Source organism: Notamacropus eugenii, chromosome 1 (assembly GCF_028372415.1).
Source record: "Notamacropus eugenii isolate mMacEug1 chromosome 1, mMacEug1.pri_v2, whole genome shotgun sequence".
NCBI lineage: Eukaryota > Metazoa > Chordata > Mammalia > Diprotodontia > Macropodidae > Notamacropus > Notamacropus eugenii.
Window position 1 is genome coordinate 344,566,322 of NC_092872.1, and position 288,358 is coordinate 344,854,679.

The following is a 288,358-nucleotide window of genomic DNA, read 5'->3' on the forward strand; positions in this document are numbered from 1 at the left end:
GTAGTTTTTTTTTCTGAGTCTCAACAGGAAAGACTATTCCACTTGCAAAGAAGAATAAAAAAGAAAGAAGAAATGCAATCCAATGAAACTAATCAACATGTCATCTAAGTCTGACAGTAGGACAATGTTCCATACCCTTTATCCTCAACCACTGCAAAAAAAGGGAGAGAAGTATATTTACTTATTTCTTCCTCTAGGTGAAGTTTGATCATTATAATTTAAACTTAATTTTTTATTTTATTGATGACCTCTGCTTTTACTTTAATGTCATTTCTGTATGTACCCCTTCCCCCTAGTGAGCCCTTTCTTATTGCAGAGTTAAACAAAAATCGATAGACATGGTAACCTTGCTAGGCAACACATATATTCTACCTCCATACTTTTCCCCCCTCCTCCAGTGAAAGAAGTGTGGTGCAATCTCTCCTTTCTTCCCTGGTGTCAAGATTGTTGATAGAGGGTTGGACTTATTGTTCATTGTAAGTTTTGTTTACATTATTGTAGTCCAGTGGTTCTAAAACTTTTATTTCTCATGGCACAAAATTATTCTTGGGATTGGGGTACACTATAAGGGAATTTGAATATGGGCAAGTGAATATAATTACCAGTGTAAATCCCATACAATTAATTCAAGGTACCTCACTGAAACTCCTAGAATTCAACTGAAAATTACTTCACTGAAATCACAATTATCTGCAGAACCTTTTCTAACCTTAGTATGTAATTGAACTTTTGCACTCTCCTCTTGGGTTATGATTATAGAGATCCTCTGACAGAATTAATCAGCACCCCCAAATATCCATTAGCAATGACATCCAGCCTTCTCATTTTCAATGTGCCCTATTCATCCAATGCAGGTCCTCTGAGATTTTAGTAGTAGCTTTATTTTTCTGACACCTGTCAGTCCTGTAGGATCTTAATAGAATATGGATACTTAGGATTCTCTTTTCAGGGCAATGGCATGCTGTTCCAGAGAATAATGGTGATTTTTTTTATAGGGGCCTCATTCAATGTATAGCATGTGGCAAGAATTGGTGCCCATGGTTCTGATGACATGGCCATGTTTGAAGTTGGTATTCTTCCACCATTTTTCCATGTCTGACATAGGGAATTTTTAATCTGCTACAAAGGGAATATTTGTGTGCTACCCCTTTTCACTTTCCCATGTCTCTCTAGAACATTTAGAGGGTTCTAATGTCTTTAGAAAGCACTTTCTATTGTCCTCTCTCCTAAACATTCCAACCATGATTCTATACTTGTCTAGAAACTCCAGAGCAGTCTGTAGGGTCCTTTCATGGCACCCTCATCACAGTCAAAGTATTCACCAGATGAGAAGCACTATGTGGGGGTCTGTATTCATCCACCTCGTTCTCAGAGATTCATAATAAGATCAAAAGTACCTTTGCTACTGTGAAAGGAATGACAATCTATTACCCTTTGGCGCCACTGAAATTCCCTGGGATTATGAATCATAGGTTGTTTAGACTGAAGTTCCAACCACCACTTCCTGGCCCCATCCCTGTGGTATCCTTTCCTATGCTTTTCCATTCCTCTCTTGTACCTTCTGTAAACAAATTGCCCAGCATATTAAGCCTGTGTCTTTTCCCCTAGGAAAAAACATGCTTTGAATATATTTTTTATTTATGTATCTAGTAGAGGCAACTAGGTGGAGCAATAGATAGTCTCAGACATGGAGTCAGGAAGACTCATCATGAATTCAAATCCAGTTTCAGAGGCTTACTAGCTGTGTGACACTGGGCAAGTCACTTAATCTTGTTTGCCTCAGTTCCTCATCTGAAAAATGAACCGAAGAAGGAAATGACAAACCGCTCAGTATCTGTGCCAAGAAAATCCCAAAATGGGGTCACAGAGTCAGATGCGACTGAAACAACTGAACAACAACAAATCTAGAAGTGGTGGAGGTAAGATTCTAACAGTGTGAAGGGGTAGATGGTGAAAGATTGGTGATCAGTAACTTACTCTCTCTTTTTGGCATCTACTTTTACATGAGTAACACTCATCTTCTCCAGTCAGTTATGACTCTCCCCCTAGTTAAAGCCTTCAGCTAAGCGGAAAAGGGAGAGTGGAATATCTTTCAGATCTGAACTATAAAAGAGATGGGAACATCCTTGATGCCACTGGCCCAGAAGACTTCTCCAGTTGGTTTACAAATACTTTTCCAACCAGGACTGCCTCCAATTCATTGGATCTAGATATTGGTAAAGATTTGTATGCTCTTGCCGCTTTTAAAGGCTATAAAAATACATATAATATTTCCATGACTGCACAAGTATAAACTATATTGGATTGCTTACTGTCTGGGGGGAGCAGGGCAGGGAAGGAGGGAGAAAAATTTGGAACTCAAAATCTTATAAAAATGAATGTTGAAAATTCTCTTTACATATAATTGGAAAAAACAAAATACTATTTACAAAATAAAATACATATCAATAATATCTTCTTGTTGTTGGTCTGAGTCCCAGTTTGGAGCCAGGAAATGCCTCCCAGCAGTAATAAAATCTATCAGTCTTGCTCTCTGTAAGGAGCCCTCCAAGGGTTCATATAGGTCAATACCTCAGTGAATATTTATCTTTTTCTTAATTTGTAAATTTGTATTTGTTTGTTTTTAGTTTTTAAAATTCACTTCTATAAGATTTTGAGTTTTAAATTTTCTCCCCCTCCTCCTGCTCCTTCCTCCCCAAGATGCGGTTCCATCTGATCTAGGCTATACATGCACAATCATATTAAATCTATTTTCACAATAGTCGTGTTATAAAGAAGAATTGGAGCTAAAGGGAAAAACCATTAGAAAGAAGAAACAAAAAAAAGAGAGAGAGAAAAATAATATGATTCCATCTGCATTCAGACTCCATCTTTCTCTGGATGTGGATAGTATTTTCCATCATGAATCTTTTGGAATTGCCTTAGATTCTTGTATTGCCAAGAAGAGTTAAGTCTATCAAAGTTGGTTGTCACACAATGTGCTGTTACTGTGTACAATATTCTCCTGGTTCTGTTCACTTCTGACAGCATCAGTTCATATGTCTTTCCAGATTTTTCTGAAGTTCACCTGCTCATCATTTCTTATGGAATAATAGTATCCTGTTACATTCAGCTTGTTCAACCATTCCCCAATTGATGGGAATCCCCACAATTTTCAATCCTTGGTCACCACAAAAAGAGCTAGTATAAATATTCTTGTACATGTGGGTCTCTTTCCTATTTTTATGATCTCTTTGGGGTACAAACCTTTTTATGCTTCTCTTGATTCTTGTGTTTGAAAATAAAAGTTTTTCATTCAACTCTGATTGTTTCAACAAGAATGTTTGAAAGTTTTTTATTTCAATGAATGAACATTTTTTTTCCCTTGAAGTATTATACTCAGTTTTGTTGGGTAGGTGATTCTTGGTTTTAATCCTAACTCCTTTGACGTCTGGAATATCATATTCCAAGCCCTGCCATCTCTTAATGAAGAAGCTGCTAGATCTCGTATTATCCTGATTGTATTTCCACAATACTTGAATTGTTTCTCTCTGGCTGCTTGTAATATTTTCTCTTTGACCTGGGATCTCTAGAATTTGGCTACAATAGTCCTGGGAGCTCTTTCAGGAGATGATCAGGGGATTCTTTCAATATCTATTTTACCCTATGGTTCTAGTATACCAGGGCAGTTTTCCTTGATTATTTCATGAAGGATGATGTCTAGGCTCTTTTTCTGATCATGGCTCTCAGGTAGTCCTATAATTTTTAAATTGTCTCTCCTGGATCTATTTTCCAGGTCAGCTGTTTTTCCAATGAGATATTTCACATTATCTGCTATTTTTTCATTCCTTTGGTTTTATTTTATAATTTCTTAATTTTTCATGAAGTCATTAGCTTCCATCTGCTCCATTCTAATATTTAAGGAATTATTTTCTCCAGTGAGCTTTTAGATCTCCTTTTTCATCTGGCCAAGACATTGGCAAGGCAAGGCCAGATTGAGGGCATTCTTCTCCTCATTGGCTTTTTGGATTTCTTTTGCCATTTGGATTAGCCTATTTTTTAAAGAGTTATTTTCTTCAGCATTTTTGGGGTCTCTTTTAGCGAACAGTTGACTCATTTTTCATGATTTTCTTGCATCACTCTCATTTCTCTTCCCAGTTTTTGCTCTACTTCTCTTACTTGATTTTCAAAATCTTTTTTGAGCTCTTCCATGGCCTGAGACCAATTCATATTTTTCTCAGAGGCTTTGGATGAAGCTTTGACTTTGTTGTCTTCTGTTTGCATACTTTGCTCTTCCTTGTCACCAAAGTAAGATCCTATAGTCTGATTCTTTTTCTGGTTTTTGCTCATTTTCCCAGCTATTTACTTGACTTTTGAGCTGTTTGTTAAGGTAGTTCTCTACTTCCAGTGGGAGTGGGGGGGTTTTCTGTCAGAGACCTTCCTGGTGACCTCCCAGGCTGTCTTGGGCTGGAGATTTGCTTCACTCCATCATTCTGTGCATTCTGCAGCTCCAGAATTTGTTTAGAGTCTTTTTTTTTTTTACAGGCATTTGTCTGGGTTTGGGGAAAGAGCACTAGCAAGTCTGTGCTGTTACTCCACCATCTTGGCTCCGAACCACCCCACCCCCCGAATATTTATCAAGGAGCCAATTTCTTTCCAAACAAATGACAAAAGAGAAAGCAAACAAATTCTCAAAAAAACAAAGATTGAGAAAATAGACTAATCTCTCCTTTGAAAGATATGGGGAGTGAAGAAGAGAAAAAGTGCCTTCTCTTAGTAATGCTGTGATTCTTCATTCAACTTTCATTGTGTGGGTGCACAGACAATTGCAAGGTAACCTGAGTTTTATTGTCCAGCCTGACTTCAATGATAAATGCTTGTTATGAATCCCAGTGAACCAATGTCATAATTAAAGACAAAAATGAAACAGTCCTTGCAATCAAAAAGCTTACATTCTATTATAGGAGGCAGCAAGTAAATATAAAACAACAAATATTATACACAAAAGAAATACAAGGTAAATGGGGAAAGGAGAAAAGAATAGAAAACTCATTTATTGAGCATGTGCCAGGCACAGTGCCGAGTGCTTTACAAATATTATCTAATTTGATCCTCACAACAGCCATAGGAAGTAGGTGCTATTATTATTCCCATTTTATAATTGAGGAAACTGAAATAGACAAGTTAAGGGATTTTCCCAGCATCACACAGCAAGTAAGTATCTCAGGCCAGATCTGAATTCATATCTTCCTGACTCTAAGCCCAATATTCTATCCATAGCACCACTTAGTATCCGGGGGTGGGGGGTGGGGGTGCATCAGGAAAGACCCAATAGAAAGAGTAGACTAGGAAACAATTAAAAAGAAAAAAGAAAGTGGCCAGATACACTTGTCAAGATTTCCTGCCCCTCCTGACCCATAACCCTACTTGGGAAACCTATGAAAGCACATGTGTGACATCACACTTCCCATTGCTCACACCCACCCTCACACTCACCATTAGACTGAGACCAGCCCCCCTTCTTGCAAGTATAGTTCACAATAGTAAAGGTGATATTCACAGTATCATATAATAAAGATTTTCTATTTATTTTACAAAGGAAACAAAATAGGAATATTCCAGTGAACACTACTTATTGGTCTCAAAGAGGAAAATAAGTTCGTAGGCATCTCTGATACAGACCCTTTCCCACAAGTCCCTATCTTGGTCATCTGCTCTCTGGCTTCTGCTATCTAACTAATATGGAGAGAGGTATCATGTGGCATTTATCTCTCTCTCTCCTTTCTAAAGCCTTTCATACCTCTGTAGGACAATCACTATGGCCCTCAGTTTCCCAGACCACGCTGTGATGAGTCTGTAGGTTACATCAATTCCTGATGCTACCTTATCCTCACAAATGGAAACCAAAACAAATGTTCTCAAGTTCTTCTCTTCTTCTGAATTGTCATTGTTCTCTCCATAAATGTTCTTTCTTCTCAGATTCCTTCTATCTCCCCCACTTACTAGTCCCACCAATTATCACCATATATATCCTTTGATTAGACAATTTATTCCCACCCATCCCTCTTCCTCAAGTAGAATGGGTCAAATACAATCTCAGGCTTCACTATATCAATTAGGAAGCTGAGACATGAAAAGGAGAAAGCACTTACCCAAAGCCACATAGTATATATGAAGGTAGAACCCAGGCCTTCTAACTCCCAGGCCAGTGTTCTGTCCACCATTGTGGTTGTCCTTCATTCTCAAAGAGGACCAAAATGACATCACCATGGTAAAGTGAAATTTCAGTGTGTCCAACTGTGGCTGATCAGACCAATATGAGCTCAGAATGTTCTACCACAGGTTGGGCACAGATAGTCCGTGTGAAGCAATACAAGGACACTCTCAAGGTCTCTCTCAAGAACTTTGGATTTGACTGTGCACCATGGGAGACACTGGCACAGGACTGCTCTGCATGGCATGCCCACATTAGAAAGGGTGCTGTATTCTATAAGCAAGGAGAATTGAGACAAAACAAAGTAAACATAGGATGCACAGATTTGGAGTAACTACCCCAAATATTCACATAGACTATCTATCTACCATATACCTTGCCAAGAACCATGCACACAAGGGTGGGGAGGGGGAGTTCAGTAAATGCATGTTCATCATGTGATATCTACCTCATGACCTTGGACAAATCACTATATTTCTGAGGCTGAGTTCCCTTATCTGAAAATTGAAGGGATTAGATTAGAAGACATTCTCTTCCATCTCTAAGTCTATGACTATAATATGGGAACAGCAAGATTGCCTTTCTTTGGAGCAAGAAATTCTGACTCCTGATTAATCTCCCAACATCTAGCCTCTCCCCTTTCCTATGTATCCTCCACATAGCTAACAAAATGACATCTCTAAAGCACAGATCTAACTATGTCATTATCATGCTTAATAAACCTGGTGATTCCTTATTACCTCTAGGTTGAGTCTTTTATCTGAAGTCAATGAATTTGTGTCTTTTTTTTAATGTTTTGAAAACTGTATATCATTATAACTAGCTTCCTTAGCAATTTTATGTGTTTTATTTTATGAATTTAAAAACATTCTTTTGAGAAGGAATCCGTTGGTTTCATCTGTCTGCCTAAAGGGTCAACGACACCAAAAAGCTTAAGACCTCTGTGCTAAGATCACATGTAAGCTGCTCTGTTTAGCATTTAAAGCCCTTCACAACCTGTCTCTGTCCCACCTTTCTAGCCTTATTATACATTACTTCCTTTCATGTCTAGCCCTGCCACCTCTTCTGAATGGCTGACTTGTCTTCAAACTCCTTCACCCCTTCTTGTGCTCCACCTGCAGAGGGATTGAGACATTGAGAAAACATCACTAGGTCCAGAGAGGGACTGACCCAGCGTCCAAACCTGGAGAACTTGTTCCAAGAATGTCAGATGTTAGTGATTCAAATAGTACACAGGAATATGGGTTATGAACAGAGTTAAGGGGAGATGGTGAATCATATGAGTATGCCCTAGGGGATGGAAATACACTGGGCTACAGTAAAAGTCATGTGACAGCCCCCATAAACAAATACACAGACATCACCACTACACACACACACACACACACACACACACACACACACACACACACACACACACACACACACTATGTTTGGAAATAAAACTTTCCCTAAGCACCTCTTCATGAGATTGGGGTTTGCATAGGTATGTCACCCTATGGCTCCTCTTGAGGGGCACCAACCTTGGCTCACTAGCCCCTTTTCTGACCTAGATGGTGGCAAACCTGACTACTAAAAGACAATCTTTCTGCCCCCATATCACAGTAATAGACCTAGAGCTGAAAGGAAAGGTCTCTTAGTCTTATCCCTTTAATTTTCAGATGAAGAAACTGAGACTCACAAATGTAGTGATTTTCTCAAAGTCATACAGGTAGCAAATAGCAAAGCTGCATGGGAAACCCAAATCTAGGGCTCTTTCCATTTATTAGCCATTCCAGGGATCTTGCTAGGGATAAATGTTTTTCTACCATCACGATGGCACTACTAATTATATCCGGAGCCATGGTGAAGCAGGTCAAGCAGTGAGACCAATGGTCCAAGAGTCTGGCTCTATGGCAGGCACTGACTTAGAGGGAGGGACCACTTGGGCTTTCCCTCCCAATCCACCTAAAGAGTGCTCATTTTGCTGATTCCCTCATCCTTCTGTAGGATTCATTAGATTATAGATTTTGAGTTATAAAGCACCTTGATCCTCTAGTCCAACTATCCCATTTTATAGATTAGGAAGTTATGGTCCAGCAAGAGAAGGGGACATGTGTGGTCACATGAGTCACAAGCAGTAAAGTTAGGATTTGTACCCAGACCTTCTGATTCCAAAACCAGCACCTTTTCCACTAGACCATACCACACTGCCTGCTAAAGAGCTCTTGGTCCAATCACTTGACTCCTTTCTGCCTCAGTTTTATCTGTAAAATAGGACTGATAGTAGTGCCTATTTGTAGTGAAGATCAAAATGAGATGATAATGTACATAAAGAACACACAAGCATGGTGGTCTATGTGTATATGAGCTACTATTCTTATTATAAAAGATTTCAAGGGCATGTATTTGTGGGGACTTGACTTTTGACTTCACTGGCATAAAGATTCTTAATGAAGAAATTCCCTACAGCAAGGAAGATTGGAAGCACCTCCTCTGCAATTTAGTTTTTCAAAGTTACCATAGGGGAGTGCAATAGAGCAGGCAAATGGCACCACCAGCTCCCCACCCCCACATGCCTCAGCATAGCCAGGAGAATGGGCAGACTCCAACTCCAAGAATCCTCATGTGCTTCAGTGTAGCCTCAGGAAAACAGAGAAACACCCCACCCCCTCAGCACAGTACCAGACATGAGGGTCCCCTGTGAGCCTCAGGGCAACATCAATGCAGCACCAGGAAAATAGCCAGGACCTGCAGTCCCTGGCACAAGAAGCTTGAGACACTGCCCCTTCCACTCTGGGAGCAGAGATCAAATTGAAAAGAAAGAGAAAAGGCAAAAAAAAATGACCAAAAAACAACAAAAAAAGAATTTGACCATAGAAATTTATTATGGTGACAGGGAAGATGGAGATACAACTCAGATGAGGACAACAATGACAAAACATCTATGGGCAAAGCCCCAAAGAAAAATGGTAAATGGTCTCAGGCCCAGAAAGAACTCATGGAAGAACTCAAAAAGAAGCTTAAAATCATGTTAGAGAGGTGGGAGAAAAATTGGGAAAATAAATGAAAATGATGCAAGAGAATTTTGAAAAAAAGAGTCAGTCACTTGGGAAAAAAAAAACAACTGCTTAAAAAATAGAATTGGCCAAATGGAAAAGGAAGTACAAAAGCTAATGGAAGAAAACAACTCCTTAAAAGTGAGAATTGGGTAAGTGGAAGTTAATGACTATGAGAAATCAAGAATCAAACAAATCAAAAGCATAGAAAAATAAAAGAAAATGTAAAATACTTCATTGAAAATACAACTGACCTGGAAAGAACATCCAGGAAGACATTCTCAGACTCATTGGACTACCTGAAAACCATTGAAGGGTATTGAAAGAATCCAGTGATCACCTCAAGAAAGAGATCCCAAAGTAAAAACTCCAAGGAACATCAACAGCCAAATTATACAACTATCAGGTGAAGGAAGAAATATTGCAGCAGTACCACTACTAGAACTGTATCCCAAAGAGATCAAAAAAAAAAAAATGAAAAGAACCTCTATGTGTAAAAATCTTCATAGCAGCTTTTTTCATGGTGGCAAAATATTGGTAATTAAGGGGATACCCATCAACTGGGGAATGGCTGGACAAGCTGTGGTATATGAATGTGGTGGAATATTATTATACAATAAGAAAGGATGAACAGGCAGATTTCAGAAAAACCTGGAAAAACATATAAACTGATGCAAAGTGAAATGAGCAGAACCAGAAAATCATTGTACACAGTATCAGCAACATCATGTAATGATCAACTATGCATGACTTAACTCCTCTCAGCAACACAATGATCCGAGATAGGTGCAAAGGATGAAGGAAAATTCTATCCACATCCAGATAAAGAAGTGATGAACTCTCAATACAGATCAAGGCATATTTTTTTCACTTACTTTATTTTTTTGTGGGTTTTTTTTCTTTTGATCTATTTTCTTTCACAACTGTGATGAATATGGAAATATGTTTACATTATGGAATATGTATAACCTATATCAAATTGCCTACCATTTTAGGGAGAGGAGAAGGGAGAGAGGGATAAAAATTTGGCACTCAAAATCTTGTAAAATGAATGCTAAAAATTATCATGACAAGTAATTTGGCGAGAAATAAAATACAATTTGTTTTTTAAAAAATTACCAGGGGCACTAAGAGTTTGGGCAATTTGCTGTCACATAATAGAGCTACATAGCATGATGACTATTAATATATGAATGGGGTGGGGGCAGCGAGATGGGTGGGGGGACAGACAATCCTCACTATTGAAAACAAAGAGAGAGAAAGAAAAAGAGAGATGGGGGAAGGAGTGGAGTAAAGGCAGAAGGGAGATATATCATAGAAATTATTCAAACTCAACAGGGAAATAGGAGGATACATTGACAGAAGGAGGAGGAAGATAGGCAGGGATTAAAATGAAAACTAAGATAGGTAAGGAAAAATTATAATTAAAACACATTCCAATGTCTATGATAGGGGAGATTATAAGGAAAGGAAGAAGTGGAAACTCTGGGATTAGGGACAAGGGGAAGAGAAAAGTTGTAATAGTTTGTTAATTGTGTATTTCCTTCCACCTTTTCCTTGTGTTCCTTTTCCTCTCTTTACTCCTACTCTACTCTTTACAAATAAGAAGAAAGTGATAAAAGAGAGGGAGTTTGTCCGACACTTGTGGTCTATAAATGAAATGGCCTATTTCTGTTCTATTACATCAAAGAAATGACAATAATGAGAAAACATACCAAAACTTTTGAGAAGCAGTTCTTATTTATATCTCCAAATGCATTCGTCTGCAAAAGAACAAAATAATTAATTATGCATACAACAAGGCAATATGCATTTATTAGGTGCTTCCTGCATGCCATATACTATACTAAATACCAGAGATAAAAATGCAAGCAAAAAGAAAGACAGATTATCAAGGAGCTGACGTTTTAATGGGAGAAGACAATGCATAAAAGAGAGCTGAATAGGGGAGGGGGTGGGCAACGGGCATGTTGGAAAAGTCCAGAGTCAAAAGCACATCCTGGAGGGGCCAGAAGCAAGGCTGTCCTGGGCCTGTCACCTAAGTGGAATACGTTGGAAGGCACTCACCAATGGGAGAAAGGGGCCAGCACAGTAAAGGTATGTTTCAGGGTAAGAAGGTCCCAGGTGCTGAGGAAGGTTCCAGGGTAAAAAGATAGCTGAATCAGAAGCATAGTCAAAAGAGGAAAAAGCATCACTCCCTAGACCCATCCCCAAAATAGACACCACAAGTAAAAAAAACAAAACGCCCTGAACAAGAGGGTACAAATTCTAAAAATTAAAGAAGAGATTAATAAAATCGGAAGCAAAATTCACTACTGAATTGATAGGTAAAACTAAAAGCTGTTTTTTTCTTTACAAATTAACTAGACAGTTAATATGATTTTTAAGAAAGGAAAATCAAACTTCATATGAAAATGAAAAGAAAAGAATTACCAAAAATTCAAGAGGAAATAGAGGAAGTTATCAGAAATTATTACGCTATCAAAAAGAAATGGATGAATATTTTTTTTAAAATAAGGTTAAAAAAAGAAGAAAAAGGCTATTGATGTAATCCAATGACAGAAACAGAAACTGAACAGTATATGATATATATTAATACAATGAAAGATTTTTCATATATGTTCTTATTTCTTAACTTTTATTGTTATTTTATTATTCTCTTTAATAATTTGATATTAATATATTAATGTTAATAAATATTAATATATTCTTATTTTACACATATAAAATATATAAATATAAATCTCAAAATGTCTCACTATGAATTACATGATACCACATAAGATTAAAAGCAAAAACAATTTAATTAAAATAATAAGCTTTGCGATATTAAGAAAACACATCTATGAGAAATACTCCCAATCTCTTCCCAACCACCATCCCCACACACCCCAGACATTAGGTGGTGATTTTAGTTCGGCCAACCCCAGACCTTAGGTTAGTCTAGGGAAACTGGAAGTATTAGAACAAGAACTTGCCCTGTAGCACAGGGACACCAACTCATCAGAATCTGGAAAGTATTGCCACTCAAAAGAGAAACTATCACAAGAATGGTGAGACCTGCTCAGGATCTTTTTTGAGCATGGACAAAATTGATTCTCAAGCTAGATATCAGCAGATTCAATGAAATTTCCTAGTATTCAATCAATACAGCATCTAAGTTTGTCAAAAAAGAAGGGAAATTTCAGAATGTCAAAAGCCCTAGCAAAATGTGACAAGCCATGCCATTTTTCCTCTCATTTCCTGCCCTTGAATCTTTTTCCCATGGTGCTTTTCTGAATTTTGAGGCATCTCTTTATAAAATCTGAATCATAGGCACCCTTTAAATGAGTTTATCTAGTCAAAATGTTATATAATTTGCTTTTTTTAATTGAATTATTTTATTTGTTTTCAGTATTCAACAATCACTTTCATATATCTGAGATTCTTTTCCACTCTCTCCCCTTTGGTGACCCCTCCCTCCCCAGTCTCTCCCTAAGACGATGTACAATCTTATATAGGTTCTACATGTAAATTCCTATTAAACGCATGTTGCATAGGAGAATTAAAATGAATGGGAGAAACCATAAAACACAAAACAAAACATAATGCAAAAGAAAATGGTCTGTTTCTATTTGCGATCCAATTCCATATTTCTTTCTCTGGCTGTGAAAGGGATTTTGTCTCAAGAGTCCATTCGAAATTTTTTAGGTCCATGCATTTCAATGAAGTACTAAGTCTACCAGAAAAATTCCTCACACACTGTGGTTGGTGCTGTGTACAAAGTTCTCCTAGTTTTGCTCCATTCACTCAGCATCAGCTCATATAAGTCTTTGCAGGCTTCGCTGAAGTCTTCCTGTTCATCATGTCTTATGGCGCAGTAGTACTCCATTACATTCATATACCACAACCTGTTCAACCATTCCCCAATTGATGGGCATCCCCTTGATTTCCAGTTTTGGGCCACCACAAAGAGAGCTGCTATAAATATTTTCGTACATGTGGGACCCTCTCCCATTTCTATGATCTCTTTGGGATAGAGTTCCACAACTGATATTACTGGGTCAAAGGGTATGCACATTTTTGTAGCCTTTTGGGCATAGTTCCAAATTGCTCTTCAGAATGGTTGGATCAGCTCACAGCTCCACCAACAACGAATTAGTGTTCCAACTCTCCCACATCTTCTCCAACATTTATCATCTTCCTGTTTTGTCATGTTAGCCAATCTGATAGATGTGATGTGGTACCTCAGAGTTCTTTTGATTTGCATCTCGCTAATCAATAGTAATTTAGAGCATTTTTTCATATGATTATAGATATCTTTAATTTCTTCCTCTGAGCAATTTGGAACTATGCCCAAAGGGCTACAAAAATATGCATACCCTTTGACCCAGCAATATCACTTCTAGGACTGTATCCCAAAGAGATCATAAAAATGGGAAAGGGTCCTACATGTACAAAAATATTTATAGCAGCACTCTTTGTAGTTGCCAGAAACTGGAAATCAAGGGGATGCCCATCAATTGGGGAATGGCTGAATAAATTATGGCATATGAATGTAATGGAGTACTATTGTGCCATAAGAAATGATGAACAAGAAGACTTTAGAGAGGCCTGGAAGGACTTATATGATCTGATGCTGAGCAAAAGGAGGAGAACTAGGAGAACTTTGTGCACAGCAACGACCACAGTGTGCGAGAGTTTTTTCTGGTAGACTTGGAACTTCATAACAACACAAGAACTTAAAAAAAAATTCCCAGTGGTTTTCTAAGGCAAAATGCCTTCCACACTCAGAGAAAGAACTATGGAATTCATTCACAGAATGTAGCAGATCATTTGTGTGTGTGTGTGAGTGTGTGTGTATTATGTTTTGATTTGTTATATGATTTCTTCCATTTATTTTAGTTCATCTACACAGCATGACTACAGTGAAAATGTATTTAATAGAAAAGTGTGTGTAGATCCTATACAGAATTGTATGCCGTCTTGGGGAGGGAGGGTGGTGGGGGGGGATAGGTAGGGGGGAATAAAATCTGAGTTTTATGGTAGTGATTGTAGAACATTAAAAATAAAAAAAAATAAAAAAAAACTTTGGGAGTGGGGAATGCTAAGTGATCAGAATTGAGAGGGGGTGTTTTAGCAAGGTGAGCTCCTGGAGCTACCAATAGTCTTAAGAATTCTTTCCCAGTAATTACAACTGATAAGTTTCTAAACTTTTTAATGATTAATCTCACAACCTACAAAATCTGCTAAAATGATTTTTAACTAAGATGATTTAACTTTCCATTGTAATTCCAGGTTGGCCAGACTGGAACAACCAAGGGAAAGTCTTAAAGTTTTGTTTGTTTCCCTAGCTTAAAAGTCTCTGGCTGCCTGCATTTTAAAACTTACAACATAACAGATTCATTCACAGCACACATGATACAGAGACATATACTGACAGACAAATTGACAATTAATGACAGAGAGAGAGGGAATCAGAAGCTTGTTAGAAATCCTCATCACGAACTGGCTATTATAATTCCAAGAAAAAGGCATTACAGGGATTCAAGACCTGATGGAATAAGGGTGCACCTCTATGGTCATAGGAGGGGTGGGAAGCCTTAGTGCCCCTGGAAGTTTCTGACTTTCCATAACTTTGAGACGGGTACTACATTCAGATTTCCAATGCCTTGGTTTCTTACAATAGTGACAAATACCAGGTTTGCAGTTCCTTACTACATTAGGGGTGGGGAGTGGGTTTGGGATGGAAGCTGCTCATTTGGCTTTAAAGTCTTCAGCTTGTGTTTCTAGTGTTTTGGCAATAATTTGCAGCTCAGCTATGATCTGCAGGAAATCCTTAAGGGAAAGGGGAGAGGGAGGAAATGGGGGGCTGTTGGAGGCCTATGAGGTAAAGGTGGAGGGGGAGTGGTAGTAGTATTAAAGCATCCTCTGGGCAACTTAACTGTTCCAGGGCATGTTTAACTAGGCCCCAAGTAGATATTATGGAGGGAGGGACAGGCTTGCCACTACTATGTACGCATTTTATATTTTTACCTATTCTATCCCAGTTTTCAGGGTCAATGGTTCCTTCCTTTGGGAACCATGGGTTGGGCTTTATCATCTCATCTACTATTTCTTCAATTCTACCTTCTTGCAGCTTAGCCCTGACTGCTTTACCAAGCATTTCGACAAATTAACATAACTTCTCCTAGTAGGATGTTCTTGACCCATTATGCGTCCCCGGTCTACTCATGATCATGATCCCAGGAGAAATTGGGCTGCCAACTCCTGCTGCCACCAAATACATCCCTTCCGGTCCCTATTTGGGCTCCAGATGCTGTGTCCTGCACAGTAGAGTTTGAACAGGAGTCACCTGTAAGGGGGACAAGAGCACATGCAGGAATAGAAGAGAGCCCACAGATACCAAACTGTTCATGGCACAACCTGGGCAGGCTCAGGAACAAGTGACTGCCCTGAGCCACTTCAGGAGTCAACTTTTACTTAGAAATTGACGACATGCTTACATCCCAAGATAAGGAGAGGCAAACATATATTTCCTGGGAGAGCACACAGATATATAATGTATAACTTTTATGACCCTTACAATATTTAATTTTTACGACCTATTGTCCTGTCTTCATGATATAGAATTCTATACAATTTACTTAGAGGATATTCTGCCCAACTAGGTCCCCAAGGGGGCATACTTGACCTTAGAGTCAAGTCCCTGCTGCTGCAGGAGACACATACCTCATATACAACTTTTTCTACTTATGAGGCTTGTGACATCAAGCTGCAGTAGGATGGAGTCCCATACCTCAGGATTTCAAAGCTGAGGCTGGAGCAGTGTTAGGACTTAGACTTGGACTCTGGCTCATTCAAGTATGCATGTACCTGAGAGTGCCAGGTGGGAGTCTGCAACAGCAGTGTGGGGAGAAGGACACAACCCCAAGAAGACTTTACTTGGATACTTTGTTTTGGATTGAGGGGATTATAACCTACTGAGGAAGAGAGTTTTGTGTTTTCTTCTACCCCTGGGGATGTGCCATGTAAGTATGGAACTTGACCTGGGATCCCTTAATTGTATAAACAAGTATTTTGGAACAGTCTATGTTATGTTATATACTTTTGTGTCTATTTAAAGTCATGTGGCCACCCCGGTAATAAATTGTTATGTTATGGATTTTGATATTATATTGTGAATGCTTATGTGATTCTTAAATAAGGTTTGGTTTTGAGTAAATGGAGAGCTGGTTTCCCACAAGTGTGCTGTGCTGCTTGGTGTTACAATAACACACGTGGCCAAGGTAATTCACACTTCCAATGCTACAGAGCAACCTGTCTTCTGGTGATATCAAAATGCCTTCATAAACTGCCCCCCCCCCCCCCACACACACACCTACTACATACTCTGTGATACAGGGACACTGGCCTCCTTGCTGTTTCCTCAACAAGACGCATCTCTTGACTCCCGTCTGTCCCCCATGCCTAGAATGCTCACCTTCCTCATCTCCATCTCCAGGCTTCCCTGGTTTCCTTCAAATTCCAGATAAAAAGCTCATCATCTATGTGCAACCTTTCCCAATCAAACTTAATTCTAGTGCTTTGACTCTATTGACTATTTCCAATTTATCCTGTCTATCACTTATTTGTATGTAGAAGTTATCAGGCAATCTCCCTATTAGGCTGTGAACTCTGTGAGGGCAGGGACTGTCTTCTGCCTTTCCTTGTATCCTCAGCACTTAACACAGTATGGAGGTAGGGATATGGTAGCCAAAATGACAAATTCAAGGAAGAATTAATAAGGCAATTTGTTGTAGCAGATGATAGGTATTTAATAAATCACCTCTAGGCTTTTCCACTCTTGACTTATATATCTCCAATGAGCAACGGTCCACTGCCATCTGCTGGTTTTAGCTACGACACAACTTTCCTAAATTGCCCTGGCAGCTGAGGGGAGATCATTTCTGGAAAACTTTCAGTCACATACTATCTTTGCCCTTTTGAGATACAGATTCTAGCCAGTTATATCCGGTCACCTGGTTAAAAATGCCTTTAGGCATTTAACTGTGTCTTGTTAATTTTTTTCCTCTCCCCTCCTTTTTTTCTCCCCTTCTCAGCCTAACATCTTATCTGAATTATGGACAGAAAACTTTTTTTAATCCTTCTCACACCCCTTGCCTGGAAAAATTATTCCCAGATGTTCCACATAGCAAAATTTCAAAGAAGGTGAATTTTTACAATAACTAATAATGGCACTTCAAGGTTTGCAAAGACTTTTACATATATTATTTCCTTTGAATCTTATAACAACCCTATGAGGTTGGCATTATTATTCCCATTTTATAGATAGTAAAATAAGATCACACAGTTAGAAAATATTTGAAGAAGGATTCAAACTAGGTCTTTCTGACTTCAAGTCTAATACTCTATCCAATATAACACCTAGCTAATGGTTTGGTGACCAGATACCCTCAACAACAACGTCCCCATCATATCTCTCATATTTCATACAGGTACCAAGGGTTAGGCTGGTTGAATAAAATTGAAAGGGATAATGATTTTTGCCATACTCTCCCCCAATCCCTAGAAAAACATTCCCTCTTTAGCTTGCTAGCCTAAGAATATCAGAGGATTTTTCTAAATACATGGTATTGTTATTTTTAAATGGCAATGATATTTTTAAAAGGAACATCAATTAAATAATCAACTTATGAACCAACTATCTAATTAACTTAAAACTGTATGATGCATATAGAATCTACATTATTTGGAATTTATAGTTGATATATTTGTATCTAAAACTTTTAATTATTGATGTATTCAATGGCTTCAAAGTCTTTCCTCTAAATCACAAAGTTGGCTCATTACTTTAAAGTAAGGGGTCTTAAAGTTCACAGACCTTTTTGTGAACTTGAATGAGAAAAAAAAAATTAAACATTTATATTCACTGACCCCTAAATTGCCAGGCCTGGTATCAGGACACACCTTCCCAAGTTCACATCTGGCTTCAGACACTTACTAGCTGTGTGACCTTGGGTAATTCACTTAACCCCGTATCCCTCAGTTTCCTCATCTATAAATTGAGCTAGAGAAGGAAATGGCAAACCACTCCAGTATCTCTGCCAAGAAAATCTCAGCTGGAGTCACAAAGAATCAGATATGACTGAAATGACTGAACAGAAACAAATAAAATTTCATTTTTTTCTTTTTTTATATTTTTGTTCTGAGCTTAAGAAATAAAATATCATTTCCATAACAAAGTAGAATGGAAAAAAAAAAAGATTGCATCTGAAACTGCAGACCTATTAAGTACAATTTGATATTCCTCTTAAATATACAAAAATGTTATCATGTAATTTTATTTTTTTCCCCTCCCTCTCCTCCTCCCACTCGAGAGATGGCTACCATCACACACAAATGTGTGTGTGTGTATACACATATGTATGTATGTATGTATGCATGTTCTTTCTCTGGATGCAAACGGCATCTTCCTTATAGGATCTTTGCAGTTAATTTGGGTATTTATAATAGAATGACTATTTGGTCATTCAAACTTGTTCTTAAAACAATATTGCTATTACTGTATACAACATTCTCAGTATTTCTTCAATTATCTAAAAACATTATTCTAGAAGGAATCTATGGGCTTGACCATATTGCCAAAGGGGTTTATGACCATAAAAAGAGTTAAGAAGCCCTAGTTTAAAGTGACTACAATGTATGAGCTAAAGGATTTATATTTCCTGCTGAAAATCTCAAAGGTTCAATATCCAAGGTACAGGAGGAAGAGCAAGAAGGACTAGAACAAATAAAGAATGCAGGACATCATATGACTATGACTTTTTAAAAGAAACAGTGACAGATGACAAATAATCCACTGAGAATGGAGATGCAAGAATCACAAAGCAATTAAACTGAACTTTTATTATTATATATAATATATTATTACACAATATATATATTATATAAAATATTATTATTTTAAAATAATAGATGACATTTATAAGTACCTTTGAGATTTGCAAAGCCCTTTACAAATATTATCTCATTTTATCTTTACAACAGCTCTGTAGAATAGGGGCTGTCATTGTTCCCACTATATAGATGAAAAAGCTGAGATAGACAGAGGTTAAATGATTTGCCCAGAGTCATACAGCTTTAAGCGTCTGAGGTTGGATTTGAATTCAAGTCTTCCTGACTCCAAGTCCAGTGCTCTCGTCACCGTACCACCTAGCTGATGGGAAAATATAATCCAAACTTTGCAGTTCTTTTTGAGATCTAATTCCATATGCTGTTTATTTATATGTGCTGAGAGTGCTTCACTCATAAATTTAAAAAAAAAAATCTGTCAGTCACTCTGTCTACAGGGTAAGGTCTTAGGGCTATGTGCTCTAAAACAGCTCTTCCTGGGAAGTTGTCCCCCAGGCAAAGGAATTCTGCCTCTTCAGTGGTGGGAGATATGAATGCTGCTCTAGGTGACATGTCTAACAGAAAGGACTCTTCCTTATTGGTTAATGAAGCATTTTGACTGGAGGTGGGACTGGGGAACAGAGGACACGCACATACTGCTTAAGTGAAGGAGAGTTTCCAGTTGGAAAGCAGGATATGGGAAAGGTAATGGCCTCAACCTCTGCTCATCAAGAAAAAAAGCTGAGATCCGTAGCCTGAAAGGTTGGGATTTTCTTTCCTTTTTCTGTCCCTTTCTCCTTCTTCCTACCTCCCTAACACATGGTCAGTCTCTCAAGTCAGTCAGTCAGTTGTTATGGGAAAATATTCCCACTGAACTCATATGATAGGTAACCGCTGTTGAATATCACCATCACAAAGCAGAATCCCAGAGGTTAAAACCTAGGTTTTATTATGCCTAAACCCATATTCAGAACTCAGAAAAATAAATCTCCACCCAGATTGGGGTTCTAAAATAGCTTATATAATTTCCAATTACATCAGAGAGACAGAGAAATAAGTTATGATCCTATAGCAATCTTGTACATCCTCGGGCCATAAATTAGATGGACTTAGTTAAATAGAACCATAATCTCATAATCCTCTGAAGAAGTACACTTAGTTAAGCATATTTAGTTTTAGATTCTATAGTAAATTAATTAAACTACATTTAGAGGGTTCACAATGGGCTGATTGAGAGGGCAGATTTACATGTCACAAAGATAACACAGGGTTGGAACCAGTTGGGATCCTTCCACAATTTAAGCAAACTGAATAATTTTTGGACACCTTGACTTCCTTTTTTTGGCCTCTCACCTCATAAATGTAACATCTCATTTGGCATGTTTCACTCAGCTAAATAACCTCCTAATTAGGAGAAACAGCCCTGAACTCCCCAAAGTAAAGATAATAAAAGGAAATAAAAAACATTTTTAATGCAGTCAATACACATTTATTAACTATCTACTATGTACTAGGCACTATGCTAAGTGCTAGGAATACAGAGAAAGGCAAAAGACAGTTCTTTTTCTCAGGGAGGTTATTGTCTAATGGAGTAGACAACAAATGAGGATAAAAATAAAGAAGACTGAAAGTGACTTGGTATGAACAGGATTTTTTTCTGTAATGACAAAAATTGTGGGAAAAAAAATGGTGTCACTGGAGACTGAAAAATAGAACAAAGACTAGCAAGGGGAACCATAAAGGATTAATGAACATGCATGAAGAAAGGGGAGGTTTGCTACTGTGTACATTTTGGATTATCAAGCAAGTAGAGGCAAGTCTGCAAGATGCCGCTATGATCCCATAAGGACATATTTTGATCAGTTCTTCACTTTCCCCAGAGGGAGATGATATATTCAGCAGAAGATGTACCAAATACTATAGCATCTAAATTTTTAAAAGAGAAGTTAAATGAATTATAGGCAGAGATAGATAGTAGTATTATAATAGTAGAGGACTTTAAGCTTTCCCTCTCAGAACTAGAAAAATTTAACCAAAGAATAAGAAGTTAAAAAAAAAAAAAGATCTACCAGCTCCTTGATCTTATCCCTACTCCCACCCCAAATTCTCCATACATACCTGAACTAACAAAGTATTGGACTTGAGTAAGTTGGCAAGAGGTAGACCTGGGCAGGAAGCAGTTACTGGTGACTGTTCTTGAGAAAACTCAGAAAGCACTGGACAATTTTGACTTCAGTTTTGCATCTTGCCCAAGATACAAAACTGCTTAAAGGATGGATGTAGTAAATCATACACTTCTTCGCAAATCCTTTGGATTAAGGGAAACAGAGCAATACTTCAGCCCACCTTGACACTGAACAACACATATCTCCACTAATTCCTAAACTCATCAGTCATCTAAAGGCTGGAGTCAGAAGCACAAGCCATCTAAACCAGGAGCTTTTGACCTTTTACGTATCCTGGTCTGCTAACTAAGGAACACCTTCTTAGAATCATGTTTTTAAAGGTATAAAATAAAATAAAGAGGATTACAAAGGAAATAAATTACATTGAAATAAAGATGCAATTTTCCCCCAACCAAGTTCATGAACCCCCTGAAATATATCCACAGGCCACTTGAGAGGAAGGGGTCCTTGTATCCCAGTAGCATTTATATAGCACTTCAAGGTTTGGAAAATGTTTTATAAAATGTTATGTCAACTTATCTTCACAACAATCCTGGGAGGTTGGTGCTATTATTATCCTGTTTTACAGAAGAGAAAACCAAGGCAGGAAGAGGCTAAGTGACTTGCTCAGGGTCACATAGTTTATAAGCGCCTGAGGTCAAAGTTTAACTTGTCTTTCTAACTTGAGGTTCAGCTCTCAATCTCCTGTGCCACCTAGCTGATCTAAACCAAACCACTAAAAACAAAATCAATTCTCAAGAAAATAGGGGCCTCCAGAGAGGTCTCCCTTTCAAGCTTACACACCTAGAACTAACTCTATGTGATTTGCAGTCTCATCTCATCCTCATTCCCAACAGTATTTCCCCTGGGGACCAAAGGAAAAAGTAGGGGTGTTCTCCTATGATTTGGGGGCTTCTCTGGACTGAGGGTCATTCTCTAGCTATATAATTAGAAGGGCATTTTACAAACCTATTTGAATATTCCCAAAGAAACTGGAAGAAAGGGACAATATGAAGAATATAAAGAAGAAAGGTGGCTGAAGGGCCCAGTCTGACAGAAAACAAAAATTTGCAGCCTTGGATCCCAGGGTCTCTTTCAAACAATGATGCTTCAGGTGAACCCTCCAAAGAGGCACCCCACCAAATCCCCTAGGATCTCTCTCAGAGACCCTACAAAATCTTAGAACCTGAGTTGGAAGAAACCTCCGAAAACATCTACTCTAATCTAAAAAGATTATTATAACATACATTCTTTATAATTGTTCAAATACAGCCTCTGTTTGAAAACCTATAGTAACAGTGAACTCACTTTCTCGAACACCTCAATTTACGATGGCATGCCTCATAATCCTCCCCTAAATGAGACTCACGTCCAAGTCTATCCATTTCACCTAATCCCTTCTAAGGAAAAACTAACTTCTTTTCCCAGCCATAACTTTTCAAATACTTGAAACAAGGATTATTTCTCTCTCCCTGAACCCTTTTCCATGCTAAATTGAAACCCCCATCTCCCTCCAGATCTTTCAATAGATCCTTTTGGGATCAGCGCTGCCCTTCTCAATATCGTTCCTAAAATGCTGTACCAAGAATTTAAGTCTATATGCTGGATACGGTGCGAAACGGGCAGAGAACGACTGTGTTGAATGGCTCCCTTGATCTGGACAAGACTTCTGCCCAAGGCCCCGCAGCCTTGTAGGAGCAGGATGGGCGGATGGAGCAGGAGCCACACGTATTCTCTAAACTCCTGGACCCTAAAGAAAATGACGACCCTCACACACACCTCCACATGCGACAGCATTCCCATTGACCTGAAGCTGTGCGGCTAAGGTCAGAGCCAGCGGAGCTCTCCAGCGCTAGGGACCTTGCCCCCGCCTCCATCCTGTGGGAAAGGGTGGGGCAAAGGGAACTGGGCGCAGCAGCCGACCAATCGTACTCCCCATGTCCAGGGCAGCGCCAGGGGAGGGGGGTGGAGGAAGAAGCAGATTGGGGAGGCGCAGCCTCCCCAGCCCCCCTCCCCAGCCCGCTGCGGGGCTGCAGTCCACAAAGGCACCAGGTCTTGTAGCCTTCCTCCTGGGGACGTTCTATCTCCCCCGAGCTGCGACATGCGGGACTACGACGAGGTGACAGCCTTCCTGGGCGAGTGGGGACCCTTCCAGCGCCTCATCTTCTTCCTGCTCAGCGCCAGCATCATCCCCAACGGCTTCAATAGTATGTCGATAGTGTTCCTGGCGGGGACCCCCGAGCACCACTGCCGGGTGCCCGCCTCGGCGAACCTGAGCAGCGAGTGGAGGAACTACACTATCCCCCGGCAAATGCAGGACGGCCGCGAGGTGCCCAGAACGTGCCAGCGCTACCGGCTCGCCGCGCTCATCAATTTCTCGGCCCAGGGGCTGGTGCCCGGCAGGGACGTGAATCTGAGTCAGGTGGAGCTGGAGCCCTGCCTGGACGGCTGGGAGTACAGCCAGGACACGTACCTGACCACCATCATCACTGAGGTGGGTGCCGCCCGCGGTGGAGGGGGTGCCGCCGCCCACGGAGTCTCGTGGGCTCTCCCTCGGGGATCCCTTAGCCAGAGCTGCCTTCCGGTAGAGCTTGCGGGCGCATGCCATGGTAACTCCACGCTGGAGTGCTCCGGGTTGTGTGCCCGAGTCAGGGTGGCTGCTGGGCGTCGGCAAAGCGTGGAGCGTGCGGCGTGCGCCTCGGTGAGGGGTGGCAGGGTTAGGGTCAGGATGATGTGCGCCCCAGCGCGCTCGGCAGCCCTGGGGACCGTGAGACCCAGCTGGGTGCCAAACTGGAGAGAGGGGGAGCCGCCAGAGCCGCTGAGTCAACAAACGGCCAGGCGTTATACCAACAACTCCTTTTCCTCCAGTTTCATAACTAGGTCTGGAAATTTCCCAAGAGCCAAATGTTGGCATGTGAATAGCCCCAGGCGGCAACTGTCCGGAGGTAGAATGGTTGAGTCAGTATTACGTTAGAACAGTCCAAAAGAAGGGGAAGTTTCCCTCCCAGCCCTCCTCCAAAGCACTGACAGGTTCTGGGAGAACAGAGTGGCGGATCACCTCCATCCTGGCTCCCAAGTGCTCAGAAGCAGCCTGACTTCAGGACTAGCAGACCCTGGCTAATTCTGTGGCCCTAAATAGAAACACACAGACTTCGCATTACATTAATTCTGTCTCCCTCCCTCTCCTCTCCCCCCCCCCCCCCCGTCTCTCTCCCTCTCCCTCCCTCTCTCTCCTCTCCTCCCTCTCTCCTCTCCTCCCTCTCTCCCTCCCTCTTTCCCTCCCTCCTTCCCTCCCTCTCTCTCCCTCCCTCTTTCTCTCCCTCCCTCTTTCTCTCCCTTCCTCTCTCTCCCTCCCTCCCTCTCTCTCTCTCTCCCCCCTTTCCCCCTCCCTCTCCCTCCCTCTCTCCTCTCCTCTCTCTTTTCCTCTCTCTCCCTCTCTCTCTCCCTCTCCCTCCCTCTCCCCTCCCTCTCCCTCCCTCCTTCCCTCCCTCCCTCTTTCTCTCCCTCCCTCTTTCTCTCCCTTCCTCTTTCTCTCCCTTCCTCTCTCTCCCTCCCTCCCTCTCTCTCTCTCTCTACCCCCTTTCCCCCTCCCTCTCCCTCCCTCTCTCCTCTCCTCTCTCTTTTCCTCTCTCTCCCTCTCTTTCTCTCTCTCTTTCTCTCTCCCTCTCCCTCCCTCTCCCCTCCCTCTCCCTCCCTCCTTCCCTCCCTCCCTCTTTCTCTCCCTCCCTCCTTCCCTCCCTCCCTCTTTCTCTCCCTCCCTCTTTCTCTCCCTTCCTCTCTCTTCCTCCCTCCCTCTCTCTCTCTCTCCCTCCCTCTTCCCCTCCCTCTCCCTCCCTCTCTCCTCTCCTCTCTCTTTTCCTCTCTCTCCCTCTCTTTCTCTCTCTCTTTCTCTCTCTGTCTCTCTCTCTTTCCCTCTCCACCTTTGGCATCTGGCTAATGTTCTGCTCAGAGCTTGTCTTGAGTGACCAGTCTTGGGCAGGTTAGTGCTCTGAAGTTGGCCCACCAACTAATTTTGTACATTTTTGATGACTTTGCTGCTGAAGAGCTCTGGACTTCTATTCTCACTTTCACCCATAATTATTAAAAATGTCACTGAAGTATTTGCCTGTTCAATTCAATATTCCCCTCACACTCAGTTTATAATGTTAAGCTGGGGTGGGGGTGGGGGGAGAGGTCGGCGACTCTTGGTTTTGTCTCTACCTCCAGCACTTGCACAGAATAGACACTTAATAAGTATTTGTTGAAGTTCATAAAATTAAAGTACTCATTTATTGATATGCTAATGGATGTCAGGAAACCATCTTTGATTTTGTCTGTCAATGAAGAGGGGCTCCACATATGAGAATTCCCTATACTATCTTCTCTACCAGGATTCCTCTCACACTATAGTATCACATTATCTAACTGTATTTTCCTCATATTTGGGGGATTTTTTTGGAGACCGAATTTGAACTCAGGTTGTCCTGACTCCAGAGTGGGTCTCTATCCACTGCACCACCTAGCTGCCTCACTTTCTTCCTATTTCTTAAAGGAATTTACAATCACACTTCCCCCTCATTTTCCTCAATCCAGGTAAACGCCTTTCTTCAGTGTTCTTTCCTCTCAGCAGAATATTCTAGTTCTAAAGTGTGTTTTTGTCATGATCTAGGAGTCTGTAGTCAGAAGTTTAAGAAGAAACTTATTTTTGCTGACTTAATTATTTCCATCTTTTTCTCTGTTACCATTGTTGTACTGAGCAACCATGAACTCCAGAACCCAATACTGTCTTTGCTGTGAAGTGCTGGAGATCTATTATTTGTCAGGGTCTCTATGGATCCTGGAGTATTTACTAGCTGTCAGTTGCTTTATCTGGAGTTGCTTGTCTAAGGCTTAAAAACGGATTTGTTCTGTGAAGTTTACATTAAGTCAAATGGCAGGACTTGAAGACCTAGAGGGTCAGATGTGGCCTGGAGGAGGCAGGTTACCCACCCCTGAAGCCATGGACTTTTCCCAACTATCTACTGTTGTCTCCAACGTTCCTAACGATTATTTTATTAGCAGCTTAATTTCAAACATCAGCACAAGAAGTCTGTGCCTTGGGCAAGGTTTTGTACATCTTGTGATAAACTGCTAATTCTTCTTCCAAGTCTTTGTTTTCAGAGTGAAGGAAATTGAAAGGTGGAACTGCATAGTACTGTAGGCCTACCTCTATTCTGCAGCTCCTGACCTACTCACTTGCCTGTAGACCAAATTCTAGATCTTGAGTTTTAAATAACTCACTATGGTTTCTTCTTGGAAACTACCTTTGTTGGAATACTAGAGGAAAAGGGTGGACAGAGGAGTTGATCTTTACTACTCCCTCCTACTTAGACATCTTTCCTATAAATAAATTAATTTCAACTCATAAAATATACTGCTGTTCTAGTCATTCTAAGTTCCCATAAAATGTTTTGTTTATTCATTTTCATTGGCATTTCCTAATATGTTCAGAATTAGTGCTGATTAACTCTTCAAGTACTGATTTTTTTGCTTTGTATTATTTCAAATAGAACTTACCCGATTTCTTTGTGTTCCTGATTCTCTTGGTCTAAATTATATTTTAATATTTCATTACAATAATGTACCACAAAATATTTAAACATTCCTTTCTTGTTGGCCATTCTATTTTTTTAGAATTACAAATTATGCTGCTATGAAAATCTTTGAGCAGACAGCTGTCTTTTTTATTTTTTATTTAATTTATTATTTATTTGTGACTTCTTTTTAAAAATTTTGAGTTCCAATTTCTTTCCTTCCCTCCAGTCTTTCCCCAACTCATTGAGAAAGCACGCAATAAGATATCAGTTATACATGTGAAATCATGTAGAATATATCTTCTTTTATTTTTGATAACTTTCAAAGTATGTTCCCAATAGTGGTCTCAATAGCTTAGCATTATCCCATTTCGTGTAATGTTGGATTTGGGAGGGATCTTAGAGGGTTATGACTTTGTGACAAAAGAAATAAGCTAACAAATAAAAACCATCTCTATAACAACTGATATCCTAGTGCAGTATTTCCCATTTAATGGTTCTCAAACCCTTTGGGATTTATGACAATGATCCAAGGGTAGACCATTTAATGGCTGGGAACTCCAAGAAGGTCACATGAAAAATTCTTTAATATTGCCTTAAGCAACAAATAATTGCCCAATCATATTACAAATATATTTTTCTTCAATGACAAGCATGTACATGTTTGAAGCTTTATAATAAGGTTTGTTCCTATAGTGATTCAAAATCATCATGAGCTTTTTTGAAAAAAGTTATTGTAGTTGTAAGTGTTCCATGAATAAATCTAAAAGAATATTACATATTATTATAGTAATAACTAGTAAATTATATATTAAATTACTCTGGGAGTTCACAGCACATTTTTTATTATCAAAAGGGGTTCAAGGAACAAAAAATAGTGGGAAGCACGGTCCTAGCCTATTGCTTAAAGACCTCCAATTCTTGAAGAATTCAAGTGAGTTTTACCTCTTAAGGCAGCCCATTCCATTTTTGGAAGCTTCTAATTGTTAGTTCTCCTTTTGTTTCTTTTTTACAAACGGTCTAAAACTGTCTCTGCAACTTTCATTTTTAGAAGGCATTTTATTTGGTTATGAACAATTGGCCCAGAGGGTACAAAGCCCTCTTAAAGTTCAACTTACTTGGAAGGGCTTCATGATCATTACTGTCCTTACTTAGCAACTTCCACTAACCTGTGTTAGTTAACCTTCTGCTTAGCTGGAGAGATGTAGAAGGAACATGGACTCATTTAGTTTTCCCCACTGACACTTCGCTTTCTTTTTTCCTTCCATGCTTCTTTACCGGTTGGTGAATGTGAAAAAAGGAGAGTAGAATGGAGATGAATGAAAAGAATCAGGAAAGGGGAACAAAGGGATATTTCCAAATTTTTGCTGAAATTTCGTATTCTGAATGATAAATGGGAAGAGGGTGGCTTTTGTATCCAGTACTACTTTAAGGTTGAGCAAGGGATAGAAACATGGGGTCCATGAACCTATATATGTGTGTATGTATGTGTATAGATACACATATATGCATACACATGTGTGCATATAGAATATATATTTATACATGTTGATAACTGTATTTCAATATAGTTGGCTTCCATTGTATTTTTTTTATGCATTTAAAAACATTCTTTTGAGAAGTTCATAGGCTTCACCAAACTGTCAAAGGAAGAGAAGTGTTATAACTCTCTGAAGTTCACAAAGACAACACAGATGCCAGAGAAAGTTTGTGCCACAAAAACAGGGTAAATAAGGTAAAGGGTAAATAAGGACCTACCCAAGGAAACAGCCTAACACTTGGCAGAACCAAAGCATCTGCCCTTTTCTCTGTCACTGGAAAGAAACCTGATATTTCTGGGAAAGGCAGGCAGTTTACAATTTTCTCCTCTAGGAGGGCCCTCTTAGGGTGCCTAATGACTCTTCACCCCAAAGCTGCTGTAAGCCACTCCTATCTTCTGCTTCTTTTCACCTTGGAGAGTTGCTATAATGCCCTTGGAACTGTTTTCAGAAAGACGATGTGGGAAAGGGAAAGGGAAGACTGACTATATTAACTTTACCATCATCCCCACGGCTTGGGTCCCACCTGCCTTTCTTATAATGATGAGTCCTCTGCTTAACAGTATTTTATGGCTCTCTACATCAGTTTTTAAAATTGAATTTTTTATGAACTTAGCAGTCATCAACAAACATTTCTCTGCGCAAAAGAGAACAAAAAAGAGGATTGTATTTGAAAATAATTATTTTAAAAGCATTTGAAAATGAAAAATAGTAACAAAATTACCCCTTTTAATCCCCTTCTGAAGTTATTTTCATTTTCTTCTGTATTTTTTAATAGTTTCTTGATGCTCTTCTCTTATTTTGTGTCTCTGTCATTCCCCATTAACTCACCCCACCTTCACGGATACACATATACACATTCAAAATCAAAGCTCTCCCTTGTAACAAATAAGCATAATCAAGTGGGTGAGGGCAGTGGGTGGAGTTTCAATACATGTCCTTGCCTGAAAACGGATGCCTTGATTTATTCCTCAACATCATCTCTGCTAAGAGGTGAGCAACATGCTTCATTATAAATCTTTGGATCATTGCATTCATGGTTCTCTAATTTCTACAGAATAAAATCTCAATTCTTTAACTTGACATTTAAGATATCTGGAAAGTCCAACTGTTCCAATGGCAACTCTCACTATTCCTTTCCAACATATGTAATTCTGCAGCCAAGTGGAATCACCTGATATCTCTTGTACACATCCCACATTTTCCCACTCCTGAGATTTTGCTCCCACTAATCTCTGTGCTCCCACTAAGACACTTTTTGAGAAACCACTTTCCCTTCAAGGCTCACTTCAGTACTATCTCCTTTAGGAAACTTTTGCTAATTCCCTTCAGTTTCCCCTTCAGACCTCATAAGTTATTTGGCATTGCTAATTGCTTAGTTCAGAAAAGCTCTGGTTTTCTCATAAGGACTGCTCAAAAGTCCTCTATTTTTCTAAAGGTCCATTTCCTTTTTTTTCTCCCCTCCCTTCCCACTCTAGAGATGGCTACCATTAGATACAGATATGTATGTATACACATGTGTGTGCCATTGCTATTACTATAGAACAAGAGATTATAATATTTATTGCAGAGTAATGAATTTTGGCAAACCTGTCCTGTCCTCTCATATTTCATGGAAACTCCCTGAGAGCAGACATAATTTCTTATTTACTTTTAGAAAAAATTTTAGGGGAAGACCTTTTTATAGCACCTACGATATGCCAGGCACTGTGCTAATCACTTTACACATATCTCCTTTGATCCTCACAATAGCCCTGTGAGGTAGGTGTTATTCCGAACCTAAACACTGAAAAAGAGTATTTCCATACACACAGCAGAATACAAAAAGAGGATTCTTTGTGAAATTGTGAGTCTCCATTTCATTCCGTTTGATTTTTTAAAAATACATATATATACATATTTAGAATAAATACACAAATTTAAAATTATATATAATTTTATATAATATATGTACATTTAAAATAAATATATACATTTAAATATATATAAATTCTATGCTTTCAAAACTGTCTTATTTGTGCTTCTTTTGAACTTCCTTCTGTTCTATACATTTTTTAAAATGTTGAATGGCCCTCATTTTTTTGTGTGTGCATGTCATCACTATTGCTAACTCTGCCTCTCTTTTTTATTCCCCTCCAATTAACTAAGAAAAGGAAAAAATCCTTGTAACAAATAAACAAGGTCAGGTCAAAGTAATCATACAGTGACCAAGTCCAAAAATGCATATCCTTACCTCTTGTGTCAATACCTGCATATCAGGAGGTGGGTAACATGGTTCGTCACAGGTCCTCCAAAGTCATGGTTGGTCAGAGCTTTGATCAGAATCCTTGTGTCTTTCAAAGTTGTTTTTCTTTATGACGGTATTGCCTTTATAGTTTCTGTTCACTGCATTCTACGTCAGTTTATACTATCCAGGATTCTTTAAAAAGCATCTCTTTTGTCATTCTTATGTTGCAATAAGATTCCACTATACCAATATATCACAATTTCTTCAGCCGTCCTCCAGTTATGTAAGAGGGAATATAAGATACACACACATCCTCTCAGGGTCTAGTTCTTTGTATTCTCTCTCCTCCTCCCTCCTTTTTAATTTCTCCCTTCAAAATTAGGAAGTTTGTTTTGCTCGTGATTATTCCCTCCTCAGTATTATCCTTTTCCTTAACTTCCCTTACCTATCCCCACTTGTTTCCGGGTTGAGTCAGATGTATTTCCATACCAGGTTGTTTCTGTGTACATGTTCAGTCTTCCTTTATCCATTTTATATAAGAGTGAGAGTCATCCAACACTTGCCTCTCTCTCACCCTTTTCTCCATGTCTCCATTGCATTCTGTGAAAACAATAATTTAAAAAAATAAAGTCTGGACACTGTATTTTCAGAAATCACAAATGAATAGTGCCAAGATCTGTTAGATACAGAGGTCAAAGTAAAGTCAAAAGAATCCATTAATCACCTCCTGAGAGGGACCCTGCTTGCCTGAGAGGTTCCTCATACTCACACCTATTATGAAAAGTATCAAATTCTATGCCCTTCTTTCTCCTTTCTACTTCAGAGTTTATCTTCTTTGATCCTCATTCCTCTTCCTTCTCTTAAAGCCCTTAGACCAGACCCAATCCATTCCTTCTCAAGCCTTTTGTTTTTTTTCTTATTTTCTTCAACATTCTTTGAAGACAGTAAGCTTCTGAAGGGATAGTTATTTCTTCTCTCTCTGTTAGAATGTGAACACTGCATTATTATCATACAGCTCCTTTCAAATGCATTCAACTTTTTAGGTTTCTCTGGACTCTTTTTTTGTATTTCAGTATTCTTATTCTGCTCTGGTCTTTTTTCATAAGGATTGCTCCAAAGTCCTCTATTTTTTAAAGGCTCATTTTCTTTTTTTTCCCTTCCCTCTAAAGATGGCTACCATGAGAGACAGAGCATACTATACCTACTTCTATTTATCAGTTCTTTCTCTGGAAGCAAGTAGCATCTTCCTTCCTAGGTTTTTATGCACTCAAAAGTTGTTCTTATAACAATATTGCTGTTACTGTGTACAACACTCTCTCGGTTCTACTCATTTCACTCTTCATTATTTCATGCAAGTCTTTCCATGTTTTTCCAAAATTCACAAGCTCATCATTTCTTTTAACACAGTAGTGTTCCAACATAATCGTATACCAGACCCATTTTCCTCCATAGGATGTTACTCTGCTTTGCAGGTTAAATTATTCTTGGTTGCAAGGCTATATCTTTTGCCTTTTGGAATGCCATATATTTAAATCTTCTCTTGTTTCTTGGGTTTTGTTTTATTTTTAGTAGACCCTGCTAGGCCTTGTGTTGTCCTCACACAAATTAAATTTTTAATTTGATTTTAAATTTAAATTTAATTCTTTGATATTGTAATTGTTTCTTTACAGATGGTTACTCTATGTTTCCTTTGCTGTCGGAGGTTGGATATTGCCCATAAAATTCCTGGGATTTTTCTTTTTGGGGTATCTCTGTGGAAGTGATCAGTGAATTCTTTCTATTTTTGTTTTGATGTCTATATCTATTAGATCTTGGCAGTTTTCATTTGTGAAAAATCCAGGCTTTTTATTTTTAATCATAGTTTTCACAGAGTCCAATGATGCTTAAATTATCTCCCCTTGACTTATTTTCCAGGTCAATTGTTTTTTATGTCAGATATCTTACTTTTTTTCCTATTTTCCAGTCATTTGGTTGTGTTGTAATATTTTTTGCTGTCTCATGGAGTAACTGATTTCTGTTCAGTCTGTTCTGGTTTTGGGGGATTCTAATTCTTGGGTAAGGTTTACCACTTCCTCTTCTAAGCTACTTTTTCTCATTCTAATTCTTTTTTACAGAGATTTTCTTTTTAATCTCTTGCTTCATTTCTTCTAGGTAGTCATGTAGCCCTTGTGGAAAATCAACTTTTTTCCCTTTGAGGGCAGTTAGATTTACAATATATTTTTTTAAACTGAATAGTGTTTTATTTGGTTCATTCCCCTTTCTGGCTTTAGTTCCTGAATTAAGACTTCATTCCAGGGCCAGCATCTATCTACTCCCTGTCATAATCTTGGATGGGATGGTCAACTCTGCTTGGTCTTGCTCTGGGTCCTTAAGGTTTTTTCAGTGATTTCTGAATCAAACACCACCTGAATTTTTGAATTTCAGAGTGCTAGATCTCCAAGGTCCTCTCTGATATCTCACAGGTTTTGTTCATCCTTCATCTTTGAAGAGGACTATGACATCAGAGAAATGATGACATGACTTGCATTTGACTTTGTTTTGAGGGAGGGAGGGCTGTGCAAAGTACCAGCCTCACTTTCCTCTCCTGAGTCATCTGGATCCAGTGACCAGATATTCATCAGAATGACTCGAGACTGCCCGGGATGCAATGGAAGACCTTGGCCTTTTAGGCTAAGGCCTTTTCAGGTGCTCACTTATAGTGAGGTAATGCCCATTCAGTGAATGGGCGTTCTTTAAAAAGTAGTCAAGAGGTAGCCCTTTTAAATAGAAAAGAATAAATAAATAAATTTAGTTAGGAGGGGTAGGAGCCTCAGGGTTGTTGTTTCAAATAGAAACAGTTACTATTGACATTCACTCTAAGCCAGGAGGGTCCAAAAGCAGCCATTGAGTGGAACTTGGGCAAGGAGCCATTGTTGGTGATATCCCACAATAGAGTGTTAGACATTCAGAAACCTTGCACTAGGCTGACCTGGTCTGAGGGCTGCAGTCTGCACACATAGGTTGATACACTGCATTGTTGGATACTGTTACTCCCTGAAGCTTTTGAGATTCCTGCCCTAGGACTTTCTGACCATCCTGGAATTTTCTAAGGAAAGTTCTCAATTCTTGCTCCCCATAGATACAGAATATTACACGCAGTAAGTGTCCCTGACACTGACTCTGGTTGAGTAGGAAAGTTACCCAAAACTGGTGGGAATTATTATACCTTAAGAAGTGGCAAATAGGATATGATTGGAAAAAGTTGTTTGATATACCTGCCAAAAGAAACCTAGAAGCGGTATGAATGTAATTGTAAAGAACTTTGTATACAAATAAGGTCAAATTTAAATAATATTAATTGTTTATGGTTGGGCTAAGCCAATGTAAATAAAATGAAAATTCTACCTAAATTAATCTACTTATTCAGTGCCATCCCAATTAAACTACCAAAAAATATTTTATTGAGCTAGAAAAAAATAATAACAAAATGTATGTAGAAGAGCAAAAGGTCAAGACTATCAAAGAAATTTATAGAAAAAAAAATGTAGAGGAAAGAAGTTTAGCAGTACCAGATCTTAAATTGTACTATAAGGCAGTAATTATAAAAGCTATCTGTTACTGGCTGAGAAATAGCGAATCAGTGAATGGAGTAGGTATATAATATACTGTAGTCAATGACTATCGTAACCTCGTGTTTGATAAATGCAAGGATCTAAGATGGGATAAGAACTCGCTATTTGATGTTTTTTAATTGCTACGAAAACTGGAAAGCAGTCTGGCAGGAACTAGGTATAGACCAGCAGTGTAAGATAACACTGTTTACCACAAGAAGGTCAAAGTAGGTCCATGATCTAGACATAAAGGGAGATATCATAAGTCTATTAGAGAGCATGGAATATATTATCTATCAAATTATGGATAAGGGAAGAATTTATGAATAAAAAGGAAACAGAGAGCATTATGGGATGTAAAATGGATGATTTTTATTACAATAAATTGAAAAGGTTTTGTACAAATAAAACCAATATAGGCAAGATGAAAAGGAAAGCAGAAAATGGAGCAGGAGAGTGCGTTATGGCCAATTTCTTATCTGTCAAATACGTGGAGAACTGGGTCAAATTTATAAGACTACAAGCCATTCCCCACCTGATAAATGGTCAAAGGATAAGAAAAGGCAGTTTTTGGATGAAGAAATCAAAGTTATATATAGTCATATGAAAAAAATGCTCTAACTCATTATTGATTAGAGAAATGCAAACTAAAGCAACTCTGAGGTACCACCTCATACCTATCAGATTGACTAAAATGACAGAAAATGGAAAATGACAAATGTTGGAGGGAATGTGGAAAAATTGGGACATTGATTCACTCTTGGTGGAGTTATGAATTGATCCAACCATTCTGGAGAGCAATTTGGAACTATGCCCAAAGGGCTATAAAAATGACCCAGCAACACCACTTTTAGGTCTGTTTTCCAAAGAGATCAGGGAAAAAAGGAAAAGACCTTACATGTTCTAAAATAATTATAGCAGCTGTCTTTGTGGTAGCAAGGAATTGGAAATTGAGGGGATGCCCAGCAATTGAGGAATAGCTGAATATAATGTGGTATGTAATTGTGATGGAATACTATTGTACTATAAGAAATGACAAGCAGCTTGGTTTTAGAAAACCATGAAAAGACTGGCATGAAATAATGCAGAGTGAAAAAAGCAGAACTAGAATTACATTATATATAGTAGCAGCAGTATCAATGGAAGAGCAACTGTGAATGACGAAGCTCTTCTGAATAATGTGATCATTTCAATCAGCTACAAAGGACTTATGAAAGAAAATGATAACCATCTCCAGAGAAATAAATGATATATGGCTGAATATTATATAGTGTTTTATATATATACACATGTACACATATATGTACATATATATGTGTGTATATATGTATATATGTGTGTATATGTATATATACATACATAAATATACATATATTTATTTGTGTACATGTATCCATATCAGATGTTGGCCTCCTCTAATACAGGGTTGGGAATGAGGGAGGGAGGGAGAGAACTTGGAACTGAAAATGTCACATAAATAATTAAATAAATGAATGAACAAACAAATAAATTGATGAATGAATGAATAAAAAATGATAAATGGGATATCTTCAGGGAAAAAAATTTTGAATTGATGCCGAGTGAAGTGAGCAGAAGAAAAATTTGTATGACTACAATATTCTAAAAAAAAATCACTTTGAAGAAAAGTGTCACTAAAGCATTAAAAAAAATCATAGAATAGAGGGGAAAAAAGGAAGTCCAGAGGGAAATAAAGACAAGGGCAACTTTGAAATTGTCATGCCTTTATCGTAAACACAATAATAAAAAGTGAAAGTAATGAAGACTCATGGTTTTACATACAATCCCTTTTCTCTATGCTTTGTAAAAGCAGCTAGGATAGAGCACAGGACCTGGAGTCAGGAAGATCTGAGTTCAAATCCAGCCTCAGTTACTGTCTAGATGTGCAACCCTGGACAAGTCACTTAACTTCTGTCTGCCTCAGTAACTTTATTTATAAAATGAAGATAATGATAGCACCTACCTTGCAGGATTTTTGTGAAGATCAAATGAAATAATATTTGTAAAACACTTAGCACAATGCCTGACACAGAGTAGGTACTTAACAAGTGCTTATTCGCTCCTTCCTTTTGTGTATGGAAATGTTCATTGATGTTTGACTTGTGCTCTAGGCTCAGCTTTGTTTGCATTGTTGGAGTTACTATGTATGTTGTTTTTTTGGTTCTTTTTATTTTACTCTGCACCTATTCAGGCAAAACTTAACAAGCATTAACTCAGACACTTGACACCCACTAGCTGTGTGACCTTGGGCAAGTCACTTAAGCCCAATTGCCTCGTCCTGGGTCATCTCCAGTCGTCCTGATGAATATGTGGTCACTGGATTCAGATGGCTCTGGAGAAGAAGTGAGGCTGGTGACCTGCACAGCCCTCCCTCACTCAAGACAAAGTCAAGTGCAAGTCATGTCACCATTTCTCTGATGGCATGGTCTTCTTCGGCAACAAAGGTCGAACACACACACAACAAGCATTAACTATGTGCCAGGCAGTGGGCTAGGCACTAGAAATACAAAGAAAGGCAGGAACAGTCACTGTCCTCCAGGAGCTCATAGTCTAATGGGGGAGACAACATGCAAACAACTATGAAGAAATATGTCATATAAAGGATAAATTGGAAAAAATCAACAGAGGAATGGCACTACAATTAAGAGGGATCAGGAAAGGATTCCTATAGAAGGTGGGATTTTAACCAGAACTAAAAGGAAGCCAGAGAAAATGACAGATGGACACAAGGAGGAAAAGCATTCTGAGCATGAAAGATGACCAGTGAAAATGCCCAGAATCAGGAGATAGACTCATGAGAGGAACAACAAGGAGGCCGGTATCATTGGAGTATATGAGTAAAGAATAAGAAGACTAGAAAGTTAGGAGAGGACTAGGTTATTAAAGGCTTTAAAAGCCAAACAGAAGCTTTTATATTTGATCCTGGAGTTAATAGGGAGCCTCTGAAATTTATTGAGTAGGGGCATGACATGGTTAGAACTAGGCTTTAAGAAGATCAATCTGACAGCTGAGTGGAGGATGAATGGGAGTGGGGAAAGATGAGGTAGGGACACCAACCAGTAGGTTATTGCAATAATCCAAGAATGAGGAGATATGGGTCCACACCAGGGTGATGGAAGTGTCATGAGGGCAGATGTTGTGAAAGTAGAATTGAAAGTAGAATTGACTTGGTACCAGATTAGATATGTGGGATGAGAGAGAATACAGAAACAAGGATGACACCTTGGAGAGCCTGGGTGACAGAGTATGTCTTGACAGTAATATATGAAAAGAAAGATATTTATGAAAATAAAAAGTGAAAGTAATGAAGACTCATGGTTTTACATGAAAATATGAAAATAATTAGTGGGGGAAAATAATGAGTTAACTATTGAAGATGTTTGAGTTGAAGATATCTACAGGGCAACCAGTTTAAGATGTCCAGTAGAGAGAGATACAAGACCAGAGGTCAGGAAAGAGGTTAGGATTAGATAAATCAATTCAAAAATCATCAGCATAAAATGGTAATTGAATCCATAGGAAAGTGAAATAATATACAGCAAGAAGAGAAAGGGGTTCAGGTAAGAGCCTTGGGAGGTCCCATTTCTATTGGTTATGTCCCGCATGAAGATCCAGCAAAGGAGACTGAGAAGTTGTCAGACAAATGAAAGAACTAGGAGAGAACTGCACTATGAAAACCTAGGAAGAAGAGAATATCAAGGGGAAGATGGTGATCAGGAGTGTTAAATGCTGCAGAAAGGTCAAAAACAATGAGAACTGAGAAAAGACCACTAGAATTGGCAATTACGAAGTCACTGGTAAATTTGGAGAAAGCAGTTTCAGTTGAATGATAGGGTTGAATATCGTACTGCAGAAAATTAAGAAGAGAATGGATGGAAAGAAAATGGAGATATTGATTCTAGATGGGTTTTCTCAAGGAGTTTAGTTAAGAAAGGGAGGAGAGATCCAAAACAATAGCCAGCAAGGGTTTTTGAGTCATGAGCATATTTGTAAGCATAAGGGAAGTAATCAAAAGATAGAGAGAGATTGAAGATGAGTGAGAGAGTAAGAATGATAGAACAATCTGCTGGAGAAGAGAAGATGAAATATGGAGGTTAGCCTTAGCAAGGAATCTCTTCATGTGAAAAAGGGGTGAAAGAAGAGCTAGTAGCAAAAGGCATTTGAAGGATGGAATGGGTATGAGGGGACTCTGCAAATGTTCTCAATTTACTAATGCCTAACTGTATTTCATTTCATCTATATGCCAAAGTTTATCCATTCTCGTCATGATTTTGTCTCTCCTAGTGCCTAACAGTTTACATGGGGCATCTAGGTGGTGCAGTGGATAAAGCACAAGTACAGGCATCAGGAAGACTTGAGTTCAAATCTCACCTCAGACACTACACACTTACTAGCTGTGTGACCTTGGACAAGTCACTTAACCCCAATTGCCTCATGCTGGGTCATCTCCAGTCATCCTGAGGAATATCAGGTCACTGTATTCAGATGGTTCTGAAGGAGAAGTGAGGCTGGTGACATTGTACAGCCCTCCCTCACTCAAAGTCAAGTACAAGTCATGTCATCATTTCTCTGATGGCATGGTCTTCTTCGGCCACAAAGGATGAACACACACATCAGTTTAGATAGCAGGTGTTGAATAAGTAGCTGTAGAATGGTTGAGTGAATAAACGAATGAAATGCCTCTCATCCTTCCTATTGTTCCCACCCTTAACTCTTAAAAAGTCCAATGTTAATACTTTCTGTGGAGTCCTGGTGACAAAAACCAATTGTGTAGTTAATTATTTTAAATTATTTTTACTTTTTTTTTCTACATTTAACTCATTTTAGAGTGCTTTAAGGTTTATTTTCCTCACAATAACCCTACAAGTTAGGTAGGGCAGGATTTATTATTCCTATGTATAGAAGAGAAGCCTGATATTCAAACATTAATGACTTGCTTTCACATAGTCATACATTAACTAAATAACTTAATACTAAAAAAGAAGTGCATCATGAACAAATCACAGAAGCGATAATTTCATTAGAATGACAACCATGAGACAACATTCTAAAATTTATGGGATGCAACCAAACCAGTACTTAGGGGAAATGTTATATCTTTATATACTTACATCAATAAAATAAAGAACAGATCAACAAACTGGGCATGCAATTTAAAAAAAAACTAGAAAAAGAGCAAATGTTAAATCCTCAATTAAACATCGAGTTGGAAATCCCAAAAATCAAAGGAGAGATTAATAAAATTGAAAGTAAGAAAACCATTGAACTGATAAATAAAACTAGGAGCTGGGTTTTTTTGGGGGGGAGGCAGTAAAATAAATCATTGGTTAATCTAATTTTTTTTAAAGAAGAAAACCAAAGTACCAGTATCAAAAATGAAAAGAATGACTATACCACCAACGAAAATGAATTTAAAGATATTAGGAGCTGTTTTGCCCAATTGCATGCCAATAAATTTGACAATTGAAGTGAAACATATGAATATTTACAAAAATGTAAATTGCCCAGATTAACAGAAAAGGAAATAGAATACTTAAATAACTCTATTTCAGAAAAATAAATCAAATAAGCCACCAGTGAACTCCCTAAGAAAAAATTCCCAGAGCTAGATGAATTCACAAGTGAATTCTACCAAACCTTTAAAGAACAATTAATTCCAATACTGTATAAACTATTTGGGAAAATAGGCCAAGAAGGAATCTTCCCAAATTCCTTTTATGATACAAATATGGTGCTGATATTTAAGCCAGGAGGAGCAAAAACAAAACTATTGAAACCAATTTCCCTCATGTATATAGATGCAAAATTTTTAAAATAAAATGCTAGCAAGATTGTGACAATATAACACAAAGATCATACATTATGACTAGGTAAGACTTACACTAGGAATGTAGGACTGGTTCGATTATTAGGAAAGCCATCAGCATAATTATCCATATCAATAACAAAACCAACAAAAACCATGTAATTATCTCAATAAATTATCTCAAAAGCTTTTGACAAAATATAACACCCATTACCATTAAAAACATAAGAAAGCAAAAGAACAAATGGAGCTTTCCTTAAAATAATATGTAATATCTATCTAAAACCATCAGCAAGTATTATCTGTAATGAGGATGAGCTAGAAGCTTTCCCAATAAGACCAGGGGTGAAGAAAGATGCCCATTTATTGTCACTAATACTCAATATTATGCTAGAAATGCAATAAGAGAAGAAAAAGAAATTGAAGAAATTAGAATAGGCAACGAGGAAACAAAACTTAGAGAATTCTAAAGAATCAACTGAAAAACTTTAGTAGAGTTGCAGGACATAAAACAAACTCACACAAATCATCAAAATTTCAGTGTATTATCAACAAAGTCTGGTAGGAAGAAATAGAAAAAGAAATTCTATTTAAAATAACTGCAGACAATATAAAATATTTGAGAGTCTACCTGCCAAGACAAACCCAGGAACTGTATCAACACAATTACAAATAACCTTTCACATAAATAATGACAGATTTAGACAATTGGAGAAATATTAATTGTTCATAGGTAGGTCGTCAATATAATTTAAAATTATAGTTCTACTTAAATTAATTTGCTTATTCAGTGCCATACCAATCAAACTACCAAAAAATTATTTTACAAAGCTACAAAAATCATAACAAAATTCATCTGGAAGACCAAAACTATATCAAGGAAATCAGTGAAAAGGAATATGAAGGAAGTTGGCCTTCCAGAAAAGTACTACATTTCAAATTGTTTTACAAAGCAGTAATCATCAAAACATCTTACTGGCTAAGAAATAGAGTGGTGGGGGGGGGGGGGGGCGGAGCCAAGATGGCAAAGTAGAAAGACGCACATACACATAGCTCCGAGCCCACAAACCACAGAGCGGCTAGAGGGGACCAAGCCAGGGTGAATTCTGCACCCAGAGACCACAGAGTATTGGAGCGAGGGAGATTTCTGCTCCAGAGAGACCTGCAAACCTCTCGCGGGGGGTCCTTCGTGCCGTGGACTGGGCGCCAGGACCGGGAGCAGAGTGCAGCCCCGCCGCGGCCACGACACCGAGGGGAAGAGATCCAAGAGGGCTACGGGGACGGGATCTCCAGCGGCCACGCGGGTCCTCCCACCCACAGAGGGACCTGCAAACCTCTCGCAAAAGGTCTGTCGCACTGCAGACGCGGAGCCCAGCCCAGACCTGCGGCGGCGGCCGCGGCTCCGAGAGGCACGGATCTGGGAGGGCTCCAGAGATGGGATCTTCAGCAGCGGCACAAGCCCCCCCACCAACAGGTGACTGACGGGGGTAGGCGAGAGAGTCTCTTTGGCGGGTTGAGAGGGGAGTGGGGTGCTCCCATGGCTCGGGCCCCCCCAGGAGATGGAAGCTGAGAGGCGGCTGCAGACAGGGGCTCCCCAAACGGGCGGGAGCCTGGATCCATTGTGGAAGATCTGTGCATAAACCCCCTGAGGGAACCAAGCCAGAGAGGCGGCCCTGCCCCTGACCTCAGCACCTGAACTTAATTTAACACTGAATAGCAGCCCTGCCCCTGCCAAAAACTCTAAGGCGGGAATCAGCATTTGAATCTCAGTCCCCAAACGCTGGCTGGGAGGACCAGGAGGCGAGGTGGGTGTGAGGAGAACATTCAGAGGTCAGGCCACTGGTTGGAGAAAATGCCAAGAAAAGGGAAAAGAAATAAAACTATTGAAGGGTACTTTATCGGAGAAAAGACACTTCCTCCCTTCCTTTCTGATGGGGAGGAACAATGCTTGCCATCAGGCAAAGACACAGAAATCGAGAATTCTGTGTCCCAGCCCACCCAATGGGCTCGGGCCATGGAAGAGCTCAAGAGGAATTTTGAAAATCAAGTTAGAGAGGTGGAGGAAAGACTGGGAAGGGAAATGAGAGGGATGAGGGAGAAGCATGAAAAACAGATCAGCTCCCTGCTAAAGGAGAACCAAAAAAATCTTGAAGAAATTGGCACCTTGAGAACTAGCCTAACTCAGCTGGCAAGGGAGGTGCAAGGGGCCAATGAGGAGAAGAATGCTTTCAAAAGCAGAATTAACCAAATGGAAAAGGAGATTCAAAAGCCCACTGAAGAAAATAGATCTTTCAAATCTGGAATGGTACGGATGGACACTAAGGACTTTATGAGAAAGACAGATATCTCAGAACATACCGCGCAGATTCGAAAAATGGAAGATAATGTGAAATATCTTATTGGAAAAACAACTGACCTGGAAAATAGAATCAGGAGAGACAATGTAAAAATTCTGGGACTACCTGAAAACCATGATCAAAAGAAGAGCCTAGACATCATCTTCCATGAAATTATCAAGGAAAACTGCCCTGAGATTCTAGAACCAGAAGGCAAAATAAATATTCAAGGAATCCGCAGAACACCGCACGAAAGAGATCCAGAAAGAGAAACTCCTAGGAGCATTGTGGCCAAAATCCAGAATTCCCAGGTGAAAGAGAAAATATTGCAAGCAGCTAGAAAGAAACAATTCAAGTATTGTGGAAATACAATCAGGATAGCACAAGATCTGGCACCCTCTACATTGAGGGATAGAAGGGAATGGAATAGGATATTCCAGAAGTCAAAGGAACTAGGACTGAAGCCAAGAATCACCTACCCAGCAAAACTGAGTATAATACTTCAGGAGAAAAAATGGTCTTTCAATGAAATAGAGGACTTTCAAATTTTCCTGATGAAAAGACCAGAGCTGGAAAGAAAATTTGACTTTCTAACACAAGAATGAAGAAGAACCATGAAAAGGTGAACAGCAAAGAGAAGTCATAAGAGACTTACTAAAGTTGAACTGTTTACATTCCTACATGGAAAGACAATATTTGTAACTCTTGAAACATTTCAGTATCTGGGTACTGGGTGGGAGTACACACACACACACATGCACACACGCACACATACATAGAGACAGAGTGCACAGAGTGAATTGAAGAGGATGGGATCAAATCTTAAAAAAAAAAAATGAAATCAAGCAGTGAGAGGGAAATATTGGGAGGAGAAAGGGAGAAGTTATATGGGGCAAATTATCTCTCATAAAAGAGGCAAGCAAAAGACTTATTAGTGGTGAGACAAAGAGGGGAGGCAAGAGAAAAACATGAGGTCTACTCTCATCACATTCCACTAAAGGAAAGAATATAATGCACACTCATTTTGATAGGAAAACCTATCTCATAATACAGGAGAGTGGGGGACAGGGGCACAAGCAGGGTGGGGGGGAGGATGGAGGGGAGGGCATGGGGAGGAAAATGCAATACGAGGTCGACACTCATGGGGAGGGAAAGGACCATAAGAAAATAGAAGTAAAGGGGGACAGGATAGGATGGAGGGAAATATAGTTAGTCCTATACAACACAACTAGTATGGAAATCATTTGCAAAACTAAACAGATATGGCCTATATTGAATTGCCTGTCTTCCAAGGGGAAGGGGTGGAGAGGGAGGGAGCTAAAGAAGTTGGAACTCAAAGTGTTAGGACCAAATGTAATGTTCTTACCACTGGGTAACAAGAAATACAGGTTAAGGGGTCAAGAAAGCTATCTGGCCCTACAGGACAAAAGAGAAGATGGAGACAAGGGCAGGGAGGGAGGATAGAGGAGAGAGCAGATAGGTCACAGGGGCAATCAGAAAGCTCGGGTTTGGTGGGGGGAGGGGATAAAAGGGGAGAAAATTTGTAACCCAAAATTGTGTGAAAATAAATGTTAAAAGTTAAATAAAAAAAAAAAAAGAAATAGAGTGGTGGATCAGTGGAATAGATTAGGTACATAATACACAGCAGTAAATGACCACAGTAATCTAGTATTTGATAAACCCAAAGATCCAAGCCTTTGGGACAAGAACTCACTATCTGACAAAATTACTGGGAAAACTGGAAAGCAGTTTGGCAGAAACTAGCTATATAGACCAACACTTCATACCAAGAGAAGGGCCAAAAAGGTACAAGATTTAGACAGAAAGGACATACCAGAAGCAAATTAGGGGAACATGGAATATTTTACCTGTCAGATCTCCGAATAAGAGAAGAACTTATGACCAACCAAAAGCTAGAATCACAGGATACAAAATGGACAATTTTGATTACACTAAATTTAAATGGTTTTGCACAAATAAAACCAATCTGGAAGATTAGACTAGAAAGAAAGCAGGAAACTGGGATAAAATATTTTGCAAGTTTCTCTTTTAAAGGTCTCATTTCTCACATACATAGAGAACTGAATCAATTTATAAGAATATGTCATTCCCCATTGATAGTCAAAGGATATGAGCAGGCAGCTTTCAAAAGAAGAAATCAAAGATATATGTAATTCATATGGGAAAAAGTGCTCTAAATCACTGTTGATTAGAGAAATGCAAATTAAAACAATTCCCAGGTACCACTTCCTACCCAACAGATTGGAAATGTGACATAAAAGGAAAATGACAAGTACTGAAAAAGAAAAGGAAAAATTAAGACAATAATATACTGTTAGAGGCACTGGGCTTGGAATCAGGAAGACTTATCTCCATGAGTTCAAATTCAGTCTCAAACACTGACTACCTGTGTGAATCTAAGGAAGTCACTTAACCCTATTTGTCTCAGCTTCTCATTTATAAAATGAGCTGGAGAATAAAATGGCAAACAACTCTAGTTTCTTTGGCAAGACAACCCAAAATGGAGTCACTAAGAGTTGGACATGACTGAAATGATTCACCAATAACAGCAACAATCCGTTGTTGGTGGAGTTATGAATTAATCCAACCATTCTAGATAGCAGTTGGGAATTACACCCAAAGAGCTAACCAACTGTGCATATCCTTTGCAATACCACTACTAGGTCTGTATCCCAAAGAGATCAAAGAAAAAGGGAAAGGACCTATATGTAAAAAATATTTATAGGAAAGATTGTTTGTGGAAGCAAAGAATTGGAAATTAAGGGGATATCCATCAATTAGAGAATGCCTGAACAAGTTGTAGTACATAATGGTATTAGAATATGGTTATATCGGATTGATTCTATTATATTGCAAAATTATATAATATACTAATTTTATAGTATATTATAATAAAATATATTATGATTATATTGTCTTGGTATATTATCATACTGGAACACTATTGTGCTATGAGAAATAATGACCAGGACGGTTTTAGAAAAACTTGGAAAGACTTCTATGGAATGATGCAAAGTGAAGTGAGCAGAACCAGGAAAATAGAGCAACAGCAATATTGTATGATGATTGACTGTGAATTACTTAGCTATTCAGATCAATACAATGATCCAAGACAATCCCAAAGGACTTGTGATGAAAAATGCTATTCAACTCCAGCAAAAGAACTAATTCAGTCTGAATGTAGATTGAAGCATAATTTTTTCATTTAATTCTTTTGCTTTTTTTTGCAATATGGCTAATATTGAAACGTTCTGCAGGATTTCACATGTATAATTGATAACACATTTCTTGCTTTCACAATGGGTGGGGAAGAGCTGAGAGGGAAGAAGAGAATTCAGAACTGTTGAGGGCCAGGGTGGAGTGCAGTTGACAAGATCAGGATTTGTTCTTTGAGACTGTGCTCTTTATCATCCAGAATGGCTCTCCATGCCCCCCAGATGTTGCTATCCCTGGGATATGTAAAATAGATGCCCTCTAGGCTCACAGTCTGATTAAATCAGTCTGATACTGATTTAATCACTAGGACAGAAGACAAACAGAATGTCATGTAGGCTTGCAGTTTCTATCTATAAATACCCGGACCCTCAGATCAATAAATGGAGTTGGTCTTTCTTCTCCCTCCTCCATGTCTTTCTTCTTCACCACATCACCAAGCAGTGTAAGGACGCAGGCTGTCTGCTACACAAAACTCAAAAAAAATTAATGAATGTTAAAAATAAATAATAATAAAATTTTTAATAAATTTAAAAAAATGAAAGCATCTGAGTAACATTTTTTTAAATTGGAACAGCACAAAACCAAGGACCTTGGCTATTCCATCACCCTCCAAGTTGACGCTGAACCATTACTCACTAAACTTTATTTTTTCAACTTGTTTTTTATCATCATCATCATCATAGATAACATTTGCAAAGCTCTTACTATGTGGCAGGCACTGTGCTAAATGCCTTACATTTGATCATCACAACAACCCTGAAAGGTAGGTGTTATTATTGTTCCCATTTTACAGATGAGGAAACTGAGGCAAACAGGTTAAATGACTTACCCAGGGTCACGTAGCTAGTATCTGAGGCCAGAAATGAAATTAGATCTTCCTGACTCTAGGCCCAGCATTCTATCCACAGTGCTACATCACAGCCCAACTAATCTACCTAACTGTATTGTAATCTAACACACATTTCTTCATACTATCTATGAAAATAACATGAGAGATTTTGTCAGATAGTTGGCTAAAATATAGGTAAATTCTATATATAACATTCTTCTCATCTATCTATCTAGTTGCCCTGTCAAAAGTCAAATGAATTTAGTCTGGTGCGGTCTGTTCTTAATGAAATCATGTGGGCTCTTTGTGATCACTGCTTTCATTTCTAGATGTATACTAATCATCCTTTTAATATGTTCTAGAATTTTACTAGAAATTGCAATCAAATTTACTAGCCTACAATTCTCAGGCTTCGCCCATCTCCCTTTAAAGAAAAAAAAATACTAAAATATCCTTTCATCTAACCCTCAGACAGCTTTTCTGTTTCCTACCAACTTTCAAATATTCACTGTGACTCAGCAATTGTGTCTACAATTTCTTCTTGTACCCTGGCTTGCAGATCATCTGGATTTGGTGACTTAGGTAGTTAGGTGGACTATCTCCCTACATATTTTGATTATAGGTTCCCTATTTTCCCTGTTTTCATTATCTTTTCCAGTCCAAAGACTATTTTCCAAGGCAGAGAAAATGAAATAAGAGTACAGAATGTTTGCCTTTTCTCCACTCTCAGTAACTGTTGTCTTATTCTTCCTAAATGTCTTTTCTTTGATCCATCTTTTTTCTTTTTCTATAAATTATTTTATGTGTTTTCAGTTTTCTTTAATCACTTCCATATATCTTAGATTTTTTTCCCCTCCCTCCATCTCCTTCTCCCCTCCCTCCCCAAGACAGCATGTAATCTTATATAGGTTCTACACATATTTTCCTATTAAATACATTTTCACCTTAGTCATGTTACATATAAGAATTAAAATGAATGGGAGAAACCATAAAACAAAACATAACACAAGAGAAAATGGTCTGCTTCATTCTGCAATCCAATTCCATAGTTCTTTCTCTGCATGTGGAAGGTGTTTTGCCTCGAGTCAATTGGGAATTTTTTAGGTCCTTGCATTGCTGTGAAGGACTAAGTCTACCAGAAAAATTCCTCACACACTGTGGTTGTTGCTGTGTACAAAGTTCTCCTGGTTCTACTCCTTACACTGAGCATCAGTTCATATAAGTCCTTCCAGGCCTCTCTGAAGTCTTCCTGTACATCATTTCTTATAGCACAATAGTATTCCCTTACATTCACATTAACCCCAATTGCCTCATCCTGGGTCATCTCCAGTCATCCTGATGAATATCTGGTAGCTGGATTCAGATGGCTATGGAGGAGAAGTGAGGCTGGTGACCTGCACAACCCTCCCTCACTCAAAACAAAGTCAAGTGCAAGTCATGTCATTATTTCTCTGATGGCATGGTCTTCTTCGACAACGAAGGACAAACATACACACATACCACAACTTGTTCAGCCGCTTCCCAATTGATGGGCATCCCCTTAGTTTTCAGTTTTGGGCCACCACAAAGAGTGCTGCTGTAAATATTTTTGTACATGTGGGACCCTTTCCCATTTTTATGATCTCTTTGGGATACAGTCCTAGAAGCAATATTGCTGGGTCAAAGGGTATGCACATTTTTGTAGCCCTTTGGGTATAGTTCCAAATTGCTCTCCAGAATGGTTGGATCAGTTCATCACTCCACCAACGATGGATTAGGTGTGGATCTCCCACACCTTCTCCAACATTTATCACCTTCCTGTTTTGTCATGTTAGCCAATCTGATAGGTGTAATGTGGTACCTCAGAGTTATTTTTATTTACACCTCTCTAATCAATAGTGATTTAAAGTATTTCTTTCATATCACTATAGATAGCTTTAATTTCTTCCTCTAAACTACCTGTTCATATCCTTCAACCATTTATCAATTGGGGAATGAGATCCATCTTTTTTACCCAATATTAACTGGCTTATAGTTCCATCCTAGATAGGGCCTACCTGCAAAGGGAAAAAACTCAAGGCTGCTGAATAGTCAAGTAACCTCCTAGCTCTTTTTCCTGACCTCTGACCAAGGCCAAAAACATATCTCAGGTGTGTAACATAACCATGATATTGAGTCTACATTAGAAAAAAAGTCTTATCAGGGAACAATGAGGACTTTATACCCTGAATTTCATCCTCTTATGGTAATTACATGGAGATAATATTTAATTGTTAGTGTTGCAACTCCTGTTGCAAACTGTCTATGGATATGATTAATCAAGTCTGTGCCAGAACCTCTGTGTTCTTGTTAGTTCCAAAATATCAAAAGCTGTTCTAACGTGGCACTTCCATATTTATCAAATTATTTTTAATTACTGTCTTTTACCTTCAAAAAGAATGCTTAGGTTTTCTTGGGAAACAATTTGAGGGTGAATTCCTCTATCTTTTCTGTTTGAGTAAATCAAATTCCATCCTTTTCTTGTTTTCATAGAAAAACCTTTTTAAAATTCTAACTGTTTAAATAAAAGCCATTTTTCATTAGCTACATATAAAATTGTTTCCTATAGTTTTGAAGCTTGACAATAATATATCTGGGTGAGTTGAATTTGAGATTCTCCACTGTTGGTTTTCTTCCTATGAATTCTCTTGATTTAAGATGCATCCCTCATTTTTCAGCATTTCTGAGGTATTTTAAGTATATAATTTCCTGCAATATAGTGATCAAATTATTTCTTTTTTTCCCAGTCAACCCAGTGTTTTTAAGTTTTCTCTTTTTGCTCTTTTCTCTACATTTACTATTTTTTGTCCATATTTTTTTCTAAATCTTTTTTCAATCAAATAATGTATTGGTCTTGTTTTTGTTTCTGTTGTTCCTGCTATTTTGTCTTCTAGAATGATTGTTTTTTGTCCAATCTATTTTTGTTTGTTTACATTTTCAATGCATATGGCTAAACTGTTGTTTCATCATTGTGTCCTAAGATTTTTTAGTTGTACTCAGCTCCTTTATTTAATGTTATGATGTTTTTTACTAATTTTTTTCTTAATTCCTTAAGGGGGGAGGAAGGAATGGAAGAGAGAGACACTTACAGAAGGGGGGGAGAGAGGGCGGAGAGGGAGAGAGAGAGAAAGAGAGAGAGAGGAAAAGAGAAGTTAAGAATGGGAAAGAGACAAAGAGAGAGAGAAGGAAGGAAGGAGGGAGGGAGGAAAGGAGACAGACAGACAGAGAAAGAGAGAGAGAGAGAGTTCTCCTTAGGCTTGCTTATCTCCTTGAATGCTTTTTTAATTGATTTTTGAGGATTTCTGATCATTATGCTTTTGAGTAAGCGTTTAGTTGCTTTTGAATACTGAGGAAATTGCCTTCCTTTGGCAAGATTCCTTTGGATTCCAGTGTCTTTGTCAGTAAATTCTTTTGGAGAAACTATGAATGAATGAAAGTTTGCACCTGATAAACAAAGGTCCTTTCCAGTTTCTTAATATGCCATATTTTTTTTTGTTCTTTCTGTACAAAGAGTTACACACTGTCAGAGGCTATCCTCAAGAGTTCAGCCATTAGTTTATTTCCATTTTTTTTTATGCTGATACTGATTCACTTAGAAGGCTCCTATATTAGGCAGTGAAGAAAGGTAGAATTAGTACAGAAAAAACTCTCTCCAAGTCAGACCTACCTACTGCATTCTGCATATTGGTTTTTAGCAGCATGAGTTGGTGGGAAGTCCTAATGTCAGGCAGAACTGATTAGATGTATCAATTTTCATTTCTCCACCAAGACCTACAGGTCTTGATGATATATATCATTGTTATTATCATTATCCCTAATCTTGGACAGCTAGGCAGTACAGTAAATAGTATACTCGACTTAGAATCAAGAAGACTGATCTTCATGAGGTCAAATTCAGCCTCAGACACTAGCTGTATGACCTTAGGCAAGTCACTTAACCCTGTTTGCCTCTGTTTTCTCATCTGAAAAATGAACTGGAGAAGGAAATGGCAAACCACTCCAGTATCTTTGCCAAGAAAACCCAAAAATGGAGAGTTGAACATCACGTTCATGATTCTGTCCACTGCCCCATATTACTTCCACACAATGGGAAAGCTATGTTGGACAGAGAATTGCATAGAGCAATTAAGTCCCCACTTTAACTTAAAATAAGTAGTGAAGTTCTTCTTAAACATTTTCTTTGCTTAGAAAATCTTCAATCTGATTTTGTTCTCTTCTATCACAAGGCATCACAAATATGAGCTCCCAAGACAGACTGACAAAAGAACATTCTCTTTACACTGTTACTAGGAAAATGAGAATTTTGTTCTTTCCCTTAAATGAAGATTCATGGCTTGGTATCCTCCATCAGCCTAGCCTCCCCACTACAGGCTATTTCCTTTCCCCATAAATTTTAATGGTTTTTTATTCCTGAAAAACGTCCATGTTGATGAACCATAGAAATGAATCATGTGTTGCCCTGATCCAAGATCTTCTCCTTAGGCAGAGAAGGTAGAATGGACCCTATGGCAGTCTCAGCCTGGGAAGCAAGGGCCATTTGATTGACTCTGGAAGGTTAAGGGGATAACATAGGTGTTTTGGGGACTAAACTCTGAGTGAGAAGAATCTCAGACCAAAGCATCTGAAGAGAAATTAGATGAAGAAGAACAAGATTATTTCTCTGTTTGGGCAGCCAGGTAGCCCAGTGGATAGAGTGCCACCCCTAAAGTCAAGAAGACTCATTTTCATGAATTCAAATTTTACCTCAGACACTTACCAGTTGTGTGACCCTGGGCTAGTTACTTAATCCAGTTTGCCTCAGTTCCCTCATCTAAAAAATGAGGTGGAGAAGGAAATGACAAAACCACTCCAGTATCTTTGCCAAGAAAATCCCACAGGAGTCATAAAGAGTTGGGCACAACTAAAAAATGACTTAAATTTCTACGTTGCTTCTAAGTTTGTGAAGCATTCTGCATGCATCTTATCATATCAGCCTTACAACAATCATGTAACGTAGGCATGGAAGGGATTTTTAGCCCCATTATAACCACCAAGGAAACAGAGGTACAGAGAAGCTAATTGACATGCCTGTGGTCACATAGCTAGTAGTAACGGCAGGATTTCAACTCATGTTTCTTCTGATTCCAAATCTGGAGAGTGCTTCTTTTTTTTTTTTTTAATTTATTTAACTTTTAACATTCATTTTCACAAAATTTGGGGTTCCAAATTTTCTCCCCTTTTGTCCCCTCCCCCCACCCCAAAACTCCAAGCATTCTAATTGCCCCTGTCTGCCAATCTGCCCTCTCTTCTATCATCCCTCTCTGCCCTTGTCTCCATCCTATACCCCTTTACCTTTACTTCTTATTTCCTAGTGGCAAGAACAGTACTCGACAGTTGTTCCTAAAACTTTGAGTTCCAACTTCTCTTCCTCCCTCCCTCCCCACCCCTTCCCTTTGGATGGCAAGCAATTCAATATAGGCCAAATCTGTGTAGTTTTGCAAATGACTTCCATAATAGTAGTGTTGTGTAAGAACTAATTATATTTCCCTCCACCCTATCCTGTCCCCCATTACTTCTGTTCTCTCTTTTGATCCTGTCCCTCCCCATGAGTTTGGACCTCAAATTGCCCCCTCCTCCCCGTGCTCTCCCTTCCATCATCCCCCTCACCCTGCTTATCCCCTTATCCCCCACTTTCCTGTATTGTAAGATAGGTTTTCATACCAAAATGAGTGTGCATTTTATTCCTTCCTTTAGTGGAATGTGATGAGAGCAAACTTCATGTTTTTCTCTCACCTCCCCTCTTTATCGCTCCACTAATAAGTCTTTTGCTTGCCTCTTTTATGAGAGATAATTTGCCCCATTCCATTTCTCCCTTTCTCCTCCCAATATATTTCTCTCTCACTGCTTGATTTCATTTTTTTAAGATATGATCCCATCCTCTTCAATTCACTCTGTGCACTCTGTCTCTATGTGTGTGTGCATGTGTGTGTGCGTGTTCATGTGCATGTGTGTGTGTGTAATCCCACCCAGTACCCAGATACTGAATAGTTTCAAGAGTTACAAATATTATCTTTCCATGTAGGAATGTAAGCAGTTCAACTTTAGTAAAGTCCCTTATGACTTCTCTTTGCTATTTACTTTTTCATGCTTCTCTTCATTCTTGTGTTTGGAAGTCAAATTTTCTTTTCAGCTCTGGTCTTTTCATCAAGAATGCTTGAAAGTCCTCTATTTCATTGAAAGACCAATTTTTCCCCTGAAGTATTATACTCAGTTTTGCTGGGTAGGTGATTCTTGGTTTTAGTCCTAGTTCCTTTGACTTCTGGAATATCCTATTCCATGCCCTTCGATCCCTTAATGTAGAAGCTGCTAGATCTTGGGTTATCCTGATTGTATTTCCACAATACTTGAATTGTTTCTTTCTAGCTGCTTGCAATATTTTCTCCTTGACCTGGGAACTCTGGAATTTGGCCACAATGTTCCTAGGAGTTTCTCTTTTTGGATCTCTTTCAGGCAGTGATCTGTGGATTCCTTGAATACTTATTTTGCCCTCTGGTTCTAGAATCTCAGGGCAGTTTTCTGTGAGGATTGGAAGCTCAATTCCGTGTGGACGGTCTCGGGCGGGTAAAAGTGGGACTTCTAAATCTTAGAGTCTTACGAGGCCCTCCATGAACAGCGGGGATTCGAGAAGGTCAGACTGAGCTAGCTCGGCTAGCTCGGGTATTTCCGCCTCTCCCCGGGAGATACGTGATGGGTGGAGTCTCCCTGCCCTCGAGGTCGTCCTGGATCTGGGCACACGGAATTGAGCTTCCAATCCTCACAGTTTTCCTTGATAATTTCATGAAAGATGATGTCTAGGCTCTTTTTTTGATCATGGCTTTCAGGTAGTCCCATAATTTTTAAATTGTCTTTCCTGGATCTATTCTCCAGGTCAGTTGTTTTTCCAATGAGATATTTCACATTATCTTCCATTTTTTCATTCTTTTGGTTTTGTTTTGTGATTTCTTGGTTTCTCATAAAGTCATTGGCCTCCATCTGTTCCATTCTAATTTTGAAAGAACTATTTTCTTCAGTGAGCTTTTGAATCTCCTTTTCCATTTGGCTAATTCTGCTTTTGAAAGCATTCTTCTCCTCATTGGGTTTTTGAACCTCTTTTGCCAACTGAGTTAGCCTATTTTTCAAGGTGTTATTTTCTTCAGCATTTTTTTGGGTCTCCTTTAGCAGGGTGTTTACTTGTTTTTCATGCTTTGCTTGTATGTCACTCAATTCTCTTCCCAGTTTTTCCTTCACCTCTCTAACTTGATTTTCAAAATCCTTTTTGAGCTCTTCCATGGCCTGAGCCCATTGAGTGGGCTGGGATACAGAAGCCTTGACTTCTGCGTTTATCCTTGATGGTAAGCATTGTTCTTCCTCATCAGAAAGGAAGGGAGGAGATGCCTGTTCACCAAGAAAGTAACCTTCTATAGTCTTATTTTTTTTCCCTTTTCTGGGCATTTTGCCAGCCAGTGACTTGACTTCTGAGTGTCCTCTCCACCCCCACCTCGCCTCCAGATCTGCCCAGCCAGCACTTGGGGTCTGAGATTCAAATGCTGCTCCCCAGCCTCAGGGCTTTGGGCAGGGGCAGGGCTGCTGTTCAGTGTGAGATTAAGTTCAGGTGCTCAAGTCAGGGCAGGGCCGCCTCACGGGCTCAGTTCCCTCAGGGGATTTGTGCAGAGACCTTCAACAATGGATCCAGGCTCCTGCCTGCTTGGGGAACCCTGGTCTGCTCCTGCCTCTGCTGCTGCCTCCCGAGGGGGCCTGAGTTATGGGGGCACCCCACTCCCCTCTCGACCCACCAAAGAGACCCTCTCACCGACCCTTGTCACCTGTGGGTGGAGGGACCCGCGCAGCTGCTGGAGATTCCGTCCCTGAAGCCTGGTCGGATCTGCTCCTTTCAGCGCTGTGCCACCGAGGCAGGGTTGGGCTCTGCTCCGGGTCTGGGGCACGAGGGACCTTTTGTGAGAGGTTTTCAGGCTCTCTGAAGAAGAAATCTCGTCCGCTCCGTTCTGTGGCTTCTGCTGCTCCAGAATTCGCCCGTGGTTCTTTTTGTTACAGGTATTTTATGGGTAGTGGGTTCGGAGGTAGCATATGTGCGTCTTTCTACTCCGCCATCTTGGCTCCGCCCCCCGAGAGTGCTTCTATACTGTGGTACCTAGGCATGAGGGAAGATTGAAGGAAAAGGGAATAAGCATTTACATAGCACCTACTATGTGCCAGATACTGTGGTAAGTGGTTTACAAATATTATCTCATTTGATCCTCACAACATTTGAGGCAGATCTTATTATTTTCCCCATTTTATCAATGAAGAAACTGAGACAAATAAAGATTAAATGATTTGACCAGGGTCACACAGCTAGAAGTGTCTGAGGCTGGATTTAAACTCAGGTTTTCCTGATTCCAGGCCATGTGCAACTATCCAGTGTGTCACTTAACTGCCAGCATCGAGGATTTATTATTTAACCCCCAAATTTCCCATGCCTGATTTTCAGGACCAGTGAAAGGGATCAATTATACCCTTGAAGGATGAGGAAATGGAAACCTTGATAACTTGAAAGAGATCTGTAGATCATCAAGAATTATAAGCACTCATAATTTTTGATCCTTTAGGTACCACGAATCTCTGTTATGGCCCTGAAAGGACAACTTGTACTCTACTGAGCTTTATATAATGGGCAGTTTCTCCTCCCTGGATGGGAGCCCTCCTTTAATGCTCTCAGCAGCAGAGTCTAGCCCCTAGTTTTTAGCACCCTAATCTTATCAGTTTGAACAGAAGTTCCCAGGTCTCTGACTTCTGGCCAAAGTCTCAAGATAAGAGTTTCCCACTTTCTATCTCACTACTACATATTAGCATCATGCATGGAGTTTGGGGGAATTTCAACTGATATAGCACCCCCTCAGGTGGGGCTGGAGTAGAGATAGGGGATAGCAGTGGGGCTGCCACTGGCCACCTCTCGAGGGAAAATGTGGGCTGGAGAATCCAAACACCCCCATACTGCCAGGGAAAAACCTATCTCATCCCATGTACTCATCCTTATTCCAGACTGGGCTGGTTCCTGGGGCCAACAGTGAACCTCAAGCATGCTTTGAAGACCCTTCCCTGGTGATTTGGGGGTAAAGGGGAATCATTTTACTGAATGAGATACTTAGTGACTGAATCTAGCACAATTCCCAGACAAACAGATAAGACTTTCAGAGAGCTTAATTCCAAAGACCTCTGAGAAAAGTAGATATTCATTTCTAGATATGTCACATGCTAAGTTAAACTAGCTTTTTGCTTTGTTATGACACTGAGTGTCACTACTAGAAGATTGCTTTACCCAAAGCACTGTATGAATTCTTAGCATAGACTGGGCTTAGGCCTTTCAGGGATATCTGTATTTTAGAGGACAGAGCTCTGGCCTGGGCTACCAGTGAACAGAGTATTTCTAATGACCTGGGCCTTCAGGTCAGACATAGACCTAAGGCCCTAGTTTGCTCTCCAGGCAGGCAGGCATGGGCCCTTGGGCCCTACATCCTACTGACCTGCAGTTCTTGACCCTTGAGCACCAGATACCACCATACCTCCAGATGCCTCATATGACCCAGAAGGTCCTTCTGCTAGAAGACAAGCAAAGATTAGAGGAGGAAAGGACTAATTGGAAGGGGTTTTGATAACTCGATTAAGAAAGCTATACAAAGAGTGAATATACACTAAAGAAGACACACTTGGTGTGTTCTCTATTTAAAGGCACTCACTGCTGGCAGAGAGAGATGCTGTTTAAAAGTGACAAGCAACCAAAATCCATCCTTCCATCCTTTGCTGAGGACGGCTCATTGGGAGGCAGTGTGCTGAGCACTTGCCATCTGTACTCACCACAGGCTGTTGTTGTTTAAGGTACAAACCCACAGACTGCCCCTGCGTAACACTACTTTGGGTCTGAACTGTCCTTTTAGTGACCATTCCACTCTTTATTCTTCTCCATTCCTTATGCCTCCCACAACTACCACCCATCTCATTCCTTAGCAGCTATGGGAGTGCCAGGACACATATAATATATTCATGGGAATCACTCAGCCAATATTGTGCAGGTAGATTATTTACCCCCATTCCCTTACTATTTAGAAGAAAGGGCTGAAGACGTGTATGTTCTCCTCTGAGAAGAGGATAAACATTTCAAGATCCCTGCATTAAGAAGAGAGAACTCTCATAGTCATCTCTGGAACTTATCCTAAATTTGCCATGTGTCCAGCTTCCATTTATTCCACCCAAAATGTCCAACTTTTTTTGGATTTGAAACTTTTACTGAAAAGGTCTCAGCACCATTTCTCTGAATTCCCCTGAAATCCTCTAAAGTCTTGATGATCTACTGGGACATTCCACCACAAGTGCAAAATATTTTGGTAAACTTTCAGGTATACAGCCTACAGAGACAGCGAGGTCAGCTTAGAGTAAAGTTGTTGTTTTTCAGTCATTCCAGTCACATCTGACTCTTCACATGACCCCATTTCTTGGCAAAGACACTGGAATGGTTTGCTATTTCTTTCTCCAAGTCATTTTACAGAGGAGAAAACTGAGGTAAACAGGGTTAAGTGACTTGCCCAGGGTCACATAACTAGTAAGTGTCTGAGGCCAGATCTGAACTCATGAAAATAAGTCTTCCTGACTTTAGGCCTGGCACTCTATTTCTTGTGCCACCTAGCTACCCTGAAAGGTATCTAAGAGATTGCCTAGTTCAGCCTCATTTTTCAGATAAATAAAGTAAAGCCAAGTTAAGTGATTTGCCCAGTATGACCCGTGAAAAAACTTGGATCCTCTCTCTCCAGATTCCCAGAACACAATACTGCCTTGTCACAAGCTAACTCAAATTGCTACACCCTAAGCCAATTACAGCTGTGACTTTTATTAAAAAGAATCAGCAAAGCATTTCAAAGTCATTCATGTTAATGTTCTTGAAATCAAGGAGTGTCATTGTAGAGGTCACAATAACTATAAACAGAAACTGTGGAGGATGAGAACTAAGATGCTTTGGGCAAAGGCTGAAAAATGTGGTTTTCATTTACCAGTAAAAGGCCATGACTGCCAAGAACCCCATCCATACTGGCCACTTGGGGTTTCCTGGTGGCAAAGATAGAAGGAGTGCATATGGAGACAGGCCCTTTTAGAATGCCAAGCTATGGAGCCAAGACCTGGGGGTGGAGGCAGAACTATGGAACCCCTATTTTAGCCACTCCCAGGTCAGCCTCTTCATCTCCTCAAGTGCATGAGGCCTTTTTGCACTGAATTTTTTTCTAGGTTTCCTTTTCTGTTGTAGAAGAGAATTAAACTGTCATCCACAGGACTCTTTATCTAGAGGCTCCTCTTTCCTTCATTTGTGCCCAGTGTTGTTGGGGGGAGGGCAGAGATGCTCTTTGGCAGATAGTGGAAAGAACACTGAATTTGGAGTTAGTGGACCTGAGTTCAAATTGTGGCTCTACTATATGCCACCAATTGGACCTGGGACAAGTCATTTAATCTATTTGATTTGAAGAAATTTTTTTAAAAATTTTCTCTTGCCCTCTGTTTCCACTTCTGTAAATGAAGGGTTTGGGACCAGCTAATCTTCAAGGTCTCTTCTAATTCCAAATCTGTGATCCTTTCGCATAGGATTTGAGAAACATGAAATCTTGAAAGCAGTTTCAGGTTCAATGACTTTTTTGGCAGGACTTTATACAAATTTAAGACTTACAGAGCATAGGAAAGGATAAAATAGCAGACTTGTTTACTGATTCCCAGAGTTATTCCATCTATAGTCTCCAAGCTGTGAATGAGAAGTTGGGGAAAGGTAACAAAATCTGTTAGGAACTAACCACTACCACATTGTATGTTCTCTAGCTGCAACAGGCAACTGTAATAAGGACTTAAGAGAGATCTAATGATGGGATAGTTGGCCCCAGAAATGACTGTTGGTTAAAAAAAGCAACAATATAAAATCCATTTACAAAGGAACATGGTCCCTCTGAGTGAAAGTTTTGTTTCTAGTTTGGGTAAATCAGGTAAGAAGTAGACATTATTTTAAAGAAAGAAAAATCTCACTTTGAAAGGCAAGAGTATTACGTAATGGGGTGAGTGCTAGACTTGGAGTCAGGAGACCTGGGTACAAATCCTGCCTCAGCCACATACTAGGCATGGGACCCTTAGTGTACCCACATAAGGACTTCTCCTGAGGCTGCCAAACCCCACATTGTATATCCCATCCCCATCTGTCTTACTAAGGGGATCCTTGGCAAATTCTCTCTCTCTCTCTCTCTCTCTTTCTCATTTTACAAATTAAGAATTGAGGTCTAGTGCACTAAACTGGGGAAAATTTAAATGACAGGTAAAAAGCATCAAAGGTAGAGGTAGAACCCAAGTCCTTTACCTCCAGAACTAGTGTCTTTTTGCATTACCAAGTCATTTAATTTTCTCATCTGTAAAATGAAGATCATAAATATTTGCACTACCTAACTCGTAGGATTATTGTATGGAAAATACTTTGCACACCTTAAAGCATGCTATAAAAATGAGAGAGATTATCATTGATTTTTTCCCCTAGAGTAGATAAAAGCTGCCCATTTTCATCATCCAGACCACTCAGCTATAATTCTAATCAGATAATATACCATTATCTTTGCAATCCTTTAAGATTAGTATCAGCAATGGCCCCTAAAGGCCAATTTGAGAAATATCTTGCTAATAAGTGACTTTTCAGTGGAAGTTATTAAGACCTTCTAGCCTGTCATAGAGTTCTCAACTTTTCTGTGTCATAGACCCTTTGTGAAACCTGGTGAAGTCTATGAACTCCTTAAAATAATGTTTTTAAATGAATTTTTAAATTTTATTCTGAACTTAAGAAATAAAACAAGCATTTTCATAACATAGTAGAATTTTTTAAAAGATGATTGTACATGAAACTACAAATCAGTTATGTACAACTCGCTATTCCTTTTAAATACATAATAAAGTTATCATGTAACTTTCTTTTTTTCCTTTTTTTCTTCATCCTCTCTCACTCTAGAGACGATAACCATTAGATACAGATATGTGTGTGTATATATATATATATATATATATATCTGTACATGTAAAATCATTCTATGCATACTTCTATTTATCTGGATGCAGACAGCATCTTCTTTCATATGTCCTTTGTAGTTAATTTGGGTATTTATAATAGTCAAAATGACTTACTCATTCAAAGTTGATCTTAAAACAGTGTTGTTGTAACTGTACTACATTCTCTTGGTTCTTCATTATTTTATGCAAGTCTGTTCATGTTTTTCTGAGATCATTGAGCTCATCATTTCTCATAGAACAGGAGTGTTCCATCATAATCATATACCACAACTTGTACAGTCATTCTCCATTTGATGGGCCTCCCCACAATTTCCAGTTCTTTGCCATCACACAGAAAGCTATTGTAAATATTTTAGAACATATATGTTCTTTTCCTTTTCCCCTAATCTCTTTGGAAACAGACCTAATAGTGGTATTGCCAAATCAAATCAAAGGATTTAGGCAGTTTAATAAGTTTTTGGGCATAATTCCAGATTTCTCTCTAAACTAGGTGGATCAGTTCACAATTCCACCAACAATGAATTAGTGTCCCAATTTTTCCACATCCCTCTAACAAAATACCCAAAGGCTGCAATGAAAGACGTACCAAAGGAAAGAAAAGAGCTTACATGATGGGCAGCATAAAGGAGAGAGTAAAGGATGATGGATTAAGAGCTGTCCTTGGAATAGAGATGATACATTTAAGTTCTCTAGCACATCATAGCTATTTAACCTCAGACAGACAGACTTAAGGAAACCCTCTGAGACTGTAAGTTACAGATGCAAACCTGCATTGGTGGAAAGAGTTCCTCTACTGGAAGTTTTCCATGCCAATGAAACCATAGGTCTAGACCAAAAAAAAAAAATATTGTATAATGTACTTTGCTTTCTTAAAATGGAGTCCACCTACATATACATACACACACATATATATGTACTATATATAGATTGTACTATATTGTATTATATATGTGCTATATATAAATATATGTAAATATATACTATGTATGTGTGTACCATATATATATACATATATATATGTATACATATAGTACAATCTTGGACTTAAAAGTGTGTTCACTCAATCTTCTTTGTGAAATTGACTTGAGAACAGGTGAATGATACAAGAGCTTCAATGCTTGTGATCTGCAGGGTCAAAGTTCTTCCTTTCTTTCACACCTTGTTCCCATAAGGGCCTAATGGACTTTCCCAGTTCACTCCCAAAATGTCGATTCCCTGGTATCCCTGTGCCTGCCAGGAAGCAAGACTAGTCCAGTAGGAGACTTAAAGTGCTGGATTTGAAAGTTGTTCCTTCAAAGGTTAAATCCAGACTTGCCTTGATCCTCCCATGGTCCCTCCCTGCAAAAAGGAGAAGGCAAAGATTTTAGTCTTTCTTTATAGATGGGGAAACAGAGTCAAGGAGAAAATTTGTGGAATGCTGAATCAAGGAATGAGCAGCATGCAAGAGAAATAATTGAAGCCCAGCTCTTATGACCTATTGCCCAAGACATTGTGACCCTTTTAAAGGCCAGACTTAGCATGGGTAACTCAGTTTGAAAAGCAAAAGACAGGCGTGAGTGCAGGCAGGAGCCCTTTGGCTTTACCCCCATCAGAGTTCCCAGCCTCATTCCTCCAACACACTGCTATTTTAGGAGACAATGTTGGTGTCCTGCCCTTTTGAGACAGAGTCATTGATAGCCTGAAGACAGAAGACTATGCAAGCAAATCAATTTGACAAGCATTTCTTTTTTAAAAAAATAATATTTTGTTTTTTTCCAATTACATGGAAAGACAATTTTTAACATTCATTTTTTAAAAATTTTGAATTTCAAATTTTCTCTCTCCCTTTCCCCCTGCCTAAAAGATAAGAATTTTACATAGATATGCAATCAGGTAAAATATATTTCTATATTAATCATGTTGTGAAAGAAGTAGATCAAAAGGGGAAAAACATGAAAAAGGTAAAGAAAATGAAAATAGTATGTATCAATAATCATTCAGACTCCATCAGTTCTTGCTTTGGAAGTAGATAGCATTTTCCATCATGAGTCCTTTAGATCATTGTATTGCTGAAAAGAACTAAGTCATTCATAGCTGATCATCAAACAACATTGCTGTCATGATGTTCTCGCTCTACCCACTTTGCTTTGTATCAGTTCATGTAATTGATAAGCATTTATTAATCACCTACTATATATATATGCCAGGCATTGTGCTAGATGCTGGGGATTTAAAGGTAAAATGTTAAATAGTCACTGCCTTCAAGGTGTTCATGTTCTACTGGAAGGAAATACTATGTGGACAGATATATAAAAACAAAATTTACACAAAATAAATACAAAGTAATTTACTAGAGTGGGATGGAGGGAAGGTTGAATAGAACACTAATCACTGATCAAATCAGGCAAAGTTTCAGGTAGGGAATGGCACTTGAGCTGAGTCTTAACTAGATCTAGGGATTCCAAAAAGCAGAGGCAAGGAGGGAGAGTGTCCTAGACATAGCGAACAATCTGTATATGTAAAGTCAGAAAGGTAAAAGATTTTTAAAAATCATGTATGGGGAATGACAAGTTTGTCTGGTTTGTAGAATGAGATGGAAGTCAACACCTCCATTCCTTCTTATAAGATAGACAACCACCAGGTCTTCTCATCTCCTGAGCTAATGCCTTCTAAGTCCTGACCATCCACCACTAGTGTGTCCTTAGGAACTGTGGGCCATCTGCCCTCCATTTTAAGAAGGAGGTCCAGTCCAGCCATGACTTCATTCCTCTTCAGGATATACTCTTGACTCTATGGACTTCTTCTGTTGGGGGTGTAAGCTCAGTTCCATGTGGACAGTCTCGGGCGGGTAAAGGTGAGAACTTCTAAACCTTAGAGTTCTCATGAGGCCCCCCAGGGAACAGCAGGGAATTGAGGTGTGAGACCGAGCTATCTCGTGCATTTCTGCCTCTTCCCGTGGGAAACGTGATGGGAGAGAGCATCCCCGCCCTCGAGATTGGCCCAGATCTGGGCACACCTATTGTTATCTAACAGGCACGGTATTGAGGTGCAAACGATGCAGCAGGAGAGCTTAAGTAGGGTCAGGAAAGCCCGAAGGCGCTCTTAGCGCTGAGGGGCCCTTACAGGACAGAAGGCCCCTCTTCCTTCTCTCCTCTCTTCGCTCTTCCCTCTCCCCTCTCTCCCCACTTCCACTTCCACTTCCATTAAGATCTTTGCCTCCTTGGGAGATTTCTCTCTCTCCTAAGGAAGAGTTCCCCCTGCACATGTAACCAAGACCCTGAATAAAGCCTAACCCTCGTTTGACTCTGGAAAGTCTCTTCTCTCATACGTTTATCCGGTTTGGCCAGCCGAAGACCTGCGATAGGTAAGGTAAGACTCAGGTAGCCCTCAGGCCTCTAGGCCTGGCATTTTTCTACCATTTCTCCCTCTGCCCAATTCATCTTTCCCCTCCTTTTCAACTTCTCTTTATGTGTTGTCTTTCCTTATTAGAATATAAGCTCCTTATGGGCAGGGACTGTCTTTCTGTTTGTGTTTATAATCCTAGCACATAGCACATGAACTTTTAATAAGTGTTTGTTGACTTGATCTGATTGAAGTTGAACTTTCTTTTATAAGTTTGTCTCCCCAGATCAAAATGGGTGCTCACAGGTGGTTAGATGATGCAGTAGATAGAATACTGGTCTTAGAATCAGGGAGACCTGAGTTCAAGTTTATCCTCAGATACTTACTATGTAACCCTGGAAAACTCACTAGACCTCTGTTTCTTCAACTATAAAGTGGGGAGAATAATACCCTCTATCTCACAGGATTGTTGTGAGAATTGTAAAATTGAAAATTGATTTTAATTGTATTTTTAAGATTAAGTCAACTGCTAAGGTATTAACTCTCCCATACCAAGGAGTCTAAACTCCCTCTCCCCCCGCCTTATAACTTCACTTCTCGTCTATATTCTCAAAAAGTTTACTTAAAGGTCAAGCTTTTGTCTTGTAACTATCACTATCCTTTACTCAGGTAGTTGGGTACATGGGATGTTCAAGGAGGACTAGTACCTATGGTATGAGGGCTTGCCCAGCCTTTGTCAGGGCTGCTTATCCCCTTTTGGTGTCTACATGGCACTCAACTATGGCTCCAAAAAGCTGTAGTATGCACAGCAGCCATACTCTGTTAAATCTTTTATGCACACAGGTCAAAACTGGTTGACAGCAATTGATGGACCTCAAAGTCATTGATGAGTTAGGGGAGTATCTTCCCCAAGCATGTGAAGACATCCCCCAGCAGAATGGGTGAATGAGAACAATTTGTTCCAACAGCCATGAAGACTGCTGAAGCTTAGTCAGATATTGAAGACATCAAGGTCATCCACTACATCTCAGGCTATTTCCAGTCATCTTGACTTTTTGTCTTGCCATTGGATTTCAATGACTGGAAGAGAGAGTAAGGTGGAACACTTTGTACAGCTCTGCCTCACTTAAATCCAGTTCAGGTGCAAGTCAAGACATTACCCTATGATATCACTGAACCACTTCAAAAATGAAGGACAAGCAATACATAGGTAGCCTCTGGTCATATGAGTCTCAGTTATATTATTTTATTTTCTCTCTCCACTCTGGTATTCAGTTTGACTCAAAACACCCCCACACTCGAGCAGTGGCTGGAGATTAATCCTATCCCACAACTCTGCCTGGGGATTAGTCCTGGCTCCCAAGAAAGTAATAGGGAGGAGCTGAGGTAACTTTTAACCCACATCCTCATTAAAATGTCTGCTTACAGGGATTGTCTTACCTTTGCCAGGGGAAGTCTAAATGATGTACTATCAGGCCAGTCTTCTGATTCTGAAGACACACCTGAGTCTAAAAGACCATATTGGTCCCCACTTAGGATCTTTGGTCATTGAGAAAGGCCATTGATCCAACTTATTAGTTATTGCTAGACTAATAAATTGATCATGTTCAGGTCCCTGGCTTTGCTGAGCTATCCAGTGACCCACTTTATTAACAGCAATTCAGGTCACTATTAATAAACTTCTATCTTACCCTGAAGAAAATCAAGCCTCAGTCTCATTTTACTCACCACAGGATCAAATGAGATTATATTTGTAAAGCATTTAGTCCAGTGCCTGCACATAGTAGATGCTATATAAATGCTTGTTCTCTTCTCCCACTCCTTAGGTACAGATTCTGCCTTGTTTTTTTGTTTTCATTATTATTTGTATCGCTAGTACTTAGCATAGTGTTTGGCACATAGTCAGCACTCAGTTGAATGGTTTTACTCAAAGAATTGTGAGATTGGTCTGAAAAAATGCTTTGGAGCATTCAAAGATTTCAGAACTCTGATCAGTGCAATGGCCAATTGTGATTTCAGAGGATTAAGGATGAAATATGCCTCCCAACTCTCTACAGAGAGGTAGTGAGGCCAGAGGTGAACATTCTTTTTCAGGTATGACCAAGTACTGATTTATTTAATTTAACTGGACTTATTTTTCTTATTTTATTGGGAAGTAACTGATTCAAAAAAAAAAGATTGGGAAGTAAAGACTGATAAAAAGATAAAAGAAAGAAGCATTGATAAAATACTAAAAACAAAATCAAAACCAGATTGTGAAGGGTGTTAAATACCCAACAAGAGTTTGTCTTACATCTTAGAAGCTATAGCAAACCAATGAAGCTTTTTGAGCAGGAGAATGGTATGGTTAAGTCTGTGCTTTAGGAATATCAATTTCTTTGTGAAGGATGGATTTTAATGGGATAAGGCTAAATGCAGAAATATCAATTATGACAAGAGGTGATAAGAGTGTGTTTGAAAATCATCTTTAAAGCATCTCATAGAATGAGAAGAGCTGGATGAGTTGAAACCTGAACTTTTAGAGAGAATTCCCTATACTGATGGTCTCTTAGATCTAATAAAGCAAATGCTACAGTGCTTTTCAGAAGACCAGGAGCTCCAGGCAGTGGAATACATGGCTAAGTGAATCACCTTCTTCAGCATTCCTTCCCACTCTACCAAGCCCAGCATCTGTACCCAAAAACCCCTAGAGCTAAATACTTGGCAACTTCTCAGTTGCATGCTATGTTTACAATCTGAAAAAGATCTAGAACATTCTATATTGCTCCAAAGGGAATGAGCTGCCACTTGCCTATGTTGTCACGTCAGCAAGGAATTGCTTCCCAAAAGGAGAATCTTAACTCATCCCCTGGAATAGAGGCCCATATTCCCTCCATCTAATGAATTCTTATTTGTTCCCTCCAAGTCTCAAGTCAAATGCCAACTCCTCTATGAAATCTTCTCTGATCACCCCCTTCTGTGCTCACATAGCATTTTATGCCTCTAGAATTCATAGACATGAATAATTATCATCTGTGTCATAATACAATATCTTGTGTCTCCTGCTAGTCTCCTTGAGAACAATGTGATCTTTGTCCTTGGATCTCCAGTATCACCTACTTGTAATAGGTGTCCAATAAATACTTGTTAAATTGAATTAGATACCCACATATCCCTCTTCCTACAAGAGTGACTTGGTACCTGTTTATTTTTAAGATAGTAAGATCAATGAAGTTAATCATGTTTGGAGAATTTAATAATGTCTTGAGATGACTGGAGGTAATCTTGGTAGTCATGATGTCCATTATGGGGGCCATGGGAAGTTAAGTTGGAAAGTTCCTTAAAGATCATCTTAGTCCATCCTCCACACTTTTGAAATGAAAAAACTGAGGACTAGAGAGGCCAGGAATTACCCAAATTCCCATAGGCCTTAAGTATTAGAGTTGGGAATCAAACCCAAGTCTTCTGACTCCTAATTCAGTTTTACTGTGCCATGCCATGCTGCCTGTATCTTCCAGTGAAGTTTCACTTTAGCAAATTCTTTGCTGCAGAGTTGGTTGGGAGCAGAGGCCCAAACATCATCAGTCAGTGAAAATAAACTAAAAAATCTTAGATAGACTGACTATGTGAACAACTTTGCAAGAAAATCTGAATGCTCCTCATTCTCTCGGGTACTTTGTCCTCTTCGGATCTCCCTACCTGACCACCTCAATTCTCCATGAAAGGTTTTTGTTCCCCTTCCCCTCCCACCATCATGCGGAATATTTCCCAGGAATCACCTCCAGGGCATTAGAATTCTTGAACAGCATTAGAGTAGAGCAGATGCTGTGTGATTCCTGAGTCCCTCAGCTGAAACATCGAATAGTCAGAGTCAAAAGTCTTGGAAAGGTTTGCCTAGCTGAAAATGTGTAAGGTTTCAGTTTAACAGATCTGGCTAAGCAGTCTGCAGAGGCGGCAGAATATTCTTTGAAGGTAAGTTTGGGTTGATGGAAGATGTCTATAGCCAGGAGAGAAGGCTAAAATCCCTCTCTAGACAGTTCCAGTCATGTCTCCAAGGAAAAGATACTAATAGTTACTTGGTAAACATTTGGCAAAAGTAGTCCTGCCAACCTCTCCTGGCAAAATCTGAAACATAGGGTACATTGAAGACATTTACCAGCTTTTGATTTTCTAACATACTTCTCTGTGACATTCAGTTCTGGAGCAAACCATGGCTTGGGGATGAGGGCTAGAATTTATATAGTACCTTAAGGCAAAATACTTTATACACCCATGTGAGGTCGGTCCTATTATTGTCTCTATTTTCAGATGAGGAAACCAAGTCTAAGGAAGATTAAGTGACTTGCCTAAGGTCACACAGCTTGAGTATAAGGTAGTATTTGAATTCATGTCTTCCTGATTCCAAGTCCAAAACAAAATTTTATCTACCTAGGGACACCTAGTTGCCTATAGGCATAACTGGTACCCACAAACTAGCAAATAGCTTTCACTCTCCTCAGCCCAGTTCTATGATTAGAGGTGCTAATCTGTAACTGAATGACCTAATTTGGACTGCTATTTGTGCCCTACCCCTCTGAGTTCCTGCAGGAATAGGAAATATCTCAGGGGAACGGTAGAGAAATCACATAGGGCTGGTATTTTCCACTTCAAGTGCACTTTTGTCCTTGACCCTTGTTCCTTGGCCCTTTCAAGGGCCTCAGTTTTTTTGTTTTTTTCAATCTCATTGAGATTTGAGTCACCAGGGGATGCTGCTCCTGAAAGGGAAGTTGCCTTTTTAAATAAATTTTACTACTTAGATTTAAAAAGAGTTTGAAAAGTCCTTTCTTAGACTTACTCCATGTAGGGCAATCTCCAGAGCATTTTGGATTATCTTTGAGGACCCCAAGAGTGACAAACTGAAACTCATTTTACAAAATAGCCCAAATACAAGAGTGATGGACATGTGTCATCCCAGCCATTCTTTCCTTCCCCAACACCTTGTGTTCATTCTCTCTTGCCTTTTATTCTTTTATTCTAAGGTCTTAAATTATGCATTTAAAGAGAGAATAAGCACAATTCTGGAAAGCCCTGCTTTGAGCAAAATGGAAGAGATTAGAGTTGGGGAGTCATAGAGAAAATACAAGATAGGCTCTAATATCCACTGTACCTGGAATCTCTTAAAGAGATGGGAGATGAGGGAAGACAAGTTTGAGCTCAGGCAAGATCAGTACTTCACAGGTTTCCCATTTTGTTTCAGTCATTCTCACAAAACAGGTACATAACAGCATCTTAAGCACAGGATACATTGAAAGAATCACAGAATCACTGAATTTGAGTTGGAAGATACTTCAGTTGTCATAGAGTCCACCTCATATATGGAAAGAAAGAATATGTTTTGAAAATATAAAGTACTGGATAGAAAGACAGACCTGCTCTAGCTCTCCCCCATAGCCCATAAAATACCTGTAAAAAAATAACTAAGCAAATTCTAGAGCAGCAGAAGCCACAAAATGACAGAGTAAAAGAAATTTCCAGCCCAAGACAGCCCGTGAGGCTAATAGGAAAGGTCCATCACACCAGACTCAGAGCGCAGTGCAGACCAGCATTGATTGCACAGCATGGCACGGACAGGACTGGAGCAGACTTCAGGGCTCAGAATCACAGGTAACAGCGGCGGTTTCCACATTTCTCAACCCACAAATGCCAAAGACAGCTTCAAAGGTCAGTGAGAAAGCACTTTCACCTGAGTGAGAAGGGAGCAGGATCTGGACCTAGCCCCCAGCTCCAGGGCTGCAGCAGCCGCTGAGTCATCCATTTTTGGAGCTCTTGGCCTAAAGACCCTGGGGGAATTGAGTAACCCATCTGGGTCTCAGTTCTGAGTGGTGGTCCTGGGGTGAGGAGGAGCACTGATGTGGTACAGCTGGTAGAGGCTCTGGAGAGGGAATCCTACTTACAGATGCTGGGCAGAAAAGCTTGTGATTGCTCCCATATCAGAGCACAGGCCAGGAAAGGAGTAAACTCTTCTCCCTTGATTGTGCTATCTTGGAGGAACTGAGAACTTACAGATCGCTAAAGTATACCCTCCACTTGACAAAGGACTCAAAAGTCAAGTAACTAGCTGGGAAAATGCCAAAAAAGGGGGGAAAATAAGACTATAGAAGGTTACTTTCTTGGTGAACAGGTATTTTCTTCCATCCTTTTGAGTGAGGAAGAACAAAGCATACCAACAGAGAAAGACATAAAAAGTCAAAGGTACTATATCAAAAACCTCCAATATGCAATGGAAGGCCATGGAAGAGCTCAAAAAGGATTTTGAAAATCAAGTAAGAGAGGTGAAGGAAAAATTGGGAAGAGAAATGAGACTGATACAAGAAAATCATGAAAAGCAAGTCAACAGCTTGCTAAAGGAGACCCAAAAAAATGCTGAAGAAAATAACACCTTTAAAATTAGACTAAACCAAATGGCAAAAGAGGTGCAAAAAGCCAATGAGGAGAAGAATGCCCTAAAAAATCAGAATTAGCCAAGTAGAAAAGGAGGCTCAAAAGCTCACTGAAGAAAATAGTTCTTTAAAAATTAGAATGGAGCAGATGGAAGCTAATGGCTTTATTAGAAACCAAGAAATTACAAAACAAAACCAAAAGAATGAAAAAATAGAAGATAATGTGAAATATCTCATTGGAAAAACAACTGACCTGGAAAATAGATCCAGGAGAGATAATTTTAAAATTGTGGAACTACCTGAAAGTCATGATCAATAAAAGAGCATAGACATCATCTTTCATGAAATTATCAAGGAAAGCTGCCCTGATATTCTAGAAGTAGAGAGTAAAATAAATACTGAAAGAATTTACCGATCACATCCTGAAAGAGGTCTGAAATGAAAAACTCCTAGTCAAATTCCAGAGTTCCCAGGTCAAGGAGAAAATATTGCAAGCATCCAGAAAGAAACAATTCGAGTATTGTAGAAATACAATCAGGATAACACAAGATCTAGCAGCTTCTACATTAAGGGATCAAAAGGAGTGGAATATGATATTCCAGAAGTCAACGGAACTAGGATTAAAACCAAGAATCACCTACCCAGAAAAACTGAGTATAATACTTCAGGGGGGAAAAATGGTCATTCAATGAAATAGAGGACTTTCAAGCATTCTTGATGAAAAGACCAAAGCTGTATAGAAAATTTGACTTTCAAACACAAAAATCAGGAGAAGCATGAAAAGATAAACAGAAAAGCAAAATCATAAGGGACTTGCTAAAGTTGGTCTGCTTATATTCCTACATGGAAAGATAAAATTTGTAACTCTTGAGACTTTTCTCAGTATTTGGATAGTTGGAGGGATTACATGTAGACAGAGGGCACAGGGTGAGTTGAATAGGAAGGAATGATATTTAAAAAAATAAAATTAAGGGATGAGAGGAATATATTGTGAGGAGAAATGGAGAAATGGGATGGGGCAAATTATCTCTTATAAAAGAGGAAAGAAAAAGTTTTCCAATGGAGGGGAAAAGGGGAGAGGTGAGAGGGAAAAAATGAAGCTTACTCTCATCACATTTGCCTTAAGGAGGGAATAACATGTACACTCAATTTAGTATGAAAATCTATCTTACACTGTGGGAAGTTAGGGGAGGAAAAAATAAGTGGGGTGTGGGGGAGGATAATAGAAGGGAGGGCAAATGGGAGGAGGGAGTAATTAGAAGCAAACACTTTTGGAGAGAGATAAGGTCAAAAGAGAAACTAGAATAAATGGAGGCAGGATAGGATGGAGGGGAAATATAGTTACTCTTTCACAACATGACTATTATGGAAGTCTTTTGCATAACTACACATGTATAGCCTATATTTAATTGCTTGCCTTCTCAGTGGGGATGGGTGGGGAGTGAGGAAGGGAGAGAAGTTGGAACTCAAAGTTTTAGGAACAAATGTTGAGAACTGTTTTTGCATGTAACTGGGAAATAAGAAATACAGGTTATGGGGTATAGGAATCTGTCTTGCCCTATGAGAAAAGAGAGAAGATGGGGATAAGGGAAGGGAGAGGGATGATAGAAGGGAGGGTAGATTGAGGGAGGGGATCATCAGAATGCACAGTGTCTTGGGGTGGGGGGAAGGAAGTGATGGGGAGAAAATGTGGAACTCAAAATCTTGTGGAAATGAATGTTGAAAACTAAAAATAAATTAATTTTTAAAAAGTTTCCTGGACTAAATATGTTTATACACACACACACACACACACACACACACACACACACACACACACACACACACACACACATAGTACTGGGAAGATAGAGGATTTCAGAGGAAACATTCTCAAAATTCCCATTGAAAATGGTTTTTCCACTCTGATTAATGCAATGACTACCCACAATTCCACTGGGGACCATTAGTGGGCTGTTAAGAAACCATACAATCCATCACCTTACAGACAGGTGATGAATGAGAGGTATAGAGGAAACATACAGTTTTGGACACAGCCAATAGGGGAATTTGTTTTGCTTGGCTAGGAGTATTTGTTAAAAAGATTTTATTTTTCTTTATTTCTAAAGAGGGGGTTAGGGGGAATGAACAGTAAATGCTTCTTAAGTGAAAAATACAAAATAACAAAATTTAAATGACTCTTCCTCAAAAAATCAATTAAAAATTCTAAAATCTCTAAATAATTGGCACAGATTTATGAGAGTAAAATGTATTCCTAGATAGATAAACAGATGAATGAGTAGTCACTTCTCAAGAGAAGAACAATGAATGATCAATAATAACCACATTTTAAAAGGTTCTAATAATCAGAGGAATGCAAACTAATATAACTTTGAGATTCCACCTTACATCCATTGAATTGTCAAAGAGTTTAAAATGATGAAATTCAGTACTAGTGGGTCTATGGAAAAATAGATCCAATACTATATACTTGAAAAGCATTATGTGTGATGGGTAGAGAATTGGCTTTGGAACCAAGAAGGTTCAGGTTCAAGTAGTGTCCCCGATGCATACTAACTCTGTGGCCATAGGCAAGTCACACTACATCTAGTAGCACTCTAAGTAATCTCCCAGAGTACAAGTTACAGAAGAAATGTTAGTATACATTGGTGGAAGAAGTTTCCGTACTAGGAAATCCCTGACAACAATGAAATCACAAGTCTTGACACACTCCCACCCTCTACCTCTACAAACCGCAACAACAACCACAACAAAACCCACTGTTGGAACCAAGGTCACACAACTAGGATGTGGCAGAAAGGGGACATCATGATTCTTCAGCCACACTGCCTCTCCTCCTTATTGTGCTATCTTATAAAATAACAAATGACAAATACAAAGAAATATGGGAAGACTTGGATAAAATTATATAATGAAGAGAGTAGGCCTATAGTCCAGTATGTTGTTATTTGTCCTTCATTTTCAAAGAGGACTTCACAAAGATAATGCCTTGAATTGCACATGAATTGGATTTAAGTGAGGTAGAGTTACACAAAGTTGTTAGTTTCACTCTCTGTTCCAAAGTCATCCAGTAGCAAGACAAAGTCAGGGATGCAGTGGATAACATTGGCATCTTTGATGTCTGACCAAGCTCTAAGCACTCCCCAAATTGTTGGCATTCACCCATTCCTCCAGGGGAAATTTTTCTATGCTTGGGGTAGATACCTCCTTAACTCACCACAGGTTTGTGGCCTGTTGGTTACGCTCAACCTAGTTTAGCCCATCTGCCTAGACGGTTTACCAGAATGTGGCGGAGGTACATCCAACAGCTATGACTGGAGTAATATGTAAATAATTGTAGCAACAGTATCTAGAGGAACACATTTAAGAGGGGACAGGGGAGAACAAATTGGACTTTTTCTTGCTATTGTGTTAAAACTAACTTATACTTTTAAAAAACAAAATATAAAGTAAGTTTATAGTTTCATATATAATTAGTTGTATTATATACTTGTTTGTGTATTTGAAAGTTTGCTTTTATTTATGGTTGCTAAGTATGGAATGATAATCTTTCGAAGTATTGTAAAAGGGATTACTCCTAAAATGACCCAGTGTCGATCTCAGAACAAAGGAAGGGACTTATATACTCCCAACCATGTATTTGTTCCCTCTCCATATCTATCCCTGCACCTGCTGCCTCTGTGAACTATCCAGGTACTGGTACATCCTCTCCATTAGTTTCTGAAATGATAGACCATAAGATTGAGGATGTCAGATTTCTATTAGATAAATACATTTTAAATAGCACTATGTCCTAGTTCATATTGATACATTAAGTTGATTCTAACCATCTCTTCCTACAGACCTACTCAGTTTTAATCTAGGCCTTAGAGTGAAGATGTTTCATTGCTAGGCAACTACTTTGAAATTCTTGGGTCCATTCTAGTGATTCAACAGCATTTAACGTGATTTGTTTCTCTGTTTGGCAGTGGAATATAGTATGTGATGAAAACTGGAAACCCCCACTCACAACCTCATTGTTCTTCGTGGGTGTGCTGTTGGGATCCTTCATATCAGGACAACTCTCAGACAGGTAAAGAGGGCCTGTCTCTAGGCTTGAGGACATCCTTAGTTGATGAGCTTTGTTGATATCCAGAGGACTGGGGCTAGCTTTGCTCTTTGTTCTGATTAATGAATGCCATGACAGGTTTCCTGTGGTTGACTCACTGACTACAAATAGCAAACAGGCAGGAATGAGGCCTTTTTCCATAGTACCTCCAACCAGACCTGAGGATGGGAGGGCTGACCAGGACAGGATAAGAGGCAGAGACCCTTACCCAGCTGTCTCTTATCTCTGGTCTTATATAGTATAGGTATGATGCTGCTTAGAGTAGGGAGCTAGCCTCTCAAAGTCTTCTTCAGTCCAAGAGTTCCATAACAACAGTGGCCTCACTCACTCCTACCCAGAGAGAGCCAGAAAGTCAACAGAATTTTCACCTGTGCCCTCTGGCCACCTTACAGTTTTCCCAACTTCTTTTTTACCCTGTTTTTCTTTTCAGACTACTCTCTATTGAGATAGATAAGACAGAATCAGGAGGAATGCAGTATTTCCTCCAGGACTAGGGCTTTGCCCATTAATTACCAACAGTTCAATCCCCCATCCCCTGCCCCAGCTCCCTCAGAAAAATCACACAGGTTCACTAGGTCCTGGAAAATAAAAAAGTGGAATAATACTAGCAGTGATAGTGGGTGAGTCCTGTAGCCCACCGTCTTCTCTCAAGGCCAGTCATGAACATTTGATGCAGGAATTTGCCCAATAAAAATCTTCATGCCTTGTTCATTCAAATACAACAAATTGAAAACAGAACGTGAATTAATAATAGAGAATGCTACCCAGCTCTTGTTTAAGAAATGAAGAAGCACCTAGTTAGCAGGAGGTCAGCCACTGCTTTGAGTTAAACAAAGTACCAAATAAACCTACATGCACTTAGGAGATTTGGTTGCAGTTCGGAGAAGACTTTGCTACCAACGACCATTTCCTCCATGATGCACAGATGTTCATGAGGAGCACTTATAGGTAGCATTCAACATTAATTCCAGAGGGCAACAAACACCCCAGTACAGAGTGAGCTTTCCTCCTGGCCTGTGAACAAGGATGGACCCTCCTTTCTGACCAAAAGAAAGTCAAGGTTAAAGGAAATGGAGATTCTCGCACTTTGCATCTCAGTTGTTTTGTTCCCTGGAGATTTTAACAAAATACTTAGAGGGAGAAAGAGGTTTTGGCACTAGTGGTATAAAGAAAACTTTGAATTTGTGTTTCACACTTTACAAAAACGCCCTCGTGCATCAGTTTTTATTATCTTCATTTGACAGATTCAGAAACTGAAAATGGAGAACTGACTTTTCCAGACTCACACAGTTAATTAGTGACCAAGTGATTCGTGACTAATTAGTGACCAGAACAAAGTTCTAATAATCAACCTGGGTAGTGGCCTGTACTTCATAAACTTGTAACTTTCTGACTTTTAAGGAAGTGTCATATTTTGTCACTTTCATTCTCCCCTTAGAACAGAAGGTAGTCATTTCTTAATGCTAAACCTCAGCTGGGGAAACTTGATATATGTCCTATTTCTTTCTGGGTACCCCTCCCCACCAGCCTGCAGCTGCTGCTGCTTCCTCTGGTTCTAGCAGATGCATACTAGCTACAGTATCCTAAGCAGCCTTGCATTTTATTCAGGAAAAAATTGTTTTGTTCTTCCAAATTGAACTTTTTTAATAAAGGAAGGATTTAGACTGAATATGACCCCAGTTTTCAAAGGCTGCTTTTCCAGCCATCAGGGCCCAAGCTCTGACAAGTTCTAAAGTATTTGATTCTAATCCTATTGAAAAACTTTGTTTCTGTCATACAAGGACATGACCAAGTTGTTTAAAAAAAATTCTCTTTTAACTTCTTTGGCTATTTGTCCTAGCATTATATTAAAACAACAACCAATACAGAACTGGTGCACACACATGGGCACCCAAAGCGGAAGATGGGTAGGCCCCTCCCTCCTGTTCCCAACCTCCTTCCTTTCCACCATGGTCCCTAAACAAGGCAATTTAGGAGGTTATCAGTCACCTCTGTGATTCTGAATCTTACGTGACTTTCTGATGCCCAGGGATCATCCATTGACTTTAGAGATCATCTGACCCAACTTCCTCATTTCAGAGAAAAAAATGGAGGTTTTTATGAGTCTTCAGTCAGATCATAGCTCATGGAGGTAAATTCCTTAGTTTCTGATCTTGTCTGAGAAATAAAACTTCCCTTGATGTCAATTTTTAATGCATTATTATTTTATTTTTTATCAATTTGACTTCCAAATTTATATCCCCTCTCACTGTCTTATCAACTGAGCCATCCCTTGTAACAAAAAATTTTTTTAATGGGGGGGGGGGGTTAATTAAGCAAAAATAACCAGCCCACCAAGCAAACCTGACAGTAAATGCAATTCTCCACACCCATAGTGTCCCATTTCTACAGAGAAGGGAGGGAGATATATTTTGTTATCTCCTGGTAGATCCCCAGATTGGTCATTATAATTAGGCAGTATTCAGTTTCAGGGATATTTTTGTTCTATTGACATTTTTGGAATCATTGTGTATCTTGTTTTCCTGGTTCTACTTACTTCAGTTCAAACAAGTCTTGATGCTCTCTTAGTCCCTTTGAAAGCCCTGACATTTCCATAACCTGATGCTCTCTGTGTGTATGTGTGTGTGTTGCATTGTGTTTTTAAGGTTCGGCAGAAAGATCATCCTCTTTGTGACTATGGCTGTACAGACAGGCTTCAGTTTCCTGCAGATCTTCTCCATCAACTGGGAGATGTTCACTGTGCTGTTTGTCATCGTGGGCATGGGCCAGATCTCCAACTACGTAGTGGCTTTCATATTAGGTAGGCTGGTCTAGAGAGATGGCAAGAAGGGTCATGTGTTTCTCTTCTCCCTTCTTCCCCTTTTCTTCCTCCTCTGTTATCACTTGCTTAATTCTTCCCAATCACTTTCACAAAGGGTAAGACAAAAAGGTAAAAGAGCAGAGCCTCAACCCTCTAGAAAACTATAAGAAAGATTCCTTCTGATGAATGGACAGAAGAAGTTCCACTCAGCAGATAAGGGATCTCTGTCATTCACTACGTTCTACAGCTTAAAAGTTTAGACCAAACATACATTTTGTTATCAGCAATGGAAGCTACAGAGAGAATTTTTTGTTCCAACCATAGAAAGCAGAAGAAATCAGGGGGAAGGAAAAGGCTTTATTTTGAGGATAAATGGAGCCCATTATCAATAACACACTTTATTATATTGAACTTAGACAGGCCACAGATCAAATTTTGTTACTAGACATGAAGCCACAAAAAGAAGTTTTTGTTCCAATCATAGAAGGTGGAAGAGATCAGGGGGAATAAAAAGACTTTATTTTGAGGATAAATGGAGCCCCATCATCAATAATACAGTTTATTATATTGAACTTGGACAGGCCACAGATCAGATGACCTCTCTGAATCATCATTGTTACACAAGTCAAATCTGCTAAAAGTTGGAGGTCAGGAACACTAATATTAGCACTATACTTACACATCAATCTTAAAAGTAGTCCTGCTACTTTTTTTAATGTAAATTCTCAAATTGTGGGATGTATTTAAATGCTATGAATTGATAGTCTCAGCTGAGAGACCAGTCTATTTATGTCTTGTTGCTAAGAAGCAAAGAAAGCGCCTGAGGGATTCATGAGACCACCTGATGTTGCTCTACGACTCGTCCTCTCTAACATCCTCTTCCTCATCGCCCAGTTCTTAAATGCCAGAGACAGGGCATTTAAGATAGGGCATTCCTTCAGGAAAGGGCCCAATGGTAGAGTTGTGGTAGGATCCAAAACAGCTCCTTGCTTTAGTTCTTCCACATAGAGGGCAGTCTTTTGCAATACTAAAGTTTAGTCAGTTTTTCTAGAGGGTTAATTTTGTCAAAGAATGACTCAAACATTGAGCTATTAAAATGCTATTCATTAACTTTACTGTTTTAAACCTATTATCCATCCTCACTGGGCACCTTATTAATTCTTAAATTCATTGCTGTCTTTTTCATATCACCTTCATTTCTAAGCATACCTCCCCTTTACCTTATCTAGAGAATAAAAAAGAAAGGTTAAAGAGGGATGAGAAAGGAACCCATGCAACAAAAATTCCCAATATATCAAAAGAGTCTGAATAAGTGTATGCAATGCCCCACCATGAGTTCCCCACCATGGAAAAGAAGGAAGGGAAATGTATTTTCTCATTTCCTCTCTGAGACCAATCTCAGTCATTATAATTACACAAGTTTTAAATTTAAAGGTGGTTATTTTTTTTGTTTTATTTCTAGTTACGTTGTTGTAGTATAGTCACCAGATACTTTTAACATTATCTTTCATTAAAATTGTTGTTCAGGGAGAAAAAATTCTTCATTTTAAATATATCTTCCCCATCTCAGGACTTTCCACTGGGTTTTAAGTCACACAACAGCCTTTAATCAGCTTTCACTTACATGAAGAAAGTTCTGACTTGTTAAAAAGAAAATATAACAAGTCAATAAGCTTGAACTTGGACAGAATAATTGATCTTGAACATTAACCATCCTTCCTCCCAGAGATCGTTAAACCCAGATGATTCTTGTCTGATATGTTTTCTTTGAAGTAAGCATATTTACAACCTCTGTTTAGTGACCAACTAGATATCACGCTCAAATTCCATTCCTTCAATCATTGATGAAGTGACTTGAACTCCAGGCACTGAGAAGGTTCATGAGTCATAGTGCCAGAAAAGAAGCAAGGAAGAGAGAAGATGGGACAGATAATAGATAGGAGGGGTGTACTGAAGGGGATTGTCTGACCCTAAGAGAATCCAGTAGTGTTAAGCATACTTTCTCCTTTGTCTGACCATCTAGCCAGATACTGTCTTCATTAAGAACTGACAGACATAAGTAAATTTTGCCCATGAGCTGAAGGGGTCACAGGTCAGGGTCACTGCAGGGTCACAATAGACAGTTCTCTCCTAGAACCATCAGGTCAGGAGTGACAGCATTGAACTGGTTCTGAAGGCTAGAACAGTCTTTTACAACTTTCAGGCATACAGATAAAACACTTTGCAACAGTCACTGCAAAAAAAACTAAATAAAATTTCAGTAAGTTCATAGGAGGGCAATTTTTATTTTGGATGAAATTTGGGGAGAGGCATTTTAAAAATAATTACATCAGAAACAAAAACTTAAATATGTTACAATGCTATAGGAAAGCCCATAGACCACTTGAAGGATTTGCTTTTGTCAGGCTATGATTTTGTTTGGACTTGGTGGACATAATTAAGTCCTAGGCAACAGGTTTGATTCCCATCTGGCTCAGTGGACTTTGTTCTGTCCTCAGGCTATAGATCAACTCTTAAACCTGGCCCCAGAATTACCCTAGGATAATTCTCCTATCTCTAGTTCCAAAGTCCCCCCATAACTCTGGCCAGACAAACATGTGCCATTGACCATAAGGAAGGCTGTTTGAAATAGTATGAATATCTCAAGTCACCCTGGGGCCATTGATGGGGACCTAGCTCAGGGGGAGGACTTATCAAAAGGGAGTCAAGAATATCACTTTTGTATGCAGAAGCCAAAGCAAGGCTTCCAAAGTGATTCCCACCTCATCTCACACAAGAAAGACCTGGACCTGCAATTGCTAATCTCTCCAGTTATTTTGGAAATCCCTATAGTGAAAAATTCAGTAGAGACATAATAGTCATCAAAATATCAAGGATTCTTGCACACAACCAAGCATGTAAAGAAGGAACAGAAGACATCATTCAGTCTAGGCTCTTGCCTCCAGGAATGACTTCATATTGATCAACCCCTAAACTCTCCAAGAGCAGTGGGTGTCTTTCTAGAAGTGGCCGGCCCTTCCTTGCACCTTTAGTAGACTGTCTTGGGAGGTATCCTTGTGTTTCCCTTGTCATAGAATCAATGTTTCTTTTTCTTCCATGGAGGAATAGGATGAGGAATCACTGGTCTTTAAGGTAACACTTCACTTGCTGAAAATTTGAACATCTCTTTATAGACCTCCCTTCTCTACCATTATGCTCAAACTTTCCTCAAAAATCTGATCTCCCTTTCATCATCTTTATCCAAGTCCTGTCAAAGTCCCTGTCCTCCTTAGGTCTACTTGCATGCTTCATTCCTTTATCAGTTCATTCAACAAGTACCTTAAGCACCTATTTTGTGTCAGGCATTGTGCTAGGCATGGGGGTTACAAAGCCATCAATGAAACAGTCCCTGACTGACATTATGTTGTGGGCAACATCAGAAAGACATTCAAGTGAATGTGTGCTATATGCAAAGTCGATGCTAAGTAATTTGGGGAGGGGTTACTAGTAATGGAGAGATAAGTAAAGACCTTTGTAAGAAGAGGTGGTATCTAAGCTGAACTTGGAAGGATATTAGGGATTTTGCTCACTGTTGTTGTTCAGTCATTTTTTCAGTCACATCCAACTCTTAGTAACCTCATTTGGGGTTTTCTTGGCAAAGATACTGGAGTGGTTTGCTGTTTCCTTCTTCAGCTCATTTTACAGATGAGAAAACTGAGGCAGAGTTAAGTGATTTGCCCAGGGTCACACAGCTAGTAAGTCTCTGAAATCATATTTTAGGAGATGAATCTTCCTAATGTTAAATTCTGTCCACTGTGCCACTTACCTGCCCACTCTTTGCGTAAAATGAGGCTGGTGACCTTTCATAGCCCTCCCTCACTCAAATCAAAGTCATGGTCCTCTTCGAGAACAAAGGACAAACACAAGATATATAGAATTAATTAATAGGGATGCTGATGATACCAGTCTCATGACTGACTTTTGTGGTACTATATTGCCTCTGGTGAAACCAACCACTGATGGGAACCCTACCTTAGAGTAAGTGAGTTTAGGCTTCTGTCTATCTTTCTAGCTGTGGATAAAACTGGGCTGAAATGCAATAAGAATTGCAGCTAGATAGCCTGTCATTGATCCTCTTATTGATGTGGACAATCGTCAAAAAAGGACATTTTAGAAACATATATAATATAGAACAGAAACTCTGCCTGGGGTTATTTGACTTGTGTTTCTTTTTTTTTTAATTCTATGTTCAGCTTTGAGAGATTCTTTGGCTTATTACTATGGATTAAGTCTAAATTTGACTTGGTCCAGTAGGTTCAAGGTTTCATTTGTTTGTTTTAGCACTTGTGAACCAAAAAGAAAATGGTAGCCAAGGAAGGCAATAGGCAGAAATGAGGAGGGAGAACATTCTAGACATGGGGGACAGCCGGAGAAAGTGTCAGGAGTCTAGAGATGGGGTTTCTTGTTCATGGAACAGCAAGAAGACAAATATTACTGGATCAAAGAGTGTGTGGCAGACAATAAGGTATAAAAAGACAGGAAAGATAGGAACAGACTAGATTATGAAGGTCTTTGAATGCCAAACAGAGAATTTTACATTTGATCCTGAAGCCAATTGGGACCGGTAGAGTTTACTGAGGAGGGGGATGACATAGTCAGACCTGCACTTTAGGAAAGTCACTTTGGTGACTGAATGGAGGATGTATTGGAGCAGGGAGAGACTTGAGGGCAGGGGGACCCACCAGCAGGTTATTGCCATAATTCAGGTTTGAGGGGATGAGGATCTATACCAGAGTAGTGACAGTGTCAGAGGAGAGGATGTCGCCAAGAGGTGTGGCACAGGTGAAATTGACAAGGCCTTGGCAACAGATTGGATATGGGGGATAGTGATAGTGAGAAATTGAAGATGATACCTAGGGACTGTGAGGATGGGGTTGCCCTCAACAGAAATGGAAAGATAGGAGTTTGGAAGGAAAGATGAGTTTGAACATGCTGAGTTTAAGATGTCTTCTCATCATCTAGTTCAAAATGTCCAAAAGACAGTTGAAGATAAAAGATTGGAGAAGTTAGGGTGGGGTAGATAGATTTGAGAGTCATCAGCTGACAAAGAAGTTGCTGAAATCAATGCAAACTGACCACTTGATAGAAAACAAGGCACCCTCTGATTGAATGGACTTCTAAAGAGACACATTGAATTTCTACATTCCTAGGCAACATATTTATTTGTTTGTTTATTTGCTCATTTTTAGTTTACAACGTTAGGTTCCACAAGCATTTGAGTTCCAAATTTTCTCCCCATCCCTCCCTTGTCACCCCGCCTCCCTCCCCAAGATGGCATGCAATCCAATATAGGCTCTACATGTACATTCACATAAACATATTTTCACATTAATCATGTTACAAAGAAGAATTAGAACCAATGGAATGAAACGAGAAAGAAGAAACCAAACAAAAAAGAGAGCCAATAGTATGCTTCCATCTGCATTCAGATTCCATAATTCTTTCTCTGGTGGTAGAGAGCATTTTCCATCATGAGTCCTTTGGAGTTATCTTAGAACCTTGCTTTGCTGAGAAGAGCCAAATCTATCAAAGTTAGTCACTGCACAATGTGGCTGTAATCCTGTACAGTGTTCTCCTGGTTGTTATTTCCCTCACTCAGCATCAGTTCATATAAGTCTTTCCAGGCTTTTCTGAAGTCTGCCTGCTCATCATTTCTTATAGCACAATTGTATTCCATTACATTCATATGTTACAGCTTGTTCAGCCATTCCCCAATTGATGGGCATCCCCTCAATTTCCAGTTCTTGGCCACCACAAAAAGAGCTGCTATAAATATTTTTGTATATGTGGATCCTTTTCCCATTTGTATGATCTCTTTGGGAGATAGTGATATTGCTAGAAGGGTATGCACATTTTTATGGGTATACGCAATTCCAAATTGCTTTCCAAAATGACTGGATCAGTTCACAACTCCACCAACAATGTATTAGTGTTCCAATTTTCCCACATCTTCTCCAACATTTATAATTTTCCTGTTTTGTCATGTTAGCCAATCTGACAGTTGTGATGTGGTACCTAAGACTTGTTCTGATTTACATTTCTCTAATCAATAGTGATTTACAGAATTTTTTCACATGACTAAAGATATTTTTAATTTCTTCCTTTGAAAACTTGACAGACAGCTTTTTGTTAGGTCAGTGTCAACTACCTGTGATTTTGTGGGTGTGGGAACTCCCCCCCACTGAAAGATTACAATCTACTTATAACTTATTATTTCAGGGAGTTGCCTGAGATGCAGAAAGACTAAATCACTTGTCAATGGTCACACATCTAGGAAGGGTTGTAGTTAGGATTTGTACCCACATCTTCCCCTCTCCAAGTTTTTGCACTTGCCAGACCACATCTCTAATTTATTTGTTAATTATCTGAAAATATTCTTAGCCTGAGGTCAAAGAACCAAATTTACTCTAACTGGTGTTATTGTTAAGTTGTTAAGTGACTCCATATAGGGTTTTCTTGGCAAAGATACTGGAGTGGTTTGCCATTTCCTTCTCCAGTAGATTAAGGCAAACAGAGGTTAAGTGACTTGCCCAGGGTCACACAGCTAGTAAGCATCTGAGGCCAGATTTGAAGTGAGATCTTCCTGACTCCAGGCCCAGTGGCCTATCACCATCTAGCTGTCCCTAACTGAGGTCAGTGAAAGTAAAAAGAAAAGTAAGGTTGGAAGGGAGAACATAGGAGCTGTATGTGTTTTTTTCTAGTGTTATTTCAGTTCAAGATCTAGCAAACTCAGACTTCTTCATTCTTGTCACTGTCACGATCACATTTATGAGTCAATACTAAAGACAGACTATTTGAGGAAATGATCATTTCCTAAGGAACCTAAGGGGAAAAAAAGTTTTCCCTAACAAAGACTATGAGAACAACTATGAGTAATGTTACAAGGAGATGATTAATAGTTTGTGAGAGAGGCGCCACATTTCTACTCAGAATGAAAAGAGAAAAGGACACAGTGAGACCCCAGAACCTGAATGACCATAGTCTCCCCAAGACCTCGGTAGTAGCAGAAAGGTCCAGGTCAATTCCTCTTGCAGGCCTAAGCCATTGAGATGTTTCCCCAAAGTAGTGAGAGTAGTTGCCTTTGGGTACCATATTGCCATGGAAGTGCTTTAGTGCTTATGATAATGGGATAGGATAATATCCCGTTTAAATATCACTTTAAAGTTTTCGAAGTGTTTCACATATGTTGTCTCATTTGATCCTCATAACAACCCTGAGAGATAGATGCTGTTATTTTCCAGATGAGAAAACTGAGACTGAGAGAGGTTAAGTGACTAGCTTAGGATCATACAGTTAAGTAAATCTCTGAAACAGGATTTGAACACAGACGTTTCCAAGTCAAAGTCCAGGACTCTACCCACTGCACTACTTGACCATCTCTATGGTAGAAGCCTCTCAGCCTTGCTGTGATTCCAGGATTAATCAGTTTGTTGTGACCTCTAATATACTCAGTTTCAAACATCTTTGTAAATAGAGAAACCAAGGTGTTTGGATATATTCGGAATATATTGGAATATACAAATATATTCCCTACTTACAACCTGTGTGACTCTGGTCAAATCATTTCCCCTCTGTCAGACTCGTCTGTAAAATGCTAAGGCTAAACCTGTAACAGGTCCCTGTCAGCTCTAAATCTATGATCCTACAATGCCATAATCCTCTATGTACACTTTATGTTGAGCATCAGAAAAGGAGAGATAAGCCCAGTTTGCATATTAATGAATTTACCAGGTAAAATCAGTCTCAACACTGGCTGCATCTGGGTTAGTGATAAGTGGGTGGAGTATTCACTAACAGACTGCTGCCTTTCTGCTGTATGGGATCCTTACTCCCACTCTCCAAGCAGCCTGGACTGCTTAAAACTGTTAAGAGGCTGCTGACAGCTTTTGTAAATGTCCTGGAGTCTTCTACTAACAAGGCTTTAATATTCTTGTTCTATGCACTCTACTGGAAAACTCCTTATTTCATGCCCTATTATTATTATGGGATTTGTGTTAATAGGTCTTCACGTCTGGAACAGAGAATGAGTGAGTGGTGAAGATTCTGGAAATTAGCTCTGCTGCTCATCTTAAGAAACCTCAGATCTCCTACCTCATCAACCCAAATGCTAAAGTTTAGCTACTGTTGGCACTCCTTAGGACAAAAGATTGTGCAACAGCGACTCCTAGCAACCTTTTTAAAAAATTGCTTCAGAGCTTGAGTTCTGCATTAAATAAAATATAGTCAAATAAGACTCAAAGATATACCGGAATTCAATTCCTGTCTCTGATACATACTGGCTTTGTGACCTGGGGCAAGTCACAATCTCTCTGTTCTAATTTGCAGAGAGGATGCCAGCCTCCTTTGGTAGAGTTCTCTTATTCAGGAATACTTCCTTATTCCAGTGGAACCACAGGTTCAGTCCCTACCTCTTTATTTAACTAAACATGTTTCTATCTCCAGACAGCCTTGTGTAGTAAATATAGACTGAGGGTTCTATGTGATTTTCAGTCCTCAGTCAAGTGTTGTCAGGTTCCTATAAAAGGTCATCAGAGAACCTGGAGTTATATTTGGACCGTTTGGCCAATACCGCTCATAAGAGTTTCTCATTGCAGAACTGGGGTATAATCAAAGGAGATTAATCAGGATGGGGGAAGGGAAGGGGAGGGAAAGGAATAATCATTTATACACTGTGTATATAATCATATATATATATACTGATGATCATTTATAATTATGTATCACAATGTAGTTTTATGTATACATAATAATCATTTACATCATATGTAATATAAATTACATTTATGTATATCATATATAATATAAATATAATTATATTACAATCATTTATAATTCTATAATATTTATGTACTGTGTATATAATCATATATTCTGATGATAATTTATAATTACATGTCATAATATAATTATATTTATTTTTATATAATGATAACTCTATCATATATAAGGTACACTTATCTATGTTGTATATAATATAAATATATACTTATAATATAATTCTATTATAGCAATCATTTCTAATTATATAATAACTTATAAGCTTCTATATGCCAAGTACTGTATTAAGCTCTTTTTAAAAAATATATCCATATATTATTATATATGCACATATGTGTAGATATACATACACAGATTTATCAATCACCTCATTTGATCCTCATAACACTCCAGGAAGATAGGGGTTATTATTATCCCCATTTTACAAGGAAACTGAGGCAGAGATTAAGTGACTTGCCCCCAGTCACACAGCTAGGAAGTGTCTGAAACCACATTTGAACTCAATTCTGCCTGACACCAAGTTGGCACTCTATCCACTGTGTCACCTAGCTGTCCTAGGAATAGGGATAGGGAGGAGACTCAATAATGTATTGTACGAAGACTGCTTAAAGGGCATTGGTGAGGTTTAGCCCTGAAACAAAAAGGGGGGGTTTTCAAGAGGACATGATTCCTGTCTTCAAATATTTTAAGGACTGCCAAATGAAAAAGGTTTTAGACTTATTCTCCTTGGCAAAGGAGGACATTAAGGGAGTTATTCATGGTCACACAGGTAGCAAATGGTATATTCTTCATCTCTAAAGGCTTATCTCTACTATCTTGTCATGGTAATGCTGTTGTGGGGAGGAGATTATGAGGTACTTAGAAAAAACAAAGCATTTAAAAAATATTATGCCTACTAAGCATAGAAATGCTTTGAGAAGTAGATTTGTTTTTGCTGATCTGTAGGCCTGAATTAGGCAGATGTGGCTGCTTCTTTAAAATGCTTTTTCTCTAGTGTCAATTTCATGGAATCTCATAGATCTTAGGGTTGGAAGGGGATCTACACAGTCCAACCTCCCACGACATTCAGGAATTCCCTCTATAATTCCTTAACAACTCATCTCTGCTAGCTCATTTCCAGTGAATGGTGCTCTTTCCTTTTGAAGAGGCCATCCATACCCACTTTCACATTAGGAAAGTAGGCTGTGCTCCAGGACTCCATCTCAGTCTTTCTTGGGAGTAGAGTTGACCCTCCCCTGGAGAAGGATGGGATTCATCAAAGTATTTGGAGGCAGCCTGGGAGTGTTGGGAATGGAGCAAATACGATAACGGTTTTTAGCCCTGACCTTAGCACTAACTTCTACAAAATGGCCTAACTCTGGGAACCGAGACATGAAACTCTCTCAGATCCTCCCCAGAAGAGATTTTTTCTAAATATTTAGACATTTTTTCTAGAATTTCCAAATCTAGAAAAATCACTAGAGATAAAAGATCCAGACGAGAGTACTCAGAGATGATTTGGAGTAAGAACATCCTTTGGTCACAAAGCTTTCCTAAAAGACAGAAGCATGATGGAAATGTACAAACAAGGAAGCTGCTGTGAGCCACAGCAAGCAAGGGCAAGCAGAGACCCCAGCTGGGGAGACAGAGTACCCCAACACTATTGTTCTGTTTACAAACAGCTGACCTATAACTACATAATATAGCCTGAAGCTCTATTACATATACTATGAAGATTAGATGTTTCTTCAATCCTCCCATCTTAATAAATGTTCTGCTATAAGCAGACATCCTTCAGAAGGTTGTAAAAATATTTCATAATAGTAGCTAACTTTTATATTATATGCTGGTCACCATGCTAAGCACTTTACATTATTATCTTATTTGCTCCTCACAACCACCTTGGGAGGTAGGTGCTATTATTATCCCTATTTTATAGATGAGGAAACTGAGGCAAACAGGGACAAAATAACTTATCCAGGATCAGAGAGCTAGTATCCAAAGACCTCAGTTCTCTTTATTGGACAAACTACTATGTGTCGCTAAATAATGAACAAAGCGTGGAAAATTAAATAATACTAATCATAACTACAGCTGGTTAGAGCTGCCTCCAGGAGCACAGGGACCAGAGGCATCAGAAGCATGTTGAAACTAGGTCTTCTGATTCCAAGTTTACCACTTCTGTCATGTGCAGAGCTGGCTAATGGCAAAGGTTTCTGAGTACCCATTTCCCTTCTCCTAGAGCATACTTCACGAGTGGTCTGTCTTCCTTAGAACGTGCAATTACAATGGTAATTTGTGTTGTATTGTAATCTCATTACAAGAACTATTTATATCATATATGTTACATTTATCTATATTGTATATAATATAAATATATACTTACATCATAATTCTATTATAGCAATCATTTCTAATTATATAATAATTATATGCTGCTATATGCCAAGTACTGTACTAAGCTCTTTTTAAAAATATGTCCACATATTATTATATATGCATATATATGTAGATATACATACACACATTTATCAGTCACCTCATTTGATCCTCATAACACTCCAGGAAGATAGGGGTTATTATTATCCCCATTTTACAAGGAAACTGAGGCAGAGATTAAGTGACTTGCCCCAGGTCACACAGCTAGGAAGTGTCTGAAACCATATTTGAAATATGGTTTGAAGGTAATGAAAAGAACACTTTGAGTTGATCTCTGATGAATGCTGAGAAACTCAGGCTGATGATCAGTTATAGTGGGGCCCACATTGGTGGGCGTGACTTTTGTCTTTGCAGCTCTAGCACCAAATAGAGCCCTGAATATACTTTAGTGTTTTGAGACTTAATGATTTCATCAGTGACATATGCCCTCCATTCACACAGGGCTGTTATTCCATAGCTGAAGATCTTTGTCAGTTGCTGTGGTTGGGGAGGAAAAAAAATTACCTGGTGCGCAGCTTTTGGGTGATGTCTCCCTGGACTTAGATGGGCTGGTCCTTGGACAACACTCAATGTCACTGAACCTGTATGCAGAGATCTACCCGAACATTGCAAACAGTGGATATTTTGTGTTTGCTGAAGTTACTTAAACTGGGATGAGAAAGAGTTCCTATAGGTTTGTATATGTAGGCCAGATCATAAGATCTTAGATTTTGAACTAACAAGGACTTCACCTAAATAAACAAACAAACAAATAAGGACCTCAGAGGCCATCCAATTTAATCTCCTCACTTTATGGATGAGGAAACTGGGCCATGGGAAGTTAAGCAAGCTCCTCCACATCCAACAGTTAGTAAGCCCCAGACACTTTCCTCTGAGTACCCTTCCTTCTCCTAGACTAAGCTGCTAAATTTCAAGTTGGAAGGAACCTTCTGGTCATCCAGGCCAACTTAGCATGTCCAAAGAGCTGAACTTTGAACCAGGGTCTTCTGATTCCAAATCCAGCCCTTTCTTCATTCTTAAGTGCTGCCTGTTTTATATCCAGTATATATGATGAGATTCCTTCAGTGGATTCTGTTGCTCTGTGATGTAGAAAGTAAAATTTTCTTTAGCCACAGCTTACTCCGATGCCTGTATTCCAGACATTAGCAACTACCCTTCCTTCTCTTTCAGTGTTTTGAAATATTTCTACCTATATAGGGACCAGTCTGTGCACAAAAACTCTGCAGGGGAGCTTTTCATTCTAAGTCCTAGAAAACCAAAGAAGAAAAGGAAAGGGTTTATATAAATTTATCCCCTCCCCTCAGTCTAGTTTTTTCCCCCTTCTAAATGCCATAGGGTTGGCAAGGTCACAATAACTCTTAGAAACGAAAACAAAAAGAATCTTCAACTCTTTTACTTCCCAATGGGTCAATATAATTTTATTGACTGTCTTGATTTTGGCTCAAATTCTTCTCATTTAGGCATGTAGAACAGTCTTAGAAATGCATGCTAAATACACACACACACACACACACACACACACACACACACACACACACACACCACCATTTTTCAAAACCTTACCAGGTTGCTCTGGCCTATTTTCCTAAGCCTTCTACCACATAGTAAAACAAGGCCCACTAATTGGGCACATGGTCTTGGAGCTTGGTTACCTCCAACAGATGAGTGGTTTCCTTCACTTTGAGGAAGGTCATCTCTGAGACACAGTAATGAGTTGTTTTTTTCTAGTCCATTTTACTGATGCCTTTTTTTAGTATCATAGTCATTTCTACACCTTCTCTCCCCCCACAGCTTAAACCTTCCAAAACACTTACCACAATGGCCACCCCTAACCATGCGTGCACCATTCTGTGTGAGTCAGGCCCATTTTTTGTCTTTAGTATCTCATGAGAACCTTCTCCTAAACTACAAGGTGGGAGACACACTAAACTATTTCTTCACTAGAATTTGATGTGTATCCCCAAGGAAATACGTCCTTCTTGCTTAAGAATGTCATTAGCTTGAACTCTAACTTCCATGACAAAATTGGATGATATTGTGATGAGCAAATATTAAAATAAAGTGAGTTACAATGCTAATACTCCTCCCTTGTTTTGAACAGGAACAGAGATACTTGGCAAATCAGTTCGTATTATATTCTCTACATTAGGAGTTTGCATATTTTTTGCAATTGGCTACATGTTGCTGCCACTGTTTGCTTACTTCATCAGAGACTGGCGGATGTTGCTACTGGCTCTGACGGTGCCGGGGGTGCTGTGTGTCCCGCTGTGGTGGTGAGTGAGACCATGTTCACAGGCATTCCCTTCCAGAGGGGCACATCTGGAGCTACAATTTTTAAGATCAACAGTTGGGTTGAAATGTTACTTTGCTTCAAGCTTTTTTTTTTTTTTTTTTTTGGCTTGGTGCCTTCTAAGAGCAATGGCCCTTCTGCTTTGGGATCGGTTACACCACATGTTCCATCTCACTGATATGTGTGGTGGCTGTGGTTAGGATCCTCCATGACTGCTTGAATGTGCCACTTTCAGAGTGGAATCTTAACCTGCAGCCATCCTTTCTGTTGCCTGTTTGTTTTTCTCTTTCATGTGCTATTAACTTCCCTTTCCACTTTGGCCTTCCTTTAGAAAGTCTGTTTTCTGTTTATGAAAACATATGAAGTCCTTCAACTTTTCTATGATAAGACTTTCCCTACAATGTTTTAAGATGTGTTTGCTTATCTTCATAGAACTGCAGGCAGAAAGAGGGAGATAAACAGACAGAGACAGAGATAGAGGGACAATAAGAGAGATAGAAGGATTTTTTTTAAAGAGAAATAACAATTTCTAGTCAGGTCTTTTTACAATTCATCTGTGTCTTGTTCTCTCTCAAAATAGTATTAGAGTTTGAAAAATGACCCAAAGTATTGGTGAAATAGAATTCACTTTAAAGGAGGAGTGGGGGCCCAGGATACAGCAGTGAATTTAATAGTTGCCTCTGCCTATTTTGACATTTGAGGGAGACAGGGAAATGAAAGATAGCTTTTTAATCCAACTTCCTTGGAGCACTGAGTTTGGTCAATGGTTTTGATGTGACTTTTGTGGTTTTGCTTCTTTTATTTTCCACATTGAAGCAGGAAGAGAAAGCACCCTGTCTTTTATGAGGGATTTTTTAAAATCCATTAAATTCCCTTATAATTACTCTTGGTTTGGCTACAGCCCAACCTCCCATCAATAACTCTGGAAAGCTGCCTTTGTTGGGCTATGAGACTTTCTTATTCAGCACCATGAAAACCTCTGTCATCAGTTTTTTCAAGGCTTAATATTTTCTCTAGGCCTAAAGTTGGCATGATCTTTGGTCTTGTTTTGAGCTATAAAAGCCTTTTCACCTTTCACTGGAATGTGCATTATCTGATTATAGCATGAAGACATATTCATTTAATGAGATACCTTTTCCTTCGATGTGCCACAGTTGTAAATGTGGTCTGGCCCATTCTTTGCCTTCTAGAAAAGCTGCTTTCTTGATACAACCTATGAGTGCCTTCATAACTTATCAGACTGATGGATCACCAATATAAATTTAGTGTGTGGGATATTTCCCTCTTGATTTTTGCCAATGATATTTCCCCTTCCATGTCTCTTACAAAGTTTGAAATGGTGTCTGATAGAGCATAGAAATAAGTCCAACTCAACTGACCCCTTCTTATTCTGAATTCAAGAGCCAGACTTCATGCTTACTGAACAAACTTCATGAGTACCACTCAGATCAGAAGACAGTCAACTGAATCAACAGGGCAGGTCACAGCGACTTTACACCCACTTCCTTATAAAGCAGTTCTGCCGAAGGGAAATTATCCTGGATCCACAATGGCATGTGGATGTCCCAGAGAAGCCCCATCCAGACAGACTCTTCTTTACATCCCACGTTCCCACTGGCTGATTTTGCTGAGTAGGTCCCATTGTAAGAGATCCAAGAGTACCAAGAAATACAAGAAGATACAAGATACAAGAAGAAATACCTCCTTAATCATTCTTCCTTCAGACCAGGAACCTCTAGGTCTCTCTCTTCTCTCTCAAGCATGTTAGAACTCTAAAAAACAACCTCTTATCAGCCTTGTAGTTAAGGCTAACCTTATAACTTGAAATGTCTTTGGGGGTGGGGAATTGGGGTGGGGAATCAAGCTTTTCAGAGAGTTTAGAGCTAGAAGTGACCTTTACAGGTCACCCTGTCTAAACCCTTAATTTCACAGACGAAGGAAAGGGAATGGGTGTTTGTTAAGTGCCTACTATGTGCCAGGCATTGTACTAAGGACACACAAATATTATCTCACTTGATCAGCACAATAACCCTGTCAGAATTAGGAGCTAGTATGATCGTCATTTTAGAGTTGGGGAAACTGAGGCAGACAGTTGCCTGTTTACCCTGGGTCACACAGCTGGCAACTGGATGAGATCAGATTTGAACTCAGGTCTTTCTGACTTCAGGCCCAGCATTCCATCCACTGCACCACCTAGCTTCCTGAGATGAAGAAACTGAGACCCAGACAGGGGCTTAGGTAACAAAGAATTAGGAGTCAAATCCATGTGGCCCAAGCCTGAACCAGTCAGAAAATCCCCAACTTGTTTTAAGCCCTGCAGCTATATTTCACAGGATCCAGTCAAAGAGAAACTATTTTACTTTTGTTATTTAAAACCTATAAAGCCTTTTCTCCTACTTACTGATTGGCAAACTAGCCCACAAGGCTAGAACATAGATAAGGAGAGTGCTGCCTTTTGCTTCCATCTGCTTGTAGCATAAAAGCCTTTTCACCTTCCACTGGAATGTGCATTATTTAGTCTAGACCTTAAAGGTTGGCATAAAAGGCTGAGTGTAAAAGCCAAGCAATGTGACTGATCTATATGGTGAAGGCAAGATCCAAGAGAAAGGTGTCCCTGGTGAATTGACTAAGAGCAGTGCTAACATGCCATATACTTTGGCCAGATGTTGCCTTCTTAGGTCCCCTTGGCTGCAAGAGGTGTTTTCCTCTTAATTGCAAGTGTGAGCTGTGTGTGTGTGTGTGTGTGTGTGTGTGTTTTAGTGCGGAGAGGAAGGTGTTGTTTTGTTTTGCCTATGTAGGTTATAGATGCCAACATGAGACTGGCTAGATGTGGTTAACATGGAGACAAGAATAATATCTCCAGCATCTGCTCCCCCAATCCTTCTCCAGAGAAGACTTCCATTCCTGCCAGCAGGGTAGGCAGAAGGCTGGGGCCAGAGATTGACCACCCTGATCTCCTCAGAGATAGGGGATAGTAGGCTAGAATAATCTCTACCTGCTTCCTTTAATATTATTAGTCTGAGAAAAGTAATGTTTAGGTTTAAGCTATACTTCTGACCATTATCCCTTAATGAGACCCTCTTTAATATTTATTCTGGGATAAGATGTTGCTACTACTCTACTATATGAATAAGATCTTTGTGGTATGGAAGTTTCCAGTCAGTCCCCACCTTAACTTATGTCCACAAGTGCTTGGATTTCTGTGTGTACAACCCAATGGATGCATTCAGATTTACTGATCTCTCCTCGGTCACGAAAAGCCTACTTAACTTTCTCCAGTTTGTTTCACTGATGATCCTCCCAGCCTCGCCCTTGTTTTGACCAGAATCTACATAGCCTCATTCTTCCTTCTTGAGTTGGGTGCTGTTGAGCTGGGCTGCATTTGTAATGCTCCTTTCTGAATCCATCTTCTCATGGGGACCTTAGGTCATGCCAAGTGGGTGGAGGTAGATTGTGGTCTACCTGTTCAGTGTGGGACGCCTGAGACGGGGAAGCTGCTGGGCCAAGTGACATCAAGTGCCATAGTGCGTTGATGTTGGCTGGCAAGGGGAGAAAGTGACTGACACAGGGTAGGAGGCGACATCTTCCTTTTACTTAACAGAACAAGGGAACAAAAGAACAACCACTTATTAAGTACTGACTGTGTGCCAGACACTGTATTAAGCATTTTACAAGTGTTACTTCATTTACTTGTCACAACAACACTACGTTGCTGCTATATTATTATCCCCATCGTATAATTGAAGAAAGTGAGGCAGATAGAGAATAAGTCTGTTGCCCTGGGTCCCACAGTTAGTATAAGTCTGAGGCTGGATTTGGACTCAGGGGTTCCTGATTCCAAGGTCAGCGTTCTATTCAATATGCCCCCTGGCTGCCTAATGGCAGGCTAAAAACTGCTTTGGTTTAATGGAGAAACCCACCATTTTGTTTTTATCCCAAGTCCCTTAATAACTTGTCCTTGCCTTCACATACTATTTGTCTAGGGTTCCCCAGCTACAGGGGAAGTATGAGTATATAAACATGGTATGGGGCAGAAGCTCTATGGGGTATTACTCTATATAATGACAAGTATTTTCTCAAACCTATTTTGACGTACTACCTACCTCGAATCTCTTCTGATTCCAATCTGAGTCTGACAGTCTGAGAAACCCATCCTCATCAATGTTTCCCCCTTAAAAGCAAAATGTTGGTCTAAATAGCATATCCCTAGAGAGTCTTGGTCCTGCCCCAGTGCTGATGTTTGGCAGCAGGCAAATGCCACTGAGAAGACATGGAGCTGTTTCCACTTGTCTCATTGGCCTAACTGGGGAAAAGGCACAGGGATCCAGGCCATTACCTTGCTCCCCTACTACCCAGTGTTACAAAATCTTAGATCTGGAGCTATGAGGAGCCAACGAAGCTATCTACTTCAACTCCTTCATTTTACAGCTATGGAAACTCAGGGCCAGTGAGGTTAAGTCACTGGCCCAAAGTGACAAGATTATTGAGCCCAAGTTCAGGATTCGATGGATAGGGAGGGCTCACCAGCTCCACCTTTTTGTCTTAGCCCTCAGGCTCACTCATTCAGTCTCTGTCTCTTCCCAAAATACTTGCTGATGTCTCTCCTCCCCTTCTCACTCACACACTCTTCCTTCTGGACAGTCCCACTCTTCTCCCACTCACATACTTCCAGTCACATAGATGCCAGTGCTCCATCCTCTCTCCACCACCCCCAGGCCTCTGAAATGAATACCACCATCTAAAAGGTTCAATTCTAACTCTATCCCCTTAAATACATGTGTGTATTACTACAAGCTCAGGTGCAAGACTCCTCTTTTGCTTTTTAGCTTCCTAATATCCCCAACATCACATGCCATCCAATTGGATCCTTCAGATCCTACCTAGGGCTTTGTCCCAGGGCACCAAATTTAGACGTTAGTGACAACACTTGTATTCTCTGAACAATGTAGAAAGCAAAGACCTGAGCACCTGATTAATAAGAATCCTTAGTTAAAACCAGATGTTCCGCCATGGTGTGCTGAGGTGAGCCTTGTTTTGCCCTGTCCAACCCATTCCTGAGACTTTTCTTAAGTATATTATAAGTCTCTGTCCCACTCTTCCCTAGTCTTATCACACACTCATAGAGTTGTATCTCCCCTCCCAACAGAGGGCACACTTCATGTCAATTGCCCAAAATACAGTTTGTCATTTTTATTCCAGTACAAAAATTCCTAGATATGACTTTTTTTTGTTCTTTAATGAGTTCTGTGTAAGCTATAAGTTCCCTTTGTTAGGTGTACATCACACAGAACTCAGTACTGCCTTTGTTCTAATAGGTCTGAGGGTTAGTGCCTCTAACATTCAGAAGCATGCTCAAATTTGTATTGCCACGGAAAATATTAGGTTCCTTTGCACCATACTCTAGAGTTGAGAAAACGGTAGAGAGCAACCAGAACTGTTATAGAGCTGGGTGGAGAGCCCCATGGAGAAATTCTCAAAGCTACCTACTCACACCAAGTGATCTTGCCCAAACATAATTGATTCAGTCATCTGGGATCATGTGGCATTGGGCCCCTGCAAAAGGACAGGATATGTGTATATACGCATGCACACATATATACACATATGTGTAAGAATGTACATTATGTATGTGCATATATGTGTGTATACACATATATCTCATCTTCCCATGCCTCCATGTATGTGTGTATACATGCATATATATGTGTATACACACGTACTTATATATGTGTGTATTATGTATATGGGAACAAAATATTTGTATATATATTCATAAATATGTATAACACCATACATCACCAGGACCAGGATTTATGTTAGCTAAGCGCATTGGTCAAAATGTATTTCAGTGGCACAGCAGTTGTATGTGGAAGCTGACTAACTCAGCAGGGAGGGTTTGGGTAACTTATTCTATTTAATAATGTATAACAGCAGACCGATAGGCATTTGTTTACATGAGATCTTTTCAAGTTAGTCAATAAGCATTTATTAAGTACCTACTACGTTCCAGGCACTGTGCTAAGTTCTGGGGATAAAAAAAGGTAAAAGATAGTCTCTGCTCTCGAGGAGGAAGTCTTCATTCTCATGGAGGAAGACAATAAGTCATTTGCCTAGACTAGAGATAAGGAGGGGAGCTTGGACAAGGGATGGTTTGTAAGGTTATTATTTCTGGCCAATTCTCAATTAGGTCATCGCTAGTGCTGGGGATCCTAGTGATATCAGTGGGAAAACATCCCCAATACTTTTTTTAATAGAATTTAAATTTCCAGGGAAATCATACAGGAAAAAAAAAAAATCATGCTAGTTGGAAATGGAAAAGCTGAAAAATTCAGGTGCTGAAGTAAGAAAGGGAAAGAATTTAGGTAAGGTCAGGAAAAGCTATGTCCTCCAATGTTATGTTTGAACACCTGTAGGAGGAAAGAGGGGTTAAGTACCTAAATGTGCCATGCACTGTGTGCTAAGCACTTTGGAAATGTTATCTCATTTGATCCTACCTATAACCCTGAGAGCTAGTTGTTATTATTTCCCCCCATTTTTTTTAAATTACTTTTTAATGTTTAACAATCACTGCCATACAATTGAGATTTTATCCCCCCCACACCTACCCCCTACTACCCCCCTCCCTCCCCACGACTACATACAATTCTGTATAGGTTCTACATATACTTTCCTATTGAGTACATTTTCACTATAGTCATGCTATGTAGTCGGACTAAAATAAATGGAAGAAATCATATAACAAATCAAAACATGATACACAAAAACTTACACATACACAAACATGATCTGCTACATTCTGCGAATGACTTCCATATTTCTTTCTCTGAGTGTGGAAGGCATTTTGCCTTAGAGAACCACCATTGGGATTTGATTTTTTTTTTTTTAAGAAGTTCTTGCGTTATTACAAAATTCCAAGTCTACCACAAAAAACTCTCGCACACTGTGGTCGTTGCTGTGCACAAAGTTCTCCTGGTTCTGCTCCTTTCACTCAGCATCAGATCATATAAGTCCTTCCAGGCCTCTCTGAAGTCTTCTTGTTCATCATTTCTTATGGCACAATAGTACTCCATTACATTCATATACCATAATTTATTCAGCCATTCCCCAATTGATGGACATCCCCTTGACTTCCAGTTTTTGGCAACTACAAAGAGTGCTGCTATAAATATTTTTGTACATGTGGGACCCTTTCCCATTTTTATGATCTCTTGGGGATGCAGTCCTAGTAGCGATATTGCTGGGTCAAAGGGTATACACATTTTTGTAGCCCTTTGGGCATAGTTCCAAATTGCTCTCCAGAATGGTTGGATGCACTCGCAGCTCCACCAACAATGAATTAGTGTTCCAACTCTCCCACATCCTCTCCAGCATTTATCATTTTCTTGCTCTGTCATGTTTGCCAATCTTATAGGTGTGATGTGGTACCTCAGAGTTGTTTTGATTTGCATCTCTCTAATCAAGAGTGATTTAGAGCATTTTTTCATATGATTATAGATATCTTTAATTTCTTCCTCTGAAAATTGCCTGTTCATATCCTTTGACCATTTATCAATTGGGGAATGACTGGTATGATTATATATTTGAGTCAGTTCTCTATATATTCTAGAAATGAGGCCTTTATCCCCAAGCTTAGCTGTAAAAATTCTTTCCCAATTTACTACATCCCTCCGGATTTTGGTTGCATTGGGTTTGGTTGTGCAAAAACTTCTCAGTTTAATGTAATCAAAATTATCCATTTTGCATTTCATAATGCTTTCTATCTCTTCTTTAGTAAAAAATTCTTCCCTTCTCCATAAATCTGATAAATACACTATTCCTTGCTTCTCCAGTTTATTCATGGCATCAATCTTTATACCTAAATCATGTACCCATTTGGACTTTATTCTTGTGTGCAGTGTCAGGTATGGATCTATGCCTAATTTCCACCACACTGTTATCCAGTTTTCCCAGCAATTTTTGTCAAACAGTGAGTTCTTATCCCAGAAGCTGGGGTCCTTTATTTCCCCCCATTTTATAGTTGAGAAAACTGAGGTAGACAAGGTTAAGTGACTTACCCAGGGTCATGCAACTAGTAAGTGTTTGAAGATGGATTTGAAGTTGGGTCTTCTTGACTCCAGGTTCAGTTCTCTATCCACTGTGCCACCTCCATGGTTTGGGAGCAAGGGATATTATCATTCATGTAGGGCAACTTGGCAAAGCACAGTGTCATAACTCATTTTCACTGATTGACCCATTCAACATTTTAAAACCATTTTAAGTGCCCACCTTGTACAAGGCACTGTCATTCTTGTCCACTTTGAGGTTTGCAAAACAGTTAACGTAATTACCTCGTTTGATCCTCAAACAACTTTATGAGATAGATATATCATCTCACATGTCCCCATTTTATAGGTGAGGAAAATGAACCTTAAAGAAATTAAGTGATTTCTCTACAGTTGTACAGCTAGCTAAGTGCTCACGGTGGAATTTAAACTCAGGTCTCTTGCATCTCTCCAAGTCTCAAACTCTTTCAGTCACACCCCAGTGGCTCTCTACAAGGAAGGAACTAACATATAATTCCCAGACAGTCCTTCAAAGATACCGTAACCTCTTGAATATCTCACGGGCTACTTATGTCTCATGTTGATTAGTAATGTCTTCATCACCCTATATATTGGGTTACCCTGGACAGAATATTCCTAAAACCTCTTTAATGTTTGTATATACCCACTAGCCAAAAGTTTCTGATAGGAAACATGTGGAGGAAACAATTCAGAGGGTTTTTTTCTTAATATAAAGAAAGAAAAGCAAGTCTTAATTTTTTAAAATTACTTCTTATGAAAGATAATGTTTTCTAAGGTTTTTTTTGATTGTCATTATGGAATTGACAGCTTCTGAGAACAAAATAAATACTCATGGGAACTAAACCCCAAACTCAATTACAGGGTTATTCCTGAATCTCCACGATGGCTGCTATCTCAAGGAAGAATTAAAGAGGCAGAAGACATCATCCAAAAGGCTGCAAAAATGAATAAAGTGACAGCACCTGTCATAGTATTTGATCCTTCGGAGGTAAGCATTTATGGACATTTGCTCTTTTCTGTAATGCCAATCATGTACTCTTGACTTTAATATATCATTATTCTCCTTATACCTAAATATGTATTGAGCTTTCACTAAATGAAAGATCCTAAACTTAGTGCTCCAAAGATAACTTGGACACAGGATATATGTGTATATATAGTGTGTGTATATATGTATATGTATGTATTATGTATATATGTATTTACGTTTATGTGTATGCATTTATACTTATGCCTGTATTTATGTATATATGCATATGTATTTGTATGTGTGTATGTATAGCTATGTCTGTATATATGTGTATATATGTATGTATACATTATATTTATATATATATATATATATATATATATATATATATATAAAATGAAAATTTCCCCCAATTACATGTTGAAACAATTTTAAACATTTGGTTTTTCAAAGTTTTGGGTTCCACATTCTATCCCTCCCTCCCTTCCTCTTCCCCTCCTCCCTCCCTGAGATGGTAAGCAATTAGATATAGGGTATACATGTCCCACATATAATCTAATGGGAGAAATAGGGCAAACCAATAGAGTTGTCATGTCATCAAAAGCCAATGATCACCAGCGGAGTGGAATAGAGGCTATGATGTGTTTCTCTTGACTCTGTCCGTGGAACATGTAAATTTTCATTTACTCATTCAACAAACATTAAGCAAGTACCTTTTTCAAGTCATCTGTGTACAGTGACACAACTAGAAAGACAAATAAAAAATTATCCATGTCCCCAAGGAGGCCCATAAGAACACAATTATGTGGGTAATGTGAGATTTGGAGGGATTTGTATAGGTTTGTGCCTAGTTTGACATAAATTTGGGAAGGCTTCCTGGAGACTGGAAATGGTGGGTTTGGGGTTGCCTTTTGAAGCATGAAGGTACTAAGGACATTAGTTTTGTTTCAGTGGAGACTGTGCTCCTCCATGTTTAGGAAGTATCAGAATCTTGTGATGTTTCTAGAATCACATAGGGAGGGAGGTAATAAGGTAGCTAAAGTCCTGGATTTGGAGACAGGAAGACTTGATTTCAGATTTTGCCTCAGATACCTCTTAACACAGGGCAAGGCACTTAACCTCTCTTAGCCTCAGTTTCCTGCACTACAAAATGGAAGTGATAACAGCACCCACCTCCCAGATTAGTGTGAGGATTAGATGATATATTCTAAAGCTCTCGGCAAACTTAAAAGTGCTTCGTAAATGTTAGACATTATTATATATTTAGAGCTGGATGATCATCAAGTCCAACCTCATTTTACAGATGAGGAAACTCAGTCACAGAGAAATCAAGTTACTTGTTCAAGGTCACGCAACAAGTCAGATGAGATCTGAACCCAGGTCTTTCTGACTACAAGTCCAGTGACCCCTCCACTGTGGCATGTCACCTTTCAACTATCAAGCATAGAACCACCCCCAGGACATCTTAGTTGATAGGACATAGTTCTAGGATCATAAAGTCATTTAGATTTAAAGCAGGAAGTTACCTTAGAAATCACCTAGTCGTCACCACTCGTTATACAATTAAGTCAAGACAACAAAGCACTGATTAAGTGCCAACTATGTGTCACACACTGTACTAAGAAAAGAGGCCCAGAGAGGGCAAATTACTTGCCTGAGGTCAAACATGGTAGTGTTTGTCCGTGTTCATTAGAGGTTCAGAGGCCTAGGAAGGTGGATATCTCTCTCTCTCTGTATATATATACATATATATGCCACAAATGTGGCAGAGAGGAGATGGGACCATCCTGTCCCATGAGGATGCCAGATTAAGTAGGTGTCACTGTATATTCAAGAATATTTTTCCTTTATCTAATCTCAAAATCACCTCCATTCTTTTATATGTATATATATATATCTGTGTATATACATATGTGTATACATACATATGTATATGTGTATGTGTGTGTATTTATATATAAAACAGAGAGGGAAAGATATTCTGGATTCATACTCACAGATAATGGGAAGCTTCATAGAGCTCAAGCTCCCCAGGGCTCATCCATCATCCCAAAGCATCCTTGAAATAATCGTTCCACTTAGCCCACCTGAAGTGGCATTGTTAGTGGGTGTCACCTTTGTAAATCCAACCCAATTCAGAAAGCATTTATTGAGTAAATAATAAGTTCTTAGCAGCTTATGCTAGGGAGACAGAAGCAGTCCTATGTGCCTACCCTTGAAGAGTTCACAGTCCCCTGGAACAAACATGAAACGATTATGGAACAATGTACAATTCAGAATCATGTTTGTCCTGCGTTGCTGAAGAAGACCATGCCAACAGAGAATGAGGACATGACTTGCACTTGACTTTGTTTTGAGTGAGAGAGGGCTGTGCAGGTCATCAGCCTCACTTCTCCTCCAGAGCCATCTGAATCCAGTGACCAGATATTCCTCAGGATGACTGGGGATGGCCCAGGATGCACTGGGAGACCTTGGGGCCTTTAGGCCAAGGTCTTTTCAGGTGATCAAATGCTAAATGGAGTAAGTTAAGGACCAACAACACAAATGTGACAGAGAGGAGATGGGATCATCCTGTCCCATGGGATGCCAGATTAAGTAGGTGTCACTGTATATTCAAGAGTATCTTTCCTTTATCTAATCTCACAATCACCTCCATTCTTTTAGCTCCAAGAGTTTACATCCCTAAAACAGCAGAAGGGATACTTCCCGGATCTATTCAGAACTCGTCACATTGCCATAATCACCTTCATGTCTTTGATGCTCTGGTAAGTGACCGACCTGAAAATGCATGTCTGCTACAAAGAAGCTTGTGAGGTTGTTTGGGATTGGTTTGCGTAAGTCAGGGAAAGTAGTAGGCACTAGGGCTGGAGTCCATATCAGTGACACATAAGAAAATGTTATTCCAAGTTATTTGGGATTGACTCTAAATTCACTTTCTGGAGTTTGACAGCGATGAATATTCAGGAACTTTATATAAGTCCTTGATATTAAGTGACAAAACAGGCTGCTAGAACTGTGCCCTGGAGCCATTACTAATAATTAGTGGTGGGAGTTCAGGGGAAGCAAATGAGAGGGGAAGAGGAGTTCATTCTAGGCTCACAGCCTCAGAGTCCTGAGCTCTACCTTCCTCCACAACCCTGAGGAAGCTGGACCAGACTCTCCAAGCAATGGGTCAACCCTTCTCCCAGAGTGTCTGCTCCACTACTCCATCTCTCCAAACCCTGCAACTCAATTTGCCTCAGGTCCATTCATTCCTAGTTGCCGCTCTGCCATGACTCATTCCCAATGAGTCTTTTCAACTCCTTTGAAATTAAGAACAAGATGACTGACCTGATTAGTATTTGAGACAGGGCTATTAGTTTTGAAGCCAATTCCAGATCTATACTAGAAATTACACTATTGGATCAGAACAAACCAATCTAAGACTCCCCAAGTGCCAAAATTAGATACGTTCAATGATATCGTTTTAGGGCATTTTAAAAATATGCTTGCTATAATTAAACTTAAAAATGACGTGAAGGTAGGGCCTGATAGTGAAGACTGCCCTCTCTGAGAAATAGAATAAAGAGGAAGAGCAGACCAGGACTACCGGGACAACAAAGAAGTAGACAACTATTAGATCAAAAAGATTCCAGTCGTATCTGCTGCATTTTACATGCTCGTCACTCTCCGATCTTCCTCCCAAAGTTTAATCATTTATATTATGTAGATTTTATGGATTTATGAAAATCTTCCAGAACCTTTCCTGATAGAGCTATAACGTGGCAGATGCTGCTACTGCTACTACTACCTGCGTTGTTGTTATCGTTCAGTTGTTTCAGTCATGTCCAACTCTTTGCAACCCCATCTGGGGTTTTTCTAACAAAGATACTGGATTGATTTGCTATTTCCTTCTGTAGTTCATTTTACAGATGAGGAAACTGAGGCCAACAGGGCTTAGTGAATTGCCCAGAGTCACACAGCTAGTAAATATCTGAAACCAGATTTAAAATCAGAAAGATGAGTCTTCCTGTCTGCAGGCTTGGCACTCTATCCACTGCAACACCTACGTGCCCCACTACTAATGCTATTGGTATTCATTTTTTTTAGGTTAGAAATAAATATAATAATATAATAATGGAAAGAAAATACATATTTAGAAAACTTTGAGGGACATGTATTCTAAGAGGAATTATCTTTATTAGATGGCTAAATATCTTTCTAAACTTAGACTTATCTTATCTTAAACTTATCTTATGCATGTCAGCAAAAGCCAAGTCACCAGAGGATACACCTCAGATTTGTAATTTTCCTTTTGTTTGAAAGTGTCCTCTGAAATATCAACTGGAAACCACCATCATCGTCTCTGAAGCTTTATGTCCAACAGGACAAAATCTAACTCCATTGGTCTGTATATTCTCTTACATATGTAAAGATACATTTTCATTTCATGGAACCTATCTTTTTGAACACCAAAAACACACAGACTTTGACTCCCCCACAAGTTGGACCCCTTCCAAAATACTAAAAAGAGGGGTGATCCCTAGATAGGTTTTTACAATAGACGTTTGCCAATTTTGCAGTATATCCACTTATAGGCTATGTTAAAACATCTCTACCTATGACCAAACAGTTCTTCAATTATGCATTTGCCCAACTTCTTATAACATAGTGTTGCAGAAGACTTTGAGTGGAAAAAGTGGAAGATTAGGAAAAAGAAGACCTAGAATCAACCTGTAATTCTTCTGCTTACCCTTGACATTAAGTTCTCTGGGTTTCAGTTTCTTCATCTATAAAGTGAGGGAATTGGTCTAAATGGCTTCTAAAGGCCCTTATCATTCTAACCCCATGATTCTACAATCATCTCTGCAGGTAGTTCAAAGGGCAGATTGGAAAGAGCAAAATTATTGTTGTGTCCTTAAATGACTCTTCATTGTACAGGGTGTCCCAAACGTCTTAGTGCAGCTGAAGCTTTAGTAGTTTTAAGCTATTCATAACTAAATCACATGACTTATAAAATAACCTGAGGTATAATACATGCCTTCAGAAGAGTTGAAGCTTGTTAAGGTTTTGTGTTCTCTTCTGAATTGTTTTGTTATAGCTAATGGGATTTTAGAGGCATATGAAAAGTTTTTCTACAGAGGACACACTTGAGATTCATTTTAATTTTGTTCCAAATAAAAGTCTACTTTTATTTCAAACTAATACAGTTTTTGATTCAGGCTTCAGGATTGAACAAGTATCTTAAATATTGTCCACAAGGAAGGAAAGATGGAAGGACGGGAAAGGGAAAGGAAAGGAAGGGAAGGAAAGGGAAGGGAAGGGAAAGGAGAAGGGAAGGGAAAGGAGAAGGGAAGGGGATGGCAGGGGAAGGAAGGGGACAGGAGGGGGGGAGGGGAGGGAAGGGGAGGCAGGGAAGAAAGAAAGACACACAACAAAAATGCACAGACGAGAGAAGAAGGAATTTCAAAAGCAAATATGGCAAGCAGACCAGTATCATGTTAAGTTGCATATATACTTTTAGAAAACCAAATTGTTGGTTTCATGTGTAATTCATATATAATCCTCTTTTTCTTTTCTTCACTGTACATGGAAATGTTCATGCTTGTCATATTAATAATAAAAACATTAAAAAACAAATACAGCAAAGCATCATTTTCAAAAATTGTTCATAAGTTTAGGATCCAGGGGTGATCCCAGGGGTGATGTGGAAAGTGAGGGACAGAAAGAAGCATTTATAATATAGTGCCTACTATATATATATGCCAGACTCTGTGCAAGCACTTTACAAATATCACCTCATCTGATTTCTCCAACAACCCTGTGAGGTAGGTACTATTATTATCACCATTTTACAGTTAAAGAAACTGAGGTGAACTGAGGTTAAGTGACTTGCCCAGAGTCACATGGCTATTAACTGTCTAAGGCTAGAAGTGAACTCAGGTCTTCCCATCTCCAGGCCCAGCCCTAAAGGAAACCGACAGTAAAAGCTCAAAGGTAACAGAGGTGATATGTGACATTTGTGGATACTGGGATTAAATAAATACAGAATCCTAGACGCAAAGTGTCTCACTATTTTTATTATGCTAAACTCTCAGAAAGACACTTTGGAACCCTTCCCAGCAGAACTGCATTGTAACCTTTAAAAAAAAAAGTATTCCAAACTTCATAACCGTCAGCAAGCAAAAACAATGAAGGAGCAAAGTCTTGAAGAAAAAAAATAAACCTTCAGCATTTAATAAAGTGTTGTCAACTGAATTAACAAGTAACTCATAAGCAAAAATGGGGTTTGACCTGTGCCCCTCTCCCAGTCGTTCCAGAGGTATGATACCTTTGGCTTTTCTCCTTTCTTTAAATAGAGCAGTAGGCTGTGTGTTTACAGCTCTGATTCTTCAGGTCTTGACTAACATCACTTGATATAGTTCTTCTGTTTCCTCATATCGATTGCTTTTTATAGCACCACAATGTCCCATAACATTAGTATATTATAGTAATTTTAGTCATTGTTGACCCCTCAACCAGATGAACGGGAGGTCTTTACCACATAAATAAAGCAGCTGTGGATATTTTTGTACAGAAAGGTCATTTATTCCTTTGCATAATGTTTATATGGAAAAGTCCTAGAAATGTAATTTCTGGGTCAAAAGGTATAACTTGTGACTCTTAACAGCTATTGTCAAATTGCCCTAAGAATCATTTACACCAGTTGATGATTTAACTAATAGAGTACCTGCTTGCCCTCAGCCAGGCAACATTTTATCTTTGACTATTTTTTGCTGTTCTAGACTCTGTGGGGTGTTAGCTTAGTTTTCTCGAAGTGAGTTTCTTCAATTATTGAGAAATCTAGGAATTTTTTCATATGGCTATTAGCAATTTTAATTTAATAGATTAAATTATACCTGCACGAAAACCTGCAGGAGACCAAAAATTTACCAGTCACTTGTTTAGTTTAACTATGTATATACAGCTCACATGAATTTTCATTAGCAGATTTTTTAAGTTTAATTTTTGTAAAAACATTTTTAATTAAAAAACTCAAATCGCACCAAATCTGAGTGGTAAAAGAAACTCCAGTTATTGGGTAAATGTATCTAATTCTATTCCTAAGGTTCTTTCTAACCTAATATGGACTTGTCCTTATATCCACTTCTATAACGATCTAAATTTCTAATAGTTCTCTCACTAAGGATGTTTTTCATACATTCCTCAGAATTTGGAGATACTCTGTTTTTCGTTTCATCATGTGATTTACAACAACAATTTATATACAGCAGAACCTTCAAAGTGTAGATATTTCCCCCCTCTCTCTGCCCCTGCCCCCCCCAGAACAGATTCTAATTGAAAGTAAACTCTAACTTGAGCAGCTTGGAAGGGAAGAAGATAGAGGATTTGACCTAGAGTTAAAAAGATCTAAATTCAAATCCAGCCTCAGACAATGGGCTACATGACCTTCAGCAAGTCCCTTGACCTCTCTCTCTTCCTCAGTTTCCTCATCTGTAAAATAAGGGTAATAAAAGCACCTGTCACCCAGAATTGTTGTGAGATTCAAATGAGATGATAATTGCAAAACACTCAGCATAGTATCTGGCACACAGTACTAGGTGCTGTATAAAGGCTCGTTTTTATTATCATTATATAACTACCACACAATGTGCAGCCCACATTTTATGGAACCAAGAAGCAATACGAGCCTTTCATTCTCTTTGCCTCACAATGAGTTTCATTTTATGTCTGAATTTAACTGTAAGTAGGCCTTCCTCTATTACCTTACTACCCATGTATTTCTATCTTTTGGTATAAGAATGAACTCTAAGCTATTTCTTTTTTTTTTTTTTACTTGTATGGCTGAAAAACTCCTCCTTGAATAATAGTGATAAAGGATTGAAGCTTTATAGGATATCCAGAAAGACTGGTATTTCCAATCCAACTAGTCCTAGAGCCAATAGGTTGTTGAAATGTTAGGCATAAAGTGTCTCTGGAACCAATCCTTGACCGAAGTGAGACTGGCATGATTAAACCCTCTTCATCCTTTTCTTCTCCTCTGTCTTTCAGGATGCTAGTGTCAGTAAGTTACTTTGGTCTCTCCCTCAACACTCCTAATTTGCATGGAGATGTCTATCTGAATTGTTTCCTGTCTGCTGCCATTGAAGTCCCTGCCTATGTGATAGCCTGGCTGCTGCTCCGAAACCTGCCCCGACGATATATCATTGCTGGGACATTATTCCTCGGTGGAGGGGTTCTCCTTTTCATTCAGCTGGTACCCACTGGTAAGTTTATTTGATATTATACATTTATTGTATTATTATTATGTATATTGTATACATATATTGTACAGTTAGGAGATACATATGTATGTATTAAAATGTAAATCAAAGCTTTTGTCAGGCCATCAAAATGTCATGTATACTATATGTCCTTTCAGCTTACTGTCTTTGAACCTCCTAGTAAAACAAATTAAATTAATATCCTTTGTCACTAGAGCACCATGAAGTTAGTCTTGGTTTTAGATGTATGAGTGATGATTCAATTCAGTTAAATTAAACACATATTTATTAAGGTCCTACTATGTGCAAGTTACCATGACAGGCACTGAAGATACAAAGGCAAAATGGAAATAGTCCCTGTCCTCAGGACCTTTTTTTTTGTTGGAAGGATATATTTGTTCAATAAATGTAGGAAGCAGTGAAGGCAAAGGGGGAAGCCAGGCAAAGTGCTTAAGGAATATTTGATGAGGGAATGAATGTTTTCATTTGGAGGACGAAAAAGGAAAACTACATAGAGAAGATGGCATGGGACCTTATCTTTCTGGAGGAAGATAGGATCTAGGTCAAAATGAAAGAGTTTATTGCTGGCACAAGTGCCCCCCAGGCTTATTTCAGGAAGAGATAATGGTCCTCTTTGATCAGAACGTTAAGTACATAGAGGGAAGTGATATGAAATAAGGTCAAAAAGGAGATTCAAGTTAAATGCCAGACTGAGGAGTTTATCTTCAGCTCCTTCCAATTGTAAAAATAAATTGACCTTTCCAGGTTTCTCTGCACTCCTGTGTCTGTATTTCAAAGTTCTTATTCAGCTCTTGCCTTTTTGTTAGAAATGCTTGAAAGTTATCCTGTATTCTATGAAAGACCCACCCCACCCCACTCCCACAGGCTGATTGATACTCAGCTCTTTATTTGTTGTAAGTCTATATCTTTTACCTTTTAGAATATTATGTCCCAAGACCTCCTCTCATCTTTAGTGGAAGCTGCCAGGTCTTGGGTGATCTCAACTGTAATTTCTTAGTTCTTAAACTATTTCTGGACATTTGCTAGATTTTTTTTATGATGAGGAAGCTTTGGAGTTTTCTTTTAGGGGCTACTTTTAGGAAGTGATTAGCCCTCTGTTTTTCATAGATCTGGATAGTTTTCATTTATGATTTCTTGAAATATAGTGTCCAGGCTTTTTCTGGTGAGTGAGGGAATCATGGTTTTCAGGGAGTCATATGATTCTTGAATTATTTTTACCTGTTCTAGGTCTGTTGTTTGTTTGTAACAGGTATCTTACATTTTATTCAATTTCTTTTAATCTTCTGATTTTGTTCTAATATTTCTGGCTGTCTTTTGGAGTCATTGATTTCTATTCATTGTATTCTAGTTTTCAGTCCATTACTTGGGCAAAGTTTACCATATTCTGTTCTAAACCATTTTTTTCTCCTAATGCTTTCCTCCAAAGTTTTTATATATTCTTATCACTTCTTTTCTTCTAAATATTCATGTAGTCCTTCTGGAAAAACCACTCTTCCTTTGAGTTTCTGCAGTTATTTCTGTTATTTGCTTCTTGTTTGAGGAGATTTACAAATCTATAGCAATTTTTAATTGTGGTCAGTGTTTTATTTGACTTACCTCTCCAGCTTTTAATTCCTAAACTGGAGCTTTGTGCTAGGGCCAGGCTCTGACTCCTGGTGTGCTTTTTTATGAAGTGGGTGGCCCTGCTTGATCTTGCTATGTCACTTGGGTTCTCGTGTTGACTTCCACCTCCCACAGTTAGGCCTCCCTGGATTTTTGAGGTTCAGAATCCTGGGTCTTCTTTAATGTGTTATAACAGAGTGGTAGATAATATTGGAGCCCAAAGGTCTGAGATGTCCTAGTATGAAAGCTTCCATGTCACTGGTCAGACATTCCAGTGTCCCCATCCTCAGGCTTTCTTGGGGTAGTCCTCCACTCTTTTAGCCTCTGGACACAGAGTTCTGCAGGTGTCATATATCTCTGTACTGCTATGATATTGACTTATTGTCTTTTTTGTTTTCCTACTGACTTTGCCGACATTCCTTTTCCTATTGCCAGTGGACTTCTGGCTGACTTTTTGTTCATTCCCTGGGTGGCTACAATCTATCTATGTATCTATTTATCATCTATCTATCTATCTGTCTGTCTGTCTGTCTGTCTGTCTATCTATCTGTGTCTGTCTGTCTGTCTATCTATCTGTCTACTTACCTTTCTTCCTATCTATCTATCACTACTATAGTTTCTCATTTGATTTCTTGATGATTATTCCGTTTGGTACAGATTTCAGGTTTTTGCTAGATTAGCTGGTCTATCTGTGGGAGCTGGTCTATCTGTCTTCCATCCAAACAGCCATCTTCATGACTATTCCGTCTTAGTGACTGAGGAAGAGAGGAGACAGGGGTCATAAGAGCTGAGGAGGTAAAACTAGGGTTCTATAGCACTCAAAAGGATATCAACATGAATACTGAAATCATGAGGGATCAAGTTAGGGGACTGAGCAAAGAGTAAGACTTGAAAGCCAGAGACTAAAATTACTTACAAAAGAAGGAAGCTTATCTGGAATTAAAGATATGACAGCAATACCTGGACAATGTGATATAGACAGAGTAAATTTAAAATATAAAGAGATGGCTGAGTGATGATGGCAGAAAGAAGTCCTCAAAGTGGTGATAGAGAATAACAAGAATATTGAATGGTCCTCTTGGCCCATTATGTTGCTGAGTAGAAGAGAAGGATAAACCAGCACTGAAGACAGCAGCAAGGGATATGGTTCCTTAAGGAGAAAACCAGCTTTTATTGAGTGCCTACCATGTGTGAGGCACTGTACCAGGTGCTAAAGATACAAAGACAAAAATAAAAATAGCCACATTACTCAAAGAGCTTACTATCATATTCCTGAGGCAATGAGCCACAGCCCTTTCTGGTTAACACTGTATAGAACTCCCCAATCCCAAAGTGGATCACTTTTTGTCATGCTTGAGAGCTCTGCTACCCACACAGTGTTAATACTTGTTGGCTAAAACAGTAGTGTTCCAAAAGGAACATACTTGGGAGCTAGACTCTACCCACCTCTACAACAGGCAGTTAGGTGGTGCAGTGGATAGAGTACCAGTGCAGGAGTCAGGAGGACCTGAGTTCAAATCTCACCTTAGACACTTGACACTCACTGGCTGTGTGACCTTGGGCAAGTCACTTAACCCCAGTTGCCTCATCCTGGGTCATCTCCAGTCATCCTGATGAATATCTGGTCACTGGATTCAGATGGCTCTGGAGGAGAAGAGAGGCTGGTGACCTGCACAGCCCTCCCTCACTCAAAACAAAGTCAAGTGCAAGTCATGCCATTATTTCTTTGATGGCATGGTCTTCTTCAGCAACGAAGGACAAACACACACACACACACACACACACGCAGCTCTACAGGATTCACTGTCCTCAACTTGCAGGTCCTTGGTTTCCCAAGGACTCTCATGGTCTAGAGTTCCTCCCAAAAGAATGTGAGAGAAAGACATCCAGGATGAAGGAGAAATTTGTTCATGATAGAGTGGAAACCCAGATGATCCAAAGGAAGAGAAGAGCAAAGGAGAAAAGAAGTGACCAGGGTTGCAAAAGTACAGGAGCCCCAAGCCTGGAGTTCCCTGGGTGAGCATCCTGAAAGAATTCACAGACTCAAGCGTTCTTGAGTGGTAGGGATTTATTATGCTTTTCAGCAGGCAAGAGTTCTTAGGGAAGCTGCAACCTTAGAGGGGTACACGTAAAGTTTATATAGGATATTTTATAATAAAACATGTGCCAAATGTGCTAACTAAGAGATTCGGGGAGGGATTAGGGAGTGGTTAAACAGTGGTTAGTTCTTAAAGGAACACGCACTTTTAGTTCATTGGAAAATAGTCTGGGAGGGAGGGCACTACATGGAGGTGTGGTTTTAGACCTGAAATGTTGATTTATCAACTAACAGTCTAGGCTGATTGAGAAATAATACCCAGGCTGCTCCCTTCAGTGTCTTGTTGGACAAGAAAAACATAAAGAAGTATATGCATATCCAAGTCTAGGATACATATGATTGATCAGTCAGTTGTAAATATCTTTATGACCCAGTACACAGCCAGTTCAGCCAGCACACAGCTGGTTCAAACTAATAAATTCTGTAGGTGTAGCTGGCTACTGTATCAGGAAGAGAAGAGCGAGGGCGGGCTGTCCTTGGGCTGGGGAGAAGCTGCCTGGGATTGTGTTTTGAGGCTAGGGAGAAATGTGATTTTTAAAGACAAATGTGATTTTAGAGTTGCAGTCCAAGTACAGGAACTCAAGCACCTCATCGTAAGTACTAGGAGGAATAAGTCTGGGTTAAAGAAGACTGAGACTATAAGGAGAAATATCAGGGGAAATGGTGTTTTGCTTCAGCAGACTGGAATTCTGAATCCCAGGGACTAGAGGGGCAAAAGGTAGGAATTTGCTAGCCATAGGGCAGAGAAAATGCCAAGTATGAAAAAGGCTAAATAAATCTAAATAAATATCAGATTTTTATTAGAATTTGAATGTGGAAGTGTTTCTGCTTCTGGTACCTCCCAAGTGGAACCCTCGGTGGATTTGCTGGGTGATGAAAGGGTCATGGTAGTGATCTGAAAGGTCTTGTGGTAAAGAAGACCTCAGTCCCAAATGGCTACTTCAGTCTTCCATCCCTCTTGCCCTTAAGGAATATGCTGTCAGCAATGTGATGATAAAGATGCCATTAACTGTGGCAACCAATTCACTTCAACCCTGCTTTAAGAGGGATCCCTTAGGTTAACTGGAACACATATAGAAGGGTCAATCATACTGGCAACCGGGAAGGTTGTGTGATAAAGGGCCTTTTGAACTGCCATTTTATTGATATGGAGTTGTAAAGTCTCTTCTTTCAAATATTTAGATAAAAGTCTCCCACAGAAGGAGAAACTGATTAGATTATGTACTATGTAAGGGAAGTATTTTGTACACAGCTACTTGGCTCCCATGGGATACGTAAGGGGTTCCCTGAAGTCTTAGATGTTCTTTGGGAATCAGAAATGCATTTTCCTAAAACTGAGCTTTGCTTCCATATCTGTTTGTCACTTGGCCAGGATCACACTACTACTTAGTGTCTGAGGGATGGAAGGAAGGAAGGAAGGAAGGAAGGAAGGAAGGAAGGAAGGAAGGAAGGAAGGAAGGAAGGAAGGAAGGAAGGAAGGAAGGAAGGAAAGAGGGAGGGAGGGAGGGAGGGAGGGAGGGAAGGAAGGAAGGAAGGAAGGAGGGGAGGAGGGATAGATATAGTAGCAAGGAAACCTGAGATTTGAAGTCAGAGGACTTGGGATTCTGCCATTTGTAAGTTCTCTGACCTTTGGCAAACCCTCGATCTCTCTGGACCTCAGTTCCCTCATTTGTAAAATGAGAGAGTTTGATAATAATATTATAATTTATATTATATATTATTTTATTATATATTATATATACATAATATATATATAAAAGTATATATAATATAATAATAATAAAGTCTTCTAAGTTCCCTTCTAGCCTTAAATCATGAACTCTGTAAGGGTAGTTTTAATCTCATGAACTAGGATATGATTTTATCAAGTAGTAACAAAAGAGACAGCTAAGTAATGCATGGAAAGACCGCTGGACTTGTAGTTAGGAAGAACTACCTGAATTTAAATCCTGCTTCAGCTACTTGTTATCTCTATGACCCTGGGCAAGTCTTTTAACCTGTCTACTTTGGTTTCCTCATCTATGAAACAGAGATTATAATAGTACCTACTTCTCAGGGTTGTTTTTTTCTTTTTAATTATTTTATTTTTGGTTTTTAATATTCATTTTTCACAAGATATTGAGTTCCAAATTTTCATTCCATCTGTCCACTCCCCCCATCCCAAGATGGCATGCATTTTGATTACCACTTCCCCCAGTCTGCCCTCCCGTCACCCCCTCCTCTTAAGCCCTTCCCCCCAGTTTCTTATAGGGTAAGATAGATTCCTATACTCCATTTCCTGTATATCTTGTTTCCAAGTGACATGTAAAAACAGTTTTTAACATTTGCGTTTGAAACTTTGAGGTCCGAATTCTCTCCCATCCTTTCTCTTCACCCACCCCCCTGAGAAGGCAAGCAATTTTATATAGGTTATACATGTGTAATTATGTGAAACACTTCTATAATAGTCATGTTGTGAAAGTCTAACCATATTTCCCTCCATCCTATCCCATCCCCCATTTATTCTATATTCTCCTTTGACCCTGTCCCTTTTTTAAAGTCTTTGCTTCTGACTATCCCCTCCCCCAATCTGCCCTCCTTTCTATCCCCCTCCCCTCTGTTATCCTCTTACCCCCTACTTTTCTGTAGGGTAAGATAGATTTCCATACTTAATTGAGTGTGTATATTGTTCTCTCCTTCAGCGAAATTCTAAGGTTCACTCATTTACTCTCTCTTCCCCGCTCTTTCCCTCCAATGTAAAAGCTTTTTCTTGTCTTTTTTTTTTGTGAGATAATTTACCCCCATTCTATCTCTCCCTTTCTTCTCCTACTACGTTCCTCTTTCTAACCCCTTAATTTTATTTTTCAGATATCATCCCTTCATATTCAACTCATTCTCTGCTCTCTCTAAATATGAATAAATTTATATATACATATATATATTCCCTCCAACTTCCCTAATATTGTGAAAGGTCTCCTGAGTTACAAATATCATCTTTCTATGCAGGAGTGTAAGTAATTCAACTTTAATAAGTCCTCAGGGTTGTTTGGAGAACAAAATGAGATAATTATATCAAGTGCTTTGAAAAAAGTGAAGTATTAAAGAAATGTTAGTTATTATCATTAATATTATGACTTTAATTATGAGATAATAGGGCATACAAGCTCTTGCTTAGATTCAGTGATTCCCTGGCCAAGTGAGGCCTTCACAGAGCTACTGGCATTTCATTTTTTTCATGTTATACAGCAAAGTACAGCATTAAAATGTTAAAACTTTTAATAGTTTTATATAGAGCTGTATATCTCTAGATATATCTGTATGGATAGAGCTAGTCTGCATACTTCCATCTTTAAAGCCAGCATAGAAAGGAAAGGCTCTTCTCTTTGGGGGTTGTTATTTGTTTAACTGCATTAACTCACTACCTCACTAACGACCTACCCTGGAACTATTTGTGACAAACGAACAGAAGTTGTACAAAGGTCACCTAAATCATAAGGGGTATGGGATTAGAGTAGTACAAAGTACAAAGTCATCCCTGATCATGTCCAATGATGGGTAACCCCAGAGGAAGACTCCTCTGTAAAAAGGGTGACTCAAAAGTTTTTTGAGACACTTTGTATTATTTGTTGCTTTTCAGCATGATGGAAAATAATAGCTGGGAAGGGAATGTATGAAAAGCTTCCTTAATTCATAGGAAGTATACAAAAATAGCATCTAAATAGGAGGGAAAGGAAATGGGGGTTAGACAATTACCTCTAAAACTCACATCGTCTCATTGGATCCGTTTTCTAGAATACTATTTCCTGTCTATTGCCCTAGTGATGCTAGGAAAGTTTGGAATCACCTCTGCGTTCTCGATGCTCTACGTCTTCACGGCTGAACTCTACCCAACCCTTGTCAGAAACATGGCTGTGGGTGCCGCTTCCATGTCCTCCAGAGTGGGTAGCATCATCGCCCCTTACTTCGTTTATCTTGGTGAGATTTTTATTCATGACTTGTTCATTCTTTCTAAGCCAAGAGAAATTCAAATACGTACGTTAAAACCTTAAAGTGGTTCATCTCTAAGGGGTTTTTTTATTTTGATACTTTAAAAAATGTTTTTATTGATGACTTTTGTCTAGACTTTTGTCTAGAAACATCCACCTTCCCCTTCCAATTTAAACTCTCCTATATTAAAGAAAAACAATGAAAGCAAAAATATCTGATATAAACTGTCAGAAAGTATATACCACATTCTACCCTAATTACTCTCCTACCTTTCCGTCATGAGCAGGAGGTATATTTTGTTATGTGTTCTCAATCAATACCTTCTGTTTTTATGTTACAGTCATTCCTGTAGATCGTCCTTACCCTAGCAAACCTTCCCTGTAACAAATTTGTTAACCCCAAACTGATGCTATGACTTCATGTGACAGTGTTTCCAAGACTCTGCATCTGTAGTCCCTTGTTTTGAACAAAAAAGGAAATATATTTCGAGGAGGTTTTTTGAGTTTCCATTTATCTGTTTCCCTATTTTCATTTTATTTCCTTCATTTAAATATTGACTTTCCTGAACAACATTAGATATTGGATTCTCAAAGTCTTCCTACACATACGATGCCCATAATTTATGCTGTGCTGCCAATCATTTTCCCCTACTCTAAGTTCTCCTGGGGAATAGCTAAGTGGTGCAGTGGATAGAGGGCTGGGTCCCAGCTTCCTGAATTCAAATCTGGCCTTGGACACTTACTAGTTGTGTGACCATGGGCAAGTCATTTGACATTGTTTGCCTCAGATCTTCATCTGTAAAAAATGAGCTGGAGAAGGAAATGGCAAACCATTCTAGTATCTTTGCCAAGAAGATCCTAAATGAGGTCACAAAGAGTCAGACACAATGAAATGACTAAACAACAACAAAAAAAGAGTTCTCCCACCTTGTTTCAATAAACAGGAGCAGTGCTGAGTTAGCTCAAGTTCCTCCACTAAAAAAACAGTCTGTTTCACATGGATGACTGCGTGCCAATTTACATGGATGTTCCAAGGGAATGCAAAATTAAGCAAGTAAATGATTATGAAAGTCCAGAGTTCCACTGAGGCTGCCAACGTGGACCTGACATTTCATACCTTCTTTCTGGCCTTTGAAGAATTTAAAATATGAACCCTTAGCCTTAAATTCTGCTGTCTTAGCAAAGAAACCTCCATATGTAGCATCCACAGAGACCTTATCACAAGCAGTCTCTTTTGATTGAGCTGAATCAGGAGTGTGGTATGTAGAAAATTTCCTACAATGGGTGGAAGGTGGGCCTAGATGAGTCCTAAGGTTCCTTCCGATTCTAAGGTTCTGGTTCTGTGATTCTCATTTTCTCCTAGGTGCTTATGACAAGATCCTGCCTTACATTCTCATGGGCAGCCTAACTGTGCTCATTGGCATCGTTACCCTGCTTTTCCCAGAAAGCCTTGGAGTGGCACTACCAGAAACCTTTGAACAGATGCAGAAGGTAAAAGGGTAGGTAGATTTGATCTAGTCTCTGCTAAATTCAAAATAGATCTGTTATTTACGGAGAAACTCATTAAATATCTTACTGCCTTTTTAAAAATGTCTGGCATGGTTGGGGGTGAAGAAGAGATTCCAGGTCTTTGATTTCATTAGTGTTCAGAATTTCAAGCTTAGAAACATCCACTGATGCAGCGTAGTAACTTCTAAGCCCCTTAGGGTACTAGAAATGTTAAACAATTTACATAATTCCCCACAGCTAGTGAGTGTCAGACACAGAATTTGAACCCAGATTTTCCTGACTCCAGGGCTTTATTTCTATCCACTATAGGAAACCATTTTTAACATTTATTAGATGGTTCTCATTCATAAGAGGCAAAAAGGTTGAAAGGTCAAATCATGTGTTAACAAAACTACACGGCACATCATTGTAATTGAACACATACGTCAGTACCTAAAGGGATCTTATTAATATAGATACTTCTTCTTTCAATGCCCATTTAAGACTCATCAATCCTTTCTCATCCTATAAAATTCTTCCCTGTGTCCTTTCATCAATCCTCCATGAAGAATCTGCGTATTTTCAAATTCCCAGACTGCCAATGTAGTCCTTGCTCTTATGTCTGTTTGTAGCAACAAAAGAATTGACATTTGATATCTTTATCATGTGGAAACACCCAATGTGTTTTTCACCTGATAAAGTTATCAGGGCCAAACAGGGGTAGTTCGATTGTCTGTTTTATTGATGGGGCTATAGGTATATATAAAAGCATTCTACATCATTTATCTCAATTAAGTGGTAATTAAGTGGCCTAACATAGTATAAGTGCTTAGTAAATGTTTGTTATTCTTCGGTCATGTCCAACTTTTCATGATCCAGTGAGCGATAGCATGTCAGTATTGTCCATGAGGTTTTCTTAGCAAAGATACTAGAGTAGTTTGCCATTTCATTCTCCAGTGGATTAAGACAAATTGATATTAAATTACTTGCCCAGCATCACATACCTACTAAGTGTCTGAGGTTGGATTTGAACTTGGATCTTCTTGACTCCAGGCCCACTTGACTCCACTGAGCCACCTAGCTGCCTCAATGTTTACTAACTGACAGTCCTCATAAGGATCCTGTCTGGTAAATTTTACAGATATTAGTTTCCCCTATTTTATTTAACTAAGGCTCAGAGAGGTTGTGACTTTTCCATAATAAAGCAAAGTGCAAAAAGCAAAATTCAAATGTGGATCCTTTTTGACTCCTTTCCTTGATTCCATGCAGTCATTTGCTATATGACTGGCCCATTTCCTTTTCCATACATAGCCTGGATGTCATCTCTTATTCTGCTTCTTACTTGCAAGTCATGCTGGATGGCCTAATCACATCCACAGTGTGATCCGTTGTTCACTGGGTCAGTCACAACTTCGATTTTGCTCATCAAAGACTCTAAGAGTTGGAAAGTTACCAGTGATTTCTTACTTGTCAAATCCGTGACCTTTTTCTCAATTTTCATTCTTGAGCTCTCTGTAGCTTTGGACGCTGTGAGACACCCTCTTCTTGATATTCTCTTCTCAGTAGGTTTTTGGGATATTACTCTCTCCTGGTTCTCCTATTGGACCTAGAGACAATGAAACCACAGCTTCCTGAGGTGACCTATTCCGCCTTTGGATAACTGTCATTATTATAGTTTTCATTATAGAAAGTCGACATCTAGACTTTTGATTTCTACCCAGTGCATATAATTCTTCCCTCACAGGTCAGGTACAATTCATAGAATCACAGAAATTCACAATGTCGCTTTTTGTCTTAAATTTCAATTTCTTTTAAGCATTTTTGTTTATCTTTACAGATAAAGGAAAAAAGGAAAAAAACAGAAATAAAATAGTGATGGAATAATTCTGATTTCTTTCCATCATGCATTGTCCTCATTGTCCTTCTATCCACTGCAAGATCTTTCCTTTGGTCATCGTCTTTTCCCTAATATATTTGAAAAATTCTATTTTATTTGTCTTAGCTTTAATTGATTCCCTCAATTCCCTAGTAGTTTTTGTGCTTCTACCACCTTCTAATGCCATGTTTGGAGGTTTTTTCCCTTATCTGCTCTGGCAATGAACATCTTTTGAAGATCTAAGTTGATCGTTGCATTCTTGTGGTAAACGCTATTTCATCTCTTGCTGATATTGATAAAGGACAACTCTCCCACCCCCAGACTCCCACTACACACACACACACACACACACACACACACACACACACACACGCACACACACACGTACACACTACACATGCACACATACATGTACACACTACACATGCACATACTACACACATACATGCACACACTACATATGCACGCACTACACATACACACACACACACACATCCCTTTCAGTCAGTCTTATACTGTATTCCCAGTAACAATGGCCTTCTTGCTGTTCCTAAATGCAACATTCCAAATCTCACCTCCAGACATTTTTACGCACTGCCCCCATGCCTGGAAGGCTCTCTCTCCTCATGTCTGCCTCCATCTCATGAAATGACTGTTGTAATAAATAAGCAGTCATTCTCTCTTTATTTAGACTGAATAAATACTATGGGCCAAACATGTATGTTACTCGTTTGCAAATGGGTTAGCTGCTGTTATGATTAGCATAATACATTTAATTAATACATAATACATTAGCATAATACAAATTCATTTAAAAGTGTTGGTGAATTCATAATAAATAAAAATCTTGGAAGCAGAAAGGGAAAGCATAGTACTGCAGACTCCTTTGTAATATTTCTGTTTTTCCTGATTTGTCTTTAAATTTCATTTATAATTCATCACTTGTACTTCTTCACTCACTGGCTCAATCCCACACATGTTATCCCAATTATATGCACATTAGAATTCAAAGGAGGAGGAGTAATGAAAATGCCTTTATCAACTGACAAATGCTAAATCAAAATACCATTCACAAAGGGACTTATTGCCCACAGACTGGACACTAAGTGGTGAATTTAGGGGTTACGGTGACAAAGGGGACCTTTGCATAGGTGGTTGGACTAGATAAGATGGTCTCTAAAATCTCTTCTGTCTCTAAAATTCTGCAACTGTGTGGCTTATGAAATATTTAAGACAGGAGGGAAATTACTAAACAAATTTAATTTTACTAAGCAGAAATTTTTTTTTTTCAGTTTCAGATCCAAGAAAAAAACAAGTAACTCCACTGGGAGAGAGAACTCCAAGGTTTTCATAACGGCATTCTGACCAGCTTCTTTCACATTCGGTGAACAGAGGTCTGTGAGACTGAGGAGAAACCAAAGCACATCCTGCCAGAAAGGACTACCTGATGAAAAACACAAAGAGCACTCCTTTATTGTCAATATCTTTGCTTTATGATAAACTAAGGTATTGCTGTTTCTGATACCTTGTCTTGTTAGCCAGAATCAAAATTTGTTTTCATAGAATTCTCGAATACAATGGCTTCATTTACATCTATGAAGGAAGTGGCTTTGTGAGGATGTGATAGCCAAGAAGTGAAATGCTCAGGGTGTCTCACTTATTTTTAGACATGAAAATACCCCCCACATCTGAAATGTCTCGGAATTTAAAGGTAGGAGTACAGCTTTGGGTACTGAGAGGTGTTTGGGTTTTATTTATTTTTTCAGTTGAAGCTGCACTTCCAATGTAGTCATTTCTGAAGCAAAAATGTTTGACATTCCCTATAAAGTAGAAAGAGTCCCATAATATTCCTATCCTCAATATTTGGTGTTCACTAATGTAAGAATCTTTTATCTTCATATTTGAAGACATCTTTAAAGACATTAACTTCGCTTCCCAGTTACCCCTCTTGAAATAAACTAAATCAAAAGTCTTTATCATTATATACGTAAATTGTAGAGGTAAAGAAACTATACAAAGTGACCCATCTGGAGTGACCCAGAATGGAGCTAGGAGGATAGTCTTTGACATTATAGTCCAGTACCAGCATCTTTATACAATACATTCTCATGAAAATTCCACATTTTTCAGTATTCACTTTGAAAATGAGAATTATCCTGTTGTATTAGATTTTTTTTAATAAATCAGATATCTCTATTGTATATTAGGAAACGTTTTAAATAAAAAGTGCATCACCAGGTCATCCCACTGGCATGGATATTACCATACTAGTGTTCATTGTTTATGGCAATAATCTGACCTAAGCACATTTTAAAATGAAAGCTGCTCAACGCTAGAAACAGGGTTTTGGTTTTTTTAAAAAACATCATTAAAAACATCTCTTTTCCAGAAATGGCTTTTTTTGTTCCTGAGTACTACTGTCCAGATGTGCCCCCACCTTTCTAATTATACATTGTCAGTGGCAGGCATCAGGGTTTAGCACTGGGTAAACTGATTAAGTTAGCACTTCTGTTAATCTGCAAAAGTTCATATTTGAACACTGGAAATGTCAGTTTTCCTACTCAATCGTTACATGGCACTGCCTCTGAAAGTTGCTGAAGGCCAAATCCTTGTTGTTATCTCATTATTGTCTACACACATTCCTCCTTAAAATATAGTTTTTCTGAAGAAAAATACATAAGTACTTGAAGTATCATTTGAGTAAGCTGACTTATCTTACTCCCTACAATGTGTAATGAGTGCTACAGGGTATATGGAACAAATCACTGATGGTCACTAGACCATTTTTTTATATGCTTTCTGTAGCTCCTGAAAAAAATTTTCTTCAATAGAAAATTTTCCATGTAATAAAACCACTAATGGCCACTAGGTTTTTTATATGTCCTCAATGGCTCTTGAAAAGAATGATCTTCAACAGGAAACTTTCCAGGTCTAAATACTTTTCAAAGGAACCTCTGATTTGGCATCTAGACAAGCTTTTTTGTTCATTTAAAGATACTTCAAAATCTTTGACATTGATATTAATTATTAACCTCCTTAAGAGAGGATTTGTTAGAGGGTACCATTAGTGTGTATGTGTATGTATGTTTGTGTGTACGTGTATGGTATTGACACACTGAAGCTATTGTTCATTATTACAAATGTAATTTTAAATATATTAAAGTATTTGATAAATCTCATGCCCCTTGTGGAGCAAAAATACTTAGATATGCATTTTTAAATGTTTGGTATTATGAGGGTTCCCCCCCCCTTTCACTCATTCACTTTATCTATCATCCAGTCTCATATGTTCTAGAAGGAAAAATCTGTCTCCTCCGGGCCTTAAGGCTTCTTTTATTCAATTTAACAAGCATTTATTAAGCTCTTAGGGATGTATCATATGTACAATAACTGTCAAAGAGCAAAGGATTTATTCAGTAACTCTCTCATGCCACTGTTTCACTTATGTAGTTTGGTTGATTTTTTTTTTAATTATGGTCTGCTTCCTGAAAATTATGTATGGCCAAGAATATAAAGTGAAACAATCTCTGAGAAGTATTTATGGAAAGGTCCTAATGCATTCCCAAACCAACGTCTTGAATTTTAGACTGTGTCCATGATTTCAAGATGGTACAATATGTAGAATGTCTAAGTGCCTTGAAATTTTCCTTATTCTTCAAAGATTATAAATGTTAGAGCTGAAAAGGATCTATAGATTACCTGGTCCAGTCCCTTCATTTTGCAGATGAAGATACTGAGGGAAAGAGTTGTGACTTGCCCACAGTCACTTAGCTAAAGGCTGGAAGAGATCCTGGAATTCATCTAATCCAATCTGCCCCTCTCCCATTCTACAGATGAGTAAACTGAGGTCTGGAGAGGTGAAGTAACTTACCAAGGTGCATATAGCTAATATAAATATCTAAAATGGGTTTAAAACCTTATTCTGGGGCAGTTAGATGCTGCAGTGAATAGAGCCCTGACCCTGCAGTCAGGAGTACCTGAGTTCAAATCCAGACTCAGGCACTTGACATTAGCTGTGTGACCTTGGGCAAGTCCCTTAATCCCTATTGCCTCACCTCTTCCTCAAAAAAAAACCCCAAAACACCTGATTCTAAGCTCAACGGTATCTACTGCGATGCACTATCAGCTCAGCCAGGATTCAGAGTGAGTCTTTTGATTCCAAATGAACTGGAACAAGGACAGATATCACTAAGAAGTTATTTCATTTCACTATAACCATCTTTCTCTTTGTTTAGAAACATCTGTTGCTTTGTATTTGAACATTTGATATTATAAATTAGTAAAGAGTAAAATGTTTGTATTTCTATTGCCTGATGATGCATTTATTTAAATTTTATTTAAACTTTTACTGTTCTTTCCCGTCGGTAGAGGCACAACCACCACCACCACCTCCACCCAGGCCCTGTAAACACAAGTCCAGGGGTTATCTGTGTTTGTAGATTAGGAGACTAAGGGGTCTCAATACCATCCTCCATAGAACACATTAGTCTTCTGGGAATTTTAGAAGCCAGGATTTAAAGGGAGTCACAACAAATCCAGTGTCACAATTCCTTCTTTATCTCTTCTATACCCCAGTTTGATCTCATTCTGAATTCTTCCTTAAAGTATCAGTGATAAGGAAAATTAGTTGTTGGCCCAGAAAGCTCATCAGGAAAACACACGTTTCATCAGGATTTTTAGAATGTCAAATTTTTTACTTGAAACATTCTTTCCCCCCTTAAAATGAAAACGTAAATATTGTATATTTTACCTCTATGGTAACTTGAGTATATTTCCAAGTTCTTCATAACTTTAAAGTAGAATATATTTTAGGTAACTGTGTAAAAAAAACTAGAGAGAAGATATTCATTAAAATAATGTTCTAAAAGATCTGTATCTTCTGACTGAAAGAACCAAAAGCTACAACACTCAGCCAACATCATGAATCGGAAAAAGCAGACGAAAAGTGAAAAAACCATAGAATCTTTCTATGGGGATAAGGACCAAAACACAAACACCAAAGAGGTCAGAGCTGAGACTGTACTTCCATCTGAAACCTCAGATGGGACTATGAATTTCTCGCAAGCACAACTAGATTACCTGGAACGTCTGAAGAAGGATATAAAAGAAAAACTGGCCAATGATTTTAAAACCATAAAAAAAGAATTCACTGATGAGAACATCAATCTGAAAAAGAAAATTGAAGAAATGGAAAAGGAAGTTCAAAAATTAACTGGAGAGAATAATTCCCTAAAAGGAAGAGTTAATCAAACGGAAAAGGAAACTCAAAACCTAATAGGGAAAATTGATCAGATGGAAAAGGAAACCCAAAACCTAACTGGGAAAATTGGTCGAATGGAAAAAGAAGTACAAAAATTAAATGGAGAAAATAGCTCCTTAAAGGGAAAAATTGGTCAGATGGAAAAGGAGATGCGAAAGCTAACTGAAGAAAACAATACGATCAAGATTAGAATTGGGCAAGTAGAAACTAATGACTCAATGAGGCAACAAGAATCAGTCAAACAAAATCTAAAGAATGAAAAGATAGAAGAAAATCTAAAATATTTAATTGGAAAAACAACTGACCTGGAAAATAGATCCAGGAGAGAAAATCTAAGAATTATTGGCCTGCCAGAAACCCATGATGAAGAAAAGAGTCTGGACAATATCTTCCAGGAAATCATCAAGGAAAACTGCCCAGAAGTACTAGACTCAGAGGGCAAAATAGTCATCGAAAGAATCCACCGTTCCCCACCGGAAAGGGATCCCAAACTCAAAACCCCAAGAAATATAGTTGCCAAATTCCAGAGCTATCAAGTGAAGGAGAAAATACTACAAGCAGCCAGAAAGAAACAATTTAAATATCAAGGTCACACAGTCAGGATCACACAGGACCTTGCAGCTTCTACATTAAAAGATCGAAAGAATTGGAACCCAATATTCCGTAAGGCAAAGGAGTTGGGACTCCAACCGAGGATCAACTACCCAGCAAAGTTCAGCATAACATTTCAGGCAAGGAGAAAGTCATTCAACGAAATAAGGGATTTCCAGAGCTTCCTGACCAAAACACCAGAACTCAATAGACAATTTGATCTTCAAATGCAGGTCTCCAGAGAATCATAAAAAGGTAAACAGAGGGGAAAAAACAAAAACAAAAACTTGCAACTCAATTAGGGCAATCTGTTTACCTCCCTGTAAGGGAAGATGATACCTGTTAATCTTGAGAACTGTGCAGCTATTATGATAAAAGGGATATATGTAGAGGGAACGGGTATAAAGTAAATGATGTCATGTCAAAAATATGATTTAAGTATGAGAAGGGATTGTAATAGGAGGTGTGAAAAGGGGGAGGCAGAAAATGGCAAATTATATCACAGGAAGAAGTACAAAACTATAGTAGAGGGAAGGAGGGGAGGGAGATGAGCATTGTTTGAGAGGTACTCTCATCTGATTTGTTCAAAGGAGGGAACAATAATCTTAAGTAGATAAGCCTAACTAGCTCTATAGGTAGTAGGAGGGGAAGGGGGAAGAAAGGGGAGGGTGGCTAAAAGGGAGGAAAGAAGCAATAAGAGTAAAGGGGACTAAAAGGGAGGGGGGCTAAAAGAAGGAGGGGAAGGCTGCAGGAGGAGGGGGAGAAAAGTGAATACTATTGAGGAGGGGAAGGGAGACGGGAGAGTTAAAAGCACAAATGGTGGGAAAGAGGGTGAAGGGAAATACACAGATTGTAATCATAACTGTGAATGTGAATGGGATGAACTCTCCCATAAAACGGAGACGGATAGCAGAATGGATTAAAAGCCATAATCCAACAATATGCTGCTTACAAGAAACACATTTGAAACGGGGGGATACACATAGGATAAAGGTCAAAGGATGGAGCAGAATATATTGTGCTTCAGCTCATGTAAGAAAGGCAGGAGTAGCAATCCTAATCTCAGACAAAGCAAAAGCAGAAATAGATCTAATCAAAAGGGATAAGGATGGAAACTATATCCTGCTAAAAGGCACCATAGACAATGAAGCAATATCATTACTAAACATGTATGCTCCAAGTGGTATAGCATCCAGATTCTTAGAGGAGAGGTTGGGGGAGTTGAAGGAAGAAATTGATAGCAAAACTATACTAGTGGGGGACCTCAACCTCCCCCTCTCTGAACTAGATAAATCCAACCTTAAAATAAACAAGAAAGAGGTTAAGGAGGTAAATAAAACTCTGGATAAGGTAGATATGATAGATCTTTGGAGAAAATTAAATGGGAATAGAAAGGAATATACCTTTTTCTCAGCGGTACATAGAACATTTACAAAAATTGACCATGTACTAGGACATAAAAATCTCACAATCCAGTGCAGAAAGGTAGAGATAATCAATGCATCCTTTTCAGATCATAATGCATTAAAAATTACATGTAATAAAAGGCCATGGAAAGAGAAACCAAAAATCAATTGGAAACTAAATAATCTAATTCTAAAGAAGGATTGGGTTAAAGAAGAAATCATAGAAACAATCAACAACTTCATTCAAGAGAATGACAATAGTGAGACAACGTACCAAAACTTATGGGACACTGCAAAAGCAGTTATTAGGGGAAGTTTTATATCTCTGAATGCTTACATAAATAAAATAGAGAAAGAGGAGATCAATGACTTAGGCTTGCAGTTGAAAAAGCTAGAAAAAGAACAAATTGAAAATCCCCAAGTAAATACCAAATTAGAAATACTGAAAACCAAAGGAGAGATTAATAAAATTGAAATAAAGAAAACTATTGAATTAATAAATAAAACCAATAGTTGGTTTTATGAAAAAACTAATAAAATTGATAAACCTTTGGTTAATCTGATCAAAAAAAAGAAAGAAGAAAACCAAATTACTAACATTAAAAATGAAAGGGGTGAACTCACCTCCAATGAGGAGGAAATTAAAACAATAATTAGAAACTACTTTGCCCAACTTTATGCCCACAAATTCGACAATCTAAACGAGATGGATGAATATTTTAAAAAATACAAATTGCCCAGATTAACAGAAGAGGAAGTTGAATACTTAAACAACCCCATCTCAGAAAAAGAAATTGAACAAGCCATCAATGAACTCCCTAGGAAAAAATCTCCAGGGCCAGATGGATTCACAAGTGAATTCTATCAAACATTTAAAGAACAGTTAATTCCAATACTACATACACTATTCTTGAAAATTGGGGAAGAAGGAGCCCTCCCAAATTCTTTCTATGATACAAATATGGTTTTGATACCCAAACCAGGAAGAGACAAAACAGAGAAAGAAAATTATAGACCAATTTCCCTAATGAATATAGATGCAAAAATTTTAAATAAGATTTTAGCAAAACGAATACAGCATCTTATCACGAGATTAATACATTATGATCAGGTAGGATTCATACCAGGACTACAGGGCTGGTTCAATATTAGGAAAACTATTAGCATTATCGATCACATCAACAACAAAGCTAACAAAAACCACATGATTATCTCAATAGATGCAGAAAAAGCTTTTGACAAAATACAACATCCATTCCTACTAAAAACATTGGAGAACGTAGGAATAAAGGGAACTTTCCATAAAATAATAAGCAGTATCTATCTAAAACCTTCAGCAAGCATTATATGCAATGGGGATAAGCTAGATGCATTCCCAATAAGATCAGGGGTGAAACAAGGTTGTCCATTATCACCACTATTATTCAATATGGTACTAGAAATGTTAGCTGTAGCAATTAGACAAGATAAAGATATTCAAGGAATTAGAATAGCCAAAGAAGAAACTAAGTTATCACTTTTTGCAGATGATATGATGATTTACCTAGAGAATCCCAGAGATTCAAGTAAAAAATTACTTGAATTAATAAACAACTTTGGCAAAGTTGCAGGGTACAAAATAAACCCACACAAATCCTCTGCATTCCTATATATTAGCAACAAAGTTCAACAGCAAGAGATAGAAAGAGAAATCCCATTTAAAGTTAGGGTAGACAGTATAAAATACTTAGGAGTCTACCTGCCAAAACAAACCCAGGGACTATATGAACACAATTACAAGACACTTTTTGCACAAATAAAGTCAGATTTAAGTAAGTGGAAAAACATTAGTTGCTCATGGGTAGGCCGTGCTAATATAATAAAAATGACAATTCTACCCAAATTAATATACTTATTTAGTGCCATACCAATTAAACTATCAGACAATTACTTTCTAGAGCTGGATAAAATAATATCAAAATTCATTTGGAAAAACAAAAGGTCCAGAATATCAAAGGGACTAATGAAAAGAAATGCTTGGGAAGGTGGCCTAGCGCTACCAGACCTTAAACTGTACTATAAAGCAGCAATTATCAAAACCACTTGGTATTGGCTAAGAAACAGAGAGGTAGACAAGTGGAATAGACTTGGCACTCAAGATGCAGTAGGCAAGGAATATAGCAACCTTCTGTTTGATAAACCCAAGGACCCCAGCTTCTGGGATAAGAACTCATTGTTTGACAAAAATTGCTGGGAAAACTGGATAACAGTGTGGTGGAAATTAGGCATAGACCCATACCTGACACTGCACACAAGAATAAAGTCCAAATGGGTACATGATTTAGGTATAAAGATTGATACCATGAATAAACTGGAGAAGCAAGGAATAGTGTATTTATCAGATCTATGGAGAAGGGAAGAATTCTTTACTAAAGGAGAGATAGAAAGCATTATGAAATGCAAAATGGATAACTTTGAGTACATTAAACTGAGAAGTTTTTGCACAACCAAACCCAATGCAACCAAAATCCGGAGGGATGTAGTAAATTGGGAAAAAATTTTTACAGCTAAGCTCGGGGATAAAGGCCTCATTTCTAGAATATATAGAGAACTGACCCAAATGTATAATCATACAAGTCATTCCCCAATTGATAAATGGTCAAAGGATATGAACAGGCAATTTTCAGAGGAAGAAATTAAAGATATCTATAATCATATGAAAAAATGCTCTAAATCACTATTGGTTAGAGAGATGCAAATCAAAACAACTCTGAGGTACCACATCACACCTATAAGATTGGCAAACATGACAGAACAAGAAAATGATAAATGCTGGAGAGGATGTGGGAGAGTTGGAACACTAATTCATTGTTGGTGGAGCTGCGAGCGCATCCAACCATTCTGGAGAGCAATTTGGAACTATGCCCAAAGGGCTACAAAAATGTGCATACCCTTTGACCCAGCAATATCGCTACTAGAACTATATCCCCAAGAGATCATAAAAATGGGAAAGGGTCCCACATGTACAAAAATATTTATAGCAGCACTCTATGTAGTTGCCAAAAACTGGAAGTCAAGGGGATGTCCATCAATTGGGGAATGGCTGAATAAATTATGGTATATGAATGTAATGGAGTACTATTGTGCCATAAGAAATGATGAACAAGAAGACTTCAGAGAGGCCTGGAAGGACTTATATGACCTGATGCTGAGTGAAAGGAGCAGAACCAGGAGAACTTTATGCACAGCAACAACCACAGTGTGCGAGAGCTTTTTCTGGTAGACTTAGATTTTTGTAATAACACAAGAACTTCTGAAAAAAAAAAAAATCCCAATGGTGGACCTCAAGGCAAAATGCCTTCCACACTCAGAGAAATATGGAAGTCACTCACATAATGTAGCAGATCATGTTTGTGTATGTGTATCTGTTTGTGTATCATGTTCTGATTTGTTATACGGATTCTCTCATTTATCTTAGTCTGACTACATAGCATGACTATAGTGAAAATATACTCAATAGGAAAGTATATGTAGAATCTATACAGAATTGTATGCAGTCGTGGGGAGGGAGGGAGGTAGTGGGGGGTGGGTGGGGAGGGATAAAATCGCAATTGTATGGCAGTGATTGTTAAACATTAAAAAAATAAAAAAATTATTAAAAAAAATAAATAAATAAATAAATAATGTTCTAGAAGTACTTGAGGAGTCCACGGTGCTTCTTTCCCCAGAGGTCACAATCTCTGCAAATACTTGTGATATTAAGAATTGAAATCTCAGGCATAAAGGCATAGGATAGGTATAAATCCTGGTGCTAATCACGATGAATCTGCAGTCTCCCTGCTCTTGTTGCTAGCTCATGGCATCCATCCCTAGAAAACTAGAGTTATCCCTTCCACATTGCAACTTTCCCCATCATAGTTTCAATATATCATAAGTAGGCATAAGAAATTAAGTGGGAATTTTGGAGGAACTTTGCAGAAACTGCAGATGACACAAGAAGGCCAGCAGATGACACAGGAAAAGTTTAGAAACTCAGAAATGCATAAAATATATGTATAAAATTGTTTAATATCAATATGTTTTAGTCTTTTCATACCATAGTAATTCAGACTTCTTCTCTGATACAAAAGAAAGGCCAAAAATTTTTACTCAGATTTTCCAGGTTGGGGGAGGAATGCCACATTCCTAATCTCCTCGATATGGAAAGGATAAGTGCATTTCCATCTTCTTCATGGCTCTTCCTCCTAGCAACGCTTGCTATATTTATATATGTGTATGTATATATGTATGTATATGTGTGTATATACACATATGTATATATGTGCGTGTGTATATATGTATGTGTATATATATTTGCGTGTGTGTGTGTGTGTGTGCGCACGGGTATACTTTCTAGGTATATTTATTTCTGGGTGTGTGCCTTTATGCCATTGTAGTATGGGAAAATGAGAGTCTTTTTCCAATTGGCCTATTTATACTCCTCCCTCCCTCCCTAACCACTGTGTGCTTGCTGCAAGCCTTTATACCATTTAATATAATCTGGGAATTTTCCCTGGCTGCCCTCCATTGCTAGAATGCTCTCCCTCCTCCACCCAACAGACTTCTTTTAAGTCCTACTGCCTATTGGAAACCTTCCATAATCCCTATTAATTCCAATGCTTTCTCTCTTTTATTTCCTACTTATCCTGCATATAGCTTGATACATACATATATACATATATATATACACATATATATACATATATATATACATATATACACATATATATATATACATATATAAATATACACATAAAAAAATTTGTTTGCCTGTTGTCTTCTTGATTGTAAGCTCCTTAAGGGCAGGGACTATTTTTTGCCTCTTTTTATATCCTCAGCATTTAGCACAATGCCTGACATAATAGGTGCTCAATAAATGTTTATTGATTGATTCATCACATGTGAGCACATTATTACAAATGACAGAAATAAAATAAAGATGGAGGATAAATAGGAGATGATGGCTCTGCACCCAGGCCAGAGGTCATGGTTATTGTAATCAATTAGATAGGCATTGATGTGACAGCATGAGAGCCCAGATTGGAATGGGACCAGTTTACCCTTCTTTTACCAGCTGATATTGCCCAAAAGATACATTTCATTCTTCTGCTTGATGGGGCCAAAAAAAAAAAATAGTACAAGGACTTGATCTTTGTTAATGATGCATTAAACTAATTATAAAGATGCTATGCTATGAGTCATTTATAATGTCTTTCCCTAAAGTGATTTAAAGGAACACCCTCACTAAAACAAAAACAGAAAAAATGACTCATTTGTCAGAATTTAAATAGCTGAACCCTAGAGAATAATTTCGTTCATGGAGCAGAGACTTGAGTTCTTTGTAGAGGAGACTCCTGGAAGGAGAGCAGAGAAATAGGGATTTCCCTCTCTTCTTCCCATTCTTCATAGTCTATAGAGTCTAGTAGTGACTTGCCCAGTTGTAAACAGTTCTTTAGTTTGAGAGAATTCAAGGCCCAGTAGAGGGAACAGAGACACCTATTCAGAGAAGCACTCTAGGGAAGAAGCAGCTTTAGCAACTATGGTAGTCAACTATGGGTCTACCCTTGGAGATCAAATCATTGAATGTGAGAGAAAATTGGGAGGACAGAAGGAGTGTAGCCCAAAAAAATAAATTGATACTTCTCCAGATCTACCTTTTCCTCCACCCTTATCTAGTCTAGCTCAGAGAAATACACTCTTTTTTTTTTAACACTTCATAATACTCAAATTGAACTCTGATAACTGCCCTGAAAGATCTTAGCTTCCTACAGAATTTGGAGTGTTGCACATTTAGAGGAGTATGTTCACCCAAATATTTTATTTTATTATTTTTTTTAGATCTTAGAATATTTTTAAAATTATTTATTTTTAGTTTTCAACAATCACTTCCACAAGCTTTTGAGTTTTCAATTTTCTCCCCCCCATTCCCCAAGACAGTATGCAATCTGATATAAGTTCTACATATAACTTCTTACTAAAAATATTTTCATATTAGTCATGTTGTAAAGAAGAATTAGAACCAGTGGGAGGAACCAGGAGAAAGAAGAAACAAAACAACAAAAGAGAAGGAGAGTAAATAGTATGCTTTCATCTGTATTCAGACTCCATAGTTCTGTCTCTGAATATGGATTGCATTTTCTATCATGAGTCTTTTGGAGTTATCTGAGATCCTTGCATTTGCTGAGAAGAGACAAGTCTATATAAGTTGGTCATCTCACAATGTGATTGTTATTCTGTACAATGTTCTGGTTCTGCTCACTTCACTCAGAATCAGTTCATATAAATCTTTCCAGGTTTTTCTAAGATCTGCCTGTTCATCATTTCTTCTGGAACAAGAGTATTCCATTACATTCATATACCACAACTTGTTCAGCCATTCCCCAGTTGATGGGCTGAAGGAATATTTCATATCCCTTGAATAAAGTAAGTTCACTCTGTCCTTCTGGTGACCTCTCAAGGAATATAACATATGTGAGTTGGCCATGTATTAATGTTCTTGGAACTAGCCATTCCCGGAACACATAGATAATACTTGGAAGATTTGGCTAATCCTCCCAGTATATGATTAATTAACTTATATCTTGTGGCCCCCGTATGATATCTCCTTGATGGATAAACACCTGTATTCCCATGGCCATGTGCCTGACCAGCTTGGAACAGTGTGCAGAGCTGTTGGCAAAAAGCCTTCTTTGTCTAGGTCCCTATAAACTCTCCTTGCTTAGTGTAAGTCCTCAGAATTTCACCCATGGAGAGGACGCTCTGCCTGGGACTACTTGCTCCCAATTCAGACCCTGAAAACTGTATCCCGGGATTCCCCAGCTGAGAAAATTCAGGTGTTGGTGCTTCCCTGAATTGGTGATGTTTTTCTATTTCCTCTTATATCCATATTAATATTGCTATAATTATATTAGTATTAAGCTATATTAATTATTTCTGCTATAGCTCTAAACTATTCATGCATTTGCCTTTTCTGTAAATCAATAAAATACCCAGCTTCTTCTTCTCAAATGTGTCTTATTGTAGGTGCGAATCTGAACCATAAATTTCCTTAATCGCACATGGGCATCCCCTCAATTTCCAATTCTTGGCTACCACAAGAAGAGCTGATGTAAATATTTTTGTGCATGTGAGTCCTTTTCCCATTTTTATGATCTCTTTGTCACCCATACATTTTAACTGCATCTGTGACCCAATTTTCTTATTATTTAAGATAATTTTTGAGAGGTTATAGGTATCACTCACCAACATCTCCAGAAGGAAGATGTGAGCTATTCTTTAGAAGCCAAACAACAAATTTAGCTTCTCCTAGGTCCTAAAGCCATTTCCTAAAGCAGGGCTTCTTCACTTTTTCTTTTTTTTTGTCATGGACACCTTTGGCAGTTTGGACTCCTCAGAATAGTGTTTCTGAGTTCATAAAATACAAAGGATTATAAAGTAAATTAATTCTATTGACATGCAGTTATAAAAATATTTTAAAAGTTCACTGACCTCAGGTTAAGAATCCCTGGTTTATAGCCACTAATCATTGATTTTAGAATATCAGGGGTATTCCTATAATACACTAAGGGGACAATCCCATTTGTTCAAATTCATAAGTATTTTTTTTTAAGTTAATTTATTTTTTTATTTTCAACATTCACTTTTATAAGATTTTGAGTTTCAAATTTTCCCTCTCCTTCCTTTCCCCCCTCCCCAATATGGTATGAAATCTGATATAAGCTATACATGTATAATCATATTAAACATATTTCCATATTAGTCAATTCATGATTATTTCAATGAAAATTTCAGACCACCTCCTGTAGAATATTTTATTAGTGCTATTTTTGTTTTTACACCACTATCATTTCATGATATATTACCACACCATCCTCTCTTATACAAAGAACAGTTAAGCTCTCTCAGAGAGAGTTTAACCACATCTGATCAGCATTGTTCACTAAAAGGAAGTATGTGTCATCACTGGTCTATTTGAGACAAGATTGGTCATTGCATTTAATCTGAGTTCTAATGTCTTGTGGTGTTGTTTTCATTTACATTATTATGGCACATACACATATGTGTATGTATATATACATATATACATACACACACACACACATATATACATACACATATATATATATGACATCACCCTTATGATGTCACGGGTCCTCTTTGAGAAAGGACCAATAACTATACACACATTGCTCTTTGTCCTTCATCATTTCATATAATTTTTACTGGGTACATTTGAATTCCTAATGTTTATCATGTCTTAACAATAATCTATTAAATTAACATACCACATCCTTTCAGCCATTTCCCAAAAGATGAGAACAGATTTGTTTCCAGGGAATATTATGTGGAATGTATGGCACATGTGAAATCCTTCTGTCACAGATCTTCTTGAGGTGTATGCCCAGTAGTAGAAATTGCAAGGTCAAAAACTATGTACGGGCTGTTTAGTAGCTTTTCTTACATAATTCCAAAGTGTTTTTCAGAAGCCTTGGACCCTTGTATTAGTGTACCTCTCAACAACAACAACTTCCTATAGCCCTCTATCTTTTAACAGATTTGGGAGTTTGCTGGACATGAAACGAAACTTCAGAAATGTTCAGTTGGAACATTTCATATGGTTCCTTACCTCTTGCATTTATTTTCTGGCAAATTGTTGGTAACCTTTGACAACATATATTAGAGAATGGCTCTCAGTCTCCTATATTTGTATCAGTTCCCTGTAGAGGTTGGCTTTCAGACTTTTATTAAAAATATTTGATGCAAAGACATCTTGTGTTCAAAAATTTCTTTGTGTGCTAGTTGCACTGGTTCTTATCATGGGGGGAAATTTTTTCTTAGGTTTACGTTGCCAAAATTATCTATTATTTTGCCTTTCGTAATCACCTCTATCTCATGTTTAGTTCCGAGTTCTTCCCTTCCTCAAGGATCTTAAGGTATCTCCTTCCATTCATCTCTATTTTTATGACATGGCCTTTTACATTTGATTACATTTGTAAATTGTGGTATATGGTACAAGTACTGGTCTAAACCTATTTTTTTCTTACACCTTTCCACTCTTCTCAATAGTTTCATGGGTTTGTCAAACACCAAGCTATTGAGTTTATTTGCTTGTAGGACTTATTTATCTATTCTCTTCCACTAATCAATTTTTCTATTCAGATTCTTTTGATGATGACAGCTCTGCAATATATTCTGAGATCTGGTAATGTTTGTTGCTGCTTAGTCCTGTCCGACTCTTCAAGATCCTGATGGGCCATACTGTCCATGAGGTTTTCTTGGCAAAGATACTGAAGTGGTTTGCCATTTCCTTCTCCAGTAGATTAAGGCAAAAAGGGGTTATATGACTTGCTCAGGGTCACACACACAAATCTGTCTGAGGCTAAATCTTCCTGACTCCAGGCCTAGCTCTCTATCCACTGAGTCATCCAGCTGCCTTTAACATCTGCTTATATTAGACTTTCTTTATTACACCATTTTTAAAAATTATTCTCCTTGAAATTTTCAAATTTTCCCCCCCAAAATGAACTATTTTGTGAAGTTCTATAAAGTAAATCCTCTGATCTCTTAAAGGAGAATTATGGTTTTAATAAAAGACATTGTGCTCATAAAATTAAAGAGGCCTATTTCTCTAAGTTGCTCCAAGAAATTGAATGTGTTGTTGATTTTTAACCCCATATTTCTCAAACTTGGATCAGTTTTACTAAAATATGTAAACTGTTTCAAGCCCCACTCTGATTTTAATTAATATCATGCACTCAACTAAGCTAACTAGATAATAAAATTGCTTGATTCCTATTGTAGGCAAAATTACAAGGTACAGTCACCTAGGAAATCCTATTCCAGTGAGAAGAAAGGCGGAAACTAATGAGCTCCCAGAGAAGGAAATAGGTTTTAAAGTATATAGCTGAGTTTGAACTTTGCACACTGATCTGAAACTTCTGGACCTTCCCTTTTCCTGGTTATGTTAGGATAAAATGGCCATGTTAACTCTTTACCTAATTCATTAATGCAAGACAAGTCCTAGAGTTTTGAGCACCCCCAACAATTTTTTTCAGCTAGTTTATGAATTGAAAATGCTAGCTATCAATGTAATTCTAGAATTGTTCAATGATAGAACTGGAAGGATGTTTTGAGAGTATTTGGGCCAGTTTGTTTCTTTGAATGACCATTTATTCCCTTGAAGTATTATACTCAGTTTTGCTGAGTAGGTGATTCTTGGTTCCTTTGACTTCCGGAATATCCTATTCCAAGCCCTTTGATCCCTTAATGTAGAAGCTGCCAGATCCTGTGTTATCCTGATTGTATTTCCACAATACTCGAATTGTTTCTTTCTAGCTGCTTGCAATATTTTCTCCTTGACCTGGGAACTCTGAAATTTGGCCACAATATTCCTAGGAGTTTCTCTTTTCAGGTCTCTTTCAGAAGGTGATTGGTGGATTCTTTCAATATTTATTTTGCCCTCTGGTTATAGAATATCAGGGTACTTTTCCTGGATAATTTCATGAAAGATGAACTATTGATTATCTAGGCTCTTTTTTTGATCATGGCTTTCAGGGAGTCCCATAATTTTTAAATTGTCTCTCCTGGATCTGTTTTCCAGGTCAATTGTTTTTCCACTGAGATGTTTCACATTATCTTCTATTTTTTAAACTTTTGGTTTTGTTTTCTAACTTCTTGGTTTATCTCATAGTTAGCTTCCCTGAACTCGATTCTTTCTTTTAAAGAACTGTTTTGTTCAGTGAGCTTTTAAACCTTCTTTTCCATTTGGCTAATTTTGCTTTTTAAAGCTTCCTTCTCCACATTGGCTTTTTGGATCTTTTTTTCTAATTGTGTTAGCCTCTTTTTAAAGGTGTTATTTTCCTCAGTATTTTTTTGGTTCTCCTTTAGCAGGCTGCTGACACACTTTTCAAGCCCTTCTATGGCCTGAGCCTATTTCATATTCATTTTGGAGGTACTGGAGGCAGAGGCCTTGACTTCCTCTGACAGTATGCATTGTTCTTCCTCATCTGAAAGGATGGAAGGAGACACCTGTTCACCAAGAAAGTAACTTTCTATGGTCATATTTTTTTTCTTTTTTGGGGCATTTTCCCAGCCAGTTACTTGACTTTTGAATCCTTTGTCAAGAGAAGGGTCTTAGTGCTCCTCCTCCAGTATCATGTTCAAGGCTGAGATTTGGATTAGCTGGTGGACTCCCCCAGGGGCTTTGAGTGGAGGTGGGGCTGCCACTGAGGGCTGAGGTTCAGATCAGCTGCTCACTTCCCCCAGAGGCTTTAAGTTGAGCTGCCTGGAGAGTGGACCCAGGTTGCTTCTGCCTAGCCGCCCGCCACCTGCTGCTGCTGCTGCTGCTGCCACCTGGGGCCAGTGCTGTGGGAACTCTGCTCCCCTCTTGCCCAGCTGGGAAAGCCCTCCCACACTGACCTTTAGCGCATTCTTTGTCGCTTGTGGGTTGAGGGATCTGAGACCCTTCCTGCTGGGGATTCTGCCCCAGAGGTCTGTTCAGGTCCTATTCCTCCCAGTGCCGCGTGGCCAGGGCTGGGCTCCACTTCACTCAGCGTCCCGTGAGATAGACCTTTCCTGTCAGCCTTCCAGGTTGCCTTTGGCTGGAAACCTCTTTCACTCTGCTGTTCTGTGGCTTCTGCTGCTCTAGAATTTGTGGGAGAATCATTTTTTACAGGTATTTTGTGGGCTGTGTGGGAAGCACTAGAGTATATGCGTCTTCTACTCTTCTATCTTGGCTCTGTCCCCATCTATTCATTGGCCAGTTTGTTTCTTTCAGGCAAGTGAATGTCTAAGCCAGGAGTTGCTAAACATTATTTGTGACATGGACCCATTTTGGCAGTCTGGCAGAAACTTAGGGACCCCTTCTCAGAATAATGTCTTTAAATGAATAAAATAAAATACATTGGATTACAAAGAAAATCAATTATATTAAAATAAAGATATAATTTTTTTCCTGCCCAAGTTCACAGACCCCCTAAAATCTATCTACAGACCCCAGGTTAAGAGGCATCTCACATAGGTTATTTACTCGCCTATTAAAGATATATAACTTCCAATCAAATATCTAATATTTTTGAAGAATTTCTCATATCCGATCAAAATTTCAAATAGCTTTTTAGTCCAGAAGTTCTTAATCTGAGATTCAATGGACTTCAAGGAGTCTATGAATCTGGATGTGAAAAAAATTATATCTTTATTTTCACTAATCACTAAGTGAAATTTAACATTTTCTTCCATTATAAATGCAGGCTAAAAACCCCTTCTGAGGAGTCATAGATTTCATCAGTCTGCCAAAGGGGTCCTGGACTCAGATCAATAATTTAGATCCACTTCATATTATTTTTGTCAGAACTGTTAATTAATCGTCCATGAAAAATTTGCTCTGATACTAGGAAGTAACTGAGTTCTCAAAGGTTATATACACGCAGAGTTAAAGTTCAAGTTAGTATAAGCCAAAAAGCTTTTTGAGGTTATGAACCTTTGAGTCCAGTAATAAGTAAAGAGCAGCTTAGATAAATTCAAGGTAGACTCATCATCAGGTTGGACTCAGGGTGATGAACTTTTTCCCACAGACACTCAGGAAGATCATCTAATATGCAAAGGACTTTTGATCACAATTGTGGGGTATCCACAGTGAGTATATAATGGATGTTTCACCTTGAAGTATTTAAGTATTGTTAATTAATCAAGGAAATGCTTATTTTAAAAAAATCCTTCACATACTTGAAATCATCAAAACACTTCACAGAGACCAAGTTTCACATCATTTAGTAAAACTATCCTTCCTTTGGCAGATAATTCCAGAAAGGGTCTTGTTAATTAAAGCAAAATATGTAGAAATAAGCAAGATAATTGTAAAAAGCATAGCCAATTCTAAAAGAATAGGCTCACAGAAATAGTGAACAAAGGGGCAATGATCAGTGACATTTTTTGTAATGCTAGTGATTATAATCACTCCATTAAAAAAAAAATTTCATTGATATCTTTCATTTTCAATATCACACACATTTCTTACTTGATTGATCCTCATAGAAAGTCATTCCTTTGTTAAAGAAAGCAAGAAAAAAAACAGTTCAGCAAACCAAGGCATTGAAAAAGTTTGACCCGCATGCAGTATTTCACACCCATGGTGCCCCACCTCTACAAAGAGGAGGGAAAGAGATGGTGTCTTCTCATATCTCCTAGGAGACTAAGTTTCATCATTATAATTTCACAATATTCAATTTTTATTGTTTTGTGGTTATTTCTCTCCATCTACATTCATTGCATATAATATATATTACATATATGGTTTTTCTGGTTCTATTTACTTCACTTTACATTGGTTCATGTCGTTCCATACTTCTCTGTATTCAGTAAGTTAGTCAGTAGTTATCAAGCATTGAGCTAAGTACTGGGGATACGGAAAGACAAAAGACAGTCCCAGATCTCAAGAAGTTCATAGTCTAAATAGGGAGAAAATATGCAAATAGATAGAGACAGTTCTTGCTTTATGCAAATACAGGCCTTCTAGAGTTCTCTACATAAAACAATTTTTATACAATGTCACCCTGGACTTGGGGAGGGAAAGAGGGGGGAGAGACAGCAAAAACGGGCCATGTGCCCATGAAGGAAGGGACCAACACAGAGAGAAGCCAGTCAAGGAGAGACCTGGCCAGAATAGAGATGAAGAACATGTGGACGGGGTTAAGGGGAAAACTGGGAAAACTGGGACATATTCAGGGCTACATGGGACCAGGATGGTAATGAAGGCCTGATGTGGGCAGGTGGACTGAGTAGGCAAAGGTCTTCTTTCTCAGTACTGGAGGTCTCAAGCCTTGCAAGCCCTTAGTCAGGCATAGCCACAGTGGCAGTCTCTCCAGTGCATCCATTCTTCTGAATTCACTAAGGTTTCTCTTTTTTGGGGGGGGCGGGGCAGGGGAAGCCCATACAGGGCTGAACTGAGGGACATGAGCAGAGAGGGAGAGAGAGATCACAGTACTAAACATTAAAATTAAGATAGGGTTTAGGGGTTTTTTGAAATATGTATTGCTTTCAGAATTTTTGATGAATTTACATAAAGCAAGAACTGCCTTATGTACAAATAAACTACTTTCAGGATAAATTGGAAACAATCAACAGAGGAAGGCAATAAAATTAAGGGCAATTGGGAAAGGTTTCCTGTAGAAAGTGGAATTTTAACTGGAACTAGAAGGAAGCTAAGAGGCAGGGATGAAGAGGGATTGCATTTCAGGCATGGGGATAGTCAGTGAAAATGCCCAGAGTCAAGAGATGGAAAGTATTAATCATATTCATCCTTTCTTCCAGCACAGTAATGTTCCATTACATTTATGTACCATAATCTGTTTAGCCATTTCCCAAAGTGGTAGCATCTATATATACTCTTTGCTTCCAGTTCTTTGTTGCTGTGGAGGAGGTGACCTGTGAGTTTGGGGTAAATATCTCCTCAGAAAAAAGTAACTTTAGATATCAAAGAAACAGGGCTACAGGGTTGTATAAATATAGACCCTCAAGCTAGCAAGACAGGATGAGACTTATTGATTTCTATGTTGAAGGAAGCCTCTACTACCTTAGAGATTTCCTGCCCTGCAGGATATTCTGAAGAGATTCATTTCAGAGAAAACAAAGCACTACAACAAACTTGATTTTTTACAACTCCTGAGACCTGGAGGTTAAGGTTCTAAATCCAAGGGAACAATCTCCCACAAATCACCTGACCTTCTGTCCTTATCAATATCCCAAATAAGTTGCTGAATGACCTCATGGTGTAAAACCCTGTATATGTGTATCTCCCTTTGTTCCAGGCACTGCTTATCCAGCTGGCAAGGGTCCATTAGTGGATTCTAATTAAACTGTTTATTTTCTGACCCTGCCTCTTGATTTATTGATCTTCAGTCAAATAGACCTAGATAGGAGGAATTACTCTCCTTGAGGATTTTAGGATCTTCAGGTTAAAGAATTCCCCAACATTAATCATAAGAGTGCTGTGGCAAATAGTTTGGGGTACACTGGACCTTTCTGTTTGCCACTGACCTGTTAGGCCGAGCCTAGCAGTAGAATCTCTGGGACAAAGGGTACCAGACATTGTATAATCTTTGCATAATTCCAACTGGCTTTCTTGAAAGGTAAGATCAATTTACAACCCCACCAATACCTTTCCAGATCTCTTCAAAATTGACTTTCTGTCTTTTGTCATCTTTGTCAAATTGCAGGATGAGGTGAAACTTTACTTCTTTGTAACTTCCCACATGTTATGGAACTGGCTACATTTCCTTGCACCCAAATTGCCAGAATAAATATTATGATGCTAAGAGATTTATCTTTGAGTTTTGGTGTTGAAACTAAAATACATTCCTCATTAACTATGATTGCATCCAAACGAAAGGGTGCTTTTCCTATTACCAGGTCAGTAGTATCATAGCAAAAAAATAAAAAAAAGTTTTGACGAGGTTGAGGGGTGCTTGGGGGAACCTCAAAATACCAACCATCTGGGTTTTATGGGATGGCAAGACCCCTACTCAAATTGACTACTCAAAGGCATCAAGGCAAAAACAGAAAATCTCCTTTATTCAGTTCTCGAGAAAAACCAGATGATACCTTCACCAGTAAAGCTGGAGTAGGGAGGCACCTTACAGAAGCAGAATGGCAATTTATATAGACCCTGACGCGAAAATCCCCCTCCCACCACTGACTATTATTCTCATTGGCTGAGAAGCAAGGTCTTACATTCCAGGTGCAAAATCTAACCAATCCCTTTTGAAACCTAGTTGAAATTTCCCGCTCCTAGACGTTACAAAGCCCAGGAAAATACATATCACTAGGCATTGAGGAGTTAGTGAGTCATATCCAATCACTGATCCTAAAGCAATATGTAGCCTTATACGGAAATCACCTCACTCTGGAGGAATGGAAACCTGGATCCAAGGTCTCCTCCACTCCAGGGGGAAGGCTCCACATTCTTGAGAAGTCTTCACTAAATCTGTTCCCATTCAGGGTTGTCCTGGAATGAATTTGACTCAAGCCTTCTTAAAGCCAAAGAAAACAAAGTTTATTAAAGATTCGCCAAATTGGGTTGCCTCTTAAGGAGCCTAAGCATTTGTAACGCTTGTATTCACAAGCGGGCCAGATAGAATCCCAGCTAGACAGTCTGAGCTGGCTTGCATCTGAGCGCCTTCATGGAGGCAAAATGGAACTTAAATACAGAAAAGAGTATAGGAGGGATCTGGGGGTGGTCTGGAGGTCCAGGGTCATCGGAGGAGGGATTTAGGAAGGGTCTTGAGGAAAAGTCCAAGAAGTGAATCCAAGGAGGGTCAAAGGCTGGAAATAGCTGGAGGCTATCAGGAGACAGACTAGGGGGCGCCTAGGTGGGAAGCAGGTGGGGCAATCCAGAGATCTTGATAGGGGCAGTATGTGGATGGATACAGATCTTGATGGGAGTGGTAGGCAGCCTGGGGAAAGGGGGTTTTGATGGGATCAAGGGTGGGGGATGCAACAGAGACCGGAGTAGAATGATAATGAAAAGCCCATGGGCTTCCTGAGACTGCCGGAACAAATGGGAAGATTAGATTGGAGTAAGGAAGGCCAAATTAAGTGGGAAGATTCAAGGGGAGCTCAAGGAGGCTCCCAGAGTCTGAACCCCATCAGTTTAATGTTACCTAATGGTTTAAATTGTTGAAGTTTACATTCTAATTCCTACCTGATCTTCATCACTGACAGATATGAAAAATGTGCCAACTTTCATCAGAGTAGTTAGTTCTAGGCCTCTTACTGAAGCTCTGGAGGCTCAAACAACTTTCATTTCAAAACCAAATACAAATAATTTCAGAATTATTAAGGCTTTCAAAGGCTACTCCTCCTTTACTAGGATGAGGGAATGGAAATTTAGGAAGGATCTCCAATTATAACTTTCCTTTTTTTTAAGCATTTTATTTTACTCATTTTGAATTTAAATACAAAAAGATCAAAAAAACCCATTCGTATATACACAGCACAACACAAAAAGAGGATTCAATTTGAAGCCATGAATCTCCATTTTAACTTTTTGAAAATCTATATAATGAATACTACACATCCTTTTCAAAGCTACCCAGTTTTCTGTGCTTTCTCTGCTGTGCATTTTGTATTTTTTTCTCCCACTCTGCACTAGAAAAGGCCACCATTAGACATACGTATGTGTGCATAAGTACACTATACATGCTTCAACAGTTCTTTCCCTGGAGGTGGACAGCACCTTCCTTCATAGATACTTTGTAGTTAATTTGTATTTATACTAACTCAAAATAACTTAGTCGCTCACAGCTGTTCTTCGAAAAATATTGCTCTTGCTGTAATGATCTCTTGGTTCTGCTGATTTCCCTTTTCATTTTTTTCATGCCTTTGAAGAAACCAAGGGCTGCTTTAGAATTCTTCACCTTTGTCTTGACTTTGGGTTGGAACTGGATTTAAGTGAGGCAGAGCTTCCAAAGGTCTTCAAACTCACTCTCTCCTGCGGTCCCGAAGTCTGGGGATAAGAGACTGCCCAAGATGACCTTGGCCTTTCGACGTTAAGTTCTTTCCCAGGCAGGTCTGTCTGAGGAGGCAACACCCTTCCAACGATTACGGGGACTAGGGCTGAATGCTCAATTAGGTGTCAGATTCTCGGTCTCTTCTTTCTTGATTTTATTTACACGTATTTTTACAGCACCTCCATTTCCATATACTCAACCCTTTTCCAATCGGGCAAGACATCCCCTTGCAAGAAAAAAGAAAGAAAAAGTTCAGCAAAACGAACCAACGCGACACCTGAGCCAGGCTCTGCAAGCCCATGGACTGCCAAGGGTTTCGGAAGATCTCGCCCGCAGACGCCGGCGGGTGGTCCCTTTAACGGGAGGAGCAGCAGCACGAGGCCCGCGCTCTACCCTCTGCTCCCTCCCGGACCAGCCAATCGCAGCCACTTCTCCGCAGGGGCTCGTCCCAGACTCGGACCAGGAGGGCTCTGCGCGCGGCACGCCCGGGCCCTGGGAGAGCCGAGTCCGTCCTCCGAGGCGGGGACGGTGCCTCAGGGGAAGCTGGACCCTGAAGATCCCGAGCCGCGGAGCTGGAAGCCGGGGCCTCTGTCGCCGCAGGAGGAAACCAATGGTTCCGTGACCCCGCCCCCGGCCCGCCCCGGGCCTCAGCGCCCCGCTCCTCCTCCTCTCAGCCCAGCTAGTTAAGGCCGGGGAGAGCCGGGCTCGTAGTCGGTCGGGTCGCGTAGTCCGCCGGGCCGCCGGGCCGTCCTCCGCGCACGCGCCCTTCGGCTGCTCCTCGGCTCCCGCGTCCCCTTCCCGGCCCGCGACATGCGGGACTACGACGAGGTGACAGCCTTCCTGGGCGAGTGGGGACCCTTCCAGCGCCTCATCTTCTTCCTGCTCAGCGCCAGCATCATCCCCAACGGCTTCAACGGCATATCGATAGTGTTCCTGGCGGCGGTCCCCGAGCACCACTGCCGGGTGCCCGCCTCGGCGAACCTGAGCAGCGAGTGGAGGAACTACACTATCCCCCGGCAAATGCAGGACGGCCGCGAGGTGCCCAGAACGTGCCAGCGCTACCGGCTCGCCGCGCTCACCAACTTCTCGGCCCAGGGGCTGGTGCCCGGCAGGGACGTGAATCTGAGTCAGGTGGAGCTGGAGCCCTGCCTGGACGGCTGGGAGTACAGCCAGGACACGTACCTGACCACCATCATCACTGAGGTGGGTGCCGGGGCCGCGCGGGGTGCGAGGGTCCGCGGTGTACACCCGCGGGCTCCTAGCCCTCCTCCGTGGCGCTGAGATGCGGGGTGGCGGCGCCTTAGGCTAGCGGCTCTCATTTAGCCAGCCCCGGCCGCTCTGCGGGTAACAAAGTATCTCTGCAGGAGAGCAGTGCACGAGAGCTCCCAGCCCTCACTTTGCCCTGAAGCCAATTGAGTTAGGGCGTCCTTACTGATGACTTAGAAGGACCCTTGAAACTCCATGACTTTGAACTTGTCCTGTTGCACAACCTTCCGCATCCACACTTAAAGCGGAGCCCCAAAATATACAGGATTAAATAAAATCACAGAATTTTTCTACCTTGGATTCTTCACTTCCTTAGAAAAGAGGCAGCCCTGATAACCATCTGCCCACCCCACCCCCACTGGCATACTTTATATCAGAAAAGAATGGGACATTCCTAGAAGGTTAGAACTGAAAGGGCTCTTGGAAACCTGCTAGCATAAATGTTGTGATGCTAAGAGATATCTTCAACTTGTGTTTCTCATTTTGCAGATGGGGACACTGAGGCTCATAGAGAGGAAATAGCTTGTTCATGGTTACATGGTAGCAGTGTCAAGTATAAAAAAAGGTGTCTTGTGTCACCAGCCTTTCCTCTTATAAGATGTCAAGACTTGGTAAATAAATATTGTTCATTTTCAGTAACTTTTACCGATAACATCAAAAGAATGAACTGGACTTTAGCAGAGTACTTCTCTCTAATACACAGAGGTACCCTCTCTCCTCACCCCTTCCCCCCCGACAAATTTTTCCAGGTCATTTGGTTTAAGCAGATACATGTGGTCCTCTAGGTCTTCAAGTTGGACCCTGGATTTGTTCTGTGAAGTTTGGATTCAGTCCAAGGACCACCCTTGAGGACCTGGAGGGCCACATGTGGCCTCGAGGCCACAGGTTTCCCACCCGTGGTTTAAAGGATGGACTCTGCATTTTTATGGAAGAACTTTAAATGGGACGGGAATCCATGAGGTATTTTGTTGGTGCAGCTCATCCCATCTTTACCTAGAGCTTAGTGATATCCACATTTTAGAACGAAAATAAATTAATCAGTCCCTAATAATCCGTTCTTCGTACCCAAACTACCTAAATGGTATAAATATGGTTTTTGTATGCTTTAAGTTGAAAGTGGTTTCATGGGTCACAACTGAGAAAATGAGGTACACTTTGGCAGTTGTTTCATATCTTATGATGATGGAAAAGTTTAAAGTTTTATTCTTCATTCATACTGATATATTCACAGAGGGCAAATGGTGTGATGGAGAAAGTTCTGGGGTCAGACTTGGTGACTTGTAAGATATCTTCCAGTTTTAATCATCTAGTGTAGTGGAAAGTACATTGGATTTGGAGTCAGAGGGCCTAGGTTTGAATTCTGGCTTTGCTACTTGCTTACTACTCATGTCACCTTGGACAAGTCCCTTAACTTCTTAGACCCTCAGTTTCCATATCTGTTTAAAAAAAAAAAAAAGAGGGTATTGAGATCAGGTTATTTATAAAAACCCTTCCTGTCCTAAACCCTGCATAGGAGTAAAATGGAAAGACTACTAGACATTGGAATCAGGATATCTGGATGTGACTCTTGGGTATCTTCAGAATTTTGCTATATTTGTGGTTTAAAAATTTTGGGTCATGCATGCATAAACACCTGCACCAAGATGAGACAAAGGGGCTAAAAGGATTGTGAGCATCAGAAGATCCAAGCAAATATGTGGAATAGTAAGGCTGCCAATTCCCCAGACCTTCCACTCCCCTCCATTCTGTGGAGCCTAGGAGATTTCAGGGTTATGGGCTACACTAGTTTTTTCTTCTTCCTGAATTGACTATACTTACTGATGATTAATTAGACTTACACAAGGACGAGGAAGGACTGGTTATTCTTACCGTGGATTTGTTGTCTTTTGCTTTATAGGAAGCCAGTATAACTTCCTTCTCCCTTGTCTAGCTTCAGGTTGTTATGGAGTTGTACATCTCCCTTCCAGCTGTACTTCACAGTAAAGCTGGTGTGTGGTTTCCCTCTCCCCATTAGTAAAAGCAAAATGGTTCAGTGGAAAGAATGACAGACAATAGACCTTAACCTTCCAGACATCAGCTTTCCAGCCTCAGTTTACTCATCTGAAAAACAGGGTTAATAATTGTCTCACAGAAGTGTGAGGAGAGTACTTGAAATCTTAAAGTGTAGAATGACTGGCTGTTTTTCTTTTACCAGAGTGCTACTTATGACAAACAAATGGAAAAGTCTGGTGAGTAGTAGATATGGCAGGTGTCTCATTACCAGAGATTTTTAACCCAAATTGGAGTTTCAGTTCTTTAATGGAATTTAGGATAATCTTCCTCAAGATTAACTACAGACATTTAAAACTAGCCCTGGGGCCTATAGAAGTGCTTTGAATGACTGAAAGTTTGCACTGAGCTGCTTATGAATGGAGAATTGTCTTTGGTGGACTGGTATTATTGGGTGCTCACTAGGTGCTTGGCTTTGTGCTAAGCATTGTAAGTAGCTACTGTACCTGCTGAAGAAGATACCCAGTTAGGAGTTTAAAAAAGTGGGGGTGGATGCCTTCCCTAGGTAGGATTGACTAGATGCCCTCATCTATTCCTTCCTCGATCTTGCATTCTCGCTCTCTCTCACTCTGATGTTTGTTAACTTCTTTTGTATGTTTGTTAACTTCTTTCGTCACACAAGGCAGATAATCCAGTTTGGGGTTTTGTCCTGTCATTTAAAATGACCTTTCCCCTCATTTTGCTAGTAAAGAGTTTACTAGGCTTCTGGAGTAATTAATCAGCATCATGCTTCAAGCCTCACCTTTTTACACACAAAGTAGTGGCGCAAGAGTTGTGTGCCCTTTCCCCTACTTTCAGGCTGTCAAAATGAACTGAGAGACAAGTCTGTCCCTCCCTGAGTTTGCTTGAGGACTTCTAGGCCTGGACTTCTTATATTTCTTTATTCATGGTGACCAACTGTCACTATTAGGCAGCTCATGTGCCTAATCTGACTGTGTTTTCATTTTTCAGACCCATTTTCTTTCAACACTGTTAGTTTAAGGTAGACTATACCTTCAGCAGAATTTATGGTTTCATTTGAGGATTGGCCTGCAGTTGCCTTCCCTTTTCTCTTTCTGTGATCATCTACCTTTTCCATTCAGATGAGCAAGGGATCTGGGAGCACCAGAACAAAACATAGATCTCAGAGCCTGCAGTCAATCACCAGATGTTTGTGAGGGTATGGCCACTGATGTCCTAAGATGAAGATGGATGATAGTATAACCGACATTTATGTAGCACTTGAAAGCCTGCAAAATTATTTATAATAGCTACCATTTATATCGTGTTTTAAGGTTTGCTGAGGGCTATACATAATATCATATCATTTGACTAATGTATTGCCTTGGTCAAGTTCACTAAACTCAATTTTCCCAGCTAGAGAATGAAAATAACCCTTTAGCACACTCTGACTGAGGAAGTGCCATGTTCCAGGTACTATATTATAAGGGATTTTAAAAAATGAAAATAACTGAATCCCTGTCCTCAAGGAGCTTACCTTCTAATAGGGATGGTGCTGGGCATAAGCCTTGAGAAGAATCAGTTGAGTATAATAGAGTCAGGATGATGTAGTGGACAGAGAATTATCCTCAGAGTCAGCAGACCCCAGATTTGAGGTCCACCTCTATGACATTCTGGCTGTGTGACCCTGGACAGCCCCTTAGAACTTCTTAAACTTTTTCCACTTGCAGCCCCTTCAGCACTTCTTAAACTGTGACCCATAGTTTAAGAAGTGCTATTCTAGACAACTCTCTAAGACCAGAAGATACCGGAAAGGTGTCCACCTGAATTGTTAGAACAAGTTTCTCACCAAGAGTTCCTAAGACTGATGAAATCACAGGTCTCTTAAAACAAAAAAAGTGACATGAAGTGCTAGGAGAGTTCACAGAGGAAGAACTCAACTCCAGCTATGAAGATGAAGACTTGCTGCCCTCTAAAGTAGAGCTGGCATCTGAGAAGGACTTTGAAAAGTCAGAGGATTTTGACAGTTAACAATTGACAGAGAAAGGCATTATAGGTAGCGGAAAGATGGCTTAAATAAAAGCAAAGAGTTAGGAATTAAGAGGGGGCAGAATGTGTTTGGTGATGGCAGACTGGCTGAAACAAGAGATGTGTTAAGGGCAATCCTGTAGAAGATTCAAATAGGGTAAGGCCAACTCTGGAGGGTTTTGAATTGTGGATGGCGTGTGTTTTCCAAACCAGTTCATTATCATGTTATTTGATCCCAAGTGGAGAAAGAGTACTACTGGTCTCGGGGTTAGGAGATGCAGCATCAAAGTTCCAGCTTTGCCATTAATTCTCTTTGAGGCTATGGATGCATCATATTTCCCCTCTCAGCCTCAGTTTTCCCATCTGTAAAATGCAAGAGCTGAACTAGATTGGGGGTTAGTGACTTACTAGTGAGGTATTATATATGCCTATCATCCTTTAGCCAAAACTAATTAATGTGAATGTCTGAGTAATGAATCATCTCATTAATGGGCAAATGTTAGTAAATCATTAGCTTTAGAGATGAACAGAGCTTTCATACTCCTTTCTTCTCTTCCCACAAAATATGTCCCCACCTAAGCCTTCTTTCTTTTCACTTGTCTTCATTTAGTTATTTCCCATTGATACACACACACACACACACACACACACACACACACACACACACACATTTTGCTGCTGCCATATTTCCCTTTGTCCTACCATTGTTTTGTCCTTTCTAGTGCATGATCCTTGTAAGGCCTAGTCTACTCTAATTTCCAAGGTAAGAATTAATAGTTAAGCTCATTTTACCATTTACACTAATGGTAGAAGATAAGGGTCTTCTGGAGACAGTGATTATTTTTATAACTATAATGATTTATCTGAATTAAATAATACATAAAATATTACAGATGAGGTCAGTGTAAAATGTCTTTGGTACCACTGAACATACAGTTTTTAAAAAGTAATTTTTCAAAAAGTTATATTCTAAGAGTGCACAAAAAAGCCCCTGTCCTATGAAAGGATGCCTGTCACTCAACCAAATGAACCAGATCCCTTCTAGCTTTAACATTGTGCCCCACTTCCCTCTGGCAACATTTCCTGCTCTATGATTATGATTCAAGGATCTGATTGATGGGCCTAATGAAAGTGAACTCCTTCTGCCTTTTGTAGTATTTAAGCAAGTAAAGGTTGATAAAGTGTGGCAAGATGTGAGTTGGCACATGCTACTGATTTGGACAGGGCTGTGGGCTCAAGTTAGTGTTGCAAAGGAAGCCTTTGCTTTAAGGCATCCCTACCCTAGGCCACACAGGGTCCATGGAAAGAGGATGGAGAACTTTCTCTTCCCACTACAGAGATACAACACAAAGACTGGGTGCTATGTAACAGGTCAAGAATATAGGATCCCAGATTTAGAGCTGAAAGGAACCTTAGTCGAATCTACTCTTTCTATAGATGAGGAAACTGAGGTGCAGAGAAGTAAAAGACTTGTCACACAGGTAATATGGAGCAGAACTGGACCTTTAATCTTGTCTTAGGGCTATAAATCTTAACATTCTTTCCATTACAACAGACTACTCCTCTCTGTGTGGATGGATGGTGACCTAGGTGAATTTACCAGATGTGAATTCAGATTTTCTAGAACCATGGTATATGACAAAGAAGCATAGACTGGGAATCAAGGGACTTTTGCTAACCTTGCTTATGATGATGAATCTGTTCCATTGTCACAAAGTAGACTAACTATAACGTACAAATCCCTTGAGTGATCCCCATAGATATTGGCTCTGATGGGCCATAATTTTGTTCAAAGCATTCTCATTCAATGATTAAGGCTAGGTAAGAAATGAGGCAAACAATGGCCTCTTAACCTAGTAAAAAAAAATCAGTCTGAGAGGGGAAGACCTTCAGGATTTCGGCCAAAACAGAAACAATTGCTGTTTATACTCACAATGAGTAGTCAAACTGAGACCTGGGAAAGACCTTAGTTTATAAAAGTCCAAAGTCTCCCACTGCATCTAGGGCCATCTCCAGTCATCCTGATCTATATCTTTCCACTGGACCCAGACGACTCTGGAGGAGAAAGTGAGGCTGGTGACTTTGCAGAGCCCTGCCTCACTTAAATCCATTTCACTTGCAAGTCTTGACATCATCTTCCTGATGTCATGGTCCTCTTCAAGAACTGAAGGACAAACAATGAACAAATGAACAAAGCAATCCACAGATAGGGAGGTGACATTCCACATCTGGTGGAACGATAAAGGATAATGACACAGGAACGCTAGTTCCTGATAAGGATGATCAATGGCTCACACCATCTCGTGTACTTGCTTCTTTGCCTACTATAAAGTAAGCAGCAAATAGCCTTTTTGAAATGTGAGTTTGGTCCAGGTCTATTGTTAGTGGTAGGATATACCCCAGACTTAGGCTTCTTGTACTCTTGCCTCTCAGCACTTGTGGTAGCAGGACAGAATTGATTTATGTTAGTGTTAGAGAAAAATACCAATGAAGCAAACCTGAGCACAAGACAGATCTGTAAAGTCAACATACCAGCTAATCCTAGAATCCTTTGATGCTGCATATATAACAGCATATGCCTTTTCAGACAATACAAGTTAGTTTCACTGATTTCTCCCTCATTTGATGGTACATTTGTATTTTGGGAATTCCCTTCTTGTTAAAAATGCCATAGTTTTAGTAGTTGCTAAAGTACACCCATTCTATAGGATTTCATTGTGCTGTATACCCAGAATGTTTTTTTTTCTCTAAGTATCCCACAATGTGAGGTAGAGAGACTTAGAATATTGTTGTGTCCTAAAGATGTTTATTTGCCTAAATTAGACATTCCTGAACAACTTCATTCTCTACTTGGGCCTTGCAAAGCATGGAAGTAGAAATATAAAACAAAAATATAATTGTTTCTGCCTATCCCTGGGGAGATAGCTAGTGGAGCTTCTGTCTCAAGGTTTATCAAGGCCCAGTGTCAAGGCCGAAAGTCCTAGTCCTGGCCTCAGCCTTTAAAAGGTACACTGGAGATGGAACTGGGATACACTCCATTCAGTCTAAGTATCTTTCCCAGTGAGGTAAGCCTCATGCTAGTCATAGCAGAGTAAGTAACTGAGATCTGGAACTGGGGTAAAATAGAGCTTATAGGTTTTACCAAAAACAACCTTTGTCCTCTTGACTTTTCGCTTATTTTCTTTTACTTCTCTGGCATCTTGTCCTTTCTCACTCTCCTGTTTGATCTGTTGGTGCCTCACATTCTTTCTTTACAAATAAAGAAAATGGCAGTTATCTTTGTTACTTGGCAACTAATTAATATGCATGCATGCCTCTGGAAGTTTTTCAAAGACACCAAACCAGTAATACTCAAATCTTGTTACAAGAAATGACTCTAAGCCATAGGTACTTTAATATTTACCAGACAGCTAGGCTGGGAGCTGTTCCAGTTCTTCCTTTGTCTCTAAGTCAGATCTAGGATTTCCACACAGGGTGATAGAAATTCAAATTCACTTGGATGATTGTAGGATAAGAGTAGGGAAGTATTTGAGTTGGCAGTTTTTGAATCCTTTGTGGGAATGCTCTTGCAGTAGCTGGAGGAGTATTTGGATATAGACAATGGCATGAAAGGGAGATAAAGAGTTTTTTTGCCTTTTTGAGGCTACTGGGTTGCACAGTGGATCAGGCACCAGACTTGGAGTCGGGAAGACCTGAGTTGAAATGTGACCTCAGACACTTATTGGCTGTGCCTGGAGGATGAGCAAGTCACTTAATCTGTTTGCCTTAGTTTCCTTGACTGTAAAATAACAGCATCTACTTCACAGGGTTGTAGTTGAGGATCAGATGAGATATTTTCAAAGCACTTAGTGCCTGGCACATTGGAGGCTAATTCCCTTCTCTTTGCCCCCTAGCTGTAGCCCAGTACCAGACACTCTGAACACAAGGTAAGCTCAAGATCTCTCCTTCTGGTTACCTTGAGTTTATGAGAACATAGTCCTAAATGAGTATTATGTGTTCAAAAACAATAAATGAACTAACTTTGTGCGGAGTCTGTGTGTTTTTTAAATATAGTTCTGTAATGTCACTCCCTTACCTTAGATGGAACATTTAAGAGTAGACCTAGTTGGAGATTAGAGGATAAGAATCAGTTGGAGTATCAGTTTTCATTAATCTCTATAACAGCAACTTCAGGAAAATCAAGAAGAAACAAAACTTCTAGAAACACCAAGAAGAAAAATAAGAGGGGTCATTATAAACAAGATGGAAGACTAGACATTTTCTGATTCCCCTCCATCAGAGAAACAGAAACTTCTCCAGAACAGAACAGAAAGATATGAACCAAAGATAAGGAAAACTTGAGATGTCTTTGTAATTTAGGACACTTTGAATCCAAAGAAGGAAATAAAACGCATGAACTGACATCTAGACTAAGCTTACTCAGCACTCAATGCCCACATTACACATTGGGCAATGAGAATGCACCAGCTGACCCACATGAACTCAAAACAAAACCCAACTGCACACCCAGGACTCTTGTCCCTCTTTCCAGTGCTGTGCAGATTCTGGCTCCATACAGGTGCCATGGAGATCCCATTGCCAAGTTGTAGAAGCCCATTCTAGCCAGAACAGATATCTTGAAAATCAGTCATAAAATGCTTTCAAAATTTTGTTGAATTTCTTCTGTATGTATTTGGTCAGGTCTAATCACTCCTTAACTTCATCTTCTTAATTGCCATTTCCACTTCATCTGTAGCACTCTAGGGAAGTTTCCAAGGCCCAATAGCCAGTGCTGCCTTAGTGATTCAAAAGGGGCAAGACAGTGTTTGGGCTAGAAATAGAACTCAGCACCACATTCCACCCCACCCCTTCTTCCCAGAGCCACAAAGTCCCAAACTCAAAAATGCAATCAAGTAGCACCAGTGTGCTAGCTCTCTGAACAGGGTCAGAGACCTAAGGAACAGAGGGAGAGGGACAGGACACAATGTGTGTATTAGGGGAAAGGGCACAGGGTACTCCACTAAGTCTGAGGGAAAGTGCTCAACATCCTGCTGGGGCCAGTTCTTTCTACCCAAGAGTCAGGTTGGAGGTTGATAGAGCCTTACGCTTGTATGGCAGTGAATTGCCTCACGTGGGAAGAGGCTGATACACTTGAGATTCAGCTCCCAAGGAAACCATCAGAGAGGACAGAGTAAGGAAGTGAATAGGAGAAAATTGGAAGGAGGGTAGGATGTGGAGCATGGAGAATAGACTGAAATTCCCAAAGATCTCAAGAAAAAGAAAACTCAAAGACCTTAAACAAAAGCAGATAGAACAATCGGGAAAACATTAACAGCAGAAAGAAATATGCCCTCCAGATTTAGTAAATGGATTCAGGCATCTATGAATAAATATTGCAAAACAAAGTAACATGATCCAGCACTCAATAAGATGCTGCTCCTCACTGATTTAAAAGAGAAATAAGAATTATGAAAGCAGAATTTATGACCTGCATAGCAAAAATGATGAGCAGAATAGAAAAACTGGAAATTGTAATGGCAAACCTCACCAAAGAATCAAGAAAAAATAATAGGATGAGAATGCAAATACACAGAAGTGAAGAAAAATCTAGAAGAAGAAAAGAAAATGATAGCATTAAAAGAAAATATACTGTTCTCAAGGATAGGACATGTAGGAGACCTAAGGATCCTAGGCCTCCCAGAAGAACATGACAGGACAAAGAAAAATGAAAGAAACCTAAAAGATAATGGGCAAAGCCAAGGAAAATTCAGATGTCATTTTAAAACATCTGCAACAACATGGTGAAGGATAGTGGCATAGCCAAAGATATTAATAAAGAAATTTAGGAAGATGAAATAGAATGGATAAGTTATACTGAACGAATCAAAGAGTGACATGGATTCTTCACCTGAAATATTGGAGATGAAGAATTTATAAGATTGACAAGCAACATGGAGGAAAAAAAACATCCCTGAACGTAGCAAAAAGCAGAATTTATGCTCTGAGGTGAAAAACCACTGAGAGCATAAACAGATTGGGGATGGGGAAAAGAAATCTCAGAATTTAAAAGTAATTAACAAAGGTAAATAATGACCAGTGACCACCAAAAAAGGGAAAAACTAGGACACTATATTTAAAGAAGTAGTTGAGGACAGTTTCTTAGAACAAAAACTGTCTTCAGTCAGATAGAATTCCCAAAAAAATGTCAAGAAAAAACAAACTGAATTCAAGGTGCATGATCCTTATATTGTAGAAATCTTGATATTAAAGGAAAGATTCTTTAAGCCTCAAACATAAATTGACATGTGAAAAGATACTAATGCCGTTCTACCTAAAAGAAATGGTGAAAACAAGATGGCACATAAACTAAAATATACACAAGGTTGAAAGGTGTAGGGATGGGTCTCAGGAAGTATGATGTAACAGGAGGAGCAATGGAGTTGGTGTCAGAGGACCTGAGCTTGAATCCCCATTCTGTAACTGTGATCTTGACAAGTTTTTTAACATCTATGGATGTGTTTCTTCAATTATGGGAATGACAGGATTAAAACTAAATTATTGCTGAGTTTTTCAAGCTATAAATTCTGTGATCCTGTGATGCTGTGATTACCTTCCCAGCAAATCTAAACATTTGCAGAAGAAAGATAACCTAACAACAAGCTTTTGAATAATTTGTTGACAAAAAGCCCACACTTTGAAAGAAACTCATAGTTGGAGCCTAAGCTGCTGGACTATCTAAAAGGTTTCCAAAACCTATTCAATCTGATGTGAGACACAAGACACCAGAAGAAATACTAAGATGTTTTAAGTTAAGTGTTTTATCTAAATGTTTTAATGTAGTTTGTTTTTTAAAAAAGAAACAAGAGAAAAAAAGTAAATCATGAAACATAGAAACTATCCCAAAGTGGAGTGCACTAATTTGGAACTCAAAATTTTTTTAAAAATGAACATGGAAAATTAATTTTTTTGAAAGTAGAGTGAGCTGCCTTAAAACATGTCATATTCCAGTGAGGGTTGGATGACCATATGTTAGCGATGTTATAGAGGAGATTCTTAGTCAGGTATAGGTTAGAAGTTGCTAGTTGAAAAAGGTCCTTTCAACTCTAAGATTCTATAATTTTCTTGTATGTTATATCTCCGAAAAATAAATAAAAATTTATTCATTTTTGATAAGGAATAAGGGTAAAGAATAGTGAATCTAAAAGCAACCCTTCAATCTTTAATAAAAAGGAATCAAATTTCATGTAAATAATATCATTAATAATATTAACCTAAGATAATTTGGTTCAATTAAGATAACTTTCAATATACTTAGAATTAGAAGCATTAAAAAGGTTATGCTCCAAAGTTACAAAGCAAATCAGTTCTCTTATTTGTAACACTAAATATGAATAAGCTAGATTCTTCCAGTAAAAATGAAAAGTTATTAATTAGATTAGAAAAGCAAAAATCAAATGATGGTTTACTCAGAAAGCCCAGGAAGAGTCAATTAAAAAACTAATCAAACAATAACAATTTCAGCAAGTTTACAAGATTTAAATAAACCCACCCAAATCATCAACATTTCTGTGTAATACCAACAAAACTCAACAGGATGAGTTAGAAAGAGAAATTCCATTTAAAATAACTATAGATAATATAAAATATTTGAGCATCTATCTGCCGAGACACACACAGGAACTATATGAACACAGTAATGAAACACTTCATACAAAAAGGACAAATCTAAAAAACTGGAGGAAAATTCATTGCTTAACGGGTAAGCCAACCCAACATCATAAAAATTACAATACTATCTAAATTAATTTACTTATTCAGAGTCATAACAACCTACCAAACATTTACTTTCCAGAGCTAGAAAAAAATAATTCATCCAAAAGAACCAAAGGTCAAGAATATCAATGGGGGAAAAAAAACATGCAAAGGAAGGAGGTTTAGCAGTACCAAATATCAAACTATGCTACACAGCAGCAATCTTCAAAACAATTTGATACTGAATAAGAAATAGGTTGATCATTGGAACAGGTTAGGTATATAATATTCAGAAGTAAATCATCACAGTAATCTAGTGTTTGATAAACCCAAAGATCCCAGCTGTTGGGACAGGAACTCACTATTTGACAAAAACTGTTGGGAAAATTGGAAAATAATCTGGCAGAAATTGATCATAGAACATTGTATACCAAGATGAGCTCAAAATGGGAAATGATCTAGACGTAAAGGATAACATCATAAGATAATTAGTAGAGCATAGAAGAAGTGACCTCTCAGATATAAATAGGGGAAGAGTTCATGACCAAACAAGTGATACACAGGATAAGAAGAGACAAAACAGATAATAATTTTAGATTACTTGAAATTTAAAAAGTTTTGCACAAACAATATCATTACAGCTAAAATTAGACAAAAAGCAAGAAGTGGGAAGGGATGTTTGCAGGAAATTTCTCTGATAAAAGTCTCATTTCTAACATATATAGTCAGTGGAATCAAATTTACAAGATTAAGTGCCATTCTCCAAGTGGTTAAAGGATGTGAATAGGTAGTTTGCTGAGGAAGCAATCTAAACTATCAGTAATCATATGAATTACTAACTTATTCTAAATTACTAACACTTGGAGAAATGCAAATTAAAACAATTCTGAGGTATCACCTCACACCTCATAGATTGGCTATGATGACAACAAAGGAAAATGACAAATGCTGGAGGGGGTGAAGGGAATTAGGTACACTAATGCACTGTTAGTGCATGAGTGGATGAGTCCAACCATTCTGGAAACTAATTTGCCCTCAAAAGCTATTAAACTGGGTGTATACCCTTGAGTCCAAAGATTCTGGTACTACTCTATACCCCAAAGAAATCAAAGAAAGAGGAAGAAGACTCATATGTACAAAAATATTTATAGCAGCACTTTTTGTAGTGGCAAAGAATTTTAAAGGGATGCTCATAAATTAGGGAATGGTTGAATAAATTGTGGTATATAAATATAATGGAATATTATTGTGTTATAAGAAATGATGAAGGATGTAATTTCAGAAAAACTTGGGAAGATTTGAATGAATTGCTGAAAAGGGAAGTAAACAGAGCCAGGAGAACAATTTATACAGTAATAGTACTATTGTAAAGATAATCAACTGTGAAAGACTTAATATTTCTAATCAGCACAATGACCAATCACAATTTGAAGGATTTATGATGAAAAATACTATCTACCTCCAGATAGAGAGCTAATGAACTCCAAGTAAAGATTGAAGCATATTTTTTTCTCTTTTTCTTGCCTTTTTTGGGGGAGGAGGGGAGAACCTGGCTAATATGGAAATTTGTTTTGCATGGCAATATATATTTGTAATGGCTTTTGTTTTTCTTGCCTTCTGGGGGCAAGGAGAGGATGGAAGCAGAGAGTTTGAAACTGAAAAAGAGTTGAATTTTTAAAAAATGAAAACTCAATATGTTGTTTACAAGAAATAAGTGTAATGCAAAAAGATGCAGGCATCTTGAAACTTATACACTGGACAAAAATAGGACATGCACAGGCAGTTCAAGAAAAGCAGGAAGATCAGTGATAACATTGGACTTTATGTAACTAGAAAGCTTAAAGGAGAGGCAAAGATTAAATCATGTTTAAAAGTAAATTATTTCTAAAAAACAAATGTTAAACTTGTATGTCCTCAAATAACAGGAATTGCATGCATTAAAAAATGACTATTGCAAGAGGAAACAGAAATTTAATAATATTAGAAGATCAATCAAAAAGATAAAAAAAGGAATCAGACCAGAAAAAAATTACTTAAGTTGAAATCAGGGAAGGATTCTGGGAAGATAGTGGAATAAGGCAAGGAATTACCTGACTCTCCCAAATTTCCTCCATAAGCAATTTAAAATAATGCCTCAAAGTGATCTTTGAGCAGCAGAAATAATTAAAAGTTGGGATAAAGTAGCTGTCTGCTTAAGACAACTTGGGAGGAAGTTTGGAAAGACCTGACCTCCCCAGGTGGTAGTCTGGTCTGATCAAAGTGCAGATATATCTGGGCAGATACAGCTGAATCAACAAACAAGCCCTAGGGACAGCTGTTATGGGGGAGGGGGGGGCAGGGTAATCTCAACTTCAGGAACTTTAGCCTCATTGATCAGGGAAATATTGCTGTTGGCATGGGGTCCTTGTGTATGAAACAGACAGAGTCAGGCTATAGTGGTGGTCAAGGAGAAGTGAGCACACACCAGTGAGTACAGTTGCATAGGGGCAGCAAGGGTCCTGCTAACTGTGGTCACTTGCAGGAGAAGAGAATCCCTGTTTTGTTTTCCTGTGCAGAGGGGTGAGCTGAAGCTTGCAGCCATGGGAGAGACTGCAGGGAGTAAGAGCACTTACAGCGACAGGTGTTGCTGGGGGCCCTGGTTATGGCTGAGGGGTGGAGAGGAGTACCTGAGGTCAGGCCCCCCTAGATAGAGCTTACAAAAACAGAAGCCTGAAACATTATCCCCCACACCTTGGGACTAAAGCCCGACTCTAACACAAAGTTAAAAGCCAAGAAATAAGCCACTTGAAAAAATGAGTAAGCAAAAGAAAAAGAACCCAATCATAGATATTATCATGAAAGAGAGGATCTGGCTTCAAACTTAGAAGAACACAGTGAAGTTAAAACAGCTACTTCTACTTCAAAGAAAAAAGTAAAATGGTCCTTAGCCCAAAAAGAATTCTTGGAAAACGTTAAAAAGGACTTTAAAAATCAAATAAGAGAGGTTGAGGAAAAATATAAGAAAATCAAGAAAATTATGAAAAAGAACGTCAACAAAGTGGAAAAAGATTTAAGGAAGAAAATAACTCCTTAAAAATTGGAATTGGACAAGACTTCATAAGATACCAAGAAATAATAAAATAAAATCAAAAGAATGAAAAGAATGTAAAACATGTCATTAGAAGAACAACTGATCTAGAGAACAGATTAAGGAGAAGCAATATAAGAATTGTTGGACTACCTGAAAGTTATGATCAAAAAAAGAGACACTGTTTCAAGAAATTATTAAGGAAAATTGCCCTTAAGTTTTAAAACTAAAAGGTAAAGTAAAAATTGAAAAAAAAAAATCCACTGATCACTACCTGAAAGAGATAGATTCCGAAGATGAAAACTCACAGGAACATTATAGCTGAGTTTCAGAGGTCCCAGGGTAAGGAGAAAATACTACAAGCAACTAGGGGGAAAAAAACTTTAAATACTGTGCAGCTGTAGACAAGATAACACAAGAGTTAGCATCTCTTACATTAAAAGACTAAAGGGCATGGAACATTATATCTGAAAGTGCAAAGAAGCTGAGTTTGCAACCAAGAATACCTTACACAGCAAAGCCAAGTATAATCCTGCATGGTAAATAATAATTTTTTTAAAGAATATTCAATGAATTAAAGGAATTTCAGGTATTTGTAAGGAAAAGACCAGAACCAAATGGAAAATTTGACCTATAGGAAAAATATAAGAAGGTAAACATTAAAGACCAATTATAAGGGATTTAGTAAGGTCAAACTATTTACTCCCTATATGTGATTCTAAAAAATAAAATTGGCTAGAGAGAGGTAAAATGGAGCAATTATCTCATAGAAACAAGCATAAATGGAAGAACTGTTACAGTGGAGGCATGAGGGAGTGGAAGGCTGATAATAGTAGAACCTTAATCTCATGAGAACTGGTTTAAAGAGGGAATAACATCTAAGGAATAAGAAGGTAAGGGGAGAGAATAAGGAAGGGATTCTTAGAAGGAGTGAGGATTAGGGAGACTAGGGTTAGAAGTAAATTAGACTTTGAGGGAAGATAGGGTAAAAAGAGAGGGAGAGGATAAACAGGAGAAATAGGAAGGAGGGAAATACACAACTAGTAGTTATAACTTTGAATGTGAATGGGATGAATTCATCCATAAAATGGAAACAGAGCAGAATGGATTAAAAAACAGAAACAAATTTTAAAATGAGCAATACATAGAGTAAAAATAAAGGGCTGGAGTAGAGTTTATTATGCTTCAGCTAATGCACAAAAAGCAGAGGTAGCAATCATGATCCCAGACACAGTTAAAGCTAAAATAGATTTAATTAAAAGAGATAAACAGGGAAACAACAGTATAAGAGATATCACAGATAATGAAGTAATTTCAATACTAAACCTATATACACCAAATGCTATAGCATCCAAATTTTTAAAGGAAAATCTAAAGGTGGAAGTAGATAATAGAATTATAATAGTGGAGCACTTCAACCTTTCCCTCTCAGAACTAGATAGATCTAACCAAAAAATAAGTAAGAAAAAAGTCAGGGAGATGAATAGAATTTTAGTTATGATAGATATCTGAAGGGAACTGAATAGGAATAGAAAAGAATAAACCTTTTTCTAAAGTGGTATATGGTACTTTTACAAAAATTGACTATATATTAGAGATGAAAACCTTTTTGTTTTTTAAATGCAGAAAATCAGAAATATTAAATGGATCCTTTTCAAATCTTAATGTAATAAAAATTATATCCAATAAGGAATCATGGAAACACAGATTTAAAATTAATTGAAGGCTGAATAACCTAATCTTAAATAATGAGTGGGTTGAAGAACAAGTCATGGAAACAATAAATAATTTTATTAAAGAGAGTGAAATAATGAGACAACATACCAAAACTTAAGGGAAACAGCAAAAGCAGGAATCAAAAGAAAATTTATATCTCTGAATACTTATATCAGTAAAATAGACAAAAAGCAAACCAACGAATTGGGTACTCAATTTAAAAAAGTAGAAAAAGAATAAACTTAAAATCTCCAGCTAAACACTTAAGTTGGAAATCGTAAAAATTAAAGGTGAGATTAATAAAAATGAATGTTTAAAATCCATTGAATTAATAAATAAAACTAGGAGTTATTATGAAAAGACAATAAAAAGATAAACCATTGTTAATATGATTTTTAAAAAGAGAAGAGAACGAAGTTGCTAGTATGAAAAATGAAAAGAGCAAATATTCCACTAATGAGGATAAAATCAAAGTAATTATTAGGAGTTATTTTGCCGAATTATATGCCAATAAATTTAACAATTTAAGTGAAATGGAAGAATACTTACAAAACTATAAAGTGCCTGGATTAACAGAAGAGGAATTAGAATCCCTAAATAAATCTATTACAGAAAAAGAAATTGAACAGGCCGTAAATGAGCTTCCTAAAAAAAAAAAACATCAAGACCAGAAGAATTTACAAGTGAAGAGGTGAGGCCCCTCCCTGAATGGGCATTGCCTCATTTTTTAAGTAAGTACCTGAAAAGACTTTAGCCTAAAAGAGCAAGGGTCTCCCACTGCATCCTGGGCCATCTCCAGTCATCCTGATAAATATCAGGTCACTGCACCCAGATGGCTCTGGAGGAGAAAGTGAGGCTGGTGACCTTGCACAGCACTCCCTCACTTAAATCAAAGTAACTGCAAATCATGTCATCATTTCCCTGATGTCATAACCTCTTCAAAAATGAAGGACAAAAATAACAACCAAACATTTAAAGATCAACTAATTCCAATATTAAATAAATTCTTTTAAATAACAGGCAAAGGCGTCCTACTAAACTCCTTTTATAAAACAAATATGATGATGATTCCTAAACCAGGAAGAGCAAAAACAGAAAAAGAAAATTATAGACCAATGTCATTAATGAATATGGATGGAAAAATCCTAAATAAAATACCCTAGAGGTTTAACTAAAATGTTAGTTGAAATGATGTATAATTTTAGCAAAGTAGCAGTAAATAAAATAAACCCACATAAGTCATCAGCATTTCTATATGTCACCAACAAAGCCCTACAAAAAGGGAAAGTAAAAGATATCCCATTTAAAATAACTATAAACAGTATAAAACAGCTGGGAATATAGCTGTCAAGACAAACCCAGGAACTATATGAACATAATTATAAAACACTTTTTATACAAATAAAATCAAATATAAATTTGATTAGAGATTTAGAGAAATTAAGAGAAATATTAGTTGTTCATGGGTGAGTGAGCCAATATAATAAAAATGATAATTCTACTTAATGTAGTTACCCAATGCCATCCAAATTAAATTACCAAAATATTATTTTATTGAGCTAGAAAAAAATAGTAACAGAATTCATTTGGAAGAACAAAAGGTCAAGAATATCAAGGAATTATTGGGGGGAGGGGCAGTATGGGAATATAAAGGAAGGAGGTTTGGTAGCACTAGCTCTTAAACTTTATTATAAGGCAGTAATTATCAGAACTATCTGGTACTGGCTGAGAAATAGAAAGGTGGATCAGTGGAATAGAATAGACCTACAATACACAGTAGTAAACGATTATAGTAACCTTGTGTTTGACAATGTAAAAATTTAAGTTTGGGGGATAAGAATTCATTATTTGGTAAAAATTGTTGGGAAAACTGGAAAGCAGTCTGGTAGAAACTGGATATAGACCAATATCATGCACCATTCACCAAGATATGGTCAAAATGGATACATGATCTAGATTTAAAGGAAGATAGCATAAGAAAATCAGACTTATGGATAGGAGAAGAATTTAGAAATAAATAAGAAATGGAGAGAATTATAAAACATAAAATGAATAACTTGATTACATTAAATTTTAAAAGATTTGTACAAATAAATCCAATGTAGCCAAGATTAGAAGAAAAGCAGAAAATTGGGGGAAAATGTTATAGATAGTTTCTCAGATAAAGTTCTCATATCTTACATATATAGAGAACTTCATCAAATTTATAAGAATATGAGTCATTCCCCAGTTGGTAAATGGTCACAGGATATGAACAGGGAGTTTTTCAGTGAAGAAATCAAAACTGCATATAGTCATATAAAAAAATGCTCTAAATCATTATTGATTAGAAAAATACAAATTAAAACAACTAAGATGTCATATCACAATATCAGATTGGCTAAACTGATAGAAGGGGAAGATGACAAATGTTGAAGGAGTTGTGGAAAAATAGGGATACTAATACACTGTTGATAGAACTAATCCAACCATTTTGGAGAGCAATCTGGGATTATGCCAGAGAGTTAGAAAACTGTGTATATCCTTTCACCTAGCAATACCATTAGGTCTGTTTCCCAAGGTGATTAGGGAAAAAGGAAAAGAATCTATATGTTCTAAAATGTTTCTAGCAGCTCTCCTTCTGGTGGGAAAGAACTAGAAATTGAGGGGATGCCCATCGTTTGGGAATAGTTAAATGACTAATCAAGGTGTGGTATATGATTGTGATAGAATACTACTGTATGTAAGAAATGGTGAGCTGGTTAATTTCAGAAAGTATGGAAAGATTTGCATGGAATAATGAAGAGTGAAATAAGAGAATGTTGTATACGGTACACCAGTATAAATACTCAGATCAACTCCAAAGGATGTATGAAGGAAGACATTATCCACTTCCAGAGAAAGAACTGATGATAGAAGTATGCATAGCATGGCTTTACATATATTTATATATCCCTGTCAGATGGTGACCTGTAGGGTGGAGTGGGGTGGGAAAGGAGCAGGGAGGAGACAATTCTGAACTTCAAATGTAACAAAAACAAAGTTAAAATGCTCTGCAGCAAACCTGCAGCAAAAAATGGGTCAACATCTTCATTTCAATTACAATATTTCAATAAAATGATTTGAACCAAGTAATTAAATACCTTACTCCCTGCAACAAGCAGAAAATCTCCTTTGAATAGGCTTCATAGTCATTTATTATTTTTTATTTAATAACTTAGGATTGAGTTTTAAAAAACCAACAGAATCAACGGGTATCTGGAGAGAACAAAATGGAAAAGTAAGCAATATACTTTTTTATTCCAAGTGCTCATAGATCTTTCACAAAAAAAGTCACATGCAGAAATGCTCTTAACAAATAGAAAAAGGCAGAACATGAACAGGCAGTTTTCAAAGAAAGAAATACAAATTATGAATAGCCAGATGGAAAAAAATGTTCCACAATCAGTAATTAGGAAAATGTAAAGTAACTGAAATTCTGCCTCACACCCTTTAGATTGTCAGAAAAGACAAAAAAAGAAAATGACAAGTGTTGGAGGAACTATGGGGAAACAGGTACATTAATGCAGTGTTGATAGAGCTGTGAAGTAGTCCAGCTGTTGTGGAAATCAATTTATATCCAAAAAAAGTTATTAAAGTATGCATATTTTTTGACCCAGTAATACAACTACTAAATTTATGTCCCTAAGAGAGCAAAGAAAAAGGACCCATATGTACAAAAATATTTAAAGCACCACTTTTTTTAGTGGTACAGATCTGGAAACTAAGCGGGTACCCATCAATGGGGATGATTGAACAAGTTATAGTATTTGAGTATGATAAGATACTATTGTACAATAAGAAATTATGAAAGGGGTCATTTTTTAAAAGCCTCAGAAGACCTGTATGAACTTAGGCAAAGAATAAAGTGAGCAGAACCGATTCATATAATAGCAACATTGTAAACACAACCTTGAATGATTTATTTGATCGATGCAATGATTTTTCATGATTCTAGAGGACCGATGACCAAGCATGCTCCCCACCTCCTAGCAGACACCTGAGTGCCACCTATCGCCTGTGTGATGTAACTGCAGCAGTGCAGTGGAAGAAGCCACTGCTTGTCTTCCTCATCAACTGTTGTCTATGTTTTTAATTCAGTCCATATTTTCCTTGCAGGGTCAAGGTTCAGGCTGGAGAGGATGGGGCCCTCAAGAGCTTAATTTGAAAAGTAAATGTTTTATAAACGTTGTTGTAAATGTTTCATACCACTTTTGATGGTACAGGTTGAAGTACAAGTTACGCTTAGGCCTGGATGCTTCACCATTAGGTCAGTCACTGACCCAGAGACAGTGAGAAATCTCTAAGCTTTTGGAATAGCCAACAATAAAACCTCTCTAGGTTTCTATGTAAGTGTTCACAAAGCATGACCTTGATGTAGACTAGTTCATTTTGAGGTCTGCATTGAGGGTTTGTGTCTAAGAGTAGACTCAGGGGCAGCTAGATGATTCAGCAGATAGACTGCTGGGTCTGGAGTCAGGAAGACCCGAGTTCAGATATGACCTCAGACACTTTTACTAGCTGTGTAACCTGGGCAAATCACTTAACCTGGTTTGCTTCAGTTTCCTTGTCAGATGAAGAAGAAAATGGCAAATCACTCCAGTATATTTGCCAAGAAAACCCCAAATTGGGTCACAAAGAGTGGGACAGGCTTAGAACCCCCTAAGTTGGCCCAAACCACTACAGATGCTGTTATTACCCTTAGGGACCTGGCAACCCTCAGATTACATTTCAGATCTTCCTAAGGTCTGAGAGATAGAGAGGGTGAACTAGGGAAAATGGAAGGGAATAAGAGGGAAGGATGGAGATGAGGAAACAAACCTGTTGTCAGAAACAACCAGCTTTGGAGACCAGCAGAGTGTTCAAGACCAGCTCCTTCTTCTTAGATTGCTTGGTGATTTCTGTGGTAGGCTTGTTTTCTTTTTTCAGTTGCTTGTTGGGAGTTGGCAGTACTCCCTGTTAAGAACTTCAAATGGATAAAGGGCATGTGCTGATCCCTATCTTGGATGCTAGACTCTTTGATGAATGCCCTAAAAACCAGAAATTTAGCCCTTTCCTGAAAGGTCAAAGAAAGGCTGCTTTGTACTTTGTCTAAAGGCAGGGATTTGGGGGAGGAGGGCTGGAATCTTTTGCCTGATTTTGACCAAGAAGGAAAACTGTTGTTCTCCAAACCAAAAAGTAACTCTTTGTAACCCGGGAGGAGCAAGTATGGATTTTCTCTTTTTTGTTTGTTTGTTTGTTTTTTTTTCCTGAGGCTCATTGCTATGCTATTATGCAAGAGAAGAGGGAGAGAGAGAGAGGGCAGAAGAACATTCACTACTATCCTCTAGAGTGTTTCAGTACTGTGTTGTTTGAAAAAATAAACCCAATGTGCTGGTGGTTTTAATTCTACATTATATGTCCATGTGAGACGGGGCACATTGGATTGACTATGACATCAGGCACCCTAAGAATTTCCTGTATCTTCTTCCCACTTCTCTTTACCTCCCCCTCCCACAGTAACATATGGACACAAAGCAACATGAGGTGTACACCTGGGTACGTGCACATTTGCATATGTGTGTGAAAACAAAATCATGGGGACTGGAATCCTCGCTGAAGGTCTGCAACAGGTGGGATAATGGGGTACCTCTTAATAGAATGTACCAAGATGATGTTGATAAATTGTAAAAGTGAAGTCTTCCTTTGTTTCTTTTACAGTGGGACCTGGTCTGTGAGGATGACTGGAAAGCTCCACTAACTACTTCCTTATTTTTTGTGGGTGTGCTTGTCGGATCCTTTATTTCAGGACAGCTCTCAGACAAGTAAAGTATATCCACTCTACCAGCTCTGAAGCAATTAGCTATCCCTCTTGGCTGCTCAGTTGTGCTCAGTGTGAAGATGTCATACGGCAAGGCTTGCATGGCCTGCTTTGTTTGGGATGAGGTTTGTAGGGTGAAGAAGCTCTTAACCTCTCCTGTAGACTCCACTCCCTGGTGTCTTTTCTTTGTTTCCCTTTGACTGAGGAATATTTTCAAGTGAGGCTCAAATAATAAACGGGGAAGAAGTATTTTGAGTTGCTTCCTTAGGCCTGACAGTTCTGTTTTTAAAGGCTAGCTTTGTCTTCACCAGCAAGTTCCACTGTAAAGCTGGACAAATATCTAGCTCAGGAAATAAAAGTCCCTCAACCCCCTATTGATGATAAAAATCAAAATGTTTGTAGGTCCTGACCGTCCAAGGGGTATGTCTGTACAATCCAGTAGGGAATCGGTATTTTCTTTTGTCTATATAGTACCAAAATATCTGTGCCTGATTTTTATTTCTTCCCTTTCTTCCAAGGGTTGGTGGGAAGGGGAATGAAGTTGGGAGAAGTGGGTTGACTACAAACAGATAAAATAAAACAAAGGTCTAGAGATCTTCAAGTGGTATCAGAATTCTGTTTATATTGCAACCTTTGCATTCTCACAGAAGATAACCCACCTGACAAATGAAAGGTCCTAGCTATATGAGTTGCCTCTCGTAGCCAGAGACTGGATAATTGGTAGAGTACTGATTAGTGCTGGTGACATTTTTCCTCTACTATGCATCTAGTACCTATTTAGTATTTGTTGTAAGATAGTGTTGGTGTGGCCAAAGCCATCCTTTATATGAAATTGCCCTTACCTGAAAAAAATACTTAGAATATGTAGAAGAATGGCTTTGAGTAACTGTAAGTCTTTCCAAGTAAGGGATGTTAGGATCTTACAGGATAACTTTATGAAAAGTTCAGGCATGAAGTTTTTTTCTTACAGGAAGGGCTTCTGCTTGAGTGGCAATTATGTCTTAAAGTCTATAAAGTTATGGATCAGGATGATAAGGCTACATTATGCTTCTGTTGTCATTCATTTCAACTACTTTCCTCCTGGTTATTTGAGTTTTGAGGTTTTTTTCAGTAAAAAAATATAAAAAAGAAAAGCATTTTTTAGGTTGTAACATAAAGTTGAGGTTGTTTATAATTGTATAAATATTTTTATATTAATGAGAGTTACAGAAGAGAGCTGTGAATTTTTTCTCACAAAGGTATTCTGTAGGTTAACTTAGATGACTTCTGAGGTTTCTTCCAACTCCAAGATGCTGTGAAACCAGATATTTTTCACTAGAATTGGTTTCTTCCAGAGCATCATGCAAAGGTAAAGAAAGAGAAATTCCTCTCATCTTCTTTGACCAAGATTAAGTGAAGATGTTATTTGAAGATAGAGACAGTTTCTAAAATGTGGAATGTCCATGGACCTGCCATACCCGTGGCAGTCACTAATCAACAGGACACTCTCTCCTGACTTTGACTGGTCAAGGGATTTCCTGACTTCAGCCATAGCAGGGTCCAGAAGTACACCAAGCAACTAACTTGCAAATTTTGGGAATACAACCCATTCATCCATTGAGAGGTGGCATGGTACTAGATCTGGCAAAGGAACTGCATCCAAATCCCAGTACTACCACTTACTACTGCCTGCATCACCAGCCTTCTCTTGCCTCCTATGTAAAATAAGGGATTTGCACCAGATGACGTCTAAATTCCTTTCCGGCTCTAACTGTATGATCCTAATTCTCTAGAATATGTAGTAAGTTGTTAGTAAAGCAGTTCCAAGACCCAGACGAATAACTTTAAGGGCATCTTTAATTACCATCTTGAATGAACACTTTGTTCATGCAGGCCAATTTGTATGCAGGCCAAGGTTTAAGCTCTTTCTCTGCAAAATAAATAATCCCTAAGTTTAAAAATTATTTGAATCTGTTTTGGCAGAAACTTGAATCTGAATATCATATATGTATATGTACATATCATGTATATCTTTTTAAGGGAACAGTATAAGGACAGAAGATATAGTTTGATATTTAGTGCTGTTTTCTTGAAAGAAGTTTTAAGTATGTGTGTGTATTTTTTCCCCAAAACTTCCTTTTGCTACAGACTAAAAGTTTGCTTCTTTCATGTTGGCTTGCTAGGCTGCAGATCAATTCAAGGTTATCAGGGATTGTGTATCCAAGAGAGTGGGTTCCTTGGACCACTTTCTCTTTTCTGCTTTCCACCATTTTTTTGCTTCTTAGAATTTCTTGACTCGGAAGGACTAGGGAAGAGAAAACAGATGAAGACCAAACCAGTTTAGCTAGGTAGATAGGTTTTGTTAGGAGAGAAGAATGTTGTTCTTTTGACAAAGATTAAACAGATTTTGCTTTTTCCTTGCTGTCCCCATGCCTATACTTAATAGCTACGTGATTAGCTGTTACTTTTGCCCACTTCAGCTTGGTTCCAGATGATATTGTAGCTAAAGAAGGACTAAGAAAGAGTTTGGATTCAAAATGTTGTGGTTTTTATAAATCGAGTCTTTATTCAGTTGAAAGATATATGGGATGACAACTTGCAGCTTTGACTTCCACCTCACAGAGCAGATGAAAAAGAAGTGCCAAAGAAAGCTCTGTAATGATCTATGTAGATCAGTAAAGATCTGTAATCTTGAATTGACTGGAAGCCTAGCAGATCAACTCTAAAGAGGTAAACTCTTAGGTGGTCTGTTGGTAGTCCTGACAGAATGCCTCCTGTTGCAGATTTTAACACTGCCTTTCATACACATGACTCCACACACAGAAAGCAACTCCATAAAATAGCACATAACCACATTTATTTATTCCTAGGATCAAGCACTTTAGGCAAAACCAAATTTTTTTAAATGTGCTGTAGAGGGCAGAGCTACTTTCTTCTGGCTGGAATGGTAAGCCAGGCTTGGCCACAACCAGAAGTTGATTGCTGGTCTTTGCCTTTGCTGGAAACAGCTGTAATAAAAACCCTACAGAGTTATGGAGGGACAGGGTCCATTCAGTAGAGGTACAGTCCCAAACCTGTATTTTAGCAAATGAATGTAATTTTGAGGGTAGTCATATCTCTGGCAGCCAAGAGATAAAAAAAGGGATTATAGACTTAATTTTATGCTGTCATCATTCAGCACCTCATTCCTTCATATTAAAGGGAAACTGGGTGGAAGCAATGTAATGTTTTTGCCTCAAAGTGCATGAATTCCAATCCTTCTGAAAATGCCAAGAAAATTCCTGCTGCCTTCTCTGAAGCTTACAAAGCCATGGGTGAGGAACTGAAGAATTTAAAGGGCACAAACTGTGTTTTCCTCACTAGTGCCAATCAAAGCTAAGGCTTTCCAAGGGGGAAAAAGTGAAGTTTGAGAAATGAAATGAGAAGATAGTATTTGAGAATAAGATTCCATTTTCTGCACCATGATTTGAAGTTATAGGAATGATGGAATCTTGGCCAGTGATGGTATATTTGCTGAAAGCTAATAAAAAGGAAGAGGATTATCAATGAAAAGGATTAATAATCCACAAGACACAACAGGCTGGAAAAAGAGGCAATAATTTTAAAAATCACACCTCTACCTACTCGCAAAGATTATAAGGGATAATATAAATTGGAGAGCATAAATGCCAGAAGATGAGTCAGTATTATAGTCATTTGGGGAGTATCGTAAGATTGGTTGGGTTGCCACTTAGGACTGCAACATGGCTGAGGAAGGCTACGATACCCATTCAAAAAGAATATTTTAGAATAAAGGGGAGATGGAATAACATTGTTAAGAAGATATTCTTATGTAAGAAAATCCAAGAAGCGCAGTGGAGGGAGAAATAAAGATAATATCACAGTGGAAGGAGACGACAGATTTCCCAGCCTAAAGAATTCAGGGAATGGATCATAAGAATGGCATGGAGGTAGGCTATAATAGTAATCAGAAATTTGACCTATGTGCTTGAACTCATTGTCTACTAAATCAGAACAGCTAAGAAATTCTTAACTTGCCCTGTAAAAAGATGAGTCCCTACAAAAAGATCCTCCCTTCTGCTCCCCCTAACACCTCATGGGGCTTAGAAATAAGAAAAATCATCACCTCTACATTCCTCTACCCAGCCCTGGAATAATACACAGAAAGACCCTGGGAATGCTGTGGTGCTCTGTAAGCTCTTGGTGGGAAGGAGAAGGGGAGGAAAGCTCTCTAGGTATAAAGGTGGAATAGAGCACTGGATAGAGCCAAGGAATTGGAGTCAAGAAGACCTGAATCCAAATCTGGCCTCAGGTATTTACTAGCTGTGTGACCTTGTACAAATTAGTTAACTTCTCTCTGCCTTGGTTTCTTCATCTGTAAAATGAGGATAATAATAGCACTTATTTCTCAGGTTTGTTGTGAGGATTAAAGATATAAATGCCCTGAAAATTGAAATAGGCCAGATAGAAAACAACTCAATAAGTAACGAAATATTACAGCAATCAAAACATTAGGGGCAGGGGAAAAAATCCAATAAATTATATACCAAAAAAAACTGATAATACCCATAAAACACTTAGCACAGTGCCTGGCTCCTAATAAGGGGAAAAGAGAAGGGCCTGGTGCCCTTGGGCAAGACAGAGCCCCTAGGCAGGAGCAGCTCCACAGTCATTGAAGGAGGTCCCTAGTCTTAGATACCATACTCAGGACCTTACACATGCCATTCAGCAGGAGAGCCTGGCCCAAGCACAGAACCTCCAATCTAGGTATTAAGACTATTTGAGATGATCAAACTAAGGTTAACTCCAAATACCATGAGGAAACACCCTTATTTGAGAGATGCCAAATGGGTTGCCTCTGAAGAAAGCAGAAGCCTATAAAAACATCCAAGCAAAGCTTCAAAGAAAAATATATCCTGGCCATAAAGTTTACTGGAATAGTTGGAAGAAATGACAACCGTGGACTAGCCAGGGAGGAGAGAATGGCACGGAGAACTGGATACCTTTGAATGGCTGGTGGAAAAACTCATTCAAGAAATGAATGCCCTGAAAATGGAAATGGGTCAGAAAACAACAACTCAGCAAGAAAAGAAACATTACAACAAAATCAAAAGATTAGAGAAAAAATCTAATAAGTGGTATGTTAAAAAAAGAAAGAAAGCTGACCTGGAAAACAGATCAAGGACCAATAATCTAAGAATTATTGAAGTAGCTAAAATCTATAAATTTTGTGATAGATAAGGAAGATAAAGCCTAAATGCTCTGATATGTACCCTAGATTTTAGGAGAAGGGATTTTAGAATGCAAAGGGAGAGAAGATGAAACACATATATGTGTGTATATGTATGTGTGTAGACAGGTATTCCCTGCCCTAAATTTCTACTCAGGAAATATCATTATTGAAACCTGTGTGTTTAGGATTCTTTCAAGAATGAAACCTGGGGGCACTAATGATTTTGAAGGGAATAGCTCTGTAAAGAAACCAGTGCAGGTGTTCACGACACTTAGAGATGGACTTAGATTTCAAGAAGACATAGAGAACATAGACGATAAGAACAGGTAACTAAGAATGACTACAAACAAGAGGAATGGTGTTGTAAGAATAGTGTTAGAAGCACTAACACTGAGAAGCTGAAACAGCAATGAATGATTTACAAAATAAAAAGGCTTTTTAAAGCTCACGATGGAGGCAAGGAAGAACAAAGAAGGGTTAGGATGGCTGTTCATCAGAGTGGGGATGATGATGGATAACGGAGCTATTCAGCTCTTAATCTGCTTCTGTTTTTTCTAAGAAAGAACCTTCAAGTTGAGAAGGACAAAACAAAATTAGTTGTCAGGAAACTGAAACTATATCTGGCCTGCACAGCCTTTGACATGAGAGGTGCTTATGGCAGCCTGTGAAAAATGCAGAGGAAAACATCCTCCGTAGGTAGAGGAAATCCTTTGGCATGCCTCAAGCTGCCAGTGGGCTGTAGAGGCCTGCCCTAGTTAGCAAAGAGATGATAGGGAACACCTAGTTACCTTCAGTGTTCAAGTCACCAGGTATCAATGAACTTCATTCTAGGATACTCAAAGAACTGGCAGAGGTGACCAGTGAGCACTGTCAGTGAACTTAGAATAGTTGCCCTAAGGATAGGAGATGAGCCTCTGTCCAAATTATTGAAGAAAGGAAAAGGATGGATGAACTCTGTAATCCTAAAACTGATTAAATCCTTTGACAAAGCAAATCTGTTACTGAGACTTTATTGTCGATATGTCATTAAAAAGGACGTATAGATTCAAAATATTCGTGGCTGTTTTATTTACAGTTGTGGAAAAACTTGAAGCATCCTATAGATCCAATCCCTGGTAAGTGATTAAGTCAATTCATGGATCTTAGGGCATCATAAAATTTTAACTATAGAGAATACATGGAGATTTGGAATGAGTCAAACAAGATTGGCAGAGTGAGAACAGCACGCACCATAGCTACACATTCTCAGAGTAACTGTGATCTCATCAGTGTAGGTACTACTTTCCAGCAATATAGATTCGCAACACACTGGGCCTTCAAGTGAAGACATCTATTTTAAGTGCCACCAGTGCTAGCAGCTGATGATAGAAAGACACAAATTAAACAGCCCTGGCCTTCAAGGAGCTTGCAAGAAATTTGAAGAGACAAATGTATTAATAAGGGACATGTATGGGTAGGGGAAGTAGGATCTAGTCATTGAATTTCCCCTTGAAGGAAGAAACTAGGGAGGTCAGGGGAAGTAGATTACCAGCACGGGGTGGGGTGGGGAGGGGAACAACATGGAGACAAGGCATGGCATATCAAGTTCCCGAAACAGCCTGTAAGGCTGCTCATTTGGAGGACAGGGGAGTGAAGGAGAGTAGGTTGAATAGGTAAGTAGGAACCACTGTGAAAGGTTTTAAATGTCAAGCTAAGGACTTTGAATTTTATCCTGAAGTCAGGTTGGCACTGAAGATTTTTGAGCAGGGGACTGACAAATTCAGGCCTTTGCCTCAGGAAGATCATTCAGCAACTGCATGGAGGATGGATTAGAGAGGGAGAGACTTGAAGCAGAGAGAAGGTTTAGGAGGCTATTGGAAATTAGTCCAGGCAAAAGGCGACAGACATGAATTAGAATAATGGTTGTGTGAGTAGAGGGTTGGATGTGAGAAATGATGTAGGGGAAAAACAGGCACTGTCTTCTCTCCCTCAAGTTCTACCAGAGGAGCCCAGTAACTCTGCTGATGCTCCCTAATCTCCTTAAATCCTGTAACCTAAATCAGCCACACATGGGAGTGGTCACACCCTGAATTACCCAAAAGTGTTCTACTTCTTCAGTTAAAAACTCTGACATTCTTCTCCCTGAATATATATAACATCCTATCATTCCATCCTCTCCCTAGGCCTTAACTCTCCTAAACCTATTCTTTTCCCTCGTACTGTTAGATCCCTCTGCCTCTTAGTACTTTCTCAGGCTGTTACCCTGGTTGAACCTTCGCTTTTTCCCTTCCCAGCCTTGACCAGTTCAACTTCATACTTTTATCAACTCTAAAATCCCTTGCCCCTTTGTTTTATGGCCATTTTCTCTTGCCAAACCCCACTTCTCAATTATTTCCATCATCCATCTCTTCTATTCCTACTTAGAAAGAACCAAACTGATTGAAGTCACATAACAATGCTGATTAAGAACATTATATCCAACTTTAAGTGGACCCTCACTGTATCAAAGTAATCTTTTTATTCCTCCTAACAGATTTCCCTAATCTCATTCCCCACATAAGTATTTTTGAGACAGCTGGTGGTATAATGGCTAAGGCACTGGGCCTGCAGTCAGGAAAATGTGATTTCAAATCTGGACTCAGACAGATACGGTGTGACTCTAAGCAAGTCACTTAGCCTTGACTTGCCTCAGTTTCCTCAGCTGTAAAATGGAGATAATAAATAGCACTTACCTCAAAGGATCAAGTGAGATCATATTTATAAAAGCACTTTTTCACAGTTATTTGACCTTTTCCCTTCCCAAACCTCTCCTCCTATATTTCCCCCTCATCTCTTTTCCCTCCCTCCCTCCCTCCCTCTCTCCCTCTCTCCCTCTCTCCCTCTCTCCCTCTCTCCCTCTCTCCCTCTCTCTCTCTCTCTCTCTCTCTCTCTCTCTCTCTCTCTCTCTCTCTCTCTCTCTCTCTCTCTCTCTCTCTCTCTCTCTCTCGTGCACACGCACACACACACGCATGCTCTTTACTGTGAATCCCCTCTTCTCTCCTTTTCATCTCAAAACTCCTTGACATCATCCCCTGCTCTCTCCTCCTGTGCCTCCAAGACAAACCCTACAGCATGTGTCCTTGATCCTATCCTCCCATCTTCTCCAGCAGAGTGAAACCTCAGTCTCCTTAAGCCTCTAAGCCCCATCTCTCTCATATCCAGCCTCTCCCTATCTCCTGGTTTAATCAGTGATTAGAGGAAGGCATAGATGGCATGCTTATCAATTTTTCAGATGATGAGGAACTATCAGGGCAGATTGCTAATATACTGGATGACATTAGATCTACAAGATCTCAGCAGGCCAGAACAATGGATGAAATAAAATGATGATTTTAATATGTATGAATATAGTCTTAGCTTAGTTTTTAAAATTCAGCAATAGAAAGGATGTGGTTAGACAACAGTTATGTGGGGGGAAAAAAAATCCTCCAGGTTTTAGTGCACTGCAAGCAAGCTCAGGATGAGTTAGCCATGTGAAATAGCAGCTTTAAAAGACAGTGCCCTTGGGCCAAGCATGGGATCCTCATCCATGCATTAGCAGAGAATGGTACAACCAGATCACCTGGCATGTCTGCTTCCATGGCTTTCAGGAAGGGCATCATCCCCATAAAATGACTCTCTACTTCCTTTCAATAGGTGTGCTGTTCTCACGATGCTATTCCCTTGTCATTGTATTTTCTCTCCTTCTCTAAGATTTGGCCGGAAGAATGTTCTCTTTGTGACAATGGGAATGCAGACGGGATTTAGTCTTCTACAAGTCTTCTCAACAAACTATGAGATGTTCACAGTGCTGTTTGTCCTGGTGGGCATGGGGCAGATATCTAATTATGTGGCCGCTTTTGTTCTTGGTATGACAATCTCAGCTGAGCTAAGTACCTGTTGTGTGTCTTTTAAGTCCCATCCTTTATATTCCCCGTGACCTCCCTGGTGCTCCTCACCCATGGGCTCATTTCTGACTAGGAGGCTTTAGTGGATCCTATTTACAACAGGAAAACTCAGTCAATAAATGTTCATTAAGTGTCTGCTATGTGCCAGGCATTGTGCTAATTTTTGTGGAGGAAAGAGACAAAGTGGAAGCCATTAATTATTTTGTCTTAAGACGAATTAATGGAAGAGCCAGAATTAGAGTTGTTTTCTAATCCTCTGAGCCCAGCTGCTGCCTTGATCTCAAAAGCAACTGGACATTGTGAGGCCTTTTAAAGCAGAGATACAGTAAAAACCTAGCCAATAAAGCTGTTTTCACCAATTCTTGGCATTTAATGTGGCCTATGGAAGGGGAATATTGTTTGATCTTTGGGATTGCATGAATTACGGGCACTGTTGTCCAAGGAGAAGCTTGTGATCAATACTCTTATCAAGACAGAAACTGCTCCCTTCCAGAGAAAAGCAGAAACTACTTAAAAGAAAAGGTTTGCGGGAAAGGGGTTTTATTACTATGGGCTTATAATTCCTGTCCAGTTATTTAATTAAAATTGTAAGCAGGGTCCAAGGAGACCAGCCAGATCCACAGGAAGGCTTTTGGTTTCTGATATATTATCTGTCTGAGAAATCAGGAATTGCTGAAGCCAGATCTTCTTTGCTCTCCAGGGCATTTGTCCTCTGGACCTCTGGCTCCAGGGTTACCAGCCTTTGGGTTCCTTTGGTTTGGACCGTTTGAAGGGAGTTAGTATTGCCTTTGTTCCATTCTCTTCAGACTGATATTAGGGGAGAGTGAATGATTGTTTGAGTGAGCCGGCAGAGGACTCATGCCACTGTTCTGGAATTGTTACCAGTTCTGCCTCATCCTCTACCTTCAGGTTTGTTAGCTAGTCTGAAATACTGTCCAGTCTCTGGAAGGAAGACAGTATCGCACTTTTGCCATAAACAGTCAATAAGGCGAGTTACAATGCTAATGTATGCGCCTCTTTTTTTTTTTTTTAAAGGAACAGAAATTCTGGGCAAATCAGTTCGAATAATATTCTCCACATTGGGAGTCTGCATATTTTATGCAATTGGCTACATGTTCCTGCCGTTGATTGCCTACTTCATTCGAGAATGGAGGATGCTACTGCTGGCCCTAACTTTGCCAGGCTTGCTGTGCATTCCCCTGTGGTGGTGAGTATGACCTCATTCATAGAGAAACAGCTATTGTAGCTGATTGAATTTGGCCCATAAAGCTAATATGTTCTGTAGTTGGGTCCTAAAAAGAGAAGAGAAGGAAGCAATTTGGTTACTTCCTAATCAAAGCTTCTAAGAACAGGAAACCCACTGGTTTTTCAAGTTTCTTGAAAGAGATTATTTCTCAGTCCCACAAAAAATAATTCAACAAATTAGTGTATGAGCCTATGCTTGGAGCTAGAGTCACAAAAGAAGGAGAAAGCACCTGCCTGTACAAATTTTGAGTCTGTTCAGGGAGAAAATAATACTTGGCATACAATATTAAGTGCTAAATTTTATAATTAAAACTCTTTCAGTGCTAAATATGTGAAGCCTTCTGAAAAGTGAGATCATGGAAAGCTGAGAGTAATCAGAGAAGACTTCTTGGAAGATGTGGGTCTTAGTCTGGGCCCTAAAGGACAGATAGAGTTTAGATGTCCTGAAGGAGGATATCTAAGAACAAAATTAACGCAAAAGCATAGACATAGGAATAGGGTATGATGTGTGGAGAGTCCAGTGAGAAGACCAACCTAACTAAAGGAGAAGGCACCTACAGTGGGGAAATCATATCGGATAGGTAGGCAGTGAACTTGGTTGTATGTGGTAGAAATGAGGGAACCGATTTAATGATCTTGGTCTTCTGAGGTTTTTGGAAAGATCAGCCTGTCCGCAGTATACAGGAAGGCTGTTGAACCTGGACTAGGGTGATGTCTATGGGAGAGTGAGAGATGTTCAAGAAATATAACTAAATTTCCCATCCAGGTTCAAAAGAAAGGTGACTGCACCACAAAACCATTCCTGCCACATATCTTGCTACAGTTAACCTGACTGACACACACACAGCCTCAAAAAAAAAACATTCCCCGTCTTCTTCCATTGCCCACCAGGTGGCACCATTGCCTTCATGTTGCACTGGTACGAGTCACCAGTCAGGTGGCGTGGTGATTTCTGGAGTAGTCCCATTAGATTTACCCACACCAAAAATAAAAATAAAGAGTAGGGGAGGGGGCCAGTCACCCAACAGCCTTTGTGCTGAGGTTTTTACCGTGGCCCAGGCTGCCTCCGGGAACTCAGAATCTTCACTCATGCTTATCTCTCCGAATACGGGTGTCAGGCTTGTGCCTAGCCTCGCCGGCCAGGGCCCTAGTGTCCCAGCCTGTTTTCCTGGCAGCACCCTGGCAGTGCTCACCTGCTAACTGTCATGCATGTCTGTACGACTTGCTGCTGCAGGGTCATTCCTGAATCGCCCCGATGGCTCCTGTCTCAGGGAAGGCTGGAAGAGGCAGAGGTCATCATCCAGAAGGCCGCAAAGCTCAACAGGATCGTTGGGCCATCGGTGGTGTTTGACCCTGCGGAGGTGAGTGCTGAGGGGTGTGACAGAGCAGCCTGAGACCATCCATCTCTAGGTGTGTTACATGCCACAGAAGAGCACTCTGTCCTTAGCAGTGGGAGCAGGGTGTGTGAGACAAAGCAGCCTCTGATGGCAGTGGACAGCAGTTTCTTGATATTCAGGGTAAAGTAAGGCTTTGCTGGAAGGACCAGAGATCAAACTTTGGTCTGTATTTGATACTACCTGTTGAAGAAGCAGGTGCTGTTCGAGCACAAATTCTTATTCTAGCCTTTCACTCGAAAAGAAAAGTGGTAAAATGTTTATTTTATGCAGAGTTAGGTCAAGGGAGAAGGAGCCCCCTTGTCAAATTTCCATCCTTAGGGAATGATTTTATTTTTTTTCTCAAAGCAGGAAGAAGAGTTCCCTGGAAAACAGTCATTGATTATTAGATTATTGAAAGTAACCCTTTACTGGCAACAAATATTAGGTATTTAACATTAGCAATTTGCATATTTTTTATCTTTTTGAATTTCTTACTGCTTCAAAATAGGTAATTGAGGCAGTGGATAGAAAGCTGGACTTGGAGTCATTAAGACTTGAGTTCAGATTAGTCCTGTGATCCAGGCAAGTCATTTACTGCCTTGAAGTTTCAGTTTCCTCATCTGTAAAATGGAGGTAATCATAGCACTTACTTCATAGGGTTGTTGTGTGGACCAGATGAAAGATTCTATGTAAACCCCGCTCCTAACTCTCCGGGCTTTCTCTTTCATGCCCCCTCAACCCCTACTTCCCTCACCTCCCCCCATTTTCAGCTTTATTGTCTTCTTGCATCTTCAATACTAACTGCTTGTTGACTTAAAAAGTGCCTTAAAAAACAAAGTGATACGTAAATGGAGGTATTATTTCAGGGCTTGTCAGTGACATAATTTTTAAGCATATAAGCAAAAAAAAACCTAATAAATTTGGAATTTGAGTTTGTGGGTTAGAAGACTCTCCTTGTTGCTTATAGGTATCACCTCATAGGCATAAGTGGATAGTTTGTTATATGTGTCTAAATCCTGAAATCTGTGACTGCTAGAACCTGTTCCTTCCCAGATCCTTGTTGAATTCTGTTTACCTTCTTCTCCCTTCTCTCTACCTTTTTCTGGCCCAAAACTGTAGCAGGCCTGTGCTGTCCCTTGGTCCTACCATCAACCAGAAAAGGCCAGGAATATTTGGTGCTAAACTATGGCCTGGCTGCACCTTTGGCAGGCTCCCAGAAGCATGGATTTGGGAAACTATGAATACAGAATAGGTCCTGGGAATTCTTCGGTGAAACAGTAATCTTCGTGCTCTAGCGTCAGTGCCAGCAACAGAGATGTGAAGGATGCCATGGATAGATATTCTCCTCTTTACCACATTCAGAATCCAGGACTGCTGTAATTCTTAAAAGGGACCATAAGAAGAAAAGCCCTCCATTTCAGGCAGGACTTCTGACAACTTCCATAAACTCAGAAGATCATAGATTTAATGCTAGAAGGGACATTAGAAGATGACCTAGGATTTCAGAGCACTAAAGTGCTTCTACCTAGCCACCAGTCTTCTCCAAACAGTTCCCAGAACTCTGTTTCCTATCCCCCACCCCCTTTTACAATACACTATGTCTTCCCCCTTTCCTTTGCTCCCTGGAGAGGGCCCACAACTAAATACTTCCTGACTCTTTAGCCTAGATATCCTGGCGCTGCACTAGGAGGGAGGCTTGGAAACACTCACTGATAGCCCCTGATAAATGGAAGAGGAAGGAAGCACAGTCATAGAAATATGTTCAAGCAGGGTTCACTTTGGGTGAACCAGAATGTTTGGAGAAAAATTGAGACTACTATTTATCCCTCTCCAATAGAAGACTGCTTTGAGGAAAAGAGGCTATTTCAGTGATTCCCATTAAGTCACAAACTGACCTTTTATTGAACTGCTAACTTAGGGAAAAATCCACCACTCAAAGCCCAGTTTACTTAAGAAGAAACATCAGAATGTTTGGACTTGAGCTTGATTAATGGCTAAGCCTTCACCAAGTTTGACAGGAAGTAACTCTGGGTGAAGCTTGGGTCAGTTCTCCAGTTTTTCTTTCCAAACTCTCTTTTTCCCTAGGACCAGTTCTGTAAACATACAGTGTGAGAACAAATAACAGAAATGCTTCCAAGCAAACGGACTGGTTGGGTTCACTTCAAACATTTATTGAGCATCTACCATATGCAAGGCCTCGGCTAGATGCTAATAAGGAAAATGGCTTGTTTTGTGTTGTTCATCCTTTATTTTTGAAGAGGACCAGTGACATCACAGAGTGATGGCTTGACTTGGTTGTGAATTGGATTTAAGTGAGGCAGAGCTGGGCACTCTTCTCCAGAGGCATCAAAATCCAGTGGCAAGACAAATATTCAGATGACTGTGGATGGCCTGGGGTGCAATGAGTGACCTTGGCCTTTCTAAATTAAGGCCTTTCCTATGTCTCAGTTTGTCTGAGACAACACCCATTCAGTGATTAAGGGCTAGGTAAGAATTGAGACCAAAAAATGGCCTAATTAGCCATTACTAAAATATCTATCTGGAAGTTTCTGTCCAGAACAGAAAACAATTGCTATTTACACTCCTTTTAAGCCATCAAAACCTAAAGGCTTGGGCTGGGGGCTATTATTGGTCATTCAATGAAAACCAGATTTGGGTTTAAAGGTGAAGGTGAAAAAAAGAAGAGAGTGTAAAAGATGGCTTAAAGTTTAACATCAAAAAAAAAAAAGATAACCAACTAACTAAGATCTTGTTAGCTGCTCCCATCACATCCTGGCAAATAGAGTGAGAAGAAATGGAAGCAGTATCAAATTTTTATATTCTTGGGCTCAAAGATTCCTGTAGACTGCAACTGCAGCCATGACATTCAAAGATGCTTACTCTTTGGAAGGAAAGCTTTGGAAAATCAGGACAACATACCGAACAGCTGAGACATCACTTTGCCAACAAAGGTCTGTACGGTCAAAGGTGTGATTCTTCCAGTAGCAACGTACGGTTGTGCGTGTTGAACTCTAAGGAAAACTGAGCACCACAGAATTAACGCTTTCAGATTGTGGTGCTGGAGAAGATTTTTTAGAGTTCCTTGGACAGCAGGGAGATTAAATCAGTCAGTACTGAAATTTATTCAGACTGTTTGCTGGAAGGTCAAATATTGAAGCTGAAGCTTGAATACCTTGGCAACATAATAAGAAGACAAGAGTCATTGGAAAAGACCCTGATGTTGGGAAAGATTGTAGGCAAACGGAGAAGAGAATGGCAGAGGATGAGATGGATAGATGGTATCGTGGAAACAACAAACATAAACTTGGACAGACTTCAGAGATAGTGGAGGATAGAAAGGCCTGGTGTGCTACGGTCCATGGGGTCACAAACTGTTGGAGAAGACTGAACAACTACAAGTAGTTCCTTTTGAAACACAATAGGCTTTTTTAAAGCCTGTTTTTTCAGAACTATATTTCAACAAAACATAAATGAAAACTGTACAGGGCAAAAAGTAAATCATTCCAGCTTTGGGGAGAAAAAAATAAGAAATAATTTTTAATGGCTTATTTAGATCAGACACAGAGTAGTGGCCAGACCTGCCCAAAGATTGCAGTCACTGATGCAGATGTCTTATGGCCCTCATCTAACAAATAATGACCTCAAATGTCCCTTATAGCTCTCATAGCCTGAGGACTTAAAGATGATATGACTCTGTTTAGCCTGCACTGTGAATCCTTTCAAGGCAGTCAAGGAAATGAGCTATCAGTTTGTGTTCTTGTTCTGGCTTCATGCCAAACAGGGAATTATTCAGTTCAACCCACTTTTAAGTATTGTTGTTGAGTTGTTTCAATCCTTTCAACCTCTTCGTGACCCCATTTGGGGTTTTCTTGACAGAGATACTGGAGAGGTTTGCCATTTCCTTCTCCAGCTCATTTTACAGATGAGGAACTGATGCAAACAGGGCTAAGTGACTTGCCCAGGGTCACACAACTAGTAAGTGTCTGAAGCCAAATTTGAACTCAGGTTTTCATGACTTCAGGCCTGGCACTGCATCACCTAGCCTAAGGCAAATCATTGTTCTAACACTAAGCATTCAGTAAGAGCCCTTGCCTCATAGATCTTGTAGTGTAGTTTGGCAGGAAAACATACAGCAAAGAAAATAAACACAATAAAAATAATACATAAAAACATCAAGTGTAAACTAAATGGTGGCTAAGGCTGGCGGAGGGGTCACTACTAAAGGGATCAGAGAAAGCCTCATTTGGTTTTAAAAAATAGGTAGGAATTCAATCAAGGAAGGGGAATGAGGAGGAGAGAGGAAAGAGAGGGAAGAGGCCATTCCAGGCATAGTACTTAAGCAAAGGCACAGGAAAGCTCAGGGATTGTATGGGGGGTAATGAACACGCCCAGTCTAATTACAACATAGAGTACATCAAGGGGAGTAATGCAACATAAATTAGAAATCAAGGTGGCAGCATATTATGAATGGCCTTAAATTCTAAGCTAAGGAATAACTGGCTATCTTAGCATTGTGGTGCAACTTCATAAAAATTGCAGGTAGGAAACTTGCCTCCAGTTTTGCTGCTGCTAAGGTCTAGGAAGCTCTTCAGAAGACTGGAATCCTCAAGGGAAAAAAGCCTTGTGTTATAAAAAGAATTTGACACCCTGTCCTTTGAAGTCAAGCTTGTCTGCTGGTTGAAATCTCTTCCCTCATTACCCTGTCTTTCCTACAGTTGCAAGACCTGAATTCCCAGACACAGCAGTCCCATAGTATTTTGGACCTAATTCGAACCCAGAACATCCGGATTGTCACCGTCATGTCTATAATTCTGTGGTAAGTATGGTCTCCTCAGTACTACCAGAACAGCACTAGTGTCTGGATTATCACACTTTGAAATCTTGATTACTTAGAAACAAAAAAGCAGATGGGGATCAAACCAGTAATGTAAATTTGAAGAAAAAACATCAGGTGACAATATGAAACGTTAAAGATGCGACAACATTGTGTAAAGCCTGTCAAACATAGCTATACCACCGAGAATTTGGATGCTATGCTAGTTGGTGTATATACGATTCAGTATTGGTTGATATTACTTCATTGTCTATGGTACCTTTTAATAAAATGTAGCTTCCCTGATTATTTCTTTTAACCAGGTCTATTTTTGCTTTTGCTTTGTCTGATATCATGATTGCTATCTCTGCCTTTTTTATTTCAAATGAAGCATAGTAAATACTGCTCCACTCTCTTAATTTAACTCTGTGTGTGTCTTTCTGTTTAAAGTATATTTCTTGTAAACTATGTATATTGTTAGATTCTGGTTTCTAATCCATTCTGCTGTCTGTTTTTTGTATAAGTTCATCTCATTCACATTCACAGTTATGATTACTGTATATTTTCCTCCATCCTATTCTATTCTATTTATTTTTCTCTTTTTTTTTACCTTCTCCCCTCCTCAAAAAGAATGTTTTGCTTCTGACTGCTGCCACTTTATCACCCCTTGTCTTTTTCTTATTCTATTCCCTTCTTACTTCCCTTTTGGGTAAGATGAATTTCTGTATCCAGTTGTATGTGTATCTATATATTCTTCCCCTCTTCTACCAGTTCATATGAGAGTAAGATTCAAGTGTTGCCCACTACCCTCCCCATGTTCCTCTCCATTTTGTAAACTTTTCCTTGCATGCCTCTTTTATGAGATAATTTTCACCATTCTTCCTCTCTCTTCAGTGTTCTCCCACTGCATCCCTCTATTTCATCTTTCTGTTCTCCTTTTGAGATTATCCAACATAATAGACTCTAAGTAGACTCCTTCTAACTGCCCTAATGATGATAAAGTTCTTAGGAGTCACAAGTATGATCCTCCTATATAGAAATATAAACAGTTTAACCCATTATTACTTCCTATAAGTTCTCATTCATGTTTTCCTTGAGTCTTGTGTTTAAATGTCAGATTTTCTATTCAGCTCTGGCCTTTTCATCAGTAACACTTGAAAGTCCTCTATTTTATTAAATATCCATTTTTTCCCTTGTAGTCAGTCTTAGTGGGTACATTATTCTTGGTTGTAATCCTAGCCCCTTTGCCTTCCAGGATATCATTCCAAGACTTCTGTTCCTTTAATATGGTAGTTGCTAAATCTTATATAAACTTGACTGTGGCTCTACAATTTTACAGTTCTTTCTGGCTGCTTTCAGAACTTTCTTCTTTACCTGACAGCTCTGGATTTTGGTTATAATATCTCTGGAAATTTTCATTTTAGGATTTCTTTCAGGAAGTAACTTGTGAATTTGTTCAGTTTCTACTTTGCCCTCTGGTTCTAAGATATCCATACAGTTTTTCTTTATAATTTCTTGAAATGTGATGTCTAGACTCTTATTTTTATCATAGCTTTCAGGTAGTTCAGCAATTCTTAAATTATCTCCTCTCGGTCAATTTTCCAGGTCAGTTGTTTTTCCTATATTTAACATTTTCTTCTATTTTTTCAGTCTTTTAACTTTGTTTTATTGTTTCTTGTTGTCTCATGAATTCCTTAATTTCCACCTCACCAATTCTAACTTTTAAGTAGTAGTTTTCTTCAGTGAGCATTGTATCTCTTTTTCCATTTGACCAATTTTAATTTTTAAATAGTTATTTTCCTCAATATTTTTGTGCCTCTTACCAAGCTGTTGATTATCTTTTCATAATTTGCTTGCATCTCTCATTCCTTTCCCCAGTTTTTCTCTATCACTCTTATTTGATTTTTAAAATCATTTTTTCTCTTTTTTATCATCTCTTTCTTTAGCCTTTTCTAGGAATTCCTGTTGGGCTTCTTCCAATCTGCCTTTTTTTTCCTTTGAGGCTTTGCCTGTTAGTGTTTTCAGGTCATTGTCTTCTGAGTTCGAGTCTAAAGTTTCCCTGTCAACCATAGTAACTTTTTATGGTTAGGTTCTTTTTTTGTTGTTGTTTGCTCATTTTTCAGTCTTCTTCTTAACTTTGGAGTTTATGTTGTGTTGGGTTGTGTTCACCTTGGGCCAAGGGTTGGGAATCGGGGATAGCTGAAGTGATTGGGCAGAGCTTCTGTCTTTTATATTCTTTTGCTTCTTTTGCAACTAGGCCTGAAGGCCTTTAAGTTTTCAGTGCTTTCAGTGTGGTATGATGCAGGAAGAGGTCTGGTGACTGCCTTCTGGTCCTTATACAGGTAGGGTTCCTGCTCCCTTACTCCACCCTGGAATTGTGACCCAGAAATAGATAATGGGTGGCAAAGCTGCCATTCCTGCTCCCAATGTTAGTGCAGGGCTTCCCTGGGATATCTTTCTGAATAAATAGTCAGTCTCTTTACCATGCATAGGTGTTGGGCTACTCCCCACCACTCCTGCCACTGACACAGCCAGTTGCTGCCACCACCATTGGTGTCACTTCTGCTGCACCATGCTCCTGGCCAGCCCCCACTCCAGTATCCACTAACCTCATCTTCTGACTTCCTAAACTACCCTGGACTGGAAAAATGACTCATTTTGACTTTTAATTGGCTTTCTTGCCCAGAATTTGGTTTGGCTTGGTTTTTTTTTTTTGGTTGTTATGGAGGACAAGTGTTAAGAGAGCTTGGCAAAAATGTGGGATTCACTTCAACATCTTGACTCCCAAATATGTCTCTCCACAAAGCTCTTCAATATTTATAGTGGGAGACAAAAATAGTAAAGGTAGAAATGATTCCCCCTAAGAACCAGAAGTGAATAAATATAAACAAAGTAAAGGGTTACCCCAAATCCTGAGGCAGGCACAGAACCAAATTCCTCTTAGTTTACAGATTCCAAAATAGGATTCTGCCTCAACTTCACATAGATAGTGGCGATGAGAGTACAGATGAAGTCCTGCAGAGAAAACAATATCCCTTTTTTCCTGGTCTTCTTCACTTCAGAAAGTAGTGGATGTGGAGGTGCCATATCCTGTGCATTGTGAGGCTGGTAATCACATATCAGGAAACAGTGACTTTTTCAGAAGATGGTGGCAAGATGGGCTCTCCTCTCTGAGATGGCCAAGAAAGGACTATCTGGAGGCAGGGGAGTGAATTGGACTGCTTCCTTAAGTCTATTCTAGTTGGAGACTAAAACCAAGTTCCTGAGGACAAGTTTTATCAGCTTTTCTAAATCATTCTCTATAGTATGCAGGGCCATCGACACAGAAGTTATTAACAGAAATTGTTAAATAATAGTCATGATAAGGATGAACCTTATTTCCAGGTCCCTATTAAATATGTTGTTGTTCACTTGTGTCTAATGTTTCATGACCCTATTTGGGAATTTCTTGGCAAAGATTTTACAGATTTTTTTTTTACATTTTACAGATGAGGAAACTGAGGCAGACAAGGTTAAGTGACTTCCCAGGTCACACAATTAATAAGTGTCTAAGGCTAGATTTTAACCCAGGAAGATGAGTCTTCTTGGGTCCAGGCCTGGCACTTTATCCACTGTGCCACTTAGTTGCCCCTTATTATATATCCTTTCTTATATATAGGATAACATGTTTGGAAGTGGTGAGGTAATGGGGGAAGAAAGATCCTCACTCAACCACATGGTCTTCATTTTTATTGACAAAATTCCTTATGACAAGACAAAGGGACTGTAGCAACCAAATAATCTTCAGTACCTTAGGTAAGAATGGGGAAATGCTGTTGAAGACTTTCAAGCAAATTCTATATACCCAAAGTGGGAAAAAGTCACCATAGTGATGGACTATCCCCTGCCTCTACGGGAAGTATAGCGGCTAGATGCTGGACTTGGAGTCAAGAAGATAGGTATAAATCCTGCCTCAGAAAGAGGCAGACACTGAATCAAAGTATGTATGCTTTGTGGAGCTACTCATAAGAGGAAATCCAGGTGTGTCACGTTAGGGATTGGGAGGCTCTGTGAGTCATTCGTTTCTGAGGAATAGCACAGGCTTCTTTAATGTCAGCATCCCATACAAGATACAGCAAGGATCCCAGCCACCCTGGGAACTTCCAGGCTACAATGAATCACTCAGTGGTTCCCTACACTTCTTTTTTCACTGAGATTTCTAGGTACCAAAGAATACTTTTAAAAATACATATGTAGGGATTTCAACATGCAAAACAACCCAAAAAGTCCTGCCCAGGATACAGTTAGCCTCAGATCATGCCTGACATACCCTGACTCAGCACAGCCTCACTTCTAGACCCTAAGCGCTGATCACTTGTTGCCATAAACTAAACACCTGTGTGCAGGGCTCAGCCTGCGAATGGGATGAGTGATCTGGAGCCAATGAATATTTCTGTTCAGTTAACCTTGAGGTCTGCAGTCCAGCAGGTCCCCTGAGACTTGGTGTGGATGAGAGTACATGTGTGAGAGTGGGGCTGAGGGTGTTCCCTTCATCTGTGTCATAGTCTCCTACACAGAATATCACTATTCAGAGGCCATGATTTAATTAAAATAAAATTTAAAATTAACCTCTCAGTAAAATTCTCCATCTGAATGGCAAGTTTCTCAGTTACTTGTGATCTCTGCATGGAAAAAAAATGTGTAAAAGGTTGGCGATTGAGAGGGGCCACAGAAGAAATATTAAACATGGGTTGGAGTTGAAATCAGAATGAGTATGTATAAGAGAGGTCTGAAGGTGGGGTGGAGGGGGAGAGTGACAGTGAGCAGTTGCTGCTCCAATTTTTTGGAGGCTTTAATTCTAGTGAAGGCAAATCATTCTGCTAGCAATAACTGCCATTTATATAGTTCTTCAAGGTTTTGAGTGTTTAACATAGAGTCTCTTATTTGTTCTTCAGTCCATGAACATTTACTAAGCACCTACTGTGTTCCAAGCACTATACTAAGCATAGGATACAAAGAAAGTCAAAATACTTTCTGTGTTCTCAAGGAGCTCACAGTCTGAAGGGGAAAAGGAGAGGACAACATTTAGAAACAAGCTGTATGTAGGATAAAAGGGAAATCTTCAGCAGAAGGAAAGTACGGAAACTAAGAGAGATCAGAAAAGGCTTCCTGGAGGTGAGATTTTGTTGGGACTTGAAGGCAGCCAGGAGGCAGAGATGAGGAGGGAGAGCATTCCAAGCCTGGGAACAAAGGAGGGAGGGTCTTGTATGTGGCACAATAGCGAGGCCAGTCACTGGATCAGAGAGTAGAGAATAGGGTTGTGAGTTGGGGAGAGATGTAAGAATTCAGAAAAGGAAAAGCTCTGCCCATAGAGAGCTGACTTTTGTCTGTTGTCTCATCAGTTTTTTCTTGGTGGCTGCAGTCCCATACCTTTTTATTCTTTCATCTGACCTAGTTCCATAACTAACTCACTACGTGACCTGGATCACTTCTTTTCTCATCTGTGAAGTAGAAGGGTTGGAGTAGATGAATTCTAAGGTCACTTCCAGTTCTGACCTTCCATGATTCTAACGTTAACCACTTGTCAATTGTCATTCCATTCATTACATCTAATATTTCTTCCTTCATAGTACTTAATTATTCTCCGGGATGTTTTTGCTCCTATAAATTGTTTAACATTCATTATAAAAGTGCCCTTTGGGGCAGAGGATCTAGGGCCACCCCCTCCTCCATGTGTCTAGTTTGTGTGAGATGAATGGCAAAGTGCTTTTGTGTATTATATGGGGGAAGGAGGGATGTAGACAATGAGACACATTGGAAATTATTCCTTTTCTTTTATGAGCATTAGCAATACTTCATTTCTGTACTAAATCATCTAAAGGTGATGTGAAGCTGCAGTGGTCACTATTCCTAGCTAGACGAAGTTTGTCTGTAGCCTCCTCCCCAGTTTACTCAGTTTTCTTTTAAGAGCGACAATAGATCAGTGGATTGCAATCCTCTATCCTCTACGTTTGCTTCTTGCAATAATCAAATCATAAAAGATTCCCTTCCATGAGAATCACAGGCTGGCCACAGATGTTAAATGGGATGAGAAACGGTCTTTCTAGCTTTGCTTTTCCCTTAACTCTCATGATTTCTTAACAGGATGACCATATCAGTGGGCTACTTTGGACTTTCACTTGACACTCCAAACTTACATGGGGATAACTACGTGAACTGCTTCCTCTCTGCCATGATTGAGGTCCCTGCGTACATCTTTGCTTGGCTCCTCTTACAGTACCTGCCCCGGCGGTATTCCATGTCGGCTGCCCTTTTCCTGGGTGGCAGTGTTCTTCTCTTCATACAACTAGTGCCCCCAGGTGAGGGCCTTCTGGGTCATGCTTTATGTTTGCTCTCTATACCCTTGTAGATGAATGGCTAGTATAGGAAATAAATTCAAGTGTCAGTTCCTTCTAGTTAATCTAGCATTACTGGCTGAGGACCATGGATATGCAGTTCTCTATAAGACTGGGATATTATTTTAAACCAGGATTCAGAAGCCCGTTTAATTTTGTCCCAGCCCTGAATGGCTGAGAAATATTGTCGGACACTTTGGCATTGTTTTCTCTCCAGAAGAGGAAAGAGAGCTATTCCCGTTCCATTTTCCCCCCATGAGCCCTACGCTTAATGAGCCCAAACATTGTTAAAAAACCCTTTTTTCTTACAGACATTGACACTCTCTTGATTGTGGCCAACACATCTGACTCTTGGGTGAGAAATATATCTTGATAGAGAGAAAGGAAAGCTTGCAAAGTAGGAATTATTTGCTACTGTCCTTATAACCATACTGATAGCACAGGCAGGAACCAAATGTCCCATATCATCATATTTCCATCCTGTCCTATATCGAACTGCAATATCATTTCCCAGTGTTAAGGGAACCACAGCAACATAGGAATTGAGGACAAAACCTGATACCAGGTCTCCCTGAATGAGTAGCCATTCTTAGTCCCATATTTTTGGGACAGAGCCCTTTACTCAGGCCAAACTCTAGCCATAGTTCACCCAAAGTGACAGAAGTTATGATGAGCAGAAATAGCTCAAAAGAAAAATATTACTCAACTGCTGACAGGCTCCAGTGCCACCAAAATCTACCAAATATCTGCCAACAGATCACTTATACTAGGGAATGTGTTATGCTACATACAAGTGCTGATGTGAGGAGGCATCCTTAAAGAACTTCAAGAGATGCTAATTCTGAGGTGGCACTGGCATGTCACTGTTGGATTATCTTCATTTCTCTATTAAACTAATTAAGTATCCTAAGGATGGATCCAAAGAAATCTGCCTTGGGAAGTACAAAGTGAATGAAGAATGAAGAAAATGAGCACCTATCCGGGGAGCATCCTCCCCCAGCAACTAAAAATGCATCAAAATAAATTCCAGTGGCTGCAGCACAGGGTCCAGTGGCCATACTTTAGAAGCAAATTCACAATGGGAATGTTTGGAAACCAGGTTCAATAACTATCAAATACAGGTCATTATAGAGTCAAATATAATGACCATTAGGTTATTTTCGAGCCAAAAAATTGATTCTTAAAAGAACCTCTGCAGTATTCTTTCCATATATAGACTGAGGTTCTCAGTTTCGGGGTGACACTGTTCTGATGGTGTTCAGCACATGCTGACCGTGTGCACTGGAGTTTCTAGGTCTGAGCTAGAATCAGGACCTTGAGCACAACTCTCCCTTTACACTAGAAGTTATATAAACTGACAAAAAAATGGAGAAGTCTTCACTGTATAAGGGAAAAATCTTCAGGCAAGGACAAGTTGATCAGCACTTTGGAAATGATCAGAGTGATGTGGCAGGCAGAGTACTTGCTCCAAACCTCACTGAAGGGTGGTCTCCCTGCCCCTGCTTTGTCTCCCCAGACTTATACCTGTTGTCGAATGGCTTGGTGATGATCGGAAAGTTTGGGATCACCTGTGCTTTTGCCATGGTGTACGTGTACACAGCTGAGCTCTATCCCACAGTGGTCAGGAACATGGGTGTGGGAGCCAGTTCCATGGCATCACGACTGGGCAGCATCTTGTCTCCCTACTTTGTTTACCTCGGTGAGTCACTGTGGATGGTGTGTAGCCTGAACAAAAGGGATATACCATTCATATTCCTAAGCTAACGTCGCAGAATTTAGGCAAGATTTAATAAACTGGTTTGGCTTTGGCTGACAAGCATAGTCCTTGGTTTCTCTATGAAGTTACTCTATGAAAAGCTAAGTACAAGGAAATCTGAGGTGGCCACTTAAATTCTGTTTATAGGTAAAAGATGATCTCCAAGGACCCTTCCAGCTCTGCCAATTTATGATTCTACCACATGGTGTCTCTGGGTGATTAAAAAGCTTTACTCATAGGTTAGTGGTTAAAAAGGTATGTGTGCTGATTATGAAAATAATACTTACTTTTCTTTCTTTTTTTAATAGTTTTTTCCCCAATTACATGTCAAGATAATTTTTAGCATTCATTTTTACAAGATTTTGAGTTCCAAATTTTTCTCCTTCCCTCCCCTCTTTGTAAAATGGTAGGCAATTTGATATAGGGTATACATGTGCTATCGTGTAATACATATTTCCATATTAGTCATAGTTGTGAAAGAAGAAACAGGTCAAAAAGAAGAAAACCATGAAAAAAAATAAAGTGAAAAAAAGTATGCTTCGAACTGCATTCGGAGTCCATCAGTTCTTTATCTGGATGTGGATAGCATTTTCCATCATGAATCGTTTGTAGTCCATTGTGTCGCTGAGAAAAGCTGAGTTATTCATAGTTGATCATCACACAGTGTTGGTGATGCTGTGTGCAATGTTTTCATGGTTCTGCTCATTTCACTTTGCATCAATTCATATAAGTCTTTCCAGATTTTTCTGAAATCTATCTGTTCATCATTTCTTATTGCACAATAGTATTCCATTATATTCATATACCATAGCTTATTCAGCCATTCCCCAACTGATGGTCATCCCCTCAATTTCAATATTTTGCCATCATGAAAAGGGCTGATATTTTTGCACAAAAGGAGGTCCTTTTCCCTTTTCCCTCTTTGGGATACAGACCTAGTAGTGGTATTGCTGGATCAAAGGATATACAGTCTGGTTGCCCTTTGGACATAGTTCCAAATTGCTATCCAGAATGGCTGGATCAGTTCACAATCCATCAACAGTGTATCAGTGTCCCATTTTCACAAATCTTCAACATTTATCATTTTCATTTTTTGACATATTAGCCAATCTGCTGGGTATAAGGTGGTACCTCAGAGCTGCTTTAATTTGCATTTCTCTGATCAAAAGTGATTTAGAACACTTCTTCATGTGCCTGTACATAGCTTTGATTTCATCATCTGAAAACTGCCTATTCATATCTTTTGACCATTTATCAACTGGGGAATGGCTTATATTCTTACAAATTTTACCTAGTTCTCCATATAGTTGAGAAATGAGACTTTTATCAGAGAGACTTGATGTAAAGAGGAACTTACTTTTCAAATAAGAAAACAAGGGCTATAAAAGCTCACATGGGGTTATTTATTATTTATTATTTTTTATTTTTGCCTTAGCTACTTCCACCTGCATTTCTCCCATAGAAGTATTCATTTGAGATCCTGAGAATGAAGGAGCTATATAAAGATGCAAGTATTTATTAGGTTCATAGAGCTAGTAAATATCCAAGCCAGAACTGGGATTCCTCTCTCCTGACTTCAAATTCAGTGCTTTTACCACTTGGCCACTTTTCTTAATTTGATGATCTTATTGTGGCCATTGTTTGCTCTAGAGTAGAGAAATATTACTTACCAGCCAGGGATACATACCCAGCTGTGATCCTTGCTGGACCTAGAATATTCTGTCCTTGAGCATTTGCAGTCCTTTGTGCACAAGCTATGTAGCTCCAACAAGTGGAAACTCACCTCCTTTTAGCATAAAGGCACATAGACAGGCTGGGGCCTATCTGTTGGACTAGTCTAGTCAGGTTATTTCTGACAATGAGCTTATGCAATGGTTGTCTTGGAAGTATGACACTGGGAAACATGCAGAAACAACACCAAGTGTTTTGGCCCTCAATAGCATCCTTGATTAGCTGCAGTCAGTCCAAGAGGCTACTGTCCTCAGCTCGTTGGCTGGTGAGTGAGTGCACTGCTCAGGCAATGCTGGACTGAAAGGCAAATCTGTTCTGAATATTGTACTGTGGGAGCTGGTGAGGGGAAGCAAGGATGGGATGGGGGAGGGGAGATGGGAAGGAGAGAGGATTGAAAGGCTACCCCAGTAAGTACTAGACCCAAATGACAAGATCACGTGACAAAGTACCCAGGTCATGGTGCATTGAAGGTCAGCCCCATCATAACCACCCACATCTTTTGTGTCTTAGGTGCTTATGACCGGTTCCTGCCCTACATCCTCATGGGGAGCCTAACTGTACTGACAGCCATCCTTACCTTGTTCCTCCCAGAGAGCTTTGGGATCCCTCTCCCAGATACCATTGATCAGATGCTGAGGGTCAAAGGGTAAGGAAACCTCTTCTCTAAAGTCCCATAATATTTCTTCTCTAAGATCCTATAATATTTCTTCTTGATTCACTTAGCCCTCACAGTTGGCATACTCCCTGACTGTTCCATTCAGATACCACAGAACTCAGGGCATGCTGTGGATTTGTATATAGTGTAAGAGGAATGGTTTATTTCCTTGGAGTAGCCCAAAATAAAAATTAAAAACTCAACAAATTCTCCATGCAATGCCTATCAGGAGAAAGCAGCCCCAGTGATCTTGTTATCAGTCAGTGAACATTTATAAAGCAGCTACTAATGTGTAAGGCACTGTACTAAAAACTAGGGATACAAAAAAAGTTAAAACACATTCACTGCCTTCAAGGTACTCAAGAGTCCAGTAGAGAAGACAACATGCAAACAACTAAATACAAACTGTGTGTATGCACATACACACACACACACACACACACACACAGGATAAATGGGAAATAAACAGAGGGAAGGCACTAGAATTCAGGGGAATCAGGAAAGGTTTCCTGTAGAAGGTGGGATTTTATCTGGGATTTGAAGAATGCCAGCAGGTAAACATGAGGATAGAAAGCATTCCAGACGTGAAGGATGGCCAGTGAAAAAGCCTCGAAGTGCTTTCTGAGTGGAAGTGTGAGAAGGATAGGGATGTGGGGCTGAGGGAGGCAGGGGAGAATAATTTAGCCTTTGGTGTGTTAAATACTGCAGGTGTTCCCAGCGATCCTCCTGTCTGATCCTGCCCACGAAAACAAGAGCTTGCAAACAATGGGCACAGCGGTCATATGAGGCCTATAGAATATGGTTTTTCCTTTTCCTTTGGTGAAGTTCTACTCTTTTTAAAAATACTTCCTAATATATTTTAAATGCCCTGATTAGAATAGGTATACCTCTGACTGAGGCTAGCTTTACACATTTCTTACTAAATTTCATTTGCCATATTTTTTGTAGAATAAAATACAGACAAGCTTCCAGCAGCAACAACAGCAGTGACCCAAGGATATTAAAAGAAGGGGAAGAGAGACACGTAGTCCTTAAAACCACAGCCCTTTAGTGCAGCCTGGATTCAGTAAGAGGCTGAAGAAGACTTTCCTACAAGGGCTCATGAGAACACTAAGTGACCTGGAGTATTAAACATCCTGGTATTTATTACATGGAACCATCCCCTGTGTTTGTTGAATAGGCACATAGACACTGTCCTTAAAAGAAATCAAGACCAGGCTGCTTTCAATGGCATAGTGGACGTGGCTTCTCATAAGTACTTCTATACCTACTAGAATTAATGGGTATTTGAAGTGGGTATGGGGGTGAAGCACTAAATTTACGGCATAATTTGAGATTTTCTGAAAAAGACCACTAATAAAATTGGATGTTTATTTTTCTTCCTTCATTTGCTGAGGATGACAATTTTGCTTGTCTTATTTTCCTGTCTTCCCTAGGAATGCTTAACCAGACTTGTTTTCCCAGGGCTGAAGAAAAGATGGGGCTGGGAAAACCTGAATATCGTTAGGGCAGAAATGGATTTTATGCTGTAGAATGTCAGCATCCATGCAGTAATTTGCTAGCAGAATTCCTCTAATCACTTAGTACAGCTACTGGGTGACCAAAGGGTTGGGCTTGTCCAGGCCCACATAAAGAATAAAATAAAACAAATCTGCACTTCTTCCATTGTTAGAGAAGTCAAACCGTCAGTGCTGCTCCAAGATCATGAGTTACTGTTGTTGTTTTCCTAGTAGTTTGAAGGGAGCACAGAACTGGGGAATGTGGGGGGAGTCTAGGGAGAGAAAATAGGTTAATATCCAAAGCCTTGAGATTTTTCTAGCAGAGTATAGAGTGGAAGGGCCTTCTCTAGAAATCACTTGCCCTCCAAATTCTACTTAAAAAGGGAGTTAACTGGTCCCTGAGTTTTTGCCATCTGTGCCCAGCTGCAAATAAACTGGATGTGAGTAAACATTTGCTAGGAGCTAATGCTACTAGTACTTGTGTAGATGCCAAAAGTGACGACATGGGGTGCTTTCCTTTTGTGATCCCTATCATGGAAAAAATGACTAAGACTATGGATGTGATTTGAGTTTCTCCTGTTAGATTGTGGGTGTGAGTATATATCTGCTCATCCAAGTAACAGAGGTACTTACTTAATTCATGTGACAGCTGTAGTTGAAACCTGTGGGGTGAGGAGGGTAGTAAACTTTTTATTTGCCTTCTTTTTTTCCCCTTGATTCTCTTGCCATGGTACTAACTGAAACATAGTCTTCACCTGGTCAAAAAATGCATTTTTTTTTGTGAAAACTACTGTGCTTTCTTAGGGATTTTAAAAACAGACTTTAATAAACAATTTTTTTTAAATGATAGCTGTCTACAACCTTTTACTTCTTTTAAAGCCGCTGACTTATTTATCACTCTACTACTTGGTTTATGTAAGAGCTAAAAGGCTGTATCATTATCTACTCTAGTTTCCCATTGACTTTGTATAAAGTCAGCTTGGCTGATTTGATGGCTAAAGTAAAAGTACTAAATCTCCTTGTAGGTCAAATGGTACTCTCATCCCCCACCAACCCTGGTTACACCACTCCTACTTCTCTCACGGACTGATCTCTCCATAACTCAGCTCACAGATGCATCCTCCCAACCCCAGCCTGACTCAGCATATTACTGTCCCACAGCAGAGCCAGGTTAGAGAGAGTGCCAAGGTCAGTGTCACCCATCATCAGTGCTGCAAAAATCACTCAAAGGGCATGTGGTCCTCTATCTTACTCATAGGGTAAAGTAGTAACTTCACAGTATCTAAGGGTGTCCACAAACTGACTTCTGCCTCCTTTTCCAACCCTATTAATCCTGCTCCTTTTCACTTACAGTACTGTTGTGCTCCAACCAAAATAGAATACTGGCTGTTCTCCAGTCTCACCCTTCCTTCTCACTGTTCCATATATTCACTATCCCCCATCTCAAAGTGATAGTTGATCTTCACTTCAAATTCTATTATAAAGTTGTAATCATCAAGACAATCTGGTAATGGTTAAAAACTAGAAAAGTAGATCCATGGAACAGATGACATAAAGAAAAATAAGAAAACTGAACTAAAATTAACTTCATTGTTCAATAAACCCAATATAAATTACTTGGGAAAAAACTTCATATGTGACAACTACTGGTATAAATGAAAAACCTTGGCAGAAATTTTTTAGATCAGCATCTGTTGGGGGTGTAAGCTCAGTTCCACTGCAAGCATCTTATCCCATAGGCCATGATAAACTCAGAATGCCACCTAAATATTAAAGAGCCATTCCCCGATGGGCAGAAAGAAACAAAAAAAGGAGTAAAGAATTTATTAAACACTTTCATTTTTCAAGGAACTGTATTTAGGCCTCACAAGCACCCTGGGAGGTAGATACTATTATTACCCCCATTTTATAGTTGAGGAAACTGAGACAGACAGAGGTTTGTTGACTTGCCTAAAGTCATACAGCTATTAGGTGTCTGCGGCTGGATGTGAACTCGGGGCCTGCTGTCTCCAGGCCCAGCGCCACCTGTCTGGGATAGGAATAGGCAGTTCTCCAGACAATCACTCACTTTTCACAACCATATGAAAGACTGCTCCAAACCACTAGTAAGAGCGCTGAAATAACTAAGTTTTCACCTTACACCAATCAAATTGGTAAAGCTAGCAAGAAGATGCTATGGGGAAACAGGCACACACACATTATTATTGCAGCTATAAATTGGCCCAACCATATTGGAAAACAATTTGCAATCTAAAATAACCATAAAATGTCCATATACTTGAATCCAGAAGTATCATAGCTAAACATATATTCCTAACATACACTGTTAAAGATGAAAAGAAAGGCCCTCTATACACCAAAATATTTACAGATTCATTTTTGTGGTGGCAAAGAATTAGAACCAAAGTAGTTGCCCCTTCGTGAGGAAAGGGCAAATTGGAACATGAAGTTACTGTGCTGTAAGTAATGATTAATACGAAGAATTCAATACAGAATAAAGTAAGCAAAACCATAAAACAATATTCACAATAATTACAAATATGTAAATAGAAAGAGCTATGTAAAGTATAAGGATCAAGCTTGGGCCCAGAGGATAATTAAAAAAATGTAATATACTTACAGGTCACTTGTCCAAGATAGTGGACAAAATACTTTTCCCAGTCCTCACTAACTTTCAAAAAAATTCACAAAGAATAATTATGTACCACATGGAATGCTAATAGCTGAATCAAGGGGGAAAAAAGTGATAGCTCTCTCATGGTAAAAATCCTTATGAATTAATATTGGAATGATAAACTTTAAAGCTGCTCACCTGGCACTCCTTCTCCATTAGACTCCATGCTCTTAGCAGACACACACAAACTGACCTATATACTTGTGGCTGTGTCCCCACGTTGAGACCCCCTATAACTGCAAAGTCACTGTACTGCACCTCACCCCCTGCCTGCCTCCCATTTCTGCAACAAGTAGCACATGACTGATTCTGCCCAGCAACACAAATCATTCTGCCTTCTGCCTAGAGTATCCCCTAAGTTAGAGACTCCAAAGGCTTAAAAGACTATCCTAACCTCAGAACCCTGAAAAAAGTGACACAGCCCAGACAGAGAAGGAAAAAACAAGATCTAAGAGAAACCAGGACAGAGGAATAATATATGTAACTGTGCTAGCCCCAAAAGAAAGGAGACTGAAACCCAACTGGGGTCAAGAAACAAGACCAGGGAAACCTAAATCCTCTAACATGGCAGAAGGCTGAGGCAGACCTGGGTGCATGCCCATAAGCAAGGAGGCAATCAGAAAGTGAGTAACAGTGACATATCCTGTATAAAAAAAAGGGGGGAGAGGATGGAGCCAAGATGGCAGAGTAGAAAGACACACATATGCAGTGTCTCCCCACACAGCCCGTAAAATACCTATAGAGAAGGACTCTCAACAAATTCTGGAGCAGCAAAAGTGGAGAACAACAGAGTGGAGGAGATTTCCAGCCCAGGGTGACCTGAAAGGCCCATGGGAAATGTCGGATGCACCAGACATGGAGCGGAGCCCAGCCCAGCCTTGGCCATGGCTCTGGGAGGAAGACACCTTGGGAGCGGAATCTCCAGTCCCAGTAGCAGTGGTTCACAGATCCCTCAACCCACAGGCACCAAAGGTCAGTGACGGGATTTTTTTCTAACTGGGAAGGGAGAAGGACCTTCCCATAGCTCCAGCCTCAGGCAGCAGCCACAGAGGCCACATTGGGCTGGTGGTAGCCTCCTCCACAGCAACCCCTACAGCACCCCGCATCTATTGTTGGATCGTAAAACCCTGGGGGCACTGAGGAGCTGATTCTTAACCTCAGCCCTGTACAGAGGCCCTGAGGGTGTTGATCTTTATCTCACACTGAATGGCAGCCCTGCCCATGCATATCTGAAAACCAGCCCCCAGTGCTGGCTTGGCAGAACTGGAGGCCCAGTGGCTGTGGAGAGGAAACTGCTAAGATTCTGGGCACGAAAATTTTTACCTGCTCCCAGACCAGTGTACATGCTTGATTGTGCCATCTTGGAGGAACTGAGATCTTACACATTCCCAGAGTATACCCTACTCTTGACAAAGGACCCAAAAGTCAAGTTGGGAAAATGCCCAAAAAAGGGGAAAAAAATAAGACTCTAAAAGTTACTTTCTTGGTGAACAGATATCTTCTCCCATCCTTTCAGATAAGGAAGAAAAATGCTTATCATCAGAGAAAGACATAAAAAAGGCTTCTGTATCCCAAACATCCAAAATAAATATTCAATGGGCTCAGGCCATGGAAGAGCTCAAAAAGGATTTTGAAAATCAAGTAATAGAGGTGGAGGAAAAACTAGGAAGAGAAATGAGAGAGATGCAAGAAAATCATGAAAAGCAGGTCAACACCTTGCTAAAGGAGACCCAAAAAAATGCTGAAGAAAAAATAGGCTTTAAAAATAGGCTAACTCAATTGGCAAAAAGGGTTTAAAAATAAGCTTTTAAAAATTGGCAAAAGAGGTCCAAAAAGCCAATGAGGAGAAGAATGCTTTAAAAAGCAGAATTAGCCAAATGGAAAAGGAGGTTCAAAAGCTAACTGAAGAAAAGAGTTCTTTCAAAATTAGAATGGAACAGATGGAGGCTAATGACTTTATGAGAAACCAAGAAATCACAAAACAAAACCAAAAGAATGAAAAAATGGAAGATGATGTGAAATATCTCATTGGAAAAACAACTGACCTGGAAAATCGATCCAAGAGAGACAATTTAAAAATTATGGGACTACCTGAAAGCCATGACAAAAAAAAAAAAAAGAGCCTAGACATCATCTTTCATGAAATTATCAAGGAAAACTTCCCTGAGATTCTAGAACCAGGGGGCAAAATCAATATTGAAAGAATCCACTGATCACCTCCTGAAAGAGATCCAAAAAGAGAAACTCCTAGGAACATTGTGGCCAAATTCCAGAGTTCCCTGGTCAAGGAGAAAATATCGCAAGCAGCTAGAAAGAAACAATTCAAGTATTGTGGAAATACAATCAGGATAACACAAGATCTAGCACCTTCTACATTAAGGGATCGAAGGGCGTGGAATATGATATTCCAGAAGTCAAAGGAACTAGGACTAAAACCAAGAATCACCTACCCAGCAAAACTGAGTATAATACTTCAGGGGGAAAAAATGGTCTTTCAATGAAATAGAGGACTTTCAAGCATTCTGGATGAAAAGACCAGAGCTAAAAAGAAAATCTGACTTTCAAACACAAGAATGAAGAGAAGCATGAAAAGGTAAACAGCAAAGAGAAGTTATAAGGGACTTACTAAAGTTGAACTGTTTACATTTCTACATGGAAAGACAATATTTGTAACTCTTGAAACTTTTTTCAGTATCTGGGTAGTTGGTGGGATTACACACACACACACACACATTCACACAGAGCACAGGGTGAATTGAATAGGATGAGATCATATCTTTAAAAAATGAAATTAAGCAGTGAGAGAGAAATATATTGGGAGGAGAAAGGGAGAAATGGAATGGGGCAAATTATCTCTCATAAAAGAGGCAAGTAAAAGACTTTTCAGTGGAGGGAAAAAGAGGGGAGGTGACAGAAAAAACATGAAGCTTACTCTCATCACATTCAACTAAAGGAAGGAATAAAATGCACACTCATTTTAGTATGAAAACCTATCTTACAATACAGGAAAGTGGGGGAGAAGGGGATAAGCAGGGTAGAGGGGATGATGGAAGGGAGGGCCGTGGGAGGAGGGAAAAATTAGAAGTCAGCACTCCTGGGGAGGGATAGGATCAAAAGAGAGAACAGAAGAAATGGGGGCCAGGATAGGATGGAAGGAAATATAGTTAGTCTTATACAACAAGACTATCATGGAAGTCATTTGCAAAACTACATAGATATGGCCTATATTGAAATGCTTGCCTTCCCAAAGGGAATGGGTGGGGAGGAAGGGATGAAGAGAAGTTCGAACTTAAAGTTTTAGGAACAACTGTTGAGTGTTGTTCTTACAACTAGGAAATAAGAAATACTGGTAATGGGGTATAGAAAGTTATCTGGCCCTACAGGACAAAAGAGAAGATGGGGGTAAGGGAAGGGAGGGATGCTAGAAGGGAGGGCAGATTGGTGATAGGGGTAATTAGAATGCTCAGTGTTTTGGGGTAGGGGGAGGGGAGAAATGGGGAGAAAATTTGGAACCCAAAATTTTGTGGAAATGAATGTTGAAAACTTAAGTAAATTAAATTTAAAAAAGAAAAGAAAAAAGGTGGAAACATCAAAGATTTCTAGAGGAACAAAACTCAAAAACCCAGAATGCAAACAGGCAAATCAACAGAGAATCCTAAAATGAGAAAAGAATGAGCATTAATCATCAAAGAAATTACAAAACTCTCTTAACAAATATTATGAGGCAAAGGAAAGTGAATCAGTGTCCAATGACATACAGACTCCTATTGAATCCCAAGAGAGCTTGGACAGTAACAAATTCCAAAATGACCCACAAGAGAAACAAAATCAATAAGAGAATAAATTAAGAATAAATATGTCAGAAGTTTTGTTTCCTCTCACCTAACCCTTTTGCAAAGGTGGGAGGTCCACAAGTGCTTTACTCTGCACATATTTTTAGACTCTTCCAATGTACTGATCAGTTAGGCTTATTTTTTCCTCTTTTTCATTTTTTGTTTTTATAAGATGCTATTTGTTATTTGGGATGGCACTCTGGGAAGGATTAAGGGATGCATGTCAGGGGAAACCATGGTGAGATAAAAAACATTAATAAAAATGTATTTATAAACAAGGTACAGGTCTCAATGTAGTAATAAAAATGTAAGTGAGCAGAGTAGGAAAAATTTTGAATCCATAGTAGAGAGTTTCTCAAAAGATACAAAAGAGAGAATAACCAATTTGGAAAACAAATATACTGAAGTGGAAGAAAATCTGACTGAAGAGAAGAAAATGGTTTTAATATTAAAACAACTCACAATACCTATTTGCCATTGACCTCAAAGACAAGACCTTTCAAACACAAGAATGAAGAGAAGCATGAAAAGGTAAACAGCAAAGAGAAGTCATAAGGGACTTACTAAAGTTGAACTGTTTAACTAAGGTTGGACAGAGACAATATAAGAAGAACAAATCAAAAAAGCTTGAACACCATAATCCAGGAACTAATGCAAGAAAACTGCCTGGAATCTCTGACTATAGAAAACAGGCAATGGTTCAAATAATCTATAGATCACCTCCAGGAAAAAAAAAGTTTGCACTTCAAATTCCAAGATACATAGTAGTTAAATATCACAATTCTAATAACAAACAACAAATTCTGAATGCAGCCAGAAAAAAAGGTCTTCAAATGTACAGGAAAGAAAATTCAGATACTACAAGATTATTCTGGGCTGACTCAAAACCACAGAAAAAAATGGAATCATCAGAAAAGCAAAAGCAAAAAAAACCCAAAATGACAAAATCTACAAATTTGAGCTTAATCATTAGGGGAAAAAAAAGATGGCCATTCAAGAGGAATTTGAGACATTCTGAGAAGGAAAGAAAAAAAGACAGGAACAGAGTATTTGATTTATAAATACCCCAAACCATAAAAATGCAAGAAAAGTAAGTACAATTACCAAAGAAAGAATAAGTAATGAAGTAATGAAATGTTACCAATATTTAGGGATTATCATTTTTAAAAAGAGAAATAAAAGGAAAGACTAACCTACAGGGTTAAAAGCGGGGATGAGGTGGGAAGGGAATCACCAAGAGATTTTTTTTAAGTACAGAAGGGAATAAAGATATAAAGGAGTTGGGGGGAAAAAAGAAGAGAAATGAAGGTGGAAAAGCAGAACTGAAAAACCATGGATTATAGCCAACAACCCACCTGCAAGTGGAGTAAGGTATTTTGTGGGACGAAATAGCAAAGTGGGAGGGTGCATTGATGGGAGGCGGGAGAAGAGGTATAGAAGGAGATGTGTAATATACTCTTATCAAATGCACAGGTGAACATTGAAGTAATGATGATGCCTTATAGTTTCTCAACAAGTAGAGGAGAGATGGAGAATTGGAGAGGTAAAGGAAGGGAGACATTGAAACTGGCAGAATGAAGGGCAGAAACACTGAGTCCTCACTGAATAGCACTCATGGGGGGAAGAAGTTTACTCTTACGATAGGAGATGGGGGACTTCAAAGTGAGTTTTATGGGGAAGAGGTTGATGCCTTGAGATCACTTTCTCTGAAAGAGTATTTTATCGCCATGATCAACCTCTTGCCCCAGGAGAAGAAAAATTCAACATTCTAGGGTGATCTGGCACACACAAGGGGGTTAGAAGGCATAGCAGGCATAGACCCAGTGTCAACTCTACATCATCATTACATGATTATAGGAAGGAGAATGATCATGGGGAGTTCCAGTGCACAGTTTAGGACAGAGGGAAATTCCTACCAGGCCGTACTGTTTCTAGTCACATTACTTCCTTCATCAATTGATATTTTTAAGAGTGAAGCATAATAGGAAAAAAATACTAGAGGGCAAAATCTATAAAGACAGTTAAGTACAAATTAATTAGAAGATGGGATTCAAACTCAGTACTTGAGAAGCCTTAATTTTATAAGAAATACTTAAAGATTAAAGAAGAAATAACGAAGAATATCTAGACCATGAATTGAAGAATAAAATTTTAGAACAGATGAAAATGGAAGAAAATCAATGAAGAGAATAAAGAAATGTTTCTTGGATAAAAGGTGAAGAAAAATAAATTTACTAGGAAATTAAGATGATGGAGCTGGACCCTCTGAAGAGGATTCTTGTGCTCCAAGAAATAATGATGTGAATTCACAGGTGATAATTAGAGAAATATCATAAATTAAGAGTCAGAGGAAAAATAATCAAGTAGAAGAGTTTTACAACTCTCTACTGAGAGGTACCAAGGCAGCTATTTATTGTCTAGCAGTGATATGGTGCTATGCCAGACTAGAGCAGGTAATGGAAGAAAAAAACTAAAATCTCCAGGTTCTAAAATCTTCAGTGCAGCCCCAAGAGCACTTACAACAATAAAAGAACAGCCTGCCCAATAGGCATTGGTCCCAGAGTCCCAGCTGCTGCCTTCTGCCACTGCAATCTCTCCAGTTCCTACATGTTCCTGTCTCCAGCTTTGCACTGGCTTCCCTTCTCCTGTTCAGGGTAGCTTCTCTTCTTCCTCTTTCCCAAAATTACTTGACATAGGAGGGCTAATTTCTCAGTCAAAGTTAGGCCCTACAAATTCCAAGTTTAGAACAAAGCTCCCTAGAAGATGGAGAAGAGGAATGCTGGGAGGATTCCACCAGACAATAGGGCAACAATAGGGAAAGTAAGTTGTCTCCCAAAAGCACATATGTGAAATATGGAGAAATCTCTCCAGATTTGTCAAGTGTGCCTATTATTCACTTGTGGTGACTCATATTGGGGTAAACTGTACCGCCAGAAGAAAGCTAGAAATCATGGCTATATAGAGTTTGAGGTCCTTGGCAAGAAATTGAAGACCTTAGGGGCACAGATAATATTTTCAAGACTGATGTCAATTGAAGGCAAGTGCTTTAGAAAAAAAGGTCATATCTGAGAAGCAAACATTTGGCTAAGGACTTCTGATAATTGAATTTGGCTTGTTGCATTACAGCTTAAAGCAAAGGATTCCAGGGATGAATTGCAATTCATGAGATCTGACAAAAATGTATTTGATTGAGTCTTACAAATATAATCAAAAGGCCTTTAAATCAAAAAGGAAAGGGGAGGGAGAAAACTTCCCATGAGTATCTAATCAAGCTAAATACCATAAAGAGACAGGTGGAGCCAAGATGGCGGAGCAAGGCAGGAACTTACCCGAACTCTCCCAATTCACCTCCAAACAACAATAAAATAATTCCTCAAAATGAATTCTAGAGGGGCAGAACTAACAAAAAAATGGGGTAAAACAATTTTCTAGCCCAAGACAAAGTAAAAGGTCAGCAGGAAAGGTCTGTCTTCCTAGGGTAAAAAGGGAGTACAATCCAATGCAGATGATACCAAAGCAAGTCAGCAGCAAGGCCATGAGCCCCAAGTGCAAGAAGCTTGGGACAGTTCCTATGCCACCACAGGAACAAAACCCAACTTTAACATAAAATCAAAAGTCAAGTAAAAATGAGAAGAAGAAGAAGAAGAAAACAACCTAACCATAGAAGTTACTATGGTGACAAGGAAGATCAAAATAAATTCAGAAGAGGACAACACTGTGAAAACATGCAAAGCTTCAAAGAAAAGATGTGAATTTGTCTCAGACCCAAAAAAGAACTCCTGTAAGATCTCAAAAAGTATTTAAAAACTCAAATAAGAGAGGTAGAAGAAAAATTGAGGAAAGAAATGAGAGTAATGCAAGAGAATCATGAAAAAAGAGTCAACAGCTTAATAAAGGAAACACAAAACATGGAAAAAGATGCACAAAAATTAACTGAAGAAAACAATTCCTTAAAAAGTAGAATTGGTCAGATGGGAAAGGAGGCACAAAAACTGCACTGAAGAAAATAATTCTTTAAAAATTCAAATTGGGCCCACTAATGACTTCAGGAGACATCAAGAAACAATAAAACAAAATCAAAAGAATGAAAAAAATAGAAGAAAATCTGAAATATCTCATTGGAAAAACAAATGACCTGGAAAATAGATTAAGGAGAGGCAATTTAAGAATTATTGGACTACCTGAAAGCCACTCCATACCTATCAACTGGGCTAATATGACAGAAAAAGAAAACGATAAATGTTGGAGGGGAGGTATAGGAAAACTGGGGCACTAATGGACTGATCCAACCACTCTGAAAAGCAAGCCCCAAAAGGCTACAAAACTGTACATACCTTTTGATCTAGTGATATTGGTATTAAGTCTGTATCACAAAGCAATTTTTAAAAGAGGAGAGAAGGGGACAGAACTTATCTGTACAAAATATTTATAGCAGCTCTTTTTGTGGTGGCAAAGAACTGGAAATTGAAGGGATGTATGTCCAAAAAAAGGAGAATGGCTGAACAAGTTATGGTATATGATGGTAATGGGATGCTATTATGCCATAAGAAATGACAAGTAGGATTTTAGAAAAACCTGGAAAGACTTATAAGAACTGATGCAAAGTGAAATGAGCAGAACCAAGAGAACATTGTACACAGTAACAGCAATATTGTATAATGATCAACTGGGAACAACTTAGCTATCCTCAATAATGCAATGATCCAAGACAATTCCAAAGGACTTATGATAAAAAAAATAATGCTATCTACCTCCAGAGAAAGAACTGATGGAGTCTGAATGCAGATCCAAGCATACTATTTTTCACTTTTTTTATGGTTTTTTTCTTGTTCTGTGTTTTCGTTTACAAATGACTAATATGGAGGTGTTTTGTATGGTTGCACATGTACAACCTACATCAAGTTGCTTGCCACCTCAGGGAACAGGGAGGGGAAGGAGGAAAGGAAAGAATTTGAAACTCAAAATTTTTGAAAAGAATGTTAAAATTGTTTTTATATATAACTGAGAATAAAATATTATTTAAAAATACCATAAATAAAAGCTAAAACACAAGAAGAATAGCAGTATAGATACCCAATAATTCACAGAAAAAGTAAAACAAGAAAGTAGCCAATGACAAAAACCAGGTCTTCAAATATTTATATGTAAATGTATAGAATATATGGAATAAGCAAGGTAAAATAGTGATATTTACATAAAGAGTCAAATTATACCTTGTAGAAAAAAAGTGAGACAGTGGTATGTGATCTATGCCCAGAGCACTAAGACTTGTCCAGGGTCACAATGTGTCCAGAAAGGGACTTGAATTCAGGTCTTCATGGCCAACTCTTTATCCATTTTGCCATGCTGCCTCTCTTTGGTTTTATTATTTTGATAGCCTTTTTTAGAAATTTCAACTTATCTATTTCTCTAATATTCAAGATTTCCTTTTTTGCATGTATTTTGAATTTGTTTACTTTTTAGTTTTCTCATTTATAACTTTTCAAAGAAAAGATATGAATTGGTCTTAGGTCCAAAAAAGAACTCCTGGAAGAGCTCAAGAAGGATTTTAAAACTCAAATAAGAGAGGTAGAAGAAAAATTGAGGAAGAAATGAGAGTGATGCAAGAGAATCATGAAAAAGTGTCAACAACTTGATAAATAGGGAGCACAAAAAATGGAAAAAGATACACAAAAATTCATTTAAAAAAACAACTCCTTAAAAAGTAGAATTGGTCAAATGGGAAAGAAGGCACAAAAAAAATGGGAAAAGACGCACAAAAATTCACTAAAGAAAACAACTACTTTGATTATATGTTTTCAAGGGTATATTTTACTGCTTCATTCTTTAGCTTCATCCCAGTATTATCATTATCATTATCATTTTCCATAGTTATTCTTTCTACAATTTGTTTGTTGACCTGCTCATTATTTAGGATTTCATTATTTGGTCTCCCTTTAGGTCTATGTCTGTTGCTTGGGATGCTTGAATTACTATTTTTATTGCATTATGGTCTATAAGCAAATGCTCTGGGCATTTTCATTGGCTGTTCTCCAAACTTGACATGCTCTCCCTCCTCATCTCCACCTCCTTATTTCTCTAGCTAAAATGTTACCTTTTACAGTAAGTTTTTTTCCAATCTCTCTTAATTCTAATTCCTTCCCTCTGTTAATTATGTCCAATTTATCTTGTATATAGCTTGTTGGTACATAGTTAGTTGTTAGAAGGTTGTCTCCCCCGGTAGATTGTAATCTCTTCAAGAACACAGGCTCTCTTTTACCTTTCTTTCTATTCCAGTGCTTGGCACAGTGCATGGCACCTACTAGGTGTTTAATAAATACTTAATGACCAACTGACTGTAATAAATGTATATGGTGTTTCTATTTTTTAATATTTATTTGCAATTTCTCTGTCTAATGCATGGTTTATTTTCATATGCTTTATGAGGTCTCATTCAAAAATCACCATAAACCTTTTAGTTTTAAATTCTCCAAGAGTTTTCTCAGTTCTGTAAATTTTGTCTATCTTTTTGTTTTTATCCACCTCTCCAGGAGGAACATTTAAACCTGTGATTTTTGTGTTGCTATTCATGTCTTTTTTGTAATTCAATTAATTTTTCATTTATGAGCTTAGATGTTCTACAATTTTACATATTTTATGTTGATATTAGTTTGTTGCTTATATGTGTTTATTGATGTCCTGAATTTTTCTTAGCTTTCTTTAGTAGTGTGATTGCAGCTCATACTTTTTTCGGATTCACCTAATGCCCAGCAAATTTTTTTTGCAGCCTCTCACTTTGGTTATATATATATATATATATATATATATATATATGTATATATATATATATATATATATATATATATATATATACATATATATATGTTTCTTATAAGCAACATATTGTGGGGTTTTGTCTTCTTAGCCATTCTGACATTCTTTTTTATTGTTTAGTCCATTCCCATTTAAAGTTATAAGTTAATGTGTGGTTTTTCTCCATCAGTCTTTATGGCTTTTTTAAAAAATATTTTTAAAATTCTCTTCTTTTTAGCCAATACATTGTCCCTTTGATTATTTTTGCTGAAGATACTTTGAAGGCATGAACTTTGTCATTTTTAATTTTTGTATCACCAGCATTAAGCACAGTGCCATATACATCAGTCAGTCAGTAAGCGTTCATTAAGTGCCTGCTACGTGCCAGGCACTAGAAATACAAAGAAAGGAAAAAGACAACCCCACCCTTGAGGCCCTCACAATCTAATGAGGGAGACAACATGCAAACCCCTATGTATGAACAAGCCAAATATAGGATAAATAAAGAATAACTGTAACCCTAGGTTGGTCTCTAAGTATGTTCTGTCCTAACATGGAGCCAGCCTTGAGCAGCTTTTGAGTTTGCCCAGTTATTCTAACTCGAACATGAAGTCTGTTTTATCCCCTATCATGTTGGTGGAATAACCTTCTTTGAATGGCTGTCTGCAGCTTTAAAACTGGTGAGATTGAGCCAGTCGCTCTCTTTTCTCCACCATCTTTTTGGCTTGGCTATTTTCCGCCACTCCTAGCTGCTGTACTCACCATGGATGCCATGATTTTAAACCCGGTGAGAAGAAAGGGACTTGTGTTCCCCTGATACTTCAGATGGGTCTGGTGGTTTTGTTCCTGCTCTCTTACTTGTCCTGATTCAGGTTCTGTAAACCCAGGAGTTTGAGCCATGATGACCTTGGAGCCAGGTTTACAGGCAGGGTAGTGGGCCAGCCAGGCCAGCATGGAAGCCCTGAGAAGTGAGGGTGCCTGGAACTTAAGCTCAAGAGGAGTTTTGGACTTGGAACTGAGCCTGTGCTCTTTGGGAGCAAAGCTAAACTATGAACCTAATCTCCTTACCCACCCCAGACTAATTTGGGAAGAGGAAGATGGAAGAGAGAAGGAGGAGTACACCTACCACGTGTTGAAGGAAATAAATTTGTATATTTGTGATTATACCTTTAGAAGTAAACATTCACTTTGTAAAAGCTCCATCATATTACATAACCAACAGAAGAAAAGTATTAAAATTAAGTAGGATTGGGAAAGGCTTCCTGTAAAAGGCACAATTTTAGCTGGGACTTGAAGGAAATTAGGAAAACTAGACAGCAGAGATGAGGAGGGAAACCATTTCAAGCAAGGATAGTCAGCAAAAATTTCCAGAATCAGGAGATGGAGTGTCTTGTTCAAGAACAGCAAGACTGGTGTCACTGGACGAAAGAATATATGTGTGGGGGGAGAGGGGGTGGTTTAAAGTATAAGAAGACTGGAAAGGTGGGGGAGAGGAGCTAAGTTGTGAAAGGCTTTGAATGTCAAAGGATTTTATATCTGATCTTCAAAGTAATAGGGAGCCACAGAAGTTTATTGAGGAGGAGAGGTGTCATAGTTAGACCAGTGTTTTAAGAAAATCACTTTGGAAGATTCTGGAGGATAAACTGGAGTAAGGAGAGATCTGTGGTAGGCAGACTAACCAGAAGGCTACTGGTAACAATCTAGATGTGAGGAGATGAGAGCCTACACCACAGAAGTGATGGTATCAGAGGAAAGATGGAGGTGTATTGGAGAGATGTTATGAAAGTAAAAGCAAAAGCAAAATGGCAGCAAAATGGATATGGGAAGTGAGAGAGGGAGGAGTCAAGGATGACACCTAGGCTGTGAGGCTGGGAAGGATACTGGAGGATAGTGGTACCCCTTAACAGTAAAAGAGAATCTTGGAAGAGGGAAGGATTTAGGGAAAAAGATTATGAGTTCAGTTTTGGACATGATGAGTTCAAGATATCTATGGGACATCCACTTGGAGATGTCTGAGAGGTAGTTGGTCAGCCAAGAGGATACAGCTGGATAAATAGATTTGAGAATCCTTAGCATACAGATCTCTAGGAGCTGAAGAGAACAAGTGAAATGGTGTAGAGGGAGAAAAAGGCCCAAGATAGAACCCTATGGGACACCCACATTTGGCAGGCATTCTCTGGATGAAGATCCAACAAAGGAAACTGAGAAAAATAAATGGTAGGCATTTTATCTTAATTAAATTACGTTTAACTGAATTTTCTTGATGAGAGGAAGCCCCCGCTTAGTATACATTTGTCTAGAGGAGCAACCAAATGTTAAAGGGTAAAAATCTTCCCCTGAGATTTTCAGAAAGGGCAAGGCATTCTAAAGGTGAAGTTAATGCAAAACCTGGTGTCAAAAGCCAGGGTCTTTTGAAGGGTCATGGGTGTTGCATTTAAGAAGACACCTTACATCTCTCCATTTACTCTCTGATCCAGTTACATTGGTCTCTTTGCTCTTCCACAAAAAAAAGACACTCTGTCTTTGAACTCTTGGCATTTTCACTGACTATCCTCCATAGTTGGAATATTCTACCTCCTCATAGGCACCTCCTGGTTTCCCTGGCCTCCTTCAGGTCCCAACTAAAATGTCACCTACAGAAAGCCTTTCCCAACCTCTCTCAGTTCTAGAGTCTTCTCTCTATATATAACATTCATCCCGTATATTGTACATATCATTTGCTTATGATTTTACATTTGATTGTGAGTTCCTTGAGGACAGGATCTATCTTTGGCAGAGTTTAGCACAATACCTGGCTCAAAGAAAGCACTTAATTAAATGCTTATTGATTCCCTGACATGAAATTTACAAAGGTCACACTCTTTCATATGATAGTGTACATCAAACATAAAAAAAAAAAAATGGTTTCACCATAAATCCAAGTACTTAAAGTGCTTCACAGGGTTAATTTATTGAAGAGATTTTTGAAATTTTAGTTTTCCCACAAGCCCCTTCTTCAGAATAAGTTTTGAAATGTCTCCGTAAATCTCAATTGCCATGCCATGCTTCAAAAAAGCACGTCAGCTTCTCCATTATCAAAGTCCAACTTACCTTTCTCCATGAAATTGACCCATCCTCATTACTCTCTCCCTTATATGTTATTCTACTGTACTCTTTCTTCTACCACTTAATTAGCACTTTGTTAAATACCATCTTATTCTCTAATTGTCTGTCCTATATAATTTAGTACTTTTCTACATGGTTTTGCCTGTTATTATGTCATTTGTTTTAGTCTTGTTTTGCCCGATAGACTATAAATCTCTTGTGGGAAACTGCAAATCTTATGATTCTCCTATTGCCCCTATAATACGCAGCATGCTGCTAAGCATATAATCAGTTATGAAGCATTTATTAAGCCCCTACTATTGAGAGGGGGAAGAGAGGGAATAAGCATTTTTAAGTGCATACTATGTGTCAGGCACTAAGCTAAGTGCTTTATGAATATTTTCTCATCTGATTCTCACAACAACCCTGTGAGGTGAGTGCTAATGCCAGACACTGGGAAAACAAAGACAAAAATGACACTCTCTGTTATCAAGGAACTTTGATTCTATCAGAAAGGAATATGCGAATATAGGGATATACAAAATACACATAATAATTGGAAATTCTTGGCAGTCTGATCTCCCACCCATTTCTTCTTTCTGTCTTCAGAAATAGATTTGGGATTCATGGTAGAACAAGATCTTGTTAATCTACCTTTATCTCCTCAGTCAAAAGTGATCTGTCCTATCTATATATTGTGAAAGCCTTGGGTTCCTATTTCATTCACACACTAGTTTTCTATTTTGTATCACAGATTTGTGGATGTCTGTTCTAGACTGCAAGCTCTACAAGGAAAATGATGGAATCTTAATTTGTCCATCTATTTATCTTTCTATCTGGACTCACACACTTACTAGCTGTGTGACCTAGTCACTTACATCTATCTCAGTTTCCTCAACTGTGAAATGGAGTAATAATAGTACCTACCTTGAAGGGTTTTTAAAAATCTTATTTAATATTTAATTTTCTCCAATTACATGTAAAAACAATTTTAAAATCCTTTTTTCTTTCAGATTTTGAGTTCCAAATTCTCTCCTTCCCTCTCCTCCCTCCATTGAGAAGACAAGCAATTTGACATAGGTTATACATGGATAATCATGCAAAACACAATTGAAGGGTTACATCAAGTATCAAATCAAATGAAATAATATTTGTAAAAGTGCCTAAGAAAATTTATATCTCTGAATACTTTTAAAAATCATATTAACCAATGGTTTATCTTTTTATTGTCTTTTCATAGCATTATTTATTAATTCAACAGATTTTAACAATCAATTTTATTAATTTTATTAATGTCACCTTTAATTTTTAGGATTTCCAGTTTAGTGTTTAGCTAGAGATTTTAAATTTATTCTTCTTCTAGTTTTTTAAATTGCATACCCAATTCATTGGTTTGCTTTTTCTCTGTTTTACTGATACAAGTATTCAGAGATATAAATTTTCCTAGGCACTTTTATAAATATTATCTCATTTGATTTCATACTTGACATAACCCTTCAATTGTGTTTTGAGTGATTATCCATGTATAACCTATGTCAAATTGCTTATCTTCTCAATGGAGGGAGGAGAGGGAAGAAAAGAATTTGGAACTCAAAATTATGAAAAGACAATAAAATAAAAATAACCATTGGTTAATATGATTTTTAAAAAGAGAGGAGAGAACAAAGTTGTTAGTATGAAAAGTGAAAAGAGCAAATATACCACTAATGAGGATAAAATCAGAGTAATTATTAGGAGTTGCCCAATTATATGGGCAATATAATTTGCCCAATTATATGCCAATAAATTTAACAATTTAAGTGAAATGGAAGAATACTTACAAAACTATTAAGTGCCTAGATTTACAGAAGAGGAATTGGAATCCCTAAATAAATCTATTTTAGAAAAAGAAATTGAACATGTTATAAATGAACGTCCTATAAAAAGGGTCAACTCCAGAAGGATTTACAAGAGGCAAGGTCTATTCCTTGAATGGGCATTACTTCACTTTAAGTGAGTACCTGAAAAGGCCTTAGCCTAAAAGAGCAAGGGTCTCCCCTTGCATCCTGGGCCATCTCCAGTCATCCTGATGAATATCTGGTTGCTGGACCCAGATGGCTCAGGAGGAGAAAGTGAGGCTGGTGACCTTACATAGCCCTCTCTTACTCAAATCAAAGTCAGCTGCAAGTCATGTCATTTCCCTGATGTCATGGTCCTCTTTGAAAATGAAGGACAAACATATTAGCAGGTGCCATATAAGTGCTTATTCATTTCCTTCCTTTCTATCTCTCCCAGAATAAATCTTTGTATTTGGATTCAGTAAATGGATTGAAAAAATGCATCAGAGAAAGTGAGATTTGGGGACTGTATATATGGAGGGCTAAATAAGCATTACTTTACTTTTCTCAGCATCTCCATATTTAAAATGGAGCTAAAAGTACCTTCATAAATTACCCAGGAAGTTGTTGTGAGCAAATGCAAGATAACATTTGACAAGAGCTTAGTTGCCTTGGTCCCTTGTACCCAGACCTTGTATGAGCCTTATACTCAGTCAATAATCATTTATTAAGTGCTTACTACATGTCAGTCACTGTGCTAACCACTGTGGATACAAAAAGAGGCAAAAGACAATCTCCGTCCTCAAGGAGTTCACAATCAGATGCTATTTACAGGATGAAGAGGAAATGATTAACAGAAGGAAGGCAATGGAATTAAGAGGGGTTGGAAAAGGAGAAGGCTCTCTATCTGGTTTTGTTGTTCACTGGGCTGTCGGGGTTTCATGGTGTGTTATGGGGGTTATGTTGAAAGAATTCACATATTCAGACTATCTCCAATGCAAGCAAAGACATGTATTGAGGATTACACTCTCTAGGGGCCTGAGTTCCAAAAGGAACTGACAACTTGTCAGGGAAAGATGGGGATTTTTAATAGGGCAAAAGATGCAATTACATAACAGAATATATGAATATTAAAAAAGCAGAAAGGATTTGTCAAGGGATTAGGTAATAGATAGGGGTCCCTGCCTCAGTGGAACTGTGCATATGATTATCCACAATGCATGCAGAAAAACCCACCGGGGTGGGGGGAGTGTACATATGATAATAAGCCTCTCTATGTCATAAGTTCACCTAAAGGGTAGCTTTTGCTATTACTGCACAGGTACCTACTTAGAGAAAGTCCCTTCTATTGTTTTAGGGTCCACATCCCACTTGGGCATCCTGATGGTGCTGCTTTCTAATTAGCTAATTAGTGGTCCTGTCTGAGATTAGATAGATGTGGCTGTGGTTGAGGACATGGACACACCTGTTGTTTCTGTGAGGAATATGAGGAATGGGTCTGGGGGCAGTGGCTAGCAAGAGGCAGTGGCTGGGATTCTATTACATGGACATACCAGTTGTTCTAGTGGGGCATGAGTTCATGGACACACCTGCTGTTCTAATGAAGCAATGAGGCATATATGAGGAAATTAGGATACTGAGTTGGAGAGGAGGGCAGGGGGCAGTGTGTAGATAAGGGCAGTGGGTCTGCTGTTCAGTGAGGACTATGATTGAGTCTGGGGGGCAGCGGTGCGCTTAAAGTCAGATTGTGCAGCTAAATCAGGACATGCCTGCTGTTCAGTCAGGCCCATAAGGAAGTTAGAATACTGGAGCTGGGGGCAGCTTTATTAGGATTCCATCAGGGCGAGGTTGAGGTTTTCAAAGTATTCTGAGTTCTGATTCAAGCTAGTTAGCATACTAACATATGCAAACCACAACCGTTCTAATATACACTTGGAATGTTCTTTCAAATGAGCCAGAAAGACAACATGGTGTGGGGGGGAGAGAACAACAGGCCCTGGAGAGTTCCTAGTTTTGCTACTTCTTACTTAGGCAACCTTTGGCCTGAGCCTTAGTTTTCCCATCTCTGTGTAACCTTTGTGTCTGAGGCTCCTTCTAGACACAAAAACTTAGGTACACTTTGGAGACACCTTTTGCCTCTGCCAAGTGGGACCTAGAACTTCAACGATCAGCATTCTTCCTTACAAGCCCTCTGGCTCACTCTGCCTCAGTCTCTTCATCTGTAAAATGGGGATAATAATAACACATGCTTGTAAAGTGATTTACAAATCTTTAAAGCCCTTTAAAAATGCTATTATTAGGTTAACAGTAAATGAACAGAAACGACTCACATTCAAGCAAATCAAGAGATTCCTCTTCTATGTACTGAAACTCCCTGACCCCATTACCAAGGACCTGTGTAGTCCGTGTAATTTACAACATTACCTTGGGTTGGGACTCTTGAACAAGGTAAAAGAACTCATCTCTGAGCTCAGAGTCAAAAAGACCCCCTTTCCAGTGGACCAGCTGGTCTCTCTGGGGTCTACGCAGGCCTCATGATTTATACAGTCCTAATCTGTGTGGGACTTTCAAAAAGGGGAGAGGGCTTGAGAGTCATTCCTCCATACAAGAAGCTCTTTATGATGTTCTATGCAATTCTTCTGCCATAGGTGTTCCCCTACTTTTGATGCATAATGAGAGCCAAATAATGGGGAGAACTCAGAAGGCCTCCAACTAGTCTGTATTATCCTCTATAAAATGACTCACCATTGGCCGCTGTTTACCTCTTTCCTCCCCCAGTCCCTATGCAACATTCCTGTTACTGACATCATTACTTCCCACTGAGTTTTGGGCATGTCAGGCAAGGCCAACCTCAGGATGCTTTGATGGTTTAGGTCCTGGATTGGTACAAAACAGAACAGTCGTAGACCATCTAAGAGTTACCAAAAGGAAACTTACTTAACCCTAGCATGGAAAAGCTATTCAGCAAAGATACAGCATTAATTCCATTGGGTACAGCTTCTCTTCCTCTGTGCTGGCTATGTTTGAGAATCAGACAAGCTTACGGAGACCAATTCCTATCTCCTCGTGGCCTGACTTCCTAGTACCAAGAAACTATTTCAATGGCCCAAGTTTCATGGGTCAATTAAGCCTAGAGGATGGTTTCACTTCCATTTTAGGAAAAAACTAGCTCTTATGGTAAGAAAAATAACTAGTAGGCTAGGCTAGTTTCTCATTAAAGGGTATTAGAATCCATCACTGAAATTTAGTTGGCTCATTTGGAACTATGCCCAAATTTAGTTGGCTTATTTGGAACTATGCTATAAAATACACACAGACCCTTTGATCCAGCAATACCACTACTAGATCTGTATCCCAAAGAGATCATAAAAAAGGGAAAAGGATCCACATGTACAAAAATATTTATAGCCATTCTTTTTGTGGTGGCAAAGAATTGGAAATTGAGGGGATGCCCATTAATTGGGAATGGCTGAACAAGTTGTGCTATATGTATGGAATGGAATACTATTGTCCTACAAGAAATAATGAGCAAGCAGATTTCAGAAAAACCTGGAAGGACTTACATGAACTGATGCTGAGTGAACAGAAACAGAATATTGTTCACAGTAACAGCAGCATTGCGCAATGATCAACTTTGATAGGCTTAGCTCTTCTCAGCAATACAGTGATCCAAGACAATTCCAAAAGACTCGTGATAAAAAATGCTACCCACATCCAGAGGAAGAACTATGGAGTCCGAATATCGATTGAAGCATACTATTTTCTTTTTTTTCTTGGTTGTGGTTTTCCCCTTTTGTTCTGATTCTTCTTACACAACATGACTAATGTGGAAATATGTTTAATATGATCATACATGTATAACTTATATCAGATTGCTTACCATCTTGGGGAGGGAGAGAAGTGGGAAGGAAGGAGAAAAAAATTACAACTCAAAATCTTATAAAAGTGTAATTAGAAAAAATAAAATATTATTAAGTGGAAGGGGGAAAAGAGAAGAAATGTAGTTGCCTCAGGTGACTAATTCTACAGAGAAGTATGTTCCCGGTGACCTAAGTACAAAAGCCAGCCCAGGAACAGACGAGTTACTCTTCTTCCAGCTTGACCAGTACACCAGCATGGCCAGCACAGAGAGATAGGGAAGCTGTACTCCCCTGAATCAATGCATGTTCTGCGTCTTTTCCAGGATATGGCTGCAGATCCTTCTGTGGAATCTTAGATGGGCTGTGAATGTCTCATTTAATTTCAGTTATAATCCTGAATATAATCCTATAACAATTGGTGGTAATTGACAGTATTTGTATCAGAACAGCCTTGCTGAAGTTGGGAAGTCCTGTGCTTTTCTTGGTACCAATCAGCCCAATACCATAAGGTATCCCCATGAGGAGGGGACCTAAGTTGATCTATGAATTAATAAAAGCAAGGTCACTTGGCTGTATCAGGAAAGGCTATTCAGAACGGGTTATAGCATTGGATTTCAATGGGGCACAGCTTCCTTGCCTTTGTGCCCACCAAGCTTGTGGACAAGTTAGAACAACAACAAGCGTTGTCAATCCTGAGGGAGGAGCCCCTGACCCCTCATCCTCTGGCTTTTGTCCTTGGGCCACCAGGAAGCTAAGTCAGAGTCAGAGAACCCAGGGAAAATTAAGACTGAAGGGCAGGTCAAATACCTTTTGAGGGGAAAAACTCACCTAAGCTAAGTGGCAGAAAACCCCACTATATGCCCTCGCCAGCTGTGCTGGGACAAGCACTGCCCCTCACTCCCTTTCTGTCCTGCCACCTCCTCATTCTGGACATCAGGGCTGCCCCATGAAAGGGAGCTCCAGCACGGCTCCTCCCCCACCAACCTTTAGTCAAAGGAAAGGGCCCCGAACTGAGGGAAGGGATTCCTCTGGCCCCTGCCACATGTAACATAAGAGGACTGGGCTTGGATGTTAAAACTCAGACTCTAAATACCTAAAAGAAAATCCTATGCCATGTCTATTGGATTAGAGCAGTATCTGCAAGAAGAAAAGGCAGCTAGACTTCCCTTAATCACCTCGGATGCAGGGACTCAGGGCTGGGCTGTTTGGGGTCTTTAATTTGGTTTTACATTCTTCAATCCCTCCTTTCCCCTCACCTCTGTCCTCCTCCCCCTCCCCCGCTTGTCCCTCTCCTCTACACTCCCTTATCCTCCCCTCCTCCTCCGCCCCCTCCTCCTCTCCCCCTCCGTCTCTCCCCCCCCTCCTCCGCCCCCTCCCCTCCCTTTGCTTCGGCTCAGTGGCACTCCCGCCACCGGCCGCCTGGGGGCGCTGCGAGCCTCCTGCCCGCAGCCCTGGCCCTGGGGAGCCCGCCGGCCGTGGCCTTCCAGGCCCGGGCACGCGGAGCCTTGGCGGGGGGAAGAGGGAAGACCAGGGCGCTCCGGCCGGGCTTTTCCAGGGCCGGTTTTCCCCCTTGGAACTTCCAGGCTCCGGACTCCCGCGCGCCCGCCAGGACCCTGACTCACACCGGGACTCCCCCACGCCAGCTGCCCTTGACCCCAGCGCCCCCCCGCGGCCCGCGGAGAGGCGGCCCCGCCCCGCCCCCCGCCCCGCCCGGGCCGCGCCGAGCCGGCCTGGGCTCTGCTGCCTAGTTCCCGGAAACTCCTCGATTTCGCGGTCCGAGCCGGCTTTGCAAGAAACCGAAACTGCGGCCGGAGGCGGCCCGGCCCGAGGTGGGCGGCCGTGGGGCGCGGGGGGCGGCTCCCCGGGACGGGGGCCGGAAACCAGATGTGCAGCCCCGCGGGAGGGGGCTGGGAGGACCCGGGTCACCTGGGCCCACCCCGGCATTTTACAGATAGGGAAACTGAGGCCCGCGGAGATGGGCCGTGCCCAAGGGCACGCAGGTGCCAAAGGCTCGAGGCTTGGGCCCTCTCTGGCCGTGTGACCTCGGCCTGGGCCCACGGGACTGGCCCTGCCCCGATCCGTGGGGATGGTAATCGGCCAGAGCCCGGCCTCGGTGACCCGTCCTTCATGGGCATGAAGCCCCCTCTAGGCAGGTCTCCCTACTGGCCGTGCTGAGGAGAGAGGCCGGGGGGCCCCCAGACTGACCATTACCCCGTGCTCTTTATACCCTTTATACTGTTGGTTGGCCTTCTGGATCTCGACTAATTCGTTGGCAATCCTGGGCACCTGCCCACCAGGCCTGAGAAGGAAAAGTCTAGAAGCTGGCCCGATGCAGGAGGCTGGCTAGACTGCCCCGCCCCTCCTCGGCCCCCTTCCCGCCGGGTGCCCAAGCTTGTGCCCGCAGGTGAGCTCGCCTGACCTGCACAGCGCCCCCTAAAACAGCTGAGGCTGGCTCTTCTTGCCTTTTCCAGGAAATCAGCCCAGTTACAACCTCCAAAGCTTCCTCACCAGGGCTCCTCCCTAATCCTCCTCCCTCCCCTCCCCCCTTCCTGGGTGGGAAATCAGCCTGTTTCCTTGCAGAGCCTCATAGAGGCTGGGAGAGCAGCCCAGTGCAGGGGAACTAGAAAAAGACATTTTGCAAGAGCAACCCAAGTGGTAGAATAAGCTGTGCAGAGAGCATTCATCTGCCACTCTCTCTACCAGGGGAATAGTCAAGCTCCACTCTCGTGCTCACTCCGTAGTCTTCCTGTTCAGGGTGTACTCACTCACTACCAATAATTCAGGAATGTAAGCCAATATTATGACTGCTGTTTTGTCTCCCTGTGGGCAAGTGACTGTCTCACCCAGAGCCCTGCCTTTTTCCTCCCAGAAAGGCATTTTAGAGGAAAGCAAAACCTGCTCTCCTATTTCCCTCCCTAACCTCTTATTAGGATCTTTGATGTCTAAATCTTAACCACTTAAAATTTTGTTCTTAAAAAGTTCTTTTTTAAATTAAGTAGTTTTTTTTTTTCCTGAAAATATTTCAAAGTTCTTCCTAGTTCATTTTGGCATCTTGGTGCGGTGGAATTCCAGCTTCACCACTTGTACTCACTGTGACTTCTTGCCAGAACTGCTGACATACCCTCCTTCTTAGAGGGCCTCCCTTCAGCTAGTAGTTTCTTCCCCCTGCAATCCATCCTCCCCAGTTACCAAAATGGTATTCCTAAATGGTAGGAATACTGTCACCCCCTAAAGCTTCAATGTCTCCCCACTGCCTCTAGGATAAAATACAACCCCCCTGACATGTAAAGCCCTTCACAATCTAATTGCAGTCTATCTGTTCAGGGTACATAACATTCTAACTTTTGCCTTTGCCCAGGCTGCCCAGATGTCAAATGCCACCTCCTTCAAAGGACTTTTCCTATGAGTACCTGGGTAGACCTTGGCCTAAAGAGGCCAAGGTCTCCCGGTGCATCCTGGGTCATCTCCAGTCCTCCTGATAAATATCTGGTCACTGGATCCAGATAGCTGTGGAAGAGAAAGTGAGGTTGGTGACCTGCACAGCCCTCACTCCCTCAAAAACAAAGTCAAGTGCAAGTCTTGTCATCATTTCTCTGATAGCATGGTCTTCTTCGGCAACGAAGGACAAACACAACAACAACCTGTTGCTAGTACTCATGGAGAGTATTTGTATTCATGTTGTATATCTCTTGTAATTAGTTATCTCTGTGTCCCTGTATTGCCCCCACCAACACCCCTAATATAATGTCTCTGAAGGCTGGGGCAGTTTGGCTCTTGACCTTTTTATATTCAGCATGTAGCAGGGTGCTTGGCACTTAGTGAGAACTTAGTAAATCTTGTTCTTTGATTCTGTGACCTTGATCAAGTCTCTTAACCTCTTTAGGCCTCAATTTCCTCATCTGCAAAATGAAGATGTTGGACTAGATAAGCTCTTTCCCTTTCAAATTCTACACCTACCATTCTCTGACCACTGAGCCCTTGGCTTGTCTCTCCTCATCTTCTGTTGTGATGGAAACAATGCTGTATTTGTAGCCGAGAACTTGGTTTCAGATCTCACCTCTGATATTACCTATACCTTCGTGAGACAAGGAAGGGACTTTGCCTTGCTGGGCCTCAGTTCCACAGCCATAAAATTCGGGGAGTGCCCTCAGGTCTCTTCCAGCTCTAAATCAACACTATAATCCTATGATCTCCCTCCCAGAGGCCCAGAGAGACAATGTGTTTGTCTGCTAGACACGTTAGCCTTGTTTCTACCTCTCTCCATAAAATCATATTCTCTCATTCCTAATCATATCTGTGCCTAGTCCCTGTCCTTCTCCTAAAAGGAGGTAAGCCCTTAATGCTCCCTGTCAACAAATAGTCCCTTTCTAAGTACCAATGGTTCCGTGAGTTTTCAGATTTTTTTTCCTCCTGTGTTTCCTCCTTAGAGTTCAGGAGTCAGGAATTCTCAGCAGCAAACATTCCTCCCATTACAATCAGCAAAGTTGTTGCACTAGGGTGGAAAGTAAGGTGAAGGAAAAGAGATGAAGAAGGGAGCCAATCTAATTAATATTCAGCTGTTGTAGACTCTTCTAGCAAACTGTGGGGATGGAGATTAGGTGAGGGAGGTGTTGAGGGGACCACTATCCTTCCAGTCACTCAGGTTTAAAATCTCAATCTCCTCCTTGACTTTTCTCTCCCTAATCTCTCCATATCCAACTCTTCATCAAGATTTGCCAATTCTATCCCCACAAAATCTCTGGAATCCAGCCCCTCTCCTCTCTATTCTCACGGCTATTTCCTTAGTTCAGGCTCCTGTCCTCTGAGTCATTGCAATAATCTCCTTTCAGTCTCTCCCCTCTCCAATCTAAGCTGCCAAAACAAGCCACAAGTCAGACCATGCCACTCTTTTCCCCAAAGAACCTCCAGTGGTTCCCTATTGCCTCTAGGATAGAATATACATTTCTTAGTTTAGCATTTAAAGTTCCTCATCTGACAGATTTAAAACCAGAAGTGTTTTTTAAGCAAATACTATGTTCCAGGCACTGTGCTAAGAACTGAACATACGAAGAAAGGCCAAAAAAAATCAGTCCATTCTCACAAGGAACTCACAGTCTAATGGAGCAGATAATATGCTCGGTACAACCAATTAGACAGGATGAGTTGGAGGTAGTCTCTGAGGGAAGGTGCTAAGATTCAGAAAGTCTGGTAAAGGCTGCTTGCAGAAGGAACTTTGCCTGAGACCTGAAGGAACCAGGGAAACCAGGAAGCAGAAATAAAGAAAAAGCCTCCAGGCATTGGGGACAGCCAGTGAAAATACTCAGTCAACATTTAGAGTGTTACATGTGAGGAATAGCAAGGAAGCTATTGGATCACAGAGTGGAAGGAAATAAGCATTTATATGGCACCTGCTGTGTACCAGGCACTGTGCTATCATTGTCACAACACCCCTTCAAGGTGGATGCTTTTATTATCGCTGTTTTACAGTTGGGGAAACAAAGGTTAAGCAGCTTGCCTAGGGTCACACAGCTAAGGAAGAGTCTAAGGCCAGATTTGAACTCAGATCTTCCTGACTCCAGGCCCAGCACGCTAGCCACTGAGCTACCTAGCTGCCTCTAGAGGTGGTGTTGGTGGGAGGAAAGGAAGATATGAAGGGCTTTGAACAAATGAAGGTTTTATATTAGATCTTGGAGGTGATGGGGAGCCACTGGAGTATATTGAGTAGAGGAGTGACATGGTCAGACCTGCACTTTAGGAAAATCATTTTGACGGCTTGTAGCAGGGATACCAACCAGTAGGCCAGCTGTAGCAATAATCCAGGCATGAAGTGGTGAGGGCTGGCACAGGTGATAGTAGCAGAATGGATGCCAGAATATCACTTGAGATTGAGGGTTACATCATTCAGTTAGTCAATAAGCAGGTGTTAAGGTCCTACTCTGCACTGGGCACTGTGCTGAATGCCAGGCACACAACGAAGGGCCTTTGTGATGGTGGACAAATCACTCACTTCTCAGGGCCTCAGTCTCATCTATAAAATGAAGTCGCTCCTACTGTTCTATGTCTGTGCTCCTACTGGATACACAGCCATGCTAATATAAATTACACTATTTTTAATGTTTGCTGAATGGAATATAAAAGTACTTGCAAAGTAAAGTTACCAGGTTCTCTTCAGAAGATACCATCCCTACCCATCTTTGCAGAGGTGGAGGACTATGGGTGTGGAACACTGCATACAGTGTTATGTTTTCTTGTTATGTTGGTTGGTTTTTGCTGAACTTCTTTTTCATCTTTTTTTAAATTTTTTGTTAGAAGGAATGGCTTTCTGGGGGAATGGATACGATGGGAAATGTAGGTCACATACAAGCAAAAGATATGAAAAAAATATTTAATTTTTTTAAAGTACCCTTAAGATAAGGACTATTTTTACTTTCACGTGTCCGATCTGATCTTTGGACTGCACTTATTGATTTGGTACTTGATTCTGCGTACTCTGACCAAGTGTGTTCCCACATTCTTCTTCTTCTACTTTTCCTTTCTGTGGGCCTAGTTCCCTGGTTGTATTTTAGAGGGAAATTTTGCCAAATGATGGAGCCCCAAGGCCCTCAAAGGGCCAAGAACAAATTTCTCAATGGGGAACACAAAAAAGCGAGACTGAGAAGAGTTCCAGGGACTCTAACTCTTTAGAAGATATCTCCCCAAAAGCCTTCACCCCTCTTCTCCCATGGGCTTAAGTACTCCTAATAAATAATAAACATCCTATCCACCAATCCCTCCCCTTCACACACACCCCTGGCAGAAGAGTTTGGCTAGAGATTATCTCCATGGAACACCCGAATTGAGAGAGTTAGAGGCGTGATTGATAAGGCCTGTGAAGAGGGTGGGCGTAGCTTGGCAGTCTCCATCACAGCACATAGCTGCCGTAAGAAGATAAATCCCTTCCCTGAGTGACTGCCTCTTGTTGGTTTAGGCTGTCCATCTGCAATGGTCTGAGGCCATGGTCTATGAGAATTACCCAAGGACCATAACAAGGGAAGTTAACCCATGAGGAAGGCCCAGGCTTTGTATTAAAATGGAGGAGTCAGGCCTCAGATTGCTGTGCAGAAGGAAAGAGGCAGAGACAGTGAGTGACCTCTCCCCACAGATTGAAACTTGGATAGAAGCCCGGCTAGGGGCTGGGCTTCTGCTTCCCTGTTGATCGGGTTGCCAAAGATGGGACACAGGCTTTCTCCATAGAACAAGGCCCTTCTACCAGCCTAACTGCAAGACATTCCCACTCTGGGACCTGGACCTAGTTGGAAGAAAACTCATCATGCCTGGGTCTCTTGAGACTGCAGCAGCCAAGGCTGATTCCAGCAGAAATGCAGGAAGAGAAGACAAGCAGCGGGGAGACATGGGCAATTTCCCAATATTTCAAATGAAAATGAATTTGGAAATCACACCTATTACATTTGTATTAACAGTTCACACAGTTAGAAATAGAACTGTAACACTGATTTTCAGCCTTGTATTCCTGGCTGACCCTTCTGTTACATTTGGAGAACAGGGTAATTTGGTTCAGATCTCATCCATAGTGCCCAGTAAGTGGCTGTACTTAGTGAAGGACTTATTTTCTTTGGACATACAGACCACATGCTAGGCTCCTTACCAATGTGGTTTCTCTGAAAGTATATCATATTGGTACAAAAATATGCCACATATTTCCCCCAAATCTGGCTTCTCTAAAACCCAAATATAGGGTAGAGTTAATATTTGTGTAGGGTCAAAGCTTGCAAACCACTGTACAAATAGTTACCTCTCACAACAGCCTTATGAAGTAGAGGCTGTTATCTTTTCCATTTTATAGATGAGGACACTGAGGAACTAAGGTGCCATGGCTAGAATATATCCAAGAAGTCAACACAGTTCTTTCTGACCCCAAGACTAGCACTTTAGTTTTCTCTGATATGCCTCCCCCACATGCTAACATTTTTCCTTCTTCAGCCAGTACACACAATGAATTCACAACAAGGGCATTTAATCAATAGTAAGTGAGAAACATAAAAACAGAACATTTCCCCCACAAAGTTGGGGCACATTCTTCCAAAAATATGCCTATCACTGGGAAGAGTGAGCACTTTTAGGAATCATGCATGTGAAATATGCACATAGGGAACATGTATACGTGTCCAGGGCACATGGAAGAAGAAGAGGTGTTTTGCTGGCCAAAATGATACACATGCATGTGTATTTCCTTTCAAAGACATCTCTTTAAGGGTACAGCTGACCATCAGAGCAATATGACATTTGCTGGGCAACTATTATATCCGAGGTACTGTGAGGATTAAAAAAAAATTACTATAAGATGAGAATTGTGGCTCCGTGGTTATGATTTTTGAGTTGGGTCCTAAAGAATCACCAGTGAGACACAGGAAGAGACCTTAGAGGCCCCATCAAATCCAACCTCCTTCATTTTGTAGATGAGGAAATTCAAGCTGAGAAAAATGAAGTGATTTGCTCAGGGTCACTGGGTTAGTAAGTGTCAAAGGCAATATCTGAACCTAAGTTTTCCTGCTTTCAAGCCCAATCTAACCACTCTGCCACCTAGCTACCTAACCCAGCTTCTCCTATGTGCATATTTTGTTAGGCAGCCCTAACAAGGTCTAGAGCATGCCTTTTAGACATACCCAACTGGATGTCTTGTCCCTACTCCATACCCCTCAAACAAGGGTACCACCATCTTCTTAATTGAAACTTAGGTATCATCCTCTACTCCTCACTTTCTCTCAATACCCCCTCCCCCCCAATACTCCCCATACCCAATCAGTGGTCAAGTCCTGTAGTTTCTACCTTCAAAACAACTCTCTGTATATTCTCCCTTCTCTTCTCCAACACTATCACAGACCTGGTGCAGGCCATTACCTCACCCCTGGACTACTGCAATGGCCTGGTTGGTTTCCCTACCTCAAGTCTCTCTCTACTCCAGTTCGATCTCCATTCAGCTGTCAAACTGGTCTTCCTAAATCTAAGGTCTAACTATGTCCCCCACCCCCTCTCCCTATTCAATAAATTTCAGTAGTGCCCTGTCACCTTCAGGATCCAATATAAAATCCTCTGTTTGGCTTTCAAAACTCTTCAAAACCTGGCCCCTTCCTACTTTCCATCTTCTCAGACCTTCCACATACTTTACAATCCAATGACTCTGAGTTACTTTCACTAGCTATCCCCCATCCCTGGAATGCTGGAATGCCCTGCCTCTTTACCTTCCCTGGATTCCTTCAAAGTCACATCTTGTGCAAGAAGCCTTTCCCAATCCTCCTGAATCTTAGTGCCTTCCCCCAATTTAGCCTGTATCTGTATTGCTTGTCCACAGTGGTTTACATGTTGTTGCCCCCACTAGACTGCTCCTTGAGTACAGGGACTGGTTTTTATTGTTGTTTGTTTTGCCTTTCTTGGTATCGTTAGGATTTGTACAGCTCCTGGCATATGGTGGGCACTTAATTAATGCTAATTGGCTTCCAGTCTCTCTAAGACAATAAGTTGCAGAAAAGATGAAAGACATCCATTTAGAGATGTCTAAAAAGCAGTTGGAGATGTGAGACTGTCAGAAGAGTTTAGGTCTAGACAAGTAGATCTGAGGGTCATCTGCATAGAGATGATAATTAAAACCATGGGAACTGATCAGATCATCAAGTGAAACCGCATAGGGGAAGAAGAGAAAAGGGCCCAGGACATCACCTTGGGGGACTCTCTATATTAGTGGGCATGATATGGATGAAGAACCAGCAAAAGAGATAGAGAAGATGAGTCAGACAAGTAAGAAGAAAACCAGGAAAGAGCATTGTCATGAAAACCTAGAGAGAAAAGAACATCAAGCAGAAGAGAGTGATGCACAGTGTCAAAGGCTACAGAGAGGTCAAGGAGAGTGAGGACTGAGAAAATGCCATCAGATTTTGCAACTTAGAGATAATTGGTAACTCTAGACAGGGCAGTTTCAGTTGAATGATAAGGCTGAAGCCAGACTGCTGAGAGGAAAAGAGTGAGTGCTAAGGAAAGAGTGAGAGGAGAGGAAGTGGAGGCACCTCTTGTAAATGGTGTATTCAAGGAGTTTAGCCACCACAGGGAAGCATCATGGAGAGGGTAAGTGACTTGTCTGTGGTCACATAGCCATTCTGTGCCAGAGATGACATCTTGACCTGAAGATCAAGCTCTTCTCCCTCTACCCATGAGCCTCTACACCAGAGGTGGAGAACCTGTGACTTCAAGGCCACATTTGGCCTTCTATATCCTTGAATGTGACCTTTTGACTGAGTCCAAATTTTACAGAACAAATCCTTTTGTTAAGGGATTTCTTCTGTGACGTTTGGATTCAGTCAAAAGGCTGCACTTAACGACCGAGAGGGCCACATGTGGCTTCACGGCTGAAGATTCTCTATCCCTGCTCTATACCATGGGGCCTCTCTGAGGATGGATGAAGTATCCATAAATGGACATGGGAGGAAGGGGAAAGCATTCCACAAAGAGAGGATGGTATAAGCAAAAGTAAAGAGGCAAGAAACTAAGGAGATGTTCTAGGAACAGCAAAGACATAGATTTGGCTGAAGTAGAGGGCTCATAGTAGGTATCAGTACAAGTTGGGTTTAGAATTGTAGGTTGGAACCTTTTGTGGAGGATTTGAATGCCAGACTAAGGATTTTGGACTAGTTACTGAGGAGCCATTAAAAGTTTTTGAGCAAGAGAGTACCTAGTTATATTTTCCATGTTGAGACTTTTCTCATCTCGGTTTCAATACATCTTGGGTCTTAATTAAGAAATTAAATGCGAATTTGGGGGGAGTTTTGTGGAAGTCAAACATCTGAAGGCCAGGAAACGATGCAGAAAATGTTTACAAACTCAGAAATGCATAAAATATATGTATAGTATTATATAATATCAACCCAATATTTACAATAAGTTATCATAAATAAGAAAAGAAAAAAAAACAGACTTTTTCTTTTAAGAAGGGATAGCCAAAATTTTTAGGGGGATTTTCCAGATCTAGGAGTGCCACACCCCTAATTCCCCCCACTCCACCCCCTATGTGGAAGAGATAACTGTATGTGCCAGGAACTGTGAAAAGCACTAGCAATACAAAGAAAGACTTTTATAACCTGTCTTTTACAGCCCCTATTCTCAAGGAACTCACAACCACAACATAGCTTAAAACCACACTGAGACTTCTGAGATATCCTGTATTGAAAGGAATAGGGAAGTCAAAAGAAGTGGATGTTTTGGGGGGAAGATGACTTCAATTTTGGATATGTTAAGTTTAAGGTACCACTGGGATAGATAGGTAGAAATGCACAGCAGGTCATCAGGAACTTAGAACTGAAGCCTAGAGAAATAATCAGGGCTAAAGTTAGATATCTGGGTGGGAGTCACGAGCACAGACCAGATGGTTGAGACCATGTAAAGATCTTTATGGCCATTGAACAAGAACAAGCACCTGATTTGGAGTCAGGTCCGAAGTCCTCCAGCCCTTTCACCTCTATAACACTGTGACAGCTCACTATTCATGTGAAAGACCCTGAGTCGAAAAGAAAGGCAAATTACTTTCCATATACTCAGTTAACTAATGGAGAAGGGTTGTACAATTTAGTTTGGAAATACTTTCATAAAAAAATAAAAAGTTAAAATAACTTGAGTATCCAGGGTAACCACTTACAGAGACTGGTTTTGCCTTCATTGATCCCCAGTGTTTAACAGTGCCTGTACATAGTAAGTGCTTAATAAAGGCTTGTTGAATGAATGAATGAATGATCTGGAAAATTTTCTTAACAAGAATACTTCCTGCTCATCCACACAAGGTAAATAAGCAGTTATTGGGCCTGGAAATTGATTTAAAAGCTCTAATGTAGAATAAAAAATTTTTAAAAATCAAAATTCCAACTCAAAAAACAACTCACATGCAACCATAAGAAGTAAACTAGTGAATACTGAAAATGAATACCGTAATCTAAGGCAAAAAGCATAACTTCACTCATGAAAGTTTTCATGAAACTGCTTCTTCATGGTGAGTCCCTGTCACAAAGGAGTGAGTCATCAAGTCCCTGAAACCACTCCGTCAACAAAGAGGCTTTTTCTGGTACCCTTAGTAGTTTCCTTTCACCCAAAAAAGCACATTCCTATGAACTTCTTAACGTGAAATCCTATTCTTCCTCCACAAATAGGAATTACCATTATCAGGCTCTGTTCTGTTCAAAATTGAATACTTCTCTGGCATCAAATCCACCAGCTAGTAACAATTTGCACAATGACCTTAAGTAATAGAAAGGAAAGCCATACTGGGAAATATTAGAATTCTGATCAAAGTGACCAATTATGACTGCAGTGAGGCTGAAGCAGACAGAGTGGTTGTACAGGTATAGAATGAGGCAGACATTGTTAGACATGGCTAGTATGTTGGCTTGTTTTATTTAACTGTGTTTCTTCATTATAAAGGAGGATTCTGATGGCAGGAGGTGGTGGGGAAGAACCATTGAGAAGTGGTAAAGTTGTTTAAAGAAAAGAATTCCAGTAAAATGTTCATTTAAAAAAACAATAAAATCCATCTAAACTAAACATCTAACTGGAGGATTGATTCTGTTTGCAAGCATTTTACCAAGAGAGGAAATTGTGGTTTCAGTAGATTAGTTTGACTTTTTCTCAGGTCCCACATATTCAGGGCCAGGGGCATAGTAAGGAACAGGGCCTCAGTTCTTCAACTGCCAGTCTTGTGACTTTCCACCTCCAGTAATCAGGGATATTGTTGATGGACCATATGTCTGGTGTGGGCTAGTAACCAACTGTTCAGGCAAACTAAGGCACCATCATTAGGTAATATTCAGAACAGCAGACCAAATTCAATCTGGGTCACTGGCTTCCAGTATTTGTTTCCCACCTGGCATCACGGGGCAGGCTGACTGATCCTGGGCTTGTCTCAGGGAAGACAGGACACTTCCTTCTCTTCCATCAGTTAAATCGCCCTGAATAAGTTAAGATTATACAAGATTCTTTAGTAAATACAACCACACAGGTAATCCTGTTCAATGACCAATCAAACACCAAACATTTTTTAAGTGCTTACCATATGTCATATAGTGTGCTAGGTCCTGGGGTTACAAAGACAGAAGTGAAACTTTAGTCCCTGACCTCAAGGAGCTGTCTAGCTAAGGGAGACAACATAGACATAGATAGGAGCCTACAAAATTGATACAAGATATTGGAGGGGGGGTAGGGAGAGTATTAGAAGCTATTATACTGCATTGTACAACCTTTCTCCCTTAGTCAACTGAGTCCATGAAAAGTAATTTGCCTCTTTTTTGAACCCAGGGCCTTTCATATGAATAAACAGAGAGGATCAGAAAAAGCTGTGCTCCCCACCTCCTGACAAGTTGGTGACAGAAGTAAGATGCAGAATGAGAAAAAATTTGTAGATATGATCAATGCAGGAATTTGTTTTTCTTAATTTCATTTTTCCACTGATAAGAGGGCCAGAAAATAGATTTCTTTAAATTTAAAAAAAATTAGTACTTTTTTAAAAAAGCTATTATATAGAAGGTTCTGTCTGATGCTCAGGTAGTAAGAGCTATTCATACCTTCTTAAATGTTACTCATATCCCCTAAAATGAGCCAGTACTTTTTCCTCCTCCTGTTGCTCCAAGAGCTCTGATCTCTAATCCCCACTGCTCATTCACCTTTGGCCAAGAGTCTTCTTTCCTTCAATGTACACTTCCTTATTTAATTACCTTAGCCTTGAGCTTAGTGCTTATCTATAACCTGACTCCTTTCCATCATCATGCTAGAACCCCATCACTGCCAGCTGCCCCAGCTAGGCTGTTCCCCCAGAATACTAGGGGAACTAGATGTAGGAACATAGATTGAGAGCTCAAAGGAACTTTGGAGGTTATCATGTTAGACATGTATCCCACAAGACTCTCAAGTGCAGCTCAAACCAGATTAAAATGTAATTGGGAAATCTTTAACAATACAAATTAAATATAACATTTTAAAACTAAGTTATTATGTGGTTCATATGAATCATTATTAAAGTTTAGTGGGTACCATTTCTATTTGAGCTCAACACCACTGATCTGGGGTGTAGGGGTATACAGGGAAGACTAGCACCTCTGGTATGAGAACTGCTGAGCCCTTTTCAGGGTTGCTTATCTGTTTTTGGTGCCCCCAATTCTCACCTGTGGCTCCAAGAAGATCTAGCATGTGCAGTGGCCACACCTCAGTAAACCATCTGGCAGATGTGCAAAAACAAGTTAAGGGTAAGCAAGGGGTCTCAAACCTATGGATGAGTTAGGAGGGTGTCTACCACAAGCATGAGAAGACTTCCCTTGGTGAAATGGGTGGATGAGAACAATTTGTTCCAATGGCCATGAAGGTGGCTGAACTAGGTACTGTGGAGTGCTTAGAGCTTAGTTAGATAGACATCAAAGACGCCAAGGTCATCCACTGTATCCCAGGCCATCTCCTACCCTCTTGATTTATGTCATGCCACTGGACTCCAGTGACTCTGGAAGAGAGAATGAGGCCAATGACTTTGAGCAACTCTGCTTCACTGAAATCCAATTTATGTGCAAGTCAAAAGATAACACCCATGCCATTTTACCATTTTTACCTACCTCAAAGTCCTGTGATGATAGGCAAGTGACCAAGTAAAAGATATAGTTACACTGGGAGCCCTGCACACAGGTGGCCCAGGCCCTAGGGTCACCCCACTGGACTGAAGCAGCATTGGGATTTGGCAGCCCCTTGGGTATCTGAGCTGCCTTTTTAAAGGACTGCAATGCTTACCTCCTGGCATGAGAAGGGGGCTAGAAAAAGTTCCCCCAAAATTGTCGGCTTCACCTAACCTGACCCTGGCTTGGTTACTGCAGCAGGTGGGGATCTTACCCTGTGATCAAAACACACAAAAAATGTCCAAAAACTTTTGCGAAGATGATTCCACTCACCATTGGTACATGGAATGTATGCACACTTATGTACAACAAGAAATCCAGTAGACTTGAAAAGACAAACAACCCTTGTTGCCAGAGAACCCAGCAGTTATTGCACCTAATACCACCCCTGAGAAAACAAGCCTGGCAAATGAAGGCCAGTTTACCAAAGCTGGAGCTGGATACATGTTTTTCTGGAGTGGCTGCCATGAAGAGGAATACCATGAAGCCTGCATAGGTTTCACAATCAAATCTTATCTGTTCAACAAATCCATATGCCTCCCAAAAGGAGTGAACAACAGGCTCATGACAATGTAATTGTCACTTGAAGAAAAGTGTCACGCCACTATCACTGGTGCATATGCTGCCACTATGACTAATCCTGATGAGGTAAAACAAATTATGAAGACCTGGAGACCCTCATTATCAATGTGCCAAAAGAAGACAACTTGTAATTCTGGGTGACTTTAAAGTCAGAGTAGGCACAGTCTATTAGATATGGCAGAGAGTCCGTGGGAGGAATGAATTCAGAAATGGCAATAGCAATGATCACTTACCACTGAAGACTTGTGCAACTCATGACTTTCTCATCACTATTTACCTAAAGGCAATACTACTTAGTGGATATACCCACGAAGCAAACATTGGCAGGAGAAGAGACAGGCAGGATGTGAGAGTGCAGAAGGTGATGTGTGGCTCAGAGTGCTGGACTGATCACAGACTTATCCTCTCCAAGTTAAACATTCCCATTCAGTAAAAGCAGAGGCACCAAGGCAAGATAACTACCAGAAGACTCAGTGTCAACAGATTAGAGTGCTTCTCCACAGGTGAGTAGTTTGTGGCTGACTTGAAGGGAAGGCTGAGCCAATATATGGTTAGCAACAGTGGAGCAGAAAAGGAGCACAAGCTTTCAAAGATTTTGATGTACAACACAGCATTTACTCATCAAGGCCAGAGTACTCACAAACATCAAGATTGGTTTGACAAAAATGATGGAGAAATTCAGAAGTGGCTAAATGAAAAATGAAAACTCCACAGGGTTTACCAGCAGGACAGTTCGTCTGTTTCCAAGAGGAGAGCATTTAATTCTATCAAAAAGCTCCGAAAGGTGCAGGATTATTGGCTTAGTAAGAAGGCAGATGAAATTCATTTGTTTTGCTGATGGTAACAATCCAAAGGGATTTTATGATGCCTTGAATACTATTTATGGGTCAAAGACCTATGGTGCATCTCAACTGCTCAGTGCTGATGGAGCCACATTTATTAGTGATAAGAACACAATCCTGGAGAGTGGGGTTGAACATTTCTCAACAGACCATCATCAACCAATGCTGAAGCCACTGACTCTATATCTCAGGTTGAAGTCAGTCCCTCTCTAGCAAAACTTCCAACTAAATAAAAGGTTTTAAATGCCATTAGTCTCCTCTTGTGTGGCAAAATGCCTGCTGCTGATTCTCTTCCATCTGAGATTTACAAAGCAAGGGGTTCACTGCTCATATAAATGCTGACTGAACTCTTCCAGGTTAAATGGTAAGAGGAAGTTATCCCCTCCCCACCAGAAACTCAAGGATGCTTCCACTATCCATCTCTATAAAGGAAAAGGAAATAGGTCATCCTGTGACAATCATAGGGGAGTCTCTCTCTTAGTCATTTCTGGCAAGATTCTTACCAGAGTCCTCCTTAATAGGCTGATCCTTCACCTGGAAGATGGTCATATACCCAAAAGTCAGTGTGACTTCAGAAAGGGCTGAGGAACAGTCCATAGGGTGTACGCTGCCTGACAACTCCAGCAGAAAAGCTAGGACATAGCTGTACATAGTGTATGTCTATATGACCAACGCCTTTGATACTGTCAGTCATGAGGGCATGGGGAAGATCATGGCAAAATTTGGTTTCCCAAAGAAGTTCAGCAGTATTTACACGAGTTTCATGATAGCATGCCTGCATGGGTTCTGTATAATGGACAATCCTCTCCCACTTTCCCAGTCACCAGTGGAATAAAGCAGGACTATGTGCTTGTTCCCATGCTTTTTCATTTTCAATGATATCAGCACTTTCAACGAAGACTAAAACGTAAGGAGAGTTGGTGCATGATTTTTTATTTGCAGATGACTGTGTACTCAATGCAGCCTCTGAAGCTGAGATGCAACAGAGTATGGCTTGATTCTATGCAGCATGTGCCAGTTTGGGCCTGACAATTAACACCAACAAGTTTCTCTACCAGCCAGCACAACACCATCTATATGTAGAACCATTATGTACCAAATGTACATTCTGTACATTATGTACAGAAATTTTGACTGCTGTGGATAAGTTCATTTCCCTTCACAGTATGCTTTCTAGAGATGTACACATAGATGATGAGGTTGACACACATACTGCCAGTGCTCAGTGCTGGAGAGGCTCTGAAGGAAAATGCGAGAGAAAAGAATTAGGTTTCCTGGAAATCCAAAGGTCTACAAAACTGTTGTGCTGACCTCATTGTTGTATATCTCTGAAACCTGGACAGTATGCCAGTGCCATGCCAGGAAACTGAATAACTTCCATTTGAATTAGGAAGATTCTCAAGATCACCTGGCAGGACAAGGTACCCAATACTGAGGTCCTTTCTTGAACTGAACTGCCAAGCATTCAAACTCTACTGCAGAGGACAACTCTGATGGGCTGTCCATGTTGTCTGAATGCCAAACATTGGTTTTCCTAAAAGACTATTTCACAAAGAATTCACACAAGGTCATAAGAAGCAATACAAGGCCACCCTCAAAGTCTCTTTGAAGAACTTTGGACTTTATTATGAGACATGGGAGACACTAGAATATAGGACCACCCAGCATGGAGTGCCCTCATCAAATAAGGTGCTGCACTCTATGAGCAAAGCAGAATTGCAATAACTCAAAGGAAATATACTTGTGCAAATTTGGAGACATCTCCACTCCAAATATTCATATGAACTATTTGTACCCAACCTCTGGTAGAGCCTTGCAAGCTCTTACTTGTCTGATCGGCCACAGTCAGACGTATGGTACCTTGACTCTGACATAGTGATGTCATTTTGATTCTCTTTGAGCATGAAGGAAAACAATCAACCAGGACCGGATACCATTGATCTACTCTCTCCCCTCCCATTTTACAGATGAGGAAATTGAGGCCCAGAGAGGTTAAATTACTTGCCAAAAGTTATGCAGGGTACAAATAACAGAACTGGGACTCAAATACAATCTGACTTGGGTCCATGACTTGAAATACAGTCCTCTTTCAAATCAGGAATTTGCTGGTAACAATTGGTTGGGCTGAGGAGAAAAGGGGCAGGAAATACATACAGGACTCACTTTTAAGTTTAATCTACATTTTCTAACTCTAGACAATCAACAAAACAATAAAACAAGCCCTAATTTGTAGTGTTGGAAATGCTCATACTGAAATTTTAACAATAGGCTCTCACTAGACCTGTTGGAGCTAATTCCAGAACATCCTTTGTTTTCACCACACCAGACAGGTGAGAGAGACCACACAGACCTGGCTTTAATAATGCTGGCTCAGTGAAGTAAAAACGTGCTGCAAAGGAAGGACAAAACTGATAGAGTGATACATGGAAAAGGGGGAAAATATCTATTTCTGGCCACAAATTGTAACAGTCTGGAGGAACAATGAGGGACAGATAAGTTAAGTCTCTGGGACTAACTATTAATCAGCAGCAAATCCTCGGGAGTTTGAAGGGCTTAGGTTAGCTGGGGTCATCTGAATGCAAGGTCAAACTCAAGGTATCAGGAAGTCAAATACCACAGAGATTAATTGTGTGACAGCAACATCATTGGCCTGAAATTTGATCCAGGTTAATGGGTTATAACTTGGCTCAATTACTAGTCCCTCTGAGGTGACACCAAGTAATAAAAAAGAGAAGCCTTGGTTCCTCCTCATCCAGTCTCATCTCATAGGAACATAGATATAGAATTGGAAAGAAACTTTGGGGCTATCTAGTCCAACTCTTTCATTTTACAGATGAGAAAACTGAGACCTACAGAGCTGAAGTGACTTCCTGAAGATCACAATAGTGGTTACAGAGGTAGGATTTGAATGTACATCTTCTGACACCAAATCCAGTGCCCTTTTCCACTGTACCACACTAAGATCCACTCGTGGATATCCAGGCACCTGAAGCCCTCCAGTATACTCTCCATGCCATACATATCTTTGTATACACATGCTTCAATCTTTTCTTTTTTACCTCTGAAGTTACAAGAGCTTTCTCCCTCTGGGGATGGCCCCTAGGGCCAACACAGTACATCTTCAGGTCTGTTAGAGGCTTATGCTTCTCCCCTTGACAAAGGATCTACAAGGGAGGCTGTTCCACAATTTCATTCAACATTCAACAAGCACAGTGCTAAGTGCTGGGTACCCAAAGACAAAAATGAAACAATCCCTACCCCTCTGTTGGAGGAAAATAATATATACTGAGATAAAGAATTATAAAATATATGTAAAATAAATATACAGTAATTTGAGTGAGGCAGGAAGGACCACTTGAACTGAGGATTAAGGGAAGAAATTGTCAGGTACAGGGGTACACCTGGGCAGGGACAAGGAGGGAAGGGTAATGGAACGCTGTGTGCTAGGAACAACAAGAAGACCAGTTTAGCTGAGAAGCAGAGGGTATGAAGGAGATTGATGGGCAGTAAGTTTGGAAAAAGGTAAGGTTGGAGATAGAATGTGAAGTGTTTGAAATATCAAAAGGAGAAATCAACCCCCTGCTGTCTCCGAGACACACTTTACTCAGTCAGGGGGCTGATTATGAGTTTCCTCATTCAAGTGTGAGCTCCTTGAGAGTAGGAACTGTCTTTTGCCCCTTTTTTACCCCGATCATTTAGCACAGTGTTTGGCACGTACTGTGAACAGGTAGGTGGCTCAGTGGATAGAGCCTAGGCCTGGAATCAGGAAGACTCATCCTCCTGAGGTGAAATCTGGCCTCAGACACTTACTAGCTGTGTGACACCAGGCAAATCACGTAAGCCTGTTTGCCTCAGTTTCTTCTGTAAAATGAGCTGGGGAAGGAAATGGCAAACCACTTTAGTATCTTTACCAAGAAAACCTCAAATGGGATCAAGAAAAGTTGAACACAGCAGCAAGTGGCACATGGTAGGTGCTTAATAAATGTTTATTGATTGATCTCTGGTGCTTATCACAGTGTCCAGCACACTGTAAGCATATAATAAATGTTTATTGACTGAATGGAAGTTGGAAGGAGTGCTAAAGGAGAAAGATGGGGGAGGGGAATCTGACATCTCCCTCAAACAGATTACTGTTTTACTCTGGATTTGTACTGAACTGCAAAGTGGATTCATCCTGCTTCCGCCTCTCCAACACCCACATCACTAGGGATGGAGGAGTTCAGTACACTGAAGCCGATTCTATAGCTGAGAGACATTGTGATGGAGAACAGGCTGCCTGTAGAGTTCACATCTAGTGTTCTGCGATTCACGGAAACGCCTTCCTCACAACAATCTGTAATATAGGCAGGGTAACAACACCAGGACTGAAGTTTTGTACTTTCAAGTTTAATTTGATTGATTGATAGACAGACAAACATAGATCGATCGATCTGCCATCCAACTCTAACACTATATGGAATCAGGGGGCAAGGTGAGAAGTAGAAACTCCTGGTACAATGGCTTCTGTGGCCCCTGAAGGTGGCAGATACCACATTCCAGAGAAAGGTGAGTCTCTGGCACCCTCCCCCTGGGGCAACACCCCTGACTGCTGTCTCACCTTGGTCGGGAAAGTGCTGAGAAAAGATGACAAGAGAATTGTGTAGAAGTGCAGGATTCCAAAGTCTGGGGTGAAAATGAAGAATGCTGAGCAGGGTTTTCCTGGGGGCCTCTCGCCACCTTTTCCCTAAGGGCAGGCAGCTGGAAGCTCGCATCCCTGAGGGTGTCTCTCTCCCGGGCACGCCAGACTGCCTGTTGGGGGTGTGTCCGTAGCCCGCGGAGGCGGTGAGAGGGGGAGAGAGGGAGGAAGGCAGAGAGAGATGTAGCAAGCGAGCTGGGGAGGGAAAGAGGAGCTGGACTTCCCCCCTAGCCTCTAGCGCTACAACGGCCTGATTTCCCCGAAATGATGCTCTCTGCTCAGCCAATCAGCGGCGGCGCGGCTCCTCATTGGGCGGGGACCGGCTCTGCCCAGAGCGGGGGAATCCCGCTCAATGTTTAGTCTTCGCGGCCGGCTCCAGGACCGAGGCTCAGAGCGAAAGGCGCCGTCCAAGAGGTAGGAGGCCGAGAGCGAGACCGGAGCAGAATCCGTGCCACCGACTCTGCTGACTCTCCGCGGCCGGGCACCCCTGGAGCAGGGCCGGCGGGCTCCCAGATTACCCTTCGCCGCCTGAAGCCCCTGGAGCTGTCCCGCGGGAGGCGACAGCGGGCCCAGAGCTAGGCGGGCGAACACTGGGGACCAGGCGAGCTCCAGCTTTCCGAGCCAGACTTCTGCAGCGGCGGCGTGGGCCCCTGACCCAGGTAACCGGGGCCTCGAGCTCGCGATCTTCTCTGGGAGAGCTGGGCCTCAGCCCGACCGTGTCCGCAGCCCCATCCCTCCTCCCTCGCCCCTGGAAGGAGCGCTGGGACAGAAAGTAGCAGATCGGTGGAGGTCTGTGGCTGGGGGCTGACCCGTTGGGGAGGGGGAGGGGCGCGCTCCCAGCTAGGCGCCCCTGTCATTGCCTCTGCTCGAGCCTCGGGCGTCTCTTTCCGCACACCAGGAAGTAAAGACCATTAAAAAAAAAAAGACAGGAGAGCAGAGCCGGGGTCCGCGCTGCCGCAGAGCCGAGTTGTAACGTGTGGTCGGGGCTGCTGTGGATGCACCGTGCTCGCAGGGCTGGGTGCCGAGCCGGGCTGGGTGCTGAGCCGGGCTGGGTGCCGAGCCGCGCAGGGGGCTGAGCCGGGCTGGGTGCCGAGCCGCGCAGGGGGCTGAGCCGGGCTGGGTGCTGAGCCGCGCTGGGTGCCGAGCCGGGCTGGGTGCTGAGCCGGGCTGGGTGCCGAGCCGGGCTGGGGGCTGAGCCCCGAGCCGGGCTGGGTGCCGAGCCGCGCAGGGGGCTGAGCCGGGCTGGGGGCTGAGCCCCGAGCCGGGCTGGGTGCCGAGCCGCGCAGGGGGCTGAGCCGGGCTGGGGGCTGAGCCGGGCTGGGTGCTGAGCCGCGCTGGGTGCCGAGCCGGGCTGGGTGCCGAGCCGGGCTGGGTGCTGAGCCGCGCTGGGTGCCGAGCCGGGCTGGGTGCTGAGCCGGGCTGGGTGCCGAGCCGCGCAGGGGGCTGAGCCGGGCTGGGTGCCGAGCCGCGCAGGGGGCTGAGCCGGGCTGGGTGCCGAGCCGCGCAGGGGGCTGAGCCGGGCTGGGGGCTGAGCCCCGAGCCGGGCTGGGTGCTGAGCCGCGCTGGGTGCCGAGCCGCGCTGCTGCTCGCCTCTGCTCTGCCTGAGGAGCTTGGCCTTGGGAGGGCGTTTGAGGACAAGCAGCCCGGAGGGAGGGGGTGCTAGCTGCCCACGGAGAGGAAAGGCCGGGACGCGCTGACCCTCCCTCCACCCAACCATTTCCCTTCCCAAGTCCTCAGGCCAGAAAGCCTTGGGCTTTTGGTCCCTGATCCTGGGATCATTTGGCCCCGGCCGAAGAGTGGTGATATCTGGCCGCTTCTCAGAGCAGACGCCGCTGTGAAACTACCCAACCCCAGGAGCACTGGGTCATTACCCCAGGGCACCCAGAGGGTATTAGGAACCACTGGGAGCCTGTGTTGCACGTGCCCCCAAGAGGCCAACCGAGGGCCCGCCTGCCCATCCCCCTGATTCTGGGAAGAATGGCCCAGTTGCTGACTAGTCTACAACTTTCAGAAAACCCAGCTCAAAGCCACCTGTCCCCGCGAAGCAAGTGTATAGGCTCAAACTCCCGTGACCCCATGCCAGGACGCTGGGGGCACATTGTCCTTGCAGGGAAAGGTCTGGGGGACTAGTTGCTCGACGAACTGTAGCCCCAAAACAGCCGTGGGAGGGGCTTCCTGGAGGAAGCAGGGAAGGTTAATTCGCTGGGAGGCCGAGCTCCTCCTTAGAACAGGGGGGGTGTGGGGGGATAGGGGTTGCAGAGACTGGATAGTTAACGCTCTGCAGGATGGCAGGCAGATCAAGAAAGCTGCTTTTTGAGCAGTTGCAGCAGTTTAGTAAATGTTGAAGTCTTCCCTCTCAAAATAGGGAGGAAAATCTCTGGCTGCCCAAAGTGATTAGTTTGGTTAATAACACAGTGGAGAGAGGGTGGACTGTTCATCTCTGTGCTGATAATTCATAGCTGGAGATACTTTTCTTGGCAACAGGTGGCCTAGAAAATGAAGGCCCCGCCTTTACAAAGAATTTTCTATCAGTGAAAAAAGACAGGCTGGGCATTTGAACATAAAAGTGGCTCTTAATCTCGTGTTCTACAAAATTCTCAATTTATTTCCTGCCCTTCTTTGGCTCACATGCCTTTGGGCTGTTTGTGAGAAGGGAAGAACTTAGAACTAGAAATGTTTGTGCACTGTGTTAAGGATGCCCTCTTGCCTTAACTGTCTTCACTATGCATGCATCAGCCTTGTAGCTGCATATGTGTCTCCCTGTGTTTGTGGGATGGAGGTGGATGCGTAGAGCAGTTATTTCCTTCAGCACTTAAACCTCAGCCTTTCTCTTGGCTTCACAGACAACATGCCCATTGCCAGAATGCGCATGAGACCCTGGCTAGAGATGCAGATTAATTCCAACCAAATCCCAGGCCTGACCTGGATTAACAAGGTGAGAGCCCCACCTGGTTTTTTTTCATGTTTTATGAACTAAAGATCCAAATGGAACTGGGAGAGGAAAGAGTTTAGGAGGCAGAAGAATGTGCTTTTCCAGGCCCGATTGTGTATGGAGTATGCTATAAGTGTGCAAGGCACTTTTCTTGACTTTTAGGACGCAAGGGCACTCCCATCTCCCCTGTTTTAGCAGACAAGACCCACGTCTATGAGTAACCAACAACTTCCAATGGTGCCCATTTCCAGCGTTCTGAGCTCCTCAAACTGGCCTTAGCCACTGCAGAATCCCATCCTTGATGCCAGAGATAGACAAAGAACACTTTCTGACTGAGAGTTATAAGGAATAAACAGCCAGCCAGAAGTGATTCTACCTTTAGGACCAGGAATGAGCCTTTAATCAGTTACTTAGCTCTTTCCTAATGCAGGAGAATAATAATAACTTGTATATTCCTTTCTGGACCTGTGATGAAATTCCCTCTACAACACAAGTCAGCAATTGGTGCAGTTTACATAATCTTTAATTTAAGGGAGCTTCCTGGGACATTAGGGGATTACAAGATCTAGTCAGGATCTCACAACCAGAGGGAATACTTGCACATAGATTGTCCTGGGTTCCCTCCCACCTGTATCTATCCACCACCCCATGCTACCTCTCATTTTGTATTTTTTACTTTTCAAAATTGTCACATACACCATTTCATTTGATTGTCATAAACTCCTCAGAGATAGGTACCCTTATTTTATAGATAAGGGAACTCAAGTCCAGAGAGTTGAAGCAACGTGCTTAGAGTTTGATAATGAGTTAACAGCAGAGCCTCAACTCTAACTTGGGTCTCTTACTCTTTAATCAGTTGTGGGGTGTAAGGGGATCTGTCAGTTTAGGAAACAATATTGAGGATTCCCGTGCTCAGAGGAGGACCCTGTCTCAAAAGAATGCATCGTCACTTATCCTCTGCTTAGAGCAGACTGTGTAGACAAAGCCCAGAGCCAGGGTCAGAGGTTGCCCTTCAAGGGCAGGGTAGTTTTGCAGTGAACATAACATACATGCTGAGAAACATGTGAATACTTTCTTCCTCGCCAAATAGTATCAAGTCCTAGCATGCCATGGGGTTCTAGTTGGGGAGAGATGAAATGTCCTATCATGATCAGCTTCACATTTGATACTTGACACAAATTTCTTGCCCCTTGTTTTGTTATTCGATAGCTTCAACCGTAGTCTATATACTTGACCTTTACATATTACTGCCTCTTGGTGACTTTTGGATATACACGGAGGTACAGTTTTATATTCATCCTGAGCTCTGCTTTAAACTTCAGGAAGAGATGACTTTCCAGATCCCATGGAAGCATGCAGCAAAGCACGGCTGGGACATCAACAAGGATGCCTGTCTTTTTCGGAGCTGGGCCATTCACACAGGTAGGTAGGTGCCATGTCTGGAGCTGGGCCTTCAGCATGGGAAACCTCAGCAGTGCGTAGAATGGAATTTGGAGATTCAAACGGATGGGATTTGTTTAAAATGCTCAGAGTTAGTTCTAGTCAAAGAGGGTACTGTTTCTCTTTGCTTTGAGTCCTTCATCAGGGTCCCTTGTCACTGCTAATCTTGGAGAAAATCTCTCCTCTGACTGATCCTAATGCCCAGCTCAGTGTGGGTTTTTCTCCCATAACACAGGAACATGTAAACATGGCTTTTTTACTTCATGTTGCTGGCCAGTCACTTACTTCATGCAATTAATCAGTCAGCCAACCAGCTAAAAATTTATTGACAGCCGTCATGTTCTTGAGCTACATGATAAAAGAAGTTTTTTTTTTTTAAAAACCTGACCTGTGGCCCCTTCCTTCAGGAAATTTATAGTCTAATTGGAGAGTTAGAATGTACCCATGTAAAACAAATAGAGAATATATAAGGAAATGCCAAAGCATGGAGGCAAATATGAGCATGCCACGATGACCTAAGGTCATATAATGGTTTCCCAATAGACTGTAAGGGGCTTAGCAGACATTGCCTGTGTCAAGAATGAGCCCAAGTCTCCTCAGGGAAAACATAAGACACTCAGTGAGACATCCACTTGCCTTTTCATGATGATCCTGACATCTTCTTTTATCTTCTATAGGCCGATACAAAGCTGGGGAGAGGGAGCCAGACCCTAAAACATGGAAAGCCAATTTTCGTTGTGCCATGAATTCACTCCCTGACATAGAGGAAGTGAAGGACCAAAGCAGGAACAAGGGCAGCTCAGCTGTGAGAGTGTACCGGATGCTCCCACCTCTAACTAAGAACCAGAGAAAAGGTATGGCAGGGTGGAGGTAAAGAGGGGAAGGGCAGCTAGGATGGAGAAGGGAGGCTGCATTCAAGGAGATAGTATAGATGCTCACTTAATATGTATATTTCACAGAGAGAAAGTCCAAGTCATCCAAAGACTCCAGAAGTAAGAGCAAGAGAAAGGTAGGTATTTCCTTAAGGAGACTGTCTGGTTGGTGACATATGGGAAGTGGGAGGAGATCAATGTTAGGCAGGGGCCTGAATCTCTTCTGTTCTTGGCAGTCATATTCAGAATCCAGCCCTGACACCCAGTCAGAAGGACTTGGCAGCTTGACTCTCCCTGATGACCACAGTGGATACACAGCACAAGTTTATGTGGAACAGGACACAGAGGTGGAAAGCTCTTCGGTCTCATTGGGTAAGTCAGTGAACATGTGTGCATCACTGCCATGTGAGGGTCTCCCTGCTCCTTGTGGCCCTAAGGATGGGACTGACTGACTTACAGAGCTCAGTATCCTATGGTACCTCAGCTAGAAGGGATCTTAGTCTAACCTCCTGATTTTACAGAGTTAAATAGACAGAGGTAGGACAAGAACTCAGCTCTTTTTCAAGACCACTGTTACTGAGGGAGGGGTCTGAAAGCTCTTTTTAGTGCTTAGCTCTTTGTTAGCCAAGTTTATCTATTTATTTTTGGATTTAAAAGATCCTGGAGGCACCCTGGAGCTGGTAGGAATTTAAACATTGTGCCCTACCCTAGGCACTTCACGCATTGTGGTCACCAGTCACCTTTATGGTTCAAGTCACATGGTTTTCAGTGGATTCAGAACTTACCTGTGTCATATTTCTGTAGCTCAGGACAGGAGACTCTAGAGGTCTTAGTGGATTCCAAGCTCAGTATGAGTTCTAAGCATGATATAGTGGCCACATTAGGGCAGGAATAGCTTCCAGGAATAAAGAAGGAATGTCCCCCTGTACTCTGCCTTGGTCCAGCCACACCTAGAGTGCTCTGTATTGTTCTGGGCACTACAGTGGAGGACGTCAGTAATCTAGTTAGCATCTGGAGGAAGATAACTAGGATGACAGATAGTCCTGGAGTCTGTGCCACGTAAGAATGGATAGAAAGAACCTGTGATATTCAGCCTGGAGTAATGAATACTCAAAGGACATGATTCCTGTTTTCAAGTATTTGAAAGACTGTCACATGAAAGAGGGATTAGCCTTGTTCTATTTGGCCCTAGAGGTCAGAACCAGGAGCAATGGCTAGAAATTTTACAGAGCTTGCAGTTAGAGAATACTGTTCAGCAATGTAATGAATAGGCTGCCAAGGGAAGTAGACATTTTGGAGGTCTTCAAGCAGAGGTGAGATAGACCATTTGCCAGATGTGCTTTAGTGCAGACCTGTACAACTTGGCATTTAGGTAGAGTCCAAAATTAAAATAGGCTCAGCTTTTTCAGGCCACAGGTAGGATTTTTAGCAGCTCACTTTCCAAGTAAAGGTAACTAGAGACAGACTGTTGGTTGCCGTGGGTCATGTGTGAAATGTCAGGCCCTCCAAAATCCTTTGGTAGGCTGCATGTTGTGCAGGCCTACTTTAGTGGGAATTCTTTTTCAGTTACGGGTTGGTCTCATTGCCTGCTGAGATCCCTTCCAATGCTAAGATTATCTGAGTCTGTTGAATGGGAAGAGCTGTGACCTTTTACATAAATCTGAAGTTCTGATTGCTGGCTCTTAACCATTCCCCAGATCTCTCCTCCTGTGATGTCAGCAGCACCCTCCCTGACTGGCAAATCTCAATGGATATCATCCCTGATAGCACCAATGACATGTACCCTTTCCAGGTGTCACCAATGCCTTCCAGTTCTGATGGTTTGTATCTGTCTCCTGGGACCCATACAACTACTCCTAGCCTTGACCACCCGCAGCATGTTAGCATTCCCATTTTCTGCAAAGCTCTTCCAGAAGGTTTCCTGGAGTGTCCCAATAGCTAGCATTTCCTCCTCCGTGGGAAGCTTCAGAGATAGGCAAGGAAGAAATGAGGCAGCAGAGATACCTGGCATTACAGGCCAGGTGTGGACTACAGTGGGCATAGGAAGGAGGGAGAGGACGTGATAAAGAAGCCTAGTTTGATGGGATTACTGGTAGCACTGGAAAAGGTTTGGTTTAGGAGGGAGGCAGTTTGTTTCCCTGGTTTCTCTGTAGGCTGTCACTGGTACATCCCTCTTCCAATATGGAGAAGATGGGGTAGGAACAATGACTGACTTCCAGGAATCTGGAAGGCCGGAAACAGCTGACTGCCCAGACTAGTCTCCCGAGCAAGGATTCTGTTTCCAGTAGTCCAGTCAGTGTAGCCTGTGAGCTCTCTGACGGTGAGGAGGCTGGTGTGTGCAGTAGGATGTAGGAAGGGTTTGGTGGGGCTGGCTTCCCAAGAAGAGTGCAGAAATGACTCAACAACCACCTTTTCTCTACCCTTTACCACAAAACATCAGCAACGGACGAGGAGGAGGAGGAAAAACTACCTGAGGATATCATTAAGGTAAAAACCCCTTTTCTGCTTTTATGATCAGCTTTAAGGAAGTGGCAGTTTGTTAGTCACGGGTAAAAAAACAAAACAAACAAAAAACAAGGAAGCCTCTTGAAAAAAAAATGGCAGGTGCTAGTTGGTTACCACAGAGATGGAGGCACACAAATTACTACAGGAATGCTCCATCTCTTTGTCTAACTGCAAAGAGGCTCAGTATTGTGGGGACATTATAGAAACGACAGAACATCTCAGTTACATTCCTATGGCTAATCTAACCTACTCTGAGGGTCACATCTCATGCTGAGTCCTTAGCCAGCTTTTTCCACATTAGTGGGCATTGAGGGAATGTAGGCTAATGCTTAGTTGTGGCCCTTGGAATGCCAGATTATAGCTCTTCTTGCCTGCAAAAAACTTGTGCACCTATTTATGTTTCCCTAAAGAAAAATTTCATTCAGAACATTAAATGGCTAGCTTGTTCAAAACACTGAGGCATCAGGCTAGTGACTAGAGTGTTAGATTTGAAATCCAAAAGTCCTGGGTTTGAATCCTGCCTCACACACTTGGGAGCTGTGTGTCCTTAAACAGGTCACTTAACTTCTCTGATCTTCTGGTTCGTCATCTGTGAAATGGAAATAATAACAGCACCTACTTCACAGAGTCATTTCAAAGTTCAAAAAGAGATAAGGCACATAAGGGAGTTTGTAAAATTTAAAGCACTACATGAACATGAGTTGTTACTGCTAGATGTTGAGTTTACAACCAGAGATAAGATATAGAATTTCAGTCTAGTGAAGAAAAAAGAGACACACACACACACACACACACACACACACACATATATAATGATAGCATAAGAGAGTGTGAGAAAAGTTCATACAATGGGAAATTATTGGGATGGTAGATAGAGCTGGGAGGAAATTTAGATGCCATTGTCTTGCTCCCTTTAGAACGTAGGGACTATATCAGCTTTGAGCTGAGGGTAGTCAGGGAGTGAGGGCAGGATTCCCAGAGGAAGGAGCAGCTAAGTGAGGTCTGGAAGGAAAAGAAGAGCTTGAGTGGATGGAGGTTGGAGTTAGGTCAGGGAGTATTTTCAAAGCATGGTTGTGCCTTTCAGCCATGGAATGCATGGAAACCAGAGCAAGCAAGACGTTGAGAATGTCTAGAGACGAGTTACTCAGTTTGGCCACTTTATAGATAAGAACATGTGAAGCAGATGAAATAAGGCTGAGAGGTGGTTGGAGTCAGATTAGGGAAGAATTTGAAAGGCTCTGGAGTTTAAAATTTCCTTGGTAAGCAATGGGGAGAAGCACTGAAGGATTCTGAGTTGTGAAGAGTTATATAATCAGAGCAGGTAAAGGCACGAAAGTTAGAATGAGAAGAGGCCAACCAGGAAGCTATTACAGTAGTCCAGGGGAGAGAATATGCAGACTAAACTAGGGTAGTTGCAGTTAAGTAGAAAGCAGAGGCCAGGTGCAGAAGATATTGCGAAGATCAAAACCTTGACAGCTGAACAGATTAATAGAATGAGGAGCAGGAAAAAGTCCAGAAAGGCCTCAGTTCAAATCTTGATTTTTGTCACTTGTTATCTGTGACCCTGAGCAAGTCACTCCTCTTTGGGTTTCGGTTTCCCCATCTGGAAAATGAAGGGTTGGCCTAGATGAACTAAAGTCCTTTCCAACCCCTGACATTATGACGTGGAGATTAACTCTAGGCTCTTGGTGGAGCACAGTGGAAAGGATGCCATGGAGAAAAAGGATAATGTGTTAAAGAGTTAGTAAGCCTAGGGTCAGGGTAGTGAGCTGACCATTTAGGTTTTTGCCATAAGGTAAGGCCCCTTATGCACTAGGCCTCAAAAGCTGAGTTTGAGGCCACAGCATTGGTCCTGGGCAGTGGTCCCTTCTCAGGGGCACTTTGATTTGTCAAGGGGATTATGGGGAAATAAGAACACAGGATAACTAACCCCTTCTTTCCTTATTCCTTCCAGCTAATAGAACAATCAGAGTGGCAGCAGACCAATATCGATGGTAAAGGGTATCTGCTTAATGAACTAGGTACCCCGCCTATCTACAGTAACTTCAACTTAAAGGAAGAGGAGAGTGACATGGATGGATCAGGAGGTAGGAAGAACCATGGGCTCAGAGTTCTGTGGAGGAAGGGAAGCCCCCAAGGAGAGGAAGAAGCTTCAGAGTTGTGTCACCTTGGGCAAGTCATTGAACCTCTGGCTCTCAGTTTCCTCGTCCAAAGATAGAGATAATGAGATTTGTATTCACGACTTTCAAGATCACATCTTTTCCTTTGTCTCCACTCACCCAGACACCATCCAAGTGGAGGCCCTCATCATCTGTTGCCTGGAAACCTAACTAGTTTCCCTGCCTGCTGTCCCTCATCCTCTGCAGAGTGTTTTCCTTAAAGTGCAGGCTACTTCCCTACTCAGTAACTTCCAGTAGTTCCCCATCTCTCTGAGTTGCAGATAGAAATTCTTCTGTTGGCATTCAAAGCGTTTCACAGCCTGGCCCCTACTTAGCTTTCCTTACTCCACATTATTCCCCTATACTCTGTTGGCCAGCCATACTATCCTCATCATCCCTCAGCACTCCCATCTCCTATTGTCATTTCTTCTCATTGGCTGTTCCTCATGGCCCGGAAAGCACTGGTTCCTCTCGTGCACCTCTTAGAATTTCTTCTTTCCTTGGAGCCTTCCCCCATCCTCCCAACTGCTAGTGCTTTCCCTACCCACTCTTTAGCATTTAACTGGTCTGACTCCCCTGAAGGTAAATGCCCTCAGGGCAGGCGTTGTTTAACTTTTGCCCTTATGTTCCTGGTATCCAACACTGTGTCTGGCACATAGTACTTAATGAAACTTGTTGATTGAGTGATTAAGTGAGATAACTGAGATGCTTTATAACTAAAGATGGTCAAAAGTATGAGGTATTATTAGTCTCAAAGAGTAACTGAAGAAAAACATCCCCAATTCTAAACCCCTTCAGAGCATGAACATGAGCATGAACATGAACACGTTTCTAACATCGGCAGATTAAGGAATAGCTCTGTTTCTTATCCCTTGAAATGCCCCTAAAATCAGAAAAGCTTTCCCAGAAGCTCCCTCACCCATTGGCATGTAAGCTTGGGCAAAAAAATACAGAATTCACATAGAGAAACATATATCTCCTTCTCATCTCTATTTCTACTGAGTACATTTGGGTCATAGATCTAAACCCTTCTGGAACCCATGGAACAGTAGCCAAGGGTCTGGGAGCCTTCCCTTTTCCAGTGATGTAGGTAAAAGAGGCCATTGGGATGCCTCTTAAATTTGCAAGTCTTGCAATTTTTTGTCCATCTAGCCTATGTTTGACAAATCTCACACTTCCTTTCTCATTTTCTTCCAGAGGTTATTGAGTTGAATTTACATCGACCCTTCACAGAACTGAGTTGGATGGACACCCTGCTGACACCTGTCAGACAGCCCAACATCCAGGCTATTTCCTGTGGGCAGTAACCATGTCCTCTGCCCTGGTAAGCCCATAGGGCAGTGTTTTGGTGGCTGGTGAAGACAGTCCTTTTACTGGATAGCTCCAAGAAACCTATGGTCAGAAGAGGGCTGGACCTGCCCCCTAAGAAGACTGGTATCAGGATTTTCAATGCATGGCAGAAAGACAATGAAGGCAGGGGCTGCAACTCTATTTCTACTCATTAGTTTCCCACTTTGTAAGCTCCCAACTGCTATATTCTGGGCTGTTCCTTTGAGATACAGTGGCTGTGAGGTCTGGGCAAACTCCTGATTTGGTGAAGGGAGGGAAGGATCAGTTCAGTAAGGCCTCTTAATGCCCCCGTGCTGAACAAGATGAGTTCAGCAAGAACCACTGGTGACAGTCATTTGCACTAAAAAATGACCTTATTTCATAATCATTTGCACTAAATGAGCCCTTTCCCCTAAAGACCCTTGGGCTGGCGTGTAAATGTTTTAAGGCCAGTGAAATGTGAAGGAAAAATGAATCACATACAATGTAACTTCCTCCAGATTTTCTGTTAGAGGAAGCCCTCTCCTGACTCCTAGTTCACATTGGCTGTGAATAGTTTTTCCTCACAGAGCTGTGTACACACTATTTTCCCCTCAAATCTTCTTGACCATCTACATTTATTTATACTGTCCCTTGAGGAAGTACAGTGCTTAAGGAGAGAAGTGAATGTGCCTGGGCTTTAAAATCTGAAGTACCATCCATTATGAAGTCATGTATGTGATCCTATGTAAATATGTAAATATGTGAATTTGTTTTTATTAAAAAATGTTTACAGAGGAATCCTCTGAGTATGGCCCTTTTTGTGGAAATGTATCAGAAAATGGAGATGAGGATAATTTATGCTTTATAGTCAACATTTATTAAACCCTTTCTATGTGCCAGGCATATGCTGTCCCTGCTGTCAAGGAGCTCATGGTCTGATGGGGGAGGCAAGAAGCAAACAACTATGTATTTAAAAGATATATACAGGATAAATTGGAGGTGATAAACAAAGGGAAGGCATTAGAATTAAGGTTGGGAAAGTGGGATTTTAACGGGTCCTTGAAGGAAGCCAGGAGGTGGAGGTGAGGAGAGAAGTGCACAGGCATGGGGGACATCAGGGAAAAGTCAGGGAGATGGTATGTCATGTGAGGGGCAGCAAGGAAGGCCAGCATCCCTGGAATGCAAAGCACATGCAGGGAAAGGCAAGAAGGGGTCAGGTTGGGAAGGGCTTTAAAAGGTAAACAGGATTTTATGTTTGATCCTGGAAGCAGTCAGGAACCAGTAGCGTTAAGCTGAGTCGGAAGTGATATGTTCAGACCTGTGCTTCAGGGAAATTCCTGGCAGCTTAGTAGACAAGGGACTGGAGTGGGGAGAGACTTGAGGAAAGTAGTGTGGAGTGATGAAAGCCTGCAGCAGGGCAATGGCTCACAGGAGAGAAGGGGTGTGTGTGTGTGTGTGTGTGTGTGTGTGTGTGTGTGTGTGTGTGTGTGTGTGTGTGTGTGTGTGTGTGTGTGTGTGTGTGTGTGTGTGTGTGTGTGTGATACATGACATGAAGGTGGGCTTGACAAGACTTGCCAAATACATGGATATTGAGAGTGAGGGAGAATGATAATTAGGTTTTAAGTCGGACTGACTGGGAGGATAGTGGTGCTCTCAACAGTAAAAGGAGGTTCAAAAGAGATGAGAAGATTTGGAGGAAATGATAATGAGTTCTGTTTTGAGAATGTTGACTTTAACATGTCTACAAGACATCAAGTTCAAGATGCCTGGTAGGCATTTAGAGATGAGAGACTAGAGGTAAAGAGAGAGGTTAGGGCTGGATAAGTAGATCTTAGCATTATCTGCACAGATGATTAATGCTGATGAACTCATTCTCAATTTCTTGCCCAATTCTTACCTTAAGGATTCATGGTAACATGTACTTGGGGGGAAAAATGAACGGAAATAGAAAATATCCCCCTTCTCTTTTCAAGGGAAAGAATGTATAGTGGGGCATTCAATTTAGTAAACATTTATATGTAATGCAGTGCTAGGCATTGGCTATACATAAAGATAAAATGAAATTACACGGAAATAAGACCTCAAGAAGCTTGTAATCTAACATGTACACAAGGAAGAATGTTGTTATAAGAGCAAAGAAGAGGCCTAGCCAAAGTACATTGAAAAACTATAGAAATCTTTTTTGGAGGAGGTTCAGGCAAAAGGGAGGGCTTCATGGAGGTAATATCAGAGCTAGAATTTGATGGATTTTAACTGGAAGAAATGAAGGAGGAGGCAGAGGAATAGATAACTCTTCTAAGCATGAATAAAGACATGGAAGAGAGCAAAACAAGAAATGGGGCAGAGTGTAGATTAGTCTAGACTTAACTGGAACCTAGTTCTTACTAGGAACTCTGAAATGAGGGCTGCCACAGGACTGAACTGAAGGATTCCTGACTTTCAGGTACTGGTTCCTTTGATTCAAGTGGATCTAAGATCTCCTCAATGTAGGTATTCCCTTCAGGCATACAGGTTGCCACCCATCTGTACCAGCCCATCCTGTGTGACTCTTGTCCATGTTCCTCCACAATTTTCTCATGGGAAGTTCACCCAAAGTGCATTCTTATGTCTTCTTGACACCACAACTATGATAACACTGGTGAATGTAAACTGCCCAGTATTTGACCCTCTTTTCCCTCACATACGTGGGCCATCTTTGATGACATCCTTTACTCTGCCACTCCAAAATCCTTGGTTGTAACATTGCCATCTGATCACACCCACTGTGCATTTCTCCATTCCCTTTTGGGTGGTTTTCAATTTCAGTTCTCAAGAGGCTGAGTGTTCCATGACTCGGGGCCACACAAAAACTGGGGACAGTAGACAGGGTCTACATATCATTCCTTAAAAGCCAGAAGAGACAAGAGGGATGATTTATATAGAATACTCAGCAGAGATAAAGGACAGTTCAGATAGAAAACCCTATGACCTTTCCATCACACTATGTGTCAGAATGAAAAGCATGATTCATTCTGTCTCTTTTTTTCTTGGAGACAGAAGGGAAGGGGGAAAAGGGTTTATCATGCCATATTGCTATGGCAGGTACGGCCCTGGTTCTTCTGGAGTGATAAGGAGGAAGACAAGCTAAATGTGGGTCAGGGATCAAGGTAAAGAACATGAGTCTGGAAAGTGGGGGAAGAAGCCTGAGTCAAGGCAAGGGATGTTATGACCCATCCCTCACCTTTTTTGCTTCTTGTTCAAAATTTAGCAAAAGCTTTCCCAGTTAAACTTGGAGATTTAATGAACCTTCATCCACTATGATCCCCTACAGCAATGTAACATTAACCACTACTTGACAGCACCAGGGCTGAGGTTAATTTGTGTAATTAGAGAGGAAGAGAGATTTCTTTGACAAAGTCTCAGACCACGGCTGACTGGCTCTGTTCTCTCATTTGAGAAGCTGTGAAGGAGATGCTCTTACAGGCTCTCATCTATAAATCCCAATATCTCAATTGTCAGATTCAAAGAAAGGACAATTTCCATTGTGTCCTATCCAAGGACCAAACACAATGTCCTTGGAGCTTTCCTCCTGAGCAGGATTAGAATGGAGACCTGAAGTCTTATGGCTTCAAGGACCCCAGTAATCCTAAAAATAAGCATCAAATCCCTCTAAGAACAAGAAGGAATGACTCATTCTGGGATCCCTGTTTCAAGGGGAGTCAGAGACCAAAGTGTGGAAATCAGAATCATTGCAGGAGCAGTTGCTGTAACCTTACTCTGCAACCTCCTAGTTCTAGGTCTAAGATTTCCTTATTCTGACATTCTAAGCCAGAGGTGGGGAATCTGCGGCCTCAAGGCCACATGTGTCCCTCTAGGTCCTCAAGTGTGGCCCTCTGATTGAATCCAACTTCACAGAACAAATCCCCTTAATAAAAAGATTTTGTGTATCTGTTATTATTATTTATTTTATATGTTATAATAATGTTAATATTATTTAAAAATCTATTTGTAATTTAATAACAATTTATTATTTATTTAATAAAAGGATTTGTTCTGTGAAGTTGGATTCAGAGGGCTGCACTTGAAGACCTGGCGGGCCACATGTGGCCTTGAGGCCACAAGTTCCCCACCACTGTTATAAGCTAAAGATGTTCATTACCACCCCCACCCCATCCTACTATTTAAATCAGCTTATTTATTGGCACAGATAAATGCCCTCCAAAGTAGTAGGTGCAGGGCTATTGACCTAACTCCTTGTCTATACAAGTGTTCTTACCTGAGAGGTCCCTATATCAATTAAACCACAGTCTATTCTTTTGACATCTCAATGATCTAATTGTTATTTTCAAATCTTTTTAAAAATTAAACTGCAATTATTTTCAATCAACAAAAATCCAACTTCTCTCCCTCTCCCTTCCAAATTGAGAGCAAAAGAAAAAAAACGGTTACAATGAAGTAAAACAAATTTCTCTATTAGCCGTTTCCAAAAGAAAATGTGTATGTATATACATAGGTATATATGTATGTATTTATGTATGTCTCATTCTGCACTGTAAGTTCTTTGCATCTTTATTAAGAGGTAGGTAGTATGGCTCATTTTAGTCCTCTAGAAGTGATCAGTCATTCCACTGACCAGAGTTCCCAAGTCATTTAAAGTTGTTTATCATGACAAAATTCTTGTCTCTGTATAAATTTTTCTGTTTACTTCACTCTACATAAGTTCATGCAAGTCTTTCCTGGTTTCTCAGGAACAATCCTCTTCATTACAGCACAATAGCATTCCATCATATATACCATAATTTGTTCAGCCATTCCCAACTGATGGGTATCCCTTAGCATTCCCATTCTTTCCCATCTCAAAAAGAGGTACACATTTTTGTGCATCCTTCATTAGACTTTCTTTTGTTTAGGAATAATCCTTCCCTACTCTTCCCTCTAATTCCTCATCCCTCTTTTCTTCTTTCTCTCCTGTTTCCCTGCTGAATGAAATATATTTCTATACCCAACTCTTTGTGTGCACGCGAATATACCTATACATATGTGTACATATATATGTATATTTGACTGCTTCCTCCTCTTGTTTATATAGACTTCTCCTTGCATGCTCCAATTATGTGAGAGAAACTTGTTTCTAATTTTTTTCCCTTCCCCTGAATATATTTCTCTTTTCCTTTCCATTCTTCTTTGAAGATTATCAAGATATAACAGGACCACTCTCAGTCCTTCTGTCTAATTAGACAGACTTTGTGACCCTCATAATGATAACAGGGTTCAAAGGAGATAAATATATCAGCTTCCCATATTAGAATATATGAATTTTATCCATTTTTAGTTCTTTATCACTGCTCATTCATGTTTACCTTTTTAAATATCTCTCAGCTCCTATGTTTGAACTTCAAAGTTCCCATGCATCTCTGGTCTTTTCATCAGGAATGCTTGGAAGTCCTCTATTTCATTAAAGATCCATTTTTCTCTTGTACAATTATATCAGATTTTGCTGGGTAAATTCTTTTTTGGATGTAAACCCATATCCCTTACCTTTTGGAACATGGTATTCCAAGCTCTCCATTCTTTTATAGTGATAGCTATTAAATAGTGTGTGATCCTGGCTATGGCTCTTCAGTACTTGAATTCTTTTTTTTTTGACCACTTGTAGTATTTTTTCTTTGACCTGAAAGTTCTAGATTTTGGCTATAATATTCCTGGGGGTTTTCATCTTGGGATTTCTTTTGGGAGGTGATTGGCAGATGCTAATTCCACTTTGCCATCTTGTTCTAAGTAATTTTAAGATTTCTCAAAATATGATGCCTAGGATCTTATTTTGGTCATGGCTTTCAGGTGTCCAATGATTCTTAAATTTTTTCTTCTTGATCTATTTTCCATGCCCATTGTTCTTGCTGTGAGATACCTTACATTTTCTTCAGTCTTTAGTCTTTTGAGTTTTTAATATTTCTTGTTGTCTCATGAAATCATTGACTTCTATTTGCTCCACTCTAATTTTCAAGGAGTCTGTTGCTTGGGTGAGGTTTTGTACCTCTTATACCCAGCTGTCAATACCCTTTCCAATTCCTTCTTGTATTATTTTCATTTCTTTTCTATTTTTCCATTTAGTGCTCTCACTTCATTTATAAAAATATTTTTGAGTTGATACATTTCTCTTATGAATTCTAGTTGAATTTTTGCCCATGTTATGATTTTCTTTAAGATTTTGCTTGTAGATGTTTTGGAGTTATTCTCTTCTCCTGGGTTTGTGTCTTAAGCATCTGTGTCACCACCATAGTTTTGGATAGTGAGATCCACTTTTTGTTTGTTCATTTTTCCAATCAAATTTCTGACTTTGGACTTGATGTTAGGACTGAGCTCTGTGTACTTCTAAAGAGAAAGTCTGGGCTGGTTCTTATATTGCTTTCTTGGAAGTACTGGATATTACATTAATCCAGGATTTTAGAGACAGTTAAGTCTAAAGACCTGAAAGTTTTCAGTGCTCTCAAAGTTGTTTGATCCAGGGCAAAGTCTGATCATGGCCCTTTAGGTCTGAGTTCTGTAAGTTCCTGACCAAGGTTTGAATCTGAGCAACACCAAACTACTATTGGGCCTAGCCACCATCAGCTGGCTGGGAAGCTCTGTTGATTCAGAGGGACAGAACTGCAGATTTCCCTTTGGCACAGGATTCCTGCCCTAGCTATTTCTTTGCTTGGTTCATTCTGGGCTAGAAGTTGGAACAAAGATCCCTGTCCTATTCCTGGAGTTCCGAGTCACATAATTGCTATTAGCCTTTGAACATTCTCCTTTCTATACACAACAGGGAGGGCCTACAATTCCTTACCCTAACATTCCAGAACCCCTAAGAACAGGTCCCCTCCTCAGGTGATCCTGTGATACCAAACTGGGCAGTAAATGACAAAGCTGATAATGGGCACCTGTTCTGGCACTCTGCATGAGGTTGTGGAATAACATAGTGGGTTGGGACCTCGTCTTGCCCTCGTATACAGTATTTGCCTGCACTGGAATGCACCATGTGCACATTTTTGGTCAGACCCTCCTCCACCACCCTTGGGTCCAGAGACCTCTGTACCTCCCTAAGTGGGCTAAAAAAGTGTCTTACCGTGATTTCCTTCCCTAGGATATCCTTATCAGGACTCAGTGTGGTGTACTTTAGAGATTTGTTCGGAGGAGTTTGGAGGGAAAGAGCTTGCTGTACTTCTTTCTGATACTCTCCCATTTTTTTCAATGTTCCATAGATGCCTTTTTCTTTTCATATATCTCAATTTTCTGGAAATATCCTCTCTCTCTCAACTTTCAAACTGAACCCTCCCTGGTAACCAAGAAAAGAGCCAAACACAAACATCTGACACAGTGACCTCATCTGATGATGAAGTCCACATTCAGCCCTTGTGCTCCCTTTACTTGTCTGTTGAGAAGAAGGAGATACATTTCATTTTTCTCTAGGAACTTTACTGATTTTTCAGTTCTGAGTTCAGCTTCCTGTTAGTTATTTTTCTTCAATCACAGTGTTGTCACCATTGTGCATATTGTTTCTTTGGTTCTGCTTACTTCATGCTGCATCAGTTCATACCAGACGTGATCTAGGGTAAGTTAACAGGACTCCAAATTACAGGAAAGGTATGACTTACATTGATAAAAGGACTTTCCTCATCCAAGAAATCCCTATACCATTGAAATCATAGGTCCAATTTCTATCCTTCTCATTATCTCTATCAATCTTCCCATGTTTCCCTAAATTCTTATCTATTATTTCTTACTGCACAGTAACCTTCTATTACATTCGTATACCAGTTTATTGAGGTATTTTCCATTTGGATACCCACTTTATTCTTAACTTTCTACTATGAATATACTTACATACTTTGGACTTTGTGTCCTTAAATTACTTAAAGATTGTCTGATTAGAGGGTATAAATAGTTCATTCATTTTCCTTGTATAATTTTCTTTTTCTTTAAATGTTAAATAATATTTTCCCCCAATTTTATGCAAAAATAATTTTTACCATTCACTGGTTGTTTTGTTTTTTTTTTAAGTTTTGAAGTCTAAATTCTGTCTCTCTCTCCCTTCCCTGAGATGGTAAGCAATAGGTGATAAATGTACAATCATGTAAAATATTTCCATATTAGTCATTTTATGCAAGAAAATTTGAACAGTAACAACAACAAAAAGAAAGTGAAAATAGTATGCTTTGTTCTCATATTCAGACAATGCAATTGTTTCTCTGGAGGCATATATCATTCTTCATCATGCATCCTTTGGGATTGTCTTGGATCACTGTATTGTTGAAAAGAGCTAAGTCATTCACAGTTGATCATTATACAATATTGCTGTTACTGTGTACAATATTCTTCTGGTTCCATTCACTTTATTTTGCATCAGTTCATGTAAGTCTTTCTAGGTTTTTCTGAAATAATCCTGCTCATTTCTTATAGCATAAAAATATTTCATTGAAATTGTTATATGCCATAACTTTTTCATCCATTCTCCAATATCTCCTCTATTTCCAATTCTTAGCAACCACAAAAAGAGCTGCTATAAATATTTTTGTACAAATAGGTTCTTTTCCCTTTTTAAAAAATCTCTTTGGAATATAGACCTAGTAGTTGCAATGCTGGATCAAAGAGTATGCACAGTTTTATAGCCCTTTGAGCACAGTTCTAAGTTGCTCTCCAGAATGGTTGGATCAGTTCACAACTCCACCAGCAGTGGCCCAGTTTTCCCACATCCCCTCCAACATTTAATCATTTTCCTTTTTTGTCCTTTTTAGTCAATCTGATGGAAGTGAGGTGATACTTCAAAGTTGTTTTAATTTACATTCATCTTCATATGCCTATAGATAGCTTTGGTTTCTTTGTTTGAAAACTGCCTATTCATACTTTGACCATTTATCATGGTCAAATGGAGAATAGCTTGTATTCTTATAAATCTGACTCACTTCTCCACATATTTGAGAAATGAGGCCTTTATCAGAGATACTTGCTATAAAATGTTCCCCCAGTTTTCTGCTTCCCTTCTAATTTTGATTGCACTGGTTTTGTTTGTGCTAAAACTTTTAAGTTGTATATAATCAAAATTATCCATTTTACATTTTGTAATATTCTCTATATCTTGTTTGGTACTAAATTCTTCCCTTATCTATAGATCTGACAGGTAAATTATTCCATACTCCCCTAACTTACTTACAGTAGCACCCTTTATGTTTAAATCATGGGCCCATTTTGACCTTATCTTGGTATATGGTGTGAGATGGTGGTCTATCCCTAGTTCCTTGTATAAGTTTAAATTGATGTCCAGGATGTTTGAACCAATTTACAGATCTACCAACAACATATGATTGTACTTGCTTTCTTACAACCCCTCTAAGACATTTATTTCTATGTTTTCTAGTGTTTTTAATAGGAATAAGTGTTGCATTTTGTTGAAAGTCTTTTCTGCAGCTATTGAGATAATCATATGATTTGTGTTGGTTTTGTTAGTTTTGTTACTGTCATGGTCAACTACACTGATAGTTTTCCTAACATTGAATAAACCCTGCATTCCTGGTATAAATTCCACCTGGTCATTGTGTATGATCTTTATATAATGATACATTTCTGTAATCTCCTTGTCAGAATTTTATTTAGAAATTTTGTATCAATATTCATTAGGGAGATTGGTCCATAATTATCTTTTTCTGGTTTTGCTCTCCCTGGTTTAGGTATCAAAACCATATTTGTGACATAAACAGAATTTGGTAGAACTCCTTCTTTGCCCATTTTTTTTCCAAATAGTTTATATAGTACTGGGATTAATTATTCCTTAAATATTTGGTAGAATTCACTTGCCAACCCTGCTGGTTCTGGGGATTTTTTCTTAGGAAGCTCATTGATGGCTTATTCAATTTCTTTTTCTAAAACAGGGTTGAGTATTCTATTTCCTCTTCAGTTAACCTGGGCAATTTATATTTTTGTAAACATTCATTTCACTTAGATTGTCAATTTGCCATATAATTGGGCAAAATAGCTCCTAACAATTGCTTTAATTTCATCTTCACTGGTGGTGAATTCACCCTTTTCATTTTTGATACTGATAATTTGATTTTCTTCTTTCTTTTAAAATATTTATTACATTATATTATTTATAAATTTTGAATTCCAAATCTTCTTCCCTCTTACACCCTCCCCCACTCACTGAGAAGGCAAGCAATATAATAACAGTTATATGTGTGAAATGATGTAAAACATTTTGGAAGGAGAAGAACAAGGAGAAGGAGGAAGAGAAATTTAAAAAATTATATGTGTGTGTGTGTATGTGTGTGTGTGTGTGTGTGTGTGTGTGTGTGTATAATCCTTCCAACTACCGAAATACTGAGAAAAATTTTAAGTTACAAACATTATCTTTCCATGTAGGAATGTAAACAGTTCAGTTTTAGTAAGTCCCTTATGATTTCTCTTTCCTGTTTGCTTTTTCATGCTTCTTTTGATTCTTGTGTTTGAAAGTTAAATTTTCTATTCAGCTCTGGTCTTTTCATCAAGAATGCTTGAAAGTCCTCTATTTCACTAAATGATCATTTTTTCCCTTGAAGTATTATACTAAGTTTTGCTGGGTAGGTGATTCTTGGTTTTAATACTAGTTCCTTTGACTTCTGGAATATCATATTCCAAGCCCTTTGATCCCTTAATGCAGAAGCTACCAGATCCTGTGTTATTCTGATTGTATTATCACAATACTCAAACTGTTTCTTTCTAGCTAATTGCAATATTTTCCCAGCAACTGGGTATGGGAAACAGAATTGCCAAAGAGGACCTGGTCCTATGTCCACTGTAAGCAGAATGATCCTCTTTAATCTCTTTCCAGGTGTCCAATCCCCTTACTGTCTCTAGGCTGAAAACTGCCAAAACTAGTGCTGCTGCTGTCATAGCCACCTCCAAGGCCCAGAGCTGGCATTGCCACAGCATGCACTTCAGGTTACCCAGGTGTCACAGACTTCTCCTTCTGACCTAAGTTGTCTTGAGCTGAAAAAAGTGTTTCATCCTGACCCTCTGTTGGCCATGCTGTTCTAGAATATTGATTTGAAGTGTTATTTTAAAGTTGTTTGAAGGGGGATTTTAGGAGTTTGGATGAACTGCTCCCTCTGCCATCCTCACTGCTTGAAGTTTCATAGGCTCCTTTGATTTCTTTACTCTGATCCCAACCCAAATCCTGTGCCTTCAAAGGAACATTGTAAGCAGGAGGCTTTTATAGTTCCTGGAAATAGTTCAAAACTGGCTCTAGCTTAAAGGACAAAACTAAGAAAACTGGATCTCAATAAGGATTTATGCCTTGTTTGAAAGTATATTTGATTCCACAGGTGCTTTTGATGTATTTCCCTACTATGTAACAGTACAGTGCTATTCAACAAAAGTTAATTTGGCTTTAAATTATTTACTAAATGCCTAAAATGTGCCAGCTATTATGCTAGGTGCTGGGGATACTAAGACAAAAGCAAAACAGTCCCTATATTCCATAAGCTTACATTCTACTGGGGAATACAACATGCACAAAGAAAATAGAATAGGAAGTGAAGGAGGGCAAAGAAGAGTTCTAGATATAGGCATGTGGAAATAATGATGATCATCCAATATATAACAATCAGAAGGGTTAATTATTAAATTCTATTACTAAAGATAGGTAGGGGAAAGTAAAGAATTTGCTCCACCACCTAGTAGGATAACTAAAAAATTAGACAAACTGCAACAAACATCTGACTGTATCCACTTATCCTGTCCAGGTTCCTCTAGTATCAATCTATGGTTTTAAAAAGTGAAAAATAATTTGCATACAATATTTCATAAAGCTAGGTGGCACAGTGGATAGATTGCTGGGTTTGGAGTCAGGAAGCCTCATATTTATGAGTTCAAATCTGGCCTCAGACATTTACTAGCTGTGTGATCCTGGGCAAGTCACTTAGACCTGTCTGCCTCAGTTTCTTCATCTTTAAAATAAGTTAGAGAAGGAAATGGAAAACCACTCTAGTATCCTTGCTAAGAAAACTCCAAATTGGGTCAAGCAGAGTCAGATGCAAATGAAAACAACCAAACAACATCACAAATTGTGCTTCTACCTCACTCCAGATTCAAATTCAAAAAGTCTCCAAATTTAGCTATTTCATTTCCTCACTTAGATTCATCTCAGTTTTATGGAGCCCAGAAGGAAGACACATTTACATTATAGCTTAGGTATATTTATTGTAAGAAATTGGAAAATAGTAGAACACACTATAGAGACTCCCAAATGCTGCTTCCATTGCTTGACAAAAAAGAATCACCCATGAGCAAACAGCAACAGCCACCAAATCAATGAGTGAACTCACATATTTACTCTTCCCAGGGGACTGCTGGAGTATTCCAATCTGAACTCCTCTCATTGGCAAAGAAGAGCTGTTCTTTCATAGGTATGGGAGAAGGGTTGGTCTCACTCTGTCCTTATGGATGCAATGGAGGATCTTTGTCCAAAGCTTGGTGACTCTGGAGCTCTCCAAGGTCCTGCAAACTCAACTCCATATGCAACAGCCTGGTTCCTGTTTGTACTCTTGCCCATCTCCCCAGCTTTCTGGGTGGTCAGGACTCCTACCCCACAGATGACCAAGAAGAAAACAGAGAGACTGGTACCATGCATGTAAACCCTTCATGGCATGTCATATGATAGTATGGCCTTGCTGTCTATCAGGGTCAGCTAGCTTCCTGGGGAGTCCTTTCTACATCTCCTGCAACATTATGCTAGTTTGGTTATTGATGCAACAGCTTTAGGTTTTCTGTGACTTATTGAACTTTCTGACTTATACCTGAGAGAGTGGTTAATCTAGGCCAGAGGTGGGGAGCATTTGCATTTTCCTATTCTTCTGTATTACCACTATAAGTAACACATAATAATAGAATAACAGCATTCATGATGACACCATGAAGAGTAAAAAAAAAAAGGAACAAAGTAGTTTAGAAAAAAGCCAACACATCAGCTGTATCTGCCAGTATATATCTAATAGTCCAGGTAGAATGGGTCCATACAACTGCTGGAGTAATCAAGATGAACATTTTCAGGGTCCAGCTGACCTCTGTACCTGACCCTATCCCAGTTTGCAGAAGTTAGTTCAGTGAAAATCAGACTGTGCAGAGCCAAACCTGAATTAGCCTGTCAAAGATAGCCAACATATTTATTACCTTGTAGTCCACTTTTGTAGCAGAAAACTATCTCTTCTCCTATCTTCAGCTGCTGTTTTTTGTAGTGGTCTTGCTGTGACCTCTGATTCCTCTCTTTTCTTCCAACAAAGATAGTCTTTCTTTTGATTCTTTTCTACACCTATCTCTATGCCCACTCATTCTAAGTCTCTCTTGCTGGAACTGGATCCATGTTATGTTCAACTGCAGGTGTTCCCCAAGGCTTTCCTCAGGGCCTTCTTCTCCTTTCTCTCTATACTCTTTCAAAAATCATAAAATTATATATGTTCCTGTGTCACATGAGCACCACACTAGTTCAAGGTGCTTATCATCTCTAATTTGGATTAGTGCAACAGTCAGTCTCCCTACCTCAAGTCTCTCCTCACTTCAATCCATCCTCCATGTATTTCTCAAAGTGATTTTTCTTTCTTTAAAATTTTTTTTTTGTCATCCACATCCAGAGAAAGAACTATGGAATTGGAACTATTTTCTCTTATGGTATGTTTTGTTTTGGTTTTTCTCATGATTTCTCCCATTTGTTTTAATTCTTTCGTGCAACATGACAAATGTGAAAATGTGTTTAATAAAAATGTATATGGAGAACCCACATAAGATTGCATGCCATCTCAGGGAGGGAGGGGAAAGGGAGAGGGAGAAAATTTAAGATGCATGGAAGTGATTGTTGAAAACTGAAAAGAAATAAATTAATTAAATTTTAAAAAATTTATTTTTAACATTCATTTTTAAATTTTAGTTCCAAATTCTCTCTCTCTCCTTCCAACCCCACCCCCACACATTGACAAGGCAAGCATTATGATACCTATCATACATGTGAAGTCATGCAAAACAAAAAAAGCAAGAAAAATAAAGTGAAAAACAATATATTTCAATCTACATTCAGAATTCATCAATTCTCTCTCTTTCTTCTCAGATCATATTTTTCATCATCAGTCCTTTTGGAACTGTCTTGAATCATTGCCTTAATTGGAGTAGGTAAGTTTTCATAGTTGATTATTGTCACAATATTACTATTACTGTGTACAATGTTCTCCTGGTTTTGCTCACTTTACAAAGTGATTTTTCTAAAGTACTTATCTGACCATGTCACTCCCACTAGTCAAAAAGCTCCAGTATCTCCCTCTTTCCTCTACAATAAAATATAAGCTATATTTTAAAGCTCTCTATAACCCTGTTCCTTCCTACAGTTCAGTCTTCTTACACATTATTTTCCTCTACCCACTCTATGGTCTAGCTATTCTGGCCTACAACACTCTATCTCTATTTCCAAACCTTTAACGTGCTGACTTGCAGTCCTGGAATATTATCTTTTTTCACCTGCACCCCTCAGAATCTCTAGATTTCTTCAAAACTTCAAATGCCACATTCTAAAGGGGGTCTTTTTTGATTCCCCCAGGTAGTAGAACCTTCTCCCTTTCAGATTACCTTCTTAAAGCTCTTTACAAATATTATCTCATTTGATCTTCACAATATCTCCGGGAAGAAGGTGCTATTATTATCCCTATTTTACAGAGAAGGAAACTGAAGCAAATAGAAGTTGAGTGACTTGCACAGGGTCACACAGCTAGCTGCTAAAGCTAGATTTTAATACAGGTTTATCCTGACTCCAGGCTCAACTCTCTATTCATTGTACCACCTATCTGTATTTTTATTTATGTGGTCTTTCTCAACAGAATGTAAGGGCCTTGAGGTCAGGGACTGTTTTTGTTTTCATTTTGTATCCCTCAGTGATTTACACAAGGACTGGCACACAATATGTATTTGATAAATGATTGTTGATTGACTGATTCCTGGTTTGAGGTTGTTAGAGATCACCACGCAACTCCCTCAATATCATTTGGTTTTTTTGAATGTTTTTATAATGTCCTTATTTTTGCAATCGGGGTCAGCATCAAAGATTAAAAGACCTATTCATGTTTTTATAACCATTTCTCCTGAACATTTTAATGAAATGGACTAAATTTCATTTAATTCAAATTTTAGTTCATTTGCACTCAGCAAATCAATAATATAAGAGCAAAACAAAACATGCAGGTCCAAGCAGCAAAACTGATATGCAAATGCAAGCAACAATAACTGAACAAAATGCAGCAATATTCAGCATATGGAAGACAAGCAATTCAATGGCACATGCAAATAAACAGTGATGTGGTCAATAATACATACCTTCAAGCAGCAATTAATAAACACCAGTCGGTACTATCTGAGCCAAGGACACAAAGAACTATACATTTGGACCCAGCTGGGTTAGTCCAGAGGTAAAATCCCAATAGGAAGGATAAATGTCAAATTGTAGGCTGGAATTCCAAGATTTCTAGGGAAAAAGGAGAAAAAAAATTAAAATCATAATTAAAGTTTAATCTGTATTATTAATATTTTCTTCATCACTTTCTTAAGTCTAGATAATTCACAAAACAACAAATCCAGCTCTAATTTGTAGAGTTTAGGAGAAATTTGTCAATTTCTGAGTGTAACAGTAAGCACCCTGGCATATCCAGGATGACCTGCTAGCACAGGTTCTTGGATCTGCTTTTCCAAAAGGAAACAGGGGTCAACAATTTTCTTTAATTACATTCACTAGTTCAGGGGAAAAGTCAGCACCCTGAACATCAGAGAAACCACAAGCAGAGAAGATACAGAGAAAATACAAGCAGAGAAATTAGCATAAAGACCAACAGACAGGGCTCTGGCTGCCTGAATCAAAGCAATATTGCTATACACTTTATATATATACCACTGGATCAAGAGAGCCTTTACATCTGAGCCATCCAGGGGTCTGAACATATAGATTCTCAGAGTCTCAATCAGGGAATCAAACGGACCTTCTCATAAGCAAACCCCCAAAGCAAAATATCAACTCAGAGTATGCATACACTTTTCAGAGCCAGAAGGCTCAATGCCTAATCAACTTAGTACCAAAATGTTTGGAAGCCTTCTTACAAGTAAGCCTCCCCTAAGCAAGATTCCCGTAATGGGCTCCACATGAGGCCTATTAATGGGCAGGGAAAAGCTTATATCCCATTAATATTATATTGAGGTGTAAGTGCTCACACTGAGATTTTAACAATTGGCTCTCTCAAGCCAGTTTGCTTTGGCTCCAGGACACCCCTGCCTTGACCCTGGCCCTGGATCAGCAAGACTAGCTATAGCCATCCCTTATATTCATGATATTAGTCACAAGGGTGATGGAACAGTATGGATGGCCTAATGAACACCCAACTCAGAGCATTGGCCATATTGTTTTAGGGCTGAGAATGAACACAGAAAAAGGAGAGAGCATTCCTCCTTCTCTGAAATTGTTCCCACTGAGCTTCTGTCATGTGAGTCCCATTGAAGTTACCTCACTTAGTAGGATTAACTTGCTACCCATGAACTCCAGTTAAAGTTTATTTTTCAGTAATTAATGAGATGAAGCAGAGCAAGGAGGCCATCCATAATCTTCACAGTGCTTCCTGAAGGGGAGAGTAACCATGTCAGTAGTTTGATTTATATCTTCAAGCCTATGTGTACTTTTTTCCCCTCGATCTTCCAGAAGATTCCAGTTGGCTATTAGCTGCGTTTTCTCTCCCCATCAAAGAGCTCTTAAGGCCTTTTCTACCAGCCTCCATGCCTTAAACCAGTGGATTCCCCAGGCCCATTGGGTTCACCCTTGCATTCTTAATCATAGGCCCCAGCACAAGACAAATATCAAACATCAAGGCTGTGGTCACTGTAGCTTCCTATTTGTCAGCCATTTCACTACATTTTGTAAACTGAAAGAACAACAGTGCCCAGAATTAAACCTTTATATATAAGATGATTAATAAATATTTTTGGTTTTGGTTTGATTTGAGGCAATTTAATTCCAAAAGGGCTATGCTCCTCAGATGTTCCCCCAGCATTCCCACTCTGTTCACTGATCTTTTGCCTACAGTCCGGGATATATAAGGAGGTCCTGAATACAACTTCAACATTGTGGTCCAACCCTCAATAGATCCTTCTGTCATGTGATATATGGGTGGACAGAAATGTCATACCTGAAAAAAGACTGTCTAACATGTCTGCATCAAAGAAGATGGTGTTCTCTATGGGCAAAGCAGAATTGCAGCAGCTCAAAAGAAATGTGAGACACACAAATTTAAAGACATCTCCACCCCAAATGTTCATATGGACTATTTTGCCTGATCTGTGATAGAACATTCCAAGCTCATATTGATCTGATCACTCACAGTTAGACACATTGTACCTAGAGTCCACCATAGTGATGTCATTTTGGTCCTCTTTGAGAACAGAGGACAACAACCAACCAGCCAACTTACATTTAGGAGACTTTGCTCTAGTTTCTATTGTCCCAATGTCTAGGACAAGAGTGGGGACCTTGCAGGCTTGAGGCCACATGTAGCCCTCTAGGTCCTCAAGTGCGGCCCTTTGACTGAATCCAAACTTCACAGAACAAATCCCCTTTATAAAAGGATTTGCTCTGTAAAACTTGGACTCAGTCAAAATGCCATGCCCAAAGACCTAGAAGGCCACATGTGGCCTTGAGGCTGCAGGTTCTCCAACCTAGGTCTAGGACATCAAGATCAGAATCATCCTCTGCTCTTCTCTCTAACTTTTTGGGTTTTAAAATGTATATCAGAAACTCAGTTGTGCTTCTTCCTTTCACCCACATAGAAGATCAATTCTTAACTAGAGACTGCTATAAGGGTGCTACAGACTCTTTCCATAGCAGCTTAGCACTTCTACGTATCCCTACCCTGATCAGAGAGGCTAAGGTAAATATCAGAAGGACACAGCAGGACACTGCCTATATTCAAATTGAAAAGTCTATACAAGGACTTCATAAATTTTCCCCACTTGCGACCCCTTCGATGCTTCTCAAACAGTTTAAGAAGTGCTGGTGATTTGGTGCAGGACATTTGGTGATTTTCTAGATAGTACCCATTCGTGCCCCAGGTTCCTCTAAAGAGACAGAAATATAGAAACTATTTGGAAGCTTGGGCAGGGGAGGATGGTCCTGGTTCTCGGTGATATTCCCAGCACAATTTAACAAGTGGCCAGTCTGGCTCTGAATTCACTGACTAAAAATATTAAGGGGAATGTTGTAACTTAATTAAAAGTAAAACTAGCCAGAGGAGCTGATTCTGGAATTGTGAAGCAGCAGCTTTGGGCTGATCATGGAATGAGTAGCAGAGACTGAGCTGTCAGAAGTATGAGGAGGTGAGGGAGGAAAGGGACTCCTCCTTGACCTTTGCCCTCCACACCAAATGCTTCTGGGAGCCTTTAAGCATAGTTCAGTTGGTGGTTGGGGAATGAATAAGGAGAAAATAATGTCACTTTATTTTAGCATCTGAGCCCACTGCAGTCTGAAATTTTTATCTGAGAATGTTGCTCCCCTTTAGTTTTAGGAACACTGGAAAACTCCAAGATATCTGAGAACTACTCAGTTTTCTAGACACAAACATTCCTAGAGCAGTTCTATGGAAAAGATTAGTCAAGTGACTCATCTTCTTTCTTCTCCCAGAGCTCAGCTAAACTGATTCTCATGAAGCAGCTGAATCATGTTGCCAAGAGAACAGCTGGTATGGAGTTGGAGCCTGGAATCTGTCACTGAGGAGCCCTTTCCCTGGCCACTCCAAGGATGGGGTGGACACTAAATCAAGGTTCCTCAAGGAATTCCTTGTACACAAACTGAGACAGAGAGGACCTGTCTAATCATGAACTCAGGTGGACCCAACAAACTTGTAGTGAGGCTGAATAAGAGTACTGAGGCTATCCTAGGGAGTACGTGCTCAGAGATTCCTTAGAAAGTTCAAGGACAAAACAACTCATTCTTTGGGCTTTCAGAGATGAAGAATCTCCAGGTTTCTCCCCAGCCATGTGGTGGCTCAGTGCTGAAAGAATGATTTGGTATTTTCAAATGACCTGATGTGAGTAGTCCCCTTGATCCTCCCCCTTCCCATGAAAGCAGAAAAGGAGCTGAGTATTGTATTCATCAAAAGAGGCTGGTGGCTCCCTTTGACTATTGCTTCCCATGTGACAAGATGGCTCCCAATGAGGGATAGAGGACAGGCCTTCTCTATCACAAAATAGTGGCAGTGGGGCCTCCTCCCATGGATCAGCCTGAGTATTCCAGCCACCAGGATTCTTCTAGGGCTCCTGACTGACCCTTGGCTTCTCCTGTGTGTAACCTTCCATTAGCATTACCATTGAGCATCACTAGAAAGGTCCTGTGTGGCCTGTGAGATTTGGTTGATGGAGCTGCTTCTTCATAGCACTCGGGCCTTTCAGGACCATGCAAGCTCATAAGGTCAATGTTAAAGGAACCAGCCAAAAGCTCCATGCAAACCCAACTACTCAAGTCCATGCTCCAAGCAGAGAGAGACAGCAGCTTTGGAATCAGAGAGAGATCCTGGGTTTCAGTTCCTTCTCTATCCTACCACTATATACTGACTATGATACTGGGCAAGTTGCTTAACTTCTCAGGAAAAAAACCCAAGCATTTATTAAGCACCTACTATGTGCCAGATACATTATTTAATTTGATCTTCATAAGAACTGGGAGGGGGAAGGAGAGTAGGTACTATTATTCTCCCTATTTTATAGATGAGGAAACTGAGGTAAGAACAGGTTAAATGACTTGCCCCAGGTGACATATCTAAGAAGTATCTGAGGCCAGATTTGAACTCTGGTCTTCCTAACCCCAGGCCCAGTGCTCTAGGCACAGCACCATTCATCTGCCTCTAATGCAGCTCTCTCAGGATTCACAGGGAACTCCCTAAGCAAATAATTTTCAGAGATGGTATTGATCTGCCCTGGAAGAGGGAACTTCCTGACTCAGAAAGGGCTCCCTGTGCCTAAGAAATTCTAGATCTAGTTCCTAGTAATAAACAAGATATGTGGATGACTGTACTAACATATGACATAAATTACAAAACAGATATGAAGTAGCTATTAAGAAGGATGAGATAAAGATGAAATAATATTTTTAAAGACTTTATTTACTAACAGTGTAAAAGCCTTTTTTGAATTTTAAATGAGAGTAACGTGATTGAATATGTTTCATCATTGTTTAAAATCTGGATTTTAACCCTTTGTGATGCAGTGGCATGAGGTGAAGGTCTTAAGGTCAGCATATTTTGAGACTTAGAAAATGGCTTTCAGAGTCAAAAAAAGATATTTCACAAAGGCATAAGATAAAGTATGCTGTCCACCTCCAGATGTAGAGGTGGTGGACTAGGAATACTCCCTTTAAGCAGGGTGTAGTTTCTTTACTAGACTCCTTGTGGAGCTATGAATCTATATCTAGTTTGTCATTGGCTTCCAATCACCAACTGATCTAGGAATACCACTAGGACACTGATAGGAAAAAGGGAAGTTGAAAATTCTCTGGACCATTCAAAGCTTGCAAGGTCTTTCTCATACCAAAGTAAGGGCAGAGGGAGGAATTCTAGACTGAGGCCAAGGCCAAGGCTTTCTTCTTCCCCAGCTTGCCAAGTTCCTCCTAAGGCATTTTATCAGAATACTGTAGTCACACAAATATCTTGAATAACTCCAGATGTTCAACTAGCTTGATATTTTATTGAAATGCTGACCAAGTTTTCTGAACTTATCTGCACAATATTCCTGGGCAATTTCACTCTAAGTCCAAGGACTTGGTCTAAAGCTTACGAATGATTTATTGAAACTACAGGTATCTTGGGGGCTTAGGGGCACGGGGCCCCTGTGATCTGCATGTAAATTTCTTTGGCCCTCCCTTTGTACCATAGATGAAGTCTGAAATTTTGCCTTTTCTTTTGTGGGGTGTTTACAGTAAGTTCCTTATTATAAAATTTGGGTTGATTCTGAACAATAGTAGTCATATATTTTACGCATTTTTGAGTTTCTAAACTCTTTCTGTGTTGTCATCTGCAGCTTCCATAAAACTCCTCCAAAATTCCCATTTAATTTCTTATGTCAGTCCTCTATATATTGAAACTGATGTGGAAAGTCTGGATGTGGAAGGGACAACGTTTTCAATAAAAGGTTATATAGTGGCTACTTGAAGATCTTCAGAGAGGGAGATTCTACTATCTTATAAGATTGACATTTTTTGGAATAGTGCTTAGAAAATTTATCTCTCTAAAATTTATATATAACAAGGGTTTAATCCAGCAGGCCCTAATAAATTTGATCAATTTCCTTAATCAACTTGTTGAGATTCCAAGGTATTGAACTATATGTGAAGGAGTCCTCCTGTGAGGTACTAGGTAATCCAGTTGGATAGAGTTTTGGACCTGAAGTGAGGAACACCTGCGTTCAAATCAGAATCTAGATTTTAGCTATATGACACTGAGTAGGTCACTTTTAACCTCTGCCTGCCTCAGTTTCTTTATCTGGAAAATGGGGTTAGAGTTGTGAGGATCAAATGAGGTAATATTTTTAAAGTGCTATATAAATGCTAGCTATTGTTATGGAGATAGACTTGCATCCTAGCCCCTTGCTAAGAAGATACAGGAAACTCTTCTTTTCCTCACAATCTATAAGAGAGTTATGGCATAGCTAGCTCCCTATTTTATTAGGTTTTCTCTTCTTTGGATTTCCAGACAAGAGTGCAGCAAGGGAAGAGAGGAAGATTTGTCCTCCCTCTGACGGGAACAAAAAAAAGTAACAGGGACTAGGAATAAGCTCTCTATTTAGGAAAATACACCGAATGATCCACTGACAAAGTTCCCATGTTATCTATGGAGCATGTTTAGACAATTCTGTAACTGGTTCTGGTCCATTAACCATGTGGTGAAGAGGAGCCTCTCTAGCTCTGGAGATGGAACTGGGGCTCATTCATACCTAGTCAACCCAGGCCTATCTTTTTAGTCTGACTCTTTCTGCTTGGCTGAATTCTGGTGAGAGAAGAGACAATGCCGAAACGGGGGAGACCTCAGGTCCTGCTCACCTCAGATAACATGTAGCCTGCAAATATGGATCTCTACTCTTTGCTTCTTTGCATTTATTTTTTCTGGTTGTAGGTGAAAGATATTGGAGATGCGAGCTTCAAAAGATCAAGACAGTGAACCACTTGAGGTCTGGGAGTGGAGTACATGAAGTTTTTCAGCCAGCACTGACACTCAAAGTGTTCTTTATTAGTCTGTATTAACCTGCCTTTGGGATCTAGCTCAGTGGGATCTAAGATGCAGACTCAGCTAGCAGCTATATTGCATTTGAAACACAAACTTGGTGGTAACAATGCTATGTGGAAACTGTGTTAAGTTTAAGCCCACTTTCCCAACCTATAGAGGATGTAGAAGAGAAAGTATGCCTCTCAGGTATCAGGGGGAAATTTGTGTACTTCTTTTGTTTCTATATCGTCTAAGTAAATACCTCTTTGGAAAAGCTAATCAGTGTTAGGTGGTAAAATGAAATTGGGATGTTAAACACTGGTAAGTAACAGTTGGCAACAGTAGGTTAACAGCATATAGAATGGGGGCATAAGGTGATACCATTAGAAAAAGATACCCCAACTCTCAGGGATTCCTCAAGAATCTTGAGGTGGAGATGTAGCCTGTCTCACTTTAGAAGAATGAGGCCAGAATCAAGGCTATAAATGTGAGTTACAGGAGTAGCACATGGCATGTAGCTTGAAATGAAAGTTTCTGAACCTTGGCTGCCACCTTCTTCTGCCTTCCTATTTCTGAACAGAATTCAGAGAACAGTGATCCTGGTAATGGATGTTTCCAGTCTCAGAGGTTTCCTCATAAAGAATTCTCAGTTCTAGAGTTCCCAGTTCTAAAGTTTTCCAGAGTCCAAGGGGAGAGAGGAGGAGGCTCAGGGATAGCATTTATTAAAAATATGAAAAAACAAAGAACTGGAAGTATTTCTATATGATCCTTTACTGCTTAACTTTTTTTTATTGTGGGCAATTAAATACTTTAATTTGTAAGAACCAACATCTCCCTCCATCCCTCAGCAAGTATCTCTCATCATGCTATCCCCTTACTCTTAACCCATTATTTCAAATCTCTCTCCTCAGGTCTAGGTGGACATGGCTCCACTCCTGACTCTCTGGACTTTCTCTACTATGTCACAGCACCCTCTTCATCCTGGAAAGGGGAGAATGTCCTGGAGGTCAAAAGATAACAGCTAACAGAATTTTGATTGTATGGTAGATATAGATTGAGGGAACTTCAAAGGAGGAGAGCTTACTGAGTGATAATGGTAGAGGGAGATCTTGGAAGTGGCAATGAGGAACAAGGAGTATTTCAACTCCCCCCATCTTGAAGAGTGAGAACAGATTAATGAATTGGGCATGCAAGCAAAAAAAGCTAGAAAACAAAAAATTGTTTAACTCCAACTATAACGGTAATTTAAATGGGAAGATCTTTCCCATTCATTAATAGACCCATGTGACCTGTTTAAATTACATGGAGGCTTAAGTCACATGTAGTGGGAGGAGCATGTTGAACAGGTGGGCAGGAAGGGTGGAGCAGAGCTGGGAAGAAGTTGGTCAGGCTACTCAGAGCTGGGGAGGACACAGGCAAGCAGACAGCTAGGCTCGTGAGTGTTGGTTTGTGGAAAGGCCACAGCAGGGAGAATGGGCAGGGGAGGAGGCTTGGAAATTCATTTGTTCCCCATAGTGCGAATGTGTATTGAATTCTTGGTTACTATGACTGATATGACTTTCTGGTATCTGAATAAATGTTTTCCTTCTGCCTTCTATATGGAGAGTCTGTTATACTTTGCAGTTGAGAACTACTCTGGTACATTCACAGTCACCTCTGGTGCTGTAAATATTGCCTTGGTGATACATTTAGCATCACGAACAGGATCACAGGGTATAAAATCTCGATTTGGAGGCAGAAAGGATTTGGAGGAAGAAATTAATATCCCAGGATGAGAGAATTTACCATATTCCTCCAAAGCAAAGGAACGGGCTAAAAGCACAGGACTCTGTGAAAACTGGGAACCAAGGTTACAGGAGGGGGAACCTAGAGACTTAGAAAGGTGCTTGCAAGAAATACCAATAAGACAAGGGAAGAAGTTGACAGGGATATGTAGGAGGGGCTAGATTTTATTAACAGGTTACTATATTATGTGTGAAAGCAGAGACAATCTGCTGAAGGACAAAAGTCAGGTGGAAAAAGATTTTCAGCTAGTTTGCATGGGAATTCTCAGTGTTTGGGCACTCCTTTAAAAGAGCAAACTGGAGGGGTCTCAGGTGGAAGAAAAACCTATTCATTTAGCTCAGAAGAAGCAGAAAGCTGACAAAAGAAATATGCATACCACTTTTGTACAGACTCTGTGCAGAAGTTGCCATGACGATGACTGCTGGGAGACTGCATGGGTGGAAAATATACCCAAGTCAGTTGGAAAATGAAACAATGTTGTAGGGGGAAACTTCTCAGGTGGAAGTTCACCCCACACTAAGGTAAAAACAAGAGAACCAAGCAGGGAACACAGTGTTTAGGCAGATAATTGAGGATTTTACTCAGCAGGAGGTCACAGATATTTTGAGTTGGTTCAAAGTTTGAGAGAATCATTAATATCTTGGATGATGAGAATCAGTGATGAAGGAGCTGGAGGAGTATCAACAGATGGCGTGGATTGTTTGCAATATATAGTTATCAGTCAGAATCCTTTTAGCAAGCCTTTAGAGATTAGAGTATGCAGGGAGGTAACAACACAACTAATCTGTTAGCTTTGGCTATAGAAGGATGCAGTAAGCAGTATCCTACTGATTCTATGTGGCCTAGTGGAGATAGACTTTGGTATTCACTTAGGCACTGTATACGAAAATTAAAGGAGGAAGTAATGAAGACTGTCATAATGATCAGAAATGCACATGTATACTATGATACCCTTTGTAGTTTCCCATAGGAATATAATAGTGAAGATAGTTCCTCTTGCTTACAAGCAACTAGTTTTGACTCTTAATAATTGAGGAAATAGGGAACCCTCTTTCAGAGGTGCTGGATAAGATTTCATAATAAAATGACTTAGGGAAATGGGGAAAAAATAAACTTCCTCAAGAGAGAAGAGCAAATAGCCAGAGGATTCAAAGTCAAATAGGTTAACAAGAAAAGAATTGTTTACTTCTCTATTGAGAGAAGAGGTAGATTTTGGAAGCATAGATAGTATTCCAACTAATGAACTATACAAAATATACCAAGAAATGGGGCTTGATACTAGATGAAATAGAGAAGTAAGAACTGCCTCAGATCTTTCTGAACCCTTGTATTCAAGTTTGTCCCACTATCAAGGAGAATAGGAAATTGGCTGAGTCCCAGTTCAGATTAAAGAAACACACAAATGGGATTACATACTCCATATCAATTTGACCCCATATTGGAAAAATGGATCAAATACTGTAACCAGGGCATTAATAGAGACTGAGGCAGAGACCTTCCTTATATATGGAAACCCTGATAAGTTAAATGTGGAACTCTTATCACCATCACGGAACTGGGAGGAGCTGAAATATCAGTCTGACACATCAAACTAATGACAAAAATTAGACAATTACATAAGAAAGCATATACTGTGGTAATTGTACCCATTCCTGAATACATCACTGGAACAGATATTTTGAGAGGTATGATTCTAAATTTACCTGATGAGAGATACCAATTTGCAGTAAGGAAGACAGGAATTAATACAGTTCTAGGGGATAAAATAAAAATGGACCCAATCACTTTACCTGAACCTTCTGAAATAATTACTTTAAAGCAGTATCGTGTACCAGGTGGGCAAGATGAAATTACCAATACTGTAAAAGAATATGTTGAGGCAAGAGTGTTAGTCCCTTCAACCACTTGATGGAATAATCCTATCTGGTTAGTATGAAAGTCAGGTGGGACAAGGAGGATGACAGTGGATAACAGACAATTGAATAAGGTGACTCCTCCTTTTTATGCTGCTGTTCCAGATATCATTACCTTAACAGAAAGTATCCAGAAATATGATGGGACTTGGTACACAGTTATTGACTTAGCCAATGCTGCTTTACTATCCCAATAGGTTCTAAACAATGGGATCAATTTGCTTTCACTTGGCAAGGCCAACAATATACTTTTACATGCTTGCCACAAGGATATTTGCATAGTCCTACTATTTGTCATAGGATTATTGCTGAACATTTAGATGGAATTAGAGCTACCTAGTATACAGCTTACCCACTACATAGATGATATTATCACACAAGGGGAAAATGTAAAAAAAAAGTGGAAAAGAGTTTGATGCTTTTAATTGAGCATATAAAAAGCAAAGGGTGGGAAATTAACCCTGCAAAGATTCAAGAGCCAGTTCAAACTGTAAAATTTTGGGATATGCAGGAAAATTTCAAGTCATGTCATCATCTCTCTGATGTCATGGTCCTTGAGAATGAAGGACAGACCACAACAACAACAACTGTCAAGGTAAGGGAACTTATCCACAGCATTCACAATTTCTCCATTTATTGTAACTGATGGTTCCACATGTAGGTGGTGTAGTACTGGCTAGTAGAGAACCTATGTTTTCTTGGTATTAATTATTAAGCCAAAATTAGCACAATCAGCAGAGAATTTATCCATATTTTGTTACAGCTCAACTTCAGAGGCTTCATTAAGTGCACAATCATCTACATACAAAAACTCATGCACTAGCTCTCCCTCCATTTTAGTCTTAGCTTGTAGCCTTTTCAAGTTAAATAGTTTGCCACTAGTGCAGTAAGTAACTGACCTTAATGCCATTTTAATCCTTGTTAAAGGGTTCTGACAGCATTGCTGAAAATATCATGCTGAAAAGCATGAGAGCAAGCACACAGTCTTGCTTTACTCCATTGGTGACTGGGAAAGTTTGAGAGCATTGTCCATTATCTGGAATCCAGGCAAGCATGCCATCATGAAACTAATATACAATACTAATGAAGGCTAAGGTCTTTTCAGGTTCTTACTCAGAGTGAGGCAATGCCCATTCAGTAAATAGCCCTCTTTAAGAAGTGAGTCAGAGGATGGCTCCTTTAACAAGAAAAAAAAAAACCCAAACTGGGAGGGAATCAAATAGCTTCTATTTGAATTGTCTTAGGAAGATTCCAAAGATCATCTGGCAAGATAAAGTACCAGACACTGAGGTCCTTTCCTAAACTGAACTGCCAAGCATTCAAACTCTACCGCAGAGAGCACAATTCTGATTGGTTGGTCATGTTTTTCAAATATCACATGAACTTTTGCCCAAAAGACTTTCACAGAGAACTCACACAAGGCAGGTGCTCACATGGTCAGAGGATATGATACAAGGTCACTCTCAAGGTCTCTCTGAAGAACTTTAAAATTTACTGGGAGACATGGGAGACACTAGTACAGGATCATTCAGCATGGCATGCCCTCATCAAAGAAGATGCTGTGCTCTATGAGTAAAGTAGAATAGAAGTAGCTCAAAAGAAATGTAGAATGCACAAATTTAGAGACAACTCCACTCATGGACTATTTACGCCTGACCTCTGGTAGAGCCTTTTGAGATTATATTGGTCAGATCAGCCGCAGTTGGACACAATGTACCTTGATTCCAACATAATGATACCATTTTGGTCCTCTTCGAAAATGGAGGACAACAACCAACCAACCAACCTATACACAGGTTGTACACAAGTAGAAATTCTAGATAGCATAATGGAAGAAAAAGAAAATAAAGGAATAAACAGAGGCCAAAAAAAATTATTGATTTTTTTCAGGTAGCTTAGAACTCCAGAGAGTAAACTAAAAACTAACTGAAACAATAACATCAGCAAAGTTATAGGATATAAAATAAATCCAAATAAATCATAAGCACTTCTGTGTATTAGAAACAAAATACAGTAGGAAGAAATAGAGAAAAATTTATCTACAATAACAACAAAATACTTGGAAATTTACCTGCCAAAATACTATTTTAAAAGGAGAGTTTTAAAAGAAAAATATGAATTGTAAAAATAGAACTTAATAGTCTAAACAGCAAAAATTATTCGCAAAATACAAACACTTGAATCCATTGAGGCAAATCTCACCAAAGAAACAAAGGAGAGAGTAAATTCTTGTAAATAATAATTATTATAAATTATTGTAAATAAACACAGAACTGTTGAAGGACAATCTGGGAGAAGCACAAAACAATAACATTAAAACGAAATGTGATTTCCATATAAGCAAAATATATTGATCTCAAAGACAGGATGCACAGTGACAACTTAAAGATTAGGGGATTTCCAGAAGAACATGATAAGAAAAAAAGAAAAGACCTAAGTATGATTATATAAGAAATAATACAATTTCCCCCACACTTCTAAACACAGAAAACAAAGCACCAACTGAAAGAACCCACAGATCACTTCCAGAAAAAAAAAAGCCCTATATTGTAAACTCCAAGACACATACATAGGGGTTAGATTTAACAATTTCTTTGACAAATTCTGAAAGTTCCCAGGAGAAAGACCTTCAAATATAAAAGAAATAACACTTGAATGACACAAGACTGTTCTGCACTCTACAGAAACTTCTGAAGACAATGAAATAATGTATATTGAAGACCAAAGAAAATCAAGATGCCGCCCAATATCTATCCTACATATATGAGTCTAACAACCATTAATGAAAAAATATGGAACTTCACAAGAAAATCTTAGCAATCTATAACAGAATAATTAGTACAAATACTTTACAAATTATTCTAAAAATTTACCAGATTTATGAAACTAATATAGACCTAAGACCTAAACCAGGAAAGGATAAAGTACAGGAGAACTACAGACCACTTAATGAATGTAGATTAAAAAATACTAAATAGGGGGGCAGAGCCAAGATGACAGAGTAGAAAGGCTGACCTGCAGAACCTCCCTCCCATAGCCCATAAAATGCCTGTAAAAAATGACTCTAAACAAATTCTAGAGCAGCAGAAGTCACAAAACGACAGAGTGAAAGAGATTTCCAGCCCAAGATAGCCTGGAAGGCCGACAGGAAAGGTCTATCACACTGAGCGTGGAGCGCAGCCCAGCATGGGCCAGGCAGAGTGGCAGGGACAGATTTCAGGGCACCACCAGCAGCTGCAACAATTCCCAGATTGCTGAATCCACAAACACCAAAGACAGCTTCAAAGGTCAGTGAGAAAGCTATTTCACCTGGGTGAAAAGAGAACACTATCTGGACCCTCCAGCAGCAGCCACTGCAATGGTAGCATTCATTTTTGGAGCTCTCTGCTTAAAGACCCTTAAAATTGAGCAGCTGAGCTGGGTCTCAGCTCTGAATGACTCTCCTGGGTTGAGGAAGAGTGCTGGTGGTGGAGCTGGTAGAGGCTCTGGAGAGGGAATTCTACCTGCAGATTCTGGGCAGAACAGAGTGCTTGTGGTTGCTACTAGATAAGAGTGCAGGCCAGGAGAGGAATAAACTCCTCTCCCTTAATTGTGACATCTTGGAGGAACTGAGAACTTACAGGTCCCCAGAATATACCTTCCTCTTGACAAAGACTCAAAAGGCAAGTAACTGACTGGGAAAATGCCCCAGAAAGGGGAAAAAAATAAGACAATAGAAGACTACTTTCTTGCTGAACAGGTATTTTCTTTCAACCTTTCAGATGAGAAAGAATAATGCATACCATCAGAGAAAGACCTAAAAGTCAAGGCTTCTGCATCCAAAACCTCGAAATAAATATGCAATAGTCTCAGGCCATGGAAGAGCTCAAAAAAGATTCTAAAAATCAAGTAAGAGAGGTGGAGGAAAAATTGAGAAGAGAAATGAGAGCAATGCAAGAAAATCATGAAAAGTGAGTCAACAGCTTATTAAAGGAAACCCAAAAAATGATGAAGAAAATAACACCTTTAAAAATAGACTAACTCAATTGGCAAAAGAGGTCCAAAAAGCCAATGAGGAGAGGAATGCTTTAAAAAGTAGAATGAGCCAGATGGAAAAGAAGGTTCAAAAGCTCACTGAAATAAATAGTTCTTTAAAAATTAAAATGGAGCAGATGGAAGCAAATTACTTTATGAGAAACCAAGAAGCGATAAAGCAAAAGAATGAAAACACAGAAGATAATGTGAAATATCTCATTGGAAAAACAACTGACCTGGAAAACAAATCCAGGAGAGACAATTTAAAAACTATGGGACTACCTGAAAGCCATGATCAAAAAGAGAGCTTAGACATCATCTTTCATGAAATCATCAAGGAAAACTGCCCTGATATTGTAGAACCAGAGGGCAAAATAAATATCTAAAGAACCCACTGATCACCTCCTAAAAGAGATTCAAAAAGAGAAACTCCTAGGAATATTGTAGTCAAATTCCAGAGTTCCTAGGTCAAGGAGAACATATTGCAAGCAGCTAGAAAGAAGCAATTTGAGTACTGTGGAAATACAATCAGGATAACACAAGATTTAGCAGCTTCTACATTAGGGGATCAAAGGGCTTGGAATACGATATTCCAGAAGTCAAAGGAACTAGGATTAAAACCAAGAATCACCTACTCAGCAAAACTGAGTATATTACTTCAGGGGAAAAAATTGTCATTCAACGAAATAGAGGACTTTCAAGCATTCTTGATGAAAAGACTAGAGCTGAATAGAAAATTTGACTTTCAAACACAAGAATCAAGAGAAGCATGAAAAGGTAAATAGCAAAGAGAAGTCATAAGGGACTTACTAAAGTTGAACTGTTTACATTCCCACATGGAAAGATAATATTTGTAACTCTTGAAACTTTTCTCAGTATTTGAGTAGTTGGAGGGATTATATACACATACACACACACACACATATAGACAGAGAGTATAGGGTGAGTTGAATAGGAAGGGATGATATCAAAATAAATAAAATTAAGGGATGAGAGATAGGAGAAAGGGAGAAATGGAATGGGGCAAATCACCTCTCATAAAAAAAGCAAGAAAAAGCTTTTTCAATGGAGGAGAAAAGTGGGGAGGTGAGAGGGGAAAACTGAAGCTTACTCTCATCACATGTGGCTTAACGAGGGAGTAACATGCTCACTCAATTTAGTATGAAAATGTATCTCACACTACAGGAAAGTAGGGGAGAAGGGGACAAGTGGAGTGGGGGGATGATAGAAGGGAGGGCAATTGAGAGGAGGAAGTAATTAGAAGTAAAAACTTTTGGGGAGGGACATGGTCTAAAGAGAGAATAAAATAAATGGGGGGCAGAATAGTATGGAGGGAAATATAGTTAGTCTTACACAACATGACTATTATGGAAATCTTTTGCAAAACTACACATATGTAGCCTACATTGAATTGCTTGCCTTCTTAGTGGGGATGGGTGGGGAGGGAGGAAGGGAAAGAAGTTAGAACTCAAAGTTTTAGGAATGAAGGTTGAGAATTGTTTTTGCTTGCAACCTGGAAATAAGAAATATAGGCAATGGGGTAAAGAAATCTATCTTGCCTTACAAGAAAAGTGAAAAGATGGGGATAAGGGAAGGGAGGGATGTGATAGAAGGGAGGGCAGATTGGGGGAAGGGGTAATCAGAATGCATGGCATTCTGGGGTGAGGGGAGAGGAGAGATGGGGAGAAAATTTGGAACTCAAAATTTTATGGAAATGAATGTCTAAAACTAAAAATAAATAAATAAACATAATAAAAATAGGAAAAAATAAATGTACATACTTTTAAGTATAAAAAATATTAAATAAAATTCTGTCAAACAGACAATCAACTCATCTAAGAAATTATTCATAATGTGCAAGTAGGATTTAGACTAGAGATGCAAGCATAGTTAAAATTAGGAAAATAATCAAGATAAACAATTCTATTAAAAACAAAAATACCTAAAACCATGTGATTATTTCAAAAGATAGAAAAAAACCTTTTGACAAAGTACAACGTTCATTTATAATAAAAAAAACTCTATAAAGTATAGTTGTATACCTTATGTAATCACATCTACTTTATGTAATTACACAAACTTTATATGGGCATATATGTACATATTCATATGCCTTCTTAAAATATGACTAAAAGTATCTAAAACCAAATGCAACATCATATGCAATGGGAATACACTAGAACATTTCTGAATAAATGAAAAAGTAAAGTAAGGCTGCCCTCTCTCCCTGCTATATATAGTTCCTACAAATATAGTTCTGGAAATGCTAGCAATATCAGTAAGATTGAAGAAATAAATTAAAGACAGATAAAGAGGAGCTAAAACTATTCCTATTTTTTCCAAATATAATGGCTTACTTAGAAAATCCTAGGGAATCAGCAAAGATACTAATTGAGGTTATTAACAGCTTCAGCAAAGTTTCAGAATACAAAATAAAACCTCAAAAATCAATAGTATTTTAAAATAATAATAACAATAAAATTCAAGCATCAATAATAGAAAGGAAAATCCCATTTCAAATAACTACAAAATGTATAAAGTAATTGTGGATCAATATGCCAAAACACACAAAATACTTATACAGACTCAATTACAAAGTGAGCCTTAAAGAAATAAAGAATAATTTAAATAGCTAGAAAAATATTCACTGCTTATAACTGGCCTGTGCCATTATAATAAAAATGACAATACTACCAAAGTTAATTTTTAGTTTAAATGCTATACCAATCAAATTATCAAAAGAATATTGCATAAAACTCAACAAAATAATAAAATTCATTTAAAAAAGCAAAATGTCTAGAATAGCAAGGCAAATGATGAAAAGGGGTAGGGATGAAGAGTGAATAGTACTCCCAGTCTTCAAACTACATTGTAAAGCAGTCATCAAAACCATCTGGTTAAAAAATAGAAGGTTAGAGCAATGGATCAGACTATACAAGGGAAAATCAAAAACAATGCAACTCAATATCTTAGTGCTTGATAAAATGAAAAATAAAAATTACTTGGGAAAGAACTTCCTATCTAATAAAAACTGCTGGGAAAAGTGGAAATCAGTCTGTCAGAAATTAGAACAGAACCTATACATATTCCACAATACATTCTAAATGAATACATGACCTTAATATTAATCATACTATAAAAAAATTAAAAGAGGAATAGATCATATACCTCTAACAGCTATGAGTTAGAGGGTATTCTCAGTCAAACAAAGGGCAGAAGTAATTGCAAAATATAAAACATAACTTCGATTACATCAAACTCAAAGGCTGCTATATAAAGTTAATGCAACTAGGATAAGAAGGGAAATGTTCAAATAGGAAAAAAATCTTTGTATCAAATTTCTCTGATGAGGATTTAGTGTCCAAAATATATAAACAATAAACAAATTGTGTGTATGCATGAATATTAAATGCAAATTGCCAAAAGACATTCCCTAATAGATAGTCAACAACAAAGTTCCCAAAAGAACTGCAAACTATTAGAAATCATACAAAAGAATGCTCAAAAACACTAGCAATTAGAGAAATACACATCAAAACAACACTTAGGCTGACAAACCTAAAAATTGACAAAGATGACAAAAAATGGGAATAGTCAATTTCAGAAGGATTGTGGGAAAATAGGCACATTAGTGCATTGTTAGTGGAGTTGGGAATTAACATTATCATTTTAGAAAACAATTTGGAATTAGGCAAACGAAGAGACTAAACGGTCCATACTCTTTAACCCAGAGATTCCATTAGCAGACTTATACTCAAAGGAGGCCATCGGTAAGAGGGAAGTCCCATATACATGAAATTACTTATGGCAGCACTTTTTGTGATAGCAAATAATTGGAAATAAAGTTAGATAACTATCAGTTAGGAAATGACTAAACAAACTGTGGTACATGAATGTAGTGAATATTAAAAAATGATAAGATATACTGATGAAGAATAAAGAATGAAAGAAACAGAGCCAAGGCTGAATAATGAGCCTAGTCCTTATGAGCACTCATAGTATGCTGTGCTAATGATGTCCCCACCTGGACTTAAGTATGTACCAGTATTGTTTCTGCTTACTTTATCACACGAAAAAGAGCCTTTTTTGATTGGCTGCTAAGCTGGAATCAAAAGGCTGAAGTAAACCTGTCTCTTCTTCATTCCTGCCTGGCTACGTGCAAGTAAGGAGGCAAGGACCAAGCCTTCCGTGGGAGGAGAGGTCTTGGGTCTTCATCTTGACGTTGTGACCATGTTCTTCATATGGTACATATTTCAGACCTCTCACCATTATGCTCATCCTCTTCTGGATCCTCTCCAGCTTTTCAGTATCTTTCCTAAAATATGGCACCCAGAACTGAACACAGAGATCTGGATGAAGTCTAACTAGGACAAAGCATAATTAAAATGATTATGTTATTGGATTTGGACAATTTACCTCCCTTAACAGAATCTAGGACTGCATTAGTTTGTTTTCTGCAATGTCATTACATCAGTCTCCTGGCTAGTGACTAAAATGCCCAGGATGTTTTTGCTCCAATTGTTGCCTAGGCTCACCTTTCCATTTTGTACTTGTGAAGCAGATTTTTTTAAAATTAATTTATTTGTTTTCTGCTTTCAACAATCACTTCCACAAGTCTTAAACTTTCTCCCCCTGCCTCCCCTCTCCCTCCCTGAGATAATATGCAGTCTTATATGGGTTCTACACATACATTCTTATTAAACACATTTTCACATTAGTCATGTTGCACAGAAGAATTAAAATGAATGGGGGAAACCATGAGAAAAACAAAGTAAAACATAACACAAGAGAAAATATTCTGCTTCATTGTGCTTTCCAATTTCATAGTTCTTTCTCTGGATGGGGATGGCATTTTGCCTCGAGTCCTTTGAGAATGTTTTAGGTCCTTGCATTATTGTAAAGGGCTAAGTCTATCAGAAACAATTATCAATGGTTGTTACTGTGTATAATGTTCTCCTAGTTCTGCTCATTTCACTCAGTATCAGTTCATATAAGTCTTTCCAGGCCTCTCTGAAGTCCTCCTGTTAGTCATTTCTTATAGCACAATAGTATTCCATTACATTCATATACCACAACTTGTTCAGCCATTCCCCAATTGATGGGCATTCCCTCGATTTCCAGTTCATGGCCACCACAAAGACAGCTGCTATAAATATTTTTGTACATGTGGGACCTTTTCCCTTTTTTATGATTTCTTCTTCTTTATGATTTCCCTCTTTATGATTTCTTCTCCTAGAAGTGATATTGCTGGGTCAAGGGGTATGCACATTTTTGTAGCCCTTTGGGCATAGTTCCAAATTGCTCTCGAGAATGGTTGGATCAACTCACATCTCCATCAATGAACTAGTGTTCCAACTCTCCCACATCTTCTCCAACATTTATCATTTTCCTGTTTTGTCATGTAAGCCAATCTGATAGGTGGAATGTGGTACCTCAGAGTTGTTTTGATTTGCATCTCTCTAATCAATAGTGATTTGGAGCATTTTTTCATATGACTATAGATAGTTTTAATTTCTTCCTCTGAAAACTGCCTGTTCATATCCTTTGACCAGTTATCAATTAGGGAATGACTTGTATTCTTGTACATTTGACTCAGTTCTCTACATATTTTAGAAATGAAGTCCTTATCTCAGATACTAGTTGTAAAAATTCTTTCCCAGTTTTCTGTTTCCCTCCTAATCTTGGTTACATTGGGTTTGTTTTAAATCCAAGAGTAGAACTTTACATTTGGTTAGTTGTTGTCCTTCATATTTGAAGAGGATCAAAATGACATCACTATGTCAGGGTCCTGGTACAACATGTCCCACTGTGGCTTATCAGACCAATACAAGCTTGGAAGGCTCTACCACAGGTCAGAAATAAACAGTCCGTATAAACATTTGAAGTGGAGATATCTCCAAATTTGCACATCTCATGTTTCTTTTGAGCTACTGAAATTATGCTTTGCTCATAGAGGACAGCACCTTCTCTGATGCAAGCATGCCATGGTCGGCATGTGCCAGTATCTCACATGTCTCAAAGCAATTCCAAAGTCCTTCAGAGAGAGCTTGAGGGTGTCCTTGTATCACTTCTTCTGACCCCCAAGTGCATAAATGTTTGCTTTATGTGAGTTCTCTGTGAAACAGTTTTTTAGGCAAACCGATGTCTGGCATTCAAACAACATGGCCAGCCCATCAGAGTTGTGCTGTGCAGTGCCAAACAACATGGCCAGTCCATCAGAGTTGTGCTCTGCAGTGCCAAACAACATGGCCAGCCCATCAGAGTTGTGCTCTGCAGTGCCAAACAACATGGCCAGTCCATCAGAGTTGTGCTCTGCAGTACAGTCTGAATGCTTGATAGTTCAGTTCAAGAAAGTACCTCAGTGTCTGGTATCTTATCTTGCCAAAGTAATCTTGAGAATCTTCCTAAGACACTTCAAATGGAAATCATTCAGTTTCCTGGCATGGCACTGGCATACTGTCCAGGTTTCACAGGTTTACAAAAATGAGGTCAGCACAACAGTTTTATAGACCTTCAGTTGGGCAGGCAGCCTAATACCTCTTCTCTTCCACAGAGCCTTCAGAGTCTCTCAAGTACTGAGCTAGCTCTGGCAATGGGTGAGTCAACCTCATCATTTATGTGTACATCTCTGGAAAGTATACTGCCAAAGCAAGTGACCTTATCCACAGCATGCAAAATTTCTCCATTTGCTGCAAACAATGGTTCTACATATGGATGGTGTGGTGCTGGTTGGTAGAGAATGTATAGGTTTTTTGGGGTTTCTTTTTTTTGGTGTTGTCAGGCCAAAAATGGCACAAGGTGCAGAGAATTAATCCAAACTTTGTTGCATCTCAGCCTTAGAGGCTGCACCGAGTACATAAATGTTTACAAACAAAAAGTCATGCACCAACTCCCCTCCACTTTAGTCTTGACTTCTAACTTTTTCAAGTTAAATAATTTACTGTCATTGTGGTAACTGACCTCAATGCTGTTTTCATCCTCATTGAAGATACACTGTCGATGAAAACTAAAAAACATGGAAGCAAGTACATAGCCTTGTTTTACTCCATTGGTAACTGGGAAAGCGGGAGAGCATTGTCTATTAATCCACAACCCATGCAATCATACTGTCATGAAACTAGTGTATAATACTGATAAATTTGCCATGATCTTCCCCATGCCCTCATGACTGACAGGGTCAAAGACCTTAGTCAGATCAACAAATGCATTGTACAGACCTCTGTTCTGCTCCTAGCATTTCTCCTAGAGTTGTTTGGCAGCAAACACCATATAGACCATTCCTCAGCCATTTCTGAAGCCACACTGGCTCTTGGATAGATGACCATCTTCCAGGTGAAGGATCAGCTTATTAAGGAGGACTCTGGTAAGAATCTTGCCAGCAATGACTAAGAGAGTAACTTTCCTGTGATTGTCACAGGATGACTTATTTCCTTTTCCTTTACAGAGATAGACAATAGAGATATTCTTGAACCCCAGTAGAAGGAGGGGAGGGGGATAACCTCATCTTATTATTTAACCTGGAAGACTTCAGTCAGCTTTTGTATGAACAATGGACACCCTGACTAACTTGGTACTTCTCATCATGGCAACAACTCAAAAAAATTGTGTATCCAGCTCTAACTTCAGTAAGCTGGCCTTCGTTTGCCAGCCTTGTTTCACCGAGAGCTGCTTTTGGATACAACACCGGCAATGAAGAGCTGTTTGTCTTTCAAGTCTACTGGATTTCTTGTCCATAAGTGTGTATACATTCCATGTACCAATGGTGAGTGCAATCATCTTTGTAAAAATTTTTGGACATTGTTTTTGTGTGTTTTGACCACAGGATAGAATCCCCACCTGCCACAGAAACAGACCAGGGTTAGGGTAGGTGAAGCAGACAATTTTAAGGGCAGCTTGGGCCAGGAGGTGAGCAGTACAGTCCCTAAAAAAGGCTTTTAAGATACGCAGGGAAGCTGTTGAATTCCACTGCTGCTTCAGCCTAGTGAGAAAACAACCCTATGGCTTGGGCCATCTGTTTTCAGGATTGTGATTACAAATCCCAGTGTATCCTAACCTGTTGCTTCATTCCTGTCTTCACAGGTAAAAATGGTAAAAATTACATGGGTGATATTTTTTGATTCACAAATAAAATGGATTTAAGTGAAGCAGAGCTGTCCAACATCATCAGCCTCACCCTCTCTTCCAGAGTCATCAAAGTCCAGTGGCAAGTCAAAAGTCAAGACAACTGGCGATGACTTGGGATGCAGTAGATGACCTTGGTGTCTTCGATGTCTAACCAAGCTTGAAGCACTCCATACAAACTGTTCACATCTACCTATTCTGCCAGGGAAGTCTTCACATGCTTGGGGCAGACAACCCCTTACCTCACTGACTGATTTGAGGCCTCTTGATTTCCCTCATCCTGATTTAGCCTGTCTGCCCAAAAAGTTTAACGGGGTATGGCCACTGCCCATGCTAGAGGTTCTTGGAGTCACGGGTGAGGGTTGGATGAATCAGGTGGGCACCAAACATGGAAAGCAGTCTGAAAAAGGGTTTAACAGTCCTCACACTGGAGGTATTAGTCTTCCCTGAAAACTTGTACACCTCAGAACTTTACATTTATCTCTTTTTTTAAAATGTTCTTCTCCATTACTTGTCTTTTCATTGTCAGTCTAGTCTGCTGAAATCTTTGGTGATCCTGATTCTGCCATTAAAAGTGCCCAGCTTTATGCTCTCTAGCAGGTTGTATATGCTTTTATCCCAGTCAATGATAAAAATTTTCAACAACAGGAGGCCAAGGACACTAGGTTATACCATTCAAGACATCTGGGAAGCATCATAGTACAGTAAAGTAGACGTCCTGTAGACATCTCAAACTCAACATGTCCATGACTGAACTTACTATCTTTCCACTAATCCTCACTCTTCTGAACTTCAGTCATCACCATTCTTCTTGTTTCTGAAGTTTGTAATCTCAATGTTATCCTTGATTCACTTTTCTTCATTTCACAAGTCCAGCCAAGTCTCAAGTTACGTTGTTTCTATATCCACAACACCTCTTAGTAGTCCCTTTTTGTCTACTTGGTCATTTTCCTAGTTCTGGCCCTTATTACCTCTCACCTAGAATGTTGCAATAGCCTCCAAATTGGATTTTCCACCTCACAACCCTATCCTCCCCAATCTATTCCCCATTTTGCTGCTAAATGGACTTTCCTAAATTGAAGATATGACCATGTCACTCAGCAGTGTTCTATTGTCTCTAAGAAAAAAAACAAAATCTGCTTGCCATCTAAATTCCATTACTATCTAGCCCTAACCTACTTTTCCAACCTTATTATGCCTTATCTTTCTTTTTGCACTTAACAATTCAGCTAAGTTGGCTTTCTTACAGATCCTCGCATGTAACACTCCATCTCCCATCTCAGTGCC

The 288,358-nt window shown here is 39.7% G+C and overlaps 3 protein-coding genes and 1 long non-coding RNA gene across 8 annotated transcripts; 3 read left to right on the plus strand and 1 right to left on the minus strand.

The window, feature by feature from the left end:
* Positions 1–23,217: 23,217 nt before the first annotated feature.
* On the plus strand, positions 23,218–122,291 carry SLC22A4 (solute carrier family 22 member 4). Of its 3 annotated transcripts, none has more exons than XM_072629999.1 (10): positions 23,218–23,763; positions 73,197–73,300; positions 75,982–76,136; positions 89,473–89,644; positions 98,586–98,712; positions 101,359–101,459; positions 106,726–106,940; positions 114,430–114,612; positions 115,987–116,114; positions 119,280–122,291. In XM_072629999.1, the coding sequence occupies exons 1-10, from the start codon at positions 23,371–23,373 to the stop codon at positions 119,304–119,306; spliced, it is 1,605 nt and encodes a 534-aa protein (XP_072486100.1). In that variant the 5' UTR covers positions 23,218–23,370; the 3' UTR covers positions 119,307–122,291. The 3 variants fall into 3 exon arrangements, with proteins under 3 accessions (XP_072486100.1, XP_072486099.1, XP_072486098.1); XM_072629998.1 differs by having other exon boundaries at positions 23,219–23,763; positions 114,457–114,612; positions 115,987–116,122; XM_072629997.1 differs by having other exon boundaries at positions 23,220–23,763; positions 115,987–116,122.
* LOC140518141 (uncharacterized) lies at positions 114,560–165,571 on the minus strand. The gene is made up of 3 exons (XR_011971837.1): positions 165,403–165,571; positions 117,579–117,717; positions 114,560–114,645 (listed from the first exon to the last, which is right to left on the minus strand). It is a non-coding gene; the product is annotated as an uncharacterized lncRNA (long non-coding RNA).
* On the plus strand, positions 143,201–195,794 carry LOC140518139 (organic cation/carnitine transporter 2-like). 3 transcript variants are annotated; one of them, XR_011971835.1, is made up of 10 exons: positions 143,201–143,969; positions 166,282–166,385; positions 175,305–175,459; positions 176,534–176,705; positions 177,978–178,104; positions 182,835–182,935; positions 189,056–189,270; positions 190,823–191,005; positions 191,210–191,317; positions 193,304–193,439. XR_011971835.1 is itself a non-coding variant. In XM_072629996.1 (10 exons), the coding sequence occupies exons 1-10, from the start codon at positions 143,577–143,579 to the stop codon at positions 194,497–194,499; spliced, it is 1,689 nt and encodes a 562-aa protein (XP_072486097.1). In that variant the 5' UTR covers positions 143,207–143,576; the 3' UTR covers positions 194,500–195,794. The 3 variants fall into 3 exon arrangements, 1 of the variants encoding a protein (XP_072486097.1); XR_011971836.1 differs by having other exon boundaries at positions 191,210–191,301; XM_072629996.1 differs by lacking the exon at positions 191,210–191,317 and adding an exon at positions 194,397–195,794 and having other exon boundaries at positions 143,207–143,969.
* Positions 195,795–238,288: 42,494 nt separating this feature from the next.
* IRF1 (interferon regulatory factor 1) lies at positions 238,289–249,786 on the plus strand. The gene is made up of 10 exons (XM_072630000.1): positions 238,289–238,428; positions 240,613–240,704; positions 242,024–242,123; positions 242,819–242,995; positions 243,101–243,150; positions 243,250–243,385; positions 244,711–244,833; positions 245,454–245,500; positions 247,473–247,605; positions 248,875–249,786. Exons 2-10 carry the CDS (start codon positions 240,618–240,620, stop codon positions 248,982–248,984), a joined length of 963 nt encoding a protein of 320 aa, XP_072486101.1. The 5' UTR covers positions 238,289–238,428; positions 240,613–240,617; the 3' UTR covers positions 248,985–249,786.
* The last annotated feature ends 38,572 nt before the right edge of the window (positions 249,787–288,358 follow it).

Excerpts from the sequence above, each read along its gene's own strand:
- SLC22A4 (XM_072629997.1), top strand. The coding sequence starts at position 23,371 with ATGCGGGACTACGACGAGGTGACAGCCTTCCTGGGCGAGTGGGGACCC. Across the intron at positions 106,941-114,429 it reads CATTCAGCTGGTACCCACTG|AATACTATTTCCTGTCTATT; the intron begins GTAAGTTTATTT and ends TCCGTTTTCTAG. Across the intron at positions 116,123-119,279 it reads CAGATGCAGAAGGTAAAAGG|TTTCAGATCCAAGAAAAAAA; the intron begins GTAGGTAGATTT and ends TTTTTTTTTCAG.
- IRF1 (XM_072630000.1), top strand. The coding sequence starts at position 240,618 with ATGCCCATTGCCAGAATGCGCATGAGACCCTGGCTAGAGATGCAGATT. Across the intron at positions 243,386-244,710 it reads AAGCTCTTCGGTCTCATTGG|ATCTCTCCTCCTGTGATGTC; the intron begins GTAAGTCAGTGA and ends ACCATTCCCCAG. Across the intron at positions 247,606-248,874 it reads TGACATGGATGGATCAGGAG|AGGTTATTGAGTTGAATTTA; the intron begins GTAGGAAGAACC and ends ATTTTCTTCCAG.
- LOC140518139 (XM_072629996.1), top strand. The coding sequence starts at position 143,577 with ATGCGGGACTACGACGAGGTGACAGCCTTCCTGGGCGAGTGGGGACCC. Across the intron at positions 176,706-177,977 it reads CTGTGCATTCCCCTGTGGTG|GGTCATTCCTGAATCGCCCC; the intron begins GTGAGTATGACC and ends TTGCTGCTGCAG. Across the intron at positions 178,105-182,834 it reads TGGTGTTTGACCCTGCGGAG|TTGCAAGACCTGAATTCCCA; the intron begins GTGAGTGCTGAG and ends TCTTTCCTACAG.